The sequence below is a fragment of the Aquarana catesbeiana genome, linkage group LG02, assembly GCF_042186555.1.
Source record: "Aquarana catesbeiana isolate 2022-GZ linkage group LG02, ASM4218655v1, whole genome shotgun sequence".
NCBI classification, from domain to species: domain Eukaryota; kingdom Metazoa; phylum Chordata; class Amphibia; order Anura; family Ranidae; genus Aquarana; species Aquarana catesbeiana.
In genome coordinates, this window is record NC_133325.1 from 296723722 (window position 1) to 297012079 (window position 288358).

Genomic DNA, 288358 nt, shown 5'->3' on the forward strand with positions numbered 1-288358 from the left:
AGCACACAGCCAAGATAACAAAGGAGTGGCTATGGGACAACTCTGTGAATGTCCTTGAATGGCTCAGCCAGAGCCCAGACTTGAGCCTGATTGAACATCTCTGGAGAGATCTGAAAATGGCTGTGCACCGACGCTCCACATCCAACTTGATGGAGCTTGAGAGGTCCTGCAAAGAAGAGTGGGAGAAACTGCCCAAAAATTGGTGTGCCAAGCTTGTCGCATCATACTCGAAAACACTTGAAGCTATAACTGGTGCCAAAGGTGCTTCAACAAAGTATTGAGCAAAGGCTGAGAATACTTATGTATATGCGTTTCTTTTGTTTTTTATTTTTAATACATTTGCAAAGATTTCAAACTTCTTTCATATTGTCATTATGGAATATTGTTTGTCGATTTTTTAGGGAAATAACAAATTAAATGTATTTTGGAATAAGGCTTTAACATAACAAAATGTGGAAAAAGTGAAGCGCTGTGAATACTTTCCGGATGCACTGTACTCTGTAAATTCTGCTTCACTGTAGGGTTCGATATTTATGAGATATGTAGCATGTACACGATGAAGCAGTACAAAATAGGCATTGTTTTACTAAAGGCAAATATACTGCGCACTGCAAGTGCAGTTGCGCTAGGTCTGAGGGGAAGCTTTGAAATGAGGGAACGCTCTGCTAAGTTCTATCATCCAATCATGTGCAAGCAAAAGTTCTGTTTTTTGGTTTTCCTTGCATGTTCCCCTCAGGTCTAGAGAAACTGCACTTGCAGTGCACAGACTATTTGCCTTTAGTAAATCAACCCCAAAGGCTGATGCCTAGCTCTACAGAACTGTGTAGCCACAGAACCGCACATTAACCATGTAGTTTTAAATTAAAATGCAGACTGTCCTGTACAGAGAGACTGTGCCATACAAAGTGCATCACGCAGAATCACTGGGTTATAAAGAAGTCTGCCAAACATCCCCACACTAATCCTTCCTCTCTCTGTCCAAAACTAATTTTAAAATATTTTGGCTAGACATACACTATATTGCCAAAAGTATTGGGATGCCTGCCTTTACACACATGAACTTTAAAGTGTTACTAAACCCAGAACCTGCATTTACTATATCAGGTCTCCCACAGTACACAGAACATGGAAATGCAATTATTTTAGTTAATATAAACTGATAAATACCTTTTCTCACCAGCAGTATATAGCAGTCTTGTGACTTGTATCAGTTCCTAGTAAAGCTTGTAGGAATTTTCATTCTCCCCTGATCCTCTGCTTGGACAGTGCTGTTTGGCCCTGTGCTGATCATATGCACTATTCCAAGAAAAAAAAACTCTCTAGCAATACACACCAAACTGAGCATGTGCAGCCCGTCCCCTGGCTCTGTAAATATTAGATTATTTTTTGGAGACAGTGGAAGAAGAGGAGGATCAGAGAGACAGGATCAAACAGCCTTCATACGCAATGCAGAGGATTAACCCTGTAGGTTCCACAGTGAGTATAACAAACATGCTTTACTGCATATACAGACTGATTTTACTGTTGTGGGTTTAGTAACACTTTAATGGCATCCCAGTCTAAGTTTGTAGGGTTCAATATTGAGTTGGCCCAACCTTTACAGCTATAACAGCTTCAACTCTTCTGGGAAGGCTGTCCACAAGGTTTAGTAATGTGTCTATGGGAACGTTTAACCATTCTTCCCAAAGGTGTTCTGTGCAGGTTGAGGTAGGGACTCTGTGCATAAATGTTCTTTGAAAGTCAATCACCACTTCCAGGATCCATATATTAAACATGCATCCTTTACTGGAAATTCATAACATACTGTAAACAAATTTGCAGGCAGGCGTTAGAAGAATAACACTCCAAAGGAATGCAAAGCTTTTACTCCCTATAGCTCCTGTCTACACAACAAATCAATGATGTGCCTCTAATTAAGGAGTTTTGAATTAAGAAATCCTGAACATGATTAGAAATGTACAAAAGTATTAAAAATGCAGCAAAACAAATAAGGCACTTAATACAACAGGACAGAATCATGACTATAAAAACATCGACAACATGATTGTGTATAGAAATTGTGGGGGGTATGGTTTGGCTGAGCAGGAAGATGGCCGCATAATTACAGAACTCCCACCGCTGTCAGCTGTTAATCGCTCAGCACAGAGATAATCTCACCTGAGAACACCACCCGACCATGGGAACGGCGTCCCGACACTCCTCAACATCACGTTCCCGCTCCCCCAGCGAACAAGGGGGTTTGAGCCAGAACATCCTGAGATGTTCAGGACACAGAGGGGAAACATAGCGTTGTCCCGCCATAGGCTGCCTCAGAATACCTCACAGCCAATATCGGGACCCCCACCCGAACCTCACATGACGGGCCCCTCAATGTCGGGTGACAGTGACAGCCTGCCTCAACAGCACCTCAGTATACAGGATTTGAAAACTATTGCAGCTGACATAAAGGATACCCTGTCAGTCGCCATCTCGGAGCTGAGGATGGATATACATGCGCTGGCTGACAGGGTCCATGAGGTAAAAAGAGTCATGGCACAGCAGGGCACGGCCCTCCACAGGACCACCAGGAAAGTGGATACACACACCCTACAACTAAGGGATCTCCAGAGGCACATGGAGGACCTTGACAACAGAGGACGCCACCATAACCTCAGAATCAGGGGTCTGCCTGAATCGGTAGGTGTGGAACAACTCTCCTCCTCAGTTACAAGCCTGTTCAATGGGCTGATAAACAGACAGCCTCAATCTGTGATTGAGATAGAAAGGATCCACAGGGCCCTCAGGCTCAAGGGGAGAGAGACAGACCCCCCTAGGGACATCATTTGCTGTATTGTGGACTACAAATTAAAAGAGGAAATCCTGAGACAAGCATGGGGCGAACCTCAACTCATACATGAAGGAGTCACCATCCAGATCTTACAGGATCTATCTGCTATCACGCAAGAAGAACCTATGGATGCACAGGATACCAGATTCCGCAGGAGAAGATCCCGTCCGGCCCCAGACATCAGGCTGAATGCCAGGGCATGAACCGCGGATCCAGCCCTACCGACTCCCCCAGATATCAGAGAGCACGGTGAGATTATTAGAAAATCCCTCAAGCCTTCTGCCTACTGTGCCTTGGGCGGCACAGTGGTGTAGTGGGTAGCACTCTCGCCTAGCAGTAAGAAGGGTTGCTGGTTCAAATCCCAACCACGACACTACCTGCCTGGAGTTTGCATGTTCTCCCTGTGCCTGCGTGGGTTTCCTCCGGGTACTCCGGCTTCCTCCCACACTCCTGCCACGGCTGGCACAGTTAAAAACTTTAAGTTCTTTTTTCACTTATACAGACTTTTGCGTTCTTTCAGCTGGACCTCCAATGGCAGTCCATGGTAACATTAACCGGTATTAGTTGATGAGAGGTATTACAGAACTGCTGGCTATACTACCTGAAATCCCAGCTGAATTACCATGACCGTGTTTATTTCTACCCTGACTAGCTGATCTCAGACTCAGAAAGATGGTGACTACCCACACAAAGATGCCTCAGTCTGAACACCACCTTATGCCCAGCGCCTTATACCAGAAGGGGCTCTCACAGCGCTGTAGGGCTCACAACCCCCCTGCACCCAGAAGACGCTCTCCCTCCTGCTGGAAAGCATAACATGCTGACTTAGACAGCTGTTCCGCCTAAGTGAACTTTGAAATGCTTTAATATTGAAACATGGGTAATGTATAATTTAAGTGTGCAGTTGGGGGGCTCCACCCCAGACATGTATAAAATGAGTTTAAGGAGTCAGGGAGCTCAGACTTGTCTCGCTATAGGGATCTTTCCTGCGTTAGATGGCGCTGACTTTCGCGCCATCTATGACATAAGAGATTATGTATATAGCTACAGGAACCGTGTTTGTTGTACAGGACAGGTTATATATGTTTGAACAGATTATCAGGATAGCACTAAGGGACAGGCACTATGGAGAACACCCCAACTAAAAGGGACCCGCGGGCCTCTTATCCTCCCCTTCTAGGCTGGCCTCAGATGTTACGCTGCATCCTGTGGAGAATAGATATTCCAGACCATATCACTCAGTGGGGGAAGGGAGGGATGATGTGGGCATACTCTGACTCATGCGCTCACCCAAGGGAGGGGGAGATATATATATGCCACTCCCCTGTCAGACATCTCTTATGCACGGAATGTCCACAGAACTGTTACTTAATCAGAATAAGGCGCCCATCTACCCCGCAACACCTGAGTTGGCACCTCCCTTCCCCCCCCTCTTCTCCTTAGAAGTATACAACATACCCTAAGGTAGGCTCTGGTACAGAGTACGTAATGATACATACAATACTCCATTTATACACACTCGCAAACCTAGGGATATGTAGTACTCAGGGTGGGTCGATGTGTCAAGGACCCTGGGTGGGCAATAACTCTATACTCAGACAAGTTGTCTCCTTCAGGGGAAGGCGCATGTGTTTGGTAATCAGCATATCCTCTGACTTTTCCCTATATGATATTACATGTCGCATGGGCGCTTCACTCGCCCGAACTCCTGCTACCAAAGCCCGCTACTAGACACGGGTAGATGCTAGATTACTTCGCTACAACAGGCTGGTTGTAGACTATATTGGTATCCAAGTTTTATGTTGTTTACAACCCCTTAGATAACTTACCTTGCAGTTCCAGAGTCTGGACTGATATGTTATAGTTTTACGTGTTATTATTGAAGATATTCTATCTGACATATGAGTTTCATTTTTCATTTGAACTATGCTTTTTCATTTTGTTAGCATAAAGACACAGGTAACACTTGCTTGTGCCACACTGTACATGGTCCATAACTCTTAGGTCGCAGAATACAGCAGAGACCCGGGACTAAGAACAAAAACAAGGAGACAGGGATATGTCTCCGTGCCATGGCTGTAAACTTTCGCCACACACTTTGAAAAGGCACACATAAATCTGTTCTCTGTTTTTCTATATTACCTGTGAACTATTTCAGCAATGTACCCATACCCAAATGACATACCTCCACCCTTAGGTACCAACACCTGACAGCGGCAGGTCACTTCACACTCTTGTAGACTCTTCTCTGCCAAGTCATTTTTAACCCCCACACAGTAGGGCAATACAGTGTTGACTTACAATTGAGTTGGCCCACACTGGTAGCTCCCTGTAACTTGTCAGCCTGTCTCATCGTCGGGAAGGCTAGATAGATCCCCCCCCCACCATATACGGCCTAACTAGTAGGTTTAATATCTGGTGGACCCCTTCCCCCCTTTTTTTTTTTTTTGTAAAATTAACCACCCCCCACCTAAGTAATGGAGGACTCAGCGGCCCCTAAATTGACACACCCGGATAAGGCTACACCCTCTTTACAGGTTAAATTGTGCTCGCTCGACATGCGTGGGCTTAACACCCCGGAAAAGAGATCTGAATTGCTCTACACATTGCAGAAAGCCAAAGCGCACATAGCCTTTATACAAGAAACACACTTTCAATCAGGCAATATCCCCAAACTGCATAATACCCATTTTCCAACAGTTTACCACGTAACGGACGTCCAAAGGGATGTTAAGGGTAGATTCATCTTCCTCAAAGGGACTTTACACAACAAACCCATCACACTTGCAAACCTGTATGCGCCGAACAAACATCAAGTACCATTCTTCTGTTCGACCTTGCAGCAGCTCACATCATTTTACTCAGGCATCTTAATTGTAGGATATGACTTCAACGTCGCTCTCACCCCAGCTCAGGATTCATCCACAGGAGCTTCCTCCATGACATATAGAGCCCTATGAGCAATCAAAACCCAACTTAAAGAATTAACCTTACATGATACATGGTGCACGCTCCACCCAAACGAACGAGACTTTATGTTCTATTCTTCACCACACTACAAATATTCCAGAATTGATTACTTTTTCCTTTCTCAAAATGATCTCACATTCCTATCCAAAGCATTCATAGACCCTATAGTGCTTTCAGATCACAACCCCATCCCCATGACTCTGACCCTCCAGACGACACACACAAGACCCACAATATGGTGCCTTGACAAATCCTTACTGACCGACATCGAAACGACTCAGAAAATTACTGAGCACATTTCACATTACTTTAAAGAAAATGACACAATAGACTCCACGCCTGCTAATATTTGGGCTGCACACAAATGTGTAATTAGAGGGGAACTAATTTCCTTAGCTGCCAAACAAACTCAGAAAAGCTCACATAACTGAATAATCCACAGGAATTCAAGCTCTGGAATGTGCTCACAAAAGGTCCCTAGCAACCAAAACCCTTGTAGACCTCATACAGGCTCAATAAGAGCTTTTAGAGGAGCTAGGCAAAACATTGAAACACAAATATTTACTAACACAGAAACTGTTTTATGCATTTGGGAACAAATCAGGGAAACTGTTAGCTAGAGCCCTACAGCATAAAAAGGCAACTTCTACCATACACACGATTAAAGACCCCCTGGGACATGCTCACATTGCCACAGAAGACATTGCAGACCAGTTTGTCCAGTACTTCTCTAAACTCTACAACCTACCTCCCCCCCACACAACAGGACACACCAATGACTGGACTGATTTGATTAACACCTTTTTAAAACAATATTGTCCAACACCCATTACAGCAGAAGACTCTGTGGACATAGATCACCCTATTACAGCAGATGAAACCCTAATTGCTCTAAAACAATTTAAAACGGGTAAAAGCCCCGGACCGGATGGCCTAACAGTGAGCTATTATAGGACTTTTTCTGACATACTCAACCTCCACTTCACCAAGGCATTTAACTCTTTATCATCCTCTCCCCAAACTAACAAAGACGATCTTGAAGCCCACATAACACTCATATCCAAACCAGGCAAAGACGTATCTAACTATCGACCCATATCCCTTTTGAATGTGGATGTGAAACTTTACGCTAAAATTCTTGCCAACCGCATATTACCCCTACTCCCCAAACTGATCTCACTGGACCAGGTAGGATTTATCACTGGACGAGAAGCCAGGGATAACATCATAAAAGCTATCAACATTCACCATTGGCTCACAACTACCTCCAAACAGGGCTTTTTCCTTTCCCTCGATGCAGAGATGGCGTTCGACAGGGTGGCATGGGACTACATGTCGGCTACATTACAGGCTATCAGATTTCCAGACCACTTTCTTCACTTGATAATGGCACTACTCTACTCCCACAGCCACAATCAGAGTCAACGGCCGCCTGTTGACTACCTTCTCCATCTCGAATGGCACACGCTACGCAAATTAAGAGCTAACCCTGATATTAAAGGCATTGACATTCTAAACAAAAACTGTAAAATTGCGGCATATGCGGATGATATTCTTCTCTTCCTCTCTGACCCCATAACCACCATCCTCAACCTGCTTAAGGACTTTACCCTCTTCAACTCTATATCTAACTTACAGATAAACTTTGCAAAATCAAAAGCACTAAACATTTCCCTTCCTTCAACCCTGGTTTCTCAATGTCAGGCCAATTTCCTGCTTGGATGGGAACCACAAGCCCTTACTTTTTTAGGTATCCAAATCCCAGCGAAACTACAGGAATTATTTACCGATAATCAAAACTATCCAACAGGACCTCCACAAATGGACGTCGGGCACTTTTCATGGTTTGGCCGTCTAGCCAGGGGCGTCGCTAGGGGGTGGCTATTGGGGATATAGCCCCGAATCTGGGGCCCATAGCCCCAAGTCTCTTGCTGCAGGGTCCCTACCTAACCAGCGGGTCACTGCCGCGTCTACTTCGGCGGGTGAGCTGGCTGCATGAGACAGGCAGAGGAGAGGAGAGAAGTAAGCAGGCAGACAAGCGGAGATGACATCTCTCTCCGCCCATTCCACATCAGAGCTCTTTACATCCGAGCCTCTTCAGTGGGATCAAGGTGCGGCGGGCAGCAGAGAGATGACATCATCTCTCACTGTCCACAACACATCAGCGCGGTGGAGTGGGGGTCACGTGCTTCCTGTCATCGGTGGAGCTCCACTATGCAACCAGACCCCTTGCTTCAATGTCAGAGGTGCAGTAGGGAGCAGCGAGATGACATTATCTCTCACTGTGCGCCCCCGCTCTTCTGCCCTCACTAAATGGACCAGTGCTGCCAGCCTGCCACCAATGCAGTGTCAATGCACATTTGGTGGCACTGGCTGGCAGGGCAAGTGACAATCCACATCAGTTGGCAAGTGACAACCCACATCCGGTGGCAGACGATGTGGCAAGTGACAATCTGCAAATGGTGGCAGGAGACGTGGCAATCTGCAAATGGTGGCAGGAGACGTGGCAATCTGCAAATGGTGGCAGGAGATGTGGCAAGTGACAATGTGCAAATGGTGGCAGGTGACGTGGCAATCTGCAAATGGTGGCAGGTGACACCAGCCATTGCCCGCAAAATATGGCTACCCAGAATCTTATATTTCTTCCAGACAGTCCCAATCAAAATCCCCTTATCTTTCTTTACTAATTACAAGCGACCCTATCCTCTTGAGTCCCATAACGAAACATTCCCTTCTATAAATTTTTACAAATTAGACACTTCTTGAACAACACCAAACCTCTTACACAATGGTTTAGAGACTATACCCCTTTTAAAGCACTCTGTGCTTGCGCAGAACCACAGAGACACCTAATATCATTGGTATACCCTCCTGTTCGACAGAAATGATCCTAAAACCAACCCGATCAGCCAAAAATGAGAAAGGGAACTTACCTTAGACCTATCCAAATACAAATGGGGACACGTTTATGACCACATTCATAAGGGATCCATTAACATCTCAGCCCAAGAAAATGGCTATAGAATCTATTCGAGTTGGTACTGCACACCTGAAAGAATTCACACATATCACTCTAGTGTCTCTCCCCGCTATGCTGGAGATGCAAATCGACTTTGGGCACACTACTCCACATCTGGCGGGATTGCCCACACCTACAACCATTCTGGAAGAAAGTTCACGACACAATTATCCAAATCACTACTTATACCCCAGATTTTTCGCCGGCCCAATACATGCTTCATCACACATCTATACCATATTAAGCGTATAAGAAATCCCTCACACTCCACCTCATTAATGCCGCAAAACAATGTATACCTGTCCTGTGGAGAAGTACCACTCCTCCAAAAATTACTGACTGGCTGCAACGTGTGGAACACATTGCAGACATGGAAAACCTAATACATCAAGCTAGAGAAAATCCAACGAAATATCGGACAACATGGGCCTGCTGGCTACACTTCCGAGATTCCTCAGATTTTCAGGAGCTACAACGCAATGCATAACTTAATCAAGTAGTGGAAACAAACAGTTATTCCATACTTAAGTTTACATTTTCCACTGAGACTCTACCCTGAATCTACACCCCCCGCACCTACCCTTTTTTTCTACTTCCCTAATTTCACGTGTTACCCCCCATGCATTATAAAGAAACTATCTACTCCTACTATTATAACAACCTTCATAAGCAGGTCCAACCTAAAGGTGTTATGTAAAAACACTCTTTATGAAGACCCAATAACGAAGGCATACTATACAAAACCCTCATGCCCGAGGTGAGGGCCAGTTAAGCCCATGAGTACACCATTACTATAGACTTGAGTCATAACAACTACAACCGCTCCCCCCCCCAAATAGTGTGATCCCGTTTGGGGTGTTAGGGATATGGGAAGGCCCGCTTTGGTTTACCAGACACTCTTGTGCAAGCCCTCTGAGGATTACCCTCCTAAACCTTACGGCAGTAACATTTGTGTTCATACTCACCTACACATGCCACAAACGATACGAGTATGACTATATTTCAAGTGTACATGTGTGCTGTATATGAAACGTGATCTTTATTGATGTCTCTACAGTCAATTGTAAGACTATCTATACCTGATGTAATGATTACAAATTTGTTGTTCTTGTATGTATAACTTGAAAATGTAATAAACTTTTTGAAAAAAAAAGTAATATAATTAATAATATAATATATTGTCACCATCCTTATAACATGCCAAGTATTCTTTACTAATAATACACTTACCACCAGCACTAAGCAGTGGCAGCTCATCCATTAGCTCGTCCATTAGGGGTGCCCAGGCGCCGCCCCCTCTCTCCACTCCACCCCCCTATATGGAATGGATAACCGCGGCCATCCCTTTTATGCGTCGGACGCATGAATTACAGCGGCCAGTGTAATTTTTTGAAGCACCTGATTAGAGCCAGAGGCTAAAAGGCTTCAAAATAGGGTAGGCTTGGGTTGCAGAGAATGCGAACAAAGCCCACCCAGATGTGTTACAACAGCGAATGAATATTCACGGCATACTGTTTGCTGCCCCCTCCAAAAAAAAATTCCACCGGTCGCTACTGGCGCTAAGGCTCCATGCACACTAGCTTAAAAAAATGCTCTGTGCACTGTGCAAAGTGCAGTTGCTCCAGAACTTGGTAAATGAGTTAAAGCTTCAATTTGCAAAGAGTACCCAATTGCATTCAAGGAAAATTTAAAAAAAATGAATTTTTCCTTGCACATTATTGGATGATGGAAGTCAGCAGGGCTTCTGCTCATTTACTAAGATCTGGAGCAACTGCTCTTGCTGAGTGCAATTGCACTTTGCAAAGTGTGTCTACTTTCCTTTAATCAATCAGCCCAATGTGTCCATACGCACTATCTTAGTCATGAAGCATTTTTGAGGCTTCTGATTTTTATTTTTTTTTGCATTTTTGGGAGTAATTTGCCAGCAGAAAAAAAGCAGAAAGCTCCTAACTGATGCTAACTGCTGCTAAAAGTTGGCACAAAAATGTTTTTATGAGAGTTTTTCATCCAGCGTTTTTCTGCCATTTTTTTTAGCTTAAAGTGTGCATGGAGCCTAAAGCTGGTCATGCGCTATACAATCGGATAGTACAATCGCCTTTAGATTTAGCAGAACAATGTAATATGAGGACACACCTAAACAATCCACTCAATATGCATCAACTTAAACAGGTCCTAGTTGATAGTACATCAAAACGAGATTGTGAAATCATATTTGTACAGTGTATGCTTACACTTATCTGCAAGTCAGACATGGGAACGGTGGAAATCAACCTTTTTTTTTCCATTACAGTGCTTTTCAGCCATAATTGGAAAAGTTCTACCCAGAAAATAGATGGGTATCCAATGGTAGCTTTTTTATATGGTGACATAAACACATGGATAAAAGACAGCAATATTGGTGTGATTTGGATCAACTGAAAAAGAGTTTTGAATAATTTCCGATGTTCACCCGGAGAAAACCTATTCAGAGATGCAATTGCTGGCTTTAGGTTCTTATTCTGACCATATGAAAGTAGTCTGACCGTTGCAGAGTGTAAAAACACATATCTTTATATGCTTTGACCAATTGTCAGCATCTTAGTAAGTTAATTTCTTCGAAATTCGTAGAAAAAGTCTAGGTGACCCAAGGAAGGAAACGCACAGAAGCTGGAGTTTAGAGTTTTGATATTTATTTCTGTAGAATAGCATTTGCGCCAAAGGTCATTCATAAAGATATGGGAGTAACACTAAGGAAGGATGCCTCTGCGCATAGTACTATAAAAAGTTTTCAGCAGAATTTAAGAACATGACCCCCCCGGCAGGCAGACAATCTGAGTTATCTTAATAAATAATTTACAAGAGAATTGATCACATTCTGAAAAAAAAAAAAAATCTGGCCAGGACAGATTAGATACTGAAATGCAAAATCTGTTTAAACAGAACATGTAATGACACAATCTTGAACTCTTTCAAATGAAGGAATGCTGGCCCACACACTCCAAAAAGGAGAAGTCTGTTGCTTCTGCTGAAAAATGTGTGTGTGTGTGTGTGTGTGTGGGGGGGGGGGCAAGGAGTGATAACCTTACAAGGTGACCAAATCATCCCTTCTTCAGAGGTGGAAGCCACGCCCGTGGTGTAACGCATAAGGGGGCAGAGCTGGCAATGTAGAGTGTTTGCATTGGGTGAAAGCAAGCCCAATGAAGTACCAGCATTCATTACAAGATAACTCGTGGCCTTCACGGGACAGTAACCCATGTATTCACCCACAAGCTGCAGCCTACAAGGATAATGTCCCACATGAAATACTGATTTTCACGCATTTACTATTTGCCTGTAGTGTACTTAGCAATTTGCGAGAATTTTATTTAGAAATATAATAAACAAGCCTTTTTTTAAATGGATTACACTGCAATAGTCTGTATGTTTTACCTCAGAGTTATCATTGGTGGTGTATTGGATTGCTGTACATGGTGACAAAATAGTTGCAGGAGAGTCCAGACTGTATACATTGAGCATCCTTAAAGGGACAAGCGCATATGACCTACACCGGGTGTATGAAGCACAAGGAATTGAACCCCTTTTGAGTGATATACAACTGAAGCACAGCATGTGGACTTTTTGACACTTTTGTATATATATACACAGTGATAATTCAATGCTATACTTAGTATACATATACAATAAAATTCATTAAAAAATCATAATACATGTCCCATAAATCAATATCAATTTTGATAATAGCGCTCCAGTGTTATTATCCTATCACCGTGCTTCTCAATAATTCTTATTGCTTGTGCAAACCACCACCAGCTATTTAATCTGCTCACCTCAAGGATGAGTCAGGAAGACTCAAATGAACTCTTTATTTTCCTTGTCAAAAGATTTTTATTAAGTTCATAGTAATAAGCTTAACATACATGTTTATGGATACATGTTAACATAAAGAATGAAGCTCAATATTTACAGAAGTAGGTAAGACTATAAAACACAAAATGAAGTATGATAAATAAATAGGGATGTTTGGAATAGAGATTTTACAACTGATACATTTTATCAAAAGGTATCCATCTATTCCTACAATGTTAATTTCCACAATAATGTGAATAAGATACAACATTAGTAACAATGAGCTTCAAGAATTAATGAGGGGGGATGGGAGAGGAAGGAAAGGGAATAGAGAAAGAAAAGGAAGAAGAGGAGAAGAGTGGAGAAAAGAGATTTACTGGATTGATCCGAGAGCCAGTGTGGGGTTTAGTAAAGTTTGAGTTCCATCACATATAATCAACTACCATAGCAGGAGGACTGAATTATCAAAGGATGATGATGCGAAAGAGTGAACCCATGGATACCACATTTTTTCAAATTTTGGAATTTGATTGTGTTCTATGGCAGCCATTTTAGAGTGGATCATAAAGTTATTCATTCTATGTTTTGACTCAGTGTAACAAGGGGTTAAATTCTGTGTTACATTTATTCATAGATTCATTTATATATTTACCCTTTTAGATATGTGGTCAGTAAATGCAATGATTAAAACACACAAAACAAAGAATGTAATAAAAGAGATTTACTTAGCTTCGATTAAAGATGTATTACAGATGTTACAATATAGGATAAATTCAGCATTCAATCCAGGGAACCTCTCAACTTCTGAGTTTTCAGATAGTTCTGGAAGCCGACAGTCTGTTCAAGATCTGGGACCTCTTACATCCTCAGCGCAGTTCACTGCCCTGCTCTATTGTCTTACCTTATAAAGGCTAGTTGGACGGCGCGAAAAAGCTGGTTTTGTCTGGTACTAACAAAGCCTAACCCGAGACAATGTGACCCTCTGTGAATGACCATCTGTTAGCTCAGAAACATACATTTTACATATATAGAAATATATATATATATATATATATATATAAGTAATCACCTTAAAACTATTACTAAGTTTCTTGTAATTCAATAACTAAAGTTACACCCATACTACATTCCACCCCTTGACTTACAAGATTCCTAGTTTAGTTTATAATACTCAGGATTACTTATAGATATATCAAGATGTTCTACTTAAGGTAGTCCTTTCGCTTGTACTCCAATATAAACATTTCTGACTTCATTAATGTCATCCTTCACATTTCCAGTGTTATAAGTATGTATGCGAAACACTCCTCATTATTAAATATGGTCCCATATATCCCACCCCTTGGGTATTTTCCACATGTAAATCAATGTATAACAGTTTTACATCCTTCCACACCTCGTCTTATTTATCTAAAGTTCTATCTCTTGACCCACTTTCTCTGTCTGATTTACCTGTCCAAGAAATCTCATTCTGCTATGTTAGGGCTGAAAAATATAAAAAATGTCCAGGCTTATAAAAACAACTATATGTTGGACTAACAGAATAACACCAAACTTCCTTTTGAAAGTACAGGCATGAGCATCAAAGTTCCCTTTCCAAGAGTTTAAACGCATAGATACTTGTCAAAGTCCTCCATATCTGGTGATGGACAGCAGAGTCTTAGACATCCGGTTACCAGATCGCAGCTGCAGCATGACACTTGAAACACTGTAGAACTGAAAGAACTGTAGAATACAAAGTCCATATCCTTCGGACTATTGCAGCTCACAAGTCACAAACGTGCAGGTACATAACCACATAGTAGCTGGAACTTCTACAGACAGTTCAGGCACATGACCATCAGAGCAGATAAAACAGTTCAAGTACTTCACCATCAGATTCAGGTACTTAACCATGATAGCGGATGGAACAGTTCAAGTACTTCACCATCAGATTCAGGTACTTAACCATGATAGCGGATGGAACAGTTCAGGTACTCGACCCTCAGAACAGGTGGAACTTGCACTAACAGTTCAGCTGCTGATCATTGGTAAAGACTTTATAGACTGTTGCTGCTGTCAAAAGTGTTTGTCTCCTTTCTCCAATATGCTTCTAGTTGACATCCTGACAGGTGTGTTACCAAATATGTCAGTCCAACATTCCTTAATTAACAACAATGCCCATATAGCCCATTATAGATTTCTGAACAGGCAAATCGATAATCATTAGTGATCTGTCTTAACACTGAAAAACTCAGCTTTCTACATTAAAGGTGAAATATTATTACAGGTATATTACTCATCCCCCACCTGAACTATACACTACTCTGTCTCAAATTATAGGCCCAACTTTAAACTACTAAATGTGTGTTTCCTCTATGCACTTTGATCTCCTTCCACACTCTAAAGACATTCTGGCAGGCTAACTGGCTCTTTTGTCTACACTGATCCCAATATGTGCATATAATATGCCCATGCATATGTGTCACTGTATTCTACATGCCAGTCCCACCCCAAGCAATCAAGGAGAATTGAGGAAAACAAAACCTAAGAACCTATTTTATAACTTTTTCCTTTACCAAGAAAATTTTATGAAAACTCAACCAGGTGTATAGAACAGGGTGGTCAAAGAATCACTGAGTGTCAGATATAACTGACCATATATATAACACTAGAACACCTCATGTTAATAGACTTAAAAATTGTGTTCAGTGCAATAATATTAACCTAAATGTACAGTTATAAGTAGACATAAGTACTTTTTTTTTCCTTGAAAAACAAAATGATATTTTTAAATTTAAACGGTCAATCATGCAGAAAAATATACTTTATATGTAAAACCCCAGGCACACTCCCACAGTGGTACCAAAATAATTATGGCAGAATATACAGAAGTAGATGCCGCCATAATTTAGCTTACATATACACAGAAAAGAACAATATGTAAATGTTTGGGTATTCTTACACCCTTCAAACCATTTCAAGTATTATATCATTCCAGATATCAAAACAATCTTGCTGTCATTATTCAAACATTATTTGTTCTATATCATTTTAAATTCAACTCAATCAGAGGAAACCCTTATAAATCTATTATGCAGCATCGATAGTATTAGCTGCTCTGGTTTACAATCAGTTCCAATGAAAACTTTCAGTACATTTGCATATTGCATAAAAATAACAACAAAAACAACATAAATTATTTAGTTTGACTGTAATCTTCATCTTTAGTTCTTGGACATCAAACCATATCAGACAGGTGGGTTGATGCTGTTTAATATTGTCTAGGAACTAAACAAAATAAAAAAGGTATTTAGTGTGATATTTTTACCGTTCCTTCCTAGAAAGTAACAAATAGTTAGCAACAAACACATTTAACCAACACTTTCCACAAACAACAAAACATATGGCCATTATTTCTGTTATTCATGAGTGCACTTTTATCACCCTTATTAATTGAGCTCATATTACTTAATTAATTATCACCACGTGGATTTTCATTAAAGGATGTCCATTCAAAGTTGTCATTAACCATGGTTGAAATAATTCACAAGAACATTATATGGTGTTCATTACATTTGTGCACAAACATTATACATCACCAAACTCATATTGATGTTTCTATTGCAACCTCTTGTTCAATACCATACAGATCTACGAAACTTCTAGGAATAGATCTGGTTCCTTCTGTATTAACGAAAAACTTAAATAAAAACATTAGTGTTGTATCCTAGAACATGACACTTTATTACATTCACCAATAAAATTATAATAATCATGACTGTTATTCAGGATTTTAAAGGGTGTTAACATCAATCAGCCATTTACTTTCTTTGTTTCAAATAATCCTAGATTTTAACAAAACTAACAATTTCAACTATGATGTTATTTTTCAACATGATTAGACATTTCTCAGATGTTCAGCACTGTCCTGTTTTATCACAGGCATAAGCTTTTTTACAGGGGGGGGGGTTGAGGGGGAATATCTGCAACAAACTCTGTCCCCCTCTCTTAGGGATCGTCTCATTCAGGCAGACTCTCACAAATACAGTCTAAAGCTGCAGCTCTTCTTTTCACAAAATGCTGGACTATTGTCCATTGTCCGGGGGGGGGGTTTGAGGGGAAATAGCTGCAACAAACTCTGTCCCCCTCTCTTAAGCTCTCACAAATACAAGCAGTCTACAGCTGCAGTTTCTTTCACAACATGCTGGACTATTGTCCATTGTCCGGGGAGGGGGGGGGGAAGCTGAAAGCTGCAGCCATTCCTGTATGTTTAACTGATCTTTTCAGTTAAACATACAAAAACTCACTTAAACATCAGTAGCCAAATGCATTTTTACATATCATCCATACAAGCAACTTTTCCTCACCAATAGCTAGCTAAACAACCAACAAACGAGCTCAACATTTAAACTCAACACATATATTACTGCAGTAATCACAATCTAAGCATCAATACAGGTCATATTTTTCCTTTTCCTACCTGTTTTCTGCTCATCGTTTTCAAACCTCAAAGAACAATTATGTGAGCACCAGCGAAAGGGCCACTCGTCCACCTAACGCGGTCATCAGCTCATCTGTTCTATATCTCAAAAAATCTAAAGCTTGCCGGGGGCTCGCTAAGCACACAATGAGTGGAAACATTCGACCATCTACCCCCTTTTTGTTTCAATGCCTGCAAAAATATCCATCCTAATATAGATGCAGCTTTCTGTTCCGATTTTGAATATCGAAACAAATCAAGAATCAGGAGACAGTGGCGGGGGTCTTCCACTTTAAATGCATCCTGATACTTGATCAATTCACGAGCCAGAGTAGACCAGCGTCTAGAATCTGACCACTCTGAGATGGGGCTCTTTCGACTGTCTCCCCCCTTCGCTTCTTTTATACAGTTAAACATATCTGCCACTAACTGCCACCAAAGCAAAGCTAGCACCAAACCTCCCATCACAGTGCACACTAATAATACAGTTTCTCAATTGTCAAAAAACATTACAATTCACAACAGTATTACTAGGATTAATCACTGCACTTCAAACCAGCACTGAAAGGGTTAAATATCCTGCTCGCAGCGCCATTATGTAACAAGGGGTTAAATTCTGTGTTACATTTATTCATAGATTCATTTATATATTTACCCTTTTAGATATGTGGTCAGTAAATGCAATGATTAAAACACACAAAACAAAGAATGTAATAAAAGAGATTTACTTAGCTTCGATTAAAGATGTATTACAGATGTTACAATACAGGATAAATTCAGCATTCAATCCAGGGAACCTCTCAACTTCTGAGTTTTCAGATAGTTCTGGAAGCCGACAGTCTGTTCAAGATCTGGGACCTCTTACGTCCTCAGCGCAGTTCACTGCCCTGCTCTATTGTCTTACCTTATAAAGGCTAGTTGGACGGCGCGAAAAAGCTGGTTTTGTCTGGTACTAACAAAGCCTAACCCGAGACAATGTGACCCTCTGTGAATGACCATCTGTTAGCTCAGAAACATACATTTTACATATATAGAAATATATATATATATATATATATATATAAGTAATCACCTTAAAACTATTACTAAGTTTCTTGTAATTTAATAACTAAAGTTACACCCATACTACACTCAGCTATCACTAAAGAAGGGGATTTCCATGCTTTCGCGAGAGTTTGCTTTGCAGCTGTGAGGAGCTGGACAAAAAGCTTGAACTGCAAATGCGTCAAGCATACAGGTTTAAGATTAAGTAATGCCATAGTAGGATCTGGTTGCATTGATATTTTGAATAATTTGGAGGCAATTAAAAATATTTCCTTCCAGAAGGTTTGAGCTATAGGACAGGCCCACCAGATGTGCATTTGTGTGCCCAAGTCCGAACAGCCGCGAAAGCAAAGGGCTGAGCAGGATGGAGAGTATTTAGCAACTCTGGAAGGTACGAGGTACCACCGGGTCAAGACTTTATAGTTGGTTTCAACTGCTAACACGTTAGGGGAGGATGTTTTGGTAGCCAACCAGATATCTGACCACTCTGTAGTGGTTATTGTGCGCCCAAGGTCCTCCTCCCATTTCTGAGCATAGGAAGGTTTGTCCGAGTTGGGTGTAGCTAATAATTGAGAATAAAGAGAAGAGATTAGTCTCTTGGCATGTGGATCCTTTTTACATGTGGTTCAAAATGTGTGAGTCGATCAAGTGGTGTGTCTATATTTGTGTAGGGAGTGAAGAAATTTTTAATTTGAAGGTACCGGAATATTTCCGAGAGGGGTAACCCAAAGGTCTCTTGCAAATTTTGAAAAGGAATAATGTTGGAGGAGGTAACAAATTTATGTAATCTCGATACATTTAGGGAAGCCCAGACTTTGAATGACTTGGGGGAGACCCATGCTGGGTAAAAAGCCGGATTTTTAAGGAAAGAGAGGAGAGGATTGTGTGGGGATAGTAATTGGTGTTTAGTTTTAAGCCTGTCCCAAAGGGATATAAAGTGTTTAGTAATGGGGTTACGTAGACCAGTGCGATCTTTAGGATTAAGCCATAGAAGATTTGAGACAGATAAGGGATCACATTCAGTCGCTTCTATTGATACCCATAAGGGGGTTTCCTGTGTTGCATGGTACTTTGGTAAGCTTGCGATATGGGCAGCTTTGTAATACACCGCAAAATTGGGAAAACCCAAGCCACCAGAAGGCTTAGGAAGATATAATGTTCGGGATGGGATGCAAGGTTTGGAAGATCCCCATACAAATGTCGTTGCTCTTTTCTGAATTAATCGAGTAAAGTATGCTGGGATCGGGATCGGCAGGACGCTGAACAGATAAAGTAACTTAGGTAAAATTGACATTTTAATAGTATTAATCCTACCTAGCCAAGATAATGGAAGGTAGGACCATTGTTTCATTAAATTAGTCACTTTTCTCAGAGTAGATGGGTAATTGGCTGAAAAAAGATCTGAGATGGAAGCTGTTAGATGAATACCAAGATATGGGATTGTTTTTTCTGCCCAGGTAAATGGAAGTGCTGATTTAATCGTATCTTTTTCTCTGTCAGATCGGCATAGGCGTGCGCAGCCTATTGCATTAGGGTGTGCACCCGAAAGCTCAAACACACATGCGTATATATATATATATATATATATATATATATATATATATATATATATACACACATATACACTGTATTACCAGAAGTATTGGGACGCCTGCCTTTACACGCACATGAACTTTAATGACATCCCAGTCTTAGTCCGTAGGGTTCAGTATTAAGTTGGCCCACCCTTTGCAGCTATAACAGCTTCAACTCTTCTGGGAAGACTATCCACAAGGTTTAGGAGTGTGTCTACGGGAATGTTTGACCATTCTTCCAGAAGAGCATTTGTGAGGCCAGGCACTGATGTTGGATGAGAAGGCCTGGCTCGCAGTCTCCACTTTAATGTGAAGGCCAGTCAAGTTCCTCCACCCCAAACTCGCTCATCCATGTCTTTATCATTAAATCATTTGGTGGAGGGGGGATTATGGTGTGGGGTTGTTTTTCAGGGGTTGGGCTTGGCCCCTTAGTTCCAGTGAAGGGAATTCTTAAGACATCTACATAAGAAGACATTTTGGATAATTTTATACTCCCAACGTTGTGGGAACAGTTGGGGGACGGCCCCTTCCTGTTCTAACATGGCTGCACACCAGTGCACAAAGCAAGGTCCATAAAGACATGGACTGAGCAAGGGTGGTGGAAAATTAACTTCAAGCGCAAAAATTCACATTATAATAGTAACTAAAACATATAAAATTAAGTGTAACAATCTAAACAATAAAAATTCCAAAGTGCTATAATGGTTTGAACCTCCCAACTAAACAGTTGTTGCACTTGAAGTTAGTTTGTATTGCAATTATCTGTATTGATTAGTAAGTTAGCGCTGCCCTTTTTTTTTGTGGTGTGGGAACACATAACAGTGCTTAGTGGCAGGCCTTTTACTGACAATTTTTAATTTACCTCCAGTAGTTTATTGTAAATAGTAGTGTGGTGATTACGTATTATACTAAAGATCGGAATGTGGCAATAATAAACAGACGGATTTCAGTTGTGCCCCACCAGGCCAGCCCCCATAGACAATGTGCCTAGCTGCTGAGTTCAACTGCCCATCCCTGCACTCAGTGCACTGATGGGCACTGATTGGAAGCACTGATAGGCAGCACTCATAGGCACTGATAGGCAGCACTGATAGCCAGCACTGATTGGCATTGATAGGTGACACTGATTGGCAGCACTCATTGGCACTGATAGGCAGCACTGATTGGCAGCACTGATAGGTGGTACTGGTTGGCAGCACTGATTGGCAGCACTGCTAGGCACTGCATGGTGGCACTGATAGGTGGCACTGATTGGCACTAATTGGCAGCACTGATTGGCACTGATAGGCAGCACTGATGGGCGGCACTGATGGGCACTGATATGCAGCACTGATAGGTGGCACTGATGGGCATTGATATGCAGCACTGATGGGCACTGATAGGCTGCAACAATAGGCAGCACTGATGGGCACTGATTGTCACTGATAGATGACATTGCTTGGCAGCACTGATGGGCACTGATAGGCAACACTGATGGGCACTGATTGGCAGCACTGATTGGAAGCACTGATTTGCACTGATAGGCAGCACTGATTGGCACTGATAGGTGGCATTGGTTGGCACTAATAGGCTTCACTGATTGGCAGCACAGGTGGGCACTGATAGGCAGCACTGATGGGCACTGATTTATGGCATTGGTTGGCACTGATAGGTGGCACTGATAGGCAGCACTTATGGGCACTCATTGGCAGCACTGATGGGCACTGATAGGCAAAACTGATGGGTACTGATAGACAGTACTGATGAGCACTGATAGGCAGCACTTATAGGTGGCACTGATTGGTAGCACTGTTGGACACTGATTGGCACTGATAGGTGGCATTGGTTGGCACTGACTGGCAGCACTGATTGGCACTGACAGGTGGCATGGATTGTCTCTGATAGGTGGCATTGGTTGGCACTGACAGGTGGCACTGATGGGCACTGGTGGGCACTGACAGGTGGCACTGGTGGGCACTGATTGGCACTGACAGGTGCGATTGATGAGCAATGATTGGAACTGACAGGTGGCACTGGTGGGCACTGATGGGCACTGACAGGTGGCACTGGTGGGCACTGATTGGCACTGACAGGTGGCACTGATGGGCACAGACAGGTGGCACTAATGGGCACTGACAGGTGGCACTGATTGGCGGCACTGATAGGTGGCATTGGTTGGTAATGATAGGTGGCACTGATGGGCATTGATAGGCGGCACCGATTGGCACTGATCTAGGAGAGGGGAAGTTTCTCATTGAGCAGTCAGCTAGGCATGTAAGAGCCGCTCAGTGCGTGAAACTGTAATGTAATGTCACTGCTTGAAGAGAGGAACTGTCAGAACTCGGAGCTGGTGTCGGGGGTGGGTGTGACCGAACAGCTAGCCTATCAAACACAAGCCAATGGGATAGGGGCTGGGCAGGCCGCTCCGTTTGTGTGGCTCCGCCCCTTTCTATCAGCTATCAAACACCAGCCAAAGGAATAGGGGCCGCTCCGTGTATATGGCTCCGCCCCTTTCTTGAGCAGCCCAATCACTGGCTGGTTAGACATCAGCGTATTTGATAGGCTAGCTGTTTGGTTCCGCCCACCCCGACATCAGCCCTGAGTTTTGACAGCTCCTATCTGCAAGCAGTGACATTACATTACAGTTTAAAGCACTAAGCGGCTCTTACATGCCTCCCTGACTGCGCAATGGGAAACGGTCTCACAGGCAGTTCCCCACAGTCTCTTGCAGCATCTTACAGCAGATCTCCAGACACACATTAGGGTGTGCCCAGGCACACCCGGCACACCCCCTGCGCACGCCTATGCAGATAGGGATATATTCAGTGCTAAACATTTTTTGGGGTTAATTGTTAATCCGGATATATTGGCAAACCTATTAAGGATAGGTAATAGATTGGGACCAGAGACTTGGGGAGATGATAAAAATAATAAGATATCATCCGCAAACAAGCAGAGATTGTGATGGAAGCCTCCTAGTTCTATTCCGGTTATTTTTGGGTCTAGTCTAATGTATTGTGCTAGGGGTTCTATTAAAAGGGCAAATAAAAGTGGGGAAAGTGGACAACCCTGACGTGTGCCTTTTTCTATTTTGAAAGAGTCAGATTTATAACCTGCATATTTTACATATGCTTGAGGTCTGTCATAAAGTGCTGTAATCCATTTAATGAAGTGGGGTCCAAACCCCCATTTCTGGAGAGTGTAATACAAATAAGGCCAAGAACCTGAATCAAAAGCTTTCCTAATATCCAGGGAAAGGAAACAAGCGGGGATGCGGCGAGTTTTGGCAATGTGTGCCAAGAGTACTGCTCGACGCACATTATCGCCAGCTTGGCAAGTAGGCATAAAGCCTACTTGGTCACGATGGATAAGGTTACCTATGATTTTGTTGAGGCGGGATGCCAAGATTTTGGCTAGAATTTTTATGTCAAGGTTTAAAAGTGAAATGGGGCGGAAATTCGAGCAGGATGTGCTATCAGAATTTGGTTTTGGGATCATGCATATAATTGCCATTAGCGATTCTTGTCTAAATGAGTATCCTTCTAATATTGTATTGAAAGCTTTGGTTAGGAGTGGAGAAAGGATCTCTACAAAAGTATGGCAATATATGGCTTCCACTGAAATGGGTTCTTCAAGAAGAGAATTTTGGGTCTGAGTTAGTTCAGGAAGCTTTAATTGAGAGTAAAAGGTATCAGCTTCAGAAGGGTTAAATTCTTTCGTTTCCGAATATAGGGAAGCTAAATGAGTTCTAAATTTGTGGACTATTTTAACCGGGTTGCAGGTAAAATTATTCTTAGACAATTGAAGTTGGATAGGATTAGATAGTTTATGCCTAAAATTAAGAGCACGTGTCAACATAGTGTCCGGTTTGTTAGATTTCATAAAGAATGCGTGTCTAGAACGTCGCAAGGATTTATCCGCATTTTCTGTGAGAAAGAGATCATATTCTAAACGAGCCTTTTCTAATCTAGTTTTTGTGGTCAAAGAAGGATTATTTTGGAAATTTACAAAGGCAATGTTATATACCAAGTCCAATTTGCGTTCAAAAATTTTCCGCTCCGGTTTAAACATTGCAGATTGGCGTTGGAATATTCCTCGTAGAACTGGCTTATGTGCTTCCGAGAGGGTCAGTGTAGAAATTTCAGGAGAGGTGTTGTGCATAAGATATTCTTTTAAGACTTGGTCAAATATGAGGCGATGAGATGCTTTTTTTAGCAAGATATCGGGGAGGTACCATGATGAGTCGTGCGATTTAGGAATAGTAGATGCTATAGTAGTATATACTGCATTGTGGTCTGACCAAGGGATTGGTATAATATTTGATGAGAGAATCTCTGGTAACATACCAACAGTTAGGAGTATGTGGTCTATTCGAGAGAAGGTTTTATGAGGGTGTGAATAGTAAGTAAATTTCCTTTTTGCTGGTTATTTTCCCTCCACGAGTCGATTAAATTATATCTCGAGAGAAGTTGTGGAAAAGATTGCTTGGTTGGGCTTCTCGGTGGAGAGTATGGTGATTTATCTAGAAATGGGAGGAGGACCTGGTTTGAATCTCCACACACAATAATTGTACCCATCTTGTGCGTGGATACCACTTGAAGAAGGTGAGATATAAAGGATGTAGGCTGTTTGTTTGGGGCGTAATAGGACACAACTGTAACTGCTGTATCCAAAATATGTCCCGTGAGAATAATATATCTCCCTTCGGGATCTTTGATTTCTGATTTGAGGATAAATGGGATAGAGCGGTGAAAAGCTATAAGGGTTCCACGTTTCTTAGTGGTAGCTGAGGCCGTGTAGATTTGTGGATAAGAGGAGCTCATATATTTGGGTGTGGAGTCCACTGTAAAGTGAGTTTCCTGTAAGCAAACTATATGAGCTTTTTGTGCTTGAAAGAAACGGAACGCTTTAGTGCATTTTTGCGGTACATTAATTCCCTGTACATTCAGGGAAAGAATGTTTAAGGGTGCCATGGTAGATGATAAAAGCGAAGATTCTTACCATTATTCACGAGTTCCTGGCTGAATGGATCAATCCAATTGAACGAGAAAAAGGAAAAGGTAAAGTTGGACCAAGGATAAACTGTAGAGAGAAAGAAACATGTAGCATGAGTAGTAAGATATAAAACTGTAAACAGTGGCTTATGATAGATATCAAGAATTACCCGTGATGAGGGAGAAATCCCCCCATCAGGGGAAAAAAGGCCGACTTCAATCGTCCACATAATATTGGTGGGCGATCGAGGGAGGCACATTGGAACACACGAAACTGCCGTGGAAAGAGGAAAAGCCCTATGAAGGGAACATCATCAAGATGTATAGGGACGTAGCCAGCTCGGCTATAAATAAATGTAAGGATAAAATCTCCATTTAATCATACTGGGAGGTAAATGAGATCAGTATTCTGGAGTGTATTATTATAATTTATATTAGGGTATAGTAGGGGAAATACGTGAGAAAATTATGAGTAAAGGGATGGGGAGTGGAATAGAGAACTGGGAAAGAGAATATAAAAATGAGCAAATTGACCTATAACTACCCAGAGATACAGGTATGGGTTTAGACACCATTGAGAAAAAAAAAAAAAAATAAAAAAAATAAATAAATAATTAGAACGTGGAATTTAAATAAACTATCACTCTGACTATATCAGGTAAAACTATCTATATATTGAATGCATCTACAACATTCGCTTAGTAATGTTCAAGAAAAAGAAAAAAGAAAAAAAAAAAACTGAGTTTGAATGGATAAAGGAAATGGTAACTGAATTGTGCAATAAATCTAGATCGATTAAAGAAAAATAGTTGATACCCTACAATGGTGAAGCCAATTTAGATATTTTGAAATGGCTTCCTATGTTGGATGGGTACACTGCACTGCATCAAACATCATGATTTGCCTATGCTTGAAAGGACACAAATTACATAGAGAGATACCAGTTGTCACACAAAATTGTTAAGGAATCCTTGCAAAGGGGGGTTTAATATTAAATTAAAGTATGAGGACCAATGTAAGATACAGTTTTACAATCTCTTCAGCCCTGAGACAGTCATTCAGCAACTGCACTTTGGAAGAGTGGGTAAAACAATGAGGGGTTCAGATGCGACTGTGGGTAGGAAAAGTGGTCAGTCCATGGAGTTTTCAACATCCAGCGGAAGGAAGGCTAAACGACTCCTCTTGTGAGCATGTTGGTTTCCTATTTGTTCTGGAGATTGAGAAGAGCTGTGAGGGGTGGAAGGGGTTGACCTCCTTTTTGATGAATTAGAGATGTGTGGATCATCCACAAGGCACAGATCTTGTAAAACTCGCTGCACATCAACAGGTAAACTTTGAGCCCTTGTATGCGAATCGAATGGAAAATGGAAAACCCAATTGATAAGTGATATGATGACTTTGTAGCACTGTCAGTTGAGGTTTCATTGATCGACGCTTAGAGATAGTCAATTGGGATAAATCAGTAAATAACTGATAAACATGACCTTGGAATGTAAGATTGCCTTTATCCCTGGCTGCAGCCAGCAGTTGCTCTTTTGTGCGATAAAAGTGAAATTTTGCGATAATATCGCGTGGAGGACCATCTGTTTTCCTGGGCATGAGGGCACGGTGAACTCTGTCCATTTCCAAACGATCGATAGGTAGGGTCGGTTGGAGTTCTTGAAATAAGGCAGTCATGGTTGAATGCAGGTCAATCACAGATTCAGGGATACCTCTGATGCGGAGGTTGGAACGTCTGGCTCTGTTCTCGTAATCTTCCAGCCGAGATTGTAGTATTAAGTTTTCCTCTTTAAGGTTTTCTATTTCTGACATTATATTTTGTGCTGAAATTTCCACCTCATCCACTCTAATTTCTAATGCTGCTGTACGAGCGCCAAGTTCTCTTATTTCTTTTGTAAGGCTACTTGTAATATGCTCTGAAGTCTGTTTCAGTGCTTTTTGCAGCATACGTTCAAATTGCTTTAAAGGTACTGGGGAATCAGCAAATTCATGTGGAGAGTTTTGTGAGGGAAATAATTCAGTATCAGATTCACCAGATAATTCAGTGTGTAACAGTTTCTGCTTCTGTTTCAGTGTAGGGGAGCGCTCTGAGGTGCTGTGTGAGGCAGGTGGTGGCGCCATTTTAGCTGCAGCCCGTACCTGTGACTCCTTTGTGGAGGTTTTATATTTGTTACGGTTACCTCCTAGAACCATATTGAAGGTCTCCAACTGAGCTCCGGGTTCACTGGTAGAAGTAGAGTAATCTGGAGTGCTTTATGTCAGCTGGTCTGCTTAAATATTCAGCTTTTCCTCTGTTACGGAGCGGAGCTCTAGCAGTGCATAACTGCTCTGCCAGACTCCGCGCATGCGCTCCGAACTCTTTATTTTCAATCCCCAAACATCTTTTCTTTCTTTCAGGACTCAGCTGTTTAATTCCTCCCTTTCACAATCTCCACTCCACCCAATGTATCCCTCACAGATAGGGAGTCGATCTCCGAGATTATTCAGCTGTTCCTCCACTTCAAGGGACTCATGTATCATGTAATTAAAAACACAGCCGACATAGTGCTCTCTGCTATAAAACTCTTATATAAAACCCCGCTAAAAGAGGACACTTCTTGAGAGCGTCCGCTTGCTCACCACCGTGGTTGCTCAACGTCACAGGCTCGGATCCTCTCCTCTGCACATATATCGACCTCTGAATGGTCTTCCTCAGCAGATCTTCTATATATATATATATATATATATATATATATATATATATATATATATATTGTATATACACTCATTTAGGTACACCTTGCTAGTACCGGGTTGGACCACCTTTGGCTTCAGAACCCTTTTAATTCTTCGTGGCAAAGATTCAACAAGGTGTTGGAAGCATTCCTTAGAGATTTTGGTCCATATTGACATGATGGCATCGCGCAGTTGCTGCAGATTTGTCGGCTGCACATCCATGATGCGAATCTCCCGTTCCATCACATCCCAAAGGTGCTCTGTTGGATTGAGATTTGGTTACTGTGGAGGCCACTGGAGTACAGTGAACTCATTGTCATGTTCATGAAACCAGTTTGAGATGATTTGAGCTTTTGTGACATGATGCATTATCCTGCTGGAAGTAGACATCAGAAGATGGGTACACTGTAGTCATAAAGGGATGGACATGATCAGCAACAATACTCAGGTAGGCCGTGGTGTTTAAATGATGCTCAATTGGTACTAAAGGGCCCAAAGTGTGCCAAGAAAATATCCCCCACACCATTACACCACCACCAGCCTGAACTGTTGATACAAGGCAGGATGGATCCATGTGTTCATCTTGTTTATGCCAAATTCTGACCCTACCACATAAAATGTTGCAGCTTAAATCGAGACTCACAAGACCGGGGAACATTTTTCCAATAGCAAAAAAAAACACTGCTACGACAAGGTTGGTGTGTCATTGTTTTCTTTCTTTCCTTTTTAACATTTTTCCAATCTTCTATTGTCCAATTTTGTTAAGCCTGTGTGAATTGTAGCCTCATTTTCCTGTTTTTAGCTGACAGGAGTGGCACCCGGTGTGGTCTTCTGCTGCTGTAGCCCATCTGCTTCAAGGCTCGATGTGTTGTTAGATGGTATTCTGCACACCTTGGTTGTAACAAGTGGTTATTTGAGTTACTGTTGCCTTTCTATCACCTCAAACCAGTCTGCCCATTCTCCTCTGACATCAACAAGACATTTTCCTCCACGCAACTGCCACTCACTGGATATTTTCTCTTTTTCGGACCATTCTCTGTAAAACCTAGAGATGGTTGTGCGTGAAAATCCCAGTAGATCAGCAGTTTTTGAAATACTCAGACCAGCCTGTCTGGCACCAACAACCAGGCCATGTTCAAAGTCACTTAAACCCGTTTCTTCCCCATTCTGATGCTCAGTTGGAACTTCACCAAGTCGTCTTCACCACGTCTATAGTAGACGCCTAAATGTATTGAGTTACTGCCGTGTGATTGGCTGATTAGCAATTTGTGTTACCAAGCAATTGAACAGGTGTAGCTAATAAAGTGGCCGGTGAGTGTATAATTTTATTGTTTAACACTTGCTGCCCGCCATATAGCAAAATGACAGCGGCAAAGTTGTTTCAATATACTGACTATCAAATGACGTCAAATGACGTCTTCAGGATATTAAGCCGCTGCACGCCCCCGGGGGCGCGCATTGCAGAGATCGTTGTTGCGGTGTGTCAGTCTGACGGAGACTCTTTACCACGTGATCAGCCATGTCCAAACAGGAAGAGCCGGTGATCGGCTTTTCCTCACTCACATCTGTCAGTCGCGAGTAGAGGAGAGCCGATCAGCTGCTCCTCTGACAGGGGGGTCTGTGCTGATCAACTATCAGAGCAGCCCCCCCCCGAGGATGCCCACACTGGACCACCAGGGATGCCACCAGACCACCAGGGATGCCCACCACCAGGTATGCCACCCTAGACCACCAGGGATGCCAATCAGTGCCCCCAATGGATGCCAATCAGTGCCCACAATGGGCATCACTGATTGGCAGGCACTGTTTGGCACCGATTGGCATCCATCAGTACCATACATTATAGTATATCAGTGCCATCTGTCTGTGCCCATCCATGCCCATCTGTGCCACCTATCAGTGCCCATCCGTGCCACCTATCAGTGCCCATCCATGCCGCCTATCCGTGCCCATCCGTGCCGCCTATCCGTGCCCATCCGTGCCGCATATTAGTGCCACCTATCAGTGCCCATCAGTACCGCCTATCAGTGCCCCATCAGTGCCGCATATTAGTGCCCATCATCAGTGCCCATCAATGCCACCTCATTGGTGCCACCTTATCAGTGCCCATCAGTGAAGGAAAAAAAACTTATTTACAAAGTTTTGTAACTGAAACAAAAAAAAACATTTTTTTTTCAAAATTTTCGGTCTTTTTTTTATTTGTTTAGCAGAAAATAAAAATCCCAGAGGTGATCAAATACCACCAAAAGAAAGCTCTATTTGTGGGAACAAAATGATAAAAATTTAGTTTGGATACAGTGTAGCATGACCGCGTAATTGTCATTCAAAGCGCAACAGCGCTGAAAGCTTAAAATTGGTCTGGGCAGGAAGGTGTACAAGTGCCCGGTATTGAAGTGATTAAATAATTTAGTGTTTATACACTTCAGCACTTTTTGAACCAACAAGAACAGGACTACACGTAGACTGTTATTTGTCACTTTTTATCTGTTGTATATTGGGATCATTAAAGGATTCCATGGTATTTAGGAACATAGAGTGTAGCTCTGGATGACTTTAGACTGTGTTTTTGTAATAATCCAAGAGGATGGTTACTTTTTATAAAGCTAATGTTTCCAGGCACGCATCAGAAGTTGTTAACCATACTTATGCGCTTGATTTACTTCAAGACCCTTTTTTTCTTATATTGCATGCTCCCTATGTAGTGAATTTGATGATATAATAAAGCCAGGCTATTCTGGTCCACAACATACGTTTCCTTTCTAGATATTCAAGCCTGGAAATGAGCTTGTTCCAATTACACCAACTTTACCAATTTCATATACTCATGGACACCTGCACAACCTTACCACCCTTTTCATAGAATATGGATTATAATAGCTGCAGGTTAGGCAATACTATTATCAAGAATAAGGAATTGTGTCAGTCACAGGTACTACAGTAATAAATATAAAATGTCATGACGGCAACCACTTCTGTGTCATTTATAATGTGCAACAATGCACACTTCAATGTGTAAAAAGACATGCATATCATAATGCATGCCAAGCACACATTTTAAAGCACTGAAAATAAAGGATGTACTTGACAGCCAGGAAAATGGCAATGGATAGCAGTTAACGCTTAATTCCAATCTTTTTTTTAAATAGTGAGGAAAGAATAGAACTTTAACAAGAGAAGCATAGAAAGAAAAAACACATGAAAGGAATGCTAGAGCTCCACATGCATGCTTTAAATGAAAATACAAATTGCAAATAATATTTTTAAACTTTTTTTCTAGTTTTAGCCATAATGATTTAAAAAAAAAAAATTACGCAAACTCGCCACACCATCCTTTCAACAGGTCTCACCAAATAGCTACCGGCTGAACTCACTGTTTGACAAATGCAGGTATTGTGCTTGCAAAGAAGGGAGACATTTGACAGCAGAAAAAAATATAAGGGGAAAATAACATTTTGGTCACTTTAGGAATGCTGCCTGCCGTATATATGGCAGAGAACTCCATTCATCTGGTTGCAGGCTTTGCCAAAATGGCAGCTGATGACCCCAGTTACAGATGCCTACCTTCTGCTTTGTGAAATCTAATCTAATTTTGCTTATTGACATTGCTGTCCACAAAAGCAGAAACATGTGTGAAACATTTGTTTTCAACGTTGCAGATATTACATACTGTAGTTTTATTAAGTTAATTCCTTTATCAAACAATACATAATCTAAAACACATAACCATGAAGAATTGAGAACAGTAAGAATAGTGGGACGTTGGCATCTTTGCAAAACAAGTTGTGTATTCATTTCTAGACTCTAATAATAATAAATAAAATCTGACTGTAGCTATCGCAGAACCATGCATATACTGTATATATTGATACTCTGTATTGTAGTTCTTCCTGTTGTCATTTCCTCAAACTGTTTCCCTTGGTATAAATCAGTGATCTTTTTTCCTGACAATGGGTCACAGCAGTCATAAAAAAGCCTGGTGTCTGCCTTGCAATACATCAAATGTTTCACAGGGACAGATTGGCACTGAAAATGTTCCTTCTTCTCTACACTCTATTAATTGAGAATGGGCAAGCAAATATCAATGAATTTAAAGGTAACTTAAATTATGCTTTTAGTCTGACAGCTGCAGGAGAAGTCTTGGGACTTTGTTTTCTTCTTAGAATGAATGTATTTTTTTCATTTGTATTTACATGCCGAATGACATAAAATCACGACTGTCAAATGATATAATTTTTTCTAAATGTAAGGTAATGATATATTTGGTATTTCAGTTTGATGTCATTGTTATAATGCTCTGCTACAATTTATATTACTGCATAAGAGTTCAAGGTCACTTGCTTGACTGGTCACAGGATTTGTAAAGACTATTACTATAACCGTTATAAGGAGAACTATAATCTTTTTTTAATGCTTACTAGATATGCATGTATAAGATGGCTGTGCATGTTGAAACCAACAGTTTTAGAAGTGTGTGTGCGTGTGGGTTAGAACCTCTGTCAGGGTTTTATTGCTGTCTGTGTGCTCAATGGGGAGATTCACTCCGTCTGTTTGTCTGTGAAAAAACGCTACATTTTAAGATGACACCAAAACAGGAGAAGAGAGGTTATTTTCCAATGAGAACACTTGATCAGCTAACTATTGTCTAAGATGGGATTTCCCTTATTTTCAAGAGATTTTCTCTTACTTCCTGTTGTGTCTATGGGAATACATTTTCTCTAATGAAATACAGACAGCAAAAATAAAACAAAGACAACCATCAGGGGTTTTAACTATTTCCTACCCTATATGTAACTAAGTGTGGCTCAGGGTACCCGCTTTTGGTTCTGAAAATTCACCCCGAGCCACACTGGGGAATACTGCTAAGGAGGTTAATATATGAAAACTTTGTACTAATCTAGATACATGGGGACAACTCATTTATTGATTTTGGTATTATGACACTGATTAGAAATAATAGGCTTTCTACAGTAAAGATTGATAGCCAAAGACCATGTGTATGTAGGTTGTCTACGCTATAAGCTAACAACATGTTAGAGAGAAGAAAACACTTCGAGCTCAAGTAAATTAAAAAAAAAAAAAAAAAAATTAAAAAGTTTTTTTTTTAGTTTGCCAAAAGTTAGTAAAACTGGAGCTGCCTCCTTATTGCTGAGAGCCCTCCAATCCTACATCCCAATATGTGCAAGTCACACACTGAACTGTGTGCCTGAGATTATTTTTAAAAACTAAAAACTCTTTTGTAATTAGTCATTTAATATAGACCAGTAGTATTATTTCTTTTTTTTCTTTTTTCTTTAACAAGCAAATATTTTTTACCCATTTACATTTGTTTCAGTGAATTCATTTCATAGTTTCACATTAAAAAAATATACACAGAACTGTAAAAAATATGTATTTATTACAATAAAAGTTGTACTTTGTATATGAAGTAAATCCTAATTGTTTTGATATGATTATCTAGAGGTCTACTGCTAAAATTACTACCCTCGATCTGACCTTCGCAGTGATACATCACATGCATAGTGCAATTGCTGTTTACATTTGACGCCAGACTGACGCTTGCGTTTGCCTTAGCGCAAGAGCAGGGGGGGACAGGGGTACTTTTTTTTTTTCCTTTATTATTTTTTTGCTTTTTTATCTTATTTTTAAACTGTTCCTTTCATTTTTTTTTTTAAATCATTTTTATTGTTATCCCAGGGCATTTTTTTTTTCACACAGTATTTGCGCAGCGATTTTTCAAACGCATTTTTTGGGGAAAAAACACACTTTTTAACATTTTAATGCACTAAAACACACTATATTGCCCAAATGTTTGATGAAATAAAAAAGATGATCTTAGGCCAAGTACATGGATACCAAACATGACATGCTTTAAAATTGCGCACAAACGTGCAGTGGCAACAAAATAAATACATTTTTAAAAGCCTTTACAGGTTACCACTTTAGATTTACAGAGGAGGTCTACTGCTAAAATTACTACCCTCGATCTGACCTTGGCAGTGATACATCACATGCATGGTGCAATTGCTGTTTACATTTGACGCCAGACCGACGCTTGCGTTCGCCTTAGCGTGAGAGCAGGGGGGGGACAGGGGGGACTTTTTTTTTTTTTCCTTTATTATTTTTTTGCTTTTTTTATCTTATTTTTAAACTGTTCCTTTCCTTTTTTTTTTTTTTTAATAATTTTTATTGTTATCCCAGGGAATGTAAATATCCCCTATGATAGCAATAGGTAGTGACAGGTACTCTTTTTTGAAAAAATTGGGGTCTATTAAACCCTAGATCTCTCCTCTGCCCTCAAAGCATCTGACCACACCGAGATCGGTGTGATAAAATGCTTTCCCAATTTCCCAATGGCACTGTTTACATCCGGGGAAATCTAAGTCATGAAATGCTCGTAGCTTCCGGTTTCTTAGGCCATAGAGATGTTTGGAGCCACTCTGGTCTCTGATCAGCTCTATGGTCAGCTGGCTGAATCACCGGCTGCATTCTCAGGTTCCCTGTTGAGACAGGAGAGCCAGAGAAAAACACGGAAGACGGTGGGGGGGGGGGCATTCCCTCCCACTGCTTGTAAAAGCAGTCTAGAGGCTAATTAGCCGCTAGGATTGCTTTTACATGAAAGCTGACCGCTGGCTGAAAAGAATGATACCAAGATGATACCTAAACCTGCAGGCATCATTCTGGTATAACCACTCAAAGTCGTGAATTGCGTACCTGAAGACAAAAAAATGGTTAACAATAAAACACAGTAAACGGTAAAGTATAAAAAATTGCATACCTGAAAAACGAAGAGCACAGAGGAGATGCTGCCAAATGCCTGCCGCAGCTTGATCCCCTGCCCAATGTACCTGCCGATCCCCGATGCTGTGTGCCTGCCGATCCCCGATGTGCCTGCCAATCTCCGATGTGCTCACCGATCCCCGCCACTGATGGGGTAAGTGGTGGTGGATCGGCAGACAGCGGGGGGGGGGGTTTGAGGTGCCACGGGATGTGTTTGTTTGCCGCCCCCCTAAACACCTAAACAAAAAAACACCAGCCGCAACTATTTATGGCAATGCATTCCCTATCAGTACTGTTACTGATAACAGATTAACCACTTCAGCCCCGGAAGGATTTACCCCCTTCATGACCAGAGCACTTTTTACAATTTAGCACTGCGTCGCTTTAACTGCTAATTGCGCGGTCATGCAATGCTGTATCCAAACGAAATTTGTGTCCTTTTCTTCCCACAAATAAAGCTTTCTTTTGATGTTATTTGATCACCTCTGCAGTTTTTATTTTTTGCGCTATAAACGGAAAAAGACCGAAAATTTTGAAAAAAAATGACATTTTCTACTTTTTGTTATAAAAAAAATCCAATAAACTCAATTTTAGTCATACATTTAGGCCAAAATGTATTCGGCCACATGTCTTTGGTAAAAAAAATGTCAATAAGCGTATATTTATTGGTTTGCGCAAAAGTTATAGCGTCTACAAACTAGGGTACATTTTCTGTAATTTACACAGCTTTTAGTTTATGACTGCCTATGTCAATTCTTGAGGTGCTAAAATGGCAGGGCAGTACAACCCCCCCCAAATGACCCCATTTTGGAAAGTGGACACCTAAAACAATTGCTAAGAGGCATGTTGAGCCCATTGAATATTAATTTTTTTGTCCCAAGTGATTGAATAATGACAAAAAAAAAAATTACAAAAAGTTGTCACTAAATGATATATTGCTCACACAGGCCATGGGCATATGTGGAATTGCACCCCAAAATACATTCAGCTACTTCTCCTGAGTACGGGGATACCACATGTGTGGGACTTTTTGGGAGCCTAGCCGCGTACGGGGCCCCGAAAACCAATCACCGCCTTCAGGATTTCTAAGGGCGTAAATTTTTTATTTCACTCCTCACTACCTATCACAGTTTTGAAGGCCATAAAATTCCCAGATGGCACAAACCCCCCCCAAATGACCCCATTTTGGAAAGTAGACACCCCAAGCTATTTGCTGAGAGGCATGTTGAGTCTATGGAATATTTTATATTTTGACACAAGTTGCGGGAAGGTGACACTTTTTTTTTTTTTTTTGCACAAAGTTGTCACTAAATGATATATTGCTCACTCAGGCCATGGGCATATGTGGAATTGCACCCCAAAATACATTTAGCTGCTTCTCCTGAGTATGAGGATACCACATGTGTGGGACTTTTTGGGAGCCTAACCGCGTACGGGGCCCCGAAAACCAATCACCGCCTTCAGGATTTCTAAGGGTGTAAATTTTTGATTTCACTCTTCACTGCCTATCACATTTTCGGAGGCCATGGAATGTCCAGGTGACACAAACCCCCCCCAAATGACCCCATTTTGAAAAGTAGACACCCCAAGCTATTTGCTGAGAGGCATGGTGAGTATTTTGCAGCTCTCATTTGTTTTTGAAAATGAAGAAAGACAAGAAAAATTTTTTTTTTCTTTTTTCAATTTTCAAAACTTTGTGACAAAAAGTGAGGTCTGCAAAATACTCACTATACCTCTCAGCAAATAGCTTGCAGTGTCTACTTTCTAAAATAGGGTCATTTGGGGGGGTTTTGTGCCACCTGGGCATTCCATGGCCTCCGAAACTGTGATAGGCAGTGAAGAGTGAAATCAAAAATTTACGCCCTTAGAAAGCCTGAAGGCGGTGCTTGGTTTTCAGGGTCCCGTGCGTGGCTAGGCTCCCAAAAAAAGTCTCACACATGTGGTATCCCCATACTCAGGAGAAGCAACAGAATGTATTTTGGGGTGTAATTTCACATATTCCCATGGCATGTTTGAGCAATATATCATTTAGTGACAACTTTGTGCAAAAAAAAAAAAAAATGTGTCTATTTCCCGCAACTTGTGTCACAATATAAAATATTCCATGGACTCGACATGCCTCTCAGCAAATAGCTTGGGGTGTCTACTTTCCAAAATGGGGTCATTTGGGGGGGGGGTTTGAACTGTCCTGGCATTTTATGCACAACATTTAGAAGCTTATGTCACACATTACCCACTCTTCTAACCACTTGAAGACAAAGCCCTTTCTGACACTTTTTGTTTACATGAAAAAAGTATTTTTTTGCAAGAAAATTACTTTGAACCCCCAAACATTATATTTTTTTTAAAGCAAATGCCCTAAAGATTAAAATGGTGGGTGTTTCATTTTTTTTTCACACAGTATTTGCGCAGCGATTTTTCAAACGCATTTTTTGGGGAAAAAACACACTTTTTAACATTTTAATGCACTAAAACACACTATATTGCCCAAATGTTTGATGAAATAAAAAAGATGATCTTAGGCCAAGTACATGGATACCAAACATGACATGCTTTAAAATTGCGCACAAACGTGCAGTGGCAACAAAATAAATGCATTTTTAAAAGCCTTTACAGGTTACCACTTTAGATTTACAGAGGAGGTCTACTGCTAAAATTACTACCCTCGATCTGACCTTGGCAGTGATACATCACATGCATGGTGCAATTGCTGTTTACATTTGACGCCAGACCGACGCTTGCGTTCGCCTTAGCGCGAGAGCAGGGGGGGGACAGGGGGGACTTTTTTTTTTTTTCCTTTATTATTTTTTTGCTTTTTTTATCTTATTTTTAAACTGTTCCTTTCCTTTTTTTTTTTTTTTAATAATTTTTATTGTTATCCCAGGGAATGTAAATATCCCCTATGATAGCAATAGGTAGTGACAGGTACTCTTTTTTGAAAAAATTGGGGTCTATTAGACCCTAGATCTCTCCTCTGCCCTCAAAGCATCTGACCACACCAAGATCGGTGTGATAAAATGCTTTCCCAATTTCCCAATGGCGCTGTTTACATCCGGCGAAATCTAAGTCATGAAATGCTTGTAGCTTCCGGTTTCTTAGGCCATAGAGATGTTTGGAGCCACTCTGGTCTCTGATCAGCTCTATGGTCAGCTGGCTGAATCACCGGCTGCATTCTCAGGTTCTCTGTTGAGACAGGAGAGCCAGAGAAAAACACGGAAGATGGTGGGGGGGGGCATTCCCTCCCACTGCTTGTAAAAGCAGTCTAGAGGCTAATTAGCCGCTAGGATTGCTTTTACATGAAAGCTAACCGCTGGCTGAAAAGAATGATACCAAGATGATACCTAAACCTGCAGGCATCATTCTGATATAACCACTCAAAGTCGTGAATGGTGTACCTGAAGACAAAAAAATGGTTAACAATAAAACACAGTAAACGGTAAAGTATAAAAAATTACATACCTGAAAAGCAAACATGATAAAACATAATAACAAGAACAATAAAACATTGCAGAATAGAATACAGTAAAAAAGAGCAGAACAATAGAGAGAGAACAGAGAGAGAGAGAACAATGAAACGACAACTATTTTTTTTTATTTTATATATTTTTTTGCGTTTTTTTTTTTTTTTTTTTTTACACTTTTTTTTGTAACTGTAGCTTTTATAACTGTAAGCGGTTCCAGGTTCGGGTCTCTCAAAATGCGATGGCATCTTGGGAGACCCTGTGAAAGTGTGCCTAGTCTGTGCAATGCTGTACCCTACGCTAATACTCAACTAGTGTATGGTAGCGTTCAAAACATTCACCAATGCAAAGACCAGGATTGTCAGGACGGGAGGGAAAATAATAGCGAGTGTCACGCCTATATCCGCGCTTGCTGCAGACACAACATCTTTTTGGGGGGGGGTTCGTTGGGTAGGGGTATTTGGGAGGACATAAAGAAAATGCCTCTCATGCAGCCGACTGCATTTGGTTGGGGATGTGAATGGGGGAAGTACGGGCGCTGCAGAAGTGGTGGGTTCCCAATTAGGATTGGCGAATGCAGCAGGAAGGGCATTATGGGCACGACGGGCCTGTGTTTGTCTTCTTCTTGGTGGCAGCGGGACACTACTTGTGCTTGCCACCTCACCAGCTTGAACTGCACTTATGGGACTCGCCACGTCACCAAGTGTTACTGCAGTGCTGGTTTGACTACGACCGGGGTGTACTAGGCCGCTGGTGCTTGCCAGCTCACTAAAACGCTACCAAAAAAAAACTGTTAGCGATCGCAGGGTTCAGGCCTGACTCTGCAAACGCTGCAGTTATGCGTTTAGTGTTTTGTAAGTGTCAGTGATCGATCGATACTGCACTTGGGTGGGCTGGGCCGGGCGGAGGGGCAAGATGCAGGTGCTAGCAGGTATCTGGGCTGATCCCGCTAACACTGCGCTTTTGGCAACCCTAAACTGCAGGGGACGATCTGATCGGATCAGATATTGATCCGTTCAGATACTATACCACTAAGGGAGGTGTACGGTGCGTATGTGGGTGTTAGCGGTACTGGCACTAACCTGACGCTGCTTGGGGCTGGTGCTTGCCAGTTCACCAAAACGCTACCAAAAAACCTGTTAGCGATCACAGGGATCAGGCCTGACTCTGCGAACGCTGCAGTTATGCGTTTAGTGTTTTGTAAGTGATAGTGATCGATCGATACTGCACTTGGGTGGGCTGGGCAGGGCTGGGCGGAGGGGCAAAACACAGGTGCTGGCAGGTATCTGGGCTGATCCCGCTAACACTGCGTTTTTGGGAACCCTAAACTGCTGGCGACGCTAGTATAGATCTGATCGGATCAGATATTGATCCGTTCAGATACTATACCACTAAGGGAGGCGTATGCTGCGTGCGTGGGTGTTAGCGGTACTGGCGCTAATCTGACACTGCCTGGGGCGACGCATATCACCGCCGGGCGATCAGGGGGCTAAACCTTTATTAGGTAATAAATGGCGGGTGCCCTGACACTATAAAAAATAAACGAACTAACCAGCGTCACCCGTAACAGTTATACGGTGATCAGTGGTGAAAGGGTTAACTAGGGGGCAATTAAGGGGTTAAAACCTTTATTAGATAGTATATGGGGGTCCCTGCCGCTATAAAACGCTGACGGCGAACCTAAATATTTACCTCCCTAACTAGCGTCACCAGTGACACTAATACAGCGATCAGAAAAATGATCGCTTAGTGACACTGGCGACGGGGGGTGATCAAGGGGTTAAAACTTTATTAGGGGGGGTTAGGGGGGTACCCTAGACCTAAAGGGGGCTAACACTAACTGCCCTACCACACTAACTGTAACAAACTGACACCAATGCACTAATCAGAAATGGGAGCGATCGCGAGGGGGGGGCCATGAATGGATGGTCTCCCCCTCGCCTCTCATCGCTCCGATGAGATCACGTACAGGTACGTGATTCTGCCTGCCCGTGCCATTCTGCCGACGTACATCGTTGTGAGGCGGTCGGCAAGTGGTTAAAGTGGAGTTCCGCCAAAATATTTTTTTTTAAAAGTCAGCAGCTACAAATACTGCAGCTGCTGACTTTTAAAATATGTACACTCACCTGTCCAGGGCGCCCGAGATGTCCTCACCCCAAGCCGATTTGTCCCTCGACTCTCGGGTGGAGGCGCCACCATCTTTGGTATGGGAGTCAGGAAGTGAAGCCTTGCGGCTTCACAGCCTGGTTCCCTACTGCGTATGCGCGAGTCGCACTGCACATCCTCACTGGTCCCTGCTGTCTTCTGGGACCTGTGTGTCTCCCAGAAGACAGCGGGGGGGGGGGGGGAGGGGCTGGACATGACGTAGATCACCGCAGAGCCGATCTATGCCCGGAAGTAGGAGCAAGTACCAAAAGTTGGTATTGCCCCTCTAGCAGAAATTACTTCTTGTAGGCATTTTGTATAACTTGAAATCTGTGATCACTTCTCTATGCGTAATTCTTTCAGTTGTAAAAAGATGTTTGTGATGTTCCTTGCATTAACTGCCTGTTTCAAAATCCTCATACAAAATTTAAATGGGAATCAAATCAGGGCTTTGACTAGACCAGTCCATATCCCTCTGTTTCTTCTTTTTGAGCTTTACCTTAGTTGGTTTGCTAGTGTGCTTAGGATTATTTTCGCGTTGAGAGTCAAATTTGCGGTACAACTTGCGGTTCGACTCAAGCACACTATGATATGATGAAAAATGTATAGCTGGCTGTTATGAGGTTCTTCTTCTAAACTACTGGTTTTGTTTTGTGGCAAACATGTCTATTGTTACTGCGACTAAGCAACTGAATCTTTGATTGACCATGTGTTCAATGGAAAACTGTAATCTTTCTCCAATTCCTTTTTGGACAACAAAAGATTTTTCTTAAAGTGGATGTAAACCCAATGCATGAAATTTGAGCTGGGCACATATATCTGCAGTGTTTTGTTATCTATCTTCAAAGCACTGTGTTTAGCCATGCAGGTTTAGCCATGTTTAGTTGTGTTTATACACATTTACCGTATAAACTCGAATATAAGCCGACCCGAATAAAAGCAGAGGGACCTAATTTTACCACAAAAACTGGGAAAACTTATTGTCTCGAGTATAAGCCTAGGGTGGGGAATGCAGCAGCTACTGGTAAACAATGCCCATCTGCAGCCTCACTGTGCCCATTTGCAGCCTCACTGTGCCCATTTGCAGCCTCACTGTGCCCATCTGCAGCTTTACTGTGCCCACCTGTATCATCAGTGCCCATCTGCAGCCTCACTGTGCCTATTTGCAGCCTCACTGTGCCCATTTGCAGCCTCACTGTGCCCATTTGCAGCCCCACTGTGCCCATCTGCAGCCCCACTGTGCCCATCTGCAGCCCCACTGTGCCCATCTGTAGCCTCACTGTGCCCATTTGCAGCCTCACTGTGCCCATCTGCAGCCTCACTGTACCCACCTGTACCTTTGATTACAAACAGCGGGTGTCTCCCGCTGTGTCATGCAACTGCAGTCTTAACTGTTCGGCGGCTGTCCACTGTAACAAAGCCCTGCCTCCGCCTCGTCCGTGATAGACGGAACACTGATTCAGTTTCCCAACATTGTATCAGTGTTCAGTGTTCCGCCTATCACGGACATGGAGGAGACAGGACTTTGTTACAGTGGAAGGCTGCCAAACAGTTAAGACTGCATGACACAGCGGGAGACCTTCACTCGAGTATAAGCTGAGGGGGGCTTTTTCAGCATAAAAAATGGGCTGAAAAAGTCAGGCTTATACTCGAGTATATACGGTATATGAGTCTAGCTGTGTATTTAAATGTAGATATTGGCCAGCACACCAATGATCATCAATTGTGTCCAAACGTTTTTTTATTCAAAAAAGATCGCACCACAAGACAGTGTAGTGCAACATTTCGGAGCCACGCAGGACCCCTTCGTCAGACATATGATGATCACATGCCTGACGAAAGGGGTCCTGCGTGGTTTCGAAACGTTGCACTACACTGTCTTCTGATGTGATCTTTCTTGAAAAAAATAATGTTTGGATGAAATTGATGATCCTTGGTGTGCTGGCGAATATCTACATATTGCATAAGTTCCATTATCCAGCTGGCGTTCGCTTCAGCACCCAGTAGCCTAAAAAAATGATTCCAGGAACGTGTACGATGGGAATATGGACCGTAGCTGTGTCTAGAGTCTCTAATCAGATCACAGATGCACAAAACAAATTTTTCTTTAATTGCAGCTAAACTGACTGCACCTAAACTCAGGTAAATGTAAAGTGTAAATGGCACTATTGAAAAATAATTACATTCATTTCATGTGTTTAGAAATGTCTCCTAAATGCATATAAAATACTTTTTTATTCCCTTTCTTTTCTAAAAGCTTGCAGCAAAAACATGATCTTCAAATGACTCATCATGCTTCTAATTAAATACTTCAGATGGTCTTCTTTGCAAAATGTGTCCATTTTTTGGGTGTTTCTCCTGTTCGGTCACTTCAGGGCCTTAAAAAATGTGATATATAGTCAGGAAATTAGATGAATTATGTATGTCTCTTGAAAGCCTGAAGATGCTGTTTGGATTTCTGGCCCCTCCATGCATCTAGGCAGAAAAAAAGTCTCATACATGTGGTATCCCCATACTTAGGGGCAGTAGAAGAATGTGTTTTGGTGTGTAATTCTAAGTATGCCTATGCCATGAATAAGACATTACCTGTTAAATTGACAACTTTGTGAAATCAAATCAAACGTTATTTACTTTCTTCATTTTCCAAAAAACTGTAGCAAAAAAATTACAACTTCAAAAAACTCAAAATACTTTTTACTAAATGCACATGGCTAAGGACTAACGTTCGAAACACGTAGGCTATTTTACAGCTCTGTACATGTATTTAATAAAGGAATACTATTTTGGATGTCATCCTGAGTGCCGACCATCCCTTTCCTCATTCTGGCATGTTGGAGTTGTCAGCAGCCTCAAGGTCTGAGCACTGAGTGGAGCTTTTATGTGGGAAGGTTGCAGCACCTATACACTTGTTTTCCTTGGCTGATCTAATGTATGCCTGTTCAAAAGTGTTAAAAAGTCAACAATTTTAATGGGGCTTTTTCAGAGTGTACAGTGTATGTGTATACTGTATGTATTGAATTGCAATTAACATAATCTGTAATGTATCAACTGTATGATCACTTGAAGCTATTCACCATTATTCTTCAAGCAGTACTATAGTAACTGCATAATTTTCATAGGTCCTCCACGAAATATGACTTTAAGATGGGAAAACGAGACAATGATCATTCAAAGTTTGTGGGAACCTTTTGGACAACTATTAGATGATTCTTGCTTTGATTTGGTTCTGAAGTTTAGAACAAGGAGTACCACAGAGTGGCAGGTAAGCATAATTTTTTCATGGTTGGCTGTAATGATCAGCAGTTTGGTTCGCTGGATGTTTGCTGAATCCAGTGCGAAATTCATGAACCCTGACCATAGCACCCATATCCCACTGAAGTTTTAGGAGTTAAATCTTGTAATTTTTCAGGCTTTCTTTTAAGGCCAGTTTGCAAACTCTTGGGTAAAAAGGCATCGGTAGCCGGGCACTGCACATTCGGGATATGCACCAATGCAAAAAGAAAAAATATCAGTGGGCAGCTGATCTTTTAATACAACTTAAGGGGCAACATTAAATATACACAATTACTTTAAATATCACTCTCGGGGGATTCCTTGAACCTTCACATGAAGATGTAGACTGTACTCTTTTAAAACGGACATTTAAACAAAATATATTGATTGCCGCTAAATGACAGGTTATTCCCCAGCCTTACTGGGGGAATGGAATTCCTCTTTAGCCCCCTTGTTATTTATTTATAAAAAAATAATGGGAATAGGAAATAAACGCACACAATTCCTTTATTAAAACAAACAAAATAAAACAAAAAACACAAAAAAAACTGTCTATAATGATAGATCCAACATCAGTCTTGTTGTCCACTGATGTAGATCAATCAGCAGTCACAATTAGTGATGCCCTGACAACCCACAGATGACTTGCACCACAAAAATCTTGTCCTGCTAATACTCCTGTTGTAAATGATAGCTCCCTGGTTGATTACTGAATGTCAGCAAACCAGCCAGGGATGCTGGCTGGTGTAATTGACCATATATTAGTAACTTCATTCTCAGGATTACTGTTGGTTTGTTTACAATGTAAAATAGGCTGGCGTGCAGGAAGATTTCATTTAGTAGCGGTAGTGAACCACCTCTAAATGAATGATTTCTGATTGCAGAATCCAGAGATTCAGGCAGGTGGATGAACTGCCAAAATTGCCCTTCTAGTTTGCCCATTCAGCAAACTGTGCACAACCTGGGTTCAGGTTGACTCAAACCCAAACTTATTCCTAGTGGACAGATGCCATTGGCATAATAGATAATATAAACGCTTTAGAAAAATTTGCTTAAAGAGAATCTTTACCCATGTTAGGCTGACAAGGTAAAAGGCTAATATTTCTTGACGTCATGGCTAAGCTCTATCTCCCCCTGTCTAAGAAAGGTGCTCTTGATGGTTTAGTGAGAGCATTTAGCCTAGTGAGGTAAGGTAAAGCTACTGTTTGTTCACTTTGAATACCCAATCATGGGCAAGGAAAATTGCAAAGACAGGATCTTTGTTTGCACATAATTGAAGTATACCTACCCTGTGACACTACTCACCAAGCTAGTAAGTAAGGTCATCATTTACTTTACAGCCTCTACTTCTTTAGTTATTCAAACTCTCATAAGTCATTAGTTAGTGCTACTCTTGTAAATCAACTCAGGTTTAATTTTTAGGATCCCAGCTCATAGCCTGTTGGCTGAGTAAGCTCTGGCTTCTATTATGTCCTGGATACTTGAATAGAAAGAGCTCCCTGTCCCGACAATTTTCCATCCCCCTTGGAGCTGTGGGTGTTTTTGCCTGTCTTTTACCCATCTTCCAATGTTCCAGCTGTCTGGTTGCAATCTCCATAACATAAAATAAAGACAAAAACGATCTGGAAGACTAAAAGACCCTCATAGTGCCACAGCAGGGCAGACTTAGTAACCTAAATGTAGACATCCCACCAACAGTGTCCCTGATAGAAATAAGAAAATGGCAGGTAGTCTAACTTATCGGCTGACTCTTTTGAGTTGATGAGTTTTAAATATGTCAAAGGAATATTCAAAGGAAGATCATACAATTGCTGTTATCGTGCCCTAAAGTTCTGGGTATTGTTACTGTTTGTGGAGGAGTGAGGCAGCACAGCTAGGTCTAAGGCCCCTTTCACACTACCGCGACTTCAAAGTAGCGTGATTTTGCCGCAAATTCAGGGAATGCCTGTGTAACTCGCATCAAAGTCGGACCAAAGTAGCGCAGGGACTACTTTGAAGTTGGCACTACTTGAAGTCGTACTAATATGAATGGTTGTCATTGGAAATCATGGGGAATGACTTGTCATGGGACTTTGCATTCCCAAATCGTAGGACAAGTCGTACAAGTGTGAAAGGGGCCTTAGTGGGTGGGGGGCCCTTTGTAGAGGCACAGTCACTTTTCCCTGCATGGGCAAGGTGGCGGCGTCTCTTTACATCATTTATATAATATTTACAGCTAGTTACTGTATTGTGTCTTCAAAACTAAAATATCAAGTTTGGATCAAAGTACTCTTAAAATGTCAGTGATATATTGCTTTCTATGCATTATTATTTACATATCGCTTATGTACTTTTTTGTCAAAGTAGCTTGCCCATTATTAGGGAGCACTCTGTTGTACCTTTTATTGAACACTCCTCTCATACTCTCCTACCTTTCACACTCCTCTCCTGCACACACTGCCCACCATCACACCATCCGCAGTTCTCGCCTGTACATAACGTTTGCTGTCTTCCCTTCTTACACCACTTCTGAACATACTGTCAGCCACCTTACCCTTCACACTGCTTCCCTATGCATCCTACTCAATAGATGCACACAGCGTGCCTCGGGGATTGAGCCTGCATGAGTACCCCTTAGCAAACGACTAGCTAGGGAATACTTGAAGGCAGGAGGGGCCAGGAGCACCGGCAGGGGACCCTAGAAGAGGAGGATTGGGGCTGCTCTGTGCAAAACCATTGCGCAAAGCAGGTAAGTATAATTTTTTTTTTTTTTTTAAGATCCTTTACAATCGCATTTCAAGTTCAACTGGCTTCTGTTAGGTGTGAGGCAGTGGATTGCTTTGCATTGTGCTGTACTGCAAAAAAGTACTGTATGCGGTACTTTTTTTTCACAGCACACATCCGCATCATAGTGGTGTGAACAGGGCACACAGAGGACAAGGTATTTTGTCTTGTCATGTGGTTGGACTGCACTGGAATAGCATTGAATGAACCCTAATACTGGGTTAGTAGCCATCCCATAATAGCTCCTTCACTTGTATGCGTACATTTATTCTGTGACCATTACCTAATATTTGACTTAAAAAACATCTCTTACTGTAGCTTCTGTGTAGTGCATGCTTTGTGCCTTATACATTCTGAGGCTCTTTGTTTGTTTGCTGGTTATGCTGGGTTCACTGTGAATGCTGGGTCATGGTTCTGCAATCTCTATTGTGTAGTTGTGTTCTGTGTATACTGTGTAGGCTCTGTACTTCATACGCTGTTCAACCTATGTAAGCTGTCCACACTTTATGCTGTGTATAATTTGTGCGCCTTGTGCTATGTATGTAGGCAGGTGCAGTTTATTTTCTCCACTGCAGGTGGTGCTCAACCACACCAGCTCTCCAGCTGGAGAGGAAGTCAGGAGGAACCTGGTTCCACTATGGCTCCCTGGGTCACTGGGGAAGTGACACGGTTAGATGCTGATGCCCCATTTTACTCTGGCGGCCATCTTGGGTCAGGCAGAGCCTATTTGAAGCCCTGGTTCCCGGGTTTGGTGCACTTGATGGGAATGGGCAGTGCAGGAAAAGGTACCCTGTCTGTTAGGGATGGTACTAGCGGTAGGGAAAGGTTCCTGACGAGGAGGGAAAGCATAGGTTTGCATCTCTTCTGGACATATTCCTGACTGGGTACAAATTAGCCAGGCCAGATTCTGCCCCTTTCTACAGATGCTGAACCCACTCTGTTTATGTTACTGTAACCATGCGTGTATCCGGTTGGGCAGTCTTCCCGCCAGGATTGTTGTAAACTGTTGCTGTGTTGATTCAATACAAGTTTATTATTGCACTTGACTGTGTAAATTATTGCCGCCGCACCACTCTGTAGCCCACCTACATGTATGCTCTGTGCTGTGCATATTCTGTACTGGGTACACTCTCTGCGTTGTATAACGCATGCTGTGTACATTCTGTACTGTGTTAGCTGTTTGCTGTGAGAGTGCACACTCTCTGAGCTCTATGTTATGTGTGATCTGTATGCTGTGTTGGGCTGTGTATACTGCATGCTCTGTGTATTTTGTATTCTATTTCGAGATGTGTGTGATGTGTACTGTATGCTGTGTTTGTAAACCTTGCTATTTGTGATTTGTGCTATATATACTATGGGATTGATTTACTAAAGGCAAATATATTATGCACTTTTTAAGTGCAGATGCTCCAGAGCTTAGCAAATGAAGTGAAGCCTCACTTTACAAATAATACCCAATCACATGCAGGGAAAAAAAACAGCACTTTTGTTTGCACATGATTGGATGATGGAAGTCAGCAGAGCTAACCCTCATTTACTAAGCTCTGGAGCAACTTTGGGTTATTTCCTGCACTGGTCACTTTGTTGAACTTAGCACTTTTTTGATCAATATAATTTTCAGCACTTTCAGCACTTTTGCACATAGCGATTCATATGATGGCCTCCCAGAACGACCGCTCTCGCGTGCCCCCGGGGGAGCGCAGCAATCGCGGCCACGCCGCATTGCTAGGACACGGCGCGACCCCGATCTGTGTAAAGAGCTGCGGCCATGGCTCTTTACCCATGTGATCGGCTGTGTCCAATCACATCCAGTCATATCTAAACACGGAGATGGCGGCAATCGGCGTTTCTCACCTCACACTGACAGAGTGTGAGGAGAGGAGAGCCGATCAGCGGCATTTTCTCACAGGGAACAGCTAGGTATGTAATCAGGGCACTGATCATCAGTGCTCTGATTACAATTATGTGCCTACCAGTGCCAGCAATGCCAGCAATGCCACTGCCAGCAATCAGTGCCAACCAGCGCCCACAATTGGCACCAATCTGTGCCCACAAGTGCCAGCAATCAGTGCCCACAAGTACCAGCAATCAGCAGTGATGCTAGTCAGTGCTGGCTATCAGTGCTGCCCATCACTGCTGCCCGTCAATGCTTATCACTGCTGTCCATCAATGCCAACCATCAATGCCCATCAGGGCCACTTATCTGTGCCCACCAGTGTCACCTATCTCTGCCCAGAGCCCACCAGTGCCGCCTATCAGTGCTCATCAGTGCCACATATCAGTGCCACCTATCAGTGCCCATAAGTGCAGCATATTCGTGCCTCCTCATCAGTGCCACCTAATCAGTGCCCATAAGTGCCACCTCATCAGTGCCCATCAGTGCAGCCTATCAGTGCCCATCAGTACTGCCTCATCAGCGCCCATGAGTATAGGAGAAAAATTACTTATTTACAAAATTTACTGACAGAAACTAAGAAAAACTTTTTTCTTTTTTTTCTTTTTTTTTTTTTCAAAATTTTTGGTCTTGAAAAAAACCCAGGAGTGATTAAATACCACCAAAAGAAAGCTCTATTTGTGTGAAGAAAATTATAAAATTATAGTGTAGCATGACCGCGCATTCAAAGTGTGACAGCGCTGAAAGCTAAAAATGGATTGGGCAGGAAGGGGGTGTAAGTGCCCTGTATTGAAGTGGTTAATATGATTTTTTAAATAAATTTTGCACATGAAATGTTATTTTTTTATTATTTTTCATTGCAACCATGACTATATTTTGATCTGGATGTGATCATTTAAAGGGGACAGTTCACTTTATTAGTTAAAAAGAAAATTGGCCTTAAAAATAGAAAACTACTGTAGACAACACATTTAGGGACTGGTAAACTGCAAAATGTTACATTTTTGTTTTTGTGTTCCAATATATTGTAATTTCCAACATAGAATCACACCAGATTACACAGAGAAATTAACTCAAAGCTTTGGAAGTTTAGCAGGTTGGTGGGGATATTGGGGAAGGTAATAATTAGCAAGCGCGGTGGGTGATGGGCTCTCAGTAGAACCTAAAATGCCATTGCCATGAATGGACAAGGTGATAGGTGCACTTTAATATTTGGATTTTGAAAAGTTTTATCTACATAACTGAGAAAAGTTTGGAAAACATTGCACAACCTGATAGAAGTATATACTGTGCACAAGTTACACTTATTTTGAAATGTAAATTCACTTTATTTGAATATTCTTTTTATTATACTTAACAGAAAAAAAAATCCGAAAGTTGCACCACAAGTACCTTTTCAATTGAGTGTCCTTTTAGTAATGTAGATCTGGATGCAGAGAAATGCTATGAAATGCAAGCACAATTTCAAGTACCGGAGTTCTGTTTGTGGGACACCTATGAAAGCCAGTGGAGCATTACTATGTTCATGAAGAACAACAGTCTGTATGGTAGGAATTGTTATAATTTAGTTGACACTTTTTGGAAAGGTTAAATTAATGATCAATAGTATTAAATTATAATTATTTGTGTTTGATTTTTTTATAATCGTGTTTTTTATTGACGCTGTTTTTTTACTAGATGCATGTCCTGAAGTTGCTAGAAAAAAGCAACAGACAACAATGGAGATGCAAAGACTTGTCATCATTTTGTTTTCAGCTCTTATGTCTGTACTGTTTCTTTTAATAATATTCATTGGATGTTTTATGAAAAGGTAAATTACTTTCATTTGATGGGCTGAATGTTTAGTAATTTTATTTCATAAGGGCCTTATGGCTTTTGTATGCCTTTGCTCTTATTTAGACATGTAAAGAAAAATTGACAGTTGTTTCAAACAGGTATAAAAACCCCAAACCAAAAATATAATATTGTAGCTTACCAATCATTGGGGGTGGAGGCTGCATTTGTTTTCTTTTTTTAGGCTTTTTCCCCCTGTTTTCATTTGGTGATCTGGCCAGTAACACACCTCTTGTATTAGAGTGCCCACACTCTGGTTGCACAGGGGACACCTTTGGACAGCAGCAGTGTCAGTCTGGGGAGAGTTTTAGCTGGACTTGCAGATTTAAATACACTAACAAATTGAAGCCAAATTCCAGCTCACCCTTTATAAACAGTAACAGAAAACCATTTTTTTTTCCTTTTGGGATAAAGGTTTTACTTAAATAAAAGATGATCGTTAATATAATCACCCAACCCAGCTCTACAAACATACAATTCCCCATGGGTTGGAATCTCATCTTCGTTGCCCCATTTCCTGTATAAACTATCCCCAACAACAAAACCCAGCCCCATCTCCCACATCCCATGCACTTCTGCTACTGTTGCATGACTCCATGACACAATCCTTGTGAATATCCTGAAACCCTTACATTTTTGTGTCTCCTTTTTAAAATCCATTGTTCCCAATTCCACTGACAAACTCCTCCTGTTTCCGTCTCAGTATCCTCCCACCTCCACCTTTACAGTCTGCAATGCTGGTGACAGGATCTCGACTACCCTCACTGTCCCAAATTAAGCTGCTTCTATTTTAGCTGGCCTTTTTCCTGGACACTGATTTTATTTTGATTTAATTTTCCTCTGTAGAAGCCTCTGTGTGAAGAGCTTGGCTCCCATGCTGCTGCTCTGTAATTACTCTGTTTTGTAAATGGGTGCCAAATGCATTTTGGGGCACTTATCTTCACCCTTGTATGACTATGACCATATTTTTTAAGTGATTTTGTTGCCAATTGTGAAAAATCAGTAGCCATGAAATATTTCTCCCACTGTCATACCCTTTACACCAGGGATCCTCAAACTACGGCCCTCCAGCTGTTGCAGAACTACACATCCCATGAGGCATTGTAAAACTCTGACATTCACAGACATGACTAGGTATGATGGGAATTGTAGTTCCTGAACACCTGGAGGGCCGCAGTTTGAAGACCCCTGCTTTACACTCTTCTCCTGCACATAATCCCCCCTGTCATATTCTCTGCACCCCTTGTTTGCACATATTGTCTGCTGCCCTTACACTACACACCCTCCTCCTCTATATATTGCCCCATGGCATATGCTCTGCATTCCGCTCCTGCATATCTCCTGCAGATATTGCTTCTCATCTCACAATCTGCTTACTGCCAAATGTTATACCCTTTCTATTTCTCTCCTGCACATACTATCTGCTGTCATACCCTCTGCAATCCTCGTACACATAATGCTCCTATCATACTCTCCACACCCTTCTCCTGCACACTCTATCTGATAATACATTAAAAGTGCAGTGCTAAAAATATAATCAGTCTCTCACATGTAATTTAAACATTAAAAGTCTTTCATAAAATAATAGTCCTTTCCAGAAAGATGTAAATTTGCTCAGTAGAGACAGGTGTATAAATATAAAATTGGGTGCTCCAAAGGAAAGCATAACACCGCCGTCACCTGATTACACTGCCTCTTACCATCAAACATGGACTCTCATATGAGAAGGTCACATACACAGTATAGCTCCACTCCTGGAAAAGGTCTCCAGTTAAGATAGTTCACCACTCCTCGCTTAGGGCACACTCCTATCCTCCTGATCAGGGACCCCCCAATGATGTAATAAAGAGTAAGGGAATACCTCTCAGTGTAGTAATTCCAACTTAATTTATTATTAAAAAATAATGCACTCACTTAGGTAGCAATTAAAACAGCATATGTGTGTATCACATTGGTGTTGTCCACCAACAAGATGGCTACCACATCCTGATACACAATGACGTCACACGTCTCCAATTCCTCCCTACGTGTTTTGTCAGTATATAACGTCGTCAGTTATCTTGTTGGCTTGACAACTCCGATGTAATAGGTAGACATGTAGTTTTAATTGCTACATAAGTGAATACATTACTTTTTAATAATAAATTAAGTTGGAATTACTACACTATGAGAGGTTTTACCTTACTCTTTCTTATATCATTGGGGAGTCCCTGGAAGAGTTGATCAGGTGGATTGGAGTGTGCCCTAAGTGAGGAGTGGTGAATTATCCTCACTGGAGACCTTTCTTTAGGAGTGCAGCCATACTGTGTATGTAACCTTCTCATATGAGGGTCCACGTTTGATGGTAAGAGGCAGTGTGATCGTGAGACGGTGGTGGTGTTATCCTTTCCTTTGGAGCACTAAATTTTATGTTTATACACCTGTCTCTACTGAGCAAATTTACATCTTTCTAGAAAGGACTCTTATTTTATGAAAGATTTTCAATGTTTAAATTAGAAGTGAGAATCTGATTATATTTGTAGCACTAATATACTGCCCGCTATCATACCCTTTACACTTCTCTGCTGCATATACCACCCGCTGTCATACCCTTCATGCTCCTTTCCTGCATATACTGCCCGCTGTCATACCCTTTACACTTCTCTACTGCATATAGTACCCGCTGTCATACGCTTCATGTTCCTTTGCTGCATATACTGCCCTCTGCCATAGCCTTCACACTCCTCTCCTGCATATACTGCCTGCTGCCATACCCTTCACACACCTCTCATGTATATACTGCCCGCTGTCATACCTATCACACTCATCTTCTACATATACTGTCCACTGTCATATCCTCCATGCTCCTTTCCTGCGTATACTGCCTGCTGTCTTATCCTTTACACTCCTTTCCTGCATATACTGTCCACTGTCATACACTTCATGCTCTTTTCCTGCAAATGCTGCCTGCTGCATACCTTTTATATTGCTTTCCTGCATATACTGTGCCCGCTGTCATACCCTTCATGCTCCTTTCCTGCATATACTGCTCACTGTCATACCCAGGGCCGCTGATAAGGCAGTACAACCAGCCCTGTTGTACCAGGCCTGGCCAGCAGGGGGGACCTGTGTAGCTTCACACAGTTCAGTGGAGAAAAGAAAAAAAAACACTTTCTAATTTATACCCCGCTCAGCCGCTCCTGCTAGCATAGAGAGGGCCCGGACTGGCCATAGGGCACAAGATTAACTGGCTGTGATATGCAGGGCTGGCCGCGGGTGGATGTTCTGCATATGTTGGGTGGTGGTGGGAGGAGCAGAAGGAGTCTCTCCATTCCCCTGCCCACGAAGCCGTTCCAAGGCAAGCTAGGCTGCAGATGGACTGAAAATCCCGGTTTGTGCATGCATGCCGCAGCCGCCAGGCACTCCAGGATGACAGGAGAGGAGAAGGAACGGAGAATCCGAGGCCTTCTGCACTACCACCTTCAGACCTGCCTCCTGCACATAAAAGCTGGCGAGGTGCTGCGGGCACTTATATGAAAGCAGTGCGGCTGGTGTATGCCCACCTCCTTTCCCGCAAGTGAAGGGGTCTAATCAGATGCTCCAGGCCAGAGAGCGCTTGGTTTTCCTATGGTAACTGTACTTTTTTTTTCCCTCAGTGACTGCAGTCTGATTAATCAATGTGCACCTGCTGTCTCTGGGCACAATGGTCTCCACTTCAGCTTGAGCCAGGCACACCGCTGCGCATATTGCTGGCTGCTCTGCTCAAATCCCAGCTGCCTGCTGCTGTGGCTGCCCATTGCCTTCCTTGGTGGAGTGATCTTTCTCCGTTGAGCTCCACACTCAGTAGCCGAGGCCAAGAGGCTTATGTGAGGCTGGCGGGCAGTGGGCGGCAGCTGACAGATCTGTGTCCTCTCAGCTTATGCAGAGTGGAAACGGACACAGCCCACTCTGCTCTAAGGGTTGCTGGTGTAAACAAACCGGCTGTCCGTTTACGCCCGACTGCCCTCCAATACAATCCACTAGATGGAGGGAAATGGATCCTTTTTCGTTTTGTTTAGTGGAATGGATTGAAGGTAGGTGGATGTAAATGGACACAAGTCTGTTTACATTCATCACTCTATAGTGAAATGAATGGAGGGTCAGATCAGGTCTGCCTATAGATATTAAAGAGGTCTGTTTTCAACTGAAAACAATATTAATTTTGAATAATCAAATTTATAACAGGCTGGAGAAAGATAGGCGGAGTCTGGGGCAGGTCCAGGGGTGGGGTTGAGGGTGGGGCTGAAGGGGGCCCCATCAGGTAGGCTGTAGGGGGCCCCATGATTTCTATCAGCAGTCCTGGTCATACCTTTTACACTCCTATCCTGCATATACTGCTCACTGTCATACCCTTTACACTCCTCTCCTGCATATACTGCTCACTGTCATACCCTTTACACTCCTCTCCTGCATACTGTATACTGCCCGCTGTCATACGCTTCACACTGCCATCAATTACAGACTGAAGGATAAAAAGTGCATAAAAGGTAATATTACATTCCTTATTCAGGAAACGCCCTGTAGCTTCAAGCATTATAATCTTATCGAAATAAAGTAATTTTAACAAAAATACTTTATGTTTTGTTTTTTGAGGGGGATCTTTCAGAAGGTGTTTTTGGTTAGAGAACCATTTAGTGAATGCATTTAAATCCCAAGCATTCTAAATCTTATATTCTGAGCCTAATGATATCATGTACTAAGCTCTGGCATGTGTAATGAAAGATAAAGACTTTTAGCACAAAAGCAGACAGGATGCTTCAAAACCAACACTTGCAAGATCAGCAACGTGTCTGGAACAGATAAAACTAAAATGTCTTTCATAATGTGTCATATATTTATTTTTCTGTCTGTCCTTTTAACAGGGTGAAGAAATGTGTGTTGCCTACAATACCTGATCCAAAAAATGCATTTTATGACCTATACGACAGTCACAATGGATACCTACAGGTAACATTTACAACTACATGATACAAGTGTGCTACATCAGGGGAGAAGAATAATCTTGAAGGAGTAAGGTTATTTTTGCACTATAGAGGTATAAAAAAGATCTCAAGGGGATCTCAAAGCACAGTACTAAATGCAAAAAAAAAAAAAAAAAAAAAAAAGTAAAAGTAGTGTGTATGTATATATATATATATATATATATATATATACAGTATCTCACAAAAGTGAGTACACCCCTCACATTTTTGTAAGTATTTTATTCTATCTTTTCATGTGACAACACTGAAGAAATGACACTTTGCTACAATGTAAAGTAGTGAGTGTACAGCTTGTATAACAGTGTAAATTTGCCATCCCCTCTAAATAACTCTAAACATCACGGAGCTGGTGGATGTTAGAGACCTTGCGCTCCTCCACCTTCGGTTTGAAGATGCCTCACAGATGCTCAATAGGGATGAGCTGAACACCCCCCGGTTCGGTTCGCAGCAGAACATGCGAACTGGCAAAAAATGTGTTTGAACATGCGAACGCCGTTAAAGTCTATGGGACACAAACTTATATGCAAAATCATTGCCATAAAAAGTGTTTGGAGACCTGGGTCCTGCCCCAGGGGACATGTATCAATGCAAAAAAGTTTTAAAACTGCCCTTTTTTCAGGAGCAGTGATTTTAATAATGCTTAAAGCGAAACAATAAAAATAAAATATTTCGGGGGGCGTGTCCGGACCTGCTGCTGGAAGGACGCATGTGAGCTGAGCTCCTCTTAGCCCACTCTAATCTAAGGCCATCCGTTGCCTTATAACGTGTTCCCGCAGCCATAAGTTATAAAATATTGATCCCAGACCCCTGCTGAACGGCCCTGGACTGTTATTTATGATCTTGCCTGATCTGACCCCGCTCACGGCTGAGATTTCTCCCTGACACCGGGACCTTCCGCCGCCATCTTGGGACCTACAAGCGAACCGGCGGCGCTTCTTTCCTGATCCCACGGACTCGCGGATCGGTGAGCGACTGGACGGGGCCCGCTCTGATCCTGGGGACTGCACCGATTGGTCTGCGGAACCGGGGAGGCCGCGGAGAACCATCCGGCACCCGGCCTCGGTATCCTGCGGCCTTGCGGCCTGACACGGCCTGCGGTCTGGATTACAAACGCTCCGGATCACAGTGAGTAGGATCGCCCGCTGTCGGGTCCCTGGGGGGCGCCAGACCACCCGATCCTCCCTTCCTCTATCCCCGTGGGTGCCCCAGTGATTGTTTACTGCCTCGGCGGCCTTCTCCTAGGACAGACCGAGGCTTCGGCCTGCTCCTGGAGGCCGGCGGCCATCTTGGGACTCCCATATATATCCAGAATTCATCCCCTCTACCCCTCCAGCTGTATGGTTATTCACAAGGTGCTGGGGACTGCAGGATCTGCCTCTCTCATCCCAGACTGTCAGGAAGGGGAGGTAGAGATGTACTCAGGGGGATCTGAGGATCCAAATGGAACACAACATTACTCTGAGAGAGATGCTGCCTAAATAAACCCTGGGCCCCTGTCTGCTCACCAAGACCTCCATACAGCAGTTTTAGCAATACATAGCGCTGGAGGTAAGCCTGCATGTTTGATCACTAAAACCTCTGTGTACCTCATGGGCAAAATTGGCCAACAGCAACGAAATTACAAACCACTTTTTGTGCCACGAGAAGAACCAACAATGGAGCGTTATGTTACCAGACCACAGCTAACCTCCTCTAATTCCTCCGCGAATCCTTTCGCCCTACTGGATCCCTCCCTGGATTCGGAAGATGCCGCAAGCTCCTCTCTGACTAGCTCGCAAAACCCTGCAACCATTCTTTCACCCTCAAATATGATTCTCACCCCTGACATCCTGGACTCCAAGCTGCAGCTTTTAATCAACAGATTACGTCCAATGTTTCGGCTGAGGTGAGCAAGCTAGCTGCTGAATTGAGAGGGGAAATAACCCAAATTGGAGATCGCACAGACACTCTGGAGAACAAATTCGACGAAATGGTAAATTATGTACAAGCGATCGAGGAGGAAAATCATAACTTACGCCTTTCCGTATCTCAACTCCAATTACAACAAGAAGACTTGGAGAACAGAGAAAACCTACGATTCAAAGGGATTCCGGAAACAGTGTGCGACTCTGAACTCCGACCTTAGCTTCTGAGCCTTTTTAATAATCTGGCTCCCTCAGTTGTGGACATAGATTGGCGATTGGACAGGGCCCATAGATCCCTGGGCCCAAAACCTCCGGCTGGAGCTAGACCCAGGGATGTTGTGGTACTGTTCCACTACTTTGAAAGTAAAGAGGCACTAACCCTGGCGACCCGCAATAAATCTCAAATTACGTACAAGGGCGCCAAGCTGCAGATCTTTAGCGATCTTTCGCCCATCACTCTCGCTAAACGGAGGAACTTGCGTCCCCTCACCTCACACTTGCAACAACACAAGATACCATATTACTGGGGATTCCCTTTCCGTCTAGCTGTATCCTAAGATGGAGCCCAATATTCTTTACGTGATTTACAAGAAGCTGAGGCCTTCCTAAAAAGTCTGGGTCTCCCCCCTTTACCGGAAGAAGATAATATCCCTCCTAACACACAGGCCCGTTTGCCTCCAACTACACCCACTCGCATCTGGACTCCTGTTCGGGGCAAATCAAAGAAGCACTTTTCTACTCCTCAACACCTGAGATCTTCTAAGCAACCTCCTTGAGTATCCCTCTGAACGCTCTTATTTTTGGTTCTATTTTTCCCTGCCTTTAGCATTTCCGTTTCCTCTCAGAGTTTTGGACGCATTTTTTTAGACGAAACGATGTTGCTGTTTTGGTCCTTCCAGTTTTTGTATCTGCCTTTTTCGGGGCAGAATATTTCTCATCCCTTGAGATACATTTACTAAAGGTTTTTGGAAATTTTAAGTATCAAACATACCTGTTATATTTGTTAACCTTGCTTTTTCCTAAGGACTCACAGGTTTTTCTTCAAAATCTTTTTGTCCTATTTTTGTCTTTCCTGCTACCAAATGCATAAGGTGAGCAGCGGTCCCTCTCCCATCTCCTCAAGCAGAATCGCCAGATGGAGGTCCGCCCACGTCCCCACTAGGCCCTGGTCTATGCCCAGGGCTCCCTGAGAAACTGTTTCTTCTCGGGTCCACAGAATTTTGAAGTACTTTTTCCATTTTTTCTTTTGACTTTCCTTTTTTGTTTTTTTTACAGTTCCTATGCATATCTATTGATGTGTTCCATAGTTTGAGACCCCACGGTCATTCTCATTTTACTCTAAGGGAGAAAGAACTTGGGGTGTGTTTTTCAATATTTAGAGATAGGAAAACGTTCATTATTATAATTACTTGTAAACTGCAATGTGTATACTCCTATTCTCATGTTACTTCCAGACTTATAGTACTAGTTGCTTTCACACTAGCCTTCCTAGATAGATCACAGCCATGGCTCTAAAAATTATGTCCTATAATGTAAAAGGCCTGGGCTCCATTGGTAAACGCTGGATGGCCCTGAAAGATTTCAGGGCCTCGGGCGCAGACATAGTGATGATCCAGGAGACCCACTTTCGGGCAGGAGGATCATTAAAATTTGCCTCCAGGTTTTTTCCCATTTCCTATCTTGCCTCTGATTCTACGGGCAAGGCAGGAGTGGCAATCTTGATCAGGAAAGCATGTCCTGTCAAGGTTCGGAGGTCACATGTAGATCCTCATGGGAGATTTCTTATTCTAGAATGTGAATACATGTCTACCTCTTTTACACTGGTTAATTTGTACGCCCCAAACACGGGTCAGATTGAGTTCCTCAACAAACTCTTTGATACTCCCCAATATCGCTCACAACCATTTATGGTAGTTGGTGGGGACTTCAATCTGGTCATGTCACCCAATAGGGACAGACAAGCGCTTTTTAATACTACCCCACCTAAAAGAATATTGTTTCAAGCCAATGCATTCCGTAAATGTATTAGATCATACAGATTATTCGACTCATGGAGGATAAAACATCCCTCTGTTAAGTAATTTACGTTTTACTCACCAGCTCATAAAATGTACTCCCGTCTTGATCATTTTTTTATCTCGGCTCCACTTATTCCTTATGTAGTTGAGTCAGACATTTCCCCTATTACATGGTCAGACCACGCGCCCATTACACTAGATCTAATGTTATCCCAAACTTACACTAAATCCTGTCACTGGCGTTTTAATGACCACCTTTTGCAGTCTGAAGTATCCCAATCTATCCTAGCAAATAGCTTGAAAGATTACTTTATACTCAACTCTGGATCGGTATCTCAGGTTTCTACACTGTGGGAGGCACATAAGGCTGTTTTCCGAGGTGCGTGTATAGCTGAGGGGTCTCGGCTGAAGAGAGATAGAAACAGTTGGAGTCCGCTTCCACTCCTCCATGACGACATCACGAAGCTGGTGGATGTTAGAGACCTTGTGCTCTTCCACCTTCCATTTGAGGATGCCCCACAGATCCTCAATAGGGTTTAGTTCTGGAGACATGCTTGGCCAGTCCATCACCTTTACCCTCAGCTTCTTTAGCAAGGCGGTGGTCGTCTTGGAGGTGTGTTTGGGGTCGTTATCATGTTGGAATACTGCCCTGCAGCCCAGTCTCCAAAGGAAGGGGATCATGCTCTGCTTCAGTATGATACAGTACATTTTGGCATTCATGGTTCCCTCAATGAACTGAAGCTTCCCAGTGATGTCCCATCATGCAGCCCCAGACCATGACACTCCCACCACCATGCTTGACTGTAGACAAGACACACTTGTCTTTGTACTCCTCACCTGGTTGCCACCACACACACTTGACACCATCTGAACCAAATAAGTTTATATTGGTCTCATCAGACCACAGGACGTGGTTCCAGTAATCCATGTTCTTTGTCTACTTGTCTTCAGCAAACTGTTTGCGGGCTTTCTTGTGCATCATCTTTAGAAGAGGCTTCCTTCTGGGACGACAGCCATGCAGACCAATTTGATGCAGTGTGCAGCGTATGGTCTGAGCACTGACAGGTTGACCCCCCCACCCCTTCAACCTCTGCAGCAATGCTGGCAGCACTCATACATCTATTTCCTAAAAACAACCTCTGGATATGACGCTGAGCACGTACACTCAACTTCTTTGGTCGACCATGGTGATGCCTGTTCTGAGTGGAATCTGTCCTGTTAAACCGCTGTATGGTCTTGGCCAATGTGCTGCAGCTCAGTTTCAGGGTCTTAGCATTCTTCCTAGAGCCTAAGCCATCTTTATGTAGAGGAGCAATTATTTTTTTCAGATCCTCAGAGAGTTCTTTGCCGTGAGGTGCCATTTTGAACTTCCAGTGACCAGTATGAGAGATTGAGAGTTATAACACCAAATTTAACACACCTGCTCCCTATTCACTTCTGAGACCTTGTAACACTAACGAGTCACATGACACCAGAGAGATAAAATGGCTAATTGGCCCCAATTTGGACATTTTCACTTAGGGGTGTACTCACTTTTATTGCCAACAGTTTAGAAATTAATGGCTGTGTGCTGAGTTATTTTGAGGGGACAGAAAATTTACACTGTTATACAAGCTGTACACTCACTACTTTACATTATAGCAAAGTATAGTTTCTTCAGTCTTGTCACATGAAAAGATGATAAAATATTTACAAAAATGTAAGGGGTGTACTCACTTGTGTGAGATACTGTATATATATATATATATATATATATATATATATATATATATATATATATAATATTACCAAAAGTATTGGGACGCCTGCCTTTATACGCACATGAATGATATTCCAGTCTTATGCCGCATACACACTATCGCACATTCCGACAACAAAATCCATGTTTTTTTTCTGACGGATGTTGGCTCAAACTTGTCTTGCATACACACAGTCGCACAAATCTTGTCGGAAATTCCAAATGTCAAGAACACGATGACGTACAACACGTACAACGAGCCGAGAAAAATGAAGTTCAATAGCCAATGCGGCTCTTCTGCTTGATTCCGAGCATGCGTGGAACTTTGTGCGTCAGAATTGTGTACACACAATCGGAATTTACGACAACGGATTTTGTTGTCGGAAAATTTGAGATCCAAATCTCAATCTCAATCTTTTTTTTTTTTTAACAGAAAAGTTTTTATTTGTCTCCTATTGGAGAGATTCAACATACAAACATATTTACAAAGAGCATAATGTTGCTACATTTTTCCAGATATGTACATTAAAATAAGTGCATATTTCCTATTCATACAATCTGAAATCATTTTGTTAATGCTTACGTTGCCATTATTGCTTTGTATACCCTCCTATCCGGAGGGAAGGATTTGTGCATCATCAATCATACTGAATTATCCATGTTTACCTCTACATCATTGTAAACTTTTCCAGGCAGTCTTTATGTTATCTAATTGCCAGGGTATTCCCACAGTAAATTTTGACAGGTCTTCCACTGGAGGAGGGGGGGGGGGGGAGAGGGAAAAGGAAAAGAGGAAGGGGAAGCGGAAAGAGGAGGGGCCAGGAGGAGAGGGGGGGGGAAGAGGCCAAAGGCGGGAGGGGGGGGGGGAGGGCACCAGAGAGACCAACAACCTGTGTTTGACAGATCATTAATGGGCATTGCTACTGTTTGGTCCAGGCTCCCCAAATCTTGGAGAACTTTTTGGGGCATTTACGGTTGATATACGTGATTTTATAAAGCGGTAAAATGGAATTTATCATATCCTTCCATTGGGCTACCGTGGGGGGGTCGGGTTGTTTCCACCTGAGGAGAATAGCCTTCCTGGCATAGAATGAGGCGTAGAATACAAACAGTCTTTTGTGCATACTAGGTATAATATTGTCACACACCCCGAGCAATAGAATAATCGGGCTTCTTTGTATATTTAGATTACCTACTGTATTAATCACTTCAACCACCTCTGTCCAGAATTTTTGTATAAGCGGGCATTCCCAGACTACATGGATAAAGGTACCCAGCTCCCTCGTACATTTCGGACATCTGTCCGTTTGTGTCGGGTATATTCTAGCTAATCTCTGTGGTGTGTAATACACTCTATGGATAAATTTGAGCTGGATAAATCTATCCCTTGCCGATATCATAAGGGGGATATATTGCTGCAGACCTTCCTCCCAATCATCTGGAGCCAGTTCCGGAACGTCCCTCTTCCATTTGTCGTACAGTCCCATTTCTCCAGCCTGCTCCTCGGTCAGAATTTGATTGTATAGAGAGGATAAAATTCGATCCAAGTGTTTAGAAATGAGAAGCTTCTCTACCCCGTGTGACTGCAAAGCAACCCCGCCTGGGTACTGGGCCTGTATCGCATGGCGCAATTGCAGATAGCGAAAGAGCATTTTGGAGGGAAGCTGGAAGTCATTTTTTTAGAGTGTCATACGGGAGAACTCCCTCCCCAGACCATACTTGTTGCATTATTTTAATTCCATATCTTGCCCACAGGGCTGGATCTGGGACTGTTTGGAGATGTTTTAATTTAGGGTTGCCCCACAGCGGTGTATAAGGAGAGATAGTGTTGGGTCCTGCAATCTTCTTTGACATCTGTTCCCATACCCCCACTGTCGTTCGCATCGGAGTTGTCATATCCTTATGTGCCTTGGCCCCTCTAAAGACCAGATTACTCAAAGCTGAGTATGAACCCAGTATTGCTGCCTCAAGATTAAGTGAGGGGTTAGATTTCGGTTGGGAAAACCACCAACGGACAGTAACTGCTACTGCAGCCCAATTGTATTTTTTGAAGCATGGGAGCGCCAGGCCTCCCAGCGATAAAGGGAGTTGAAGGGTGGTTCGTGCTACTCTGGGGGCAGAGCCCCCCCACACAAATGAGCTAACAATCTGATCCAGTTTGTCAAAGAAGGATTTGGGGATAGGGACTGGGGTGTTACGGAATACGTATAAGAATTTGGGGAGGAACGTCATTTTTAATAGATTAACCCTACCTACTGGTGATAAGGGGAGGGACCTCCAGGCCTGACAGCGGGTAGTAAGTTGGTGTAAGATTGGGTATACATTGTCTATCAAGTACATGTGTGGCTCTCTCTGAATCTCAATCCCCAGGTATTTAAACTTAGAGACCAAAACTAGAGGGTTTGAAGGGTCCACATCAGGCAATGTCGGAGAAAATGAGAATATAATGGATTTAGCCCAGTTGATCCGGATGCCTGAGAAGGATCCATATTGATTAATAACTTTGAGGGCTGCTGTCAGCGATGTTGATGCATCCGGAAGGTACAGCAATGCATCATCAGCATACAATGAAAGCCTCTCATTCAGCGGACCAACCTTTATCTCCCCAACCTCCGGGGACATTCTGAGCAGAATAGCCAGAGGCTCAATGGCTAGAGCGAACAGACCCGGGGACAACGGACAACCCTGTCTGGTCCCTCTCTCCAAAGAAAAAGGGGGAGAAAGCAATCCATTCGTTCGGACTCTTGCTGTGGGATTCGTATAAAGTAATTTTATCCATGAGATGAACCGGGGGCCAAAATTGAAGCGTTGTAGTACTTGCCACAAGAACCTCCACTCTACCGAGTCGAAGGCCTTCTCGGCGTCCAGAGAGGCGACCACTCCCAAGGATTGGGACCTCTCTGCGTGGGAAATATTAGTGTATAATCTACGTAAATTTATGTCCGTGCCTTTACCTGGCATAAAGCCCGTCTGGTCGCCATTTATAATAGATAGGATGACCGAATTAAGTCTATTTGCTAGGATTTTGGTAGTTATTTTGGCATCTACATTTAGAAGTGAGATGGGACGATACGATGAACACGACGTGGGATCTTTGTTGGGTTTAGCTATAACTACAATTACAGCCTCTGACATTGAAGGAGGGAGGGAGCCTTCTTTTAGCATTGTGAGGAGCAGTCTGTGAAATATAGGGAGGAGGAGTTCATTGTTTGTCTTATAAAATTCTGCAGGCAGGCCGTCAGGGCCTGGAGTTTTTGCTGACTGAAGAGATGCCACTGCTGTCTGGACCTCTTTAAGAGTAATTGGTTCTTCTAATGTGTTTCTTGCCTCTGTAGTTAATTGGGGGAAATCAATCTGATCTAAGAATTCACACATATCTTCCTCAGTAGAGGTGACCTTAGAGGTATATAGCTGTTGATAATATTGCGTAAATTGCCCATTTATGGCCTTGGGATCAGAGTGAATCACACCCTTTTCATTTTTGATATGGGCTATGTGTAGGGAAGAGGAACGTTCCTTGGCCAGCCAAGCTAACATTCTACCTGTCTTCTCTCCCTGTTCGAAGATCCTTTGCGACTGAGCCAGCAGTTGTTTCTTAGTGGTCTCAATCCGCAAAAGAGAGATTTCTCTATGTAAAGACTGCATAGCATCATATATTAATACGTCTCTAGTGTGTATATACTCGTTTTCCAAAAGGAGTGCCTTTCTCTCAGCTTCCTCTAATGCCAACCGTGTATCCTTCCTAACCCTCCCAATTGCCATTTTGTATTGTCCCCTAGTGTACGCCTCAAAGGCATCCCAAAGCGTAGGTGGAGAAACCGTGCCTTCATTGAGCGTCCAATAGACCCCCAACTCGCCCTCCACCAGGGGGACCACCCTCTCATCCGAAATCCAGAGCCCCGAGAGTCGCCAAAGGGCATTTCCCATAGGAGAGTCTGTTTGCATTTTTAATAGGAGGGGAGCGTGGTCTGAATACCTCGCGGCAGAATCTCCACCTCAAGTATTCTGGGGAGCAGAGAGTCAGAGGAGTACATCAAATCGATTCTAGAGAAGGATGCATGCGCCGCAGAGTGACATGTGTACTGTCTCTCCCCCGGATGCCTCAATCTCCAGATATCCGTAAATCCATAATTGTCAGCCCACTGTGATAAGGGGGTCACCCCTGATGGTCCCACACCCAATCTATCCATGTCTGGGTCTGGGGTCATGTTAAAATCTCCGGCCATAAGTACCCCAGCCGAAGGGTACTGAGCTATTATTGGGGTAATTTTCTTAAGGATCTCCATCGTGGCTGGGGGGGGGATATATACACCTACCATGAGTAATTCTATCCTGTCGCACATTGCATGAATGGCCACATATCTTCCATCTGGATCCAAATCAAGATCCAACAGTGTAAACCCCACCGACTTGTGGACCAAGACACTGACACCCCGGGAGTACGAGGAATAAGTCGAGTGATAATATGCACCGACCCACGGTCTCCGCAGTGCCAGCGTCCTGCCCCCCACCAGGTGAGTCTCTTGAAACACACATATATGCGGGTTATATTTTTTCAGGAAATTAAAAACCAAAGATCTCTTAATTTTGGAATTCAACCCTCTAACATTCCACGACAGCAGTGTCAGTGGTGGCATTGATTCGCTGTTAAAAATAGGAAACCAGGCTGGCAACCAACCCCTCTTGGGGCCATTTTAAATTTGAGCAGGAGAAAAGAGAGCAAAAATGGCCTACATCCATTACCCTGAGAATCAGACAGCAGACCTCTCATGCCATCCAGTGGACAGAGATCAAAACAGCCCTGTTCTTCAATACAATATACATCAGCACAGCATGTTAAGCATATGTAGCAGCAAAAAAAGAAAAAAAAAGGAAAAAATATCAAAAGTCCCAACTTGGAGCAAAAACTTGTGCTCCCCATCCATCCCCCCCTCCCCCACCCCGCACCACCCCCCAAACTTCGGCGTGCTTCATTCCCAGAAACCTTCATGGCAATTGCCACTTGGGGAGATGAACAAGAAGGGGTCCGAGCGTTACAGTACACACAGTAAGTCTCCCCCTGCAGATGAAGGATAAACGTTCCCTGCAGAATAAAAGAATCAACTTCACCCGGGGACATAAACACAGTCCTCCAGGGGCACATAACTTGAACCTGTTTTCTTCTTTAAACCTTTAGGTACATATAATCAGAGGGATTGCTCTGCAGAAAACGAGCATTAGAGATGCTCTGTCTCATATCTTCTCTGGCCGCACGTGCTTAATTTGTACCTGAAGCAGCTCATCAGTGTCTCTGAATGGTTTCCAGCCATTGCGACGCTTCTTCTGGGGAAGTAAAGAAACGCACCCTTTCACCATCTTGGACCCGCAGCCTCGCCGGGAACAACATACTATATTTTATTTTCTTGTTGCGTAGGTTTAGTTTCACCTGATCAAATGAACGCCGTTGCTTTTGGGTATCAACTGAAAAATCCCGGAAGATCATTAATTTAGCCCCTTCATATCTCAGCTGTTCAACCTTCCTTGATTCACGGAGGACAAGGTCTCGATCCCTAAAGTTCAATAGTTTCAGGATGAATGTGCGCGGAGGAGCTCCCTAGGGCCCCCGGGCAGCAGGCATTCTATGTGCCCTCTCCACCACAAAGACATCTGAAAATGCCGCTTGAGGTAGCAATTCACGCAGGAGGTTTTCCATTAATGACGTGGGGTCAGCACCCTCAGCCCCCTCCAGGAGACCCACTATACGGAGGTTGTTCCTCCTATTTCTATTTTCGGCATCCTCTGCACGGGTTTCAAGGGATTTAATTTTTGTCTGCATCGTGCGGAGCGAGACTGTATGGTCTTGCAACACATCTTCCGTGTCTCCCACGCGGCGTTCAGCTTCATTAAGGCGGGTTCTAAATGTGTCCATGTCTCGCCATATGAGACTGATATCTAGCTGTATTTGCTCGATTTTCCCTGTAAGGGTTGACTGGCAGTTGGTAATTGCCTGCATAAGGGCCTCAAAATTAGATTGTTCCTGTTCTCTTTCTGGAGGAGGCTGCTCCATGTCTTCAGGCTGCTCCGCCATCTTGTGGCCTTTAGCGGGGCGTGGGGTCCGTGCGGGGGTACTCGGGGCACCTTTTTGGGGCTTGCGGGCTGATACAGGTCCCTTCCCCTTGGTCATACCTCCCTCCACTCCTAATTGCAGCTGTGAGGGCCGCGTTTAGACCGCGGACTTTAGTGTAGTAGGAGTTCCGGCCTACAGACAGGTGAAGCTGCAGCGGGACCCAGGGGACCGCTGTGGGGTTCGTGGGGTGGAAATAAATCTCTTCCCCTGTGTCCTACCTTCCTCCGCTGTGGATTGCAGCTTTTCAGGGGCGTTCAGAGCCAGCAGTATGCAGGGAAACAGGACTTTAAACCGGGAAGCGAGCGGAGCTATCTCACTGCATGTCCGCTCCAGTCGCCATGTTGGACACGCCCCCCCTCAATCTCAATCTTGTTTGGCAGAAAATGTCCGATGGAGCCTACACACGGTCGGAATTTCTGACAAAAAGCTCCTATCGAACATTTCCCGTCGAAATATCCGACCGTGTGTACGCAGCATAAGTCTGTGAGGTTCAATATTGAGTCGGCCCACCCTTTGCCGCTATAACAGCTTCAACTCTTTTGGGAGGGCTGTCTACAAGGTTTAGGAGTGTATCTATGGGAATGTTTGACCATTCTTCCAGAAGCGCATTTGTGAGGTCAGGAACTGATGTTAGATGAGAAGGCCTGGCTCACAGTCTGCACTCCAATTCATCCTAAAGGTGTTCTATCTTGTTGAGGTCAGGACTCTGTGTAGGCCAGTCAATTTCCTCCACCCCAAACTCGCTCACCCATGTCTTTATGGACCTTGCTTTGTGCACTGGTGCGCAGTCATGTTGGAACAGGAAGGGGCCATCCCCAAACTGTTCCCACAAAGTTGGGAGCACAAAACTGTCCAAAATGTCTTGGTATGCTGATACCTTAAGATTTCCCTTCACTGGAACTAAGGGGCCAAGCCCAACCCCAACCCCTGAAAAACAACCCCACACCATAATCCTCAATCCACCAAATGATTTGGACCAATGCACAAAGCAAGGTCCATAAAGACATGGATGAGCAAGTATGAGGTGGGGGAACTTGACTGGCCTGCACAGAGTTCTGACCTCAGCCTGATAGAACACCTGAGTTAGAGCCGAGACTGCGAACCAGGCCTTCTCTTCCACATCAGTTCCTGACCTCACAAATGCCCTACTGGAAGAATGGTTAAACATTCCCATAGACACACTCCTAAACCTTATAGACAGCCTTCCCAGAAGAGTTGAAGCTGTTATAGCCGCAAAGGGTGGGCCAACTCAATACTGAACCCTACGGACTTATGCCCCGTACACACGGTCGGACATTGATCAGACATTCCGACAACAAAATCCATGGATTTTTTCCGACGGATGTTGGCTCAAACTTGTCTTGCATACACGTGGTCACACAAAGTTGTCGGAAAATACGATCATTCTAAACGCGGTGACGTAAAACACGGACGTCGGGACTATAAACGGGGCAGTAGCCAATAGCTTTCATCTCTTTATTTATTCTGAGCATGCGTGGCACTTTGTGCGTCGGATTTGTGTACACACGATCGGAAATTCCGACAACGGATTTTGTTGTCGGAAAATTTTATAGCCTGCTCTCAAACTTTGTGTGTCGGAAAATCCAATGGAAAATGTGTGATGGAGCCTACACACGGTGGGAAATTCCGACAACAAGGTCCCATCACACATTTTCTGTTGGAAAATCCGACCGTGTGTATGGGGCATAAGACTGGGATGCCATTAAAGTTCCTGTGCATGTAAAGGCAGGCGTCCCAATACTTTTGGATATATAGAGGATATGTATACAGTATACTGTGTGTATATATATATATATATATATATATATATATATATATATATATATATATAGCCCTCTTTGGGGGGAGGATTATGAGAAATGACCTTTCCCAAACAGGATATTGCACTAAAACTGTAGATAAAGTGGAAAAGTGATAATAAATAAATAATTGATAATAAAGCTGGTAGTCCTTCTACCCAGGACAGGGCTTCTGTGAACAGAGGAAATTCCCTTCCTGGAAAATTAACCGGTAATCTTATCAAAGTAATTGGGAGCAGAGAAACTACTGCAACCAGCATATAAAATGACCCATAAATATATAGATGCACACCAGTATAGAAATAAGACAAAGATAAATAAGAAGAGATTAATAACTGTACATACATCCAAAGTATACAAGGTATTATCATCAAAGACCCCGATAGAAGTCCTGGTGGAATTGTGCACATACTTTTTCCCCAGATGAATGTTACAAAGTTCAGTTGCAGGGCCCCTGAGGATAATGCAACATCTGCCTTTGTGTTGGAGACCTGAGGACAAGATCAGCGGTCATGGGAAATTCTCCAACTGCTGTCCAGCCAGCCTGAAATGTAGCTTCACACCGGCAGGAACCGGCAGGAACCGGCAGGAACCGTGGCACTAGGACTCAAAAGCAACCTATCTACTTTACTGCTTTAGTAGTTTTTAATCTGACATGCAGCCAGACCTCTAACTACCAGAACCTAGATCTAACCTATGATGGTTAGATATGTATATAACTAAAATAACGAGAGCGGCATATAAACTATATTGCAATAAATAGGTTCACCTACTAACATACTGGAAGTTGACCACTACACACATACAATAGCACAGACTTAACTATCTGGCACTGTGCATGTGAGATAATAACAATAGGACAGAGATAAGTCTGTCACAAGAATTCAGAAATATACTAAAGAAGCTATAGGCAGCTGCATTTAAAGTGATTTTAAAGGTGAAAAAAAAACGTAAATAACAAACATGTCATACTTACCTGCTCTAAAAACGTGAGCCTTTTTAAAGTCTTTTGCTTTAAATGCAGAGCCACTTACAGATGGCTTTGAGGGTATAGGGGTTTGTTCAGAGGTAATGATCCTCACTGTTCTCATTTAACGACATGATAAATATTCCTACCTAAACTTTGTTTTTCACCAGCATAAGATGTGCATAAATCATGCAACCTGATGGTGACATTTTGTTACCCTGTGTGCACAGCCTATAGTTTAGTAAGTCTTCACATTCCTGTGCCAGCGTTCGGCAAAGTACTGCACAGGTTGATGCAAGACCTCTGTCTGTAGTGTGAGACCTGACACTTTCTGTGAGTAAACTACATATCCCACAATTCCCAGGCTTCTCGGTCTAATGCTTGTGCAGGTGATAACTACACAGCTGTTAGATATGACATGCAGGCATAGCACCCACAGACACACATAGAGCTCATTCTTGCAGCTAGGATGATGTGTTTAATCACATTAGTGCATTTGTGATGCAACAGAGAGGGCATGCATTAGATGATGTGGGAACCAAAACAGGAAATTGCCATGTCCCCTTGGTGCATAGGGATCAGCTAGCCGAAGCAATACATGGAAGCTATCTGAAGCCACAACATGAGAGCCCATCATTACCAGGTAAGATAAAACAAACACCGCAGGGATATAACTACACTAATGCATAGTTTAAACAACAAAAACATTTGGAAATGTACAATGACTTTAAGAAATAGAGAGCAGGGAATAAAATCCAACAACCTTAAGACACCAAAGAGGACTCACTTTAGTTAAACTAAAGCAGCACAATATGGAAAATGCTTAGTTGCTTTGGGTACTTTTCTTGAGCTTAATCTGTGAAAAAAACGTACCCAATAGTGAGACGGCAGACAACAGGAGAAAGGAGAGCAAACCAATCCCTGTTCTTGGTAGGAGCCATTTTCTGAATAAAATCTTCATTTCGTTTTAAAATTAAATGCCCGTATTGTACAGGAAATGCTAATATTAGAGGTCAAATTGGGTGATCTGACTAATGATCTGTCTAATGCCGCGTACACACGGTCGGACTTTTCGTCTACAAAAGTCCGACAGCCTGTCCGACAGACTTCCGACGTACCTTCGGCGGACTTGCGGCAGACTTTCTTACGAACGGACTTGCCTACACACGACCACACAAAAGTCCGACGGATTCGTACGTGATGACGTACACCGGACTAAAATAAGGAAGTTCATAGCCAGTAGCCAATAGCTGCCCTAGCATGGGTTTTTGTCCGTCGGACTAGCACACAGACGAGCGGATTTCGGGGTCCGTCGTACTTACGACGTAAAGATTTGAAGCATGTTTCAAATCTAAAGTCCGTCGGATTTGAGGCTAAAAAAGTCCGTTGAAAGTCCGGAGAAGCCCACACACGATCGGATTACCAGCCAGCTTTAGTCCGTCAGCGTCCGTTGGACTTTTGTAGACGAAAAGTCCGACCGTGTGTACGCGGCATAATAAGAGCTCTCCTCTTGTGGTCTTACACTTTTACCTCCTACTTGAATTCCCTGATGCCTTTTAAATTGACCCTGTTGCTACAGAAACAACCAAGCAAAAGCTCCCTGCAGAAAAAGACTTTCTGTTTGGCAGACTCTCCTACTGCATGCCATGACTTCTCTTACCCTCCGTTACATTTGTACTGTGTCATTTAAGCAACATTGTGGCTGGTGGATGGACATAACATCTTACACACCTGAAAGTGTTAAATAACACACAAACTAAAAACAATGAGACTTTCCTTCTGGAAATGTATGTATCTTGAGGGCACCCGATGATATAGTCCTTTAGAAGTTTAAAACCATATAACTTTGAATTTAGCTGACAATCACCTCATAATCCACAAAGATCACAACAATATTGCCCTATATGTTCATGTGTTTTGCAGCTTAGGGACACTTCCTCAGGACCCAATATTCTCTGGATGTAGTTGGGTTTTGTTTCACAAATTAAATTGACTGGTAGTCACCGATTGTTAAATTTGACATAATTTGTAACTAATCTCATATAAAAGTACAGAAATGTTACATTACACTGAAGTTACAATAAAAACATCACATTTATAACCAATATTATATTAATATATTTATCATCTTATTCCTTACAATTAATTACAAACAGTATCCAACTTGGAATGGGCTTGTCTGTCCCTCAGATGACTGTCTATAAAACTAGGTATCTATAGTAAAGCTCTCCTCTAGGTATATAAGCACATTTGAGCCACCTTGCTCATATTGGAAAAAAAAGGCACAGAGACAGACATTAGAGCCATTAGTGCCAAAGGGACCTGGAGAGGAAAAGAATGTGCCCCACGGGGGGGGGGGCTGCACGGAGAAATAATACTCACTAGCAGAAGTAGTGTGCATATGCAAAGGAACACCAGGATACTGTCCTCCACTTCCCTTTACCCATCCATGATAAAACTGAAGGTGTTGGATAGCAGTTGCAGATCTGCAAGAGAGTGAAGATTCGATTAGCACAAATCTTCTTTTGCAGGGTCTTTTTGGTCCTTTCTTCTTGGATAGCAACAGGGGCGTAACTAGAAATAGCAGGGCCCCATAGCAAAATGTTGTATGGGGCCCCCCTGCAAACAGCCCCCCCCCACAGCTGCCTTAGTGTCAATGCAGCGTGAGCTGTGCCACATACAGTGTGACCTGTGCCCAATACAGCGTGACCTGTGCCCCATACAGCATGACCTGTGCCCCATACAGCGTGACCTGTGCCCCATGCAGCGTGACCTGTGCCCCATGCAGCGTGACCTGTGCCCCATGCAGCGTGACCTGTGCCCCATACAGCGTGACCTGTGCCCAATGCAGCTTGACCTGTGCCCCATGCAACTTGACCTGTGCCCAATGCAGCGTGATCTGTGCCCCATACAGCGTGACCTGTGCCCCATACAGCGTGACCTGTGCCCCATACAGCCTGGTCTGCCTGTGCCCCATACAGCGTGACCTGTGCCCCATACAGCCTGGTCTGCTTATGCCCCATACAGCATGACCTGTGCCCATACAGCGTGACCTGTGCCCCATACAGCATGACCTGTGCCCATACAGCGTGACCTGTGCCCCATACAGCGTGACCTGTGCCCCATACAGCGTGACCTGTGCCCCATACAGCCTGGTCTGCCTGTGCCCCATACAGCCTCACCTATGCAGAGGAAGAGGCAAGCCACCCGGATCAGCAGAGAGCGGGATTGCCCGCTGTAATAGCTTTCATTTGAATTTCCCGTCTTCCCGGGGCTCATCATCACATAGCCCCACCTCTTGGCCTGACGCCTTTGATGACGTCACATGTCCCGCATTGGATCGGCGTTCTGTCTATCAAAGGCGCCGGGCCAAGAGGTGGAGCTATGTGACGTGAGCCCCGGGAACACTGGAAGTTCTAATGAAAGCTATTACATCAGGCAATTCAGCTCTCTGCTGATACGGACAGCTCGCCTCTTTCTCTCCTCTCTCTTCCCCTGGCTGGGAGACTGTGCCGGCGGTGCTCTCACTGGGCCCCACTCAGCTGCGGGCCCCATAGCGCCCGCATGGGTCGCTATGGTGGTAGTTACGCCCCTGGATAGCAATACGGTCACTGTGAAATTTACAGATATGACAATGTGGTATCTTAAATCATTTATATAATCAGTAATTTTGTTTATCCATTTCTATACATTTATATATTTATCTAGGAATGGATGAAAGCATCAAGAAATAATGCACAGCTTGAAAAAATAGAGTCGGTCTCAGATGAGCAAGATGGAGACCAAATGTCGACAATGCTTAAAGATAATGTGGCTGAGATCTTGGACAGCCAGTGTTTGTCTAAGGAACCAATGGACACTTCCATGACTACGTCTGCACCACTTGTTCAAAACGTATCTGATGCTTGCTTTAGAAATATGAACTTCACAATGAATGACAGCATGTATATTATGCTTTAAATATCTGCAGTAGTACTGAAAGGTCTGTTTACTACAGAAACAGAATGTAGAGTCATCCGTTATGAGGTTATAGCTGCATTGACATGTTTTTGGTTAAGCAAATTTTCATTTAAATGATAAAAAAAATAAATAAAAAAAAAGCAAGATGTGTTTCTTCAATCTACAATAATCTACAATAAAGGTATAATGTTAGTCCTAGCAGATCAAGAGATTGCTATGGGGGCTATCTGGCCACGTAATAGCCATAACATTAGACAATGGAGGGGGAATTGGGACTTTATATGAGGCGCACTAGTCGCCTCCATCCCGGTAATACCGAAGGTATATATAGAAAGGGCATGGGACTTTAAAATGAAGCAGTTGAAATGCGGAGGGTTAAAATTGTGCATTTATTAATCATAGTAGATATCATAAAGGAATTTCATATATATACACATGTACAGATAATTGGCACAAAAATATAAACATAATCAATAGGCAAGTACACACAGTTGAATACATGATTACACAAAGTAGACGGTAGTCGAAATGGTATTGGTGGACCATAGCATGGGTGCCAATGGTGGCATGCCCGGTGACTGATAGTAAAGTTGCAAACAGGGATAATGTAATCGTAATAACGAACAATGATGGCATCAAAGTACAGTGGATAGAGTAGGCATCAATTGTAGCTCGACGCGTTTCGTGGGTGATGTTTTCCACTCATCAGGAGCTGATGCATAATAATCCTGTAAGATATGTACATCTAATCAACCTCAATCCGTAGGGGAGGAATTGAAAACATGTTGGAAAAGTGTGGCCAGAAATACACTTACCAACCCTGACACTGAGCGCAGCGCATGGCGGATGGCATGGAGTAGGCCGGGGGCAGCAAGCCTCGCGGCGGGAGCTGAGGCAGCATGTAGTGTCTGAATGGCATCAGGTAGTAGAGTGACACTATATGAGTAATGAGATGATCTCCGTTGATGAAACGTGAATTGTCAGAAATAGAGAAAATCTGGGAATGGATGTTAAAGAATAATATATCAGTATAAATTATAGAGATAACTAAATAAATTAGATTACGTTGAGTAATATGTAGATATAGTACCCAGAAATACTCATAAATGGAGAGTACTGATAGCTAGTATACTGGAAATTATAATGAAAAAAGTCTGAATAAAGGAGTATTTATAAAAGCAACAATGTAACATAGCTTGTCAGAAAAAAGAGGAGGGATATCTGGGGAGTAATGTGTGAATATATGTTAATTAAATACAAATGAAAAGATTATGTGGAATGAAGTATGAATTATGCAGAGTGTTGGTGAGTGATGTAGTGAAGATCGTGTGGTAAGGGGAATCTAATGAAGGAAATAACTAGTGAAAAATCTAAATGTGTGAGTGAGTAATTAAAAAGGGGGGGGGGTTTGTTTTGATGTGAAGGATTGTAAAAAGCTAGTGCAAAAAATAATAAATAAAAAATAAAAAAATAAAATAAAAAATAAATGGTGAAAACGTAAAACCATAACAGTGAAAGTTGGTGTAGACAGAGAGTGCTTACCTGATGCTACATGTCATGCAACTAGCAAGGTGGAAACAGCTAGTGTGCAGAAACCAACAGAGGAGACTGGCCGTGTGAGCAGCCCGCTACCACTGGGGGACCTATATGTACATGCCGCCAGCGCCACGTGCGTGAGGCCTGCGGGGGGAGGGGAGCGGCGTACGCACCTGAGCTGGATGATCGCTCGGTGTTTGGCGCCAGATCAACCCTCCCCCATGGCGATCACGCAGATGGTACTCCAGACGTCGGCGCGGTGACGTCGAATTCAACGTCCCGCGCATGACGTAGGGGACGTGGCGCCGATGCGCTGAGAAGCATCCGCCCAGGCCTCCCAAAGGGGAGGGGAGGGAGGATCCTCAGAGCGCATCGCAGCTCCCGCATTGAGGACGAACAAACCCCAACACAAACCCACACCAAGCGCACACGCAACTGCGGGTCAGTGGCAGAGCGACAAGGATAGGGTAGATGGCAAAGAAAAAGCTATGAATAACAAAAAAAAAAAAAAAAAATTGTATATATAACGCAACCAGTGCCGGAAATGCCATCAAGGGTAACAATGTATAAAACAGATGGAAACATGCATAATATGTACAGAATATATAACCATTCCAAAAATTTAGCCCCACTTAGGGCAAGTATTAAACCTCTCGCGTAGATAGCAGGGGAACACTGCTGATCCAACTCTTTCAAATGCTTCCATCCCGGTTAATGAATTAGACAATGGAGGGGGAATTGGGACTTTATATGAGGCGCACTAGTCGCCTCCATCCCGGTAATACCGAAGGTATATATAGAAAGGGCATGGGACTTTAAAATGAAGCAGTTGAAATGCGGAGGGTTAAAATTGTGCATTTATTAATCATAGTAGATATCATAAAGGAATTTCATATATATACATATGTACAGATAATTGGCACAAAAATATAAACATAATCAATAGGCAAGTACACACAGTTGAATACATGATTACACAAAGTAGACGGTAGTCGAAATGGTATTGGTGGACCATAGCATGGGTGCCAATGGTGGCATGCCCGGTGACTGATAGTAAAGTTGCATACAGGGATAATGTAATCGTAATAACGAACAATGATGGCATCAAAGTACAGTGGATAGAGTAGGCATCAATTGTAGCTCGACGCGTTTCGTGGGTGATGTTTTCCACTCATCAGGAGCTGATGCATAATAATCCTGTAAGATATGTACATCTAATCAACCTCAATCCGTAGGGGAGGAATTGAAAACATGTTGGAAAAGTGTGGCCAGAAATACACTTACCAACCCTGACACTGAGCGCAGCGCATGGTGGATGGCATGGAGTAGGCCGGGGGCAGCAAGCCTCGCGGCGGGAGCTGAGGCAGCATGTAGTGTCTGAATGGCATCAGGTAGTAGAGTGACACTATATGAGTAATGAGATGATCTCCGTTGATGAAACGTGAATTGTCAGAAATAGAGAAAATCTGGGAATGGATGTTAAAGAATAATATATCAGTATAAATTATAGAGATAACTAAATAAATTAGATTACGTTGAGTAATATGTAGGTATAGTACCCAGAAATACTCATAAATGGAGAGTACTGATAGCTAGTATACTGGAAATTATAATGAAAAAAGTCTGAATAAAGGAGTATTTATAAAAGCAACAATGTAACATAGCTTGTCAGAAAAAAGAGGAGGGATATCTGGGGAGTAATGTGTGAATATATGTTAATTAAATACAAATGAAAAGATTATGTGGAATGAAGTATGAATTATGCAGAGTGTTGGTGAGTGATGTAGTGAAGATCGTGTGGTAAGGGGAATCTAATGAAGGAAATAACTAGTGAAAAATCTAAATGTGTGAGTGAGTAATTAAAAAAGGGGGGGGGTATTTCTGGGTACTATATCTACATATTACTCAACGTAATCTAATTTATTTAGTTATCTCTATAATTTATACTGATATATTATTCTTTAACATCCATTCCCAGATTTTCTCTATTTCTGACAATTCACGTTTCATCAACGGAGATCATCTCATTACTCATATAGTGTCACTCTACTACCTGATGCCATTCAGACACTACATGCTGCCTCAGCTCCCGCCGCGAGGCTTGCTGCCCCCGGCCTACTCCATGCCATCCGCCATGCGCTGCGCTCAGTGTCAGGGTTGGTAAGTGTATTTCTGGCCACACTTTTCCAACATGTTTTCAATTCCTCCCCTACGGATTGAGGTTGATTAGATGTACATATCTTACAGGATTATTATGCATCAGCTCCTGATGAGTGGAAAACATCACCCACGAAACGCGTCGAGCTACAATTGATGCCTACTCTATCCACTGTACTTTGATGCCATCATTGTTCGTTATTACGATTACATTATCCCTGTATGCAACTTTACTATCAGTCACCGGGCATGCCACCATTGGCACCCATGCTATGGTCCACCAATACCATTTCGACTACCGTCTACTTTGTGTAATCATGTATTCAACTGTGTGTACTTGCCTATTGATTATGTTTATATTTTTGTGCCAATTATCTGTACATGTGTATATATATGAAATTCCTTTATGATATCTACTATGATTAATAAATGCACAATTTTAACCCTCCGCATTTCAACTGCTTCATTTTAAAGTCCCATGCCCTTTCTATATATACCTAATAGCCATAACATGTGACAAACTATTTTGGATAAAATGCACACCTTGATGTCAAAGGGATCACTTTGCTAGTTTATTAGTTCTTGCTTTTGAATGTCATATTGCTTAGTAGTGGGATTACTATCAACGCTTATAAAAGAAAGCCAGATAATAGGATAGCTGTTAGAAAATCTTTCATTGTATGATCTTCTCAGGCTCAGTGTAGTCCTAGCTAAATCAAGACCATAAAGGTCAACACATCAGCTATGAATAATAGGGGGCTAACCATAGAGAATTATGGCAATTCAGGGAACAGTTGGGAATTTACACATGTGCTATGCGTTATAACAAGTTATCTTGGATGGGATACAGTGTGAGTTGCAAGCATTTCCCAGCATTTAAAAGTGCCATCCTTTTATGTTTATTGTTCTAGAAGCTGTGAGGCTGGGTGTTGAACCGAGAGTTGGTAGACTTTTTTTTTTCTAAGCACACTTACCCTTTAACCCCTTGCCGACTAGCGCACGATGATATACGTTGGCACAATGGCACGGCTGGGCAAATGGGTGTACAGGTACATCCCCATTAATTTGCGGCATAGAGGGCGCTCGCATCCCCGCCGCGTGCTCCGTGAGTGTGCCCGTGGGTCCTGCATACTCGATGTCTGCCGGGGGCCTGTGATCATGTCATGGAGCTGCAGAATGGGGAGATGCCTATGTAAACAAGGCATTTCCCTGTTCTGCCTAGCAACATGACAAAGATCTACTGCTCCCTGTCATCGGGAGCAGTGATCTCTCTCATGTTGTAGTGAGCCCATCCCCCCCTACAGTTAGAATCACTCCCTAGGACACACTTAACCCCTTGATCGCCCCCTAGTGTTTTACCTCTTCCCTGCCAGTGTCATTTACACAGTAATCAGTGCATTTTTATAGCACTGATCACTGTATAAATGACAATGGTTCAAAAATAGTGTCAAAAGTGTCCGATGTGTCCGCCATAATGTCGCAGTCATGATAAAAATTGCAGATTGCCACCATTACTAATAAAAAAAAAAAAAAAAAAAAAAGAAAAATGCCATAAATCTATCCCCTATTTTGTAGATGCTATAACTTTTGCGCAAAACAATCAATATACGCTTATTGTGATTTTTTTTTCCAAAAATATGTAGAAGAATACATATCAGCCAAAACTGAGAAAGAAATTAGTTTTTTTATATATTTTTTGGGGATGGTCAGGAAGGGGGTAAATCCTTCCGGGGCTGAAGTGGTTAAGATGGCAAAAATAAAAAACAGTAAAAAAGAAACAGCAATGTCTGCTGCAGTGTCAGATTTAACTTTGTGGCGGTCAAAAAAGAAAACAAACAAAAAAAAAAAAAACGTTGTGGAGGTCCTTAGGCAGTAAAAACCTTTCTGGTGCACAAGCTCCAGTAGGATAACATTAAACTAAGTATTTTGCACGTTGGCCACTAGATGGAGACGACCATCACTACTGTACATGTGTGTAGGTTGCATCAAATTTTCTTACAAACTGACAGCTAAATTAAGCGTTTAAGAAATAAACTGTAATGTGAACTTAATGACTATGGTTTATGTATGTTGTTATTGGGTACATTACATTTCTACAGTATTTTCTCTATAGAGCATTTAATGTGAAATTTTAATTTCTTGGAGTTGATGTATTCTTTTTATAGTTTGTAAACAATTTAAGAAAGCTTCATTGTAATTTTCTTTCAAGATCAAATCATTATTACTTAGGTACATTATATTGCGGGCCTTTAAACAGCGTACTTTGCCTTTTTGGTAATCCGCCACTGGTTTGTAGAAAGCAGGTATCAAATTACAGCCATGCTTTGCAATAGGATTTTTATGTTAATTGAGACACTTTTAGGCTATGCATGTGTAAATAAATTTGGGGCTAAAGTTTTTTACATTACAGTACTGGGGGCTGATCATGCTATTGTTGTGAAAGAACACCTTTCTACCACTGGCGTAGTGCAGGGGAGGGGGCAGCCAGGGTGTATGCCCCGGGCACATCATGTAGAGGGGCACAGAAACGAGTCCCCTGTTGTCCATAGTGTGCTGGGTCCGATGCCCCAACTGACAGTGTACTTACAACTACAGTTCTTTTTCATTCTGCCATCTCTGGCTAACCCTGTCTTCTTCAACCTGTTACAAAACTCAGAAGGTGGGAGAGGACGTTTTTGCACTAATCACTTCCTCTACCAACTTCTGTGTGCTATCGCCAGCCACTCGGAACATGCGCGGGGCAGGGCTCATGTTGGTGGGTGACCCGATCCTGGCCGCATTTTTTTTTTGTTCCTGTGTTGCTTTGGGAGGCTTCTCCTGTCCCTACCCCGCTTGTTCCGGCCTGTGTGCTCTAAGGAGCTTTGCTGACAGGATCCTTTTCATTTGGATTGTAACCAGCTTTTACAGAGCGGATCCATTCAAAGTGACACTGAGGCCAAAGTGGATGGTACCCGGCCTTGTATAGGGAGAACAAGGTTTCGCCTGTAATGCCTCTCCTTGGAGGGCTGGACCCTGGGATTCAGTGCTTTGGTCATGCTTACATTACCATGAAGTTTTCCTGGCAGGGTGCTATACAGGTCCCAGGGAGTGGAACCACGATAAAAAAGGACCCGGTCCTTGAAGGTTTGTTAAACACAGCCCACTGTGATGGGTGAAGGTTGGATCTGTTTGATAACAGCAGAATCCTGCGGCAGGGATAAGGTAAGTGAAGCAGCCTAGGAACTGTAAAATGTCCACCTATGGTTTTCTTCTCTGAGTGGAATGTTGTAATGCCTAAAATCTCCATTAGAGGGTGCAAATGCACATACCTTATTACGTTGCTTCTCTAGCTCTGTGTCAGCAGCAGATAGTATGTTGGGTCCAGCCATCAGGTCAAGAGGGGGAGTCCTGGATTACAGGGGAAGTTAGCAAGTGAGTTAGCCTTGCTGCAGCTTCTCCCCCCTGGGGAAAGAAGGGGTTGGAGGCTACAACAGCCTGTTTGTGCTCCCTCCACCTCCCCCCGGCTTTCCATGTATTTTTTGCCTCTTGAGTATCCCCCTTCTGTGTCTTCCCCCTCCCTCTCATGAAACCTGCTGAAAGACAGATCTGAACGGCACCGCGCACACAAGACTTTAAAAGTAATGAAGAGCGTGTTAAAGAACAGAGGGGGCGTGGCTTAGCGCGGCACCGTGTACGGGATGCGGCATCCAAGTGGATTACACGGCGCGGAGCTCGCAGAGCTCAGAAAGACAGACCCCTGTCAGTTGGAAGCTGAAAGCTGAGCAGGCAAGGCTCTACAGACACAGGACCGGTGGGGGCACGTAAGAGGGATGATACAGGCATTCCCAAAGGGTAATACATTTCACTCAGCATCAGGCTGAACGTTATTAGTGGCATTTTATTTGCTAGACTATAGTTCAATAAGTGGTGCATTTGTTTAGTACCTCTGCTTTTGTGCTTAGGACTATGCCTCCCAAAAAGCCCGGTGCAAACACCTTTAAAAAGGTAATTAAAGCATCACTCCCAGACATTGAGGATTCTAGTCATGCCTCCACATTGTCATCTTCTCCTAAAGTACCAGAAGTGGCTAGCCAGGGTGAGCCATTGGGATCAGTGGGTGTTGTAGCTGCTGCTAACATCTTAGCCCCTGTATAAGTGACTGAAGATGCCTTTTCCTCTGCCCTGCCGGGGCTATTGAAGAGACTAGCGGCTTTAATCGCATCTTCCATCCAAAATGATAGGAAGCATGGATATATCCCCCTCCCCACCTCAGACCCTTTATCGAGAGAACAGTGGGTAGAGGATCATATATTACCCTCAGGGGATCAGGAGGAAAGACAATCCAATGATTCTTCTCCTGAGGAATCAACAGTAGAAGAACTCTTTTCAGCCTCGCAATCTGAGAAATTGCTGGTGCAGTCTCTTACAGAAATGGTCCGTTCCGCTTTCAAGCTGCCCTTAACTGTGTCAGCCGAAAGTTCAGTTTCTTCTTTGGGTTCCTTAAAATCTCCGCAGACTTTGCATGCGTTTCCCATCCATCCATTACTGAAACAACTTATTTATGCTGAATGGGATCATTTGGGAGGCATTTTCTCCCTCCAAAAAAATTTTCAGTACTTTATCCCATGGAGGAGAAATTCACCAAAAGATGGAATGCACCAGCAGTTGACGCTGCTATATTCTGTGTGAAAAAAGTCTAACTTGTCCAGTAGACAATGCTCAAATGCTTAGGGATCCAACAGATAAAAGATTGGAATTCTTGTTAAAATCCTCTTTTTCTTTGGCAGGTGCAGTTACTCAACCTGCAGTCGCTGCAATAGACATCTGTCAATCCCTGAAGGACCAGTTTAAACAGGCCCTTAAGGAGATTCCTGTGCAACAGGCCCGGGACTTGGCCGAACTGCCAAGAGCATTATGTTTTGGTCAGCCGAAGCACCATGCAAAAGGCTCCTGACTGGTTTTCCTTTTCATGGGGATCGGCTACTTGGGGATGATTTGGACAAATACATCCAAAAGATTTCAAGTGGCAAAAGTACTCTTTTGCCAGTCAAAAGAAGGAATAAATGCCTTCATTTAAGTGGGCTCTTTCTCCAGGGCCAGGGGCATCTGCCTCTAGACAGTCGCAATGGTCTCCTCCATCAGGGTCTAGAGGAAAGCCTCAGGGTCAGGCCCAGGGACAAAAGAAGCCCTGGGGGCGGAAACCTGCAAAACAGATTCTAAGGCCTCATTATGAAGGGGCGCCCCCGCTCGCCATGGTGGAGGGAAGACTTCTGCAGTTCTCAGAAGTCTGGCAGGAGGAAATTCAGGACAGATGGGTCATCTCCACAATAGCTCTAGGTTACAAATTGGAGTTTCGGGCATTAGACCTATTACTGGCTCATTGGGTGATCATGGAAATCCCCACAGAAGAGCAAGGTTTGGAGTTCTATTCAAACCTCTTCACGGTACCAAAACCAAAAGGAGATGACTCAGACCCATTCTAGATCTCAAGAATCTGAATCAATTCCTGAAGGTCTGCTCTTTTTGCAAAGAGTCGATCAGGTCGGTAATTTCTATCCTACAAGGAGGGGAACTTCTGGCATCTATCGACATCAGGGATGCATACAGTATCTGCATGTTCCTATATTTCCCGCCCACCAAAGATTTCTGCGGTTCGAGGTAAAACAGCACCATTTCCAGTTTGTAGCCTTGCCCTTCAGGCTAGCTTCAGCACCCAGGGTATTTACAAAGGTTATGGCTCCACCTCTAGCCAGGCTAAGGGCGCAGTGCATAACAATCCTGGCATACCTGGACAATCTATTGTTAATAGACTGGTCGGTTGCCCGTTTGGTGCAAAGCGTGTGCAGCACAGTCAAATGCCTGATAAGACCAACGCCGTAAGAGAGCTGGTGCAGATGGTCAGGTCAAAGAGAGATCCCTCCATTCCTCTTTGCATGAGGTTGTTAGGAAAGATGGTGGCTTCATTTGAAGCCGTTCCCTATGACCAGTTCCATTCAAGACTGTTGCAAAACAGTATCCTGTCTACTTGGAACAAAAGGGTCCAAGCTCTAGATTTGCCAATGTGGTTGTCCCCAAAGGTGTCCCAGAGCCTCAGTTTGTGGTTGGTAACCCAGAATCTGCTGAAGGGGAAATCCTTCATACCAGTTATCTAGAAAGTGGTAAAGACAGATACCAGCCTTTCAGGTTGGGAAGCAGTACTAGAAAAGACAACTGTCCAGAGACAGTGGTCAAGAACCGAAAGAACCTTGCTCATCAACATCCTAGATATTCGGGCAGCGCGTCTGGCTCTGAAGGCTTGACATTCAAGTTACGGGGTTGTCCTGTCAGGATCCAATCCGACAATGCCACAGCTGTAGCCTATATCAAGGGGGCACCAAGAGTCTCAGCTCAGAGGGAGGTGAACCATATTCTAACTTGGGCAGAAAGGAATGTTCCTTGCCTATCGGCAGTCTTCATTCTGGGAGTAGAGAATTGGCAGGCGGACTACTTGAATCGCCAGCAGTTATTCCCGGGGGAATGGTCCCTTCACCCTGACATTTTTCTGGCTGTTTGCCAAAGATGGGGGAACTTTTGGCATCCAGGTTCAACATGAGGTTGGTCAACTTTGTGTCCAGGACAAGAGATCCACTTGCATGAGGAACAGATGCGTTGGTAACCCCGTGGGATCAGTTCTCACTGATTTATGCATTTCCCCCTATTCAGTTGCTGCCATGACTTCTTTGCAGGATCAAGCTGGAAAGAAAGCCAGTAATTCTTGTAGCCCCAGCATGACAAAAAGGTCCTGGTATGCAGAAATCGTAAAGATGGCGGTGGGGGATCCATGGTCCCTTCCACTCCGTCTAGACCTACTCTTGCAGGGGCCAATATTCCATCCTACTTTACAAACTCAAAATTTAATGGCTTGCTATTGAAACCCACCTTCTGAAGAAACATGGGCTATAAGGGTCAGTTGTCTCTACCTTGATTAATGCAAGGAAGCAAGCTTACAGAATCATATATTATAGAGTCTGGAGGGCTTATGTTTCCTGGTGTGAGTCCAAGGGTTGGCACCCTCTGAACTATAGCATAGGCAGAATTCTTGCCTTTCCACAAATAGGGGTAGAGATGAAGCTGGCCTTGAGTACTATTAAGGGCCAAGTCTCGGCTTTATCGGTCTTATTTCAAAGACCGCTTGCTTCGCATTCTTTGGTCCGGGTTTTTATGAAAGGGGTGATGCGGCTTAATCCCCCAGTTAGATCACCTTTGAACCCTTGTGACTTGAACTTAATTTTGTCAGTGTTGCAAAAACAGCCCTTTGAACTGATACAGCATACTCCCTTAGTCCTTCTGACAAGGAAATTAGTGTTCTTGGTTGCTATATCCTCAGCAAGGAGGGTTTCGGAATTGGCTGCTCTTTTCTGTAAAGAGCCATATTTAATTATTCACGAGGATAGGGTCGTGGTGCGTCCTTGTCCAAGTTTTCTGCCTAAGGTGGTCTCAGGTTTTCACCTGAACCAAGATTTTGTCCTAACATAGTTTTTTCCAAAACCATGTTCTAGAGAAGAGAGGTCACTACATTGTCTTGATGTGGTAAGAGTGGTCAAGGTCTATTTACAGATGACTGCTCAGATCTGGAAGACTGATGTCTTATTTGTGCTGCCGGAAGGTCCTAGGAAAGGACAGGCATAGTTGAAATCCACTATTTCTAAATGGATTAGGCAAGTTATAATTCAGGCCTATGCTTTAAAAGGTAAGACTCCACCTTTTCAAGTCAAGGCACACTCTACCAGAGCAGTTAGTGCTTCTTGGGCAGTGCATCACCAAGCCTCCATGGCTCAGATCTGTAAGGCCGCAACTTGGTCTTCAGTCCATACATTCATCAGATTTTATCAGCTGGATGTAAAAAGGCATGAGGATATCGCCTTTGGGCGCAGTGTGTTGCAGGCAGCAGTATAGGTCCTCAAGTCTGTTGGCGCCCTGCTGGTTGTATCTCCCTCCCCTCAAGTAGCATTGCTATGGGACATACCATATAGTTATTACTATGGCTCTGTGTCCTGTGATGTACGATAAAGAAAATAGGATTTTTATAACAGCTTACCTGTAAAATCCTTTTCTTGGAGTACATCACTGGTCACAGAGGTCCCTCCATCTTTGGGATTTATGTATATTGCTTTGCTACAAAAACTGGTAATCCTGGTTAGGGGAAGGGTTATATAGGGAGTGAACTTCCTGTCTTGGGTGTGCCAGTATCCATCACCTGAAGGTGCCTATATACCCATATAGTTATTACTGTGGCTCTGTGTCCCGTGATGTACTCCAAGAAAAGGATTTTACAGGTAAGCTGTTATAAAAATCCTATTTTCCCTCTATATAACATGTTTTTATTGTCATTTTTTCTGGCCAGCCGACAACTCCGTTATGTCTGGGTTATTGGCTGGCTGCTCTACTGTGAGTAAATTAGGGTTAGGGGGATTAAGGGGTGCAAATTGCTTGCCTTGCCCCGGGCGCTGACAACCCAGGCTACGCCACTGCTTCCAGGCGTTCTGATAAAGGGAATAGCAAGGCTTAGGCTCCTTTCACACTGCCACGACTTGAAAGTTGCGCAATTTTGCCGTGATTTTGCATCCGTGATCATGCTGCGAATTCAGTCAATACCAGTGTAAACTTGAGGTCTAGGGACCTCAACTCGCACCAAAGTCGGACCAAAGTAGTGCAGGGACTACTTTGAAGTCAGTGGGACTTGAAGTCGCACAGATATGAATGGTTAGCATTGGGAATCATGGGGTACGACTTGTCATGCGACTCTGATGTCCAAAGTCGCAGGAAAAGTCGCACAAGTGTGAAAGAGGCCTAAACCAACCTCCAGAACAGAAACAGGTGAGAATCTGCAGTGATGTTTACAAACAAAGTTTTGTTATGTACATACGTGATTTGGTTATGAATGTTTTTTTCATTTTTTACCTTAAAGTAGAACTATAGGCAATTACTATTTTTTTTGATAGAATAAGGGAGGGTTATAACCCTTGTCATCTGTGTCCTATTGGGGAAATCTCTCTTCACTTCCTATCCCATAGCCAAAAGAGAGAGAGAGAGAGAGAGAGAGAGAGAGAGAGAGAGAGAGAGAAAATCCCTTCATAGTGAGTGAATGCCTGGTTGTTTCTAGAGTCAGCAGAACTAGTGTCTCCATTAGAAGATTTCCCCTGTATTCCTGTTCCGGTGACAACCTAAAACTTGGGATTTACTTTCTCTGTGATAATGGCAAACAGGGCAAATAGAAAGGATGAAACTTCCTAATGGCCCGTACACACGATCCAAAAATCGGACGACAGATCGTCTGACTTTTTTTGCCTAATAGTCACAAGTAGAAATTGAATAGTTTACCAAAGTCACAAAAATTCTCGTACAACAGAAAAAAAAAATCAGAAAAGTAATGTCGTGTTTTTTTTTCAAAATTTTTGGTCTTTTTTTTATTTGTTTAGCTGAAAATAAAAATCCCAGAGGTGATCAAATACCACCAAAAGAAAGCTCTATTTGTGGGAACAAAAAGATAAAAAATTTAGCTTGGGTACAGTGTTGTATGACCGCGCAATTGTCATTTAAACAGTGACAGCGCTGAAAGCTGAAAATTGGTCTGGTCAGGAAGGTGTATAAGTGCCCTGTATTGAAGTGGTTAATAACAAAATGTTGTCATTGTTTGTTATGTGTCCCAATATGGGGAATTCTGTTGCATTATCAGTAATGCTAGACAGTGTTGTTAACAACGGCATTAAAATATAGGCTATAATTCCTGCCTTTTCTTTAAAACTACAGTATGTTAGTGACTACAATATTGATGTAGTTAATCAGTACTATTTCCCTATTGATATGCTGAATTTGTATTTCCCTATTGATATGCTGAATATGTATTATTGAGAAATAAAGCAAATTTTTAACCTATATTCTTGGACTGACTAAATGAAACCTCCTTGATTTGTCACCCATGACTGCCATGTACAGCATGATAGAATATATTTTTATTTTATTTTATAGATTTTTTAAAATCTAAGCTGTTTTGTTTTATTTCAGTAAATTGTGACAACTGAGAAATTACCTCTACTCTCAGCTTTTCATTTGTTTTGTAATTTATCTACACTAGTTATCTAAGATTTTTATTCAGGTCACCAAACTTCCCCGTGGAGGTTTTGTAACATGTGCAACATTGTGATGTAAAGTATTGTGATCAGCACAGATGTAATATACAGATATACGCCTCTACATCTGCTTTCACACACACGCACAGCAGACATCAGCACAGTCACACTTCCCTTCCGAGATCAGGTTTATCTCCCATTCAGAAAGACAATTGCAATGATCACACACTCATCTGTAACATATAGTACTCATAATTCTCAGGGGATGGTAAGCTTCATTTATCCTGAAATGCCCCTTTTTCTATGTATTATATGCAGTGAAATTTCTACATTCTCATGATATGACAATATTAAAGTATAGTGTATAGGGACCGGGACCGCATCCTGGCTGCAGCTTGGTCTAAGCCTGACACTATGTATGAGGATAAAAAACTTTTTTTTTTTCCTGATTATTCCCAGGAAGTACAACAAAGGCGTAAATCCTTTACAGAGGCTCGCAGGAGGCTGAAAGATAAAGGCTTAAAATTTAGTCTTCTATATCCAAGCAAGATGAGAGTTATTGATGGTGACAACACACTTTTTTTTGATAAACCAGAAGCTGTTTTAGCCTGGTTGGACACTCGTTGATGACTGCACAACCCCTTTTTTTGGTTCTCTCCTTTTTTCTTTTTTTGTTACATACTAATTAATTATTGATTTGCTAGAGGGGAAAAAAGAAAAGGAAAAGGGAAAAATGTTTTTTTTTTTTTTTTGGTTTTGTTTTGTTTTGTTTTGTTTTTTTGTATTGTATTATCATTATATTTTTGTTTTTTGGTTTTTTTTGGGGGGTTTTTCATTATGGCTCCATTATTGTTTCATTATTGTTGCATTACTGTTTTATTACTCTGATATGTATGGTTGCTAAATGTTTGCCTATCATTCCCCTTCCCCCCCCCCTTTTTTTTTTTTTCTTAGGCAGTGTATTTTATATACACATGGGTTGGAGTGGGGGTGGGTGAGTATGCGTATGTATGCGTATATATGTGTATGGATATATATATACACATATAGGGGTATACATGCTTCACATATATTCTATGCTTAAAGTTTTAAAGTTTCTTTTTTTTTTTTTTTTTTTTGGGTAATGCTGCTGGTTTGTTTTTTTTAGTTTTTTTTTTTTTTGTCTTTCCCTTGTATTCAATTTGTATCAATTGTATCAATTTCTATTATTACTATATCATATTATCTTGCATTCTAAGTCGGCTTGTGTCTGTTTCAGTATAGAAGCCCACCCTTCCGCTTTCTCTTTTTTTTTTTGAGGGACTAGCTGAAATCAATGGCAATAGATAATAAAAAATTCCCCTCCCCTCCCTCCTTTCCCTCTTCCTCTCTCCCCCCCCCCCCTTCCTAGACCCTTTTTTAGTGTTGGCCATGGCCAACAAGCAATCATCTTTTTTTTACCCCATAGGTATTGGGAAAGCTGCTTCAATTGATGCTTGGAGCTGTTTGTTTTCTTTTCTCTGTTTTATTTATGTTTTTATTTTTTTGTTTATTTTTTTCCCCCCGATTTCTGAACCAGATTTCCCCTACCTAGGTGCTGCGCTACAGCACCAAGCGGTTACTAACAAACTGTTGCTAACTAAATTTTTTAGGGTTTCCTTTTTTGTTTTTTTGGGTAAAAGCCTGATCTGGCTACCAGATGAGGGCAGGATAGATACCCTTTTGTCATCTTGGGTATTGTTTATTGGTGGTGTATGTGTATATGTTTTTGTTTGGAATGATTGGTTATGCATTGGTTATGCTATTACCAGGTATAGACTCCCTGGATTGGTGCTGCCCCTGAGATGTACATTAGGGTGTACACCTAGATTAAATTTGTTTTCTACTTCTCCTTCTTTCATTTATAATTTGACGTATAATGACGACACGTGATGTCTCCGTTTTCAGGATATTATCCTGGAATGTTCGGGGACTTAATTCTAAGTTTAAGAGGGCGATACTTTTTAGATACCTTAAATTACATTCTCCACATATGGTGCTTTTACAGGAGACGCATCTCAGGGGCAGCAAGTGTTTGGCACTAAAAAAGCCATGGATTCAGCAAGCCTTTCATTCTTCTTATTCTACATATGCAAGAGGAGTATCGATATTAATCAGTAAATCTCTTCCATGTATAATGGAACAGGTCTATACTGATCCCCAAGGCAAATATGTAATAATAGTATTTACGGTGTGGGGTACGCGATATATAGTAGTGGGGGTGTATATTCCCCCTCCTTTTTCTTCGTCCACCCTATACTTAATCTTGGAGAAAGTATTTTCGTATTATCCGGCAAAACTGCTGTTGATGGGTGATTTCAATGCCATTATGGCCCCTGACCTGGACAGACCTGTTCCCCCAAAACAATTTTCTACAGATTTACTTACCTGGGCTCAAGTAATGGGCGTAACTGAGGTCTGGAAACATCCTGAGACTAGAGCCTACTCTTGTTTTTCTGCCACATATAAAACCTCTTCTCGTATTGACCTCGCCTTTGCTAATCCGACTATGCTGTCTGATGTATCATATCTACCCAGCGAACTCTCAGATCACTCACCATTACTTCTTAAAATTCATGCCCCATCCTATAGAACTGCAGCCCTATGGCGCTTGGGGACCCACTGGCTTTCTCATGTAGACCTGACGACCAATATCACACCACGATTGGCGGAATATTGGGAGTTTAATGAGGGATCCTCCTCTGTTGCAATGATATGGGACGCCTTCAAGGCCTTTTCCAGGGGACAATATATCTCCTCTATTGCTGGGATTCGCAGGGAACAGGCAGCCGTTGCAACAGCGCTACAGCAAGCTGTGCAACGTCAGTCTGATATTTATACTACTGACCCTACTAATATCCATTTTGACCTCCTGAATGCTGCAAAACGTAAGCTACATCTCCATCTTACTGAGATCACCAGATTAGATCTACATCGGAATAAACAAATGTTCTTTGAACAGGGGGACCGTAATGGTCGTCTTCTAGCGATGTTGGCACAGCCGGATTATCCTCCAACAGTGATTCCCAATGTGGTGTCTGCCTCAGGTGCATCAGTTTCTTTATTACCAGATATATTAGAGGTCTTTCGCCAATATTATAGTTCTCTTGATACCTCTGTGTTGCCTTCTGACTTTCAGCCCAAGGATTTGGCATCCTGGCTAGACCCATTGGCATTAGGCTGGCTTTCAGATAAAGAAAGAGAATCTCTGGTGGGGCCAATAACCCCGGAGGAGGTACTGAGAGCAATCAAATCATTTCCGCGGGGGAAGTCTCCGGGTCCGGATGGCCTCCCCATAGAGTTTTATAAGACACATGGGAATATATTAGCTCCCAAGCTAATATATTACGTTTTGCAACAACTTTATTCTCAATGCCTGACAGATGGAGCCCTTCCAACTTCTATGAGCCATGCCCATGTTATACTAATTCATAAAGATCTAAAAGATCCCTCATTGTGTGCCTCCTATAGGCCAATTGCCCTACTTAATACAGATTTTAAAATTTTGACTAAATCACTTACCATCAGACTACAGCCACTATTACCATCTGTTGTAGATATTGATCAAACTGGCTTCATGGCCAACAGGTCAACCGATGTAAATTTGAGACGTTTGTTTACTAATATACATGCAAAGCATTTGAATGAAGGTACTAGGGTGGTGGCCTCCTTAGATATTGAAAAGGCCTTTGATTCTATCGAATGGCCTTTTCTTTGGGAGGTCCTTAGAAGGATGGGGTTCCCCCTGATCTTTATTAAATGGATACAGATAATTTATCAAAACCCCACCTCAGCTATCAAGTTGGGAGGTAGCTTATCACAGTCTTTTTCTCTGTCAAGGGGTACTCGACAGGGCTGCCCCCTCTCTCCAGCCCTATTCGCCATAGCGATAGAACCACTGGCGGAGGCTCTCCGTACTTCCCTTCATGTTAAGGGATTGCGCGTTGGCTGGCTGAAGGAAAGGGTCGCCTTGTATGCGGACGACCTACTCCTCTTTCTTAATGACGCAGGACCATTAAGCCCTACAGGTCCTCAATTCTTTCTCCGCAGTCACAGGCCTTAAAGTAAACTGGGAAAAGTCACTTCCATTTCCTATAGACTCTGCGGCTTGTGCTACTGCTGATAAGGATACCCCCCTAAGATGGGTGGAGAATTTTAAATATCTAGGGGTCGTGGTTTCCACACAGGTTTCAGACTATATATCCCTAAATTTAACACCTGTGATCCAGGAGACTCAACAATGGCTGAAGGCATGGGAGTCATTACCCCTTTCATTGTTAGGACGCATAAATGTAATAAAAATGAATGTATTACCTAAATTCACATACAGTAGGTGACCGCGATATTGTGTCAATCTCGCCGCACTTCTCGACGAGATTTGACACCTACGAGCCCCGTCGCAGGAGCCAGCGCCGAGATGGCTCACTCATCGGGAAAGGAAAACTTTGTTTTCCTTCCACGGTGAGTGACAGGCAGTGCTGACAGCTGTCTAGTATGAATCCAGAGGCGGGAACACCGCGCCAAATTTTAAATGAAAAAACCGGCGTGGGTTCCCCCCCCCCCGGGGGCATACCAGGCCCTTAGGTCTGGCATGGATTGTAAGGGGAACCCCCTATGCCAAAAAATCGGCGTGGGGGTCCCCCCCAAATCCATACCAGACTCTTATCCGAGCACGCAGCCCGGCCGGCCAGGAAAGGGGGTGGGGTCGAGCGAGCGCCCCCCCCCTGAGCCGTACCAGGCCGCATGCCCTCAACATGGGGGGGTGGGTGCCTTGGAGGAGGGGGGGCGCCCTGCGGGCCCCCCCACCCCAAAGCACCTTGTCCCCATGTTGATGAGGACAAGGGCCTCTTCCCAACAACCCTGGCCGTTGGTTGTCGGGGTCTGCGGGCGGGGGGCTTATCGGAATCCGGGAGCCCCCCTTAATAAGGGGGCCCCCAGATCCCGGCCCCCCACCCTGTGTGAATGAGTTTGGGGTACATGGTACCCCTACCCATTCACCTAGGGAAAAAGTGTCAGTACAAAAAAAACACAGTACACAGGTTATAAGAATAATTTATTAGTCAGCTCCGGGATCTTCTTCCGACTTCGGGGGGTCTCCTTCCGACTTCTCCTGGTGTTCGGCCTCTTCTCCCGGGCCCCGCCGCTATCTTCTTCCAGCTCTATTGCCAGCGAGGGGCCCGGTCTGCTGCCGCTGTCTTGTCGCCGCTGTCTCGCCGCCGCTGTCTTGTCGCCGCTGTCTTGTCGCCGCTGCGAGACAGCGGCGGCAAGACAGCGGCGACAAGACAGCGGCGGCGAGACAGCGGCGGCGAGACAGCGGCGGCGAGACAGCGGCGGCGAGACAGTGGCGACAAGACAGCGGCGGCGACAAGACAGCGGCGACAGCGGCAGCAGACCGGGCTCCTCGCTGGCAATAGAGCTGGAAGAAGATAGCGGCGGGGCCCGGGAGAAGAGGCCGAATACCGGGAGAAGTCGGAAGGCGACCCCCCGAAGTCGGAAGAAGATCCCGGAGCTGACTAATAAATTATTCTTAAAACCTGTGTACTGTGTTTTTTTTGTACTGACACTTTTTCCCTAGGTGAATGGGTAGGGGTACCATGTACCCCAAACTCATTCACACAGGGTGGGGGGCCGGGATCTGGGGGCCCCTTATTAAGGGGGGCTCCCGGATTCCGATAAGCCCCCCGCCCGCAGACCCCGACAACCAACGGCCAGGGTTGTCGGGAAGAGGCCCTTGTCCTCATCAACATGGGGACAAGGTGCTTTGGGGTGGGGGGGCCCCCCTCCCCCAAGGCACTCACCCCCCCATGTTGAGGGCATGCGGCCTGGTATGGCTCAGGAGGGGGAGGCGCTCGTTCGACCCCACCCCCTTTCCTGGCCGGCCGGGCTGCGTGCTCGGATAAGGGTCTGGTATGGATTTGGGGGGGACCCCCACGCCGTTTTTTTCATTTAAAATTTGGTGTGGTGTTCCCGCCTCAGGATTCATACTAGACAGCTGTCAGCACTGCCTGTCACTCATCGCGGAAGGAAAACAAAGTTTTCCTTTCCCGGTGAGCGAGCCAGCGCGACATTCACAGTACCCTGTCGCCGAGAACCAGCGCGATGGTATCGCGCTGGAAACACAATCTCGCAGTCAGGTACTGTATTTATTTCGACACTCTCCCCAGTGGATCCCTAAATCTTATTATAATCGTATTTTCTCAGCATTCATATGGAGATCAAAGCCCCCTAGGTATAGCTGGGCAACAATGGTACGCCCGACCTCCCAAGGTGGCCTGGCATGTCCAGATTTCCATAAATATTACTTGGCTTCTCAGCTAGTAACTACGGCCTGGTGGCTTAACCCAGATACCTCAAATTCCGCTACTCAGGTAGAAGCAGCAGTGCTGGGATCCCTAGAGGCGCTGAAATTTTTGATCTTTCGGGGCCCTCGTGCTCCATATTCATTGACACCATCTATGCTTACCACGCTACGTGTATGGGGAGAGGGCCTCAAAATTGAATGATATCCCCTACAGGCAATATCACCTAATGCTCCCCTCTGGTTAAATCCCACTCTGGAGCATTTCTATTCACTACCCGACCCCTATGCTTAGACTAATTTTAAGATAAAAACAGTGACACAGATCATTTTGGATAAATCTTTGATTTCTTTTTCCCAATTAATCTCTGATTTCAATATCCCTCAGTCGTATTCTTTTTGTTTCCTTCAACTCTCCCATGCCTTCAGCTGTCAATTCTCTGGCTCTCCTCTACAACTAGTCCAATCTGCCCTAGAGAAGCTTCTTAGGTTGGATTGCACAAAGAATGCCGCATCTAAATTGTATCTTCACTTAACAACTGCCTCTCTCCCTGATTTAGAGAATTTAAGATCAAAATGGTCTAAGGATATCCCTGAACTTAATGAGGATGATTGGGATAATATATGGGACTCTCCCTTCAACTCTCTCATCTCCTTGAGAGACAGACTTATTCAGTTTAAGATAGTCCACAGGGCATATTACACCCCCCATATATTAAATAAAATTAATTCAGACTCTGCTCCTGGTTGTTGGCGATGTGGGGAGATTCCTGGAGACTTTACCCATATATTCTGGTCCTGTCCAGCTATCGTAAGGTATTGGGAAGAAATACTAGCTTTTATATTCAAAATAACATATATCCCACTGCAACGATCAATGCCAATATGTATTTTAGGTCTGATAGAGCAATTTATTCCTATGACAGCAGGGCGCACTTTGGTGGGGCTGCTTCTGTTCTATGCTCGTAAAGCTATAGCTCTCAGCTGGAAGAAAACCACCCCCCCATCGCTGACTTTGTGGAAACAACTCATTAATAATAGCTTACCATTATACAAAGAAACATATATAAATAGGGGTTGTCTCCTCAAATATGAAAAGGTTTGGTCCAAATGGCTCACGGACCCCTCTACAGCCTCAATAGCCTCCTAGAGGAATATGACTCTTTGCAATCTCTCCATTAGTTATTGGGCTCTAGGTGTACATATGTAACACGGGATGACACCTTTCTCTAAAATTAAACTGGCATAGGAACCAGGTATGACCAATGTATGTATGTATGTATGTATGTATGTATGTGGGGTTTGTTTTGTTTTTTTTTTTTTTCTTTTTTAGTTTCTTTAATTGCTGCAAATATTCATTTTTGTTTGTTGTCTGTTTTTTTGAAAATTAATAAAAACGTATATTTAAAAAAAGTATATGTAAGCCAATTGCTATAGTCGCATATAGGCTCTAACATGGTAATGACATTTCAAAAGTCATTTTCTAAAACTTTAAACCTGCAGTTTTTCTTCAAATATCACCTAGTGATAGGGTTGCCACCTGTCCGGGATTCACCCGGACAGTCCGGGATTTGAATCATGTGTCCGGGTTTAAATCCACCTGAAACCCAGACACATTGTTCAGACAGGAATGTGGCTCGAAACAGGGCTTGACAGGAGGGGGCACGATCTATGTATGCATTACTAGTCTCTTTGGAGTGGTCTCAGGTCCCAGGTCTGTCAACAGAAAGACAAGCACTCCTGCGCACAAGTGAGTTACCATGTGGAAATGAACTTGTGAAAAATCCTGGACAGCCGCACTCCAAAAAATAGCCTTTATTTGTCAAAAGGAATCAAAAATACATGCCACAGCAGAACGGACAGAAGAGCCGATGCATTTCACACTATCAAACAGTGCTTAATCAGCTATGATTAAGCACTGTTTGTTAGTGTGAAATGTGTCAGCTCTTCTGTCCGTTCTGCTGTGGCATGTATTTTTGATTCCTTTTGACAAATGAAGGCTATTTTTTGGAGTGCGGCTGTCCAGGATTTTTCTCAAGTTCATTGCTATATGCATTGCCAGCACCTGTGGCTTCCAAACTAGAGGAGAGGATCATTCCAAATTGACCTGCCTGGAGCAGTGATATCTTTTTCCCTGACTTACCTTGTGGACTAAGGTTCGTGGTGGAAGGTGCCTCAGGCCTTGTTGCCCTCAAGATAGGGGTATCCTAATAGTCAAAAGGGAAAGAAGAAAAAGAGGGGGCGCACCAGCCTTGTGCATTATTTAAATGTTTTTTTATTAAAAATAAGATAAAAAAACTACTCACAAACATGTGGGATAAAATTCGCAGTACAAGTTATTTCCAGATGACAGTTAGTTGACTGACAAACAGACTCAAGGGCCACTGCCAGCTGACGCGTTTCGAATACGAATACCTTCTTCCTCAGAGCCACCAGGTCTGTCAATCCTACAGTGTATGCTAAAAAAAATTAAAAAAAATAAAATTTACTGTGTGCCGCTAAAGTGTTTGGGTTTGGCTTCAAGAAAAAGTGGCAACCCTATCTAGTGATTCTGTCATGAATATTTTTCAGGTGCTTCCTGTTCTAGGGTGACAACGCTGTGTTCCTGTCGCCCACTTGTGCCCCTGTGTTTTCAGCCTGTCGCATACTTTCCCTGTAGAGCAGGGGCTCAAGTCCCATCATGCCTCTGCCTGTGGGAGTCATGCTTGTAACTCTCAGCCTTGCAATGCCTCATGGGACTTGTAGTTCTGCAACAGCTGGAGGGCCACCAGTTTGAGACCCCTGCTGTAGAGACTACAAGAGGCCATTTCAACACACTTAGGCATGTTCTACAGGGGGAAAGCAATATTTTATTAACCGCTTGCTGACCGTATAACATATACAGATATATGGCGGCAAGGCGGCTCGACTGCGCCAGATCACGGTACGTGATCTGACACTTCCAGATGGGGGTGCGCACACGCGCTGCTGGCAACCTGGCCGTGCTGTAATTAAACACAGCAGATGTCGATCAGTGGGTATCAGAAAGCCGCTACCCATCAGAAAGTGCCCCAAAAATTCTTCAAATATATTAATAGTAAAAAGGTCAGGTCTGAGCATGTAGGCCCTTTACAAAATAATCTTGAGTGGGTGACTGGGGACAAAGAGAAGGCAAATTTATTAAATACTTTCTTCAGCTCTGTGTATCCAAAGGAGCATGGGGGAGCTCATGTCCATAATGGGGGTGGTAGTGACACAGCCCCAAATGATCCACAATGGCTCAAAAGGGATATGGTCCAGAAATATTTAAACAGAATAAAGGTGGATAAAGCACCTGGACCAGATGGCATCCACCCACGGATCCTAAAAGAATTGAGCTCTGTCATTTCAAAGCCATTGTATCAAATTTTTAGGGAGTCATTAATGACAGGAATAGTACCACTGGATTGGCATAAGGCCAATATGGTGCCTATATTTAAAAAGGGAACAAAGTATTTACCAAGTAACTATAGACCTGTTAGTTTAACTTCTATAGTCAGGAAGATACTGGAGAGTTTAATAAAAGACAAGTTTTAATATAATATTTTAAGCAACAGACAGCATGGATTCCGTATAGACAAAAGTTGTCAAACAAACCTGATTTCTTTTAATGAGGAGGTAAGTAAAACCTTGGACAGAGGGGTGGCTGTGGACGTGGTATACTTGGGTATTGCAAAAGTGTTTGACACAGTTCCCCACACACGGCTCATGTATGAGATAAAGTCTACAGGCTTGGAAACATCAGTTTGTAAATGGATAGAAAACTGACTAAAAGACAGAATCCAGAGAGTAGTGGTTAATGATTCTTACTCTGAATGGTCTAAGGTTATCAGTGGTGTACCCCATGGTTCGGTGCTGGGACCCTTACTTTTTAATATCTTTATAAATGATATTGGGTCTGGGATTAAAAGTAACATTTCTGTCTTTGCAGATGACACTAAGCTATGCAGTGGAATAACATCCTTAGTTCACAAGGAAAATCTGCGCTAATATATAATAGGTAAAAACAAGCAGCCAGCATAGTTTGTTGATATCCAAACGTGAAAATCCAAAATTGTGTATAATGCGGCGCTGAAAATGACAACTGGAAAAACAGTCCAGAGAAGATTTGAAGAGTAGGAGGAATCCAATCACCAGCTATAGTGCATATATAAAGGGGCACTCGACACCACGTGATAAGGTAGTCTGCTTACCAGATGGCTGTAAAAAGTAGGCATGTGCTGTAGTCAGCAGCTGCAGTATTTGTAGCTGCTGACTTTTAATTTTTTTTTTTAATGGGCCCTCCTCTTTAAGAGGGATATAATCACCATGTATAAATATATAAGGGGTCCATATAGTGTACTTGGTGTTGAGTTATTCACTTTACGGTCAACAATGGGGACAAGGGGCCACTCTTTACGTCTAGAGGAAAAGAGATTTCATCTCCAAATACGGAAAGGTTTCTTCACAATAAGAGCTGTGAAAATGTGGAATAGAATCCCTCCAGAGGTGATTCTGGCTAGCTCAGTAGATTGCTTTAAGAAAGGCCTGGATTCTTTCCTAAACGTACATAATATAACTGGGTGCTAACATTTATAGGTAAAGTTGATCCAGGGAAAATCCGATTGCCTCTCTGGGATCAGAAAGGAATTTTTTTCCCCTGCTGTAGCAAATTGAAGCATGCTTTTCTGGGATTTTTTTTCACCTTCCTTTGGATCAACTGTGGGTATAGGATTGGGTATATGGGATTGTATGATATTTTTTATTTAATTTATTTATTTTTTATTTTTTTATTTATTTTTTTAAGGTTGAACCAGATGGACTTGTGTCTTTTTTCAACCTGACTAACTATGTAACTACCCTCCCTCCCATCATACTGCCCTTCACTACCCCCTCCCATCATACTGCCCCCCACTACCCCCTCACATCAAACTGCCCTCCACTACCACCCCCTCCCATCATACTGCCCTCCACTACCCCCCTCCCATCATACTGCCCTCCACTACCACCCCTCCCATCATACAGCCCTCCAGTACAATCTCTCCCATCATATTGCCCTCCACTACATCCCCTCCCATCATACTGCCCTCCACTACCCCACCTCCCATCATACTGCCCTCCACTACCACCCCCTCCCATCATATTGCCCTCCACTACCACCCCTCCCATCATACTGCCCTCCACTAGACCCCCTCCCATCATATTGCCTCCACTACACCCCCTCCCATCATATTGCTTCCACTACACCCCCTCCCATCACACTGCTCTCTACTACCCCCCTCCCATCATACTGTCCTTCACTACCCCCCCTCCGATTATATTGCCGTCCACTACCACCCCTCTCATCATACTGCCCTCCACTATCCCCCTTTTCATCATACTGCCCCTACTGGCTCCCCTTCCATTATACTGCCCTCCATCATACTGCCCTCCACCCTATCATACTGCCATTGCCACCCCTCCCATCATACTGCCCTCCACTGCCACCCCTCCTCATCATACTGCCCTCCACCCCATTATAATGTCCTCCACTACCACCCCGCCAATCATACTGCCCTCCACTGCCACCCCCTCCCATCATACTGCCCTCCATCCCATCATACTGCCCTCCACTGCCACCCCTCCCATCATACTGCCCTCCACTGCCACCCTTCCCATAATACTGCCCTCCACTATCACCCCTTCCCATCATACTGCTCTCCACCCCATCATACTGCCATCCACTGCCCCCCCCCCCATCAAAAAAAACTATAAAAAATAAAATTGTAAAATAAAATATAATGGTAAAAAATAATAAAAAAATAATAAAAAAATAAAATAACAAAAATTTAAAACTACTGATCCTGTCCACTACCCTACTGATTATGTCGCTGCTCTACTGACCATGTCCACTGCTCTAATGACCATGTCCGCTGCTCTACTGACCACATCCACTGCCCTACTGAGCACACCCACTGCTGTACTGACTGACACCATTCACAGTCCACACTGACACCACTGGCAGAACTACTAGCAAAGGTCGCACTTGCGACTGGGCCCTGGCCTTCTGCCACCATGGCAGGGACTGAGACTGCAGGACTGCACAACATGTGAAAGGGATATGCTGTGGGACCATGAAGAGTCGTGGGATCAGTGGGAAGGGCTCTCGGCTCAGAGGGAATGGCCCAGGCCAGAGGTCATGGGGCCCTTCATGGTTTTTTGCACCAGGGCCCTGAAGGTTCTAATTATGCCTCTGCTGCACCCTGTTTATAGCTCATCCCAGAACCCTGCACCCTGTATATACTGTAGCTAATCTCAGAACCCTGCACCCTGTATATAACTCATCTTAGAACCCTGCACTCTGTACATAGCTCATTCCAGAATCCTGCACCCTGTACATAGCTCGTCCCAGAACCCTGTACCCTGTACTAAGCTCATCCCAGAACCCTGCTCCCTGAACACAGCTCATCCCAGAACCCTGCACTCTGTACATAGCTCATCCCAGAACCCTGCACTCTGTACATAGCTCATCCCAGAACCCTGCTCCCTGAACACAGCTCATCCCAGAACTCTGCACTCTATACATAGCTCATCCCAGAACCCTGCACTCTGTACATAGCTCATCCCAGAACCCTGCACTCTGTACATAGCTCATCTCAGAACCCTGCACTCTGTAAATAGCTCATCCCAAAACCCTGCACTCTGTACATAGCTCATCCCAGAACCCTGCACTCTGTACATAGCTTATCCTAGAACCATGCACTCTGTACATAGCTCATCCCAGAACCCGTCACTCTGTACATAGCTCATCCCAGAACCCTGCACTCTGTAAATAGCTCATCCCAAAACCCTGCACTTTGTACATAGCTCATCCCAGAACCCTGCACTCTGTACATAGCTCATCCTAGAACCATGCACTCTGTGCATAGCTCATCCCAGAACCCTGCACTTTGTGCATAGCTCATCACAGAACCCTGTACTCTGTACTAGGGATGAGCTTCGAGTTCGAGTCGAACTCATGTTCGACTCGAACATCGGCTGTTCGCCAGTTCGCCGAACAGCGAACAATTTGGGGTGTTCGCGGCAAATTCGAATGCCGCAGAACACCCTTTAAAAGTCTATGGGAGAAATCAAAAGTGCTAATATTGAAGGCTTATATGCATGGTATTGTCATAAAAAGTGTTTGGGGACCTGGGTCCTGCCCCAGGGGACATTGATCAATGCAAAAAAAAGTTTTAAAAACAGACGTTTTTTTCGGGAGCAGTGATTTTAATAATGCTTAAAGTGAAACAATAAAAGTGTAATATCCCTTTAAATTTTGTACCTGGGGGGTGTCTATAGTATGCCTGTAAAGGGGCGCATGTTTCCCGTGTTTAGAACAGTCTGACAGCAAAATGACATTTCAAAGGAAAAAAAGTCATTTGAAACTACTCGCGGCTATTAATGAATTGCTGGTCCGACAATACACATAAAAGTTCATTGATAAAAAGGGCATGGGAATTCCCCATAGGGGAACCCCGAACCAAAATTAAAAAAAAAAAATGACGTGGGGGGGGTCCCCCTAAATTCCATACCAGGCCCTTCAGGTCTGGTATGGATATTAAGGGGAACCACGGCCAAAATGTAAAAAAAAAATGGCGTGGGGTCCCCCTCAAAATCTATACCAGACTCTTCAGGTCTGGTATGGATTTTAAGGGGAACCCCGCACCAAAATTAAAAAAAAAACGTCGTGGGGTCCCCCCAATAATACATACCAGACCCTTATCTAAGCACGCAACCTGCCAGGCCGCAGGAAAAGAGGGGGGACGAGAGAGCACCCCCCCTCCTGAACCGTGAGAGGCCACATGCCCTCAACATTGGGAGGGTGCTTTGGGGTAGCCCCCCAAAACACCCTGTCCCCATGTTGATGGGGACAAGGGCCTCATCCCCACAACCCTTGCCCGGTGGTTGTGGGGGTCTGCGGGCGGGGGGCTTATCGAAATCTGGAAGCCCCCTTTAACAAGGGAACCCCAAGATCCTGGCCCTCCCCCCTGTGTGAAATGGTAAGGGGGTACAAAAGTACCCCTACCATTTCACAAAAAAACTGTCAAAAATGTTAAAAATGACAAGAGACAGTTTTTGACAATTCCTTTATTTAAATGCTTCTTCTTTCTTCCATCTTCTTTCTTCTGTCTTCTATCTTCTATCCTCCTTTTGTTTCTTTCTCCATCTTCTGTTTCTTCTGGTTCTTCTGGTTCTTCCTCCGGTGTTCTCATCCGGCATCTTCCTCCACGGCATCTTCTTATCTTCTTCTCCTCGGGCCACTCCGCATCCATGATGGCATGGAGGGAGGCTCCCGCTGTGTGACGCTTCTCTCTTCATCTTTTTCTCTTCATCTTTTTCTGTTCATCTTCTTCTCTTCATCTTCTTGTCTTCATCTTCTTTTCGGGTCGCTCCGCATCCATGATGGCATGGAGAGAGGCTCCCGCTGTGTGACGCTTCTCCTCTTCTGACGGTTCTTAAATAACGGGGGGGGGGGGCGGGGTGAACCCGCCCCCCTCTGTCGCACGGGGACTTCCCTGTAGCATTCCCTGTGATGTCAGAGGGGGCGAGGTCACCCGTTACGCAACCCCGCCCCTTCTGACATCACGAGGAATGCCACAGGGAAGTCCCCGTCAAGTCCCTGTGCGTCAGAGGGAGGAGGGGTCACAGGGTGACCCCTGCCCCCCCCGTTATTTAAGAACCGTCAGAAGAGGAGAAACGACACACAGTGGAGCCTCCCTCCGTGCCATCATGGATGCGGAGCGGCCCGAAAAGAAGATGAAGACAAGAAGATGAAGAGAAGAAGAGAAAAAGATGAAGAGAAAAAGATGAAGAGAGAAGCGTCACACAGCGGGAGCCTCCCTCCATGCCATCATGGATTCGGAGCGGCCCGAGGAGAAGAAGATAAGAAGACGCCGTGGAGGAAGATGCAGGACGAGAACACCGGAGGAAGAACCAGAAGAACCAGAAGAAGAAGAAGATGGAGGAAGAAACCGAAGGAAGATAGAAGATAGAAGATAGTAGAAAGAAGATGGAAGAAAGAAGAAGCATTTAAATAAAGGAATTGTCAAAAACTGTCTCTTGTCATTTTTAACATTTTTGACAATTTTTTTGTACACAGCTCACCCCAGAACCATGCACTCTGTACACAGCTCATCTCAACCCTTCATTAATAGCCGCGAGTAGTTTTAAATTACTTTTTTTCCTTTGAAATGTCATTTTGCTGTCAGACTGTTCTAAACACGGGAAACATGCGCCCCTTTACAGACATACTATAGACACCACCCCAGGTACGAAATTTAAAGGGATATTACACTTTTATTGTTTCACTTTAAGCTTTATTAAAATCACTGCTCCCGAAAAAATGGCCGTTTTTAAAACTTTTTTTTGCATCGATCCATGTCCCCTGGGGCAGGACCCAGGTCCCCAAACACTTTTTATGACAATAACTTGCATATAAGCCTTTAAAATTAGCACTTTTGATTATTCATGTTCGTGTCCCATAGACTTTAACGGTGTTCGCGTGTTCGAACAAATTTTTTGCCTGTTCGCAAGTTTTGGTGTGAACCGAACAGGGGGGTGTTCGGCTCATCCCTACTCTGTACATAGCTCATCCCAGAACCCTGCACTCTATACACAACTCATCCCTGAACCCTGCACTCTATACACAGCTCATCCCAGAACACTGCACTCTGTACACAGCTCATCCCAGAACCCTGCACTCTGTACACAGCTCACCCCAGAACCATGCACTCTGTACACAGCTCATCCCAGAACCCTGCACTCTGTACATAGCTCATCCGAGAACCCTGCACTCTGTATATAGCTCATCGTAGAACCCTGCACTCTGTACATAGATCATCCCAGAACCCTGAACTCTGTACATAGCTCATCCCAGAACCATGCACTCTGTACATAGCTCATCCCAGAACCCTGCACTCTGTACATAGCTCATCCCAGAACCCTGCACTCTGTACATAACTCATTCCAGAACCATGCACTTTGTTCATAGCTCATCCCAGAACCCTGTACTCTGTAAATAGCTCATCCTCGAACCCTTCACAGCTCAGCCCACAACCCTGAACTCTATACATAGCTCATCTCAGAAACCTGCACTCTGTACGCAGCTCATCCCAGAACCCTGCACTCTGTACATAGCTCATCCCAGAACCCTGCACTCTATACACAGCTCATCCCAGAACCCCGCACTCTGTACACAGCTCATCCCAGAACCCTGCACTCTGTATACAGCTCACCCAGAACCATGCACTCTATACACAGCTCATCCCAGAACCCTGCCCTCTGTACATAGCTCAACCCAGAACCCTGCACTCTGTATATAGCTCATCCCAGAACCCTGCACTCTGTACATAGATCATCCCAGAACCCTGAACTCTGTACATAGCTCATCCCAGAACCAAGCACTCTGTACATAGCTCATCCCAGAACCTTGCACTCTGTACATAGCTCATCCCAGAACTCTGCACTCTGTACATAACTCATTCCAGAACCCTGCACTTTGTTCATAGCTCATCCCAGAACCCTGAACTCTGTATGTAATGCACTCCAAACCCTGCATGCTTGCATCCCTTTTTTTTAAATGAATGTACTGGGGTTAGTATGTATCCATGAGACTCTTGCTTGCGGAACAATAATCAAAGCATAGGTACAAGGAAGCCCGAGTTTTGCTTAATGACGCCCCTTAAGCTCCTCCCACTGTCAGAAGTTACTTCCTTCTTCAAGTGTCCCTCATTCTGAAGTTCAAAAGTTGGGAGGTATGGTGTCACTGGTTCCCAAAAAGTGTCAGTTAGTGTTCAAATGTCAGCTGCAATATTGCAGTCCTACTACTATGCCGCATACACACGGTCGGACTTTTCAGCTACAAAAGTCCGACAGCCCGTCCGGCAGACTTTCAACAGACTTTCGACTGACTTTTGGCGGACTTTCAACAGACTTTCTAACGACCGGACTTGCCTACACACGATCACACCAAAGTCCGACGGATTCATACGTGATGACGTACACCAGACTAAAATAAGGAAGTTGATAGCCAGTAGCCAATAGCTGCCCTAGCGTGGGTTTTTGTCCGTCGGACTAGCATACAGACGAGCGGATTTCTGGGTCCGGTGGAGTTACGGCGTAAAGATTTGAAGCATGTTCCAAATCTAAAGTCCGTCAGATTTGCGACTGGAAAAGTCCGCTGAAGGTCCGGTGAAGCCCACACACGATCGGATTGTCCGCCGGATTTGGTCCGTCGGCGTCCGGCGGACAAGTCCGGTTGAATAGTCCGACCGTGTGTACGCGGCATTAGTTGCTGATACTAGTAAAAAAAATAATAAATAAAAATTCCAGTATATATTCCGTATTTTGTAGACACTATAACTTTTGCGCAAACCAATTAATATACGCTTAATGGGATTTTTTTTTAACAAAAACATGTTCTAGAATACATATTTATTAAGAAATTCAATTTTTTTACATTTTTTTATTGGTTGCATTTTATAGCAGAAAGTAAAAAATATTGTTTTTTTTTTTTTTTTAATTGTCGGTCTTTTTTTGTTTATGGCGCAAAAGATAAAAACCGCAGAGGTGATCAAATACCACCAAAAGAAAGCTATATTTGTGGGAAAAAGAGGACATAAATTTTGTTTGGGTACAATGTCGCATGACCTCGCAATTGTCAGTTAAAGTAACGCAGTGCCCTATCGCAATAAATGGCCTGGTCATGAAGGGGGAGTAAGTGGTCAAGTGGTTAAAAAACAACTGTTTCAGCAAATTTTTTTAAAATTCATTTAGGGTTCATATCTACCTTAAGTGCACCTTTGCTTTCCAAAGCAGAGCAAGGTGTAAGGTAGGCTTGACAGCCATACCAGCAGACTCTACTTACCCTCTTTTTTGCTCCCCTGCTGTTCCATTTGGCAACCAGAAACTAAGACAAAAATACATAGTACTTCCGGGTAAGGGTAGCACGTGACTCACTCCGCTCTGTGGCCAATTACCAAGCGCCCTGGTTGTCACAATGAGTTGGGAGTTTTCAGCCATGTTGCTACTTAGGTCTTACACAGGGCTCACCCTCTTTACTACCAGTGGCCTAAAGTAGGAACAGGGAAGCAAAGGGCAGTATGTGCAGCTGGTGGGGTTGGCATTATAGTGAATCTGTCCCTTTGCTCTGCATTAAGAAAACACAGGTTTAATCTAATTCCACTCACTCCATTTATCTCTGAAACACTAACCCAAAGTTTTTCAACCTTTTTTCAGTCAAGTCACCCTTTAGAATTGTGCAAAATCTTGGGGCATACCAGTCTGAGGGCTTGTTCACACCCGGAGGTACATCCAAGTACATGTGCATTTTTTGGGTATTCCTGCATGTCATGTTTTTTAATGGGCTGCTCTATGCACGTGAAACATGCAAAAAAGATGATGGCATGATTTTTAAAATCATTCCGCACCAAAATGCATGGTGCTGCAGTACCATACATTTTACCAGGTGCGAATGCATGTGCATCTACTAGATGCCTGGGGATGCCATTAAGAATTAATGGCACCCACATGTGTCTGCAAGAGGCAGCACATTTTTGTTTGTTGTGAGAAAACGCATGATGCGCTACTACACTGCACCTGGTGTTAACAAGCCCTAAAATGTAATTTGTGAGACAGAGTTAAGTGGTCTATAGGTTGTAAGTTCCCTCCCTCCCAATCCCCCTTACTAGCCCAAATACCCCTCCAAAATCCCTCCTCCTAGCAAAAATCTTTCCCTTACCCAAATTCCCCCTTCTAGCACAAATCCTGTTTATAGGAGTTAATACAGAATTGCTTAGATTGAACTATACAGGGCTTGATTACTGCCAAGGCAAAAGCAGTTTGGGTAGGAGAATGATGCGTAATCAAATCCAGTATAGTGCAGTCTGAATGAAGCTGAGTTAACTCCTGTGTACAGACAGGAGGGAGAGAGCACAGCCTGCATCTCCACCCAGCTCTCTCTGCTTCTATCTGTACTCCTGTTGGCAACCCAGAATTCTGTGCAGGCTGTGCAACATGTCCTTAGCAATCGATGATGTAATCGGTTGTTAGGAAGCAGGTGGGCATCCAGATGGCACAGCTTTCTGGGTTGCCGACAGGAGTACAGATAGCAGCAGAGAGAACTGGGACCGGTGCAGGATGTGCTATCTCCCACCTGTCTGTACACAGTAGTTAACAAGGAACCCACTCAGTTCAGAGTGCACAGGCAATTTTTCATCCTTTTGCCATGGCACCCCTGAGAACTCTTTGTGGCACCCTGGTTGAAAAGTGCTGCACTAACTAACTGTGCATGACTCAAAGTGACATCCATCTTGCTGTTACCCTTTGTAACCACTGACTCCATTCATCTTTAAAACCCCAATCTACTGAGCTTGACTTTAAGTGACAACTGCCTTGCTATAGTTTATATAACTGCTATTTATACTTTTTTTATATTGGGTGAGACTTACTTTCCTGGTGTTTTGCTTAATATCAAAGCTCTAGTCGTATCTTCTTGTCTGTATCCGGCTTTGCAGTTTGTTTAGGGTTGAAAGCCTTCACGACAATTTCTTTTTTTATTAGCTCTTAAAGTGGTTGTAAACCCTTACAGACCACTTTTACCTACAGGTAAGCCTAGATTAAGGCTTACCTGTAGGTGCAAGAAATATCTCCTAAACCTACACGGTTTAGGAGATATTTGCAAAAGACAGGCACCGATGTCTATGGCGCGCAGGCGCACTGAGCGTGCCCTTTCTAACAACGATCGTGCCGTTAGATGCGTGGGAGTGATGTCATCGTGGCTCCGGCCAATCACAGCGTCAGAGCCACGATACCTGGAAGGAAGATGGACGCTTCGTGGAAGAGGGGACAACGGTGACATCGCAGGCTCCTGTGTCAGGTTAGTGACACATAATGGGCTACAATGCGATGCATAGTAGCCCATTATGCTTTACCTTTGCAGGGAAACAAAAAGGAAGTAAAACCCTTCAGGGTTTACTTCCTCTTTAATTGATTAATAGTTCGTACTTGCCAACAGTCCAGATTTTCCCAGGACAATCCCGAAAATTGGACCCTCGTCACGATGTGAGCACGTTCCGATCAAAATCACAATTTTTTTGCTTTTGTCCCAGGAATCGGGACTTTTTTGGCAGCTTCTAGCTATGAAAACATCTCCTTCCGGCTAGCAGGTCTCTATCCCTGTGTGTTCAATGGGGGGTGGGGGGGGGCTCTGATCCATGCAGGCAATCGGCTTCTCTCTTCAGTGTACAAGTAGACAATTTGCTTGCACACTGAAGCCGGTTAGCTGCATATATCAGAGGCCCCTCCTCTCTCCACTGAACACACGGGAAAAAGACTTGCCAATTTCAGCCTCCACTATGGAGAGCTGGTCTTCTGTAATGGCAGCAGTCGGCAGTCGGCAGAGATCAAATCATGCAGGAGGGACTCTACCCGGGGCACCTGTGATGTAAGGAGGGACTCTACTGGGGGGCACCTGTAATGTAAGGAGGGACTCTGCTGGGGGCACCTGTGATGTAAGGAGGAACTCTACTGGGGGCACCTGTGATGTAAGGAGGGACTCTGCTGGAGGAACTTGATGTAAAGAGGAACTCTACTGGGGCACCTGTGGTGTAAGGAGGGACTTTACTGGGGGCACCTGTGATGTAAGGAGGGACTCTACTGGGGCACCTGATGTAAAGAGGGACTCTGCTGGGTGCACCTGATGTAAGGAGGGATTCTGCTGGGGTCACCTGATGTAAGGAGGGACTCTGCTGAGGTACCTGAAGTAAGGAGGGACTCTGCTGGGGGCACCCAATTTAGGGAGGGACTCAGCTGGGGGCACCTGATGTAAGAAGGGACTCTGATGGGGGCACCTGATGTAAGGAGGGACTCTGCTGAGGGCACCTGATGTAAGGAGGAACTCCACTCATTCTGCATTATGCTTGAACTATTTCATTTTATATTACAATGTAATAATAAAAATAATAAGCTTCAATCATCCTGACACCATACCAACCATGGTGCTGTGATGATTGAAGCGCTAACACCAGGTGTCTGGAGTATCTTTATCTGCTGATTTTTAACCTGGAATACACATATTGCTATTGTGGTGTAGGATATGGGCCTGCTGTCCCTCCATCCCTCTTTCTTTTCTTCCTTTGAGCCACTCCCCCTTTAAGCCATGCCCAATATTTTGTTTAAACCACACCCATTTTTCGCTGTGGCGCGCTTAGCGTGCCATGTCTTCCCCGCTATGTCACACCTACAAATGAATGCCCTGCCCCCTTATTATAATACGACTCCACCTACAGACAAAAAAGTTTCCCCATACATTTGACAATGTTGGCAGCTATGAATAGTCCAAACCTCCACCACCCCATATGAGTATAAATTCAGTGCAGCGCCTTGGGACAGCATTGTAAAGGGTGATCATGGCCATTTTTGTGCAAAGTGTATGGCACATTTAACTCAATAAAGCAGGTACAAAGTCTGGTCTGCAAGTGCACTTTCATTTTTTATCTAATGCTCTCCCTCAGCCTGCTTTTTCCTTCTCTTCACCTCCAACATGCTCTTACTAACACTCCTTGCAATAATGCCCTCTCTCCTCAAACTCTCACTTCTTTACGCTTCCTCCTCCACCCTACAGCTGATACATCTCACCTTCACTTCTGCCATACAAAATTTGCACTAAACCTACAGATAAATAAGAGAGCCAAACTTTCAATAAGTTGAACAGTGGGTTTAATAATAAAGTTGGCACTGCCTTCACCCAGGACAGGGCCTTTATGATTCGAGGGGATTCCTTTCCTGGGAAATTAACCGGTAATCTAATTAAATCTAATCAAAGTAATTGGGAGCAGGGGAACTACTAAAACCAGCTAAAACATTAACCACAAGTATATAGATGCACACCAGCATAGAAATAATACAAGCTTTATATATAAATAAAATACATACATCCAATGTACAAACATGTAATATCAGCAAAGAGCCCAACAAGAGTTCTAGTTGAATTGTGTACATATTTATGGGTATATACTGTATAGTTAATAATAAAGATACCTCCAGATGAATGTTGCAGCAAAGTCCTGATGCAGAGGCTGCTGAGGATGATCGTGAGGCAGTATCCGTCTTGAAACCAAATACCTGAAGACAGGGGCAGCAATGATGGGTAGATTCTCCAACCCATTCTCCAGCTAGCTTGGAATTCAGCTTCTCACCAGCAAAAACCATGGTGCGATACTGGAAGCCAGAGCCAGCCTATCTACTCGGCGCCTTGGTCCCTATTAACTTTTAATCTGCCATGCAACCAGACCTCTAACTACCTTATGGGCCATCAGATGCCTAACTTGGCTTTAGCCTATGCTGGTTATTGACCTCTGAGCTATAGCTATAGAATCCCAGACAAGTTCATCTACTATGATACAGCATGCAAGATGACCATTACATGCACACCATATCACAGACTTAACTATTTGAAATAGTGAATCTGGGATAACAACAAGGGTACAGATATAGAGCATCAGTGTCCCACATAGTACCAAGCCCCTGCTTCCTTCACATTGTACCTGCCACAAAGTACAAGTGCCCCCTCAGCAAATTACCGAGTCCCCCCTCTCCCTCTACAGAGTATCAGTGCCAGTACCAGTGCTCCTCCCTTCCTTTACAGAGTACCAGTGCCCCTCCTCTCCAAAGTGCTGTGGTGCCCCCCTGCAGATAACTAGTGCCCCTCCTCGCCCTCCACAGAGTACCAGTACCTCCCTCCTTTTTCCACAGAATACCACGTCCCTTTATAGAGTACCATAGCCCCCCACTCCTTTCATAGAGTACCAGTGCCCCCTCTCCCTCTGTAGAATACCAATTCCCCCTCTTCCTCCACAAAGCACCAGTGCCTCCTAGTACCAGAATATTGGTGACCCCTCTCCCTTTGCAGAGTAACATCGGCAGAATACCAGTGCCCCATCTCTTCTGTAACAGAATAATGGGTCCCCCTCTCCCTCCATGGAGTACCAGTGACCCCCTCTTTCTCTGCAGAGCAACAGTGCCCCCCCCCCCTCCAGAGAGCACCAGTTCATCCTCTCTCTTTCCGCAGAGTATCAGTAACTCCCTTCTCCCTCTGTAGAGTACTAGTGCCTCCTTTCCATCCACAGGGCACCATTGTCTTCACCCACAGAGTACTGGTCTCTAAAAAGTACAAGTAACCTTCCTCTTTATTCGCAGAGGACCAGTGCTCCACCACCCACAGAGCACCAGTGCTTCATTTCTATTAATCACCAGTTCTAAGCACTTCCTTCCTTCCACCGACTCTAAGCATTTATCAACCTTGTTAACCACCAATACGTATAAGTATTTTTCCTCTCTTTGACCACCAACACTTTTTCCCTTCCCTATACCAACATTTTTTTTTTACAGTAGTTAAAGTAAGACTAACCAGAGAATCGTGAATTACCATAATTAATTCGCATAAATCATATATAACATGCCATTGTAATTTTTTTTTTTTTTTAATAAAAATCCTCTAAGTGCCTTATTCTTGTAGCACTGTTGGTGTGTCACATGGTCTTTCCCTGTTCTTTGGCATCTGCAGGGAAAGATCATTGGGAGAGGCTTCTATTACAACAGTGTGAGTGTGTCTGCACAGCCCTAATTGTTGCTTTGCCAGTCACATGACTAAAAACAAAAGTTTCAAAAGAGAAATTCAGATTCAATTATAAATATTAAAAAACTGTTTTATAGATCGCTTTAAATCTTTATTGAATATGTGCTTTTTTGTTTGCATTAATACAGTATGGTGTAGATGGAATCAAAGATGATTGACACTAGTTTTCACTTTGTTCAGATGGCCTCTGCATCCAAGGCTCTTTTTTAACTTTAGATATATTAACAATTACAATTGTTATATTTAATACTGATTTATAGTAAAACTAAGCTTGTTTTTAATTTCTTAGTAAATGTAATCAATCAGCATACTGCAGTGTATCCTGCCCCTTAGTGTTTAGAAATAGGAAGACATGAAGGAGGGAGGAGAGTTACATTTACCACTGTGTATATGCTAATATGTGTGGCTCTATAGTTTCATGGGCTGCACAGATAAGAAAAAAGAGGAAATGAAGAGCTTAGAACTGAGCATGCACAGCAGAGGACACAAGCTGGTCTACACAATCTCAGCCTGCAATAGGGACACAGAGAGGGTGGGAGGGACAGCTGAAGACAGGATCAATCAGGTATATTTCACTCTACACAAAACAAATGCTTTTTGAGTATGCATACTCTATTATATAGCATGTAATGAAAGTTTTCATAGTCTAGGTTTAATAACACTTTAAGGAGTGTTTTGTGGGTACAAGGACCACAGCTTATGTCTGCAGCATGTAATGCAAGTAGGCTTAGACTATTGTTGTAAATGTTGGTGCCGTGGTACAATTATTAAATCACCTTTACATAAATTCTCTTCTGTGATATATAAATACTATCACAAATCAATAATTAATCATACAGTGCCTTGAAAAAGTATTCATACCCCTTGGAATTTTCCACATTTTGTCATTGTTACAACCAAAAACGTAAATGTATTTTAATGGGATTTTATGTGATAGACCAACACAAAGTAGCAAATAATTATGAAGTAGAAGGAAAATGATAAATGGTTTTCAAATTTTTTTACAAATGAATATCTGAAAGTGTGGCGTGCATTTGTATTCAGCCCCCTTTACTCTGAGGCCGGGTTCACACTGGTACAACAAATGCTCTGACATTGTGAGCTCATGTCGCATGACGTGTGAAAATCAATATTTCCCTATGGGAGCCATCTTACTGGTCCGACACAAGTCTGTCTGACTTTGAAAATGCTCCATGCACTACTTTAGTCCAACTTTGATCCTACTTCAGCCCATCGATTATCACTGAAGACGGATCAAAGTCGGATCACCGTCTTAACTGGTCCAACTTTGGCATGCCACTTGTGCTCTGAGGATCTTGAAGGGGAACTCCACGCCAAACTAAAAAAAAAAAACGGTATGGGTTTCCCCTCCAAGAGCATACCAGGCCCTTTGGTCTGGTATGGATTTTCAGGGTAACCCCCATGCTGAAAAAATGGCGTTGGGTTCCCCCCAAAATCTATACCAGACCCTTATCTGAGCACACAGCCTGGCAAGTCAGGAAAGGGGGTGGGGACGAGCGAGTGCCTCCCCCTCCTGGACCATACCAGGCCACATGCCCTCAACGTCGGGGGTGGGTGCTTTGGGGCAGGGGGGCCCTGCACCCCCACCCCAAAGCCCCTTGTCCCCATGTTGATGTGGCTAAGGGCCTCTTCCCGACAACCCTGGCCGTTGGTTGTCTGGGTCTGCGGGCGGGTTCTCATCCTTCTCCAATCCACACACTGTGTATGCTAGCCTCTCACCTCAAGGAAAGACCCCAAATGGGTCTAGTCGTGCATCAACGGATGTATACCACCGCTGTGTCATTTTTCTACCTCCTTGGGTGTATCCTAGACAGATGGTCACTGTAGTATCAAGGCTGTTTCTCCACAAACACTGAGTTCCACGACCAGCTCCTTTAAAACATTGCGAACTGCAATCAACAGGTAGCCTGGAGCATGACCACAAAAGAGGTGGTCAAGGATATACACAAGCTTTTATATTACCTGCATTTGGACTTTTTTTCTTTCTTTGCTGCACTTACTCCTATAGAGATTATTGCTTAATACCTGTAGTTATTTCGGATACATTTTGGATTACTCATCCCTGTTGATTTTTTATTTTCTGATGTCATTGTTTGTTATTGCACTATTTTGCACATTGGGAAGTGAGATTGTTATCAGCACTTTATTATTAGCACTTTATACCTTAGGATTGGTTTAGAGGTATCCATTAACAGTATTAGCACTTTATTATTAGCACTTTATATTTTAGTATTATTGTAGAGTTATTTAGCGCTGCTTCACTACAAATCACATATACTGTATATTTATATTACAAAGTTTTATAAAATGAAACAAATAAAACATTTTTTAAATTTTTTTTTTACTATGATGCTTATTATGAATAAAATAATAATGAAACACACAAAACACGTGTATGAACACAAATGTATAAATTTTTTTAAATTAAAAAAGAAAATGGAAGAAAAATGTGTAATAAGGGGAGGGTAGGAATTATTGGGGGCTCAGCAGGGTTGGGAGGACACTGTCACCTTCCCCATTTAGGACAACGTGATTGTCTGTGCAAAGGGGCCCTCTCAACCTACTGATACCTTGCTAGGACTCTCCTGGTGAAAATGCTACACTATTATTGTATGTTGATGCTTAGCAATTATGTATGTTTTTCTTTTTTTAAACAAGCTAAGTATAATAAACAACACAACATTTTTTAATAAGAGATAAATTGGTTTATGTGTGTTAAATATATCTAGCACCTAAAAACTGATAGCAAATATATATAATGTATACATTTTTGGGGTGCGGTGTACTTATTCCAGGGGCCAGGTCTAAGTTATAATAGTAGTTTTACTGGCATACACTACAGTACTGTGCAAAAGTTTTAGGCAGGTGTGAAAAATTCTGTAAATTAGGAATGCTTTCAGAAATAGAAGTGTTAATAGTTTATTTTTACCACTTAACAAAATGTAAAGTAAATGAGCATAAGATAAATCTTTGTCCTCAAAACAGCATCAATTCTTCTAAGTACGTTTGTACACTGTTTTTGAAGGAACTCAGGAGGTAGGTTGTTCCAAATATCTAACCACAGATCTTCCGTGAATGTAGGCAGTCTCAAATCTTTCTCTCCCTTCATGTAATCCCAAAAAGACTTGATGATGATGAAATCAGGGCTCTGTGAGGCCCAAACTATCACTTCCAGGACATCTTGTTCTTCTTTACACTGAAGATAGTTTTTAATGACATGGCTATATGTTCGGGGTCATTGTCCTGCTGCAGAATACATTTTGGGCCAATCACATGCCTCCCTGATGGTATGGCATGATGGATAGGTATCTGCCTGTATTTGTCAGCATTGGGGACACCATTTACCCTGACCAAATCTCCAACTCTATTTGCAGAAATGCAGCCCCAAACTTGCAAGGAACCTCCACCATGCTTCACTGTTGTCTGCAGGAACTAACTATTGTACCACTCTCCATCCCTTCAGCAAACAAACTGCCTCCTGCAGCCAAATATTTAAAATTTTGACTCATTAGTCGGGAACACCTGTTGTTATTTTTCTGCACCCCAATTCCTATGTTTTTGTGCATAGTTGAGTTGCTTAGCCTTGTTTCTACGGCAGAGGTAAGACTTTTTGACTGCAATTTTTCCATGAAGACCACTTCTGGCCAGACTTCTATGGACAGTAGATGGGTGTACCTGGGTACTACTGGTTTGTGCTAGTTCTGATTAGGGATGGGCTTTATGTTCGGATCGAACATGAGTTCAACTCGAACATTGGCTGTTCACCCGTTCGCCGAACAGCGAACAATTTGGGGTGTTGGTGGCAAATTCGAAAGCCGCTGAACACCCTTTAAAAGTCTATGGGAGAAATCAAAAGTGCTAATTTTAAAGGCTTATATGCATGGTATTGTCATAAAAAGTGTTTGGGGACCTGGGTCCTGCCCCAGGGGACATGTATCAATGCAAAAAAAAGTTTTAAAAACGGCCATTTGTTCGGTTCATCCCTAGTTCTGATCTGATAACACTGCTGGGCATCCTCCGATGTCAAAGGTAGTAAGTAAGGATGATGTGTCTTTCATCTGCTGTATTACGTTTTTGTGCCTGATCACTGTGGTCCTCAGTGTTCCTTGTTTCTTTGTGCTTCTTCAAAAGAGCTTGAACAGTACATCTTAAAACCTCAGTCTGTTTTTAAATCTTTGGCTGGGAGAGACATTATTGATGTATTATAACTCCCTGGTGTCTTGTTACTATGCTCAATCATGTCATAGTATATGACCTGTGACATGAAACTAAAACTATCTTCCAGAACCTCACAGCAGAGTTTGGCTATTCCTCGCCCAGTTTTAAGCCTCCTGCACAGCTGTTTCTGTTTCAGTTAATGACTGTGTTTAAACCTTCATATGAAATTGTTGATCATTAGCACCTGCTGGGAATAATTGGTTAATCATACGCCTGACTCTAATCCTACAATGTTCCTGACTTTTTTTTGAAAACTGACAATTTTTATTAAGTTTCTATTTTTTCCATCATAAAAAAGAAAAACAAACAGAAAAAAGAAAGATCTTGCTAACTTGTGATAAGTGGTATACATCAAGCGGGCTATCCATACACATTGTCATCTGTATCTAGACAAGATAGAAGCATGTATGACTAGTGAGGAACAAAATTTAAAAAAAAAAAAAAGAGGAAAACAATGCATATCCGCAGACACTCAATGAAGTATGAGTCGGAAACTCTATGCTGCCACTTATTTCAAACTAGTTCAGATGTAGATCTGTGGAACAAAGGAGTGAGGGGAAAAAAGAGTAGAGAGGTTAAGAAGAGCCTAGAGGACTGAGAAGGGTGGGGGTAAGGAGAAAAGAGGGAGTTAGAGGTAGATAAGAGGTAAGAGAGAAGAGAACACCCATCCGGCCCCGAGCCTCCGTGCTGTCTGTGGGAATCAGCCCTAGATCAGCTGGATTTGGGGACTTCCAGCATATCCCATAGATTCCATATCCATTTGTGTTTGTCAAAAGTATTGTTTAGGGAGGATGTCAAATATTCCATCCGTTTGACGTCCCTGATCCTGGTGTGTAATTCAAACAGAAAGGGAGGTTCCCTCTTCTTTCATTTCAGGGCTATCAGGCATCGTCCGGCCGTTAGCACTTGAGCCAGGAGTTTTTTGGAGGTTTTAGTAAAGGAAGGGGAGGGGGGAGGCCTAAAAGGTACAGTTTAGGGTTGAGTGGTACCCCTGTGTTTGGAGAAGAGATTGTACCATCTGCCAGTAAGGGGTAATCAGTGAGCAGGTCCAGTAGATATGATATAGCGTCCCCACCTCTCTGCAACAACGCCAACAACGGCGATCGGCAGAGGGGTATATAGAATAGAGCAGGTCAGGAGTTTGGTACCAGTGAAGCAGGATCTTGTATTGATTCTCCTTGTATAAAGTACATATAGAGGTCTTAGAGGCCTGTGACCAAATGTGCTGCCATGTCTTTAGGGGTATGACCTCACCCAGGGCCTGCTCCCAGGTATGTTGGAAACCTGTTGGTGACATATCCGTCACCAGGAGTTGGTAGGTGCGCGATATCATACCTTTGGGGGAGGAGCCCTCTAAACATATTTTCTCAAACTCAGTCAAGGGGGAGAATTGTAGATTCGATGTAAAAGACTGTGCAAAATGGCAGATTTGTAGGTAACTATAGAGAGCCTGCCTGGGTAAATCAAAGGCATCTTTCAAATCCTGGAATGACCTTAATGCTCTGGTTCTGGTATCCACCAACTGACCATACTGAAACAAGGCCCTCTCCATCCAGAACTGAGACATCTGTGAGGTCAAACTGTCCGGGACATTGGGAGTGAACAGAAAAGAAGTGACCAGGGAAGCTGTGGAGGTGAGTGGGTATTTTGATTTAGCGCGTTGCCACAGCGTTCGCACAAGCGCCATTGGGCCTAGCAGTTGTGACTTCCCTAGAGTTACATCTGTACTCCATAACATGGATTTTGGGCAGGTGGGGGCTAACCACAGCTTTTCAATTTGAGTCCACCGATTATATGCATGGAGAGTACACCAGTAAGCAATCGGGCGTAGTTGGGCCGCTAAGTAGTACTTGGCTATATTGGGAAATGCGAGGCCACCTTGGTTGCGGGGAGCATATAGTATGGATCTAGCAACCCGATGCCTCTTGTAGTTCCAGAAACATTTTAGCAGGTCATTTTGAAGAGTTCTGGTGTGTGCAGCTGGGATAGGGATAGGGAGTGTCTCAAAGAGGTAAAGAAGTTTGGGGACGATCGTCATCTTAATGGTTGCCAGACGACCAAAGAGGGATAACTTTAGCGTTTTCCATTTAGCTAGAGAGGCCCTGATAGATGTGTATAGTTGAGGGAAGTTGGCCTTATATAGAGCTTAAAAGGAGGATGTAAGGTGGACACCGAGATATTTTAGGGTGGACGTCTTCCGCGAATAGTTAAATGATTGGGAAAGGGCCGACAGAGTCTGCGAGGACATATTGAGAGGGAGGGCTTCAGTCTTGGAGTTGTTAATTTTGTAGCCTGAAAGGGCACTGAATTTATCTAACTCTGCGTGTAAATTTGGGAGGGCGATATGAGGTGGGGTAAGGGTGAGCAGGACATCGTCTGCAAATAAGGAGATCTTAAAGTCCCTAATACGGACTGGGATGCCATGAATATTTGTATTTTGTCTAATATGGGCAGCCCTGTCGGGTACCATTAGTGATAGGTAGAGTAGAGGAGGTGGCAAACTGAGTCTTGACTAGAGTCAAGGGAGATGAGTATAAATGGGTGACAGCTTGAAGGAAGGGGCCCTTTATAGCGGCTCGTCGGAGGGTAGCAAAGAGGAAGGGCCAGCCCAGCCAATCAAAGGCTTTTTCTGCGTCTAGGCTTAGAAGCAGTGCCTCTGACCTGTTCCTGTTTGCTAACTCCACAAGGTGAATAACTCTCCTGGTATTGTCCCCAGCCTGACGAAGGGGGATAAACCCCACTTGGTCTTTGTGTATCAGTAAAGGCATGTAGTTATTTAACCTGTTTGCCAATATTTTGGTAGGTCTGTATTCAGGAGAGCAATTGGCCTGTAGTTAGAGCATAGAGTATGATCCTTTCCTGGTTTGGGGATCATCGTAAGGAAAGAGGTCCGCATATCTCTCGGAATGGGTGTGTTGGCCATAAAGGAGTTGAACAAAGGGGTGATATAGGGGAGGAGAAGCGGGAGGAAGGTTTTATAGTAGAGGTATGGTAGACCATCGGGCCCCGGGGCTTTATTATTCGGGAGGGATTTAACCGTGTCAGTCACTTCCTCCTCCGAAATAGGGGAGTTAAGGCTGGCCAGGGCAGAAGGGGAGAGAGCGGGGAGGTCACACTCTGCTAAATAGTCGTGGATGGCTTTGGCTAGAGTAGAAGAGGGGGGTTATGTGGAACACTCAGATCATTATATAAAGTGGAATAGTAGTCATGAAAGAGTTGGGCTATTTTAGAGGGGTGGGATTGGAGGGTGTCGTTTCCGTCTTTAATATAGGTGGGTGATGTAGCAGCTGTCCGTTCGTGGAGTTGCCTCGCTAATAGGGTGTGTGGTTTATGCTTTATCATAGAAGGTTTGGCGCAGGTGGAGGAGGGCTTTCTCGGTCTTCCCCAGTTCTAGATCCCGTAGACTAGCCCTAGTGCTCACCAGTGCCCTGAGCATATGCAGAGAAGGGGATGACAGCAGGCATGTCTCCAAATGCCGGAGTTGATCTAACAGCAACCGTCTAGTTTTATTGGCATTACGCTTTAGGGCAGTGGAGAGTGAAATGCACTGGCCCTGAAAGACCGCTTTATGTCCTTCCCATATGGAGGTGGGAGATACTTCGGGAGAGCTGTTCTCTGTGAAGTAGAACTTCAAAGTTTGCTCAAGTTCTATTTTAGAGGGGTCATGTTTGAGCAGAATTTCATTAAGACGCCACTGACAGACTTGGAACGATCTCGGGGAGAGTGCTTGGGAGATTTTGATCGGTGCATGATCCGACCATGAAATTGCTTGGATATCTGATCCTGTACAGGCTCATATAGTTGGGGCACTAACAAAAAAAATTCCAAATGCGAATGGGATTTGTGAGGATGTGAGTAGAAGGTAAATTGCTTAGCCGATGGGTATATAGTGCGCCAGACATCAAATAGGGCGTGTTTCCTATTTAATTGACGGAAAAGGGTGGATTTTCTGTCAGCCGCTGGGGAAGCTTTTCCAGGACCCATAGGAAGCCTATACATGTTCGGAGAGTAGGTCAGGTTAAAATCTCCTCCTATGACCAGATATTGATGGGGAGCTGCAAATAAGCGTTTATATACTTTGGATAAAAAGGGGATCTGGTTGACGCTCGGAGCGTAGATATTACATAAAGTGAGATTGGTACCCTTCCAGGAGCCCCGGAGGATGAGGTAATGGCCTAATGTGTCTGCCTGCAGGGAGTGCAATTGGAAGGGGGAACCTTGTTTAAATAAGATGGCTACGCCTGCCCGTTTATGCGGATTGGAAGCAAGATATATTTGGGGATAGTGTTTAAGGGCAAAAGCCATAGTGCCAGATTTATCAAGGTGAGTCTCCTGGATAAAGATAATGCCCGCCATGGACCGTCTGAACTCACGTAAAGCTAAACTGCACTTAACACTGGAATTAAGGCCGTTCACGTTTAGCGACAGTATGTCAAACATGGTGGATACAGAAGGGGGAGACGCATTTGCTTATCCAGCCAGTTAGTCATAGGCCAAAAGATCAGGGCGTCCATCCGTTGGTTCTCTAGGGTGATCTCATGCCGGAGGATCAGGGCCGAACAGCCGGTGTCTGCGTCCCTTAGGTCCAGGGTGCCCAGAAGAATTTGAAGTAGAAGAGAAAAAGGAGGGGAAAGCCGAGAAAAGTAGAAGAGGAGAGGACAAAGAACAGTGATCAGAACATATATCATCAAATCAAAAAACATAGAGACAAATATTGTTAATATTACACAATATAACCAGGGGCGTAACTACCACCATAGCGACCCATGCGGGCACTATGGGGCCCGCAGCCGAGTGGGGCCCAGTGAGAATGAGAGCACCGCCGGCACAGTCTCCCAGCCAGGGGAAGAGAGAGGAGAGAAAGAGGCGAGCTGTCCGTATCAGCAGAGAGCTGAATTGCCTGATGTAATAGCTGTCATTAGAACTTCCAGTGTTCCCGGGGCTCACGTCACATAGCTCCACCTCATGGCCCGGCGCCTTTGATAGACAGAACGCCGATCCAATGCGGGACATGTGACGTCATCAAAGGCGTCGGGCCAAGAGGTGGGGCTATGTGATGATGAGCCCCGGGAAGACGGGAAATTCAAATGAAAGCTATTACAGCAGGCAATCCCGCTCTCTGCTGATCCGGGTGGCTTGCCTCTTCCTCTGCATAGGTGAGGCTGTATGGGGCACAGGCAGACCAGGCTGTATGGGGCACAGGTCACGCTGTATGGGGCACAGGTCACGCTGTATGGGGCACAGGTCACGCTGTATGGGCACAGGTCATGCTGTATGGGGCACAGGCAGACCAGGCTGTATGGGGCACAGGTCACGCTGTATGGGGCACAGGTCACGCTGTATGGGGCACAGGTCACGCTGCATTGGGCACAGGTCACGTTGCATGGGGCACAGGTCATGCTGCATTGGGCACAGGTCACGCTGTATGGGGCAGAAGTAGAAGAGAAAAAGGAGGGGAAAGCCGAGAAAAGTAGAAGAGGAGAGGACAAAGAACAGTGATCAGAACATATATCATCAAATCAAAAAACATAGAGACAAATATTGTTAATATTACACAATATAACCAGGGGCGTAACTACCACCATAGCGACCCATGCGGGCACTATGGGGCCCGCAGCCGAGTGGGGCCCAGTGAGAATGAGAGCACCGCCGGCACAGTCTCCCAGCCAGGGGAAGAGAGAGGAGAGAAAGAGGCGAGCTGTCCGTATCAGCAGAGAGCTGAATTGCCTGATGTAATAGCTGTCATTAGAACTTCCAGTGTTCCCGGGGCTCACGTCACATAGCTCCACCTCATGGCCCGGCGCCTTTGATAGACAGAACGCCGATCCAATGCGGGACATGTGACGTCATCAAAGACGTCGGGCCAAGAGGTGGGGCTATGTGACGATGAGCCCCGGGAAGACGGGAAATTCAAATGAAAGCTATTACAGCAGGCAATCCCGCTCTCTGCTGATCCGGGTGGCTTGCCTCTTCCTCTGCATAGGTGAGGCTGTATGGGGCACAGGCAGACCAGGCTGTATGGGGCACAGGTCACGCTGTATGGGGCACAGGTCACGCTGTATGGGGCACAGGTCACGCTGTATGGGCACAGGTCATGCTGTATGGGGCACAGGCAGACCAGGCTGTATGGGGCACAGGTCACGCTGTATGGGGCACAGGTCACGCTGTATGGGGCACAGGTCACGCTGCATTGGGCACAGGTCACGTTGCATGGGGCACAGGTCATGCTGCATTGGGCACAGGTCACGCTGTATGGGGCACAGGTCACGCTGTATTGGGCACAGGTCACGATGCATGGGGCACAGGTCACGATGCATGGGGCACAGGTCACGCTGCATGGGGCACAGGTCACCCTGCATGGGGCACAGGTCACGCTGTATGGGGCACAGGTCATGCTGTATGGGGCACAGGTCACGCTGCATTGTGCACAGGTCACGCTGTATGTGGCACAGCTCACGCTGCATTGACACTAGGGCAACTGTGGGGGGGGCTGTTTGCAGGGGGGCCCCATACAACATTTTGCTATGGGGCCCTGCTATTTCTAGTTACGTCCCTGAATATAACCCACCTAGGAAAGGTGGTATGTTGGGAGTCTCCGAAGGACCTCCCCCGACAGGGACACTAAGAAGTAACCCATCAGAAGTTGATAAACAAAACATTACTATCAAGCAGGAAGCCATTCGGAGAGCCCCTAGGGGAAGAGGTTGCATGACCGAGGGAGATATGGTACGCTCCCGGGCCTGCCTGCTTATGTAGTTGGAGATTAACCTGCACCCAGCCAACGTGCATAACTATAATTTTAACTATAATTGTAACTATAAGCATAACCTAAGAGCAATTTAGCGAGCTAACCGCTCATGAGTAGATGGGGGAGGGATCAGAAGATCTCATGAGTTAATATAGGCGAGTCCCCTGGACCGATGCCCCCTTAGGGGGGTACCGGGGAAGGGGGGCTCGCAACAAACAGAGGGGGGGAGAAAATCCTCCATAATGGGTCGACCCCTGGTGAGTAAGGATCGATAAACGTAAATGAAAGAGAGTGTATGATCAAGCCTTAACTAGAGACCCCGAATTGGGGACTATGAAGCAAACCAGTCCTCAGACCGTCGAAGAAAGAGTGTCCGCTCTAGATGCAGTAAGTCAATGCATACGGGAGGGTGGGGAAGAGCCGGAGGGATGGGACCCTGGGCGTTTTCTTCCGGTGACCTGGATCCAGGGAGCTGGGCATGGTGGGGGGACTGGTAGGGGATCCCAGCCGGGAGTAGGTGGTACAGGAATGATCAGGTCACTGCAGAAGGACTGGAGTTCTTCCGGAAATCTTAGTGTGGTGGATCTCCCGTCTTTATTTGCCGTGAGACTAAAGGGGAAACCCCAATGGTATTGGAAATCGTGTTCCCTCAGCAGTGAAAGGAGTGGTTGTAGAGAGTGTCTTTGTTGGAGTGTAATCCATGACAAATCCGGGAAGAGCTGGATGGGGGCGCCATCAAAGTCGATGGTGCGCATGTTGCAAGCTTTTCTCATAATTTCTCCTTCGAGGGTGTAGTTGTGGACTCTGCATATCACATCTCGGGGTCTGGTCCCTGTCCCTCGGGGCCGAAGGGCGCGATGGACCCGGTCTAGCTTAACTTTTTGGTGTTCTAGGCAGCCCAAGATGTTGTTGAAGATGGCTTGAAGGGTGACAGGTAGATCTTCGTCTTGAGTCGCCTCAAGGAGGCCTCGGACCCTGATATTATTGCGCCTGCCCCTTTTGTCCATTCCTGACTTTTAAGGGTACAAAGTGTGCAAGTGTAAGTGTGATTGTCACCTGCCTTTAGCCTCCCCCCCTCCCCCATGAGATGTTCTCAGACTCCTGACTCCCGGACTTACCGCCCCCCGTTCTTGGACCATGCTTTGAGGCTTTCCTGGGAAGCTGCTGCTGCCGCATGTTCCTGGATTGCGCTGGCCGTGTGTGGAGCCACTGCTGCGGGTGGCCGAATCTCTGCTGTTCCCCCTGTCTGAGCCTGCTGGTGCTTGTCCTTGGATCTTGCCCCGGCTGGGGAGCAGGGGCAAGATCCTTCGGTGCGGGGAGATTGTTAGGACCCCTGGAACAGGTGATAGACGCCCAGGTAAACGCTGGAAGAGAAGCTTGAGTGCTGATGTCCAGATACAGCCACAACCCCCCCTGCAGGCTCCTGTGGATCACTGACACCACAGGTCTGCCTATGGGACCTAGGTAAATTCAGAAGAGAAGCAAAACAACCTGGAGGTCGGTAGAAATATTTCTCTTTTTTTTGTGATATTGACTCTGCAGCTCTGGATTTATACTTCCCTGCATATTGCTTTGCACTTTGCTGAATATTACTGAAGTGTTTAGCCCTGCTTGCCCTCTCTGAAGTGACTTATACGAGTGCTCTGAGCCCCTCATCTACCTAATCTCTTTTGTTATCCCTATTTGAGCATTGCTCAGTATGGACCGGTTGTGACATATAGAGAGTGGGCTGTGAGGCAGCAAGGGGGGAGCAGGACTGTGTAATTTTTTTTCTCCTCTCTTGAATAAACCTGAAGGACTTTGGTGTACTTGCATCGATCGAGAGGGGTTAACAGGCTAAAGCATAATCAGCCGCACTGCCTGGTAAACCTCCCTGCCTTTGACAAGCCCGCTGGAAGCATAACTCTCAGAAATATAAATATATTTTCAGGACTGTGTAATTTTTGTTTTTTGAATAAATCTGAAGAACTTTCGGTGCATTTGCATAGATCGAGAGGGGTTAATAGGCTATAGCATACACAGCCACACTGCCTGGAAAACATCCCCGCCTTTGACGAGCCAGTTGGAAGCATAACCCTCAGATATATTTTATACTCATTTTTTATAAAGCAAAGATGGAAGGCAAAGCGAATAAAGCTGGAGCAGTCAAAGGAGCCCAGACCGCCCCTAGCCCAGGAGGCATCCAGCGGTATATGTCAGCAGAAACTAGTATACCCGAGGGGGGATTTGGTACCCCCAGACAGGGGGTAACAGTCCTGTCGGGGGCTGGCAAGCGAAAAACAGCAGAGGATGAAGCCAAGATGGGGAGAGCTAATGATTCTACTGTGACGTGACCAAGAAGTGCTGGGGGTAACGCTTCAGGGGCCCTTAAAACACAAAGCGGGGAGCAAAAAAGAGAGGAGGAGGCACAGACCTATTAGCGGAGGAGAAAGTAAGGCCGGGGAAGCCCAGATAAGCATACCTCAAATTAAAGAGATCTTGGTGGAGATGTTGGTGCAAGTAGAGGGATCATTAAAAACAGATATTGCGGCAGTCCGGTCAGACATTGGACAGGTCTTAGGACGAGTGGAAGAGCTGGATATGTACGATCAAAAACTAGAAGAGATGAATGAGCAGATGAGGTCTCTGCAGAGAGCCAATAGATCTCTCTCATATAAAATGGAGGACCAAGAAAATCAAAGCCGATGCAAAAATCTACGCATAAGAGGCCTCCCAGAGAAGTACAAAGATGAGGAGTTAACAGGGGTTATGGGAGGGTTATTCAATCCTATGCTAGGAAAAGAAACTACAGAAATACTAAAAATAGATAGAGTGCATAGGATCACAAGATATCAAACTCAGGCAACAGACACCCCTAGAGATGTGATAGTGAGGTTTCATTATATGGAGGAAAAAATTGATAATCATGGAAAAAATTAGGGGGTTGACAAGAATCTCTTATGAAGGAACAGACCTGCAGATATTTACAGACTTATCAGGGGACACTCTGACCAGAAGAAGGCTTTTAAAGCCATTGAATGAGCAAATGCGGACATCCAATATCCCATATCGCTGGGGTTCTCCAGCTTGCCTTAAAGTAAAAAAAGTTGGACGCACCGCAGTACTGAGATTCCCTGAAGATCTAGAGCAGTGGTTCCCAACATGGGGGTTGAATGACGTTTTGCCAGGGGTCACTAAATCCTGGGCTGTTCCTGAAGCCCGCACCGCTCTCCCAGCATTTTTGCGGCTGCCCAGCAGGCTGGCCATGGAGCCTGTGGAAGCCCAGCTGGGCTGTTTCTGGAGCCCGCGGCTGCCCACTCAGCCTCTTCCCAGCCGCTCATTCAATTCACAGCATGGCTGGGGGGCAGAGGTGTTGCGTTTTTTTACCCTTTTTCTCTCTCTCTCTCTCTCTCTCTCTCTCTCTCTCGCTCTCTCTTTACTGGGACACCAAGGGGAAGGAGGGTCTGACAGGTGCTCCTTTTGATGAATCATGACTACAATAAACTTAGTGACCTATAATGTGAGAGGTCTAAATATCCTTAGTAAAAGGTATAAGGTAAGTAAAGAATTGCATTTTTATGGGGCGAACGTGGTTTGCCTCCAGGAAACGCACATCACACATGCCTCTGGGTGCAGATTCTCTTCGCACTTGTTCCCCATGTGGTTTTATGGCGATTCAACATCTAGCCACTCCAGGGGAGTAGCCATAGGTTTTGATAAAGCTATGGTAGGAAGGTTTCCTTTCATAAAAGGGAAGTTGTTTAATATGGATTGTACTTTTGCAAGCATTTACTCCCAAAATAGGGAACCAGATACGTTCCTTAGGAAAATCCTGAAAAAAACTGTTATTCAAAGAAGGTAAACTTATGATAGCAGGAGATCTTAACCTGAGTATAGATCCAGGGGCAGATACTATGGGGGGGCCCACCTCGTTTTTCAGCTCAGAGGCAGAGGGAAATAAAGAGATTATTATTAGAGTGTCAGCTTGTGGATACACGGAGGATTAGACACCCAGAGATTCGGGATCATACATTTTATTCCTCAGTGCATGGGTCATTCTCAAGGATTGATTATGTGTTAATAGAACACCAATTGCTACCCTCTCTTAAAAATGGCGATATAAAAACAATTACTCTTTCAGACCATGCCCCAGTAGGTAGAAATACTGGCAGGTACCCCTGCAGGAAAGAGTTAGAAACTAAATGACTCTCTTATTCAGGATCCTGACATAATTAAAAAGATAGAGCAGAAGCTAGAAGGTTTTTTTTTTAATAATGATACATCAGAAAGCCCGAGGTCCATTCTGTGGAAATCATATAAGGCTTACATAAGGAGAATATTAATAGGGGTGGGAGCAGGAAGGAAGAGAGAATAGAGGAAGAAAATGAGCATCCTTTATAGGGAGATACAGGATTTAGAACAAATTATGAGACCTAAGGGTATCGCAGAGAAACAAGAACTAAAAAAAAGAAAAAAAAGATGAGCTAGCAGAATTACTAGAACAGGAGAAAAAACGCGCATTTCACATAGATAATAAAGAGAGGTATCGCTGGGGTAATAAATCCGGGAAATGGTTGGCTATAGCAGTAAGAGGGAAAAAAATGCATTCTTTATCCCTAAAATTAAAAACGACAAAGGGGAGATGGTGCATTCATCCCCTGAAATAGCCAAGGTATTCCACTCATATTACAGTTTGCTGTATAATGCGAGACCAAAGGGGAAGGACGGAGGTGGACGAGGGGAGAATTTGGAAGTTCAAGAGTACCTGCGGGGCCTAGACCTTCCCAGAGTGCCTGAGGAGGAGTTGGAACAACTAGAGGCTCCGATTACAGAGGAAGAAGTGTTGAGAGCAATAATGAATATGGCCCTGGGGAAGAGCCTGGGCCCCGACGGGTACTCTATTTTATATTATAAAAGATTCCAAAAGCTCCTGATTCCTAAACTATGTGATTACCTGAATATGCTAGCAGAAGTAGAGAATTTACGGGAGGAGTCACTGCTGACTTATATAACTCTTATTTTGAAGGAGGGGAAGGACCCAGCTGCTCCTGTGAGCTATAGACCGATATCTCTGTTAAATACAGACATAAAGATCTTCGCTAAAATAATCACAGAGAGATTAAAACCATTGCTACCAAGATGGATTCATAATGACCAGGTAGGGTTTGTGATGGGGAGAGAAGGGAGGGATGACTGCCTGAAGTCCCTGTTCCTGATACATGAAGTAAGAGGGAAGGAGACCCCAGTCGTAATGCTGTCAATAGATGCCGAAAAGGCCTTTGTCAGGGTGGACTTGGGTTTTATGTTTGGAACACTACGACATCTAGGTGTGAGGGAAAGGATGATGCGATGGATAAGTGCTTTCTATCCTCACCCAATGGCTAAAATTAGAATCAATGGGAATCTATCCCCTCCCTCAAACTATTTAATGGGACAAAGCAGGGATGCCCCCTCTCTCCAATGCTGTTCGTAATAGCATTGGAACCCCTGTTAGCTGTGATCCGCAAAACATGGATATCAGAGGAGTGAGAGAAGGGAATAGGGGGAAAAAGGTTGTGTGCATACGCGGATGATCTGCTTTTTTTTAGATTTCCAATCCCAGGATAGCAATCCAAGTGTGTTAGAGGAGTTGGGTCGATATGGGAAGCTAACAAACTTTAAAATCAATATGTCTAAATCAGAAATTCTGAATATAACTACCCCAAGGGAAGAAAAGCAGGCAATCCAACCTAAATTCCTCTTTGTATAGTGCAGGGAGGAACTGGGATACTTGGGAATAAAGTTAACTGCATCTTTAGCAGCTTTGTACAAGGCTAATTATATCCCAATGCTCAACAAGATTAAGGAACAACCGATTTAAAACTGCGACATGAACCCCTCTCCTGGATAGGTAGAATAAACGCATTGAAAATGAACATCTTGCTAAACAAGATATATATTTCAAATGATTCCAATAACACTGCCCCAGGAATATTTCAGGAAATTAAGATCTATGGTATTAAAATATATATATGGGCACACAAACGCCTAGGATTTCATATGCAACATTAGTGAAGGAAAAAAAGACAGGGGGGCTAGCAGCTCCCGAATTTAATAAATATCAGGCAGTTTCTATCTCTCGGGAAAGCAGAGTGGATGCACAATAAGGAAGGGAAAAGTTGGGTAAACTTAGAGATGTCACAAAGTAGAGTTGATTTAGGGAAGATGTTATGGATACCACGGCTACACCAAGATTTAGCTAGTAGCACAAACCCACTCACTAGGAACACTTTTAGGATATGGAATGGACTACGCAGACAGTACCACTGGGAACACAATGCACCGTTTCTATATTAGGCACAAATTATTTTAAGCCAGGGAAAGAGGAACATGTATACTTTACTAGATGGGCAAAAAAAGTGGAAATATTATTGTAGGATGTGATGAAAGGGAACAGAATATACACGTACATGGAAATTACACAAAAATGGGAAAATATGCCATTAGATAGATGGGCAAAAGGTAATATGGGGCTAATAGAGAAGCTACTCTGCTCTCCTTTGTGTTTAAACCAAAGTATATCTAAGATATATAAAATACTGGCAAAAGAAGAAGAGCCTGAATACCCAACTTATATGAGAAAATGGGAGGAGGAAATAGGAACCCTCAGAGATGAGGAACACAAGAGAAAGATCTTAAGATTAGCCTGTTTTTGCTCAAGGGTCGTTAAGACAATGGAGATGTGCTATAAACTATTGGAAAGATGGTATGTAACCCCACAGAGGGTGCATAGGTTCGGATGGCCCCCCAACATGTTAGAGGGGTTGTGACGCTCCAGGGACCTTTGCGCACCTATGGTGGGAATGCGTAAAGATACAGCCTTACTGGGAGAGAATTATAGGAGCGGTTTATCAAATAACAGGAGAACTCATTAAGATGGACCCATGGAAATGTCACGAGAGAAACGGCCACTCAATATAGGAATACCTTAGTCCCACACCTATTAAACGCAGCTAAAGGTCTTACCCTGAGATTATGGAGAACCCAAGAAGCCCCGAACATGAAAGAGTGGGTAGCAAAGGTAGATTGGTTGCGATCCATACAGAAAACCATACACACAGCAGATGACTCACTAGATGTATATTGCGCTATATGGGGGAAATGGTTGAAGTTTAAAAAATCTCTCGTATATATCACCATGTTGGATGCCTAACGGGACTAAAAATGGTGGGACATGAGGGGGATGGGGGGGGGAGAGAGGGGTGATTGATTAGGGTGATTTATGTTTTATTTATTTATTTATTTATTATTATTATTATTTTTTTTTAATTATTTTTTTCTTTATTTTTTTCTTTAGGGGAAGGGATAGGGGATACGGGGAACACAAATCAAATGAAACGATGCAAGAATGTAACTGAAACATCGAAATGTGTTTTTTTTATTGTGTATTTGTTTGTGTTTTTTTTATTACAATAATAAAAATATTTAATAATAATATTTAAAAAAATAATCTATGTAGTTAGCTGTTTGTCTGGAGTTCAGATTCAAATATGAAAAAATGCATATTTAAGATTTAAATTTATTTTTTCATTTTGTGTAGCGTAGTGTGTAGGTTTGGCATGCTTTTTCTGTTGTAAGAGGGATTTCCCCTGGGTCTTGAAAGATTTCATGTAAAGGGAAGTAAAGGAAAATCTCTCTAATGCCCCGTACACACGGTTGGATTTTCCGATGGAAAATGTCTGATCGGAGCGTGTTGTCGGACATTCCGACCGTGTGTGGGCTCCATCGGACATTTTCCATCGGATTTTCCGACACACAAAGTTTGAGAGCAGGCTATAAAATATTCCGACAACAAAATCCGATCGCGTCAATTCCGACAGTGTGTGGCCTGTTCCGACGCACAAAGTGCCACGCATCCTCAGAAGAAATTCCGTCACGGAACAGCTCAGTCTGGTAAACTTAGCGTTCTCAATGGATACAGCACTTTTGTCATGCTGCAATGTTAAAAATGGTTTAATACAGCACACTCTCTTCTTCTTTATATTGTGACAAGAATTAAGTAGTTTTGCTGCTCATATTAACACACACTTCTCACAAACTTATTTCGTTACTATTTATCGTGATTCCCTCAATATATTTTGATTTGTCACATCTGACAACATTATTTTGGTGTTTTTTTTTTTGTTTTTTTTTGGTTTTAAGGTAGATTATTTTTTTTGTGTTTGTATTTTTTTAAAGGCTGATTTTATTTTTTTGGGATTTTTATTTGTACTCCAGAAAATTTTGGTGTGTGTTTTTTGTGTCAAGTTACCACAACACCATTGATATGTTGTTATATTTAATCTGTAGGAGATTGTTTCGTGTTGTTGTCCCTTGTTCATTTCACATTTTATGTTAGAAATGTACCTGAATCGTCACCAACAAACTGTCCTTTTTGGATGAAAACACACACAGGAGAGTAGAATTTCACAAAAAAAAATTTTTATTAAGGGCTCACAACTAAACAAAGAGGGAGGCAATGCTGGAGAAACTGCAGAAATTGGCGAAGCCTTGGACCCCCAGGGCAGACATCAATTATTTTAAAGCAAAATTGGTGGCCTGAGGAGTCCTTATCTAAGGGAGGGCAGTCTGGTCCAGAAGTCCCAGAGATCCGGAAAGCAGCAGATGACATCTGTGTACCCAGGCTGTGGTCATACGAGTGACTGCAGCTTCTGTCAGACCAGACTGAACCCAGGGCCATCACTCTCTTGTCTTCTTTCCACGCTTCCTTCCACGCTGTGGCTGTGGTGGTGGAGTTGTGGCAGCAGGAGGAGGAGAAGGAGGATGGTCCAACTCAATCACGTCGGTCTTGGGTGTTAGTTCCCCACTCACCCCCTTAGTTAGGACTTTATAAATAAGTTACTCACACAGGAGGCGTTGACTCTCCTGCATGCCCTGCAGTTTGGTGGCAGCCATGCAGGCAAAGGCCTCTTCAGGAGTGGGTAAGGCTCGGAGGGACGTAGAAGCCTCCTGAATTAGCCTGAGTGCAGAATCCTGCATGTGAGTCACCTTCTTTGCTCTTTTGTATGGAAGGCGGAGGGGAGGGACCTGAGATTCGGTCAGGCTGCGACTTGTCCCAGGCTTCTCTTGGCTGACACTTAGCCCCGCCTCCTCCTGGCTGCCACTAATCCCCGCCTCCTCCTGACTGCCACATTCCACAACCTCCTCCTGGCTGAGGTCTTCCTGTGTATGAAAAAGGGACATAGTTTGAGTTTTTTATTCATCAATCACACACAATTTTCACCTCCTGACTGTTGCAAATTGATTGTTAACAAATATAACAGACTATAATTCTGAGCTCAGCATTTTTCATTCTTTTCCCAATTTTGGGTGCCCACTACTGTCTATTAATATGTAAAACACTTTTTTCAATCAGCAATTAGTGTTCAATAAGAACATCTAGTAAACATCATTTATTTATTGACCAGAGATCTCGAGAATAATGCTATACCTGACTCCAGCTGGGCTCCTCCACTTCTTCCTGGCTGGAAGGCCCAGGTTGGACATCGGAAGCCTCAGCTGGGGTGGAAGGAAGAGTGGAAGGAAGAGTGGAGAGGGATTCCCTGACTTCAGTGTGGTCTGACAGAAACCGCAGTCTCTCATAGTACCAGAGCCTGGGGACTAGGAATGAGCCGAACACCCCCCCTGTTCGGTTCGCACCAGAACATGCGAACAGGAAAAAAGTTCGCTCGAACACGCGAACACCATTAAAGTCTATGGGACATGAACATGAATAATCAAAAGTGCTAATTTTAAAGGCTTATATGCAAGTTATTGTCATAAAAAGTGTTTGGGGACCCGGGTCCTGCCCCAGGGGACATGGATCAATGCAAAAAAAAGTTTTAAAAACGGCCGTTTTTTCAGGAGCAGTGATTTTAATAATGCTTAAAGTCAAACAATAAAAGTGTAATATCCCTTTAAATTTCGTACCTGGGGGGTGTCTATAGTATGCCTGTAAAGGGGCGCATGTTTCCCGTGTTTAGAACAGTCTGACAGCAAAATGACATTTCGAAGGAAAAATTCCATTCAAAACTACCCGCGGCTATTGCATTGCCGACAATACACATAGAAGTTCATTGATAAAAACGGCATGGGAATTCAACACAGGGAAACCCCGAACCAAAATTTAAAAAAAAAATGACGTGGGAGTCCCCCTAAATTCCATACCAGGCCCTTCAGGTCTGGTATGGATATTAAGGGGAACCCCGGCCAAAATTAAAAAAAAAATGACGTGGGGTTCCCCCTAAATTCCATACCAGACCTGGGTCTGGTATGGATTTTAAGGGGAACCCCGCGCCAAAAAAAACAAAAAAAAAACGGCGTGGGGTCCCCCCAAAAATCCATACCAGACCCTTATCCGAGCACGCAACCTGGCAGGCCGCAGGAAAAGAGGGGGGACGAGAGTGCGGCCCCCCCTCCTGAACCGTACCAGGCCACATGCCCTCAACATTGGGAGGGTGCTTTGGGGTAGCCCCCCAAAACACCTTGTCCCCATGTTGATGAGGACAAGGGCCTCATCCCCACAACCCTGGCCGGTGGTTGTGGGGGTCTGCGGGCGAGGGGCTTATTGGAATCTGGAAGCCCCCTTTAACAAGGGGACCCCCAGATCCCGCCCCCCCCTGTGTGAAATGGTAAGGGGGTACTTACCCCTACCATTTCAGTAAAAAACTGTCAAAAATGTTAAAAATGACAAGAGACAGTTTTTGACAATTCCTTTATTTAAATGCTTCTTCTTTCTTCTATCTTCCTTCATCTTCTTCTTCTTCTGGTTCTTCTGGCTCTTCTGGTTCTTCTTCCGGCGTTCTCGTCCAGCATCTCCTCCGCGGCGTCTTCTATCTTCTTCTCCTCGGGCCGCTCCGCACCCATGGCATGGGGGGAGGCTCCCGCTTTTCTCTTCATCTTCTTCTTCATCCTCTTCTCTTCTTCCTTCTTCTCTTCTTCATTTTCTTCTCTGGGCCGCTCCGCACCCATGCTGGCATGGAAGGAGGCTCCTGCTGTGTGACGGAGTCACCTCGTCTGACGGTTCCTAAATAACGGGGGGCGGGGCTGACGCACGGTGACTTGATGGGACTTCCCTGTGACGTCACGGGGAATGCCACAGGGAAGTCCCATCATGTCCCGTGCGTCAGAGGGGGCGGGGTCACCGGGTGGCCCCGCCCCCGTTATTTAAGAACCATCAGACGAGGAGACGCCATCACACAGCGGGAGCCTCCCTCCATGCCAGCATGGATGCGGAGCGGCCCGGAGAAGAAAATGAAGAAGAGAAGAAGAGAAGAAGGAAGAAGAGAAGAGGATGAAGAAGAAGATGAAGAGAAGAGCGGGAGCCTCCCCCCACGCCATGGGTGCGGAGTGGCCCGAGGAGAAGAAGATAGAAGACGCCGCGGAGGAGATGCTGGACGAGAATGCCGGAGGAAGAACCAGAAGAGCCAGAAGAAGATGAAGGAAGATAGAAGAAAGAAGAAGCATTTAAATAAAGGAATTGTCAAAAACTGTCTCTTGTCATTTTTAACATTTTTGACAGTTTTTTAGTGAAATGGTAGGGGTAAGTACCCCCTTACCATTTCACATGGAGGGGGGGCCGGATCTGGGGGTCCCCTTGTTAAAGGGGGCTTCCAGATTCCGATAAGCCCTCCGCCTGCAGACCCCCACAACCACCGGCCAGGGTTGTGGGGATGAGGCCCTTGTCCTCATCAACATGGGGACAAGGTGTTTTGGGGGGCTACCCTAAAGCACCCTCCCAATGTTGAGGGCATGTGGCCTGGTACGGTTCAGGAGGGGGGGGCCGCACTCTCGTCCCCCCCTCTTTTCCTGCGGCCTGCCAGGTTGCGTGCTCGGATAAGGGTCTGGTATGGAATTTAGGGGGAACCCCACGTCATTTTTTTTTTTAATTTTGGCGGGGTTCCCCTTAATATCCATACCAGACCTGAAGGGCCTGGTATGGAATTTAGGGGGACTCCCACGTCATTTTTTTTTTTAAATTTTGGTTCGGGGTTTCCCTGTGTTGAATTCCCATGCCGTTTTTATCAATGAACTTCTATGAGTATTGTCGGCAATGCAATAGCCGCGCGTAGTTTTCAATGGAATTTTTCCTTCGAAATGTCATTTTGCTGTCAGACTGTTCTAAACACGGGAAACATGCGCCCCTTTACAGGCATACTATAGACACCCCCCAGGTACGAAATTTAAAGGGATATTACACTTTTATTGTTTGACTTTAAGCATTATTAAAATCACTGCTCCTGAAAAAACGGCCGTTTTTAAAACTTTTTTTTGCATTGATCCATGTCCCCTGGGGCAGGACCCGGGTCCCCAAACACTTTTTATGACAATAACTTGCATATAAGCCTTTAAAATTAGCACTTTTGATTTCTCCCATAGACTTTTAAAGGGTGTTCTGCGGCATTCGAATTTGCCGCGAACACCCCAAATTGTTCGCTGTTCGGCGAACTCGAACTCGAAGCTCATCCTTACTGGGGACATAAACGTCATCAGACACAACACAAGACAAACCCTAAGGTCAGGCCAAAATCCCCTAATCTTGTTACAATATAGGCTTCCATTTCGAAGCAGTATAGGCCCAAGTTTAGATCTTACTTTCATTATCACGATCGGCGCCTCCGATGCTCCTTCTTCCGCTCACAGATCGTATGTAATACGCACGCGTGTTACGCTTTATACACACTGCACATGCGTGTAACTCCGCCCGCCCCTGACGTTCTTTCTAGTCTATTCCCTGCCCCTTTTCGTTCTGCGCAGTGGGGGAAGAGCACATGGCGGAGACACAGCAGGTGCGTGCTAATTGTAGCAACGAGGAGGAGGAAAGCCCAGAGCCAGAAACGTCCCAATTCAGAAGGAGTAGATTTAAGGCCTCAAATATGTCCTTTGGGGAGATGTTGGAGATGATGGACATCCTGAAGAAGGCCGACTATGATGGAAAGTATGGACCTTACCCCAACCCCAATGTCAGAAAGGCCAAGATAATTGCGAAAGTGGTCAAGAGTCTGCACCGGAAATTCGGGGTACGACGATCGAAAGATCAGCTCAGGAAGCGGTGGTCGGACCTGAAATTACGAGAACATGAGCAGTACAGAAAGATCCGGAGAGTGCTGCAAAAAAGTAAGTAGTTGTCCTGTGTTCCTATTCTCTATGTTTATGACGTTCGTGCTGCTCCATGTGCTTTTCTTACAAGTGTACATTTTTAAATGGCAACTTTCATGTTCATGGGCACATTATTCGTTCGTATCAAACATTTTTCTTTCGGCCTCTAAAACACCATTGTTTAGGCCACATGCATTTGGCCACCATTTTTACGCCCTACTTGTCAGAAACTAATTTGGTTGTGTAGATGGCTTTGTTACTATAATGAAATGCAAACTAGATTCTGTGTAAGGAGAGGACACTCAGCAGCTGTTTTCACATATGGACACTGGAGCACTAGTGTGGGACAGATGAACACCATTTTTATTAGGAGGCCACACAGGTGCTCCAGTGTATACCATAGGGGTGTCTCCATCTGTGAAGCTTGTACCAAACAGGTAAAGTATTGAAGCTTGACAAAGGACACTGAAAATGCTACATTTTGGTACTCTGCCAAAACAGACAATTGTACCCCACTTCCAAGCAATGTTTCCTATTTCTAGTTCTGCCATCAAATATCTGTGTGCTAAGTATACCATTTTTGTTTTACATAGGGGAGAAAAGACTCGGAGGACACCCCTCATCCGAGGAGACCAGAGACCCCCCACCTCTGGAAGAAGGGGAAATACCCCCAACACAAGAAGAGCAGGAGGAAGAAGATGTGGTGGAACTAGTCACCACAACAGGTGAGTGTCTGCGACCACAGGCTCAGGTAAGAGATGGATGCCAGCATATTTTTGATACCTTTTTTTTTTTTGGGTTCCTCTCTTTTTAGGTGATCGTGATGTTAAGGATCCAGATCCTTTCACATCCGAAAGTGCCCAGATCCTGATCGGGGAGATCATGGGGTGTAATTTACAATTGGAAAACCTCAAGAAAAACATCAATGATGTTATTCAAAAAAATAAAAACATCATTGATGTTTTGGGGCGAGTTTAAAGCCCCTCCAAATCCCTTTGTTTTTTTGTGTGCTACAATGTGAAAAATGTTTTTGGGATTTTTAGAAAAGCCTAATTTGGAGGATGAACACAGTGTGCCAACATGTGCTATCTGCCATCACGGGAGATCAATGGACGCGTTTTGGGGGTGCAACCCCTTCCTCAATTATAAAGTAGCTGAGAGAAAGGGGTTTCTCCCCCAAAACACGTCCCTTGATCCCTCGTGATGGCAGCTAGCACATGTTGACATTCGTAAATTGGTATGCATCTTCCAAATTTGTCTTTTCCTGGGGTGACTTCACCCCATCTGAACGCAATATCAAACACAGTTCCTAAATACTCATGTCTGATATTGCCTTCAAATTCTAGCAAATGTGAATTTTGTAAGTTCAAGATTTGTGTCTTTCTTGTTGGTTTTACACATGCCTCTTTTATCTTAAATGGACATTTATATTTTTGATAATGCTACCCCAAAAATTGTTATACAACAAACATGTTGGTTTGTTTGAAAAACCTTTTCGAAATGCACATGTGATTGTGCTGGTATTAAAAAGATTGCTAATCAAGAATGTGTGGATTATTGTGTCAACGCTAAAACACTTTGGTGGTGATGTAATTGGTGTTTTCTGTGAAAATGGGGGTTAGTTCCTAAGGGCAAATCCTCTTTGCACTACAAGTGCAGTTTCATTGCAGTTTCAAGTGCAATTGTAGTGCAAAGTGTCTTTGCCTTTAGTAAATAACACCCAACAGTGCTTTGTATAAGGTTACACAATAACGCCATTTTTTCGACTCGGTCAGCTAAAACAAACACAAGCAGTAAATGTCCACAAAGATTTTCTTTTTTTTGTTTTTTCATTTGATAAAGGCTTCACAAATTTTCTGGCATATTGATGGCCCCCCTACCCGCAAAGAACTCCAGGTATCGTAACCGGACATCACGGGCACTCAGGGAGGGCAAGCCAGGACGGCCACTTTCAAGTGCCGTCAGTGTTGTTTCAGGTGTCATTCCGGCCTCAGGCCCAACTGAGCCAGCATAGTTGGCCGAATGTTTGCGTAAAAAGTTATGGAGAATACAGCACGCCATGATTATATGATTAAGTTTATACTCCGCCATATGGATGGGTGTCAGAAATAGGCGGAACCGGCTGGCCAGGATTCCAAATGTGTTCTCCACCACTCTTCTGGCTCTGACCAGCCGGTAATTAAAAACCCTCTGTTCCGGGGTGAGGGTCCTCATAGGGAATGGCCGCATAAGATGGTCCCCCAGCGCAAACATTAAATACAATAAAATGTGATATTAAAGGATAAAAATCTTACCTTCATATACTCCTTCTGCAGGACCTGGATGATGGCAGAACAGGTCTCTGGGATAATGATCCCCAGAGCCTGGGGGGAGATGCCTGTCGAGAACTTAAGGTCCTGCAGGCTTCTCCCTGTCGCCAAGTACCGCAGGGTAGCGACGAGCCTCTGCTCCGGAGTGATGGCTTGCCTCATGCAGGTATCCTGCCTGCTAATATAAGGGGTCAGCGAAGCCAACAAACGGTGAAACACGGGGTCCGTCATCCTGAGAAAGTTCCTGAAATCATCAGGATTATTCTCACGGATCTCACGGAGCAAAGGCATATGAGAGAACTGGTCATGCTGAAGCAACCAATTCTTGGTCCATGAACTCCTCCCCACCCTGTTCATGGACTGGACTTGTGTCAAGGTCAGGACCCCAACACCAAGCCCCCGCACAGCACGAACTCTACGAGGAGTACGTATACGCAACATGGCTAGAAAACAGTCGGCTGCTCAGAACGAAGTAACAGAACGCACTGAAGAACAGCAAGGCCTGTGAAGAGCGACCTGAAAAACAGTAACGAACGAACAAGAACACAATGACTACTTAAAGTCACGCGTAGCTTGCTTGCATACACTGAAGAGCAGATACAAACCCACAAGCACAAACTGAGCCGCAGAAAACGATCTGAAAGCCACGAGTCTGAAAAAGCGTGAATCGTCTCTCACCAAACTTTTACTAACACGAGATTAGCAAAAGGAGCCCAAAGGGTGCCGCGCTTGGTTCTGAACTGGCCTTTTCTAGTCTCGTCGTACGTGGTTGACGTCACCGTGTTGTTGGCGATCGGAAATTCCGACAACTTTGTGCGACCTTGTGTACGCAAAACAAGTTTGAGCCAATATCCATCTGAAAAAATCCTAGGATTTTGTTGTCGGAATGTCCGAACAAAGTCCGACCGTGTGTATGGGGCATTACAGGAGTCAGACAAAAAAAACCCACATGAATTTTTACCAATCCCCACTGAACCCAAACCCCGAAAAGTATATTTTGAATAAAGATACTAAGATACATTGCATTCAGGAAAGCATTCACAGCTCTTCTCTTTTTCCACAATTTGTTATGTTACAGCCTTATTCCAAAATGGAATAAAATCATTATTTTCCTCAAAATTCTACAAACAATACTCCTTAATGACAGTCTGAAAGAAGTTTGTTTGAAAGCTTTGCAAATTTATTAAAAATAAAAAACGAAAAAATCTCATGTACATGAGTATCCACAGCCTTTGCCATGACACTCAAAATTGAGCTCATGTGCATCCAGTTTCCACTGATCCTTGAGATGTTTCTACAACTTAATTGGAGTCCACCTGTGGTATACTCAGTTGATTGGACATGATTTGAAAAGGTACACACCTGTCTATATAAGGTCCCACAGTTAACAGTGCATGTCAGAGCACAAAGCAAGCCGTGAAGTCCAAAGAATTGTCTGTTGACCTCCGAGACAGGATTGTATCAGGGGAACAGATCTGAGGAAGGGTACAAAAAATGTCTGCAGCATTGAAGGTCCCAATGAGCACAGTGGACTCCATCATCCGTAAATGGAAGGAGTTTGGAATCACCAGGACTCTTCCTAGAGTAGGGCACCCAGCCAAACTGAGAGATCAGGGGAGAAGGTCCTTAGTCAGGGAGGCAACCAAGAACCCGATGGTCACTCTAACAGAGCTCCAGCATTTCTCTGCGGAAAGAGGAGAACCTGCCAGAGGAACAACCATCTCTGCAGCACTCCACCAATCAGGCCTGTATGTTAGAGTGGCCAGACGAAAGCCACTCCTCAGTAAAAGGCACATGGCAGCCTGCCTGGAGTTTGCCAAAAGACATCTGAACAACTCTCAGACCATAAGAAACAAAATTCTCTGGTCTGATGAAACAAAGATTGAACTCTGGCCTGAATGGCAAGCATCATGTCTGGAGGAAACCAAGCACCGCTCATTACCTGGCCAATACCATCCCTACATTGTAGCATGGTGGTGGCAACATTATGCTATAGGTATGTTTTTCAGCAGCATGAACTGGGAGACTAGTCAGTAGGGATGAGCTTCGTGTTCGAGTCGAACCCATGTTCGACTCGAACATCAGCTGTTAGATCGTTCGTCGAATTGCGAACGATATGGGCCGTTCGCGCCAAATTCGTGTGGCGCGTCACGGCCCATAATTCACTGCGGCATCGCAGTGCATTGCTTGCTGATGATTGGCCAAGCATGCACTATGACCCGCATGCTTGGCCAATCACAGCGCCGCCTTAACAGAGAGCCGTAATTGGCCAAAGCCAAGGAGGCTTTGGCCAATTATGGCTCAGGGGATTTAGTACACGCCCCACACTATATAAGGCCGCCTGCACGGCGGCCCTGTGCAGTGTGTTCCGGTGTGCTGAGAAATAGAGAGAGAGGGAGACAGTGTCATTTCATTTGAGTTAGCTAGATTAGGCAGGACAGTCAGTCACTTAGCTGCACTTAAAGTGTATTGTCTATATATATGCATCCCAGGTGTTGCATATATATATATATATATATATACACTGTATTCAGTTTAGCTAGATCCGTTCCTGTTATCTTCTAGACTATTTACATTTAGTGCAGTGCGTCCTGCTCACAGTGTTCAGCTAGATCCGTTCCTGTTATCTTCTTACTGACAGGCAGGCTTGTCTTGTTACAGTATTTTGAAGAAAATTACTGGTGTTCTTTTGATCCTATTAGTACCACAGTCAGGCAGCTAGACTATTTACATTTAGTGCAGTGCGTCCTGCTCACAGTGTTCAGCTAGATCCGTTCCTGTTATCTTCTTACTGACAGGCAGGCTTGTCTTGTTACAGTATTTTGAAGAAAATTACTGGTGTTCTTTTGATCCTATTAGTACCACAGTCAGGCAGCTAGACTATTTACATTTAGTGCAGTGCGTCCTGCTCACAGTGTTCAGCTAGATCCGTTCCTGTTCTCTTCTTACTGACAGGCAGGCTTGTCTTGTTACAGTATATAAAGCTACCTGAAGAAAATTACTGGTGATCTTTTGATCCTATTAGTACCACAGTCAGGCAGCTAGACTATTTACATTTAGTGCAGAGCGTCCTGCTCACAGTGTTCTGCTAAACCTACAAGTTAGTGGGGTGCGTCCTGCTCACAGTGTTCAGCTAGATCCGTTTCTGTTATCTTCTTACTGACAGGCAGGAAGTCTTGTTACAGTAAATACAGCTACCTGAAGAAAATTGCTTGTGTTCTTTTGATCCTATTAGTACCACAGTCAGGCAGCTAGACTATTTACAGTTAGTGCAGTGCGTCCTGCTCACAGTGTTCTGCTAAACCTACAAGTTAGTGGGGTGCATCCTGCTCACAGTGTTCAGCTAAACCTACAAGTTAGTGGGGTGCGTCCACCTCACAGTGTTCAGCTAAACCTACAAGCTAGTGGGGTGCGTCCTGCTCACAGTGTTCAGCTAGATCCGTTTCTGTTATCTTCTTACTGACAGGCAGGCTTGTCTTGTTACAGTAAATACAGCTACCTGAAGAAAATTGCTGGTGTTCTTTTGATCCTATTAGTACCACAGTCAGGCAGCTAGACTATTTACAGTTAGTGCAGTGCGTCCTGCTCACAGTGTTCTGCTAAACCTACAAGTTAGTGGGGTGCGTCCTGCTCACAGTGTTCAGCTAAACCTACAAGCTAGTGGGGTGCGTCCTGCTCACAGTGTTCAGCTAGATCCGTTTCTGTTATCTTCTTACTGACAGGCAGACTTGTCTTGTTACAGTAAATACAGCTACCTGAAGAAAATTGCTGGTGTTCTTTTGATCCTATTAGTACCACAGTCAGGCAGCTAGACTATTTACAGTTAGTGCAGTGCGTCCTGCTCACAGCGTTCAGCTAAACCTACAAGTTAGTGGGGTGCGTCCACCTCACAGTGTTCAGCTAAAGCTACCTGTAGAAGGTTGGTGGTGTTCTCATACTACAGGCAGGCAGTTGATTTTGCTAGCTGCAGTATCAGTACATATATATATATATATATATATATATCCCAGCTTAGTGCAGCTACAGGCCATTAGTATGTCTGGAAGGCCAAGAAGGAGAGGCAGACAGTCACAAGCCAATAAGAGAGGGCAAGCAGGCTCTGTGTCTAGTGCTGGTCGTGGAGACGGTGCATCCTCATCAGCACGTGGCCATGGGACACGCTTGGCCTTTTTTTCGGCAGCTGGCCATGTTGAGCCGCAACATGCGGAAGACTTGGTCGAGTGGATGACCAAGCCGTCCTCATCCTCCTCATCCTCTCTCACCCATGCCCAGGGTACTTTGTCTGGCAAAGCAGCGGCCTCTTCCCTCGGCTCAATGTCATCAGTGACTCCTTCCCTAGCCCCACCATGTCCTCCTGAGGAGTCCCTCTAACTGTTTGACCACAGTGTTGGGTACATGCTCCAGGAGGATGCCCAGCGTTTGGAAGGCTCTGATGATGATACTGAGCTCGATGAAGGCAGTAACATGAGCACGGACAGAGGGGGTGCCCAAGAAGGACAGCAATCTGGCAGTCATGCTCCCCCTGCTGCAGCATACTGCCAGGTTTGCTCCAGTGATGAGGAGGGAGGGGATGATGAGGTCACTGACTCAACGTGGGTGCCTGATAGGAGAGAGGAGGAGGAGGAGGAGGCGGCACATCACCAACGAGGCAGGATGCCCTCCAGGGGCCAGCCTAAGGGCAGCACATTGACTGCATCACACCCCAAAGCTCCACATGTGCAGGGCGCTGCAGTCTCTGCGCGTTATTCAAAAAGTTCTTTGGTGTGGGCCTTTTTTGAGACGAGTGCATCAGATCGCACCGCTGCTATTTGCAACATATGTCTCAAGCGTATCTCGCGTGGCCAAAACATCTCCCGCTTGGGTACCACATGCTTGACCAGACATATGTTGACCTGCCATGCAGTTCGTTGGCAAGCGTATCTAAAAGACCCACACCAAAGAACAAAGAGGACCTCTCCTTGCTCCTCATCAGCTGAGATTTCCAACCCCACTAGACCTTCAGTCCTCTCTGAGACCTGCACTGAGAGGAATGAAGGTGTAGAATTAGGTGTGTCACAGCCAAGTACTTGTGGGCAATCTGATTTTGGTACACCGACATCAGATTGTACCAGGCAAATTTCCCTGCCCCAGCTGCTGCACCGCCGAAAGAAGTTTGCTCCCAGCCATCCACATGCCCAGCGGTTGAATGCTAGCTTGGCAAAATTGCTAGCACTTCAACTGCTGCCTTTTCAGTTGGTAGACTCTGCCCCCTTCCGTGAGTTTGTGGAATGTGCGGTTCCTCAGTGGCAGGTACCCAAACGCCACTTTTTCTCACGGAAGGCGATTCTGGCTCTCTACCAGCATGTAGAAGGCAATATCCATGCCTCGCTGGACAGGGCGGTCAGCGGTAAGATGCATATTACCGCTGACTCATGGTCCAGCAGGCATGGACAGGGACGTTACCTAAGTTTCACGGTGCATTGGGTGACTCTGCTGGAAGCTGGGAAGGATGCAGGACAAGGTGCAGTAGTGTTGGAGGTTGTTCCGCCACCACGCCTCCAAAATGCTAATGATTGTGACACACCTCTCTCCTCCACCCCCTCCTCTTCTTCTTCCTCCATGGCCTCTTCCTCGGAACCAGCGGTGCTCCGTAGTCGTTCAAGGGGCTACGCAAGTACGCAGGCCAAAAGATGCCATGCGGTGCTTGAGCTGGTGTGCTTGGGTTGACAGGAGCCACACTGGGGCAGAGGTTCTGTCAGCTCTGCAGGGGCAGGTTCAGAGGTGGTTGACGCCACGCCAACTTAAGGCAGGAATGGTGGTTTGCGACAATGGCACCAACCTCCTCTCTGCCCTCCGACAGGGACAAATGACCCATTTGCCCTGTTTGGCTCACGTCCTTAACTTGGTGGTGCAGCGGTTCTTGGGCAGGTACCCGGGCTTACAGGATGTCCTGAGGCAGGCCAGGAAAGCCTGTGTGCATTTCCGCCGGTCATATAATGCCAGTGCTCAGCTGACGGACCTCCAAAAGGAGTTTAACCTGCCCAAGAACCGCCTAATCTGTGACATGCCCACCAGGTGGAACTCAACGTTGGCCATGCTGCAGCGGCTGCACACGCAGCAGAGGGCCATCAATGAGTACCTGTGCGACTATGGCACCAGGACAGGGTCAGGGGAGCTTGTTTTTTTTTCCCCACGCCAGTGGGCCATGATCAGGGATACATGCACTGTCCTGTCACCATTTGAGGAGGTCACGAGGATGGTGAGCAGTGACAGTGCATGCATCAGTGACACTGTCCCCCTTGTCCACCTGTTGGAGCACACGCTGCGTGGAATAATGGACAGGGCACTTGAGGCAGAACAGAGGCAGGAAGAGGAGGACTTCCTTAGCTCTCAAGGCCCCCTTTATCCAGACAGTGTTCCTGCGTGCCCGCCGATCACACAGGAAGAGGACAAGGAGGAGGAGGAGGAGGAAGATTGTGTCAGTATGGAGGTGGAGCCTGCCACTCAGCATCAGCAGCAGTCTTTAAGGGATCAGTCCCAAGAAACACATGGACTTGTACGTGGCTGGGAGGAGGTGGCTGAGGACCATGTCGTCCTTAGTGACCCAGAGGACTCCGGACCGAATGCCTCAGCAAACCTACGCTGCATGGCCTCCCTGATCCTGCAAAGCCTGCGTAAGGATCCTTGTATTTGTGGTATCAAGGAGAAGGACCAATACTGGCTGGCAACCCTCCTTGATCCACGTTACAAGGGTAAGGTTGCGGACCTTATCTTGCCATCGCAGAGGGAGCAGAGGATGAAACATCTTCGGGAGGCCTTGCAGAAAGGTCTGTGCAACGCGTTCCCAGAGACTGGGAGGTTACAAACTCCTGTTTCTGGACAACGTGTTGCTGAGGCTTCGGTCAGTCAAAGAAGGAGCGGTGGAGAAGGTGGCCGTCTGACCGATGCGTTCAGACAATTTTTTGGTCCGCAGCCCCAAGGTATGATCGGTTCCAGCAACCATCGCCAGCGTCTGTTTTACATGGTGCAGGAATACCTAGGGGCAAGATCAGACTTGGACACCTTTCCCACCGAAAATCCTCTGGGTTACTGGGTCTTGAGGATGGATCACTGGCCAGAGCTTGCACAGAATGCAATTGAGCTACTGGCCTGTCCTGCATCCAGCGTTCTTTTGGAACGCACATTCAGTGCTGCTGGAGGCGTGGTAACTGATCACAGGGTGCGTCTGTCCACTGACTCGGTCGATCGACTGACCTTCATAAAAATGAATCAGTCTTGGATCACCACCAGCTACCAAGCACCTGATGCTGATGTAACCGAATAATTTTTTTTGAAATCTCAGATCCCTTCAAAGACTGCCTATGCTGATGCTGAGTGACTATCCCTGAGTAATTATCCTCTTCCTCCTCAATCATCACGCTGATAGCTTGTAAGAACATTTTTGGTTCTGGGCGCCACCACCAGTGCCTAAGGCACAATTTTTCAGCCCCTGTTTAACAGGGGTGTGTAATTACAATTTTTGATGTAATACTTTGCAGCAGGGCTCGTTCCTGCATTCCAACTAGAGTGTCTGTGAGGGGTTGCAGTGTTGTGGCACCAGCACCAGTGCCTAAGGCCCATTTTTTCTGCCCCTGTTTAACAGGGGCGTGTAATTACAATTTTTGATGCAATACTTTGCAGCAGGGCTCGTTCCTGCGTTCCAACTAGAGTGTCTGTGAGGGGTTGCAGTGTTGTGGCACCAGCACCAGTGCCTAAGGCCCATTTTTTCTGCCCCTGTTTAACAGGGGCATGTAATTACAATTTTTGATGCAAACTTTGCAGCAGGGCTCGTTCCTGTGTTCCAACTAGAGTGTCTGTGAGGGGTTGCAGTGTTGTGGCACCAGCACCAGTGCCTAAGGCCCATTTTTTCTGCCCCTGTTTAACAGGGGCGTGTAATTACAATTTTTGATGCAATACTTTGCAGCAGGGCTCGTTCCTGCGTTCCAACTAGAGTGTCTGTGAGGGGTTGCAGTGTTGTGGCACCAGCACCAGTGCCTAAGGCCCAATTTTTCAGCCCTTGTTTAACAGGGGCGTGTAATTACAATTTTTAATGCAATACTTTGCAGCAGGGCTCGTTCCTGCGTTCCAACTAGAGTGTCTGTGAGGGGTTGCAGTGTTGTGGCACCAGCACCAGTGCCTAAGGCCTAATTTTTCAGCTCCTGTTCAACAGGGGCATGTAATTACAATTCTTGATCTAATATTTCACAGCAGGGCCCTGTGAGGGCTTACAGTGTTGTGGCCACAGCAACACCTAAGGCCCAAATTTCTGCTGAGTATATAGGGCAGGACCCTACTTTCAAACAACTAACTTACAAACGACTCCTACTTGCAAACGGAAGGAGACAACAGGAAGTGAGATGAAATCTACCCCTAGGAAGGGAAATTCTCTCCTGTAAGAGTTAATATGGGAAAAACATTTCTCCTTTCCACTGATGCTTTCCAATCCATTGGGACAAAAAGTGAGGTGAAATCTTCTGAAGAGGAGGAAAGACAGCAAAACAAATGTCACAGGGGTGATAATCCTTCCCTATGTTTTCCAAAAAGCTTAAAAAAGATTTTTTGGCTGGAGCTAAACACGTTAAAAATGTACCCGTTCAAAATTACAAAGAGATTCTACTTAACAACAATTCTACAGTCCCTGTCTTGTTTGCACCGCCTGTATACTGCTGTTCAGAGTATATAGGACCTGGTGGCCCCACACCTTTCCTTATTTTAATTTGGGTGTGGGGTTCCCCTTAATATCCATACAAGACCCAAAGGGCCTGGTAATGGACTGGGGGGTACCCATGCCGTTTGTCTCACTGATTTTCATCCATATTGCCAGGACCCGACATTACATTAAACCCGCAAGCAGTTTTAAATGAGATTTTTTCCTTTAAAAATGACATTTGGTGCAGGGACTGTTCTAAACACGGGAAACACGCGTCACTTTACAGGCATACTATAGACACCCCTCAGGTACGATATTTAAAGGAATATTTCACTTTTTTTTTTTTTTTACTTTAAGCATCATTAAAATCACTGCTCCCGAAAAAACGGCCGTTTTTAAAAGTTTTTTTTGCATTGATACATGTCCCCTGGGGTAGGACCCGGGTCCCCAAACCCTTTTTAGGACAATACCATGCAAATTAGTTTTTAAAATGAGCACTTTTGATTTCGAATGTTCGATTCCCATAGACGTCAATGGGGTTCTAACGTTCGTGCGAACTTTCGGTCCGTTCGCAGGTTCTGGTGCGAACCGAACCCGGGGGGTGTTCGGCTCATCCCTACTAGTCAGGATCGAGAGAAAGATGAATGCAGCAATGTACTTAGACATCCTTGATGAAAACCTGCTCCAGAGCGCTCTGGACCACCGACTGGGACGAAGGTTCATCTTCCAAAAGGACATGGACCCTAAGCACACAGCCAAGATAACAAAGGAGTGGCTATGGGACAACTCTGTGAATGTCCTAGAATGGCCCAGCCAGAGCCCAGACTTGAGCCTGGTTGAACATCTCTGGAGAGATCTGAAAATGGTTGTGCACCGACGCTCCACATCCAACTTGATGGAGCTTGAGAGGTCCTGCAAAGAAGAATGGGAGAAACTGCCTAAAAATTGGTGTGCCAAGCTTGTAGCATCATACTCGAAAACACTTGAAGCTGTAATTGGTGCCAAAGGTGCTTCTACAAAGTATTGAGCAAAGGCTGAGAATACTTATGTACATGCGTTTTTTTTGTTTTTTATTTTTAATAAATTTGCAAAGATTTCCAACTTCTTTCACATTGTCATTATGGGATATTGTTTGTCGATTTTTTAGGGAAATAACAAATTAAATGTATTTTGGAATAAGGCTTTAACATAACAAAATATGGAAAAAGTGAAGCGCTGTGAATACTTTCCGGATGTACTGTACTCTGTAAATTCTGCTTCACTGTAGGGTCCAATATTTATGAGATATGTAGCATTATGTAAACGATGAAGCAGAACAAAATAGGCATTGATTTACTAAAGGCAGTTGCGCTAGGTCTGAGGGGGAGCTTTGAAATGAGGGAACGCTCTGCTAAGTTCTATCATCCAATCATGTGCAAGTAAAAGTTCTGTTTTTTGGTTTTCCTTGCATGTTCCCCTCAGGTCTAGAGAAACTGCACTTTCAGTGCACAGACTATTTGCCTTTAGTAAATCAACCCCAAAAGCTGATGCCTAGCTCTACAGAACTGTGTAGCTACAGAACCACACATTAACCATGTAGTTTTAAATTAAAATGCAGACTGTCCTGTACAGAGAGACTGTGCCATACAAAGTGCATCACGCAGAATCACTGGGTTATAAAGAAGTCTGCCAAACATATCCACACTAACCCTTCCTCTCTCTGTCCATAACTAATTTTAAAATATTTTGGCTAGACATACACTATATTGCCAAAAGTATTGGGATGCCTGCCTTTACACACATGAACTTTAAAGTGTTACTAAACCCAGAACCTGCATTCACTATATCAGGTCTCCCACAGTACACAGAACATGGAAATGCAATTATTTTAGTAAATATAAACTGATAAATACCTTTTCTCACCAGCAGTATATAGCAGTCTTGTGACTTGTATCAATTCCTAGTAAAGCTTGTAGGAATTTTCATTCTCCCCTGATCCTCTGCTTGGACAGTGCTGTTTGGCCCTGTGCTGATCATATGCACTATTCCAAGAAAAAAAAACTCTCTAGCAATACACACCAAACTGAGCATGTGCAGCCTGTCCCCTGGCTCTGTAAATATCAGATTATGTTTTGGAGACAGTGGAAGAAGAGGAGGATCAGAGAGACAGGATCAAACAGCCTTCATACAATGCAGAGGATTAACCCTGTAGATTCCACAGTGAGTATAACAAACATGCTTTACTGCATATACAGACTGATTTTACTGTTGTGGGTTTAGTAACACTTTAATGGCATCCCAGTCTAAGTTTGTAGGGTTCAATATTGAGTTGGCCCAACCTTTACAGCTATAACAGCTTCAACTCTTCTGGGAAGGCTGTCCACAAGGTTTAGGAGTGTGTCCATGGGAACATTTAACCATTCTTCCCAAAGGTGTTCTGTGGGGTTGAGGTAGGGACTTTGTGCAGGCCAATCAAGTTCCTCCAAAACAAACTCACTCATCCACACTATATTGCCAAAAGTATTGGGCCACCCCTCCAAATGATTTGGTGGAGGGGGATTATGGTGTGGGGTTGTTTTTCAGGGGTTGGGCTTTGTCCTTTATGTCCAGTGAAGAGAACTCTTAAGGCATCAGCATACCAAGACGTTTTGGATAATTTCATGCTCCCAACTTTGTGAGAACAGTTTGGGGATGGCCCTCTCCTGTTCCAACATGACTGCACAAAGCAAGGTCCATAAAGACATGGATGAGCAAGTTTGGGGTGGAGGAACTTGACTGGCCTACACAGAGTCCGAACCCCAACCTGATAGAACACCTTTGGGATGAATTAGAGCAGAGACTGCGAGCCAGGCCTTCCAACATCAGTGCCTGATCTCAGAAATACGCTTCTAGAAGACTGGTCAAACTTCCCATAGACACACTTCTAAACCTTGTAGACAGCCTTCCTAGAAGAGTTGAAGCTTTTATAACTGCAAAGGGTGGGCCAACTCAATATTAAACTCTACGGACGAAGACTGGGATGCCATTAAAGTTTATGTATGTGTGTAAAGGTAGGTGTCCCAATACTTTTGGTAATATAGTGTAAATGTATACTTCAAAAAATCCTGCAACTACAGAAAAATACGTCAGACATCCTTTAAGCTCCTAATTTCCTGTTTGGGCTGACAACACAGTGCCTTTGTTGAAATGATGTTCCAGGTAACGCTGTCAGCCTTGCCTGCTGAACTACAGAACACCAGCTAATCTCATCTCTCCCTGTCCATCGCCACATGCATACAGTGATTTCTTTCCCAGCACTGTGTGTATTATCGACATGAAGTTCTGCTCTTGCAAGAATTTTACAAGCCTAGTGATGATGCCACAGGAGGTAATACAAGCCGTTTCTCAATACAGGAACACGGTAAAAGAAAGAATAATGCTGGATCATACTAGAAGGGGAGGGATATTTGTGGTAAATCTGGGGAATGTCTGGGCATAAATGTTCTTTGAAAGTCAATCACCACTTCCATAATCCATATATTAAACATGCATCCTTTACTGGAAATTCATAACATACTGTATACAAATTTGCAGGCAGGCGTTAGAAGAATAACACTCCAAAGGAATGCAAAGCTTTTTCTCCCTATAGCTCCTGTCTACACAACAAATCAATGATGTGCCTCTAATTAAGGAGTTTTGAATTAAGAAATCCTGAACATGATTAGAAATGTACAAATGTATTAAAAATGCAGCAAAACAAATGAGGCACTTAATACAACAGGACAGAATCATGACTATAATAACATCGACAACATGATTGTGTATAGAAATTGTGGGGGGCAAGGTTTGGCTGAGCAGGAAGATGGCTGCATAATTCCGGAGCTCCTACCGCTGTCAGCTGTTTATCGCTCAGCACGGAGGTAATCTCACCTGAGAACACAACCCGACCATGGGAACGGTGTCCTGACACTCCTCAGCATCACGTTCCCGCTCCCCCAGCGAACAACACGGGGGTTTGAGCCAGAACATCCCTGTTCAGGACACAGAGGGGAAACATGGCGTCGTCCCGCGATAGGCTGCCTCAGAATACCTCACAGCCAATATCGGGACCCCCACCCGAACCTCACATGACGGGCCCCTCAATGTCGGGTGACAGTGACAGCCTGCCTCAACAGCACCTCAGTATACAGGATCTGAAAACTATTGCAGCTGACATAAAGGATACCCTGTCAGCCGCCATCTCGGAGCTGAGGCTGGATATACATGTGCTGGCTGACAGGGTCCATGAGGTAGAAAGAGTCATGGCACATCAGGGCACGGTCCTCCACAGGACCACCAGGAAAGTGGACACACACACCCTACAACTAAGGGATCTCCAGAGGCACATGGAGGACCTTGACAACAGAGGACGCTGCCATAACCTCAGAATCAGAGGTCTGCCTTAATCGGTAGGTGTGGAACAACTCTCCTCCTCAGTTACAAGCCTGTTCAATGGGCTGATAAAGAGACAGCCTCAATCTGTGATCGAGATGGAAAGGATCCACAGGGCCCTCAGGCCCAAGGGGAGAGAGACAGACCCCCCTAGGGACATCATTTGCTGTATTGTGGACTACAAATTAAAAGAGTAAATCCTGAGACAAGCACGGGGCGAACAGCAACTCATACATGAAGGAGTCACCATCCAGATCTTACAGGATCTATCTGCTATCACACAAGAAGAACCTATGGATGCACAGGATACCAGATTCCGCAGGAGAAGATCCCGTCCGGCCCCAGACATCAGGCTGAACGTCAGGGCGTGAACCGCGGATCCAGCCCTACCGACTCCCCCAGATATCAGAGAGCACGGTGAGATTATTAGAAAATCCCTCAAGCCTTCTGCCTACTGCATTAGAAGTTGCCACGGTTGGCACAGTTAAAAACTTTGAATTCTATTTTCACTTATACAGACTTTTGCGTTCTTTCAGCTGGACCTCCAATGGCAGTCCATGGTAACATTAATCTGTATTAGTTGATGAGAGGTATTACAGAACTGCAGCCTATACTACCTGAAATCGCAGCTGAATTACCATGACTGTGTTTATTGCTACCCTGACTAGCTGATCTCAGACTCAGAAAGATGGCGACTAACCACACAAAGATGCCTCAGTCTGAACACCACCTTATGCCCAGCGCCTTATACCAGAAGGGGCTCTCACAGCGCTTTAGGGCTCACAACCCCCCTGCACCCAGAAGACGCTCTCCCTCTTGCTGGAAAGCATAACATGCTGACTTAGACAGCTGTTCCGCCTAAGTGAACTTTGAAATGCTTTAATATTGAAACATGGGTAATGTATAATTTAAGTGTGCAGTTGGGGGGCTCCACCCCAGACATGTATAAAATGAGTTTAAGGAGTCAGGGAGCTCAGACTTGTCTCGCTATAGGGATCTCTCCTGCGTTAGATGGCGCCGACTTTCGCGCCATTTACGACATAAGAGATTATGTATATAGCTACAGGAACCGTGTTTGTTGTATGGGACAGGTTATATATGTTTGAACAGATTTTCAGGATAGCACTAAGGGACAGGCACTATGGAGAACACCCCAACTAACAGGAACCCGCGAACCTCTTATCCTCCCCTTCTAGGCTGGCCTCAGATGTTATGTTGTATCCTGTGGAGAATAGATATTCCAGACCATATCACTCAGTGGGGGAAGGGAGGGATGATGTGGGAATACTCTGACTCATGGGCTCACCCAAGGGAGGGAGGGATATATATATGCCACTCCCCTTTCAGACATCTCTTATGCACGGAATGTCCACAGAACTGTTACTTAATCAGAATAAGGGGCCCATCTACCCCGCAACACCTAAGTTGGCACCTCCCTTCAACCCCTATTCTCTTTAGAAGCATACAACATACCCTAAGGTATGCTCTGGTACAGAGTACGTAATAATACATACAATACTCCATTTATACACACTCGCAAACCTAGAAGGGATATGTAGTACTCAGGGTGGGTCGATGTGTCAAGGACCCTGGGTGGGCATTAAATCTATACTCAGACAAGTTGCCTCCTTCAGGGGAAGGTGCACTTGTTTGGTAAAATATTGGTCTTATAAGACCCTCAGCATACCCTCTGACTTTTCCCTATATGATATTACATGTCGCATGGGCGCTTCACTCGCCCGAACCCCTTCTACCAAAGCCCGCTGCTAGACACGGGTAGATGCTAGATTACTTCCCTACAACAGGCTGGTTGTAGACTATATTGGTATCCAAGTTTAATGTTGTTTACAACCCCTTAGATAACTTACCTTGCAGTTGCAGAGTCTGGAATATGTTATTGTTTTACGTGTTATTATTGAAGATATTCCTTCTGACATATGAGTTTCATTTTTCATATGAACTGTGCTTTTTCATTTTGTTAGCATAAAGACACAGGTACCACTTGCTTGTGCCACACTGTACACGGTCCATAACTCTTAGGTCGCAGAATACAGCAGAGACCCGGGACTAAGAATAAAAACAAGGAGACAGGGATATGTCTCCTTTCCATGGCTGTAAACTTTCACCACAGACTTTGAATGGTCACACATAAATCTGTTATCTCTGCTTTTCTATATTACCTTTGAACTATTTCAGCAATGTACCCATACCCAAATGACATACCTCCACCCTAAGGCACCAACACCTGACAGCGGGAGGTCACTCCACACTCTTGTAGACTCTTCTCTGTCAGGTCATTTTCAACCCCCACACAGTAGGGCAATACAGTGTTGGCTTACAATTGAGTTGGCCCACACTGGTAGCTCCCTGTAACTCGTCAGCCCGTCTCATCATCGAGAAGGCTAGATAGATTCCCCCCTCTACCATATACGGTCTAACTAGTAGGTTTAATATCTGGTGGACCCCTTCCCCCTTTTTTTTTGTGTAAAATTAACCACCCCCCACCTCAGTAATGGCGGACTCAGCGGCCCTTAAATTGACACACCCGGATAAGGCTACACCCTCTTTACAGGTTAAATTGTGCTCGCTCGACATGCGTGGGCTTAACCCCCCGGAAAAAAGATGTGAATTGCTCTACACATTGCAGAAAGCCAAAGCGCACATAGCCTTTATACAAGAAACACACTTTCAATCAGGCAATATCCCCAAACTGCATAATACCCATTTTCCGACAGTTTACCATGCCTCCAATGAAGACTCAAAAACAAAAAGAGTACTCATATCAAAAAATTGTCCCATACACGTAACGGACATCCAAAGAGATGTTAAGGGTAGATTCATCTTCCTCAAAGGGACATTACACAACAAACCCATCACACTTGCAAACCTGTATGCGCCGAACAAACATCAAGTACCATTCTTCTGTTCGACCTTGCAGCAGCTCACATCATTTTACTCAGGCATCTTAATTGTAGGATATGACTTGAACGTCGCTCTCACCCCAGCTCAAGATTCATCCTAAGGAGCTTCCTCCATGACATATAGAGCCCTACGAGCAATCAAAACCCAACTTAAAGAATTAACCTTACATGATACATGGTGCACGCTCCACCCAAACGAACGGGAATTTACGTTCTATTCTTTAACACACATCAAATATTCCAGAATCGATTATTTTTTCCTTTCTCAAAATGATCTCACATTCCGATCCAAAGCACCCATAGACCCTATGGTGCTTTCAGATCACAACCCCATCTCCATGACTCTGACCCTCCAGACGACACACACAAGACCCAAAATATGGCGCCTTGACAACTCCTTACTGACCGACATCGAAACGACTCAGAAAATTACTGAGCACATTTCACATTCTTCACTTTAAAGAAAATGACACAATAGACTCCAATATTTGGGCTGCACACAAATGTGTAATTAGAGGGGAACTAATTTCCTTAGCTGCCAAACGAATTAAACTCAGAAAAGCTCACATAACTGAATAATCCACAGGTATTGAAGCTCTGGAACGTTCTCACAAAAGGTCCCTAGCAACCAAAACCCTTGTAGACCTCATAAGAGCTTTTAGAGGAGCTAGGCAAAACATTGAAACACAAATATTTACTAACACAGAAACGGTTTTATGAGTTTGGGAACAAATCAGGGAAACTGTTAGCTAGAGCCCTACAGCATAAAAAGGCAACTTCTACCATACACACGATTAAAGACCCCCTGGGACACGCTCACGTTGCCACAGAAGACATTGCAGACTAGTTTGTCCAGAACTTCTCTAAACTCTACAACCTACCTCCCCCCCACACAAGACACACCAACAACTGGACTGATTTGATTAACACCTTTTTAAAACAATATTGTCCAACACCCATTACAGCAGAAGACTCTGCGGACACAGATAACCCTATTGCGGCAGATGAAACCCTAATTGCTCTAAAACAACTTAAAATGGGTAAAAGCCCCGCACCGGATGGCCTAACAGTGAGCTATTATAGGACTTTTTCTGACATACTCAACCTCCACTTTACCAAGGCATTTAACTCTTTATCATCCTCTCCCCAAGCTAACAAAGACGTTCTTGAAGCCCACATAACACTCATATCCAAACCAGGCAAAAACGTATCTAACTACCGACCCAAATACCTTTTAAATGTGGACGTGAAACTTTACGCTAAAATTCTTGCCAACCGCATACTACCCCTACTCCCCAAACTGATCTCACTGGACCAGGTAGGATTTATCACTGTACGAGAAGCCAGGGATAACACCATAAAAGCTATCAACATTCACCATTGGCTCACAACTACCTCCAAACAGGGCTTTTTCCTTTCCCTTGACGCCGAGAAGGCATTCGACAGGGTGGCATGGGACTACATGTCGGCTACATTACAGGCTATGGGATTTCCAGACCACTTTTCTCACTTGATAATGGCACTACTCTACTCCCACAGCCAGAATCAGAGTCAACGGCCACCTGTCGACTGCCTTCTCCATCTCGAATGGCACATGCCAGGGATGCCCCCTCTCCCCCCTCATTTTTGTGCTCACTCTAGAACCCATGCTACCCAAATTAAGAGCTAACCCTGATATTAAAGGCATTGACATTCTAAACAAAAACTGTAAAATTGCCGCATATGCGGATGATATTCTTCTCTTCCTCTCTGACCCCATAACCACCATCCCCAACCTGCTTAAGGACTTTACCCTCTTCAACTCTATATCTAACTTACAGATAAACTTTACAAAATCAAAAGCACTAAACATTTCCCTTCCTTCAACCCTGGTTTCTCAATGTCAGGCCAATTTTCCCGTTTGGATTGGAACCACAAGCCCGTACTTATTTAGGTATCCAAATCCCAGCGAAACTATCCGAATCATACGATAGGAATTATTTACCGATAAAACTATCCAACAGGAGGGGCTCGCCGATTGAGGTGGACTGGCTGTCCTGGCATGAGGGTAATAGAGTAATCACAAACCCGATAGGGGTGTCCCCCAATGCTCCTTTATGGCATAATCCTAATTTTCCAGAGCTCCTGGGCCACCCAGTTTCTCAGTGGTGGATAAGACTTGGTATTACCCATGTCTCTCAGATTTACTCAAACGACTCTTTTTTCTCATTTGAGGATCTGAAGGCTAAGTGTGGTGTAACAAACAGGTTTTATTTTAGGTACCTTTCACTGCGCCATGCCATCTGGTTTGTCCCTGGAGCTCACTGAATCACCTCTAGAGGTGTTATTGTCATATCCGGATATTGAGAAAATTGTCACTACTATATATTCTCGCTTGCAAGTGGCGGGGGTTAAATCCTTTCAGATTGCTCAGCGGAAATGGGAAAGGGAAATTCCCGGGTTGTCAGAGGAGGGGTGGGAGGAGGCCTCAGAGGTGTGCTTTCTGGACCTTATTGGATCAAAAGACCAATATGTACAATTTAAATTTATACATCAGATGCATTACACTCCTGCCAGGCTGGCCCATATGGGATATGGGACTCTGCAGCTTCCTGTGTTAGGTGTGGCTTCCCAGAGGCTGGCTACATGCATATGTTTTGGTCCTGCCCTGTCCTGTCCTGTCCATCTTTTGGAGGGACTTATTTTCCTTTTTTGAAAACACACTACAAATAAAGGTGCCCTGCACCCCGAAGGTTGGACTATTGGGGGTGCTGAATGATTTCATACACAGGACTCATACTCGAACTCTTGTCCGTACAATACTGTTTTATGCCAGAAAATTAATTTTGATGCATCGGAAGACTGCAACTGCCCCAGATATACAAGTTCTGTACCGTATGATGAATAAAATTATACCAATTTTTAAACTGGTGTATAAGGGTAGGGCCTGCCCAAAAAAAAATTCTAAGATCTGGAAGCCCTGGCTTGATATAGCAAACTCCTTTTGGAAGGATACTCCGCTCTCACAACATTAACTGTCTCCGGCCTCCCCTTGATAAATTTTGGCATCTAGGCGAGGCTGTGACCTCTGATGGTGGGCCATTTGTGTGCCTGGAGGGAGGGTGTGGAGGTGGCAGGGCTGGACAAAGTTTGCCTTTTTGTATGGAAGAGAGTAGACGGGTGCGTGTTTGGTGTGGATGTTGTATTAACGGAAATATCCCTACTGTATATAGCATTGAGATTTTAGGTTGTGGGGCCCTATGAGGTCCACACTCATTACCCTTACATGACCAGTGGTATAGCCCATTCCTCTGTTGAGGAATTTGGTAAATATGATGTATAAATATAATAATTGGTCCCCGTTGGGCTATTGCACTTTCTTTTATAATCTGTAAAAGAGATTTGTTTATGGATGCAATTGTATTATCTGAACCTGTAAACTACTTTCTATCAAAACAAATAAAAACTGTTTAAAAAAAAAAAAAAAAACTATCCAACAGGACCTCCACAAATGGATGTCAGGGCACTTTTCATGGTTTGGCCGTCTAGCTATAATAAAATGAATGTCCTACCCAGAATGTTATATTTCTTCCAGACAGTCCCACTCAAAATCCCCTTATCTTTCTTTACTAATTACAAGCGACCCTATCCTCTGGAGTCCCGTAACGAAACATTCCCTTCTACAAATTTTTACAAATTAGACACTTCTTGAACAACACCAAACCTCTTACACGATGGTTTAGAGACTATACCCCTTTTGAAGCACTCTGTGCTTGCACGGAACCACAGAGACACCTAATATCATCGGTATACGTCCTCCTGTTCGACAGAAATGATCCTAAAACCAACCCGATCAGCCAAAAATGGGAAAGGGAACTTACCTTAGACATATCCAAAGACGAATGGCAACACGTTTATGACCACATTTATAAGGGATCCATTAACATCTCAGCCCAAGAAAATGGCTATAAAATCTATTTGCGTTGGTACTGCACACCTGAAAGAATTCACACATACCACTCTAGTGTCTCTCCCCACTATGCTGGAGATGCAAATCGACTTTGGGCACACTACTCCACATCTGGTGGGATTGCCCACACCTACAACCATTCTTTAAGAAAGTCCACGACAAAATTATGCAAATCACTACTTATACCCCAGAGTTTTCGCCGGCCCAATACATGCTTCATCACACATCTATACCATATTCGGCGTATAAGAAATCCCTCACACTCCACCTTATTAATGCCGCAAAACAATGTATACCTGTCCTGTGGAGAAGTACCACTCCTCCCAAAATTACTGACTAGCTGCAACGTGTGGAACGCATAGCAGACATAGAAAACCTAATACATCAAGCTAGAGAAAATCCGACAAAATATCGGAAAATATGGGCCTGCTGGCTACACTTCCGAGATTCCTCAGATTTTCAGGAGCTACAACGCAATGCATAACTTAATCAAGTAGTGGAAACAAATAGTTATTCCATACTTAAGTTTACATTTTCCACTGAGACTGAATCTCCACCCCCCACACCTACCCTTTTTTCTACTTCCCTAATTTCACGTGTTACCCCCCCATGCATTATAAAGAAACTATCTACTCCTACTATTATAACAACCTTCATAGGCAGGGCCAACCTAAAGGTGTTATGTAAAAACACTCTTTATGAAGACCCAATAACGAAGGCATACTACACAAAACCCTCATGCCCGAGGTGAGGGCCAGTTAAGCCCATGAGTACACCATTACTATAGACTTGAGTCATAACAACTACAACCGCTCCCCCTAACACAGTGTGATCCCATTTGGGGTGTTAGGGATATGGGAAGGCCCACTTTGGTATACCAGACACTCTTGTGCAAGCCCTCCGAGGATTACCCTCCTAAACCTTACGGCAGTGACATTTGTGTTCACACTTACCTACACATGCCACGAACGATACGAGTATGACTATATTTCAAGTGTACATGTGTGCTGTATATGAAACGTGATCTTTATTGATGTCTCTACAGTCGATTGTAAGACTATCTATACCTGATGTAATGATTACAAATTTGTTGTTCTTGTATGTATAACTTGAAAATGTAGTAAACTTTTTGAAAAAAAAAGTAGTATTTTTGTCACCATCCTTATAACATGCCAAGTATTCTTTACTAATAATACACTTACCACCAGTACTAAGCAGTGGCAGCTCATTCATTAGGGGTGCCTGGGAGCCACCCCCTCTCTCCACTCCACCCCCCTATATGGAATGGATGAATTCATGCATAGCATGAATCTAACCATGGCCAACGCGGCCATCCCATTTCATGCGTCCGGCCCTTTTCAGGACGCCAGACGCATGAATTACAGCGGCCAGGGTAATTTTTTGAAGCACCTGTTTAGAGCCAGAGGCTAAAAGGCTTCAAAATAGGGTAGGCTTGGGTAGCAGAGAATGCGAACAGAGCCCACCCAGATGTGTTACAACAGCGAATGAACTAACTGATGCTAACTGCTTCTAAAAGTTGGTACAAAAATGCTTTTACGAAAGTTTTTTATCCAGCGTTTTTCTGCCATTTTTTTTTGGTTAAAATGTGCATGGAGCCTAAAGCTGGTCATACGCTATGCAATATCATGTAATATGAGGACACACCTAAACAATCCACTCAATATGCATCAACTTAAACAGGTCCTAGTTGATAGTAGATCTAAGCGAGATTGTGCAATCATATTTGTACAATGTATGCTTACACTTATCTGCAAGTCAGACATGGGAATGGTGAAAATCAAACTTTTTTTTTCCATTACTGTGCTTTTCAGCCATAATTGGAAAAGTTCTACCTAGAAAATAGATGGGTATCCAATGGTAATTTTTTTATATGGTGACATAAACACATGGATGAAAGACAGCAATATTGGTGTGATTTGGATCAACTGAAAAAGAGTTTTGAATCATTTCCGACTGTTCACCCGGAGAAAACCTATTCAGATATGCAACTGCTGTCTTTAGGTTCTTATTCTGACCATATGAAAGTAGTCTGACCGTTGCAGAGTGTAAAAACACATATCTTTATGTGCTTTGACCAATTGTCAGCATCTTAGTAAGCTTCAAAATTCGTAGAAAAAGTCTAGGTGACCCAAGGAAGGAAACGCACAGAAGCTGAAGTTTAGAGTTGTGATATTTATTTCTGTGGAATAGCATTTGCGCCAAAGGTCATTCATAAAGATACGGGAGTAACACTAAGGAAGGATGCCTCTGCGCATAGTACTATAAAAAGTTTTCAGCAGAATTCAAGAACATGACCCCCTAAGCAGGCAGACAATACGAGTTATCTTAATAAATAATATACAAGAGAATTGATTACATTCTGAAAAAAAAAAAATCTGGCCAGGACAGATTAGATACTGAAATGCAAAACCTGTTTAAACAGAACATGTAATGACACAATCTTGAACTCTTTCAAATGAAGGCATGCTGGCCCACACACTCCAAAAACGGAGAAGTCTGGAAGTCTGTTGCTTCTGCTGAAAAATGTGTGTGTGGGGGGAGGGCAAGGAGTGATTACCTTACAAGGTGACCAAATCATCCCTTCTTCAGAGGAGGAGGCACGCCCGTGGCGTAACGCGTAAGGGGGCAGAGCAGGCGATGTAGATAGTGTGTTTGTAGTGGGCGCAAGCAAGCCCATAGAAGTACTAGCATTCATTACAAGATAGCTCATGGCCTTCACGGGACAGTAACCCATGTATTCACCCACAAGCTGCAGTCTATAAGGATATTGTCCCACATGAAATACTGATTTCACGCATTTACTATTTGCCTGTAGTGCACTTAGCAATGTGCGTGAATTTTATTTAGAAATATAATAAATGAGGCTTTTTTAAAACGGATTACACTGCGATAGTCTGTATGTTTTACCTCAGAGTTATCATTGGTGGTGTATTGGATTGCTGTTGTCGTGAATAATCAGTCAGAATAAGTTGTGCCTTTTTAAGGACAGGTTTCCCCCACAATAATTATCATTGAGTAATTTTTAACGAAGATATTTTTAAGATACAAAATCAATCTATATGACACAGTCTGTGCATGTGAAACTTATTCACGGAGACGTGAGCATACGAAACAGTTATTTATTGGTTGACAAAAACAAATAATCACATGAAATTAAGATACCGATTGCGTTACATGAACGTCCTGAAAATCAATAAAAATACTTGCAAAAATGGGCGTACCGTCCCTTTGACCTAATACCACCATGATAACTTCTCGGTAGAATCAATAACCTTATGAACTTGACAATTAAACAGAACGTCTGTATTTCACACGTACAACCGTTACTATGCTGCAGGTAAGTAAGTGGTTAAAAATGTGAAATAAATTAGACGTTTGTATTGTCAGTAAATGTGGCAACTATGCAAAAAGAAAAATATGATGAAAAATTTGAATCTTTAGAGAAAAATCTACAAGGCGGTTATTGATTCGGGAGAATGATTATCAATTGTATAATATTCAATACATCAATATTTGAGAGAACATATCAATATTTGAGAGAACATACAAGATAAAATCAACATGACATAATTACCCATTCCAGGATGGCTACAGTTCCTATTGGCTGGTTACCAGAATTAAGATGGCTGCCGTAGTTTCAAAATGGATACTCTTAAAGAGGATTTACTTCTTGTATTAGTATTAGGTGTCGAGGAATCTTCATGAATGTAAAGATATGTATTCATGAATGGTGCATGAGTGTCAGTCTGGGAGTGTATGTATCTCCCAGTGTCCCCCCTTAGGGTGGATCCCTGAGCTTCCTTCCTCCCTCGTCTTGGCATCTTACTTGCCTCTAAATACCATTTCAGATAATAAGACCATAGAAATTATAATGGCTCTGCCCAAAAGGACGTGGCTTCTTTCTATTGGTTTAAGAGACTTAATTATTAACCTTCTCTGGAAATTTAGGGAGTCCGCATAATACCATCTTCAACCACCAGGTGTCTCACATGTGTTTTGAGTCTATCTTTTTAAGTTAATACGTTCTATTTTCATAATGTGTATAATGGTAAGAATAGTATATACCTTTAAATATTCTGGTAATCGATCTAATGTAAAATACACTCAGTATAAGTTTGATTAGTCACCATTACATAACTTGGTTATAGATATGTATCTCTATAAATGTATATCTATAAAAACTGGTCTATCTATGAAATACACACGTTGTTATATATATTAATCAATACTACCTAAAAATGATTATCTATATGGATACCTGTATAATTCTGGTATCTCCAATGAATATTCGTTTACCTAAGCATAGGCTACAGTCTTATATAGTTATAATCATAATTATATGTTTTTCCTAATACTAATTAGTTTCCTAAAACACTTCTACTTATAAAATCACACTTTTATATATATTTTTTTATACCACAGTTGTTGGGTCCGCAGATGCCAAAATTATAATATGTCTCTGTGACCTACAATGTCATAGATAGTTTGAAATGACTTATAATAACCTTATAGATACTTTTAAAATATTTTTGACTTGTACCAACTTCAAATCTTTCCCACTGGATGTTTAAAGATGACTTGTTTGTCTAAACAGTTCCTAAAAATTCACACAATGGGTTTTGTTAGCCAAGGTGTTAGCTATTTAAACAGTCCCTCACTTGAACACAATAGGTTTAGGCCAGGTGAGGTTATTTCTATGTGAGAATAGTCTGTATAACCTTGTATCCTATGGCTATAAGGATAGTTTTCGTTTATTCACTAATACCATGTAAATATCTCCTTGTTTTGTGATGAGAGCAGCCATTGTTCCATGAGTTTTCCTCACAATACATGCTTGTAAAAGTCTTCAATATTTGAAGTAGTAGAAAAACTTGGAAAAACATGAGAACGTCAAATTTGTCCTAAAGGTCTCCAAAAGGGCAACAGTTCAATCATTGCACATCACAGTTCATCTACTTTTTGAGGCCTAAGCATCTCTCATGTTTCTGCCAGTAAATATAAAATATATTTTTTCATGACTTCACAACACTGTACATGGTGACAAAATAGTTGCAGGAGAGTCCAGACTGCATACATTGAGCGTCCTTAACCACTTAAAGACCAGCCTCGTTTTGGATTTTAGGTGTTTACATGTTTAAAACAGGTTTTTTTGCTAGAAAATTACTTAGAACCCCCAAACATTATATATGTTTTTTTTTTGCTAACACCCTAGAGAATAAAATGGCGGTCGTTCACTTTTTTGAATAAAAAAATAAGACAACAGTAAAGTTAGCCCAATTTTTTTTTTATACTGTGAAATATAATGTTACGCCAAGTAAATTGATACCCAACATGTCACGCTTCAAAATTTCGCCCGCTCGTGGAATGGCGTCAAACTTTTACCCTCAAAAATCTCCAAAGGCGACGTTTAAAAAAATGTACAGGTTGCATGTTTTGCGTTACAGAGGAGGTCTAGGGCTAGAATTATTGCTCTCGCTCTACCGGTCGCGGCGATACCTCACATGTGTGGTTTGACCACCATTTTCATATGCGGGCGCTACTCGCGTATGCGTTTGCTTCTGCGCGCGAACTCGTCGGGACAGGGGGTTTTTAAAACATTTTTCTTATTTTTATTATTTATTGTACATTATTTTATTTATTTTTACACTGTTTAAAAAAAAAAAAATTGTGTCACTTTTATTCCTATTACAAGGAATGTAAACATCCCTTGTAATAGAAAAAAGCATGACAGGACCTCTTAAATATGAGATCTGGGGTCAAAAAGACCTCAGATCTCATATTTACACTAAAATGCAATAAAAAAAAAAAAAAAAAAAGTAATTTAAAAAAATGACATTGAAAAAAATATGCCTTTAAAAGGTGTGGGCGGAAGTTTTGACGTCGCTTCCGCCCAGCAGTGTCATGGAGACGAGTGGGCACCATCTTAGCCTCACTCATCTCCAGGTACAGAAGGGAGACGGACGCGATCGCCTCCGCCGCTACCGACGGCTCTGGTAAGCGGCGGAGGGCACCGGATATAAATATATGTGTATGTGTACCAAAAGACACACACATACACAGTGCAGCGCTATGACAGTGATAATTCAATGCTATACTAAGTGCTATGTATACATGCAATAAAATGATAAAAATCATAAAAAAATCATAATACATGTCCCATGAATCAATATCAATTTTGATAATAGTGCTCCAGTGTTATAATCCTATCACCGTGCTTCTCAATATTTCTTATTGCTTGTGCAAACCACCACCAGCTATTTAATCTGCTCACCTCAAGGATGAGTCAGGAAGACTCAAATGAACTCTTTATTTTCCTTGTCAAAAGAAGTTTATTGAGTATACAATATTATAAAGATACATAAAGTAAGTTTACAAGGATCTATAAAGTAAGCTCATTGTTTTACAGTAGGGTTTATATAGGTAAATATCATGAAATTTCAAATATTAAACATTGGGTTCACGTAAACCTAAATTAAAGATATATATCATTTCCTTAGTTACTTTTGTAGGTATTTAAATGATTTATACCTACTATACATATTGTTTACAAGTAGAGTGTATATAGGTCAAATAAATTCTGATAATGAGCTTTAATCGTAAGGTGGAGAAAAGGAAAGAGAAAGAAGAAAAAGGGTTGAAAGGTAGAGGTATGGTCCACAAGGTTGTCCCGCTCGTCAGTTTATTAATATAGAATGGGTGTCTCTGTAAGTCATTTAATCTGTTACCATGGCAACAGGACAGAGTCATTGAAGTTTGACAGGAACTGTTGTTTTATCCAAGGATGCCAAAGTTTTTCAAATTTTGGAATTTGATTTTGATCGATGGCTACCATCTTAGCATGGGACATTGTATTATTCATTCTGTGAATTGTTTCTGCTAGTACCAATGTAGGAGATTTCCATGCCTTGGCCAATGTTTGTTTTGCAGCCGTTATTAGTTGGATCATAAGTTTGAATTGAGAGAGTGTTAACCATTCCGGTTTTAGATTAAGTAAAGTTAAATATGGATCTGGTTGTATTATTTTTTTAAATATTTTAGATGCAATCACGAAGACTTCCTTCCAGAAGGTTTGGATTACTGGGCACGTCCACCATATGTGTAAATATGTGCCTATTTCTGGGCATCCTCGAAAACAAAGAGCTGAGGTATTAGGTGAATATTTTGCCACTCTAGCGGGTACAAGGTACCAGCGAGTTAGGACTTTATAATTTGTCTCCAGTGCTAAGATGTTGGGTGAAGATGACTTAGATGTGAGCCATATGTTAGACCAGTCCGTGTCTTCTAAAGTTCGTCCCAGGTCCTCCTCCCACCTCTGAACGTAAGAGGGTCTATTAAGATTTGGTACTCCATATAATTGATTATAAAGTGATGAAATTGTACCTTTAGCAAATGGATCTTTTGTACAGATTGATTCAAAAATGGATAATTGGGATAATGGTGTATCCCCCTTTAGGAATGGTGTATAGGAATTTTTGATTTGGAGATATCTAAATATCTCAGAGTTTGCTAGATCATATTTTTCTCTAAGCGATGGGAATGAAAGGAATGATTTAGATGCTATGAAGTCATTTAGTGTCTGAATGCCTGATGTTGTCCAAGCTTTAAAAGAATTTGGGTAGATCCATGCCGGATAAAAGGCCGGATTTCTGATAAAAGAAAGGAGAGGATTGTGTGGAGATTGTAACTGATATTTGGTTTTTAGTTTATCCCAGAGAGATAAGAAGTGTTTAGTTATGGGATTATGAATTTTAAAGCGGTCTTTAGGATCAAGCCATAATAAATTTGATATTAATAGAGGGTCATTTTCTGAAGCCTCTATAAATACCCATAATGGGATTTCCTGTTTTGCATGGTATTTGGACAGACTGGCCAAATGTGCCGCTCTGTAGTAGTTAGTAAAATTAGGGTATCCCAGGCCTCCTTTATTTTTGGGAAGATGTAGTGTGTGTATAGGTATACGTGGTTTAGAAGAGCCCCATATAAACGAAGTTGCTCTTTTTTGTACTATTCTCAAAAAATAGGAAGGAATTGGAATAGGGAGGACTCTGAATAGATAAAGCAATTTGGGTAGAATAGTCATTTTGATTGCATTAATCTTCCCCATCCAGGATAAAGGAAGTTGCGACCATTGTTTTATAAGATTTGTGATCTGTCTTAATACAGGAGGATAATTGGTTGAGAATAAGTCAGAATGAGAGGCTGTTAAATGAATTCCAAGATATGGGATTGATTTTTCTGCCCATGTGAATGGGAGTGCAGCCCTAGCCGGGATCAATTCCATGTTTGTGAGTGAAATATTAAGCACTAGGCATTTCTTAGGATTAATCATAAGGCCGGATAGGGCTGCAAATCCATCAAGAGCTGGTATTAAGTTAGGACCAGAGACCTGTGGTGATGATAGAAAAAGTAATATATCGTCTGCAAATATACATAATTTGTGTGTAATACCTCCTACTTCAATGCCAGTTATAGTTTGGTTTGTTCTGATATATTGGGCCATGGGTTCGAGTATAAGGGCAAATAATAAGGGAGATAATGGGCAACCCTGTCGGGTACCTCTTTCGATATTAAAGGCTTCAGATTTGTATCCAGCATATTTTATATAGGCTTTGGGTTTATTATATAATGCTTTGATCCATGTTAAAAAGTGGGGTCCAAAACCCCATTTTTGTAATGAATATTGCATATATTGCCAGGATACTGTGTCAAATGCCCTCTTAATATCGAGAGATAGAAAACATAAAGGGATTTTCCGTTTTTTAGCAATATGTGCCAATAACACTGCCCTGCGTATATTATCGCCTGCCTGTCTATTTGGCATGAAGCCTACTTGATCTCTATGTATTAATTTTCCTATAATGCTATTGAGGCGTTTTGCTATTATTTTTGCTAATAATTTAATATCGAGGTTTAACAGAGAGATAGGCCGATAATTCACACAGGAAGTATCATCAGAAAGGGGTTTTGGGATCATACAAACAATTGCCATTAGTGTTTCTTGCCGAAAAGAATGTCCTTCTAGAAGTTTGTTAAAAGTTTCAGTGAGAATGGGAGAGAGTATTTCTGAGAATGTTTTATAGTATAAAGCCGAGTAGCCGTCTGGGCCTGGTCTTTTGTTAAGTTTTAGGTCTTTTATGGCGTTAGCAACTTCATCTATAGTTATAGGCTCATCCAAACTGCTTTTTTGATTCTGAGATAACTCAGGTAAGGTTATTTTTGAGAAGAAGGATTCAGCCTCTGTAGGATTAAATTCATTGTTTGTCTTGTATAAAGTTGCGAGATGTGAGTGAAATTTATGGACTATTTTAACTGGATTACAAGTGTAAACATTTTTTGATAATTTCAAACGTATTGGTTTGAAAGATTTGTTAGTTGAATTTAATGCCCAAGCCAAATATGTACCTGGTTTGTTTGTATTCATGTAGAAATTGTGTTTTGGAGCGTTTGAGGGATTTATCAACTGACTCAGTGAGAAATAGATCGTATTCCAATCTAGATTTTTCCAGATGAGATTTTGTACTCTGAGATGGATTATCTTGAAATGATATGTAGGCTGCATTAAAACTGAGTTCTAGTTTTTTTGCTAGATTTTTGCGTTCCCGTTTAAATAGTGCCATTTGTCTTTGTATTGTACCACGCAAGACAGGCTTATGAGCTTCCCACAGTGTTATTGGGGAGATGTCTGTTGTATTATTAATTGATATGTATTCCTTTAAAGCTTGTTCAATGGCCATCTGATGTAGTGGGTGTTTGAGCATTATGTCCGGTAAGTACCACGTTGGGTCATGCGCTTTTGGTATGGCTGAGGCTATAGTAGTGTATACTGCATTATGATCAGACCACGGAATCGGAATTATATCTGATGCAATAATTTCTGGTATCATTCCTATTGTTAGAAAAATATGATCTATTCTGGTGAAGGTTTGATGAGGGTGCGAGAAATAAGTGAATTTCTTTTTCATTGGGTTACTTTCTCTCCATGAATCTACCAGATTGTATTTGCAAAGAAGTTGAGAAAAAGGTAATCTAGAGGTTATTTTGGATGGTGTAAAAGGTGATTTATCTAGAAATGGGAGGAGGACCTGGTTTGAATCCCCACACATTATCACTGTTCCTATTTTGTGTGTATTAATCACTTGTAATATATGTGAGAGGAATGGTGTAGGTTGTTTGTTAGGAGCGTAGTAGGAAATCACCGTGATTGCTGTATCCATTATATAACCCATGAGTATCAGGTATCTACCTTCTGGGTCTTTAATTTCTGATGATAAGGTGAATGGTGTGGATCGGTGAAATGCAATTAGAGTTCCCCTTTGCTTTGTACAGGCAGAAGCCGTGTAAATTTGTTGATAAAAAGGAGAAATATATTTTGGAGTAGAATCTTTGGTGAAGTGTGTTTCTTGGAGGCATACTATGTGAGCCTTCTTGTTATGGAAAGTACGGAAGGCTTTGGTCCTTTTTTGAGGGACATTTATTCCCTGAACATTCAGGGAAAGTATATTCAGTGGTGCCATGGCAATAGATCAAATAGTTTTGACTTACTTTTTGTTATGCAGAGCTGACTGCGCAGATCAACCTGTGTGGACTGAAGAGATGAATAGATAGAAAAGAAACCAGTGAATTCTGGAGTAAAGAGTAAACAAAAAACATATGAGATTAGATGATCCATTGTATAAATTATTTTTTGCAAGTAATCACAATTTACCTGTGAAAGAGAATAAATATCTCTCTCAGGGGAATAAGTGCCTTCGTCACACTCCCACATAATATGGTTGGGAGAATGAGGAGGGCTAATGGGGGTACACGGATCTTCCGCTTACAGGAGAGAAGTGCTATGTCAAAAGACATCAAAATGATGTTTCATTAGTTGGAGTGCAGAATATAGTTTTTGTTGAAATTATTTATTCCACGGTGGTTGTATATGGTTAGTCTTGCCCTAGGCTAAATAATTCAGTTAGAAAGGTACTGTTAATAACTTTGGTATTGATGAAGATAGTTTGAATTATTTTGGGATTTTAACCCTTTTAGAGTAAACAATTACATATTTTATTCATATGTAACTGTTTAGATGTGTTAATTCATAAAATTGAGGTTGTATTGCTTCAGATGAGAATAAACAAAAACATAATTCTAGGAACTAGTTAGGTAATAATATATTTGTTTTAAGAAAAGAAAGAAAAAAAAAAAAAAAAAAAAAAAGCTTCCATTACTTCTGGATTATTGAACATATTTGTCCTAAAAAGTAATAAATCTATTGTTATTACCTGATAATATATAACTGAACAAGAATTTCCTTATTTCACTTATATATTCTAAGGCTATATGAATCAGAAGTAATAAGAAATATAACTGGAATGTAACATGATCCCACACAGTGTGTGACTATCAGAATGCAGTCACATTCAGTTATAAATATAGGTTTTTTTATAGAGAACCATCTCTTAGTATAATAAATGAAGAGATATCAGGAATTAGGATGTCAGTCCATTGAATCTTCTTGGTCCATGGATGATGTGGCATAACGGCCTCTTTTGTGAGAATGATGATTCCCATTTTGTTCTGGAATTTTCTGGGTGCTGCCTGAAGGTGAAGATGACGCCATTCTTCTGCGTATGGGAGTGTTGCTGCTTGTGGGTTCTGTCAGATTTAATTTTAAAAGGGTTTGTTGTAGTTCATCTGCTGATCTGCTTCTGTAAATTGTACCTTGGTAGTTAAATCTGACTGAAAAGGGGAAGCCCCATTGATACATAATGTTGTGGCGTTGCAGTTCCATTAGTTGGGGTTTCATGGATCGTCTTTTAGTAATAGTAAGTTGGGATAGGTCAGCAAAAATTTGATAATTGTGTCCTTGAAAATTAAGTTCCTTTTTTTCTCTTGCAGCAATTAGTATTTGTTCTTTCGTTCTGTAATAATGAAATTTTGTGATTATATCACGTGGGGGTCCATCTTTATTTTTGGCTGTGAGGGCTCTGTGTACTCTGTCCAGTTCTAAACGTTCAATAGGGATATCTGGCTTTAGTTCTTGTAATAGAGCAGTAATAGTAGATTGCAGGTCTGTCACAGTTTCAGGTATTCCCCTTATGCGCAAGTTTGAACGTCTGGCTCTATTTTCGTAATCTTCGAGCTTAGTTTGAAGTATTAAATTCTCTTTTTTTAATTGTTCCAATTCTGTTATATTTTCTTGGGTTGTAATTTCAATTTCATCCATTTTTATTTCTAAGGCTGCGGTGCGGTTTCCCAGCTCTCTTATTTCTTTGGTTAGGCTGTTTGTTATTTGGTCTGAGGTTTGTTTTAAAGCCTTATGAAGCATCTTTTAAAATTGTAATAATATTACTGGGGATACTGAGGAGGCTTGTGGAGAAGTTTGTGAGAGGATTTGTTCTGTATCTGACTCAAATGGAGAGTCTTGCTGTGACATTTTCTGTCTGTGAGAGCGCCCTGATGCTGTATCTTGTGAGGTGACTGGAGCTGCTTCAGCTGCAGTGAGTGCCTGTGAGCTCTTTGTGAGGTGATTTTTATTTCTGCCACGGTTTCCTCCCAGTACCATATTTCCTGCCCAAACTTTCACAGTTTGTTCCCTGGGGCAAAAAGGTTCAAATGGATACCTTTTGAGCCTGCAGGCTCCGCTTTGTCCTTCTCTTCTCTCCTCAGCGGTGTGGAGCTCTAACAATGCATGTCTGCTCCGCTAGGCTCCGCCTCCTGCCCCCCCGAACTCTTTATTTTCAATCCCCAAACATCTTTTCTTTCTTTCAGGACTCAGCTGTTTAATTTCTCCCTTTCACAATCTCCACTCCACCCAATGTATCCCTCACAGATAGGGAGTCGATCTCCGAGATTATTCAGCTGTTCCTCCACTTCAAGGAACTCATGTATCATGTAATTAAAAACACAGCCGACATAGTGCTCTCTGCTATAAAACTTTTATATAAAACCCCGCTAAAAGAGGACACTTACTAGATAGAAAAACAAAATTTGCTTGTTACATGTATTGAGAGCGTCCGCTCGCTCACCACCGTGGCTTCGCAACGTCACAGGCTCGGATCCTCTCCTCCGCACATGTATCGACCTCTGAATGGTCTTCCTCAGCAGATCTTCTGTATATATATATCTTGTATATACTCTCATTTTGGTTCACCTTGCTAGTACCAGGTTGGACCACATTTGGCTTCAGAACCCTTTTAATTCTTCATGGCATAGATTCAACAAGGTGTTGGAAGCATTCCTCAGAGATTTTGGTCCATATTGACATGATATCATCACGCAGTTGCTGCAGATTTGTCGGCTGCACATCCATGATGCAAATCTCCCATTCCACCACATCCCAAAGGTGCTCTGTTGGATTGAGATCTGGTGACTGTGGAGGCCATTCAAGTACAGTAAACTATTTGTCAGTTTGAGATGATTTGAGCTTTTTTTTTTTTTTTTTTTTTTTTTTTTAAGTTTCGTTTTAAGTGTTTATAGAAAACAGATGTTGGTCATATAACAAATTAAATTAATTATTCATGTATCAAACTTCAATGCAAAAATAATGATCATAAATAACAAGGAAGCCCTGTTCAGTATACAAAATAAATAACCTTCCGCCCTGAGGCACAGGCACCCCTTTTCGGGCTCATGCTGTGCCCGTGCCCAAAGGCCTCTGGTTCCTTAATGAAATGTAAGTTCTAGACAATACATCAAGACTGATAACATAGCATACATCTGGGCTCCTTGTAATGACATAAGTGTTTTGAAGACCAACTATCATTACCCATTTCTATTTTGCTAATTTCTGATCTTAATCAAAGGTGGGTAAAACAATTTATAATAACTTGTGAATTAACCAACAATCATGAACTTAGTAGATAATGGTTGTAATCATATAACTGCTGCTTCTCATCCCACCAGTATAGTTTGGTGGAGGAGAAGAGTATCATAGAGAGAATAAGTAAAAGAAAGAAATAGAGATAGGAAGAAAGGAAGAGGGGGTTAAGAGGGATGAGTGGGGGAAGGAGTGTCTGGGCTCTGAGGAGAGCTGGGACAGATTGCCAAGCATCTGTTTCGGGGAGCTTAGCCACTGTTTTGTAGTATAATTAGGGGTTAGAGGGTCACGCCAATGTGACGGGCCCAAGGTTCCCATATATGTTTAAATTTCTCAGTTTTGTCTAGTATGATGTTAGATATTTTCTCCTGGTACATGATCCAGGAAACTTTCTGTTTGGCTAGGTGGAAGGATACTTTAGGAAGTTTCCATGCCCGGGCTATAGTAAGTTTGGCTCCTATAAGAATATAGTGGATTAGAATTTGATCGAATTTAGGGATTTTTTGATTTAAGAGTGCTACTGTTGGGGTTTGTGGGATCGCCTCGCCGGTGACTTTGCAGATTAGGTGGAAGATTTTGTTCCAGAAGCCTCTGGTTGTGGGCATTCCCAAAAAATATGTAGGAGAGTACCCAGGTGACCACATCCCCTAAAACATAGAGGGGATGATTGAGGATAAAATCTAGCTAATCTAGTAGGGACTAGGTACCACCACGTCAAAATTTTGAGGTCTGCTTCAGTGAGGGAGACATTTAGAATCCCCTTAAATGCGGATGTGAAGTATGTATGCCAAGTGTCTAGGTCCCATTCAAATCCGACATCACGTTCCCAGGCTACCATATAAGTCGCCTTCTCCTGTGGTTCGGCTAATGCCGAGTATATAAGAGAAATTCCCCCTTTCATGTCCATAGCTGAAGAGCACCATTGTTCATAGGGAGTGGTAGTAAGGGGAAGCGGTTCCTGAGGGAGAATGGAGAGTAGGAAATGTCTCAATTGGTAAAAGCGAAACTTTTCCGATTGGGGCATTTCAAGTTTTGACGTGCATTGGGTCAATGTGATGGGTCCATTAGAGTTACAAAGATGACCTATTCTATATAGGCCTTTGTCGGCCATAGCCGAATGACGGCTACAGCGCGGACCTCAATCTCCGGGAGGACGTCATATGACGTCCTCCCCTATGCACGCGCACCGCGCGCACCCTGCAGGGCGCGCGGTGTGTGCGCTGTGATCACCGAGTCACGGAGACTCGGATGATCACAGATCCGAGTAAGGGGCCGTTCCCGGCCCCTTACCATGTGATCAGCTGTCAGCCAATGACAGCTGGTCACATGATGTAAACAAAAGCTCGGTGATCTGTTTCGTTTTCTCCTCACGCTGACAGCGTGAGGAGGAAAAAAAAGCCGATCACCGGCTTATGTCAAAGGGACATCGGTCCCGAAGAGGAAGGAGGCACAGATGCCTCATCTGTGCCTCCAAGTGCCATCTGCCAGTGCCCACAGTGCCCACAAGTGCCACCTATTAAAGCCCACAAGTGCCACCTATCAATGCCCACAAGTGCCACCTATCAATGCCCACAAGTGCCACCTATTAGTGCCACCTAGCAGTGCTGCCATCAATCAGTGCCCAATCAGTGCCCAACACTGCCACCCATCAGTGCCCATAACTGCCACCCATCAGTGCCCATAACTGCCACCCATCAGTGCCCATCACTGCCACCTATCCTAGCCCATCAGTGCCGCCTCATCAGCGTACATCAACGAAGGAGAAAAATTAACTGTTTGCAAAAATTGATAACAAAATATAAAAAAAATATAATTTTTTTTTTTTAATTCTGTCTTTTTCAATTTTTTTAACAAAAAATAAAAACCGTAGAGGTGATCAAATACCATCAAAAGAAAGCTCTATTTGTGGGAAAAAAATGATAAAAATCTAATTTGGGTACCGTGTTGTATGACCGCGCAATTGTCATTCAAAGTGCGACAGCGCTGAAATCTGAAAATTGGTCTGGACAGGAGGGGGGTTTAAGTGCCCAGTAAGCAAGTGGTTAAAGATGTGAGCTAAGGGATTCCATTTAGATGTTAGAATGTTTAATTTATGTAGTGAATCACACAACCTAAACGAGTGTGAAAGGGAGGGGGAGAGGATTGGTGGTCTAGTTTTGTGGGGGCGCCAAAGTAGATAATCTATTGTGTAATTGGGAATGGCCTGCCTTTCCATCTCTATCCATTCCGGCTTTGGGCCTCTAGAGTAAACCGCTGAAATTTGGCTAAGATGTGCTGCCTGGTAATACCACCAGAGATTGGGCAGTCCAAGACCCCCTCTTTTCCTTGGTCTAAAGAGTGTTTTTTGGGGAGCCTGTGGTTCGATTTATTCCAGATAAACTGAATGATTGAAGATTGTAATTTACATATATGTGATTTAGGAACCGGAATGGGAAGAGATCGGAATAGGTATAAGATACGTATGAGTAGAGTCATTTTGACCGTGTTCAGCCGCCCTAACCATGACAATTTGTGTAGTGACCATTGATCAAGATCTGAGTTACGTTTTTTAAACATGGGGGGGTAATTAAAGCGGTATAGCTGTTCTATTAGGGGGGTTAATTGAATGCCTAGGTATGGGATAGAGTTAGAGCTCCATACAAAGGGGAAATGGTCTTTAAGGTTATCGACTACGGGTGGGGGGGTTGAGATGTTAAGTGCTATAGATTTGGCCATATTCACTTGCAGGCCTGAAATCTGTCCAAATTTTTTAAGAAGTGATAAGACATTGGGGATGGAAATGAGGGGGAAGTGATAAAGAGAAGGACATCGTCCGCGAACAAAGCACATTTGCGTGAGGACTGACCACATTTAACACCATGGATATCTGGGTGATTTCTTATTGCTATAGCTAGATTTTCTATACCAATGGCAAAAAGTAAAGGGGATAAGAGGCAACCCTGTCTAGTCACTTTGGTTATAGGGAAGGAATCAGATAGATGTCCTTGGATCCTGATCTGGGCTTTAGGTTGGGAATATAGAGCTGCGAGGAGACTAATGAAATGGGGGCCAAACCCCCATCTTTCTAATGTCCCGAAAAGATAAGGCCATGTGATGGAGTCGAAGGCCTTTTGTAGATCTATGGATAAAAGGTAACCTTCTTGGGGTGGATTACCATCCCATTTTGATTGTAACAGGGAGATGATATCTACTGCTCTCCTTATCTGGTCCGGACCCTGTCTCCCCGGTATAAAGCCCACTTGGTCCCTGTGCACGTACATCCCTATAAAGGAGCCTAGCCTGTTGGAGAGGATTTTTGTCATTATTTTCAGGTCTTGTTCATGAGGGATATAGGTCTGTAGTTACTAACCTGGCTCTGATCTTACCTGGTTTGGGAATGACTGAAATGTAAGCTAAATTAGTCGTTGAATCTAATGGTGAATCCCTCTTGAGGGAATTGAAGAACCGAACCAGAGACAATGTAGCTCCAAATTTTTTGTAATAAAGTGACGAAAAGCCATCTGGGCCAGGGGCTGAACCTGTTTTAATCTCTTTTATTACCTCTATCACTTCCTCTATTGTAATAGGGGCTTCCATTATAGAACGATGGGAGTCAGATATTTTGGGGAGGGGGATGTTGTCAAAAAATTCATTGAGTTTATGAGTATTCTCCTGGTTGGGGCAGGAGTACAGTTTTGAATAAAAAGAGTGGAACGTCTCCAGAATTGTCTTGGGGTTTTGTGTTAAGGAACCTGACAAGGATTTAATTTTGGGAAGGGCCTGGTATCTATGTCTGGGTGAAAGTTTTGAGGCGAGCTGGGGGCCAAATTTATCTGTGTTGAGATAAAATCTCCCCTTGACCCATTTTAAGTGTTTTTCGGCAGTTGATGTGAGAGCAGTGTTCAATTCAATCCCGGAAGCGTCCACTTTAGCTTGTGAGGCTGAAGTGGGGTGTTGTTTATGTTTTTTTACAGGTGAGTTGGAAATGTTTTTGTAACTTTTTAAGATCTGTTAGTTTTTCTCGTTTTAATTGTGATGCAAATTGCATAAGGTTGCCCCTTATTACTGTTTTATGAGCTCCCCATAAGGAGTTCGGAGAAATGTTAGGCGTGTCATTGAGACGGAAGTATTCTAAAATGTCTTTTTCGATCATAGAACAGTGTACAGGGTTGGAGAGTAAGGCTTCATTAAGTCGCCATTGTGAAGGGCTTGCTGGATGCAGGAAACCGCAGAGTTTGGTGGAGACCAAGGAATGGTCAGACCATGGAATGTCGCTAATCATCGCACGAGAAGCTAAGTGTATATCAGTGGTGTGTAGAAAGATATGGTCTATGCGTGCGTAAGTTCTGTGGGGAGCTGAGAAGTGAGTGTAATCTTTGGCCGTTGGTTTTAATTCTCTCCATACATCAATCATTCCCAAAGAATTTAAAAGTTGATCAATACGAAGGCTTTGGTTGGGGGGTCGTTTGAGCTTAGTGCGGTTTTCTGTCGATTTGTCAAGCATATAATCAAAGGCAATGTTTGAATCCCCTCCCATGATTACTTTGCCCTCCAAATGGGGGGAGAGAGCGGTAAGCATGGATGAGAAGAAAGAAGCCTGTCCCTTATTGGGGGCATAGTATGATATAATGGAGAGAAGTGTACCATTTATGTGGCCTTTTACCAGGATATATCTTCCCTCTGCATCTTTAACAGTTTGAGACAAAGAAAAAGGGGTGCGTTTTGATATGAGGACAGCTACCCCTCTTTTTTTGTCGTCTGCGTTGGCTAAGTAAAAAGTGGGGTAATTCCGGTGTAAGAAGGATGGATTAAAGCTTTTCGGAAAGTGTGTTTCTTGAATGAGTATGATGTCCAACCTACTGGAGTGGTAGCTATGAAAGGCTTTGCGCCTTTTTACCGGTGAATTTAAGCCTTGTGTATTGTGGGACGCTATTTTGAGAAATGACTGTGGGGGAGGTTCGTCAGCCATGGACATTTTGTGGAGTATTCGTCAATGAAAAACTGTTTCTTACCCGCTCTAGTGGATTGGGTCCATTGTTCCTGAGAGTGTGATGTCGACCTCGGAATACAGGGTAACGGTCCCGGCCAGCTCTCCTCGAAGGCATCTGAGCGGGAAAAAAAGGGGGTGGGGGGAGGAAAAAGGTAGAAAAGGTAGAGAGAAAAGAGTAGAAGAAACTGAGAAACACTGAACCCAGTGTAGAAAGAACCCTGTATCCTGTATTGGCAGGAATAACAACCTGCCCTGAACCCCTGAAAATGAGGGGTTCAGAAAACAAAAACAGCCCTAATTAGGGCCGCAGTTCTATTGTCACCAAGGGGTGAAAATTCCTCTCGGTTACAATAGATGGAGTGGCATGTGGTTCCGCTCCGTCCGCAGAGCGTTTGTAAAAATAAAGAAAATAGAAATTATGGGAAAAATCTCCCTATGACAACTACTTATTGTACCTTATCAGGAGGAACATAGAGTGTAGTCCAACTATTATCTCTAACAAAAGGTTAAATGAACTTTGTATATTAGTAGGAAATCAAACATATACACTATAAACTTTAACCGGATCAGCTGCATATCATGCTGAATAATTCTGCAATGAAGGGTAAAAAAGGGGTGAGGGTGGGGGGGGCAAGGTATGGAAGGAAAGGGAAAAGGGAATAGGGGTAATGGAGGTGGGTAAGGGACGATTAGGCGGATTATAAAGTGTCTCAGGCTAAGGCCTCTGCTGGAGACCTAAACCCATTTGGGGCCTTCATACGATGGAGGGATAGAGTGCTTCCAGTGCTTTGGGAGGTTCAGGCAAAATAATAAAAAAATAAGAAAAAAAAAGCAAGGAGGGGGTTGTAGGGATAAATAAGGGGAAGTAATTGTAGTGGGTCTTGAAAAAGACCGTGGGTGTGTAGGAGACGCCTCTACACAATCAAAAAAAGGGATTTAGACCAGTTGAGAAAATGTCAACAGAGTTCATCTGGGGGGCATGGATTCCCGTTTTTTCTTCGGTTGCTGTTTCACCCACTGTGGGGTAATGGGGCTGTTTGGAGGAGGTCTCTTGGAAGAAGCAGGTCGGTTCTCTGAGTTGTGTGGAGGCAGGTCTTGAGATATAAGCCCAAGGTGGAGAAGCAATTGCTCACCCATATGGAAGTTCGAGAAGCTGTAGGATTTGTCTCTGTAATGGAATTGCAGACGAAAAGGGAATGCCCATCTATATTTGATCATTTTTTGTGAGAGAATGTCCAAAAGTGGTTTGAGTGATCATCATTTCTGGATCGTGGTTGGTGAAATATCCGCAAAAATTTGGATTTTATTACCAAGCAAAGTGATGTCATCTTTGTAACGGGATCTTTTCATTTCCTCTTCTTTTATACCATAAAAGTGTGGTTTAACCACTATATCTCAAGGGCGTCCATCTTGGCGGGGGGGTTGTAACACTCTGTGGGCTCTGTCCAACTCGAGCTTGTTATCCGGGATGTCTGGAATAATTTCTTTGATTAAAGCTTGGATGGTGCCAGGGATATCTGTGTTAGATTCAGGGATGCCTCGCACTCGAAAGTTATAGCGTCTGCTTCTATTCTCCAAATCTTCAATTTTAGCTAGAGCATTTTCGAGTTGATCTTGCAAGGATTGAATACAGGTGGTGTGTTGGTTGGTATGTGCTGCAGAGTCATCTACAGCCTGTTCAATGGCATCCATTCTTGCCCCTAGGCTCTGGAGGTCTGCTTTAATTGAGGTGGTAATTTGCATGGCATTCTGTGCAAGTCCTGTAGCAAGCATATCAGAGAAACAGTTAAGTAGTTGTGCCATTTCAGGTGGATGACTGGCGGTGATAGGGGAAGCTTGTGGGGAGTCTGCAATGCTATCAGGGGAAATGAGAAGGGGAGAGTATGGGTTGCCATTCTACAGTCTGCTTAGGAGAGATTCAGTAGAAGCAGGTGATGCTGTGTAGTTATGGGCCCCCAGGAGATTACTCACTTGTGCTGTGGCTGGAGTGGATAAAGCTGGAGGGCAAACTGAACCCTGCTGATTCGCAGTGTCTCCGCATGGAGAAGTTGCGGCCGCCATCTTGGAAAGCACAGGGGGAGTTAGGCCGAAGTTCAGTTGCCGGTTAACGTCCTTTTTCTGCTGGGATCCAGACATTTAGGCTGATGCCCGGAACTGTGAGGGTGCGGGATCTGGTCCTCCTGCTGAGAATTGCCAGAAGAAGCAGTTGTGCTAGGCTCTGGAAGGCCGGAGCGGTGCAGAGCTCTCGGTCAGCGTGACGCTCCGGAGGTCCCACGCATGCGCACTCTATGATTTGAGCTTTTGTGACATGATGCATTATCCTGCTGGAAGTAGCCATCAGAAGATGGGTACACTGTAGTCATAAAGGGATGGACATGATCAGCAACAATACTCAGGTAGGCCATGGTGTTTATACAATGCTCAACTGGTACTAAGGGGCCCAAAGTGTGCCAAGAAAATATCCCCCACATCATTACACCACCACTAGCCTGAACCATTGAGACAACGCAGGATGGATCCATGTGTTCATGTTGTTTACGCTAAATTCTGACCCTACCACGTAAAATGTTACAGCTTAAATCGAGACTCACCAGACCAGGCAACATTTTTCCAATAGCAGAAAACAAACACTGCTGCGCACAAGGTTGGTGCGCCCTTGTTTCCTTTCTTTCCTTTTTAACATTTTTCCAATCTTCTATTGTCCAATTTTGTTAAGCCTGTGTGAATTGTAGCCTCAGTTTCCTGCTTTTAGCTGACAGGAGTGGCATCCGGTGTGGTCCTCTGCTGCTGTAGCCCATCTGCTTCAAGGCTCGATGTGTTGTGAGATGGTATTCTGCACACCTTGGTTGTAACAAGTGGTTATTTGAGTTACTGTTGCCTTTCTATCACCTCAAACCAGTCTGCCCATTCTCCTCTGACATCAACAAGACATTTTCCTCCACACAACTGCCACTCACTGGATACTTTCTCTTTTTCGCTCCATTCTCTGTAAAACCTAGAGATGGTTGTGCGTGAAAATCCCAGTAGATCAGCAGTTTTTGAAATACTCAGACCAGCACGTCTGGCACCAACAACCAGGCCATGTTCAAAGTCACCTAAACCCCTTTCTTCCCCATTTTGATGCTCAGTTTGAACTTCACCAAGTTGTCTTCACCACGTCTACAGTAGATGCCTAAATGTATTGAGTTACTGCCATGTGATTGGCTGATTAGAAGTTTGTGTTACCAAGCAATTGAACTGGTGTAACTAATAAAGTGGCTGGTGAGTGTATTTGTATTGTTTAACCACTTGCCGCCCGCCATATAGCAAAATGACAGCGGCAAAGTGGTTTTAATATCCTGACCGGACGTCAAATGACCTCTTCAGGATATTAGGCCGCTGCCCGCACCTGGGGGCACGCATTGCAGAGATCGTTGTTGCGGTTTTACGGAGACTCTTTACCACGTGATCAGCCGTGTCCAAACAGGAAGAGCCAGTGATCGGCTTTTCCTCACTCACGTCTGTCAGTCACGAGTAAAGGAGAGCCGATCGGCTGCTCCTCTGACAGGGGGGGTCTGTGCTGATCGACTATAAGCGCAGCCCCCCCGAGGATGCCCACACTGGACCACCAGGAATGCCACCAGACCACCAGGGACGCCCACCACCAGGTATGCCATCCTAGACCACCAGGGATGCCAATCAGTGCCCACAATGGGCATCACTGATTGGCAGGCATTATTGTTTCGCACCGATTGGCACCTATCAGTGCCCATCTGTGCCACCCATCAGTGCCCATCCGTGCCGCCTATCCATGCCCATCTGTGCTGCCTATCAGTGCCCATCCGTGCCGCCTATCATTGCCCATCCGTGCCACATATTAGTGCCACCTATCAGTGCCCATCCGTGCTGCCTATCCATGCCCATCCATGCCACCTATCAGTGCCCATCTGTGCCGCCTATCCGTGTCTATCTGTACCGCCTATCCGTGCCCATCCGTGCTGCCTATCAGTGCCCATCCGTGCCACATATTAATGCCACCTATCAGTGCCCATCCGTGCCGCCTATCCGTGCCCATCCGTGCCGCCTATTAGTGCCCATCCGTGCCACGTATTATTGCCACCTATCAGTGCCCATCCGTGCCGCCTATCCATGCCCATCCATGCCACCTATCAGTGCCCATCTGTGCCGCCTATCCGTGTCTATCTGTACCGCCTATCCGTGCCCATCTGTGCTGCCTATCAGTGCCCATCCGTGCCACATATTAGTGCCACCTATCAGTGCCCATCAGTGCCGCCTATCAGTGCCCCATCAGTGCCGCATATTAGTGCCCATCATCAGTGCCCATCAATGCCACCTCATTAGTGCCACCTTATCGGTGCACATCAGTGCCGCCTTATCAGTGCCCATCAGTGAAGGAGAAAACTTACTTATTTACAAAGTTTTGTAACTGAAACAAAAAAAAAACTTTTTTTTTCAAAATTTTCTGTCTTTTTTTTATTTGTTTAGCAGAAAATAAAAATCCCAGAGGTGATCAAATACCACCAAAAGAAAGCTCTATTTGTGGGAACAAAATGATAAAAATTTAGTTTGGGCACAGTGTAGCATGACCGCGTAATTGTCATTCAAAGTGCGACAGCGCTGAAAGCTGAAAATTGGTCTGGGCAGGAAGGTGTATAAGTGCCCGGTATTGAAGTGAATAATTTAGTGTTTATACACTTCAGCCCTTTTTGAACCAACAAGAACCAAAACTTTTTGAACCAACAAGAACCAACAAGAATAGGACTACACGTAGACTGTTATTTGTCACTTTTTATCTGTTGTATATTGGGATCATTAAAGGATTCCATGGTATTTAGGAACAAAGAGGGTAGCTCTGGATGACTTTAGACTGTTTTTGTAATAATCCAAGAGGATGGTTACTTTTTATAAAGCTAATGTTTCCAGGCACGCATCAGAAGTTGTTAACCATACTTATGCGCTTGATTTACTTCAAGACCCTTTTTTTCTTATATTGCATGCTCCCTATGTAGTGAATTTGATGATATAATAAAGCCAGGCTATTCTGGTCCACAACATACGTTTCCTTTCTAGATATTCAAGCCTGGAAATGAGCTTGTTCCAATTACACCAACTTTACCAATTTCATATACTCATGGACACCTGCACAACCTTACCACCCTTTTCATAGAATATGGATTATAATAGCTGCAGGTTAGGCAATACTATTATCAAGAATAAGGAATTGTGTCAGTCACAGGTACTACAGTAATAAATATAAAATGTCATGACGGCAACCACTTCTGTGTCATTTATAATGTGCAACAATGCACACTTCAATGTGTAAAAAGACATGCATATCATAATGCATGCCAAGCACACATTTGAAAGCACTGAAAATAAAGGATGTACTTGACAGCCAGGAAAATGGCAATGGATAGCAGTTAACGCTTAATTCCAATCTTTTTTTTAAATAGTGAGGAAAGAATAGAACTTTAACAAGAGAAGCATAGAAAGAAAAAACAAATGGAAGGAATGCTAGAGCTCCACATGCATGCTTTAAATGAAAATACAAATTGCAAATAATATTTTTAAACTTTTTTTCTAGTTTTAGCCATAATGATTTAAAAAAAAAAAATTACGCAAACTCGCCACACCATCCTTTCAACAGGTCTCACCAAATAGCTACCGGCTGAACTCACTGTTTGACAAATGCAGGTATTGTGCTTGCAAAGAAGGGAGACATTTGACAGCAGAAAAAAATATAAGGGGAAAATAACATTTTGGTCACTTTAGGAATGCTGCCTGCCGTATATATGGCAGAGAACTCCATTCATCTGGTTGCAGGCTTTGCCAAAATGGCAGCTGATGACCCCAGTTACAGATGCCTACCTTCTGCTTTGTGAAATCTAATCTAATTTTGCTTATTGACATTGCTGTCCACAAAAGCAGAAACATGTGTGAAACATTTGTTTTCAACGTTGCAGATATTACATACTGTAGTTTTATTAAGTTAATTCCTTTATCAAACAATACATAATCTAAAACACATAACCATGAAGAATTGAGAACAGTAAGAATAGTGGGACGTTGGCATATTTGCAAAACAAGTTGTGTATTCATTTCTAGACTCTAATAATAATAAATAAAATCTGACTGTAGCTATCGCAGAACCATGCATATACTGTATATATTGATACTCTGTATTGTAGTTCTTCCTGTTGTCATTTCCTCAAACTGTTTCCCTTGGTATAAATCAGTGATCTTTTTTCCTGACAATGGGTCACAGCAGTCATAAAAAAGCCTGGTGTCTGCCTTGCAATACATCAAATGTTTCACAGGGACAGATTGGCACTGAAAATGTTCCTTCTTCTCTACACTCTATTAATTGAGAATGGGCAAGCAAATATCAATGAATTTAAAGGTAACTTAAATTATGCTTTTAGTCTGACAGCTGCAGGAGAAGTCTTGGGACTTTGTTTTCTTCTTAGAATGAATGTATTTTTTTCATTTGTATTTACATGCCGAATGACATAAAATCACGACTGTCAAATGATATAATTTTTTCTAAATGTAAGGTAATGATATATTTGGTATTTCAGTTTGATGTCATTGTTATAATGCTCTGCTACAATTTATATTACTGCATAAGAGTTCAAGGTCACTTGCTTGACTGGTCACAGGATTTGTAAAGACTATTACTATAACCGTTATAAGGAGAACTATAATCTTTTTTTAATGCTTACTAGATATGCATGTATAAGATGGCTGTGCATGTTGAAACCAACAGTTTTAGAAGTGTGTGTGCGTGTGGGTTAGAACCTCTGTCAGGGTTTTATTGCTGTCTGTGTGCTCAATGGGGAGATTCACTCCGTCTGTTTGTCTGTGAAAAAACGCTACATTTTAAGATGACACCAAAACAGGAGAAGAGAGGTTATTTTCCAATGAGAACACTTGATCAGCTAACTATTGTCTAAGATGGGATTTCCCTTATTTTCAAGAGATTTTCTCTTACTTCCTGTTGTGTCTATGGGAATACATTTTCTCTAATGAAATACAGACAGCAAAAATAAAACAAAGACAACCATCAGGGGTTTTAACTATTTCCTACCCTATATGTAACTAAAAAAGTTTGGGCTTCACTATGCTTTAACCTCCCTGGCGGTATGATTATTTCAGATTTTTTATGCGCAAAACGATACAATGATTGGCATGGAAATTTGGCGTTTTATATTGTAGGCCTGTAATTCTTACAAATAACACACTTAAATCTGTCCAAACAAGAGTCTAGTAGACATCCCGGGTATGATAAAGTTTGAAGCACAAAATCATAAATTATAATATATTAAATAACTATAAATAATTATAACAAATAATAATATAATAATAATAAAAATTAATCAATAATGTAATCAAATCAAACTCTTATTGATTTTGGTATCTTGCCACTGATTAGAAATAATAGGCTTTCTACAGTAAAGATTGGTAGCCAAAGACCATGTGTATGTAGGTTGTCTACGCTACTTCCTGTTGTGTCTATGGGAATACATTTTCTCTAATGAAATACAGACAGCAAAAATTAAACGGGAAATGGAGCTCGGCACTGTACAAATAAAACAGGGAACGGAGCTCGGCACTGTAATGAATCGAACTGAGACACGGCTCGCACACACAGCGGGGAGACATCGCAGGATCCTGGGGACAGTAACTGTACCTGGATCCTGCGTTGCGATCCCGAGTGTGGCTCGGGGTTACCGCTTTTGGTTCTGAAAATTCACCCCGAGCCACACTGGGGAATACTGCTAAGGAGGTTAATATATGAAAACTTTGTACTAATCTAGATACAACTCTTATTGATTTTGGTATCTTGCCACTGATTAGAAATAATAGGCTTTCTACAGTAAAGATTGGTAGCCAAAGACCATGTGTATGTAGGTTGTCTACGCTATAAGCTAACAACATGTTAGAGAGAAGAAAACACTTCGAGCTCAAGTAAATAAAAAAATAAAAAAACATTTAAAAAGTTTTTTTTTAGTTTGCCAAAGGTTAGTAAAACTGGAGCTGCCTCCTTATTGCTGAGAGCCCTCCAATCCTACATCCCAATATGTGCAAGTCACACACTGAACTGTGTGCCTGAGATTATTTTTAAAAACTAAAAACTCTTTTGTAGTTAGTCATTTAATATAGACCAGTAGTATTATTTCTTTTTTTTTTCTTTTTTCTTTAACAAGCAAACATTTTTACCCATTTGCATTTGTTTCATTGAATTAATTTCATAGTTTCACATTAAAAAAATATACACAGAACTGTAAAAAATATGTATTTATTACAATAAAAGTTGTACTTTGCATATGAAGTAAATCCTAATTGTTTTGATATGATTATATCTAGTATGTATATAGGCTGGTTAATATATATAAAGTATATACTGTCAGTAAATATTGCTTATTTAGCTATTTAGTTTATAAGGTTTCACATTGCACTTAGAATTTTCAAACAAATGATCCCTGAAACTGTATTTTAGTCACCCAAAATGTTAAGCAGTAAATATTTTGTTTATGGCCAGGGCCGGCCCGTCCATTAAGGGCGCACGTTCGCAGCCCCCTCTATCACGCCACCCCCCATATGGTTAATGGATAGATTCATGCAGATCACAGCCTGGTTACCTACTGCGTATGCGTGAGTCGCACTGCACATCCTCACTGGTCCCTGCTGTCTTCTGGGACCTGTGTGTCTCCCAGAAGACAGCGGGGGGGGGGGGGGGGAAGGGGCTGGACATGACGTAGATCACCGCAGAGCCAATCTATGCCCGGAAGTAGAAGCAAATACCAAAAGTTGGTATTGCCCCTCTAGCAGAAATTACTTCTTGTAGGCATTTTGTATAACTTGAAATCTGTGATCACTTCTCTATGCGTAATTCTTTCAGTTGTAAAAAGATGTTTGTGATGTTCCTTGCATTAACTGCCTGTTTCAAAATCCTCATACAAAATTTAAATGGGAATCAAATCAGAGCTTTGACTAGACCAGTCCCTATCCCTCTGTTTCTTCTTTTTGAGCTTTACCTTAGTCGTGTTGAGAGTCAAATTTGCAGTACAACTTGCGGTTCGACTCAAGCACACTATTATATGATGAAAAATGTATAGCTGGCTGTTATGAGGTTCTTCTTCTAAACTACTGGTTTTGTTTTTGTGGCAAACATGTCTATTGTTACTGTTACTAAGCAACTGAATCTTTGATTGACCATGTGTTCAAAGGAAAACTGTAATCTTTCTCCAATTCCTTTTTGGACAACAAAATATTTTTCTTAAAGTGGATGTAAACCCAATGCATGAAATTTGAGCTGGGCACATATATCTGCAGTGTTTTGTTATCTATCTTCAAAGCACTGTGTCCTGTAGCTGTCTCCTGATCCATTTTCTGTCATCAGCCTGATAATTCCTGACAAGTTCTCCATCAACTAAGATAAAAGCAGCCTGAGTTTTGTGTTGGGGGATGCTATAAATAGATTAGCAGAGCCCTGAACTATTCAAACAACAGAGCTGAAAGTCTCTACCTATGAGGAGAGGGGGTGTGTGCCTTTCCTCCAATCAGCTGTCTTGGCTGTATGCCCAGGCTTCACTGCAGTGCTGACCAGGAAGAGAAAATCTCTTAAGGAGATGTAAGTAGATTTGTTTCATCCCTATGTATCAGCTGAGGCTGTTCACTTCACTGGGTATATGTGAGGATTTACATTCACTTTAATACACTTCTCATCCAGGTTGAAATGGTGCAATCTCTTTCTGATTGTAGCTGCATGCATTTGACCTCAGCTGTTGCAATTGTTGATCACCCTTTCAATTCAATTTTGGGGTTCTCTGAGACTTTTTTTTAGTATTAAACAGTTAGCTCTTGGGTTAAAATTGCAGGGACAAACAGTCCTGGGCAAATTAGCAGTTGTAAATCTACACCACTTGAAGATTATTTTTTCTACAATGGAATTATTTATTACAACTTGACAATCTTTTTAAATCCCAGCGGGAGACCCTCACTCGAGTAAAAGCCGAGGGGAGCTTTTTCAGCATAAAGAATGGGCTGAAAAAGTCAGGCTTATACTCGAGTATATACGGTATATGAGTCTAGCTGTGTATTTAAATGTAGATATTGGCCAGCACACCAATGATCATCAATTTTGTCCAAACGTTTTTTTATTCAAAAAAGATTGCATCACAAGACAGTGCAACATTTCGGAGCCACGCAAGACCCCTTCATCAGACATATGATGATCACATGCCTGACGAAAGGGGTCCTGCGTGGTTTCGAAACGTTGCACTACACTGTCTTCTGATGTGATCTTTCTTGAATAAAATAATGTTTGGATGAAATTGATGATCCTTGGTGTGCTGGCGAATATCTACATATTGCATAAGTTCCAGTATCCAGCTGGCGTTCGCTTCAGCACCCAGTAGCCTAAAAAAATTATTCCAGGAACGTGTACGATGGGAATATGGACTGTAGCTGTGTCTAGAGTCTCTAATCAGATCACAGATGCACAAAACACATTTTTCTTTAATTGCAGCTAAACTGACTGCACCTAAACTCAGGTAAATGTACAGTGTAAATGGCACTATTGAAAAATAATTACATTAATTTCATGTGTTTAGAAATGTCTTCTAAATGCATATAAAATACTTTTTTGTTCCCTTTCTTTTCTAAAAGCTTGCGGCAAAAACATGATCTTCAAATGACTCATCATGCTTCTAATGCAAAATGTGTCCATTTTTTGGGTGTTTCTCCTGTCTGGTCACTTCAGAGCCTTAAAAAACGTGATATATAGTCAGGAAATTAGATGAATTATGTATGTCTCTTGAAAGCCTGAAGATGCTGTTTTGGATTTCTGGCCCCTCCATGCATATAGGCAGAAAAAAAGTATCATACATGTGGTATCCCCATACTTAGGGGCAGTAGAAGAATGTGTTTTGGTGTGTATTCTAAGTATGCCTATGCCATGAATAAGACATTACCTGTTAAATTGACAACTTTTTAAAATCAAATCAAACGTTATTTACTTTCTTAATTTTCCAAAAAATTGTAGCAAAAAAATTACAACTTCAAAAAACTCAAAATACTTTTTACTAAATGCACATGGCTAAGGACTAACGTCCGAAACACGTAGGCTGTTTTACAGCTCTCTACATGTATTTAATAAAGGAATACTATTTTGGATGTCATCCTGAGTGCCGACCATCCCTTTCCTCATTCTGGCATGTTGGAGGTGTCAGCAGCCTCAAGGTCTGAGCACTGGGCGGAGCTTTTATGTGGGAAGGTTGCAGCACCTATAAACTTGTTTTCCTTGGCTGATCTAATGTATGCCTGTTCAAAAGTGTTAAAAAGTCAACAATTTTAATGGGGCTTTTTCAGAGTGTACAGTGTATGTGTATACTGTATGTATTGAATTGCAATTAACATAATCTGTAATGTATCAACTGTATGATCACTTGAAGCTATTCACCATTATTCTTCAAGCAGTACTATAGTAACTGCATAATTTTCATAGGTCCTCCACGAAATATGACTTTAAGATGGGAAAACGAGAAAATGGTCATTCAAAGTTTGTGGGAACCTTTTGGACAACTATTAGATGATTCTTGCTTTGATTTGGTTCTGAAGTTTAGAACAAGGCATACCACAGAGTGGCAGGTAAGCATCATTTTTCATGGTTGGCTGTAATGATCAGCAGTTTGGTTCGCTTGACGTTTGCTGAATCCAGTGCGAAATCCATGAACCCTGACCATAGCACCCATATCCCACTGAAGTTTTAGGAGTTAAATCTTGTAATTTTTCTGGCTTTCTTTTCAGGCCAGTTTGCAAACTCTTGGGTAAAAAGGCATCGGTAGCCGAGCACTGCACATTCGGGATATGCACCAATGCAAAAAGAAAAAATATCAGTGGGCGGCTGAACTTTTAATACAACTTAAGGGGCAACATTAAATATACACAATTACTTTAAATATCACTCTTGGGGGATTCCTTAAACCTTCACATGAAGATGTAGACTACTCTTTTAAAATGGACATTTAAACAAAATATATTGATTGCCATTAAATGACAGGTTATTCCCCAGCCTTACTGGGGGAATGGAATTCCTCTTTAGCCCCCTTGTTATTTATTTATAAAAAAAATAATGGGAATAGGAAATAAACGCACACAATTCCTTTATTAAAACAAACAAAATAAAACAAAAAACACAAAAAAAAATTGTCTATAATGATAAATCCAACATCAGTCTTGTTGTCCACTGATGTAGATCATTCAGCAGTCACAATTAATGATGCCCTGACAACCCACAGATGACTTGCACCACAAAAATCTTGTCCTGCCAATACTCCTGTTGTAAATGACAGCTCCCTGGTTGATTACTGAATGTCAGCAAACCAGCCAGGGATGCTGGCTGGTGTCATTGACCATATATTAGTAAGGTCATTCTCAGGATTACTGTTGGTTTGTTTACAATGTAAAATAAGCTGGCGTGCAGGAAGATTTCATTTAGTAGCTGTAGTGAACCACCTCTAAATGAATGATTTCCGATTGCAGAATCCAGAGATTCAGGCAGGTAGATGAACTGCCAAAACTGCCCTTCTAGTTTGCCCATTCAGCAAACTGTGCACAACCTGGGTTCAGGTCGACTCAAACCCAAACTTATTCCTAGTGGACAGATGCCATTGGCGTAATAGATAATATAAACGCTTTAGAAAAATTTGCTTAAAGAGAATCTTTACCCATGTTAGGCTGACAAGGTAAAAGGCTAATATTTCTTGACGTCATAGCTAAGCTCTATCTCCCCCTGTCTAAGAAAGGTGCTCTTGATGATTTAGTGAGAGCATTTAGCCTAGTGAGGTAAAGTAAAGCTACTGTTTGTTCACTTTGAATACCCAATCATGGGCAAGGAAAATTGCAAAGACAGGATCTTTGTTTGCACATAATTGAAGTATACTTACCCTGTGACACTACTCACCAAGCTAGTAAGTAAGGTCATCATTTACTTTACAGCCTCTACTTCTTTAGTTATTGAAACTCTCATAAGTCATTAGTTAGTGCTACTCTTGTAAATCAACTCAGGTTTAATTTTTAGGATCCCAGCTCATAGCCTGTTGGCTGAGTAAGCTCTGGCTTCTATTATGTCCTGGATACTTGAATAGAAAGATCTCCCTGTCCCGACAATTTTCCGTCCCCCTTGGAGCTGTGGGTGTTTTTGCCTGTCTTTTACCCATCTTCCAATGTTCCAGCTGCCTGGTTGCAATCTTCATAACATAAAATAAAGACAAAAACGATCTGGAAGACTAAAAGACCCTCATAGTGCCACAGCAGGGCAGACTTAGTAACCTAAATGTAGACATCCCACCAACAGTGTCCCTGATAGAAATAAGAAAATGGCAGGTAGTCTAACTTATCGGCTGACTCTTTTGAGTTGATGAGTTTTAAACATGTCAAAGGAATATTCAAAGGAAGATCATACAATTGCTGTTATCGTGCCCTAAAGTTCTGGGTATTGTTACTGTTTGTGGAGGAGTGAGGCAGCACAGCTAGGTCTAAGGCCCCTTTCACACTATCGCGACTTCAAAGTAGCGTAATTTTGCCGCAAATTCAGGGAATGCCTGTGTAACTCGCATCAAAGTCGGACCAAAGTAGCGCAGGGACTACTTTGAAGTTGGCACTACTTGAAGTCGTACTAATATGAATGGTTGTCATTGGAAATCATGGGGAATGACTTGTCATGCGACTTTGCATTCCCAAATCGTAGGACAAGTCGTACAAGTGTGAAAGGGGCCTTAGTGGGTGGGGGGCCCTTTGTAGAGGCACAGTCACTTTTCCCTGCATGGGCAAGTTGGCGGCGTCTCTTTACATCATTTGTATAATATTTACAGCTGGTTACTGTATTGTATCTTCAAAACTAAAATATCAAGTTTGGATCAAAGTACTCTTAAAATGTCAGTGATATATTGCTTTATATGCATTATTATTTACATATCACTTATGTTTTTTTTTTTGTCAAAGTATCTTGACTGTTATTAGGGAGCACTCTGTTGTACTTTTTATTGAACACTCCTCTCATACTCTCCTACCTTTCACACTCCTCTCCTGCACACACTGCCCACCATCACACCATGCGCAGTTCTCGCCTGTACATAACGTTTGCTGTCTTCCCTTCTTACACCACTTCTGAACATACTGCCAGCCACCTTACCCTTCACACTGCTTCCCTATGCATCCTACTCAATAGATGCACACAGCGTGCCTCGGGGATTGAGCCTGCATAAGTACGCCTTAGCAAATGGCTAGCTAGGGAATACTTGAAGGCAGGAGGGGCCAGGAGCACCGGCAGGGGACCCTAGAAGAGGAGGATTGGGGTTGCTCTGTGCAAAACCATTGCGCAAAGCAGGTAAGTATAATTTTTTTTTTTTAAAGATCCTTTACAATCGCATTTCAAGTTCAACTGGCTTCTGTTAGGTGTGAGGCAGTGGATTGCTTTGCATTGTGCTGTACTGAAAAAAAGTACTGTAAGCGGTACTTTTTTTTCACAGCACACATCCGCATCATAGTGGTGTGAACAGGGCACACAGAGGACAAGGTATTTTGTCTTGTCATGTGGTTGGACTGCACTGGAATAGCATTGAATGAACCCTAATACTGGGTTAGTAGCCATCCCATAATAGCTCCCTCACTTTTATGCGTACATTGATTCTGTGACCATTGAAATATTTTTCTAATATATGACTTAAAAAACATCTCTTACTGTAGCTTCTGTGTAGTGCATGCTTTGTGCCTTATACATTCTGAGGCTCTTTGTTTGTTTGCTGGGTATGCTGTGTTCACTGTGAATGCTGGGCCATGGTTCTGCAATCTTTATTGTGTAGTTGTGTTCTGTGTATACTGTGTAGGCTCTGTACTTCATACGCTGTTCAACCTATGTAAGCTGTCCACACTTTATGCTGTGAATACTTTGTGCGCCTTGTGCTATGTATGTAGGCAGGTGCAGTTTATTTTCTCCACTGCAGGTGGTGCTCAACCACACCAGCTCTCCAGCTGGAGAGGAAGTCAGGAGGAACCTGGTTCCACTATGGCTCCCTGGGTCACTGGGGAAGTGACACGGTTGGATGCTGATGCCCCATTTGACTCTGGCAGCCATCTTGGGTCAGGCAGAGCCTATTTGAAGCCCTGGTTCCCGGGTTTGGTGCACTTGATGGGAATGGGCAGTGCAGGAAAAGGTACCCTGTCTATTAGGGATGGTATTAGCGGTAGGGAAAGGTTCCTGACGAGGAGGGAAAGCATAGGTTTGCATCTTTTCTGGACATATTCCTGACTGGGTACAAATTAGCCAGGCCAGATTCTGCCCCTTTCTACAGATGCTGTCATTCCAGCTGGAACCCACTCTGTTTATGTTACTGTAACCATGCGTGTATCCGGTTGGGCAGTCTTCCCGCCAGGATTGTTGTAAACTGTTGCTGCGTTGCTTCAATACAAGTTTATTATTGCTCTTGACTGTGTAAATCATTGCCGCTGCACCACGCTGTAGCCCACCTACATGTATGCTCTGTGCTGTGCATATTCTGTACTGGGTACACTCTCTGCGTTGTATAACGCATGCTGTGTACATTCTGTACTGTGTTAGCTGTTTGCTGTGAGAGTGCACACTCTCTGAGCTCTATGTTATGTGTGATCTGTATGCTGTGTTGGGCTGTGTATACTGCATGCTCTGTGTATTTTGTATTCTATTTCGAGATGTGTGTGATGTGTACTGTATGCTGTGTTTGTAAACCTTGCTATTTGTGATTTGTGCTATATATACTATGGGATTGATTTACTAAAGGCAAATATATTATGCACTTTTCAAGTGCAGATGCTCCAGAGCTTAGCAAATGAAGTGAAGCCTCACTTTACAAATAATACCCAATCACATGCAAGGAAAAAAAACAGCACTTTTTTTGCACATGATTGGATGATGGAAGTCAGCAGAGCTAACCCTCATTTACTAAGCTCTGGAGCAACTTTGGGTTATTTCCTGCACTGGTCACTTTGTTGAACTTAGCACTTTTTTGATCAATATAATTTTCAGCACTTTCAGCACTTTTGCACATAGCGATTCATATGACGGCCTCCCAGAACGACCGCTCTCGCGTGCCCCCGGGGGGGCTAGGACACGGTGTGACCCCGATCTGTGTAAAGAGCCGTGGCCGTGGCTCTTTAACCATGTATGAAAAAAGATATATTTTTTTCCGCGCTCACAGATCAAGGCTTGCAGCCTCCCCTTACTCCCCCCTACAGGGGTGAGATAAAAATACAAGGTATATATAGATAGGGGCAAATGGCGCTACCTATGTTGGATACGTATCAATGGTGCCTTAGCTATATGCTGTATGATAACTGTGTGCTCTCCTAGGGTTGGAAACAATGTGCTATTGCAAAACCGTATTTAAGTTAAGTGTATCAGCACACACCCTCCTCCTATTTTGTAAGAGGTTACCATATATTAACAATTCATTCTCCAGCTGTATCACTGGCTAGTGAAAGGTCTCTATTCAGTCCATACCCAGTCCAATGTAATAGTTAAATATATCTCCAACCTGTGCAAGTGACTTATTAGCTGAGGGTCCAGTCACACCTCCTTTTTTACCATAAGTGCAATCACTATTAATAAAAACCAAGTGTAACGTGTGCCAAATTATATATAGAAAAAATATATGTACCACATAAAAAAATTAGCAAAATGTGTCAAAGATAAACCACTTGTGACATAAATAAAAAATATATATATATGAAAATTTTTTTTTATATAATTATTAGAGATCACTATTGTAAAAGTTCTATTTTGAAGACAGTTCATTCAGAGATTCCTGCATGAGGTGACTGTGGTGATAGCAGTAGTTGATGGTATCCAGTGACTTTTAGTGCTCCCCCTCAAGGGTCCCCACTCACCAGCTCCCTGCACCCCCGCAGGGGTAACACGCATCTAGTATCCTCGATGTTCCCTTGGAATCCAATAGGGTTTCCGCTCCAGATGTAGCTATCCTTCAGGATTAGGTTTTATCTTCATATAAGAAAAAACAGGGCTCCCATAGTGTGATAACGTAGTGTATTTATTAAAAAAACTCGGTCCATTAACCAATGGTAAAATTAAGTATACAACAATTATTAAAAACAAATATCACTCCCGCAAGGGAAGTGGAGATATCACACTGCGTTAGGGAGATCAAGCCCGGAGAGGAGCTCGTGGATGTAGCCTAACAGCTGAGCGGCGTGCGTCCCAGCTGCGTTCCACACTCTCTCCGACTTCCGCGTGTGACGTAGGTACGTAGCTCCGCCTTACGCGTTTCGTCATCGACGTTCTCAAAGGCGTGCTGACGTACCTAATGCTAAGCTATTTGAAGGCAAGCGGGGATATCTCCTCCCATGGGCGGATTCCCTTAGTATGTATTCCCAAGACGGCCCTTAATAGACCGAGCCAAAATGCCAGGGGTGCTTGAAATGTATTCCCTTTTTAATAAGGCTTTATTATCCCCGCTTACCAACATTACGACAGACTTGAGTATTTTCATAACCCTATAGATACAGGCATTAATGCTATTTTATCCATGTAACTCGATATATGCCATTAACGATGATCATTGGGTGATACCATTTCTCCCATCACTATGCACGGGGCTAGAATACTGGGGTTTGTGAATTATGACCCCTACTGGTATCTTTAAATATTACAGCCTCTTATGTATATATAAACAGATCCCAAAAATTTTTTTTTAAAACTGATATATTGCTTAATTATAATTTCTATGTGGGCCATTCCCCTCACCCCTCCGAGATCCAGGTGCCTTAGCTATAACCACTTGCATATAATGATTTGGGGAATTAGCATCACCAGGCTTACATTTCCCAAATTATAATATAACTAATTTATCCAGCTGAATGTACATTTTACCATAACCAAAATGGGCATGCATCCATTTACTAAAGGTTGGAACATCAAATTCATATTACATATACCCCACCACGCCCGTCTATTTTGGGGGGGACTATGTTGGTATCCTATCTCTAAAGGGGACCTATTCGCCAGGATGCATTACCATAAAGTAGAAGAACCCAGAATTGCTGGTCATGACTCAAGTCAAAGGGGTCAGGAGAATTTCTATTGTTGATGGCTAAGGTCAAAAGTGGGGGAAAAAAATATATAATTGGGTCCTCAGTAGCCTCAGGGCTTGTCATAAGAGGTACACTTAGCTGTGGGCCCACTATAGATGCAGGAGAACCAGTGCTAAACAGATAGAGGATAAAAGAATGGTCATAAGGCCTAAATTACAGCTCCCATAGTGTACCCACAGTCAGCCATCTAAATGCCATGTCAGTACATCGTAACCCATTATATCTGCTAGGGGTTAGCAATAAAGCAGTTTAGGTCTATATCCAGATTTAACCCCTTAGGAGCCAGAGATTGTAATCGATAGATCCACTCAGTTTCATTGCGAGAAATGAGTGTGAGTTTGTTATTCCCTCTCCAATGATCTTCAATGTGATCTATACCATAGAACACAAGACCTGTGGGGTCCCTCTGATGTACCTCCTCAAAATGTCTATATAGATAGTGTTTAGGGAACCCCTTCTTTATATTATTAATGTGTTCCCTTATTCTGACTGCTAGAGGCCGGGTGGTTCTACCCACATACTGGAGATGACATGGGCATTCCAGAATATACGTTACATGGGTAGTCTGACATGTAATTAGTTTTTTTATTTTATATTGTTTGTGGTCAACTGTGGATTTAAATATTTCTTTCTTTCTGGGTTGTGGCTTACTAACCCTACAGCCCAGACATCTACGACATTTGTAGAACCCCCTCAAATTCGTACTAATTTTTGCTTGTTTAGGGGGGTCTATAGCATTGTGTACTAGATAATTCCGCAAGCACGGTGCTCTTCTATACACAAATTTGGGTCTTCGGGGAAGGATTTTTGATAATACCCTGTCTTCTTGTAAAATTGGCCAGTATCTGTTAATGATCCGTTCAACATCTTTATACTGATTATTATATCCTGTAATAAACAGGATGTCTTCTTCTTTGTTCTTTTTCCTCTTAGTGTTGTTCAGTAAGGCCTTTCTGTCCACCTTTATTATCTCCTTCTTTAGATTAACCAGGGTCTCTTTTGCATATCCCTTATCTTGGAACCTTTTAATTAACATATCTGCTTGTTCATCAAAATCTGCAGTTAGGTCACAGTTCCTGCGAAGGCGCATTAATTGGCCCTTGGGGATATTTCCCTTCCAGCTTGGATGGTGGCAGCTGGAAGTGGGTATATACCCATTCCGGTCCGTATCCTTAAAAAAGGTACGAGTGCAAAGGGATGTTCCTGACTTAAAAATTTCCAAGTCTAGGTAATCTATCTTCTGGGGATTCCATTTTCCTGTGAACGTTATTCCATATTTATTATCTCCAAGTTGTCCAAGGAAGTTTTCAAAGGCGTCTGATGTTCCATCCCATAAGATGATCAGGTCATCAATATAACGCCTGTACATCTTAATCTGAGGGATTTTCCTGCCATATATATATTCCTCCTCCCACATATTCAGGAAGAGGTTCGCTACACTGGGGGCATAACGTGCCCCCATGGCTACCCCTTTGGTTTGTACATAATAATTTCTGTTGTACCAGAAATAATTACATTCCATAGCTAACTTGAGCCCCTCCAGTATGTAATTAATCTGCTGTTGCTTCATTCCTGTGTTTTCATGCAACGCCTTTTCTACTCCGGCTAGGCCGTCTTTCTGTACAATACTGGTGTACAATGAATTGACATCTATGGTTGCCAGGATCCAATTACTGCCTTCTTTGATTTCTTGGAGTTCCTGGATAAGCTGTTGGCTGTCCCGTAGATATGATTTACCTTGTTGTACTAACGGCTTCAAGTATTTGTCTAAATATTCCCCTAGTCTTGAAAATATGGAATTAATCCCACTGATTATGGGGCTTCCAGGTGGTTTATGTAATCTTTTGTGTATTTTTGGTGTATAATACATAACAGGAGTTTTGGTGGATCTTAGGAACAGGTATTCAGCTTCTTTAGGGTTTAATATCCCCATATTCTTCCCTTTTTCGATGTAGGTCTTCAGTTTCTTCTGGTACCTCTTTTTGGAGTTACTCTTAAGTTTCTTGTAGGTGTCCTCCACCCTTATAAGATTTTCCATTTCCTCCTGGTAGTCTTTTTTGTCCAGGATAACCAGATCTCCCCCTTATCTGCTGGTCTTATAACTACTTCGTGCCGTTCCCCCAGTTTCTTAATGGCATCCCATACATGTTTCCCTTTCCTTTCTTTCTTCTTGAGGTTTCTGAGGTCTTCTTCAACCATTTTTTTAAAAACATTCATGCACTGGCTCCCTGGAGTCTTCGGATTATAGATGGAATTATTTTTAAGGCTAGTTTGTATGTATTCAGGGGTATCTCGAGTTCTTGTATCTTGGTTTAGAGCAAAATATTTTTTGAGGTTCAGTTTTCTCATGAACTTCTGGAGATCAATGTAAGCTTCAAATTTATCTAACATTTTTTCCGGAGCAAACTTGAGTCCCAGGTCCAACACTTTAAGTTTTTCATCAGAGAAAGTGGAGTTACTAAGATTAAAAATTCCTTTTCCTAATACACTCTCCTTCTTTTTCTTCCTACCTCCTCTTCTTCCTCTTGTCTGTCTCTTCTTTCCGGGTGGCTTGGTATTAGGTCCCTGTTTCTCTCTTGAGCGTTTTCCCATCCGTTGTTGGGGTATAGCCTCCCCCCTCCTTCCCGCCTCCCCATAGGGAAGGGGTCTCCCTGCCTTCTTTGTCTTCCTCTCGGGGGTCCTCCTCCGTTGCCGCGTTGGGCTCTCCATCCTGGAGTTCTGTAGGGTACATGGGCCTTCCATTTTCCTGGTGGCCTGTCCCAGTATCCCTCCCTGGGAAAATCCCTCCGTTCCTCAGCCTCTCTTCTATATGGAGGGTAGGTTGGGTAGGCGTTTCTAAGGGGGGAATATCTGTTATAAGTGGAGACATTGTAGGTTCTGTTTCTCGATGTTCTCTGATCTTAGGGCTCCCGATAACTGACTCTCCTATACCTCGGTGTGTCATCATACCGGTTTGGTGTTCTGGGCCTCCCTCTGTTATTCATAGTGGGGTATACTGGCGTTCCCAGTATCGGGATATTTTCCCTCAGACCCAATAGTCCGTCCTCAATGGGTTCCTCCAGGCATTCATCCATTAAGGTGTCCTCCATATCATTACTAGGATCACCTATGGTGGATTGCCACTTATATACTCTGTTATTCTTATAGTCAAGGACATCTCTCTTGAATTTTTTCTGTTTCTTTGCCTGCACTTCGCCATCATATTTCTTAATATATTCTTGTAGCTCCCTTTCTTTATCTTTGTAGTCCCTCTGATTAGCAAATGGCACCAGTAAGCTTTTAATTTCCGTGATGTTGGTCTCTATCATTTTTAATTTAAATTGCCTCCGTTTTACAATATTTCGAAGTAATTCTCCTTCACATTTATTAAAGATGGAAAACCATTCAGCCATCAGGTCACCATCATTAATATTATCATTGGGGTGCACCTCCCACCTCAACCTTCTGGGGGTCATTTTAGCTGTAATGTAAGTTTCTAGCGTGGCCACATCCCACCATACCCTTAATTGCTTCTCTAGGGTATGTTTGAGTTGTTTCATGAGGCTGTGCATATCTTGTGCATTAGTGACCTGTTCCTGGCTAAAGATACCCCCCAGGTCTATATTTCTGTTTGTCATGTATCCAAAAATATCCATAGCTGCAGAAAGATCACCCCACAAAAGTTATTATGGGGTTATACGTATGAAAAAAGATATATTTTTTTCCGCGCTCACAGATCAAGGCTTGCAGCCTCCCCTTACTCCCCCCTACAGGGGTGAGATAAAAATACAAGGTATATATAGATAGGGGCAAATGGCGCTACCTATGTTGGATACGTATCAATGGTGCCTTAGCTATATGCTGTATGATAACTGTGTGCTCTCCTAGGGTTGGAAACAATGTGCTATTGCAAAACCGTATTTAAGTTAAGTGTATCAGCACACACCCTCCTCCTATTTTGTAAGAGGTTACCATATATTAACAATTCATTCTCCAGCTGTATCACTGGCTAGTGAAAGGTCTCTATTCAGTCCATACCCAGTCCAATGTAATAGTTAAATATATCTCCAACCTGTGCAAGTGACTTATTAGCTGAGGGTCCAGTCACACCTCCTTTTTTACCATAAGTGCAATCACTATTAATAAAAACCAAGTGTAACGTGTGCCAAATTATATATAGAAAAAATATATGTACCACATAAAAAAATTAGCAAAATGTGTCAAAGATAAACCACTTGTGACATAAATAAAAAATATATATATATGAAAATTTTTTTTTATATAATTATTAGAGATCACTATTGTAAAAGTTCTATTTTGAAGACAGTTCATTCAGAGATTCCTGCATGAGGTGACTGTGGTGATAGCAGTAGTTGATGGTATCCAGTGACTTTTAGTGCTCCCCCTCAAGGGTCCCCACTCACCAGCTCCCTGCACCCCCGCAGGGGTAACACGCATCTAGTATCCTCGATGTTCCCTTGGAATCCAATAGGGTTTCTGCTCCAGATGTAGCTATCCTTCAGGATTAGGTTTTATCTTCATATAAGAAAAAACAGGGCTCCCATAGTGTGATAACGTAGTGTATTTATTAAAAAAACTCGGTCCATTAACCAATGGTAAAATTAAGTACACAAAAATTATTAAAAACAAATATCACTCCCGCAAGGGAAGTGGAGATATCACACTGCGTTAGGGAGATCAAGCCCGGAGAGGAGCTCGTGGATGTAGCCTAACAGCTGAGCGGCGTGCGTCCCAGCTGCGTTCCACACTCTCTCCGACTTCCGCGTGTGACGTAGGTACGTAGCTCCGCCTTACGCGTTTCGTCATCGACGTTCTCAAAGGCGTGCTGACGTACCTAATGCTAAGCTATTTGAAGGCAAGCGGGGATATCTCCTCCCATGGGCGGATTCCCTTAGTATGTATTCCCAAGACGGCCCTTAATAGACCGAGCCAAAATGCCAGGGGTGCTTGAAATGTATTCCCTTTTTAATAAGGCTTTATTATCCCCGCTTACCAACATTACGACAGACTTGAGTATTTTCATAACCCTATAGATACAGGCATTAATGCTATTTTATCCATGTAACTCGATATATGCCATTAACGATGATCATTGGGTGATACCATTTCTCCCATCACTATGCACGGGGCTAGAATACTGGGGTTTGTGAATTATGACCCCTACTGGTATCTTTAAATATTACAGCCTCTTATGTATATATAAACAGATCCCAAAAATTTTTTTTTAAAACTGATATATTGCTTAATTATAATTTCTATGTGGGCCATTCCCCTCACCCCTCCGAGATCCAGGTGCCTTAGCTATAACCACTTGCATATAATGATTTGGGGAATTAGCATCACCAAGCTTACATTTCCCAAATTATAATATAACTAATTTATCCAGCTGAATGTACATTTTACCATAACCAAAATGGGCATGCATCCATTTACTAAAGGTTGAAACATAAAATTCATATTACATATACCCCACCACGCCCGTCTATTTTGGGGGGGACTATGTTGGTATCCTATCTCTAAAGGGGACCTATTCGCCAGGATGCATTACCATAAAGTAGAAGAACCCAGAATTGCTGGTCATGACTCAAGTCAAGGGGGTCAGGAGAATTTCTATTGTTGATGGCTAAGGTCAAAAGTGGGGGAAAAAAATATATAATTGGGTCCTCAGTAGCCTCAGGGCTTGTCATAAGAGGTACACTTAGCTGTGGGCCCACTATAGATGCAGGAGAACCAGTGCTAAACAGATAGAGGATAAAAGAATGGTCATAAGGCCTAAATTACAGCTCCCATAGTGTACCCACAGTCAGCCATCTAAATGCCATGTCAGTACATCGTAACCCATTATATATGCTAAGGGTTAGCAATAAAGCAGTTTAGGTCTATATCCAGATTTAACCCCTTAGGAGCCAGAGATTGTAATCGATAGATCCACTCAGTTTCATTGCGAGAAATGAGTGTGAGTTTGTTATTCCCTCTCCAATGATCTTCAATGTGATCTATACCATAGAACACAAGACCTGTGGGGTCCCTCTGATGTACCTCCTCAAAATGTCTATATAGATAGTGTTTAGGGAACCCCTTCTTTATATTATTAATGTGTTCCCTTATTCTGACTGCTAGAGGCCGGGTGGTTCTACCCACATACTGGAGATGACATGGGCATTCCAGAATATACGTTACATGGGTAGTCTGACATGTAATTAGTTTTTTTATTTTATATTGTTTGTGGTCAACTGTGGATTTAAATATTTCTTTCTTTCTGGGTTGTGGCTTACTAACCCTACAGCCCAGACATCTACGACATTTGTAGAACCCCCTCAAATTCGTACTAATTTTTGCTTGTTTAGGGGGGTCTATAGCATTGTGTACTAGATAATTCCGCAAGCACGGTTTATTATCTCCTTCTTTAGATTAACCAGGGTCTCTTTTGCATATCCCTTATCTTGGAACCTTTTAATTAACATATCTGCTTGTTCATCAAAATCTGCAGTTAGGTCACAGTTCCTGCGAAGGCGCATTAATTGGCCCTTGGGGATATTTCCCTTCCAGCTTGGATGGTGGCAGCTGGAAGTGGGTATATACCCATTCCGGTCCGTATCCTTAAAAAAGGTACGAGTGCAAAGGGATGTTCCTGACTTAAAAATTTCCAAGTCTAGGTAATCTATCTTCTGGCGATTCCATTTTCCTGTGAACGTTATTCCATATTTATTATCTCCAAGTTGTCCAAGGAAGTTTTCAAAGGCGTATGATGTTCCATCCCATAAGATGATCAGGTCATCAATATAACGCCTGTACATCTTAATCTGAGGGATTTTCCTGCCTAATTGGATCCTGGCAACCATAGATGTCAATTCATTGTACACCAGTATTGTACAGAAAGACGGCCTAGCCGGAGTAGAAAAGGCGTTGCATGAAAACACAGGAATGAAGCAACAGCAGATTAATTACATACTGGAGGGGCTCAAGTTAGCTATGGAATGTAATTATTTCTGGTACAACAGAAATTATTATGTACAAACCAAAGGGGTAGCCATGGGGGCACGTTATGCCCCCAGTGTAGCGAACCTCTTCCTGAATATGTGGGAGGAGGAATATATATATGGCAGGAAAATCCCTCAGATTAAGATGTACAGGCGTTATATTGATGACCTGATCATCTTATGGGATGGAACATCATACGCCTTTGAAAACTTCCTTGGACAACTTGGAGATAATAAATATGGAATAACGTTCACAGGAAAATGGAATCCCCAGAAGATAGATTACCTAGACTTGGAAATTTTTAAGTCAGGAACATCCCTTTGCACTCGTACCTTTTTTAAGGATACGGACCGGAATGGGTATATACCCACTTCCAGCTGCCACCATCCAAGCTGGAAGGGAAATATCCCCAAGGGCCAATTAATGCGCCTTCGCAGGAACTGTGACCTAACTGCAGATTTTGATGAACAAGCAGATATGTTAATTAAAAGGTTCCAAGATAAGGGATATGCAAAAGAGACCCTGGTTAATCTAAAGAAGGAGATAATAAAGGTGGACAGAAAGGCCTTACTGAACAACACTAAGAGGAAAAAGAACAAAGAAGAAGACATCCTGTTTATTACAGGATATAATAATCAGTATAAAGATGTTGAACGGATCATTAACAGATACTGGCCAATTTTACAAGAAGACAGGGTATTATCAAAAATCCTTCCCCGAAGACCCAAATTCGTGTATAGAAGAGCACCGTGCTTGCGGAATTATCTAGTACACAATGCTATAGACCCCCCTAAACAAGCAAAAATTAGTACGAATTTGAGGGGGTTCTACAAATGTCGTAGATGTCTGGGCTGTAGGGTTAGTAAGCCACAACCCAGAAAGAAAGAAATATTTAAATCCACAGTTGACCACAAACAATATAAAATAAAAAAACTAATTACATGTCAGACTACCCATGTAACGTATATTCTGGAATGCCCATGTCATCTCCAGTATGTGGGTAGAACCACCCGGCCTCTAGCAGTCAGAATAAGGGAACACATTAATAATATAAAGAAGGGGTTCCCTAAACACTATCTATATAGACATTTTGAGGAGGTACATCAGAGGGACCCCACAGGTCTTGTGTTCTATGGTATAGATCACATTGAAGATCATTGGAGAGGGAATAACAAACTCACACTCATTTCTCGCAATGAAACTGAGTGGATCTATCGATTACAATCTCTGGCTCCTAAGGGGTTAAATCTGGATATAGACCTAAACTGCTTTATTGCTAACCCCTAGCAGATATAATGGGTTACGATGTACTGACATGGCATTTAGATGGCTGACTGTGGGTACACTATGGGAGCTGTAATTTAGGCCTTATGACCATTCTTTTATCCTCTATCTGTTTAGCACTGGTTCTCCTGCATCTATAGTGGGCCCACAGCTAAGTGTACCTCTTATGACAAGCCCTGAGGCTACTGAGGACCCAATTATATATTTTTTTCCCCCACTTTTGACCTTAGCCATCAACAATAGAAATTCTCCTGACCCCCTTGACTTGAGTCATGACCAGCAATTCTGGGTTCTTCTACTTTATGGTAATGCATCCTGGCGAATAGGTCCCCTTTAGAGATAGGATACCAACATAGTCCCCCCCAAAATAGACGGGCGTGGTGGGGTATATGTAATATGAATTTGATGTTCCAACCTTTAGTAAATGGATGCATGCCCATTTTGGTTATGGTAAAATGTACATTCAGCTGGATAAATTAGTTATATTATAATTTGGGAAATGTAAGCCTGGTGATGCTAATTCCCCAAATCATTATATGCAAGTGGTTATAGCTAAGGCACCTGGATCTCGGAGGGGTGAGGGGAATGGCCCACATAGAAATTATAATTAAGCAATATATCAGTTTTAAAAAAAATTTTTTGGGATCTGTTTATATATACATAAGAGGCTGTAATATTTAAAGATACCAGTAGGGGTCATAATTCACAAACCCCAGTATTCTAGCCCCGTGCATAGTGATGGGAGAAATGGTATCACCCAATGATCATCGTTAATGGCATATATCGAGTTACATGGATAAAATAGCATTAATGCCTGTATCTATAGGGTTATGAAAATACTCAAGTCTGTCGTAATGTTGGATAATAAAGCCTTATTAAAAAGGGAATACATTTCAAGCACCCCTGGCATTTTGGCTCGGTCTATTAAGGGCCGTCTTGGGAATACATACTAAGGGAATCCGCCCATGGGAGGAGATATCCCCGCTTGCCTTCAAATAGCTTAGCATTAGGTACGTCAGCACGCCTTTGAGAACGTCGATGACGAAACGCGTAAGGCGGAGCTACGTACCTACGTCACACGCGGAAGTCGGAGAGAGTGTGGAACGCAGCTGGGACGCACGCCGCTCAGCTGTTAGGCTACATCCACGAGCTCCTCTCCGGGCTTGATCTCCCTAACGCAGTGTGATATCTCCACTTCCCTTGCGGGAGTGATATTTGTTTTTAATAATTTTTGTATACTTAATTTTACCATTGGTTAATGGACCGAGTTTTTTTTAATAAATACACTACGTTATCACACTATGGGAGCCCTGTTTTTTCTTATATGAAGATAAAACCTAATCCTGAAGGATAGCTACATCTGGAGCGGAAACCCTATTGGATTCCAAGGGAACATCGAGGATACTAGATGCGTGTTACCCCTGCGGGGGTGCAGGGAGCTGGTGAGTGGGGACCCTTGAGGGGGAGCACTAAAAGTCACTGGATACCATCAACTACTGCTATCACCACAGTCACCTCATGCAGGAATCTCTGAATGAACTGTCTTCAAAATAGAACTTTTACAATAGTGATCTCTAATAATTATATAAAAAAAATTTTTCATATATATATATTTTTTATTTATGTCACAAGTGGTTTATCTTTGACACATTTTGCTAATTTTTTTATGTGGTACATATATTTTTTCTATATATAATTTGGCACACGTTACACTTGGTTTTTATTAATAGTGATTGCACTTATGGTAAAAAAGGAGGTGTGACTGGACCCTCAGCTAATAAGTCACTTGCACAGGTTGGAGATATATTTAACTATTACATTGGACTGGGTATGGACTGAATGGAGACCTTTCACTAGCCAGTGATACAGCTGGAGAATGAATTGTTAATATATGGTAACCTCTTACAAAATAGGAGGAGGGTGTGTGCTGATACACTTAACTTAAATACGGTTTTGCAATAGCACATTGTTTCCAACCCTAGGAGAGCACACAGTTATCATACAGCATATAGCTAAGGCACCATTGATACGTATCCAACATAGGTAGCGCCATTTGCCCCTATCTATATATACCTTGTCTCTTTAACCATGTGATCGGCTGTGTTCAATCACAGCCAGTCACATGTAAACACGGAGATGGCGGCAATCGGCGCTTCTCACCTCACACTGACAGAGTGTGAAGATAGGAGAGCCGATCAGCAGCATCTTCTCACAGGGGACAGCTAGGTATGTAATCAAGGCACTGATCATCAGTGCTCTGATTACAATTATGTGCCCACCAGTGCCAGCAATGCCACTGCCAGCAATCAGTGCCAACCAGCGCCCACAATTGGCACCAATTTGTGCCCACAAGTGCCAGCAATCAGGGCCGCCTATCTGTGCCCACCAGTGTCACCTATTTCTGCCCAGCGCCCACCAGTGCCACCCATCAGTGCCGCCTATCAGTGCTCATCAGTGCCACATATCAGTGCCACCTATCAGTGCCCATAAGTGCAGCATATTCGTGCCTCCTCATCAGTGCCACCTAATCAGTGCCCATAGGTGCCGCCTCATCAGTGCCCATAAGTGCCACCTCATCAGTGCCCATCAGTGCAGCCTATCAGTGCCCATCAGTACTGCCTCATCAGTGCCCATGAGTATAGGAAAAAAATTACTTATTTACAAAATTTACTGACAGAAACTAAGAAAAACTTTTTTTTTTTCAAAATTTTTGGTCTTGAAAAAAACCCAGGAGTGATTAAATACCACCAAAAGAAAGCTCTATTTGTGTGAAGAAAATTATAAAAATTTCACATGGTTATAGTGTAGCATGACCGCGCATTCAAAGTGTGACAGCGCTGAAAGCTAAAAATGGATTGGGCAGGAAGGGGGTGTAAGTGCCCTGTATTGAGGTGGTTAATTTGATTTTTTAAATAAATTTTGCACATGAAATGTTATTTTTTTATTATTTTTCGTTGCAACCATGACTATATTTTGATCTGAATGTGATCATTTAAAGGGGACAGTTCACCTTATTAGTTAAAAAGAAAATTGGTCTTAAAAATAGAAAACTACTGTAGACACCACATTTAGGGAACGGTAAACTGCAAAATGTTACCTTTTTGTTTTTGTGTTCCAATATATTGTAATTTCCAACATAGAATAACACCAGATTACACAGAGAATTTAACTCAAAGCTTTGGAAGTTTAGCAGGTTGGTGGGGATATTGGGGAAGGTAATAATTAGCAAGCGCGGTGGGTGATGGGCTCTCAGTAGAACCTAAAATGCCATTGCCATGAATGGACAAGGTGATAGGTGCACTTTAATATTTGGATTTTGAAAAGTTTTATCTACATAACTGAGAAAAGTTTGGAAAACATTGCACAACCTGATAGAAGTATATACTGTGCACAAGTTACATTTATTTTGCAATGTAAATTCACTTTATTTGAATATTCTTTTTATTATACTTAACAGAAAAAAAAATCCGAAAGTTGCACCACAAGTGCCTTTTCAATTGAGTGTCCTTTTAGTAATGTAGATCTGGATGCAGAGAAATGCTATGTAATGCAAGCACAATTTCAAGTACCGGAGTTCTGTTTGTGGGACACCTATAAAAGCCAGTGGAGCATTACTATGTTCATGAAGAACAACATTCTGTATGGTAGGAATTGTTATAATTTAGTTTACACTTTTTGAAAAGGTTAAATTAATGATCAATAGTATTAAATTATAATTATTTGTGTTTGATTTTTTTATAATCGTGTTTTTTATTGACGCTGTTTTTTTTACGCTGTTTTTTTACTAGATGCATGTCCTGAAGTTGCCAGAAAAAAGCAACAGACAACAATGGAGATGCAAAGACTTGTCATCATTTTGTTTTCAGCTCTTATGTCTGTACTGTTTCTTTTAATAATATTCATTGGATGTTTTATGAAAAGGTAAATTACTTTCATTTGATGAATGTTCAGTAATTTTATTTCATAAGGACCTTATGGCTTTTGTATGCCTTTGCTCTTATTTAGACATGTAAAGAAAAATTGACAGTTGTTTCAAACAGGTATAAAAACCCCAAACCAAAAATATAATATTGTAGCTTACCAATCATTGGGGGTGGAGGCTGCATTTGTTTTCTTTTTTTAGGCTTTTTCCCCCTGTTTTCATTTGGTGATCTGGCCAGTAACATACCTCTTGTATTAGAGTGCCCACACTCTGGTTGCACAGGGAACACCTTTGGACAGCAGCAGTGTCAGTCTGGGGAGAGTTTTAGATGGACTTGCAGATTTAAATACACTAACAAATTGAAGCCAAATTCCATGACACAATCCTTGCGAATATCCTGAAACCCTTACATTTTTGTGTCTCCTTTTTAAAATCCATTGTTCCCAATTCCACTGACAAACTCCTCCTGTTTCTGTCTCAGTATCCTCCCACCTCCACCTTTACAGTCTGCAATGCTGGTGACAGGATCTCGACTACCCTCACTGTCCCAAAATAAGCTGCTTCTATTTTAGCTGGCCTTTTTCCTGGACACTGATTTTATTTTGATTTAATTTTCCTCTGTAGAAGCCTCTGTGTGAAGAGCTTGGCTCCCATGCTGCTGCTCTGTAATTACTCCGTTTTGTAAATGGGTGCCAAATGCATTTTGGGGCACTTATCTTCACCCTTGTATGACTATGACCATATTTTTTAAGTGATTTTGTTGCCAATTGTGAAAAATCAGTAGCTATTAAAGGGGTTGTAAAGGTAAAAATTTTTTCACCTTAATGCATTCTATGCATTAAGGTGAAAAAACTTTTGACAGTACCGCCGCCCCCAGCCCCCCCGTTTTACTTACCTGACACCTCGAATCTTCGCTCCTCGTCCTCGTCAGCTTCATTGCAGCTCAGCCTGGTCGCTGATTGGCTGCAGTGGATGGATTGAAAGCAGCGCAGCCATTGGCTCGCGCTGCTGTCAATCACATCCGATGACGCGGCGCGCCGGGGGGCGGGGCCAAGTGATACAGCGAGCGGCTATAGCCGCCGGCTGTATCACGGGAGCGCGCCCGCAAGCACTCACCACCGTGCGAGGGAGCTCGCATGAAGGTGGTAAATGCTTGCGGGGAGGAGCTGAAACAGCCGTCGAGGGACCCCAGAAGACCAGGTTCGGGGCCACTCTGTGCAGAACGAGCTGCACAGTGAAGGTAAGTATGATATGTTTGTTATTTTTAAAAAAAAAAAAAAAATAACTTTACAACCCCTTTAACTATTTCTCCCACTGTCATACCCTTTACACTCTTCTCCTGCACATAACCCCCCCCTGTCATATTCTCTGCACCCCTTGTTTGCACATATTGCCTGCTGCCCTTACAATACACACCCTCCTCCTCTATATATTGCCCCATGGCATATGCTCTGCATTCCGCTCCTGCATATCTCCTGCAGATATTGCTTCTCATCTTACAATCTGCTTACTGCCAAATGTTATACCCTTTGTATTTCTCTCCTGCACATACTATCTGCTGTCATACCCTCTGCAATCCTCGTACACATAATGCTCCTATCATACTCTCCACACCCTTCTCCTGTACACTCTACCTGATAATACATTAAAAGTGCAGTGCTAAAAATATAATCAGTCTCTCACATGTAATTTAAACAGTAAAAGTCTTTCATAAAATAATAGTCCTTTCCAGAAAGATGTAAATTTGCTCAGTAGAGACAGGTGTATAAATATAAAATTGGGTGCTCCAAAGGAAAGGATAACACCGCCGTCACCTGATCACACTGCCTCTTACCATCAAACATGGACCCTCATATGAGAAGGTCACATACACAGTATAGTTCCACTCCTGAAAAAGGTCTCCAGTTAGGATAGTTCACCACTCCTCGCTTAGGGCACACTCCTATCCTCCTGATCAGGGACTCCCCAATGATGTAATAAAGAGTAAGGGAATACCTCTCAGTGTAGTAATTCCAACTTAATTTATTATTAAAAAATAATACACTCACTTAGGTAGCAATTAAAACAGCATATGTGCGTATCACATTGGTGTTGTCCACCAACAAGATGGCTGCCACATCCTGATACACAATGACGTCACACGTCTCCAACTCCTCCCTACGTATGTATGTATTGTTTACATACTACCTGATGTCATACCTTCTGCATAATGTTCCTGCTTATACTACAGATTGTCACACTCCCTGCACTTTTCTTCTGCACATACTGCCTGCTGTCATACCCTTGACACTCCTCTTCTACATACGTATCTTGCACATTGTCATACTCTTCATTCTCCTTTCCTGCATATACTGCCTGCTATAATACCCTTTACACTTCTCTGCTGCATATACTACCCGCTGTCATACCCTTCATGCTCCTTTCCTGCATATACTGCCCGCTGTCATACCCTTTACACTTCTCTGCTGCATATACTACCCGCTGTCATACGCTTCATGTTCCTTTGCTGCATATACTGCCCGCTGCCATAGCCTTCACACTCCTTTCCTGCATATACTGCCTGCTGCCATACCCTTCACACACCTCTCATATATATACTGCCCGCTGTCATACCTTTTACACTCCTCTTCTACATATACTGTCCACTGTCATATCCTCCATGCTCCTTTCCTGCGTATACTGCCTGCTGTCTTATCCTTTACACTCCTTTCCTGCATATACTGTCCACTGTCATACACTTCATGCTCTTTTCCTGCAAATGCTGCCTGCTGTCATACCTTTTATATTGCTTTCCTGCATATACTGTGCCCGCTGTCATACCCTTCATGCTCCTTTCCTGCATATACTGCTCACTGTCATACCCAGGGCCGCTGATAAGGCAGTACAACCAGCCCTGTTGTACCAGGCCCGACCAGCAGGGGGGACCTGTGTAGCTTCACACAGTTCTGTGGAGAAAAAAAAAAAAAAAACACTTTCTAATTTACACCCCGCTCAGCCGCTCCTGCTAGCATAGAGAGGGCCCGGACTGGCCATAGGGCACAAGAATAACTGGCTGTGATATGCAGGGCTGGCCGTGGGTGGATGTTCTGCATATGCTGGGTGGTGGTGGGAGGAGCAGAAGGAGCCTCTCCATTCCCCTGCCCACGAAGCCGTTCCAAGGCAACCTAGGCCGCAGATGGACTGAAAATCCCGGTTTGTGCATGCGTGCTGCAGCCGCCAGGCACTCCAGGATGACAGGAGAGGAGAAGGAACGGAGAATCCGAGGCCTTCTGCACTACCACCTTCAGACCTGCCTCCTGCACATAAAAGCTGGCGAGGTGCTGCGGGCACTTATATGAAAGCAGTGCGGCTGGTGTATGCCCACCTCCTTTCCCACAAGTGAAGGGGTCTAATCAGATGCTCCAGGCCAGAGAGCGCTTGATTTTCTTATGGTAACTGTACTCTTTTTTTCCCTCAGTGACTGCAATCTGATTAATCAATGTGCACCTGCTGTCTCTGGGCACAATGGTCTCCACTTCAGCTTGAGCCAGGCACACCGCTGCGCATATTGCTGGCTGCTCTGCTCAAATCCCAGCTGCCTGCTGCTGTGGCTGCCCATTGCCTTCCTTGGTGGAGTGATCTTTCTCCGTTGAGCTCCACACTCAGTAGCCGAGGCCGAGAGGCTTATGTGAGGCTGGCGGGCAGTGGGCGGCAGCTGACAGATCTGTGTCCTCTCAGCTTATGCAGAGTGGAAACGGACACAGCCCACTCTGCTCTAAGGGTTGCTGGTGTAAACAAACCGGCTGTCCGTTTACGCCCGACTGCCCTCCAATACAATCCACTAGATGGAGGGATATGGATCCTTTTCCGTTTTGTGAATGGATTGAAGGTAGGTGGATGTAAATGGACACAAGTCTGTTTACATTCATCACTCTATAGTGAAGTGAATGGAGGGTCAGATCAGGTCTGCCTATAGATATTAAAGAGGTCTGTTTTCAACTGAAAACAATATTAATTTTGAATAATCAAATTTATAACAGGCTGGAGAAAGATAGGCGGAGTCTGGGGCAGGGCCAGGGGTGGGGTTGAGGGTGGGGCTGAAGGGGCCCCATCAGGTAGGCTGTAGGGGGCCCCATGATTTCTATCAGCAGTCCTGGTCATACCTTTTACACTCCTCTCCTGCATATACTGCTCACTGTCATACCCTTTACACTCCTCTCCTGCATATACTGCTCACTGTCATACCTTTTACACTCCTCTCCTGCATATACTGCTCACTGTCATACCCTTTACACTAATCTCCTGCATATACTGCCCACTGTCATACGCTTCACACTGCCATCAATTACAGACTGAGGGATAAAAAGTGCATAAAAGGTAATATTACATTCCTTAGTCAGGAAACGCCCTGCAGCTTCAAGCATTATAATCTTATCGAAATAAAGTAATTTTAACAAAAATACTTTATGTTTTGTTTTTTGAGGGGGATCTTTCAGAAGGTGTTTTTGGTTAGAGAACCATTTAGTGAATACATTTAAATCCCAAGCATTCTAAATCTTATATTCTGAGCTAATGATATCATGTACTAAGCTCTGGCATGTGTAATGAAAGATAAAGACTTTTAGCACAAAAGCAGACAGGATGCTTCAAAACCAACACTTGCAAGATCAGCAACGTGTCTGGAACAGATAAAACTAAAATGTCTTTCATAATGTGTCATATATTTATTTTTCTGTCTGTCCTTTTAACAGGGTGAAGAAATATGTGTTGCCTACAATACCTGATCCAAAAAATGCATTTTATGACCTATACGACAGTCACAATGGATACTTACAGGTAACATTTACAACTACATGATACAAGTGTGCTACATCAGGGGAGAAGAATAATCTTGAAGGAGTAAGGTTATTTTTGCACTATAGAGGTATAAAAAAGATCTCAAGGGGAACTCAAAGCACAGTACTAAATGCAAAAAAAAAAAAAAAAGTAAAAGTAGTGTATATGTATATATATATATATATATATATATATATATATATATATATATATATATTATCTCAAAAAAGTGAGTATTTTATTCTATCTTTTCATGTGACAACACTGAAGTAATGACACTTTGCTACAATGTAAAGTAGTGAGTGTACAGCTTGTATAACAGTGTAAATTTGTTATCCCCTCTAAATAACTCTAAACACAGCCTTTAATGTCTAAACTGCTGGCAACAAAAGGGAAAATGTCCAAATTGGCCCAAAGTGTCAATATTTTGTGTGGCCACCATTATTTTCCAGCACTGTCTTAAACCTCTTGGGCATGGAGTTCACCAGAGCTTCACAGGTTGCCACTGGAGTCCTCTTCCACTCCTCCATGATGACATCACGGAGCTGGTGGATGTTAGAGACCTTGCGCTCCTCCACCTTCGGTTTGAAGATGCCTCACAGATGCTCAATAGGGATGAGCTGAACACCCGCCGGTTCGGTTCGCAGCAGACCATGCGAACTGGCAAAAAATGTGTTTGAACATGCGAACACCGTTAAAGTCTATGGGACACAAACTTATATGCAAAATCATTGACATAAAAAGTGTTTGGAGACCCGGGTCCTGCCCCAGGGGACATGTATCAATGCAAAAAAAGTTTTAAAAACTGCTGTTTTTTCAGGAGCAGTGATTTTAATAATGCTTAAAGCGAAACAATAAAAATAAAATATTTCTTTAAATGTCGTGACTGGGGGTGTCCTTAGTAGGCCTGTAAAGTAGCGCATTTTCCCCGTGTTTAGAACAATATCACAGCAAAATGACATTTCTAAAGGAAAAAATGTAATTTAAAACTACTCGCGGCTGTAATGTATTGTCGGGTCCTGGCAATATAGATGAAAATTATTGAAAAAAACAGCGTGGGTCCTCCCCCCCCAGTCCATTACCAGGCCCTTTGGGTCTGATATGGATATTAAGGGGAACCTCGTACCCAAGTTTTAAAAAAAATGGCGTGGGGGGCCCCCGGGCACTATATACTCTGTACAGCAGTATATATATACTATACGGCCTGCCCTATATACTATGCAGAAAATTGGGCCTTAGGTGTTGGTGGTACCAGTACACTGTAAGCCCTCACAGTTACCCTTGGTGGGCGCATGAATGGGCCCTGCTGTGAAATATTATATCCGGAATTGTAATTACATGCCCTTGTTAAACAGGGGCAGAAAAATTGGGCCTTGGCTGGTGGTGGTGGTGCCACAACACTGTAACCCCTCACAGATATTCTTGTTGGGTGCAAGAATGGGCCCTACTGTGAAATATTAGATCAAAAATTGTAATTACATGCCCCTGTTAAACAGGTGCAGAAAAATTGGGCCTTGGGTGGTGGTGGTGCCACAACACTGTAACCCCTCACAGATACTCTTGTTGGGCACAGGAATTGCCTTGCTGTGAAATATTAGATCAAACATTGTAATTACATGCTGGCGATGGTTGCTTGAACTTATTAGACCTTGGTGCTGAGGACTGAAAAATTGTTTAAAGGCATCGGTCAGCCGACCACCTTCTCCTCCACTCTTCCTCTGACTGAACGAAGCCTCAGCAACACATTGTCCAACACCAGGAAATTGTAACCTCCCAAGGTCTGGAAATGTGTTGCACAAACCTTTCTTCAAGGCCTCCTGAAGATGTTTCATCCCCTGCTTCCTCTGCGAAGGCAGGATAAGTTCTGCAACCTTACCCTTGTAATGTGGATTAACATGGATCAAGAAGGGTTGCCAGCCAGTAATGACCCCTCTCCTTGATACCACGAATCCTAGGGTCCTTTCGCAGGATCAGGGAGGCCATGCAGCATAAGTTTGCAGAGGTATTCGATTCTGAGTCCCCTGGGTCACTAAGGATCACATGATCCGTAACTACCTCCACCCAGCCACGTACAACTCCTTGGGCTTCTGAGAACTGAAAACCATCCCTTGAAGACTGCTGCTGAGTGTTATCCTCTACATCCATGCTGACACAATCCTCCTCCTCTTCTTCCTATGTATTTGGCGGGCCCGCAGGAATACTATCTGGATAAAGGGGGCCTTGAGAGGTAAGGAAGTCCTCCTCTTCCTCCTGCTGTTCTGCCTCAAGTGCCCGGTTCATGATTCCACGAAGCACGTGCTGCCCCCTAAAGGAAATCCTGCCTCGTTCGAGTTGTGCCTCCTCCTCCTCTCTTTTCTCAGGCACCCAAGTACAGTCAGTGACCTTATCATCCCCTCCCTTCTCGTCACTGGAGCAAACTTGGCAGTATACTGCAGCTGGGGGAACATGACTGCCAGTTTCTTGTCCTTCTTGGGCACCCCCTCTCTCTAGGCTCACCTTACTCCCTTCCTCAACCTAGGAACCAACATCGGAGCCTTCAAATTGCTGCGCATCCTCCAGCAGCATGTGCCCGACACTGTGGTCGAATAATTCTGGGGACTCCTTCGTGCATGAAGGTTAGTCAGGCTACTGAAGAAGTGACTGTGGACATGGAGCTGGTGGAATAGGCCGCTTTGGCAGCTGCGTTGGAAAGCAAACTACTCTGAGCCTGGGTCACAGAGGATGAGGAGGATGAGGACGGCTTTGTTACCCACTCCACCAACTCTTCTGCATGTTCTGGCTCAATAACATGGCCAGCAGCAGAAAAAAATGGACAAGAGTTGCCCTGCGGCCACCTGCAGAGGATGCACCATATCTACGACCAGTACTGTTGACTGTAGACACAGAGGCTGCTTGCCCTCTTTTAGAGGCCTGTGAGCATCTGCCTCTCCTTGGTGGCCTTCCAGACATGATGTATATTTTGTTTTGCAACACCACACAACACTGTATTATACATAGTTACATAGTTACATAGTTAGTCAGGTTGAAAAAAGACACAAGTCCATCCAGTTCAACCTTAAAAACAATAAATAAATAAAATAAAAAATATCGTACAATCCAATATACCCAATTTTATACCCTCAGTTGATCCAGAGGAAGGCAAAAAACCCCAGCGGAGCATGCTCCAATTTGCTACAACAGGGGAAAAAAATCCTTCCTGATCCCCCAAGAGGCAATTATATACTGTGTACACCACCAGAAGTGTAGTAGAAACTGTGCACACTGTATTAGATACTGTGTACACCGCCTGCACTGTTTTAGCAACTGTACTAAGACTGCACTGTATTGTGTACTGGGTACACCACCAGAAGTGTAGTAGAAACTGTGCACACTGTATTAGATACTGTGTACACCGCCTGCACTGTATTATAAACTGTACTACGGCTGCACTGTATTGTGTGCTGTGTACACCACCAGAAGTGTAGTAGAAACTGTACACACTGTATTAGATACTGTGTAAACCACCTGAAGCGTATTAGAAACAGGACACCACGGAATACACTGTATATATAGGCTACACTGGATGCAGATTATATATAAGATATATATATATATATATATATATATATATATATATATATATATATATATATATATGTATATACACACACACACACACACACACGAGAATGTATATATATATTAATACACCGCCTGAAGTGTATTAGAAACAGTACCTTACGGAATGCACTGTAGATATAGGTTACACTGCATGCAGAGTATATATAGATTTTATATATATATATATATATATATATATACAGTATGTCACAAGAGTGAGCACACCCCTGACATTTTTGTAAATATTTATTACAGGGGGTCCCCGGGTCACAAACAAGTTAGGCACTGTAGGTTTGTTCTTAAGTTGAATCTGTTTGTAAGTCGGAACAGGTACATTTTTTAAGTGTAGCTCCAGCCAAAAAAACTATTTTTAAGCTTTTTGGATAGCATAGGGAAGGTTTATCACCCCTGTAACATTTGTTTTGCTGTGTGTGCCCCTGTTCAGAAGATTTCACCTCACTTTCTGTCCCAATGACATTTGGATTTTGAAAATTTTGGGTTGTTGTGGAAACAAGCCCATAATAACTCTTACAGGAGTGAATTTCCCTTCCTAGGGGTAGATTTCATCTCACTTCCTGTTGTCTCCCTCCGTTTGTAAGTAGGAGTCATTTGTAAGTGGGATGTTTGTAACTAGGGGACCCCCTGTATATCTTTTCATCTGACAACACTGAAGAAATGATACTTTGCTACATGTAAAATAGTGAGTGTATAGCTTGTATAACAGTGTAAATTTGCTGCCCCCTCAAAAAACTCAACACACAGCCATTAATGTCTAAACCGCTGGCAACAAAAGTGAGTACACCCCTAAGTGAAAATGTCCAAATTGGGCTCAAAGTGTTAATATTTTGTGTGGCCACCATTATTTTCCAGCACTGCCTTAACCCTCATGGGCATGAAGTTCACCAGAGCTTCACGGGTTGCCACTGGAGTCCTCTTCCACTCCTCCACGACGACATCACGAAGCTGGTGGATGTTAGAGACCTTGCGCTTTTCCACCTTCCATTTGAGGATGCCCCACAGATGCTCAAAAGGGTTTAGGTCTAGAGACGAGCTTGGCCAGTCCATCACCTTTACCCTTAGCTTCTTTAGCAAGGCAGTGGTCATCTTGGAGGTGTGCTTGGGGTCATTATCATGTTGGAATACTGCCCTGCAGCCCAGTCTCCGAAGGGAGGGGATCATGCTCTGCTTCAGTATGTCACAGTATATGTTGGCATTCATGGTTCCCTCAATGAACTGTAGCTCCCCAGTGCTGGCAGCACTCATGCAGCCCCAGACTATGTCACTCCCACCACCATGCTTGATTGTAGGCAAGACACATTTGTCTTTGTACTTTGTGTTTATCTTGGTCTCATCAGACCACAGGAAATGGTTCCAGTAATCGATGTCCTTAGTCTGCTTATCTTCAGCAAACTGTTTGTGGGCTTCTTGCGCATCATCTTTAGAAGAGGCTTCCCTCTGGGACGAAAGCCATGCAGACCAATTTGATGCAGTGTGCGGCATATGGTCTGAGCACTGACAGGCTGACCCCCCCCCCCTTCAACATCTGCAGCAATGCTGGCAGCACTCATATGTCTTTTTCCCAAAGACAACTTCTGGATATGACGCTGAGCACATGCACTCAACTTCTTTGGTCAACCATGGCTAAGCCTGTTCTGAGTGAAATCTATCCTGTTAAGCCACTGTATGGTCCTGGCCTATGTCCTGCAGCTCAGTTTCAGAGTCTTGGCAATCTTCTTATAGCCTAGGCCAGGGAAAATGGTGAATTGGGCCCAATTTGGATATTTTCACTTAGGGGTGTACTCACTTTTGTTGCCAGTGGTTTAGACATTAATGGCTATGTGTTAAGTTATTTTGAGGGTACAGCAAATTTACACTGTTATACAAGCTGTACACTCACTACTTTACATTGTAGCAAAGTGTTATTTCTTTGGCGTTGTCACCTTAAAAGATATAATAAAATATTTACAAAAATGTGAGGGGTGTATTCACTATTGTGAGATACTGTACATATATGAGACTGTATATGTATATATATATATCTATAGATATATATCTATAGATATATATCTATAGATATATATATATATATATCTATAGATATATATTATAGATATATATATATATATATATCCTGCCTGCTTAATCTAAATCAAGCTATCTCCCAGTCCATACCATCAACACTGCACACAGCTGCCGTGTAAGCAGCCTTATATAGTTTGGGGTGTGGACTTAGCCCCCCTGAGCCATAATTGGCCAAAGGCACCCTGCCTTTGGCCAATTATGGCTCTCTTAGCAGAGGGCGTTGTGAATGGCCAAAGCATGCAGGTCAGGTGCATGCTTTGTCCAATCATCATACAGCAATGCACTGTGATCTTGCAGTGCATCATAGGGGGGTTCCACGGCGCTCGAATTTGCCGCGAATGCCTCATAATGTTCGCTCTTCAGCGAACGGGCGAACACCCGATGTTCGACCCGAACATCAAGCTCATCCCTAATGCTCAATAGGGTTTAGTTCTGGAGACATGCTTGGCCAGTCCATCACCTTTACCCTCAGCTTCTTTAGCAAGGCAGTGGTCATCTTGGAGGTGTGTTTGGGGTCGTTATCATGTTGGAATACTGCCCTGCGGCCCTGTCTCCAAAGGCAGGGGATCATGCTCTGCTTCAGTATGATACAGTACATTTTGGCATTCATGGTTCCCTCGATGAACTGAAGCTTCCCAGTGATGTCCCGTCATGCAGCCCCAGACCATGACACTCCCACCACCATGCTTGACTGTAGACAAGACACACTTGTCTTTGTACTCCTCACCTGGTTGCCACCACACACACTTGACACCATCTGAACCAAATAAGTTTATATTGGTCTCATCAGACCACAGGATGTGGTTCCAGTAATCCATGTTCTTTGTCTACTTGTCTTCAGCAAACTGTTTGCAGGCTTTCTTGTGCATCATCTTTAGAAGAGGCTTCCTTCTGGGACAACAGCCATGCAGACCAATTTGATATGACGCTGAGCACGTACACTCAACTTCTTTGGTCGACAATGGTGATGCCTGTTCTGAGTGGAACCTGTCCTGTTAAACCGCTGTATGGTCTTGGCCAATGTGCTGCAGCTCAGTTTCAGGGTCTTAGCATTCTTCTCAGAGCCTAAGCCATCTTTATGTAGAGGAGCAAATCTTTTTTTCAGATCCTCGGAGAGTTCTTTGCCGTGAGGTGCCATTTTGAACTTCCAGTGACCAGTATGAGAGATTGAGAGTTATAACACCAAATTTTACACCAGATTGAGAGTTATAACACCAAATTTAACACACCTGCTCCCTATTCACTTCTGAGACCTTGTAACACTAACGAGTCACATGACACCAGAGAGGGAAAATGGCTAATTGGGCCCAATTTGGACATTTTCACTCAGGGGTGTACTCACTTTTATTGCCAGCAGTTTAGAAATTAATGGCTGTGTGTTGAGTTATTTTGAGGGGACAGAAAATTTACACTGTTATGCGCCGTACACACGGTCAGATTTTCCGATGGAAAATGTGTGATAGGACCTTGTTGTCGGAATTTCCGATCGTGTGTAGGCTCCATCACACATTTTCCATCGGATTTTCCGACACACAAAGATGGGAGCAGGATATAAAATTTTCCGACAACAAAATCCGTTGTCGGAAATTCCGATCGTGTGTACACAAATCCGACGGACAAAGTGCCACGCATGCTCAGAATAAATAAAGAGATGAAAGCTATTGGCTACTGCCCCGTTAATAGTCCCGACGTACGTGTTTTACGTCACCGCGTTCAGAACGATCGGATTTTCCGACAACTTTGTGTGACCGTGTGTATGCAAGACAAGTTTGAGCCATCATCCATCGGAAAAAATCCTAGGATTTTGTTGTCGGAATGTCCGAACAAAGTCCGACCGTGTGTACTGGGCATTATACAAGCTTATACACTCACTACTTTACATTTTTTATAGCAAAGTATAATTTCTTCAGTCTTGTCACATGAAAAGATGATAAAATATTTACAAAAATGTGAGGGGTGTACTACTCACATGTGTGACATACTGTATATATATATATATATATATATATATATATATATATATATATATATTTATATATATATATAATATTACCAAAAGTATTGGGATGCCTGCCTTTACACGCACATGAACTTTAATGATATTCCAGTCTTATGCCGCATACACACTATCGCACATTCCGACAACAAAATCCATGTTTTTTTTCTGATGGATGTTGGCTCAAACTTGTCTTGCATACACACGGTCGCACAAATCTTGTCGGAAATTCCAAATGTCAAGAACACGATGACTTACAACACGTACGATGAGCCGAGAAAAATGAAGTTCAATAGCCAATGCGGCTCTTCTGCTTGATTCCGAGCATGCGTGGAACTATGTGCGTCAGAATTGTGTACACACAAACGGATTTTGTTGTCGGAAAATTTGAGATCCAGATGTCAATCTCAATCTTGTTTGGCGGAAAATGTCTGATGGAGCCTACACACGATCGGAATTTCTGACAAAAAACTCCTATCGAACATTTCCCGCCGAACAATCTGACCGTGTGTACGCAGCATAAGTCTGTGAGGTTCAATATTGAGTTGGCCCACCCTTTGCCGCTATAACAGCTTCAACTCTTCTGGGAGGGCTGTATACAAGGTTTAGGAGTGTGTCTATGGGAATGTTTGACCATTCTTCCAGAAGCGCATTTGTGAGGTCAGGCACTGATGTTGGATGAGAAGGCCTGGCTCACAGTCTGCACTCCAATTCATCCTAAAGGTGTTCTATCTTGTTGAGGTCAGGACTCTGTGTAGGCCAGTCAAACTCCTCCACCCCAAACTCGCTCACCCATGTCTTTATGGACCTTGCTTTGTGCACTGGTGCGCAGTCATGTTGGAACAGGAAGGGGCCATCCCCAAACTGTTCCCACAAAGTTGGGAGCACAAAACTGTCCAAAATGTCTTGGTATGCTGATACCTTAAGATTTCCCTTCACTGGAACTAAGGGGCCAAGCCCAACCCCTGAAAAACAACCCCACACCATAATCCTCAATCCACTAAATGATTTGGACCAATGCACAAAGCAAGGTCCATAAAGACATGGATGAGCAAGTATGAGGTGGGGGAACTTGACTGGCCTGCACAAAGTTCTGACCTCAGCCTGATAGAACACCTGAATTAGAGCCGAGACTGCGAGCATCAGTTCCTGACCTCACAAATGCCCTGCTGGAAGAATGGTTAAACATTCCCATAGACACAGTCCTAAACCTTATAGACAGCCTTCCCAGAAGAGTTGAAGTTGTTATAGCCGCAAAGGGTGGGCCAACTCAATACTGAACCCTACGGACTTATGCCCCGTACACACGGTTGGACATTGATCGGACATTCCGACAACAAAATCCTAGGATTTTTTCCGACGAATGTTGGCTCAAACTTGTCTTGCATACACACGGTCACACAAAGTTGACGGAAAATCCGATCATTCTGAACGCGGTGACGTAAAACACGGACTTCGGGACTATTAACGGGGCAGTAGCCAATAGCTTTCATCTCTTTATTTATTCTGAGCATGCGTGGCACTTTGTGCGTTGGATTTGTGTACACACGATCGGAAATCCCGACAACGGATTTTGTTGTCGGAAAATTTTATAGCCTGCCCTCAAACTTTGTGTGTCGGAAAATCCGATGGAAAATGTGTGATGGAGCCTACACACGGTCGGAATACTTTTGGATATATATATATATACAGGATATGTATACAGTATACTGTATATGTGTGTATATATATATATATTTATATATATATATATATATATATATATATATATATATATATATATATATATATATATATATATATATATATATATATATATATATATATATATAGCCCTCTTTGGGGGGAGGATTATGAGAAATGACTTTTCCCAAACAGGATATTGCACTAAAACTGTAGATAAAGTGAAAAAGTGGGTTTGATAATAAAGCTGGCAGTCCCTCTACCCAGGACAGGGCTTCTGTGAACAGAGGAAATTCCCTTCCTGGAAAATTAACCGGTAATCTTATCAAAGTAATTGGGAGCAGAGAAACTACTACAACCAGCATATAAAATGACCCATAAATATATAGATGCACACCAGTATAGAAATAAGACATGTTTTAAATAAGAAGAGATTATTAACTGTACATACATCCAAAGTATAAAAGGTATTATCATCAAAGACCCCGATAGAAGTCCTGGTGGAATTGTGCACATACTGTGTACCCAGATGAATGTTAGAAAGTTCAGTTGCAGGGCCCCTGAGGATAATGCAACATCTGCCTTTGTGTTGGAGACCTGAGGACAAGATCAGCGGTCATGGGAAATTCTCCAACTGCTGTCCAGCCAGCATGGAATGTAGCTTCACACCGGCAGGAACCAGCAGGAACCATGGCACTAGGACTCAGAAGCAACCTATCTACTTTACTGCTTTAGTAGTTTCTAATCTGACATGCAGCCAGACCTCTAACTACCAGAACCTAGATCTAACCTATGATGGTTAGATATGTATATAACTAAAATAACGAGAGCGGCATATAAACTATATTGCAATAAACAGGTTCACCTACTAACATACTGGAAGTTGACCACTACACACATACAATAGCACAGACTTAAGTATCTGGCACTGTGCATGTGAGATAATAACAATAGGACAGAGATAAGTCTGTCACAAGAATTCAGAAATATACTAAAGAAGCTATAGGCAGCTGCATTTAAAGTGATTTTAAAGGTGAAAAAATACGTAAATAACAAACATGTCATACTTACCTGCTCTAAAAACGTGAGCCTTTTTAAAGTCTTTTGCTTTAAATGCAGAGCCACTTACTCACTGTTCTCATTTAAAGACATGATAAATATTCCTACCTAAACCTTGTTTTTCACCAGCATAAGATGTGCATAAATCATGCAACCTGATGGTGACATTTTGTTGCCCTGTGCGCACAGCCTATAGTTTAGTAAGTCTTCACATTCCTGTGCCAGCGTTCGGCAAAGTACTGCACAGGTTGAGGCATGACCTCTGTCTGTAGTGTGAGACCTGACACTTTCTGTGAGTAAACTACATATCCCACAATTCCCAGGCTTCTCGGTCTAATGCTTGTGCAGGTGATAACTACACAGCTGTTAGATATGACATGCAGGCAGAGCACCCACAGACACACATAGAGCTCACTCTTGCAGCTAGGATGATGTGTTTAATCACATTAGTGCATTTGTGATGCAACAGAGAGGGCATGCATCAGATGATGTGGGAACCAAAACAGGAAATTGCCATGTCCCCTTGGTGCATAGGGATCAGCTAGCCGAAGCAATACATGGAAGCTAGCTGAAGCCACAACATGAGAGCCCATCATTACCAGGTAAGATAAAACAAACACCGCAGGGATATAACTACACTAATGCATAGTTTAAACAACAAAAACATTTGGAAATGTACAATGCCTTTAAGAAATAGAGAGCAGGGAATAAAATCCAACAACCTTAAGACACCAAAGAGGACTCACTTTAGTTAAACTAAAGGAGCACAATATGGAAAATGCTTAGTTGCTTTGGGTACTTTTCTTGAGCTTAATCTGTGAAAAAAACCAATAGTGAGACGGCAGACAACAGGAGAAAGGAGAGCAAACCAATCCCTGTTCTTGGTAGGAGCCATTTTCTGAATAAAATCTTCATTCGTTTTAAAATTAAATGCTCGTATTGTACAGGAAATGCTAATATTAGAGGTCAAATTGGGTGATCTGACTAATGATCTGTCTAAGAGCTCTCCTCTTGTGGTCTTACACTTTTACCTCCTACTTGAATTCCCTGATGCCTTTTAAATTGACCCTGTTGCTACAGAAACAAACAAGCAAAAGCTCCCTGCAGAAAAAGACTTTCTGTTTGGCAGACTCTCCTACTGCATGCCATGGCTTCTCTTACCCTCCGTTACATTTGTACTGTGTCATTTAAGCAACATTGTGGCTGGTGGATGGACATAACATCTTACACACCTGAAAGTGTTAAATAACACACAAACTAAAAACAATGAGACTTTCCTTCTGGAAATGTATGTATCTTGAGGGCACCCAATGATATAGTCCTTTAGAAGTTTAAAACCATATAACTTTGAATTTAGCTGACAATCACCTCATAATCCACAAAGATCACAACAATATTGCCCTATATGTTCATGTGTTTTGCAGCTTAGGGACACTTCCTCAGGACCCAATATTCTCTGGATGTAGTTGGGTTTTGTTTCACAAATTAAATTGACTGGTAGTCACCGATTGTTAAATTTGACATAATTTGTAACTAATCTCATATAAAAGTACAGAAATGTTACATTACACTGAAGTTACAATAAAAACATCACATTTATAACCAATATTATATTAATATATTTATCATCTTATTCCTTACAATTAATTACAAACAGTATCCAACTTGGAATGGGCTTGTCTGTCCCTCAGATGACTGTCTATAAAACTAGGTATCTATAGTAAAGCTCTCCTCCAGGTATATAAGCACATTTGAGCCACCTTGCTCATATTGGAAAAAAAAGGCACAGAGACGGACACGTGGGGGCTGCATGGAGAAATAATACTCACTAGCAGAAGTAGTGTGCATATGCCAAGGAACACCAGGATACTGCCCTCCACTTCCCTTTACCCATCCATGATAAAACTGAAGGTGTTGGATAGCAGCTGCAGATCTGCAAGAGAGTGAAGATTCGATTAGCACAAATCTTCTTTTGCAGGGTCTTTTTGGTCCTTTCTTTAGGATAGCAATACGGTCACTGTGAAATTTACAGATATGACAATGTGGTATCTTAAATCATTTGTATAATCATTAATTTTGTTTATCAATTTCCATACATTTATATATTTATCTAGGAATGGATGAAAGCATCAAGAAATAATGCACAGCTTGAAAAAATAGAGTCGGTCTCGGATGAGCAAGATGGAGACCAAATGTCGACATTGCTTAAAGATAATATGGCTGAGATCTTGGACAGCCAGTGTTTGTCTAAGGAACCAATGGACACTTCCATGACTACGTCTGCACCACTTGTTCCAAACGTATCTGATGCTTGCTTTAGAAATATGAACTTCACAATGAATGACAGCATGTATATTATGCCTTAAATATCTGCAGTAGTACTGAAAGGTCTGTTTACTACAGAAACAGAATGTAGAGTCATCCGTTCTGAGGTTATAGCTGCATTGACATGTTTTTGGTTAAGCAAATTTTCATTCAAATGATAAAAAAAAAACTAAAAAAGAAAGCAAGATTTTCTTCAATCTACAATAATCTACAATAAAGATATAATTTTAATCCTAGCAGACCAAGAGATTGCTATGGGGGCTATCTGGCCACGTAATAGTTTATCCTGCCAGCCATAACATGTGACAAACTATTTTGGATAAAATGCACACCTTGATGTCAAAGGGATCACTTTGCTAGTTTATTAGTTCTTGCTTTTGAATATCATATTGCTTAGTAGTGGGATTACTATCAACGCTTATAAAAGAAAGCCAGATAATAGGATAGCTGTTAGAAAATCTTTCATTGTATGATCTTCACAGGCTCAGTGTAGTCCTAGCTAAATCAAGACCATAAAGGTCAACACATCAGCTATGAATAATAGGGGGCTAACCATAGAGAACTATGGCAAATCAAGGAACAGTTGGGAATTTGCACATGTGCTATGCATTATAACAAGTTAGCTTGGATGGGATACAGTGTGAGTTGCAAGCATTTCCCAGCATTTAAAAGTGCCATCCTTTTATGTTTATTGTTCTAGAAGCTGTGAGGCTGGGTGTTGAACCGAGAGTTGGTAGACTTTTTTTTCTAAGCACACTTATCCTTTAACCCCTTGCTGACTAGCGCACGATGATATACGTTGGCACAATGGCACGGCTGGGCAAATGGGTGTACAGGTACATCCCCATTAAATCGCGGCATAGAGGGTGCTCGCAATGTCTGCCAGGGGCCCGTGATCATGTCACGGAGCTGCAGAATAGGGAGATGCCTATGTAAACAAGGCATTTCCCTGTTCTGCCTAGCAACATGATGGAGATCTACTGCTGCCTGTCATCAGAGCAGTGATCTCTGTCATGTTGTAGTGAGCCCATCCCCCCTACAGTTAGAATCACTCCCTAGGACACACTTAACCCCTTGATCGCCCCCTAGTGTTTTACCCCTTCCCTGCCAGTGTCATTTACACAGTAATCAGTGCATTTTTATAGCACTGATCACTGTATAAATGACAATGGTCCAAAAATAGTGTCAAAAGTGTCTGATGTGTCTGCCATAATGTCGCAGTCATGATGAAAATTGCAGATTGCCGTCATTACTAATAAAAAAAAAAAAAAAAAATGCCATAAATCTATCCCCTATTTTGTAGATGCTATAACTTTTGCGCAAAACAATCAATATATGCTTATTGCAATTTTTTTTTCCAAAAATATGTAGAAGAATACATATCAGCCAAAACTGAGAAAGAAATTAGTTTTTTTATATATTTTTGGGGGATGGTCAGGAAGGGGGTAAATCCTTCCGGGGCTGAAGTGGTTAAGACGGCAAAAATAAAAAACAGTAAAAAAGAAACAGCAATGTCTGCTGCAGTGTCAGATTTAACTTTGTGGCGGTCAAAAAAGAAAACAAACAAAAAAAAAAAACATTGTGGAGGTCCTTAGGCAGTCGAAACCTTTCTGGTGCACAAGCTCCAGTAGGATAACATTAAACTAAGTATTTTGCACGTTGACCACTAGACGGAGACGACCATCACTACTGTACATGTGTGTAGGTTGCATCAAATTTTCTTACAAACTGACAGCTAAATTAAGCGTTTAAGAAATAAACTGTAATGTGAACTTAATGACTATGGTTTATGTATGTTGTTATTGGGTACATTACATTTCTACAGTATTTTCTCTATAGAGCATTTAATGTGAAATTTGAATTTCTTGGAGTTGATGTATTCTTTTTATAGTTTGTAAACAATTTAAGAAAGCTTCATTGTAATTTTCTTTCAACATCAAATCATTATTACTTAGGTCCATTATATTGCGGGCCTTTAAACAGCGTACTTTACCTTTTTGGTAATCCGCCACTGGTTTGTAGAAAGCAGGTATCAAATTACAGCCATGCTTTGCAATAGGATTTTTATGTTAATTGAGACACTTTTAGGCTATGCATGTGTAAATAAATTTGGGGCTACAGTTTTTTACATTACAGTACTGGGGGCTGATCATGCTATTGTTGTGAAAGAACACCTTCCTACCACGTAGTGCAGGGGGGCAGCCAGGGTGTATGCCCCGGGCACATCAAGTAGAGGGGCACAGAAACGAGTCCCCTGTTGTCCATAGTGTGCTGGGTCCGATGCCCCAACTGACAGTGTACTTACTTACAACTACAGCTTTTTTTCATTCTGCCACCTCTGGCTAACCCTGTCTTCTTCAACCTGTTACAAAACTCAGAAGGCGGGAGAGGAAATTTTTGCACTAATCACTTCCTCTACCAACTTCTGTGTGCTATCGCCAGCCACTCGGAACATGTGCGGGGCAGGGCTCATGTTGGTGGGTGACCCGATCCTGGCCGGATTTTTTTTTCGTTCCTGTGGTGCTTTGGGAGGCTTCTCCTGTCCCCGCCCCCGCTTGTTCCGGCCTGTGTGCTCTAAGGAGCTTTGCTGGCAGGATCCTTTTCATTTGGATTGTAACCAGCTTTTACAGACTGGATCCATTCAAAGTGACACTGAGGCCAAAGTGGATGGTACCCGGGCCTTGTATAGGGAGAACGAGGTTTCGCCTGTAATGCCTCTCATTGGAGGGCTGGACCCTGGGATTCAGTGCTTTGGTCATGCTTACATTACCATGAAGTTTTCCTGGCAGGGTGCTATACAGGTCCAAGGGAGTGGAACCACGATAAAAAGGGACCCGGTCCTTGAAGGTTTGTTAAACACAGCCCACTGTGATGGGAGAAGGTTTGATCTGTCTGGTAACAGCAGAATCCTGCGGCAGGGATAAGGTAAGTGAAGCAGCCTAGGAACTGTAAAAAGTCCACCTAAGGTTTTCTTCTGTGAGTGGAATGTTGTAATGCCTAAAATCTCCATTAGAGGGTGCAAATGCACATACCTTATTACGTTGCTTCTCTAGCTCTGTGTCAGCAGCAGACAGTATGTTGGGTCCAGCCATCAGGTCAAGAGGGGGAGTCCTGGATTACAGGGGAAGTTAGCAAGTGAGTTAGCCTTGCTGCAGCTTCTCCCCCCTGGGAAAAGAAGGGGTTGGAGGCTACAACAGCCTGTTTGTGCTCCCCCCACCTCCCCCCAGCTTTCCATGTATTTTTTGCCTCCTGAGTTTCCCCCTTCTGTGTCTTCCCCCTCCCTCTCATGGAATCTGCTGAAAGACAGATCCGAACGGCACCGTGATCATAAGACTTTAAAAGTAATAAAGATCGTGTTAAAGAACAGAGGGGGCGTGGCTTAGCGTGGCACCGTGTACGGGACGCGGCATCCAAGTGGAGCTCAGAAAAACAGACCCCTGTCAGTTGGAAGCTGAAAGCCAAGCAGACAAGGCTCTACAGACACAGGACTGGTAAGAGGGATGATACAGGCATTCTCAAAGGGTAATACATTTCACTCAGCATCAGGCTGAATGTTATTAGTGGCATTTTATTTGCTAGACTATTGAACATAAGTGGTGCATTTGTTTAGTACATCTGCTTTTGTGCTTAGGACTATGCCTCCCAAAAAGCCCGATGCAAACACCTTTAAAAAGGTACTTAAAGCATTACCCCCAGGCACTGAGGATTCTAGTCATGCCTCCACATTGTCATCTTCTCCTGAAGTAACAGGAGTGGCTAGCCAGGGTGAGCCATTGGGACCAGTGGGTGTTGCAGCTGCTGCTGACATCTTAGCCCCTGTATAAGTGACTGAAGATGCCTTTTCCTCCGCCCTGCTGGGGCTATTGAAAAGACTAGCGGCTTTAATCACATCTTCCATCCAAAATGATAGGAAGCGTGGTATATCCCCACCTCAGACCCTTTATCAAGAGAACAGTGGGTAGAGGATCATGTATTACCCTCAGGGGATCAGGAGGAAAGACAATCCAATGATTCTTCTCCTGAGGAAGCAACAGTGGAAGAACTCTTTTAAGCCTCGCAATCTGAGAAATTGCTGGTGCAGTCTCTTACAAAAATGGTCCGTTCCGCTTTCAAGCTGAGATTAACTGTGTCAGCTGAAAGTTCAGTTTCTTCTTTGGGTTCCTTAAAACCTCCGCAGACTTTGCATGCGTTTTCCGTCCATCCATTACTGAAACAGCTTATTTATACTGAATGGGATCATCCAGATAGGCATTTTCTCCCTCCAAAAAACTTTTCAGTACTTTATCCCATGGAGGAGAAATTCACCGAAAAGTTGGAATGTACCAGCAGTTGACGCTGCTATATTCTGTGTGAGAAAAGTCTAACTTGTCCAGTAGACAATGCTCAAATGCTTAGGGATCCAACAGATAAAAGATTGGAATTCTTGTTAAAATACTCTTTTTCTTTGGCAGGTGCAGTTACTCAGCCTGCAGTCGCTGCAATAGACATCTGTCAATCCCTAAAGGACCAGTTTAAACAGGCCCTTAAGGAGATTCCTGTGCAACAGGCCCGGGACTTGGCCGAACTGCCAAGAGCATTATGTTTTGGTCAGCTGAAGCACCATGCAAAAGGCTCCTGACTGGTTTTCCTTTTCATGGGGATCGGCTACTTGGGGATGATTTGGACAAATACATCCAAAAGATTTCAAGTGGCAAAAGTACTCTTTTGCCAGTCAAAAGAAGAAATAAACACCCTTCATTTAAGCGGGCTCTTTCTCCAGGGCCAGGGACATCTGCCTCTTGACAGTCGCAACGGTTTCCTCCATCAGGGTCTAGAGGAAAGCCTCAGGGTCAGGTCCAGGGACAAAAGAAGCCCTGTGGGCGGAAACCTGCAAAACAGATTCTAAGGCCTCATTATGAAGGGGCGCCCCCGCTCGCCAGGGTGGAGGGAAGACTTCTGCAGTTCTCAGAAGTCTGGCAGGAGGAAATTCAGGACAGATGGGTCATCTCCACAATAGCTCTAGGTTACAAACTGGAGTTTCGGGCATTAGACCGATTACTGGCTCAGGGGGTGATCATGGAAATCCCTACAGAAGAGCAAGGTTTGGGGTTCTATTCAAACCTCTTCACGGTACCAAAACCAAATGGAGATGACTCAGACACATTCTAGATCTCAAGAATCTGAATCAATTCCTGAAGGTCTGCTCTTTTTGCAAAGAGTCGATCAGGTCGGTGATTTCTATCCTACAAGGAGGGGAACTTCTGGCATCTATCGACATCAGGGATGCATATCTGCATGTTCCTATATTTCCCGCTCACCAAAGATTTCTGCGGTTCGAGGTAGAACAGCACCATTTCCAGTTTGTAGCCTTGCCCTTCAGGCTAGCTTCAGCAACCAGGGTATTTACAAAGGTTATGGCTCCACCTCTAGCCAGGCTAAGGGTGCAGTGCATAACAATCCTGGTATACCTGGACGATCTATTGTTAATAGACTGGTCGGTTGCCCGTTTGGGTGCAGCACAGTGAAATGCCTGGAAAGACCAACGCCGTAAGAGAGCTGGTGCAGATGGTCAGGTCAAAGAGAGATCCCTCCATTCGTCTTTGCATGAGGTTGTTAGGAAAGATGGTGGCTTCATTCGAAGCCATTCCCTATGACCAGTTCCATTCGAGACTATTGCAAAACAGTATCCTGTCTGCTTGGAACAAAAGGGTCCAAGCTCTAGATTTGCCAATGTGGCTGTCCCCAAAGGTGTCCCAGAGCCTCAGTTTGTGGTTGGTAACCCAGAATCTGCTGAAGGGGCATCCAGGTTCAACATGAGGTTGGTCACCTTTGTGTCCAGGACAAGGGATCCACTTGTATGAGGAACAGATGCGTTGGTAACCCTGTGGGATCAGTTCTCACTGATTTATGCATTTCCCCCTATTCAGTTGCTGCCACGACTTCTTTGCAGGATCAAGCTGGAAAGAAAGCCAGTAATTCTTGTAGCCCCAGCATGACAAGAAGGCCCTGGTATGCAGAAATCGTAAAGATGGCGGTGGGGGATCCATGGTCCCTTCCACTGCATCCAGACCTACTCTTGCAGGGGCCAATATTCCATCCTACCTTACAAACTCTAAATTTAATGGCTTGGCTATTGAAACCCACCTTCTGAAGAAACGTGGGCTATAAGGGTCAGTTGTCTCTACCTTGATTAATGCAAGGAAGCAAGCTTCCAGAATCATATATTATAGAGTCTGGAGGGCTTATGTTTCCTGGTGTGAGTCCAAGGGTTGGCACCCTCTGAACTATAGCATAGGCAGAATTCTTGCCTTTCTACAAATAGGGGTAGAGATGAAGCTGGCCTTGAGTACTATTAAGGGCCAAGTCTCGGCTTTATCGGTCTTATTTCAAAGACCGCTTGCTTCGCATTCTTTGGTCCGGGTTTTTATGAAAGGGGTGATGCGGCTTAATCCCCCAGTTAGATCACCTTTGAACCCTTGGGACTTGAACTTAGTTTTGTCACTGTTGCAAAAACAGCCCTTTGAACCGATACAGCATACTCCCTTAGTCCTTCTGACAAGGAAATTAGTGTTCTTGGTTGCTATATCCTCAGCAAGGAGGGTTTTGGAATTGGCTGCTCTTTTCTGTAAAGAGCCATATTTAATTATTCACGAGTATAGGGTCGTGTTGCGTCCTTGTACAAGTTTTCTGCCTAAGGTGGTCTCAGGTTTTCACCTGAACCAAGATATTGTCCTACCATAGTTTTTTTCCAAAACCATGTTCTAGAGAAGAGAGGTCACTACATTGTCTTGATGTGGTAAGAGTGGTCAAGGTCTATTTACAGATGACTGCTCAGATCCGAAAGACTGATGTCTTATTTGTGCTGCCGGAAGGTCCTAGGAAAGGACAGGCAGTGTTGAAATCCACTATTTCTAAATGGATTAGGCAAGTTATAAATCAGGCCTATGGTTTAAAAGGTAAGACTCCAACTTTTCAAGTCAAGGCACACTCTACCAGAGCAGTTAGTGCTTCTTGGGCAGTGCATCATCAAGCCACCATGGCTCAGATCTGTAAGGCCGCAACTTGGTCTTCAGTCCATACATTCACCAGATTTTATCAGGTGGATGTAAAAAGGCATGAGGATATCACCTTTGGGCGCAGTGTGTTGCAGGCAGCAGTATAGGTCCTCAAGTCTGTTGGCGCCCTGCTGGTTGTATCTCCCTCCCCTCAAGTAGCATTGCTATGGGACATACCATATAGTTATTACTATGGCTCTGTGTCCCGTGATGTACGATAAAGAAAATAGGATCTTTATAACAGCTTACCTGTAAAATCCTTTTCTTGGAGTACATCACTGGTCACAGAGGTCCCTCCCCTCTTTGGGATTTATGTATATTGCTTTGCTACAAAAACTGGTAATCCTGGTAAGGGGAGGGGTTATATAGGGAGTGAACTTCCTGTCTTGGGTGTGCCAGTGTCCATCACCTGAAGGTGCCTATATACCCATATAGTTATTACTGTGGCTCTGTGTCCCGTGATGTACTCCAAGAAAAGGATTTTACAGGTAAGCTGTTATAAAAATCCTATTTTCCCTCTCTATAGCAGGTTTTTATTGTCATTTTTTCTGGCCAGCCTATAATGCCGTTATGTCTGGGTTATTGGCTGGCCGCTCTACTGTGAGTAAATTAGGGTTAGGGGGATTAAGGGGTGCAAATTGCTTGCCTTGCCCCGGGCGCTGACAACCCAGGCTACGCCACTGCTTCCAGGCGTTCTGATAATGGAAATAACAAGGCTTAGGCTCCTTTCACACTGCCACGACTTGAAAGTTGCGCAATTTTGCCGTGATTTTGCATCCGTGAACATGCTGCGAATTCAGGCAATACCAGTGTAAACTTGAGGTCTAGGGACCTCAACTCGAACCAAAGTCGGACCAAAGTAGTGCAGGGACTACTTTGAAGTCAGTGGGACTTGAAGTTGCACAGATATGAATGGTTAGCATTGGGAATCATGGGGTACGACTTGTCATGCGACTCTGATGTCCAAAGTCGCAAGAAAAGTCGCACAAGTGTGAAAGAGGCCTAAACCAACCTCCAGAACAGAAACAGGTGAGAATCTGAGAGAGAGAGAGAGAGAGAGAGAGAGAGAGAGAGAGAAAATCCCTCCAAAGTGAGTGAATGCCTGGTTGTTTCTAGAGTCACCAGAACTAGTGTCTCCATTAGAAGATTTCCCCTGCATTCCTGTTTCGGTGACAACCTAAAACTTGGGATTTACTTTCTCTGTGATAATGGCAAACAGGGCAAATAGAGAGGATGAAACTTCCTAATGGCCCGTACACACGATCTGAGAAAATCGGACGACAGATCGTCTGACTTTTTTCGCTTAATAGTCACAAGTAGAAATTGAATAGTTTACTAAAGTCACAAAAATTCTCGTACAACAGAAAAAAAAATCGGAAAAGTAATGTCATGTGTTTTTTTTTTCAAAATTTTCGGTCTTTTTTTAATTTGTTTAGCAGAAAATAAAAATCCCAGAGGTGATCAAATACCACCAAAAGAAAGCTCTATTTGTGGGAACAAAAAAATAAAAAATTTAGCTTGGGTAAAGTGTTGTATGACCGCGCAATTGTCATTTAAACAGCGACAGCGCTGAAAGCTGAAAATTGGTCTGGTCAGGAAGGTGTATAAGTGCCCTGTATTGATGTGGTTAATAACAAAATGTTGTCATTGTTTGTTATGTGTCCCAATATGGGGAATTCTGTTACATTATCAGTAATGCTAGACAGTGTTGTTAACAACGGCATTAAAATATAGGCTATAATTCCTGCCTTTTCTTTAAAACTACAGTATGTTAGTGACTACAATATTGATGTAGTTAATCAGTATTATTTCCCTATTGATATGCTGAATGTATTATTGAGAAATAAAGCAAATTTGTAACCTATATTCTTGGACTAACTAAATAAAAACCTCCTTGATTTGTCAACCATGACTGCCATGTACAGCATGATAGAATATATTTTTATTTTATTTTATAGATTTTTTAAAATCTAAGCTGTTTTGTTTTATTTCAGTAAATTGTGACAGCTGAGAAATTATCTCTACTCTCAGCTTTTCATTTGTTTTGTAACTTATCTAAACTAGTTATCTAAGATTTTTATTCAGGTCACCAAACTTCCCCGTGGAGGTTTTGTAACATGTGCAACCTTGTGATGTAAAGTATTGTGATCAGCACAGATGTAATATACAGATATACGCCTCTACATCTGCTTTCACACACACGCACAGCAGACATCAGCACAGTCACACTTCCCTTCTGAGATCAGGTTTATCTCCCATTCAGAAAGACAATTGCAATGATCACACACTCATCTGTAACATATAGTACTCATAATTCTCAGAGGGGATGGTAAGCTTCATTTATCCTGAAATGCCCCTTTTTCTATGTATTATATGCAGTGAAATTTCCACATTCTCATGATTTGACAATATTAAAGTATATGTACGCCAATTGCTATAGTCGCATATAGGCTCTAACATGGTAATGACATTTCAAAAGTCATTTTCTAAAACTTTAAACCTGCAGTTTTTCTTCAAATATCACCTAGTGATAGGGTTGCCACCTGTCCGGGATTCACCCGGACAGTCCAGGTTTTGAATCATGTCTCCGGGTTTAAATCCACCTGGAACCCAGACACATTGTTCAGACGGAATGTGGCTCGAAACAGGGCTTGACAGGAGGGGGCACGATCTATGTATGCATTACTAGTCTCTTTGGAGTGGTCTCAGGTCCCAGGTCTGTCAACAGAAAGACAAGCACTCCTGCGCACAAGTGAGTTACCATGTGGAAATGAACTTGTGAAAAATCCTGGACAGCCGCACTCCAAAAAATAGCCTTTATTTGTCAAAAGGAATCAAAAATACATGCCACAGCAGAACGGACAGAAAAGCCGATGCGTTTCACACTATCAAACAGTGCTTAATCAGCTATGATTAAGCACTGTTTGTTAGTGTGAAACATGTCAGCTCTTCTGTCCGTTCTGCTGTGGCATGTATTTTTGATTCCTTTTGACAAATAAAGGCTATTTTTTGGAGTGCAGCTGTCCAGGATTTTTCTCAAGTTCATTGCTATATGCATTGCCAGCACCTGTGGCTTCCAAACTAGAGGAGAAGATCATTCCAAATTGACCTGCCTGGAGCAGTGATATCTTTTTCCCTGACTTACCTTGTGGACTAAGGTTCGTGGTGGAAGGTGCCTCAGGCCTTGCTGCCCTCAAGATAGGGGTATCCTAATAGTCAAAAGAGAAAGAAGAAAAAGAGGGGGCGCACCAGCCTTGTGCATTATCCTTAAATGTTTTTTTATTAAAAATAAGATAAAAAAACTACTCACAAACATGTGGGATAAAATTCGCAGTACAAGTTATTTCCAGATGACAGTTAGTTGACTGACGAGCAGACTCAAAGGCCACTGCCGGCTGACGCGTTTCAAATACAAATACCTTCTTCCTCAGAGCCACCAGGTCTGTCAATCCTACAGTGTATGCTAAAAAAAAAAAAAATAAAATTTACTGTGCGCCGCTAAAGTGTTCGGGTTTGGCTTCAAGAAAAAGTGGTAACCCTACCTAGTGATTCTGTCATGAATATTTTTCAGGTGCTTCCTGTTCTAGGGTGACAACGCTGTGTTCCTGTCGCCCACTTGTGCCCCTGTGTTTTCAGCCTGTCGCATACTTTCCCTGTAGAGCAGGGACTCAAACTACAAGTCCAATCATGCCTCTGCCTGTGGGAGTCATGCTTGTAACTGTCAGCCTTGCAATGCCTCATGGGACTTGTAGTTCTGCAACAGCTGGAGGGCCACCAGTTTGAGACCCCTGCTGTAGAGACTACAAGAGGCCATTTCAACACACTCAGGCATGTTCTACAGGGGGAAAGCAATATTTTATTAACCGCTTGCTGATGGTATAACCGTATAACATAGATATATGGCGGCAAGGCGGCTCGACTGCGACAGATCACGGTACGTGATCTGACACTTCCAAATGGGGGTGCACACACGCGCTGCTGGCAACCTGGCCGTGCTGTAATTAAACACAGCAGATGTCGATCAGTGGGTGTCAGAAAGCCGCTACCCATCAGAAAGTGCAAGTGCCCCAAAAATTCTTCAAATATATTAATAGTAAAAAGGTTAGGTCTGAGCATGTAGGCCCTTTACAAAATAATCTTGAGTGGGTGACTGGGGACAAAGAGAAGGCAAATTTATTAAATACTTTCTTCAGCTCTGTGTATACAAAGGAGCATGGGGGAGCTCATGTCCATAATGGGGGTGGTAGTGACACGGCCCCAAATGATCCACAATGGCTCAAAAGGGATATGGTCCAGAAATATTTAGACAGAATAAAGGTGGAAGAAGCACCTGGACCAGATGGCATCCACCCACGGATCCTAAAAGAATTGAGCTCTGTCATTTCAAAGCCATTGTATCTAATTTTTAGGGAGTCATTAATGACAGGAATAGTACCACTGGATTGGCCTATATTTAAAAAGGGAACAAAGTCTTTACTAAGTAACTATAGACCTGTTAGTTTAACTTCTATAGTCAGGAAGATACTGGAGAGTTTAATAAAAGACGAGTTCTTGTTGGAAAAAAATATTTTAAGCAACAGACAGCATGGATTCAGTATAGACAAAAGTTGTCAAACAATCCTGATTTCTTTTAATGAGGAGGTAAGTAAAACCTTGGACAGAGGGTGGCTGTGGACGTGGTATACTTGGGTGTTGCAAAAGTTTTCGACACAGTTCCCCACACACGGCTCATGTATGAGGTAAAGTCTACAGGCTTGGAAACATCAGTTTGTAAATGGATAGAAAACTGACTAAATGCAGAATCCAGAGAGTAGTGGTTAATGATTCTTACTCTGAATGGTCTAAGGTTATCAGTGGTGTACCCCATGGTTCGGTGCTGGGACCCTTACTTTTTATTATCTTTATAAATGATATTGGGTCTGGGATTAAAAGTAACATTTCTGTCTTTGCAGATGACACTAAGCTATGCAGTGGAATAACATCCTTAGATCACAAGTAAAATCTGCGCTAATCTACCTCGACACCACGTGATAAGGTAGTCTGCTTACCAGATGGCTGTAAAAAGTAGGCATGTATAGATATTCTCAGTAACATCCAGAAGACATCTCTGAAGACATCCGTTGTGATGAAACATGTCAGGCGGGTTGACACCAGCACGCTGAACGCTGCAGCCGATTGTCTTATTTCATGCATTCCTGAACTCAAACTATAAGTTACTACAATAAATTGCTTTTATTTTTATTACGGGCTTCACTATGGGTCACTTATTTCTCTTCATGGGTATTTGCTGACTACGTTATTGAGAGTCCCACTTCTGGTGTGATTTCTGGGAGACATTGATCTGTGGAGAAAACCATCCGGATATTGCTGTCTGTATTGATGAGGGGTTCCAGAGAGCTGAACTTGCTGGATGTTACTGAGAATATCTATACATGTCTACTTTTTACAGCCATCTGGTAAGCAGACTACCTTATCACGTGGTGTCGAGTGCCCCTTTATATATGCACTATAGCTGGTGATTGGATTCCTCCTACTCTTCAGATCTTCTCTGGATTGTTTTTCCAGTTGTCATTTTCAGCGCCACATTATACACAATTTTGAATAACATCCTTATAGTATGTCTCCAATTTACAAGCTGACCTCAACGCACTAATTGGGCAACTATATGGCAGATGAGGTTTAATGTTGACAAATGTAAAGTTATGCACTTGGGGGTTAAGAATATGCGTGCATCATACATACTAGGGGGAGCACAACTGGGTGAATCAATGGCGGAGAAGGATCTGGGGATTTTGTTAGATCATAAGCTCAATAATAGCATGCAGTGCCAAGCTGCGGTTTCCAAAGCGAGCAAAGTCCTTTCTTGTATTAAGAGAGGTATGGACTCCAGAGAGAGAGAGAGATATAATTTTGTACCTGTACAAATCATTAGTAAGACCTCATATGGAATATGCAGTTCAGTTTTGGGCACCAGTTCTCAAAAAGGATATCAGGGAACTGGAGAAAGTGCAGAGAAGGGCAACCAAACTGATAAGAGGCATGGAGGAGCTCAGCTATGAGGAAAGATTAGAGGAACTGAATTTATTCACGCTTGAGAAGAGGAGATTAAGGGGGGATATGATCACCATGTATAAATATATAAGGGGTCCATATAGTGAACTTGGTGTTGAGTTATTCGCTTTACGGTCAACACTGAGGACAAGGGAGCACTCGTTACGTCTAGAGGAAAAGAGATTTCATCTCCAAATACGGAAAGGTTTCTTCACAATAAGAGCTGTGAAAATGTGGAATAGAATCCCTCCAGAGGTGATTCTGGCTAGCTCAGTAGATTGCTTTAAGAAAGGCCTGGATTCCTTCCTAAACGTACATAATATAACTGGGTACTAACATTTATAGGTGAAGTTGATCCAGGGAAAATCCGATTGCCTCTCTGGGATCAGGAAGGAATTTTTTCCCCCTGCTGTAGCAAACCGAAGCATGCTTTTCTGGGATTTTTTTTCACCTTCCTTTGGATCAACTGTGGGTATAGGATTGGGTATATGGGATTGTATGATATTTTTTATTTAATTAATTAATAAATAAATTAATTAATTAATTACTTTATTTATTTATTTTTTTAAGGTTGAACCAGATGGACTTGTGTCTTTTTTTAACCTGACTAACTATGTAACTACCCTCTCTCCCATCATACTGCCCTCCACTACCCCCTCCCATCATACTGCCCTCCACTACCCCCTCACATCAAACTGCCCTCTGCTACCACCCCCTCCCATCATACTGCCCTCCACTACCCCCCTCCCATCATACTGCCCTCCACTACCACCCCTCCCATCATACTGCCCTCCAGTACAATTCCTCCCATCATATTGCCCTCCACTACACCCCCTCCCATCATACTGCCCTCCACTACCCCACCTCCCATCATACTGCCCTCCACTACCACCCCCTCCCATCATAATGCCCTCCACTACCACCCCTCCCATCATACTGCCCTCCACTATCCCCCTTTTCATCATACTGTCCCTAATGGCTCCCCTTCCATTATACTGCCCTCCATCATACTTCCCTCCACCCCATCATACTGCCATTGCCACCCTCCCATCATACTGCCCTCCACTGCCACCCCCTCCCATCATACTGCCCTCCATCCCATCATACTGCCCTCCACTGCCACCCCTCCCATCATACTGCCCTCCACTGCCACCCTTCCCATAATACTGCCCTCCACTATCACCCCTTCCCATCATACTGCTCTCCACCCCATCATACTGCCCTTCACTGCCACCCCTCCCATCATACTGTCCTCCACCCTATAATACTGCCCTCCACTGCCACCCTCCCATCATACTGCCATCCACTGCCACCCCCCCATCAAAAAAAACTATAAAAAATAAAACTGTAAAATAAAATTTAATGGTAAAAAATAATATCTACTGACCATGTCCACTACCCTACTGACCACATCCATTGCCCTACTGACAACGTCTACTGCCCTACTGACCACGTCCATTGCCCTACTGACCACGTGCACTGACCTACTGACAATATCCACTGCCCTACTGACAATATCCACTGCTCTACTTACCATGTCCGCTGCCCTACTGACCACTTCCACTGCCCTACTGACCACGTCCACTGCTCTACTGACCATGTCCACTGCCCTACTGACCAGGTCCACTGCTCTACTGATCACGTCCACTGCTCTACTGACCACTTCCACTGCCCTACTGACCATGTCCACTGCCCTACTGGCCATGTCCACTGCCCTACTGACCACGTCCACTGCCCTACTATGTTCATTGCCCTGCTGACCACATCCACTGCCCTACTGACAATATCCACTGCCCTACTGACAATATCCACTGCTCTACTTACTATGTTGCTGCTCTACTGACCATGTCCACTGCTCTACTGACCATGTCCACTGCCATACTGACCATGTCCACTGCCCTACTGACCACGTCCACTGCTGCACTGACTGACACCATTCACAGTCCACACTGACACCACTGACAGAACTACTAGCAAAGGTCGCACTTGCGACTGGGCCTTGGCCTTCTGCCATCATGGCAGGGACCGAGACTGCAGGAATGCACAACATGTAAAAGGGATACGCTGTGGGACCATGAAGAGTCGTGGGATCAGTGGGAAGGGCTCTTGGCTCAGAGGGAATGGTTTTTTGCACCAGGGCCCTGAAGGTTCTAATTATGCCTCTGCTGCACCCTGTTTATAGCTCATCCCAGAACCCTGCACCCTGTATATACTGTTTCTAATCTCAGAACCCTGCACCCTGTATATAACTCATCTCAGAAACCTGCTCCCTGAACACAGCTCATCCCAGAACCCTGCACTCTGTACATAGCTCATCCCAGAACCCTGTACCCTGTACTAAGCTCATCCGAGAAGCCTGCTCCCTGAACACAGCTCATCCCAGAACCCTGCACTCTGTACATAGCTCATCCCAGAACCCTTCACTCTGTACATAGCTCATCCCAGAACCCTGCTCCCTGAACACAGCTCATCCCAGAACCCTGCACTCTATATATAGCTCATCCCAGAACCCTGCACTCTGTACATAGCTCATCCCAGAACCCTGCACTTTGTGCATAGCTCATCCCAGAATCCTGCGCTCTGTACACAGCTCATCCTAGAACCATGCACTCTGTACATAGCTCGTCCCAGAACCCTGGACTTTGTACATAGTTCATCCCAAAACCCTGCACTTTGTACATAGCTCATCCCAGAACCCTGTACCCTGTTCGAGTCGAACATGAGTTCGACTCGAACATTGGCTGTTCGCCAGTTCGCCGAAATCAAAAGTGCTAATTTTAAAGGCTTATATGCATGGTATTGTCATAAAAAGTGTTTGGGGACCTGGGTCCTGCCCCAGGGGATATGGATCAATTCAAAAAAAGTTTTAAAAACGTCCGTTTTTTCAGGAGCAGTGATTTTAATAATGCTTAAAGTGAAACAATAAAAGTGTAATATCCCTTTAAATTTCGTACCTGGGGGGTGTCTATAGTATGCCTGTAAAGGGGCGCATGTTTCCTGTGTTTAGAACAGTCTGACAGCAAAATGACATTTCAAAGGAAAAAAAGTCATTTAAAACTACTTGTGGCTATTAATGAATTGCCGGTTCAACAATACACATAAAAGTTCATTGATAAAAACGGCATGGGAATTCCCCGCAGGGGAACCCCGAACCAAAATAATAAAAAAAAATGATGTGTGGGGTCCCCCTAAATTCCATACCAGGCCCTTCAGGTCTGGTATGGATATTAAGAGGAACCCTGGCCAAAATAAAAACAAAAAAATGGCATGGGGTCCCCCTCAAAATCTATACCAGACCCTTATCCGAGCACGCAACCTGGCAGGCCGCAGGAAAAGAGGGGGGACGAGAGAGCGCCCCCCCTCCTTAACCGTACCAGGCCACATGCCCTCAACACTGGGAGGGTGCTTTGGGGTAGCCCGCCAAAACACCTTGTCCCCATGTTGCCCGGTGGTTGTAGGGGTCTGCGGGCAGTAAGTAATAGTAAGGGGGTACAAAAGTACCCCTACCATTTCACCAAAAAAACTGTCAAAAATGTTAAAAATGACAAGAGACAGTTTTTGACAATTCCTTTATTTAAATGCTTCTTCTTTCTTCTATCTTCCATCTTCTTCTTCTTCTGGTTCTTCTGGTTCCTCTGGTTCTTCCTCCAGTGTTCTCGTCCGGCATCTTCCTCCGCGGTGTCTTCTTATCTTCTTCTCCTCGGCCCGCTCCGCATCCATGATGGCATGGAGGGAGGCTCCCGCTGTGTGATGCTTCCCTCTTCATCGTTTTCTCTTCATCGTTTTCTCTTCATCTTTTTCTCCTCATCTTCTTCTCTTCATCTTCTTTTCAGGCCGCTCCGCATCCATGATGGCATGAAGGGAAGCTCCCGCTGTGTGACGCTTCTCCTCTTCTGATGGTTCTTAAATAACGGGGGGTGGGGCCACCCGGTGACCCCACCCCCTCTGACACACGGGGACTTCCCTGTGGCATTCCTTGTGATGTCAGAAGGGGGCGGGGTTACGTAACGGGTGACCCCGCCCCCTTCTGACGTCACGGGGAATGCCACAGGGAAGTCCCGGTCAAGTCCCCGTGCGTCAGAGGGGGGCGGGGTCACCGGGTGGCCCGCCACCCATTATTTAAGAACCGTCAGAAGAGGAGAAGCGTCACACAGTGGGAACCTCCCTCCATGTCATCATGGATGCGGAGCGGCCCGAAAAGAAGATGAAGACAAGAAGATGAAGAGAAGATGAAGAGAAAAAGATGAAGAGAGAAGCGTCACACAGCGGGAGCCTCCCTCCATGTCATCGCGGATGCGAAGTGGCTCGAGGAGAAGAAGATAAGAAGACACCGCGGAGGAAGACGCCGCAGAGGAAGATGCCGGACTAGAACACCGGAGGAAGAACCAGAAGAACCAGAAGAAGAAGAAGATGGAGGAAGAAACCAAAGGAAGATAGAAGATAGAAGAAAGAAGATGGAAGAAAGAAGAAGCATTTAAATAAAGGAATTGTCAAAAACTGTCTCTTGTCATTTTTAAAATTTTTGACAGTTTTTTTGTAAAATGGTAGGGGTACTTTTGTACCCCCTTACCATTTCACAATAGGGGGTAGGGCCGGGATCTGGGGGTCCCCTTGTTAAAGGGGGCTTTCAGATTCCGATAAGCCCCCCGCTCGCAGACCCCCACAACCACCGGGCAAGGATTGTGGGGATGAGGCCCTTGTCCCCATCAACATGGGGACAAGGTGTTTTGGGGGGCTACCCCAAAGCACCCTCCCAATGTTGAGGGCATGTGGCCTGGTACGGTTCAGGAGGGGGGGCGCTCTCTCATCCGCCCCTCTTTTCCTGCGGCCTGCCAGGTTGCGTGCTTGGATAAGGGTCTTGTATGGATTTTTGGGGGGACTCCACGCCATTTTTTTTTGGCGCGGGGTTCCCCTTAAAATCCATACCAGACCCGAAGGGTCTGGTATAGATTTCTAGGGGGACCCCACGCCATTTTAAAAAAAAATTTTGGCCGGGGTTCCCCTTAATATCCATACCAGACCTGAAGGGCCTGGTATGGAATTTAGGCGGACCCCCCACGTAATTTTTTTTTTTTTAATTTTGGTTCAGGGTTTTGGTTCAGTAGTTTTAAATTACTTTTTTTCCTTTGAAATGTCATTTTGCTGTCAGACTGTTCTAAACACGGGAAACATGCACCCCTTTACAAGCATACTATAGACACCCCCCAGGTATGAAATTTAAAGGGATATTACACTTTTATTGTTTCACTTCAAGCATTATTAAAATCACTGCTCCCGAAAAAACGGCCGTTTTTAAAACTTTTTTTTGCATTGATCCATGTCCCCTGGGGCAGGACCCAGGTCCCAAAACACTTATGACTTATGACAATAACTTGCATATAAGCCTTTAAAATTAGCACTTTTGATTATTCATGTTCGTGTCCCATAGACTTTAACGGTGTTCGCGTGTTCGAACAAATTTTTTGCCTGTTCGCAAGTTCTGGTGCGAACCGAACAGGGGGGTGTTCGGCTCATCCCTACTCTGTACATAGCTCATCCCAGAACCCTGCACTCTATACACAGCTCATCCCTGAACCCTGCACTCTATACACAGCTCATCCCAGAACCCTGCACTCCTTACACAGCTCATCCCAGAACCCTGCACTCTGTACACAGCTCATCCCAGAACCCTGCACTCTGTACATAGCTCATCCGAGAACCCTGCACTCTGTATATAGCTCATCGTAGAACCCTGCACTCTGTACACAGCTCATCCCAGAACCCTGCCCTCTGTACATAGCTCACCCCAGAACCCTGCACTCTGTATATAGCTCATCCCAGAACCCTGCACTCTGTACATAGATCATCCCAGAACCCTGAACTCTGTACATAGCTCTTCCCAGAACCATGCACTCTGTACATAGCTCACCCCAGAACCCTGCACTCTGTACATAGCTCATCCCAGAACCCTGCACTCTGTACATAACTCATTCCAGAACCCAGCACTTTGTTCATAGCTCATCCCAGAACCCTGTACTCTGTAAATAGCTCATCCTAGAACCCTACACTCTGTAAACAGCTCAGCCCAGAACCCTGCAGTCTGTACATAGCTCATCTCAGAAACCTGCACTCTGTACGCAGCTCATCCCAGAACCCTGCACTCTGTACATAGCTCATCCCAGAACCCTGCACTCTGTACATAGCTCATCCCAGAACCATGCACTCTGTACGCAGCTCATCCCAGAACCCTGCACTCTGTACATAGCTCATCCCAGAACCCTGCACTTATACACAGCTCATCCCAGAACCCTGCACTCTGTACACAGCTCATCCCAGAACCCTGCACTCTGTACACAGCTCACCACAGAACCATGCACTCTGTACACAGCTCATCCCAGAACCCTGCACTCTGTACATAGTTTATCCGAGAACCCTGCACTCTGTATATAGCTCATCATAGAACCCTGCACTCTGTACACAGCTCATCCCAGAACCCTGCCCTCTGTACATAGCTCACCCCAGAACCCTGCACTCTGTATATAGCTCATCCCAGAACCCTGCACTCTGTACATAGATCATCCCAGAACCCTGAACTCTGTACATAGCTCATCCCAGAACCAAGCACTCTGTACATAACTCATTCCAGAACCCTGCACTTTGTTCATAGCTCATCCCAGAACCCTGCACTCTGTATGTAATGCACTCCAAACCCTGCATGCTTTTATCCCTTTTTTAAATGAATGTACTGGGGTTTGTATGTATCCATGAGACTCTTGCTTGCAGAACAATAATAAAAACATACGTACAAGGAAGCCTGAGTTTTGTTTAATGACACCCCTTAAGCTCCTCCCACTGTCAGAAGTTACTTCCTTCCTCAAGTGTCCCTCATTCTGAAGTTCAAAAGTTGGGAGGTATGGTGTCACTGGTTCCCAAAAAGTGTCAGTTAGTGTTCAAATGTCAGCTGCAATATTGCAGTCCTACTGTTAGTTGCTGATACTAGTAAAAAAAATAATAAATACAAATTCCAGTATATATCCCGTATTTTGTAGATGCTATAACTTTTGCGCAAACCAATTAATATACGCTTAATGGGATTTTATTTTTTACCAAAAACATATTGCAGAATACATATTGGTCTAAATTTATCAAGAAATTAAATTTTTTTACATTTTTTTTATTGGTTACATTTTATAGCAGAAAGTAAAAAATATTTTTTTTTTTTTTTTTTAAATTGTCGGTCTTTTTTTTGTTTATGGCGCAAAAGATAAAAACCGCAGAGGTGATCAAATACCACCAAAAGAAAGCTATATTTGTGGGAAAAAAAAGGACACAAATTTTGTTTGCGTACAATGTTGCATGACCTCGCAATTGTCAGTTAAAGTAACGCAGTGCCCTATCGCAATAAATGGCCTGGTCATGAAGGGGGAGTAAGTGGTCAAGTGATTAAAAAACAATTGTTTCAGCAAATTTTTAAAAATTCATTTAGGGTTCATAGCTACCTTAAGTGCACCTTTGCTTTCCAAAGCAGAGCAAGGTGTAAGGTAGGCTTGACAGCCATACCAGCAGACTCTACTTACCCTCTTTTTTGCTCCCCTGCTGTTCCATTTGGCAACCAGAAACAAAGACAAAAATACATAGTACTTCCGGGTAAGGGTAGCATGTGACTCACTCCACTCTGTGGCCAATTACCAAGCGCCCTGGTTGTCACAATGAGTTCGGAGTTTTCAGCCATGTTGCTACTTAGGTCTTACACAGGGCTCACCCTCTTTACTACCAGTGGCCTAAAGTAGGAACAGGGAAGCAAAGGGCAGTATGTTCAGCTGATGGGCTTGTCATTATAGTGAATCTGTCCCTTTGCTCTGCATTGAGAAAACAGAGGTTTAATCTAATTCCACTCACTCCATTTACCTCTGAAACACTAACCCAATGTTTTTCAACCTTTTTTCAGTCAAGTCACCCTTTAGAATTGTGCAAAATCTTGGGGCATACCAGTCTGAGGGCTTGTTCACACCCGGAGGTACATCCGAGTACATGTGCTTTTTTTGGGTATTCCTGCATGTCATGTTTTTTAATGGGCTACTCTATGCACGTGAAACATGCAAAAAAGTTGATGGCATGATTTTTAAAATCATTCCGCACCAAAATGCATGGTGCTGCAGTACCATACATTTTACCAGGTGCAAATGCATGTGCATCTACTAGATGCCTGGGGATGCCATTAAGATTTAATGGCACCCGCATGTGTCTGCAAGAGGCAGCACATTTTTGTTTGTTGTGAGAAAACGCATGATGCGCTGCTACACTGCACCTGGGGGTTAACAAGCCCTAAAATGTAATTTGTAAGACAGAGTTAAGTGGTCTATTGGTTGTAAGTTCCCTCCCTCCCAATCCCCCTTACTAGCCCAAATACCCCTCCAAAATCCCTCCTCCTAGCAAAAATCCTTCCCTTACCCAAATTCCCCCTTCTAGCACAAATCCTGTATATAGGAGTTAATACAGAATTGCTTAGATTGAACTATACAGGGCTTGATTACTGCCAAGGCAAAAGCAGTTTGGGTAGGAGAATGATGCGTAATCAAATCCAGTATAGTGCGATCTGAACGAAGCTGAGTTAACTCCTGTGTACAAACAGGAGGGAGAGAGCACAGCCTGCATCTCCACCCAGCTCTCTCTGCTTCTATCTGTACTCCTGTTGGCAACCCAGAATTCTGTGCAGGCTGTGCAACATGTCCTTAGCAATCGATGATGTAATTGGTTGGTAGGAAGCAGGTGGGCATCCAGACGGCACAGCTTTCTGGGTTGCCGACAGGAGTACAAATAGCAGCAGAGAGAACTGGGACTGGTGCAGGATGTGCTATCTCCCACCTGTCTGTACACAGTAGTTAACAAGGAACCCACTCAGTTCAGAGTGCACAGGCAATTTTTCATCCTTTTGCCACAAAGAGGACTCTTTGTGGCACCCTGGTTGAAAAGTGCTGCAATAACTAACTGTGCATGACTCAAAGTGACATCCATCTTGCTGTTACCCTTTGTAACCACTGACATTTATCTTTAAAACCCCAATCTACTGAGCTTGACTTTAAGTGACAACTGCCTTGCTATAGTTTATATAACTGCTGTTTATACTTTTTTATATTGGGTGAGACTTACTTTCCTGGTGTTTTGCTTAATATCAAAGCTCTAGTCGTATCTTCTTGTCTGTATCCGGCTTTGCAGTTTGTTTAGGGTTGAAAGCCTTCACGACAATTTCTTTTTTATTAGCTCTTAAAGTGGTTGTAAACCCTTACAGACCACTTTTACCTACAGGTAAGCCTAGATTAAGGCTTACCTGTAGGTGCAAGAAATATCTCCTAAACCTACACAGTTTAGGAGATATTTGCAAAAGACAGGCACCGATGTCTATGGCGCGCAGGCGCACTGAGCGTGCCGTTTCTAACAGCGATCGTGCCATTAGATGCGTGGGAGTGATGTCATCGTGGCTCCGGCCAATCACAGCACCGGAGCCGCGATACCTGGAAGGAAGATGGATGCGTCGTGGAAGAGGGGACAGCGGGGACATCGCAGGCTCCTGTGTCAGGTAAGTAACACATAATGGGCTACAATGCGATGCATAGAAGCCCATTATGCTTTACCTTTGCAGGAAAACAAAGAGGAAGTAAAACCCATCAGGGTTTACTTCCTCTTTAATTGATTAATAGTCCATACTTGTCAACAGTCCAGATTTTCCCAGGACCCTCGTCACGATCTGAGCGCGTTCCGATCAAAATCACAATTGTTTTGCTTTTGTTCCAGGAATCGGGACTTTTTTGGCACTGGCCGCCGTAGCTTCTAGCTATGAAAACATGGCCACGAGATCTCCTTCCGGCTAGCAGGTCTCTTTCCCTGTGTGTTCAATGGAGGGGGGGGGGGTTTCTAATCCATGCAGCCAATCGGCTTCTCTCTTCAGTGTACAAGTAGACAATTTGCATATTAGCTGCATATATCAGAGGCCCCTCCTCTCACCACTGAACACACGGGGAAAAAGACTTGCCAATTTCAGCCTCCACTATGGAGAGCTGGTCTTCTGTAATGGCAGCAGTCGGCAGAGATCAAATCATGCAGGAGGGACTCTACCCGGGGCACATGTGATGTAAGGAGGGACTCTGCTGGGGGCACCTGTGATGTAAGGAGGAACTCTACTGGGGGAACCTGATGTAAGGAGGGACTCTACTGGGACACCTGTGGTGTAAGGAGGGACTTTACTGGGGGCACCTGTGATGTGAGGAGGGACTCTACTGGGGCACCTGATGTAAGGCGGGACTCTGCTGGGTGCACCTGATGTAAGGAGGGATTCTGCTGGGGTCACCTGATGTAAGGAGGGACTCTGCCGGGGTACCTAATGTAAGGAGGGACTCTGCTGGGGGCACCCAATTTAAGGAGGGACTCAGCTGGGGGCACCTGATGTAAGAAGGGACTCTGCTGGGGGCACCTAATGTAAGGAGGGACTCTGCTGAGGGCACCTGATGTAAGGAGGGACTCCACTCATTCTGCATTATGGTTGAACTATTTCATTTTATATTACAATGTAATAATAGAACTAATAAGCTTCAATCATCCTGACACCATACCAACCATGGTGCTGTGATGATGTAAGGAGGCACTCTACTAGGGCACCTGTGGTGTAAGGAGGGACTTTAGTGGGGGCACCTGTGATGTAAGGAGGGACTCTACTGGGTCACCTGATGTAAGGAGGGATTCTGCTGGGTGCACCTGATGTAAGGAGGGATTCTGCTGGGGTCACCTGATGTAAGGAGGGACTCTGCTGGGGTACCTGATGTAAGGAGGGACTCTGCTGGGGGCACCCAATTTAAGGAGGGACTCAGCTGGGGGCACCTGATGTAAGAAGGGACTCTGCTGGGGGCACCTGATGTAAGGAGGGACTCTGCTGAGGGCACCTGATGTAAGGAGGGACTCCACTCATTCTGCATTATGGTTGAAATATTTCATTTTATATTACAATGTAATAATAAAAATAATAAGCTTCAATCATCCTGACACCATACCAACCATGGTGCTGTGATGATTGAAGCGCTAACACCAGGTGTTTGGAGTATCTTTATCTGCTGATTTTTAACCTATCTGGAATACACATATTGCTATTGTGGTGTAGGATCTGGGCCTGCTGTCCCTCCATCCATCTTTCTTTCCTTCCTTTGAGCCACTCACCCTTTAAGCCATGCCCAATATTTTGTTTAAGCCACGCCCATTTTTCACTGTAGTGCGCTTAGCGTGCCATGTCTTCCCTGCTATGTCACGCCTACAAATGAATGCCCTGCCCCCTTATTATAATACGACTCCACCTACAGACAAAAAAGTTTCCCTATACAGTTTTTGGCAATGTTGGCAGCTATGAATGGTCCAAACCTCCCCCCCACCCCATATGAGTATAAATTCAGTGCAGCTCCTTGGGACAGCATTGTGAAGCGTGATCATGGCCATTTTTGTGCAAAGTGTATGGCACATTTAACTCAATAAAGCAGGTACAAACACAGTCTTGTCTGCAAGTGCACTTTCATTTTTTATCTAATGCTCTCCCTCAGCCTGCCTTTTCCTTCTCTTCACCTCCAACATGCTCTTACTAACACTCCTTGCAATAATGCCTTCTCTCCTCAAACTCTCACTTCTTTACCCTTCCTTCTCCACCCTACTGCTGATACATCTCACCTTCACTTCTGCCCCACAAAATTTGCACTAAACCTTCAGATAAAAAAGAGAGACAAACTTTCGCTAAGTTGAACAGTGGGTTTAATAATAAAGTTGGCACTGCCTTCACCCAGGACAGGGCCTTTATGAATCGAGGGGATTCCCTTCCTGGGAAATTAACCGGTAATCTAATCAAATCTAATCAAACTAATTGGGAGCAGGGGAACTACTAAAACCAGCTAAAACATTAACCACAAGTATATAGATGCACACCAGCATATAAATAATACAAGCTTTATATAATAAAAAATTAATTAGTACATACATCTAATGTACAAACATGTAATATCAGCAAAGAGCCCAACAAGAGTTCTAGTTGAATTGTGTACATATTCATGGATATATACTGTATAGTTATTAATAAAGATAAATGTTGCCAGATGAATGTTGCAGCAAAGTCGTGATGCAGAGGCCGCTGAGGATGATCGTGAGGCAGTATCCGTCTTGAAACGAAATACCTGAACACAGGAGCAGCAAAGATGGGGAGATTCTCCAACCTGTTCTCCAACTAGCTTGGAATTCAGCTTCTCACCAGCAAAAACCATGGTGCGACACTGGAAGCCAGAGCCAGCCTATCTACTCGGCGCCTTGGTCCCTATTGACTTCTAATCTGCCATGCAACCAGACCTCTAACTACCTTATGGGCCATCAGATGCCTAACCTGGCTTTAGCCTATGCTGGTTATTGAACTTTGAGCTATAGCTATAGAATCCCAGACAGGTTCATCTACTATGATACAGCATGCAAGATGACCATTACATGCACACCATATCACAGACTTAACTATTTGAAATAGTGCATCTGGGATAACAACAAGGGTACAGATATAGAGCATCAGTGTCCCACATAGTACCAAGCACCTGCTTCCTTCACATTGTACCTGCCACAAAGTACAAGTGCCCCCTCAGCAAATTACAGAGTCCCCCCTCTCCCTCTACAGAGTATCAGTGCCAGTATCAGTGCTCCTCTTTTCCTTTACAGAGTACCAGTGCCCCTCCTCTCCAAAGTGCTGTGGTGTCCCCCTGCAGATAACTAGTGCCCCTCCTCGCCCTCCACAGAGTACGAGTACCTCCCTCCTTTTTCCACAGAATGCCACGTCCCTTTATATAGCCCCCCACTCCTTTCATAGAGTACCAGTGCCCCCTCTCCCTCTGTAGAATACCAATTCCCCCTCTTCTTCCACAAAGCACCAGTGCCTCCTAGTACCAGAATACTCTACTTTGCAGAGTAACATCGGCAGAATACCAGTGCCCCTCCTCTTCTGTAACAGAATAATGGGTCCCCCTCTCCCTCCAAGGGGTACCAGGGACCCCCTCTTTCTCTGCAGAGCAACAGTGCCCCCCCTCCAGAGAGCACCAGTTCCTCCTCTCACAGATTATCAGTAACTCATCTCTCCCTCTGTAGAGTACTAGTGCCTCCTTTCCATCCACAGGCACCACTGTCTTCATCCACAGAGTACTGGTCCTTGTGCAGCATACCAGCACCCCCCCCCCCTCTCTCCATCTGCAGATTATCAATGCCCCTCCTTTTTCTTATCCAGAATAATGGGACCCCTTTTCTCTGTCCGCAGAGTACCAGTCCCACCCCCTTGTTCCACAGAATAACGGGTCACCCTCTCTCTCCACAAAGTAACAATAAGCCACCTTTCTCTCTGTAGAGTACCAGTGCCCCCTGTCCCTCCACAGAGCACCAATGCTCTCCTCCCTCCACAGAGCACCAAACCACCCCTCTCTCCACAGAGTACCAGTGTCCCTCCTCTATCTGTCCAAATCACACCAGTACCCCCGTCTACCTCTGCAGAACCCCAATGGCCCCTTTCTCTTTCTGCAGAACACCAGTGCCCCCCTCTTCCCCCACAGAGCACCAGTGCATCCTAGTACCAGAGCATAGCTCCCAACTGTCTATGATTTAGAGGGACTGTCCCTGATTTGGAACAATATCCCTCTGTCCCCCATTCCTCCTCATTTGCCCCTCATTTTGGTGTGATCTATATAAATGTATATAAAATGCACTTTTTATCTATCAAAGGTGTTTTCCAGCACTAAACCTTTCATCTGATTTCTAAATTGCTGCATTTGTAAATTCCAAAAGCCATTATAAAGGAAAAGTAGTGGTTAAAAAAGCACTTGTGGGTTTAACCAATCTTGTTTTTTTGTACAATTCTCCTTTAAGGGGGCGTGGCAAGGGGTGTGTCTTATGCCTGCATGCTTTTGCTGATAGGTTTACCTCACTCCCATCTCAAAAAGTTGGGAGGTATGCCAGAGTACTGGTGATCCCTCTCCCTTTGCAAAGTAACATCAGCAAATTTCCAGTGCCCCTCTGCTTCCTTAACAGAATAATGAGTCCTCCTCTCCCTCCATGGAGTACCGGGGACCCCCTCTCTCTCTTCAGAGCAACAGTGCCCCCCTCCAAAGAGCACCAGTTCCTCCTCTCTCTTTCTGCAGAGTATAAGTAACTCCCCTCTCCCTCTGCAGAGTACTAGTGCCTCCTCTCCCTCCACAGGGCCCCACTGCCTCCCCCACAGAGTACTGGTACCCCCCTTCTCCCTGTACAGCATACCAGCGCTTCCCCCTTTTCTCCTTCTGAAGAATATCAGTGCCCCTCCTTTTTCTTTTCCAGAATAATGGGTCCCCTCTGCTCTGTCCGCAGAGTACCAGTCCCACCCCCCCCCCCACTGTTCCACAGAATAACGGGTCCCCCTCTCTCTCCACAGAGTACCAGTGCCCCCTCTCCCTTCACATAATACCAGTGCCACCCTTTTTTCTCTGTAAAGTACAAGTAACCCTCCTCTTTATTCGCAGAGGACCAGTGCTGCACCACCTACAGAGCACCAGTGCTTCATTTCTATTAATCACCAATTCTAAGCACTTCCTTCCTTCCACCGCATCTAGGCATTTATCACCCTTGTTAACCACCAATATGTATACGTTGTTTTCCTCTCTTTGACCACCAACACTTTTTCCTTCCTTCCACCGACTCTAGGCATTTATCACCCTTGTTAACCACCAATACGTATAAGTTTTTTTCCTCTCTTTGACCACCAACACTTTTTCCCTTCCCTTGTGGGTACAAGGACCACAGCTTATGTCTGCAGCATGTAATGCAAGTAGGCTTAGACTATTGTTGTAAATGTTGGTGTCGTGGTACAATTATTAAATCTCCTTTGCATAAATACTCTTCTGTGATATACAAATACTATAACAAATCAAGAATTAATCATACGGGGGGGGGGGGGGGGTACCAGTTCCCCCCCCCCTGCTCCACACAATTATTAAATCACCTTTGCATAAATACTCTTCTGTGATATATAAATACTATCACAAATTAATAATTAATCATAGGGGGGGGGGGGGGGGTACCAGCCCCCCCCCCCTTTTCCACAGAATACAGTGCCTTGAAAAAGTATTCATACCCCTTGGAATTTTCCACATTTTGTCATTGTTACAACCAAAAACGTAAATGTATTTTAATGGGATTTTATGTGATAGACCAACACAAAGTAGCAAATAATTATGAAGTGGAAGGAAAATGATAAATGGTTTTCAAATTTTTTTACAAATGAATACCTGAAAGTGTGGCGTGCATTTGTATTCAGCCCCCTTTACTCTGAGGCCGGGTTCACACTGGTACGACAAATGCTCCGACATTGGGAGCTCATGTCGCATGACGTGTGAAAATCAATGTTTCCCTATGGGAGCCGTCTTACTGGTCCGACACAAGTCTGTCTGACTTTGAAAATGCTCCCTGCACTACTTTGGTCCGACTTTGATACTACTTCAGCCCATCGATTATCACTGAAAACGGATCAAAGTCGGATCACCGTCTTAACTGATCCGACTTTGGCATGCGACTTGTGCTCTGAGGATCTTGAAGGGGAACTCCACGCCAAATAAAAAAAAAAAAATGGTATGGGTTCCCCCTCCAAGAGCATACCAGGCCCTTCGGTCTGGTATGGATTTTCAGGACACGTCATAGTTTTACTGGCATACACTACAGTACTGTGCAAAAGTTTTAGGCAGGTGTGAAAAATGCTGTAAATTAGGAATGCTTTCAGAAATAGAAGTGTTAATAGTTTATTTTTACCACTTAACAAAATGTAAAGTAAATGAGCATAAGAGAAATCTTTGTCCTCAAAACAGCATCAATTCTTCTAAGTACGTCTGTACACGGTTTTTGAAGGAACTCAGGAGGTAGGTTGTTCCAAATATCTAACCACAGATCTTCCGTGAATGTAGGCGGTCTCAAATCCTTCTCTCCCTTCGTGTAATCCCAAAAAGACTTGATGATGATGAAATCAGGGCTCTGTGAGGACCAAACTATCACTTCCAGGACATCTTGTTCTTCTTTACACTGAAGATAGTTTTTAATGACATTGGCTATATGTTCGGGGTCATTGTCCTGCTGCAGAATACATTTTGGGCCAATCACATGCCTCCCTGATGGTATGGCATGATGGATAGGTACCTGCCTGTATTTGTCAGCATTGGGGACACCATTTACCCTGACCAAATCTGCAACTCTATTTGCAGAAATGCAGCCCCAAACTTGCAAGGAACCTCCACCATACTTCACTGTTGTCTGCAGGCACTAACTATTGTACCACTCTCCATCCCTTCAGCAAACAGACTGCCTCCTGCTACAGACAAATATTTAAAATTTTTACTCATTAGGCGAGAACACCTGTTGTTATTTTTCTGCACCCCAATTCCTATGTTTTTGTGCATAGTTGAGTTGCTTAGCCTTGTTTCTATGGCAGAGGTAAGACTTTTTGGCAGCAATTTTTTCATGAAGACCACTTCTGGCCAGACTTCTACGGACAGTAGATGGGTGTACCTGGGTACTACTGGTTTGCGCTAGTTCTGATCAGGGATGGGCTTTATGTTCGTATCGAACAAGAGTTCGACTCGAACTGAACAGCGAACAATTTGGGGTGTTGGTGGCAAATTCGAAAGCCGCTGAACACCCTTTAAAAGTCTATGGGAGAAATCAAAAGTGCTAATTTTAAAGGCTTATATGCATGGTATTGTCATAAAAAGTGTTTGGGGACCTGGGTCCTGCCCCAGGAGACATGTATCAATGCAAAAAAAAGTTTTAAAAACGGCCATTTGTTCGGCTCATCCCTAGTTCTGATCTGATAACACTGCTGGGCATCTTCCGATGTCAAAGGCAGTAAGTAAGGATGATGTGTCTTTCATCTGCTGCATTACGTTTTTGTGCCTGATCACTGTGGTCCTCAATGTTCCTTGTTTCTTTGTGCTTCTTCAAAAGAGCTTGAACAGTACATCTTAAAACCTCAGTCTGCTTTTAAATCTTTGGCTGGGAGAGACATTATTGATGCATTATAACTCCTTGGTGTCTTGTTACTATGCTCAATCATGTCCCTAGTATATGACCTGTGACATGAAACTGAAACTGTCTTCCAGAACCTCACAGCAGAGTTTGGCTATTCCTCGCCCAGTTTTAAGCCTCCTGCACAGCTGTTTCTGTTTCAGTTAATGACTGTGTTTAAATCTTCATATTAAATTGTTGATCATTAGCACCTGCTGGGGATAATTGGTTAATCATACACCTGACTCTAATCCTACAATGTTCCTGACTTTTTTTTGAAAACTGACAATTTTTATTAAGTTTCCATTTTTTCCATCATAAAAAAGAAAAACAAACAGAAAAAAGAAAGATCTTGCTATGTGATAAGTGGTATACATCAAGCGGGCTATCCATACACATTGTCATCTGTATCTAGACAAGGTAGAAGCATGTATGACTAGTGAGGAACAAAATAAAAAAAAAAAAAAGAGGAAAACAATGCATATCCGCAGACACTCAATGAAGTATGAGTCGGAAACTCTATGCTGCCACTTATTTCAAACTAGTTCAGATGTAGATCTGTGGAACAAAGGAGTGAGGGGAAAAAAGAGTAGAGAGGTTAAGTAGCCTAGAGGACTGAGAAGGGTGGGGGTAAGGAGAAAAGAGGGGGTTAGAGGTAGATAAGAGGTAAGAGAGAAGAGAACACAATCCGGTCCCGAGCCTCCGCGCTGTCTGGGGAAATCAGCCCTAGATCAGCTGGATTTGGGGACTTCCAGCATATCCCATAGATTTCATATCAATTTGTGTTTGTCAAGAGTATTGTTTAGGGAGGCTGTCAAACATTCCATGCGTTTGACGTCCCTGATCCTGGTGTGTAATTCAAACAGAGAGGGAGGTTCCCTCTTCTTCCATTTCAGGGCTATCAGGCATTGTCCGGCCATTAGCACTTGAGCCAGGAGTTTTTTGGAGGTTTCAAAAAAGGAAGGGGGGGGGGGGCCTAAAAGGTACAGTTTAGGGTCGAGTTGTACCCCTGTGTTAAAGATAGATTGGAGAAGAGATTGTACCATCTGCCAGTAAGGGGTAATCATTGAGCAGGTCCAGTAGATATGATATAGCGTCCCCACCTCTCTGCAACAACGCCAACATCGGCGATCGGCAGAGGGGTATATAGAATGGAGCAGGTCAGGAGTTTGGTATCAGTGAAGCAGGATCTTGTATTGATTCTCCTTGTATAAAGTACATATAGAGGTCTTAGAGGCCTGTGACCAAAAGTGCTGCCATGTCTTTAGGGGTATGACCTCACCCAGGGCCTGCTCCCATTTGCGCATGTAGGTATGTTGGAAACCTGTTGGTGACATATCTGTCACCAGGAGTTGGTTGGTGCGCGATATCATACCTTAGGGGGAGGAGCCCTCTAAACATATTTTGTCAAACTCAGTCAAGGGGGAGAATTGTAGATTCGATGTAAGAGACTGTGCAAAATGGCAGATTTGTAGGTAACTATAGAGAGCCTGCCTGGGTAAATCAAAGGCATCTTTCAGATCCTGGAATGACCTTAATGCTCTGGTTCTGGTATCCACCAACTGACCATACTGAAACAAGGCCCTCTCCATCCAGAACTGAGACTTCTATGAGGTCAAACTGTCCAGGACATTGGGAGTGAATCCGTAAAGAAGTGACCAGGGAAGCTGTGGAGGTGAGTGGGTATTTCGATTTAGCGCGTCACCACAGCGTTCGCACAAGCGCCATTGGGCCTAGCAGTTGTGACTTCCCTAGAGTTACATCTATACTCCATAACATGGATTTTGGGTGGGTGGAGGCTAACCACAGCTTTTCAATTTGAGTCCACCGATTATATGCATGGAGAGTACACCAGGAAGCAATCGGGCGTAGTTGGGCCGCTAAGTAGTACTTGGCTATATTGGGAAATGCGAGGCCGCCTTGGTTGCGGGGAGCATATAGTATGGATCTAGCAACCCGATGCCTCTTGTAGTTCCAGAAAAATTTTAGCAGGTCATTTTGAAGAGTTCTGATGTGTACAGCTGGGATAGGGATAGGGAGTGTCTCAAAGAGGTAAAGAAGTTTGGGGAGGATCGTCATCTTAATGGTCGCCAGACGACCAAAGAGGGATAACTTTAGGGTTTTCCATTTAGCTAGAGAGGCCCTGATAGATGTGTATAGTTGAGAGAAGTTGGCCTTATATAGAGCTTCAAAGGAGGATGTAAGGTGGACACCGAGATATTTTAGGGTGGACGTCTTCCATGAATAGTTAAATGACTGGGAAAGAGCCGACACAGTCTGCGAGGACATATTGAGAGGGAGGGCTTCAGTCTTGGAGTTGTTAATTTTGTAGCCTGAAAGGGCACTGTATTTATCCAACTCTGCGTGTAAATTTAGGAGGTTGGGTTAGGGTGAGCAGGACATCGTCCGCAAATAAGGAGATCTTAAAGTCCCTAATACGGACTGGGATGCCATGAATATTTGGATCTTGTTTAATATGGGCTGCAAGGGGTTTGATACATAGGGCGTAAAGGAAAGGAGAGAGCGGGCAGCCCTGTCAGGTACCATTAGTGATAGGTAGAGTAGAGGAGGTGGCAAACTGAGTCTTGACTAGAGTCAAGGGAGATGAGTATAAATGGGTGACAGCTTGAAGGAAGGGGCCCTTTATACCGGCTCGTCGGAAGGTAGCAAAGAGGAAGGGCCAGCCCAGCCTATCAAAGGCTTTTTCTGCGTCTAGGCTTAGAAGCAGTGCCTCTGACCTGTTCCTGTTTGCTAACTCCACAAGGTGAATAACTCTCGTGGTATTGTCCCCAGCCTGACGAAGGGGGATAAACCCCACTTAGTTTTTGTGTATCAGTAAAGGCATGTAGTTATTTAACCTGTTTGCCAATATTTTGGTAAAAATTTTTAGGTCTGTATTCAGGAGAGCAATTGGCCTGTAGTTAGAGCACAGAGTATGATCCTTTCCTGGTTTGGGGATCATCGTAGGGTGGGTGTGTTGGCCATAAAGCAGTTGAACAAAGGGGTGATATAGGGGAGGAGAGGCGGGAGGAAGGTTTTATAGTAGAGGTATGGTAGACCATCGGGCCCTGGGACTTTGTTATTCGGGAGGGATTTAACCGTGTCAGTCACTTCCTCCTCCGAAATAGGGGAGTTAAGGCTGGCCAGGGCAGAAGGGGAGAGAGTGGGGGGTTATGTGGAACACTCGGATCATTATATAAAGTGGAATAGTTGTCATGAAAGAGTTGGGCTATTTTAGAGGGACGGGATTGGAGGGTGTCATTCGCGTTTTTAATATAAGTGGGTGATGTAGCAGCTATCCGTTCGTGGAGTTGTCTCGCTAATAGGGTGTGTGGTTTATTAGCTTTACCATAGAAGGTTTGGAGCAGGCGGAGGAGGGCTTTCTCGGTCTTCCCCAGTTCTAGATCCTGTAGACTAGCCCTAGTGCTCACCAGTGCCCTGAGCGTACGCAGAGAAGGGAATGACAGCAGGCGTGTCTCCAAAGCCGAAGTTGATCTAACAGTAATCGTCTAGTCTTATTGGCATTACACTTTAGGGCAGTGGAGAGTGAAATGCGCTGGCCCCGAAAAAGACCGCTTTATGTCCTTCCCATATGAAGGCTGGAGAAACTTCGGAAGAGCTGTTCTCTGTGAAGTAGAACTTCAAAGTTTGCTCAAGTTCTATTTTAGAGGGGTCATGTTTGAGCAGAAATTCGTTAAGACGCCACTGACAGACTCGGAACGATCCCGGGGAGAGTGCTAGGGAGATTTTGATCGGTGCATGATCCGACCATGAAATTGTTTGGATATCTGATCCTGTACAGGCTGGTAGAGTTGGGGCATTAACAAAAAAATAATCCAAATGCGAATGGGATTTGTGGGGATGTGAGTAGAAGGTAAATTGCTTAGCCGATGGGTATATAGTGTGCCAGACATCAAATAGGGTGTGTTTCCTATTTAATTGACGGAAAAGGGTGGATTTTCTGTCAGCCACTGGGGAAGCTTTTCCAGGACCCATAGGAAGCCTATCCATGTTCGGGGAGTAGGTCAGGTTAAAATCTCCTACTATGACCAGATATTGATGGGGAGCTGCAAATAAGCGTTTATATACTTTGGATAAAAAGGGGATCTGGTTGACGTTCGAAGCGTAGATATTACATAAAGTGAGATTAGTACCCTTCCAGGAGCCCCGGAGGATGAGGTAATGGCCTAATGGGTCTGCCTGCAGGGAGTGCAATTGGAAGGGGGAACCTTGTTTAAATAAGATGGCTACGCCTGCCCGTTTATGTGGATTGGAGGCAAGATATATTTGGGGATAGTGTTAAAGGGCAAAAGGCATAGTGCCAGATTTATCAAGGTGAGTCTCCTGGATAAAGATAATGTCCACCATGGACCGCCTGAACTCACGTAAGGCTAAACTGCGCTTAACACTGGAATTAAGGCCTTTTATGTTTAGCGACAGTATGTCAAACATGGTGGATACAGAAGGGGGAGACGCATTTGCTTACCCAGCCAGTTAGTCATAGGCCAAAAGATCAGGGCGTCCATCCGTTGGTTCTCTAGGGTGATCTCATGCCGGAGGATCAGGGCTGAACAGCCGGTGTCTGCGTCCCTTAGGTCCGGGTGCCCAGAAGAATTAGAAGTAGAAGAGAAAAAGGAGGGGAAAGCTGAGAAAAGTAGAATAGGAGAGGACAAAGAACAGTGATAAGAACATATATCACGAAATCAAAAAACATAGAGACAAATATTGTTAATATTACACAATATAACCCACCTAGGAAAGGTGGTATGTTGGGAGTCTCCGAAGGACCTCCACCAAAGGGGACACTAAGAAGTAACCCATCAGGAGTTGACAAACAAAACATTACTATCAAGCAGGAAGCCATTCGGAGAGCCCCTAGGGGAAGAGGTTGCATGACCGAGGGAGATACGGTACGCTCCCGGGCCTGCCTGCTTATGTAGTTGGAGATTAACCTGCACCCAGCCAACGTGCATAACTATAATTTTAACTATAATTGTAACTATAAGCATAACCTAAGAGCAATTTAGCAAGCTAACCACTCATGAGTAGATGGGGAGAGGGGGGTGGGATCAGAAGATCTCATGAGTTAACATAGGCGAGTCCCCTGGACCGATGCCCCCTTAGGGGGGTACCGGGGAAGGGGGCTCGCAACAAACAGAGGGGGGAGAAAATCCTCCATAATGGGTCGACCCCTGGTAAGTAAGGATCGATAAACGTAAATGAAAGAGAGTGTATGATCAACCCTTAACTAGAGACCCCGAATTGGGGACTATGAAGTAAACCAGTCCTCAGACCGTCCGAGAAAGAGTGTCCGCTCTAGATGCAGAAAGTCAATGCATACAGGAGGTTGGGGAAGAGCCGGAGGGACCAGACCCTGGGCGTTTTCTTCCGGTGACCTGGATCCAGGGAGCCGGGCATGGTGGGGGGACTGGTAGGGGATCCCAGCCGGGAGTAGGTGGTACAGGAATGTTCAGGTCACTGCAGAAGGACTGGAGTTCTTCCGGAAATCTTAGTGTGGTGGATCTCCCGTCTTTCTTTGCTGTGAGACTAAAGGGGAAACCCCAATGGTATTGGAAATCGTGTTCCCTCAGCAGTGAAAGGAGTGGTTGTAGAGAGTGTCTTTTGTTGGAGTGTAATCCATGACAAATCCGGGAAGAGCTGGATGGGGGCGCCATCAAAGTCAATGGTGCGCATGTTGCGAGCTTTTCTCATAATTTCTTCTTTGAGGGTGTAGTTGTGGACTCTGCATATCACATCTCGGGGTCTGGTCCCTGTCCCTCAGGGGCCGAAGGACAGGATGGGCCTAGTCTAGCTTAACTTTTTGGTGTTCTGGGCGGCCCAGGATGTTGTTGAAGATGGCTTGAAGGGTGACAGGTAGATCTTCATCTTGAGTCACCTCAGGGAGGCCTCGGACCCTGATATTATTACGATTGCCCCTATTGTCCGTTCCTGACCTTTAAGTGTACAAAGTGTGCAAGTGTAAAAATTACTGCAGGTTTGAAGACAAAGGGTAGTCACACCAAATATTGATTTGATTTAGATTTTTCTTCTGCTTGCTCTCTTTACATTTTGTAAATTGATAGAAACAAACAATTTAAATATATGTATTAATGATATATTTTTGAAATCATTCTTACTTTACAGCATTTCTTCCCACCTGCCAAAAACTTTTGCACAGTACTGTAGATACAACTTATGCATACTCATAAGACACAATAAATTTATAAGTATAAGCACATCCAATTAAAGTACTTCTCACCTTGTTTAATTCTAGCTTTTTGTATTTTTAGTTTTTTAGTTATCTTCTATAGCATCCTATAATAATATCTTTTTTCTGCGTATCAAATTACTTCTATTTCTTTGCATCTTTCCCAATAACCTCCAGTATGCCGCCTCTGTTTCGTGCATTGCAGTGCTGCACAGTAGGTGTTGCTCTTTATTGTACTGTAATTTACTAACAGGGCAGAGGAAGTTAAAGCTACGTTTGCATGACATTTCCAATTGTGTGCAACCCCCCTCCCCCCCAAAAAATAACAAAAGCAAAGAAAGAAATGCTTTTTAGCTTGCACATGATTACATTTTACCGTCATCCTTTTAACAAAGCTAATTAAATGTACATTCTCTTCTGCAGTAAATCTACAACTATGAATTTACAGAATCATTAAAAAAATGTACTGTGTAGGTGACATCTTATCCTAAAGTGTATGTTTGGAATACAGAGGGGGCTTATGCCGCTTTCAAGTGTTTTTGTTTATTTATTTTTTGTACCTGTCTTGTGTACCATTTGGGAAATTTCCCTTTACTTCCTGCCCTTATAGATGCAGCAGGAAGCTAGCGGCAATCTCCTAAAGTGAGGAGAAAGACAGTTGCCCCTAAAACAGGACATTCCCTCACCTCTTGTCCTGGGGTCGGCTCAAAAATGTTGTATTTCCCCACTTTTTTCTATAATGTTTGTTCTTTTTTTACAATGGTCACAAGTACAAATAGAGGGGTGAAACGGGGAAACAGATAGAATAAAAACTTTCCCCACTTTATCAAAAAAAAAAAAAACATATTTAGTTTTTTCCCAAGAGATGCATTACGCGAGATGAGCGAAGGTGGTTTAGTCAAATACAGGTCTCCCTCTAGTGGTTAATCTACAGAATGTTTTACACAATGACAAAGATATTAAATAGGAAGGTAAAAGAGGCGTAAAAATGTACTTTACGCTAACTGCTGTAATGAGTCAAATATGCGTTAAATACTAAAGTTTACCCTTAAACAAACATCTACCAGACTTTTTAGCATGGTTTATAAAACTATATTATTAGAATATTGGATTTTTTTTCTTTTATTTCTGTAGTTGCAAAATCGACTGATCTTGAATGGGAAGCTGCCTTGCTGGTACATATTAATCTTTTGTATCTTTATTTTTCTATTTCATGATTTTTTTTTCAATTACTGACCAGCAAAATTTTACCAGATGGCAACTTCCTTTATAAAGAGAAGGGAAATTAAAGTGCCACATGTTGAACTGCATAAGAAAGAAGAAATACAATGTGCAAGCTTTCAGCTCAAGAATATAATAGCATTTTTGCTTTTAAAGGGAAACAGGGCTTCCTATTAGGAGGCCTGCAAAGAATTTAACAATTATTCAAACTGGCTTTTTCAAGCCTGTATATATTTTATATTACACTCATTAAACTGATTCCACTGAAAAATAGGCAGTCTATTAAATATGCCTTTTGGTACAACTGTGTACATATTCAGCATACATATAAAAAACATAATATATTAAGGAATGTATTTTCTATATTATTTAGATTTTTTGCCACAAAATATATTAAAAATTCAAAGTATTTGAAGGCTAAACTTATAAATAGCACATTATATCATTAATATGAATGAAACCATGTTGTATAAAACTATTTTATGGCTTGTAAGATGGCAGTGGTTACAGCAATCATATCTAATTTAATTTTTGCAACTGAGACATTTCCCATACATCAAGGGTAATAAAACTGTATTGAATAAACTAAGCTAAATTCTGTGTACAAGAACAGAAGGATTATTTAAATAATCCTTATTTGTAACTGGAATACAATTTGGAAAAACCAAAAAGACAATCAACACAAGTTAGCTGTTCTACCTTGTCCATATTTTCTTACAAATACAGCGTGTAGAAGCCAGAACATTTTTTGAAAGCAGGCAGTTTCAGCTTTATCTTCCACAAAAATAGTCAACTTCAATGAACATGCTAAATAACCTAAATGTTTGTTTGGTTGCCGAGTTGCACTCATGGTTCCAGATTTAACTAACAAAAAAGAAACCATCCTGTATAAAGTATTTGATTAGACACATCTTGGTTAATTCTAAATGAAAAAAAATCTATGCTCTTTGGTTCTCATGAAGGCGTGCAGTGGACTGATCATGATAGTGATTCATATCCGAGTCTTGTTTTGTAAAAGAAACAAAAAAAAATCCTGACTACTTCCATTAAATGAGAATCCAGCACAGATGCGTATATATCCCCCAGCATGAAGTTCACCTTGGGCATCAAGCAGAATGCGTGCAGTTCATTTTTCTACTGTAAACCAGGACATTTTAGCAAATCTAAATATTTAATGAGGAATTCTATTCTCTTAAGTGAAAATGAAAAGTCAGCAGCTACAAAAACTGTAGCTGCTGACTTTTAATAAACAGCCACTCACCTGTCCCACGATCCTGCGGTGTGCTCACCCCAGCCGTTTCCTCCCTCTATCCTCTCTCACATCTTTACTATGACTGCTTGAGGGTTCACAATCGTGTGCCCACTGTGAATGCGTGAGTGGCACTGCGCACTGTGAATGGTCCCGCAGTCTTCTGGGACCTGACATGTGTCCCAGAAGGCTTCGAGAGGGAGGGGGGAAGGAGAAATTCTGCTTTTGAACATATAGGAGGTCATAGCAGAAGTGGGAGTGGGTACCTGTCAATATCGCATACCCGCTCCCCCACTCCTCCCCAAAAGCTCCATTTCACAAACAAGAGCGGTGGAGGAGGCCTTAAGCAGAACTTCCCCCTTTGGGTGGAGCTCTGCTTTAACCTCTAAAACAGGATCATTGCTAAAAATCAATGATTTATTACACGCAAGAGTACACAACATTTTGCCAGATAACTACAGATGTCTTTCCCCACATCCATTCAAAGTGCAGAATTTATGCAGGATCTCTCAGCTATCAAAAACAGGGGGCTGAAAGCTGAATTTACATCAGTGAGGAGAGCTTTGAGAGCTGATTGGAGAGAAGAGACACATCCCCCTTCACACAGCACACAGGTACAGAGTTGAGGCTGTCAATCACAGACTGTGCCCTCCTCTGTCATCATTTTTCTCCTGGTGTTGGGAAAACTTGTCAGAAGTGACTAAATCAGATAGCAGAGAAATGAGGCAGCAGACAGAAATGACGCTTAGTGATCTGGATTGAGACAAGCACACACTATACAGGAATATGCTTTGTTCATATTTTGTGTCTTAGGTTTACAACCACTTTAGGGACTTTGAAAAATGGGTGTATCTTTGGGAACAGGCATTTAGCTGCGTGAAGACTGTGTTGAGAAATCTTCAATAAGGTTAGAGTTAGGCAAAGATCACCAGAAAAAGGTTTTGGTAGTGCCCATAACCTTAAAAAGGATGATCAAAAAGTGTTTTGAAAAAAGTTATATCTGTGGGAATATATTTCTAACTGGATAGTGGTTAAACTACAAAATCTTAGTAAGATTTGGGTTAAGGTCATCAGAAAACATTGTTTGTATTAAAGCAAAAGCTTGGGGTATTTAAAAAAAAGCAAATATCTATACTCAAATTTATGCTGCAGCTTAGGTCTGATGCTGCGGCTGTCCCTCGTCGGGTTTAAGTTTGAGAACTGAGTAATCACATGACTGCTGATCACACAGTTCGCAGTCTTCTCAGAGTGAAGAGTAGTGGCTATTAGTCACTGTTCTCCGCTCTGCCCCTTCAGGCTGTTGATGGCCAACTTTATGCCAGGCTCAGGCTGTTGATGGCCAACTTTATACCAGCCAATCAAAGTAAGCTATTGATAGAAAATTATTCTTTTTTTAAATCAGTCCCACTGTTCTGTAACAATACTTCATCCATTGCTTACTAAACTTCCTAAACTCGTCACTAAACTCCCTTATCAAGAAGAACACATGATTATCATTTCTGTGTTGATATCCTTATATCATTGTGTTGGATTTGGTATATTTGCTTATAAATGTGATTCCCTGCACCTAACCTCCACCGTAGATGCCTTTCACTGCTTTAGCTTTTTTTTTTTTTTTTTTACTGCAGACTCTGATATCTTTGATCACAGATGCACTCATATCAGTATGTACTTAACAACAGGCTCAATTTGTAGCTCCAGGCAAAAATAGTTTTTAACATGGATGTAACTTAAGTAATGTTGTACCTTTTTATCTTGTTTTCTTGGATAAATACATTTCTTTTGTCTTGTTGAGTTACACTCTGCTGATGTTATCTTTCAGAGGCTTTCTCCCCAGCATTTTCTGCAGAGGGGATGATCACCTGTGCTTCCTTTGTGATAGGCCCTCTCAACTCCCCCATGTAGCTTTTCCATATTTTGGGCAGTAGACAGGTTCAGTCTACTGTCTAAAAGTAGACAGATTCTGCCTGCCTGTCTCTGCACAGATGGCCAACACTTCCCACCACCAACCTCATGTACCTCTTTCCTTAGCTCTGCCTCACTATATCACTGGATCATCAGGTTTGAGAATGACTCCACTGAGCAGCAAGTCCTAGCCAAGGCTAAAAGAATACTGGGAAACCCACCTTCTGGAATCAAATGCAGAAGCTGTGCAGGGCACACCAAGGCAACCCCAAACGCCCAATCCTTAAGCTGCCCTGCCTTACTTGAGTCATGTGACATTAACTTGCATTGCTCAGCCTACATAGCCGTACCATCTATATCACAGATCTATTAACAGGGATCTGTAAGAGTAATAATAATAATAAGTCATATCTGCCACCATGGCACAGAGTCTCACGTATCTCAAAGGAGCACATGTGTGGTGATGTCAGTGCACTTATAGTTCACTGATTACCTTTTTTAATCCCATAACGGTAGGCCTATACCTCCATAATGAGCTGGGGCTTAGAAGTAAACAATGCAGAGGTCTGTGATGCACTGAAAGTAGTCACACTGCTCTGCAAGCCTAAATGCATTTTCTCTTTTATTAACGTGGGTGCATTTATCCTGGTTGGTGAATTTTTATTAAATGAGAGAAATGTGGCAGTCTGACAGTAATAATAACAATTACATGACTAGGCTATAGCCGTCCAAAATATAAATTGTAACTTGCCATCTTATCCTTTAACAATTGCATAGCATACAATTAAACAATTGTACTGTAATTAAATATTAACTATCAAGGTCACATTTTCCACGTTTTAGGGAAAAACCCAGACCAAAAAAAAAAAAAGAGAGGGAAAAAAGAAGAAGGGGAAAATAGAGTCCTATAGGGCGGGTCAACCATGTATGATTTCCAAGAAAGAAAGCTCCGGTAGTGTCTAACAATAAGGGTCAACTCGATGTAACTGTTCGACGGTGGGTGCCATTATCTAATAACAAAACACGTCCTTACTCAAGGAGGTTGTGTTTCTCGCCAGGGATTTGGGATTGCAGAAACCATACTTTGTTGTAGGCCGGTTGGTCGTTAATCTCTCCTTCCAAAGGGGCGAGAGTAGACTTTACTCTTTTAAATGTTATCTTTCCCTGTTTTTTATGGTTTAAGTCCTACGGGACTATGCTATGTCATGTGCCAATTTGATTTTTACTAAAATCATCAAAGATGGTAATATATTACTGCTCCCAGAGCTGGAATGTTCTGTTTCTTAGGACATGTTTTTTGCCTTATCACTGTGGATTCTGTATACTCATCTAGCGTATGTCCTAGGCTTCTTTTCTATGTTCAGATTACTGTAATGTGTTTTTGATACCTAATGACACAATAAACATTTTCTGATTTAAAAATAATAAAACACAGCAGCAGAGGAGATTCAAGAAGCTCCACCCATGGAATCCGTATTTCCCTGAACTGAGTGATTTTCATTTGCTATAGCTACCAGCTCTTCCATATGTATAATGTAATTAATTTCCACTACCCATTCCTGTATCGTTGGTATCTGTCAGGGAATCGTACACAAAGATGTGCAAGAAGATGTGTACTTACTAATAGGAATTCTCGTTTGACAGCTAGAGGTTCCATAAATCACACGCATGCGCATAGGAATTCGCGAGTTCTTGACTCGCTAACATATTTGGTGCACGTGTGCATGCACATTAGCGTGAATGTGCGTGAGTACTTGGTGCCCTCTTGCCTATTTAAACTGGCTCCATAGACCAGAAGATTGCTGAGTGGTTGTCAACTTCTATCGTCTGGGATCTGATCCTGTACTTGTTCCTGTGTATACCCGGCCTGTTTTACTCTGCTTGTTCCTGGTTCCTGATACCTGATTGCTGACCTGGCTTGTGACTCGACTCCGGTACCTTCTCTGTTCACTTGATACAGACCCTGGCCTGCCCTGACTCTCTGGATCCGATTCTGCACCTTTGCTGCTTGGCCGTTATGGACTTCTGCCTGCCTGACCACCCGAGACCCTGCATTCGCCTGCTCTCCAGCTTGGCTGCTGTCTGCTGTCCTGCACCTGCCGCTGTGTACCTGCATCTGCCAGTCCACCAGTCTCCCTGCTGTTCTGCACCTGTTGGCGTGTATCCGCATCGGGCCAGTCCACCAACCTGCCTGCTGCTTGGGACCTGCTGCAAGTATCTTCTATCCAGGATCTCCTACCAGGCACCCTTGCCCTGTTATATCCTGTCACCACCTTCAGGAGAAACAGGACAGGAGGTGTAAGGGAAAGTCCTCCCATCAGCTTGGCCTCAACCAGGTACGTGACAGTATCATTACAGATTTCCAGTATCTGGGGATCAGAGCTCTACTTGCCATCAGCAAAAATCTAAATATTCCCTTTTAAGTGGATTGAATTGATCCTGGAATCGTGGAAAGGAGAGCAACCTCACGGGTCTTCGGACATATCTTGCCCACAATCAAGTGACTAAGCTGAAATATAGCCGACCAAAATGGTTTTATTGCCGGACAAGACCACTACACGTGTAGGTGTTTTCCTTTTGGCTCACTACATCTCTAACACTGATCGGGTATAGCTGGATTGATCTTGTTTAATAAAACCTGGCAATGATACCACCTGGTTCGAATTTTATAGTTTCATTCCTGCAATTGGGAAGCTAAAGTAGATTTAAATGTGAGGGTGAAGACTTTAACCCAGTCCTCAGGAGCCAAGCTTTTGCCTAATTCTCGCTCCCAGTCTCGAATATAGAAAGGGTGATTGGGGAATGCATGAAACAATAGGGTGCAATATATTTTAGAAAGAGCATGTGGACATTTTGAATCAGAAAGTAACAACTCCTCAACAGAGTCAGGTCTCCACAAAGCCACTCCTTACCCAACCCATTATAAAAATGGAGTATTGAAATATTGAAGCCATTCTCCTCTATAGGAACGAGAGAGGGAGCTGAGCTCTCCTAAGGATTTCAGGCCCCCAGGGGTGAATGATTGCCAGATGGGCGATGGGCGTGATGGTTGCCAGCAGAGGAATCCCTTATTTGACAAACCGGGTAGAAAGCTGGGGTTACCCAATATTGGAGTTAAGGGGCCCGGACGCGAAGATACTCTATATGTTGTAATGACCTTATCCCAAAGTATAGGAGTGAAGAAAGTAGAAGCATTAGCTGTGTTGAAGATGGGCGATCAGTAGGGAGCAACCATGGAAGGGAAGTCAGTGGTACAGGTGATAGGTCAGGCAGAGTAACCCACCAGTCCAGTATTATACTAAGTAGTGCCGCAGCATGATATAGTTACAGATGGGGTAGGTGGGCACCAGCGTTGTCTTGCCTCTTCCCCAATATATCATATTTAAGTCTAGCCAGAGATCTAGGCCAGATTAATTTAAGTAGTATAGAGCATGCCAGTCGAATAAATAAGCGTGGGCCCCCGATCAGAATTGTTTGAAAGATGTAAATAAAATCTGGGTAGGATACCCATCTTAAAGAGAGACGTCAGTCCCAACCAAGAATGTCGCATAGATGACCATCTCTTGAGGCGTTGCTGCATGGTGGACAAAAGCGAGCAATAATGTGTGTGCATTTATTACATTTTTGCAAAAGGTGAACTATGTTTTTACGCCCCTGGTTTCAGAAAGTTCCAAAATACTCATTGTCACCAGGCTGCCTTAAGGAATGTTATGCTCAGTTAGTCATTTCAGGAGGAGACATTATAAGCATCTAAAAATGTTCTTTCGGACCTATACATCTGTGCATTGACCTTGTGCATGTAATCTGAGATGACAGACAAAACATCAGACATGCAAATCGACCACTTTCAGCAGCTGCAGTTTTTTGTTCTCTTAAAGCTTATCTAAACCCCAAAGCAAAAATGTAATATATTGCAGCTTTCCAGACCTTACATGTTATAGCTGCTTTAGTTTTTTGCACTTTTTTACCTTTATTTTCACCTAGTAATCCTGCAAATAATACATTTCCTGTCCTAAGTTGGCTACCCTTACTTGTTCCACTGTAATTATGGAGGGAGCCATAGTTGTCACCCAGGCTTAACTTCAAACATGCCTTGCTCTTTTCATCTCACTTACATGGGAGGGGGGATTATTAGTTTACAGAAGGAAGATGATACCATTTGTGCTTTCAGCTCCACTCACAGGAGATGACAAGGACATTGAATTTCTGGCCAGATCATCAGGTATTTTCTGTATTTGCTAAAAAATATTCTTGGCCTGAATAGTTAAAACTAATGTAGACATCACATCTAAGGTGGACTGGTGAGCTGCAATATAATAATTGTTAGTTTTTGGGTTATTACAAAAAGAAAATTTAACCCTTGGGAATAAAATGTAACTTATCATTATTCCTTGCTGTGCATTAGCTTGTCACTACCCTTGTCAGTGCTACTTTTGCTTGAGAGCCTGGTCTGGCCGATAAAATTAGTTAACACCCAAACACTTGACGTGGGTAAAAATGGCTTAACGCATTACAAATTTTTACAAGCACCAGACATTTTTTTTGCCAAAACGCTGCTACCAGGGGTAAGGCTTCTAGGAGAGTTTTTTAGAAATTGTCCTGTGTGCATGAGGCCTAAAACTGGTTATCTGTGACATAACAGGTCCAAGGCATTCCCTACACATTTGACATTTACCCAAGAAGCTGCCTCTTGAAACTGACATTGTCATCGCGGTTGACAACATTTTTTAATGGACTAAGCATTCTGAATTTTTTGTCACTTGTGAACTTGCATTGCTCATATTTATTTAAATGTTTTTATATAGTTAAAGGGTTTATTTGCATCTTATTAGTGAATTTGTCCTCTGTATTTTTGTTATAATTGTAGTGTAACACGTCTACCCAGACATCTGACTAGCTGCAAGACAGTAGCGGGATTGTGCAGACCTTGTAATACTGGTAGTCTTAGCCATACTTTGATGGAGCAAGACGTTTTACATGTTTTTATACAGCTTGTATAAGCGCCCTTGATTTATGTCTCACCCAGATTTTTTCCTTATGTACTGTATAAATTTGTCTACTATGCCAGGTAAAAACATAGCAAGGGTGTATTTAGGTTTTTGTATCACCTGAAACAATATACAAATCAGCGCAATCAGAATTTTTATTAGAACTGTTTTTACTATTTTTACTATTTTATTATTTAGCATTTTGATATTTTTACTAGAAAGACATTCCGTGCTTTTTAGCATTTTGGAACATGAGTTTTAGCAATCAAAATATAGCAGCATTAAGCAATTAAAGTTACATTGTGCGTAGTCAAATAAAAATGACTGGGAACCAAACCTTTTGAAAAATCATACTTTCAGCTTGTTTTGTATATGCATAACATAGCCAGCAGATGGCAGCAAATATCTTCTCATTTTATTTTTACTGACTTTCTCTGTAAATGAATTTTTCTCACATGTATAGTCAGCGATATTCATATATTTTAATTTAAAGTAAAATGTACATCTTAATAACCTAGTAATTTTTTTAAAAAGATACTCTAAATCATGCACTAGAATATTTTTATAACATTTTTGCAGTGATCTTTTCAGTAATGAAAGTCACATACTGTATATAACAGACTTAGTTTGCCTGAGATTAAAATACTTGTCTATTGCAGAGTAATCTGTCATGAGAGAAGCATAGAGTCTGCTATTGCTGACCTCTTCTTCTGAAAATGCTGGTTGCTTGGCTGTCAAAGTGACGCTCTTTCTTCAATAAAGTCATACTACTAAATTGGAGGAAATGTGCAGATAAAGTCTTCTGTCTTTTCTCTGACTTCCATCTACATGCTTTTTCGAGGTCAGTGATTCAGAGTGTACTGACACCAGTGACCAGTGTAGGAGCCAGATAACTAGCATTAGCAGAAGGATGTCAGCAACAGTTGTGCCATATTTCCTTTGTGACAGGTTTACTTTACCGTAAATGTTGCATCACAATGTATCTAAATACAAACCTGTTTTAGGGGGTTTTGGATTGAGTGATGCGCCCCCCTCCCCGGGTAAATCCACCTTCATTATTGTCCTGGAAATCATTATCACCAGCACTGAAAATGAGGGGAAAAACAATTTGATCCCCAGGACAAGAATAGAGGATAAATCATTCAATGTTTTGTTGACAACTGTCTAACAGGAGATTTCTCTCACTTCCTGTTGTCTAGTCTTGGATAGTTGTGCTTATTTGTGTCTATTTTTGGAAAGAGTGGAGATGAATTAGAACACCTGTCAGTTTTTATTGCTGTCTGTGTCTCCGTTAAGGAGATTTCTGTTTACCAATATCAGTGATAGCGAAAGTAAAGAAAATCCAAATGTTTGGGTTGTGCAAAGAAAATTCATAGAGGGGAATCTTCCAATGGGGTCACTAGTTCTGGTGACCTGGGGGTCCCCAAAAGATTCCCTTAAAGTGCAAGGATTTCCTCTCACTTCCTATTTTGGCTATGGGACAGGAAGTGAAGGTAAATCTCCCCAATGAGACAAAGAGAGCAAGAATAAACATTACAGGTGTTATAACCCTCCCTTAGTCTATCCAAAATGAAAAAAATAAATGCCTATAGTTTTACTTTAAAGCTGTAGTATAGGTATGACAATTTTTACATGGAAAAATAAACATTACAGGGGTTATTACCCACCCTTACTCTATCCAAAAAAAATGCCTATAGTTCTACTTTAAAGCTGTAGTATAGGTATGACAATTTTTACATGGAAAAATAAACATTACAGGGGTTATGACCCAGCCTTACTCTATCCAAAATGAAAAAATTGCCTATAGTTCTACTTTAAAGCTGTAGTATAGGTATGCCAATTTTTACATGGCAAAATAAACATTACAGGGGTTATAACTCACCCTTACTCTATTCAAAATGAAAAAAAATTCCTATAGTTCTACTTTAAAGCTGTAGTATAGGTATGCCAATTTTTACATGGTTACAATGCTCAAGCCCTGACCTGTGTATGTGCCATTTGTGTGGGATCCCTGTGGAAGCTGAGAATCATTATGGCAGACACCACAACTGCAGTGACTGCTGCTAGCTTCCAGGACCTCTGCCAAGCGGCCTCCGATGCATCTTTCTGAACACAGGTCACTCACTTAGCACGGACGCCATTTAGAGATCACTTTGCATTTACCCAATCCCAATGAATGCAAAGAGTTCTATGATTGGACAAGGTGAAGATTGTGATGTCACTGGTTAGCCTCTTCATTTTGTCCAATCAGAGAACACTTTGTATTTATTCAGAAAATGCTAAATATTCCCTGAATGGCAGTCATGATGAGTGAATGACCTCCTGTATTCACAATGGAGCAGGCCAGCTACTCTGGCAGGGGACCCAGAAGCTAGAGGAGATCACTGTAGTAGAGGTGCCTACTACAGTGATTTGCAGCTTCCATGGTGAACTCACAGATATGGCACATACAAACTTACATTGGTCTAAGCTGTGAAAATTGCTATACTTAACCACTTTATGCAAAATCACGTACTTGTACGTCATTTTGTTGAAGTAGCTGTACCGGGGTGATGCCTGTACCCAGAAGCATCACCCCAGAACCATTTTTTAGAGCTGGCAGTCGGCTTTCTGATGATAACAACCGATGTGGCTCAGCAGCCGCTTGACCATTATCAAAAGCAGCGGGAGTGGATGTCCCCCCTCCCCCTGCCTTCTGTTGCCTTTCGCCGCTCCGCCCGGATCTCCCGTCCTACCGGTATCCAATGCAATCATTAGAGCGAGAGCAATAATTCTAGCACAAGAACTCCTCTATAACTTTAACCACTTAAGGACCAAAACCTATTTCTGACACTTGTTATTTACAAGATAAAATAATTTTTTTGGCTAGAAAATTACTTAGAACCCCCATACATTATATAAATATTTTTTATCACGTCTACAAACTATGGCATAGATTTAGAGACTTTTATTTTTTTAATTGTCTTTACTGGTAATAGCAGCGATTTGCAATTTTTAGCGTAGAAAAAAGAATCCCCATTGGATTGGGACGTTAACAGACCACCAAACCCGTTCAAGTAATAAAAAGTATTTTATTGATATACTTTAAAAAAGAAGACGTGAGATACAAACTAAAAAATCAAACAATCATTCCATACGGAATAGAAACAAAATCAGAAACAGAGAAAATATACAAGGTGACGATAGTTAATGTACTCTCATGGGGGTAGTGTGCCCCGATACCCGACGCGTTTCCGGTATTCTGGTACCTTCATCAGGGTTTTGAGAGTTGTGAGTATTGTGTACATGTATGGATTCTAAAAATATACAAAAAGACATGTCAGAAAGAAGACATCACATTCTGAAAATGAGCTGTGAATGGATCCTAAGACCGAGTAGGCACAATCATAGGTGAGCAACTATACATGATAGAAAAATCATAATATACCAATTACTAAAACTAAACATGTACAATATAGCAATGTGGAAAGCATACATGTTAACAGTAGTACATACCCCTAGGAATGACTCTGTGTTCAAGTAGCACCCATGGCCCCTCAGATCAAATATTGTATTTTCGTTTGTGCCAGACCAAGACTATATAAGTATAGTACGTGTTTTGAATTAACGGTATCTATAAAAGAAGTATGGGTATTGATTGGTTATTTGATTCCCACATGAAGTTAGTCCACGTATAAGGGAAAAAGGAAGTGGGGAGAGGACAAAGAAAAAAAGGAGAGGTGCAGAAGGATGAAGGAAATAGATAAAATAGGGTGGTGCAAAAGAGGCATAGATATGTGCAAAAGAGGCATAGATATGAAGCCCTTGTCACAGTGTAACAGAGATACCTATGTGTGAAAAAACCTCATATTAGGAGGTGGCAGGAGTTCCAAGAAGAGAATGTGCTTCCAAGGCTGTGTGGCTCACAGGTTACAGAGGTGTGCATAATATAGAGAGTAGCGGCAATAGAGAGCGCCGTGTGGTGCTCTGGTTTAAAGAAAAAGCGTGCTAGGAAAAGGTCCACAAAATATGGGGAACTGAACGAAGTGGTATATTTACCAACACGAGTAATAAGTGAGCCAACTGGGGGAGAAAAGTTCATAGGAACCTGTAACATGCCGGCTGCATGCTGGAAGGATAAATATCCAGGGATAGTCCCATGGTGGTTGGCTCCTAAATAAATCCTGCACAAACATAAATGCAAATAGATGGGAATGTAGGTTGCCCAAAAGGAGGGGGGGAAACGGTGGATAGGATAGTGGTGCTCCTGCTGTATAAAAGCTTACCTTCAAATATGCGGGTCCAAAGGGGGGTGCCTACCCCTATCAGTGCTAGCAGCTGATTACCTGGGTTTTTTAAGTGTGAGCGCTGGACGCTGGCGCATGCGCATAGGAGATAAGGCGTGTGTTGTACGTGAGAGGATCTGATGTTCGAACAGTCATTTCCATAGCCGCGCCTCCCACAACTGACGTCGGTGGAGCGCAGAATTCTCGTGGTGGGGTGAGCCAGCGAGGATAGGCTGAGGGGGGACAGGTTACAATGCCCTGTCTCCTCATCAGCCCACATCGTCGCCAGGCGTTCGATACAGTGGTAAAAGTAATTTTTAGTGGGACAGCGACATTGCGGCAGACAAATATGACTCAAAATTACACTTTTTGGAGACCAGTGACATTATTACATTGATCAGTGCTATAAAAATGCACTGATCAATGTAAAAATTACACTAACAGGGAAGGGGTTAACACCTGGGGTCGATCAACTGTGTTTCCTAGTTGTGTTCTAACTGTAGGGGGGAGGGGCTGCCTGGGACATGACAGAGATCACTGTGCCCGATGACTGGGAACAGTAGATCTCTGTCATGTCATCTGTCAGAATGGGGATCCGTCCTTGCTTAGAAAGGCAGATCCCCATTCTGCCTCTGTACTAGGCGATCGCGGGGCGCCAGCAGACATCGCGTCCGCCCCACCCGCAGGCACACTCTTGCGGCGAATCCACCACTTAGGCCACTTTTATGATAAAGCTGACCTACCGGCGTTTAAAAAAATACTGGGGTTATGGCAGCTATCTGCTGCCATAACCCCGGTATTTAAAGGCAAAGTAAAGACATACATCCACGGTGGGCGGTCCGGAAGTGGAAACCGGTAACCATTAAAAAAATTTAAACTTTGCCTATGGAGATTTTTAAGGACCGTAGTTTGTCGTCATTCCAGGAGTGCGTGCAATTTTAAAGTGTAACATGTTAGGTATCTATTTATTCAGCGTAACATCATCTTTCACAATATACCAAAAAACTGGGCTGACTTCACTGTTTCGTTTTTTTTAATTCAATGAAGTGTATTTTTTCCAAAAAACTTGCGTTTGAAACACCAATGCGCAAATACCATGTGACATAAAATATTGCAATGACCATGTTATTCTCTAGGGCCTTTGCTAAAAAATTATATATAATGTTTGGGGGTTCTAAGTAATTTTTTGCAAAAAAATACTGATTTTAACTTGTAAACAACAAGTGTCAGAAATAGGCCTGGTCTTGAAGTGGTTAAATTTCAGCTTTAATAATAGGAAAAACAACAATGATGTAGAACAGCAAATAACCAATAAATAACATATGACACCCAATATGCAATATATGCATCAGAAATCATCTGCTTAGGAAACCCACAGTTAGATGTACCAGTAACGGTGTTTGCAGGAATCTAAAGCAAGGGTATACATGGACCAAAAAAGGGCACTTCAACAGGAACCAGTTGACTTTCAGTCCATGTTTACAGCTGTCTGTTCAACAGGACCTGGTCTAATGGCTGCAGCACTGATCAGTGTATTCTGGAGCGAGCACGCGGGGGGTGGGGAGGGTGTTACTACGTGTGTTGATGCGGGGTTCTATCAATAATTTTTTCATTTAACCTGCTGGTTGAACGAAAATAAACTCTATGTGAATACCCAGTTTTACAGAACAGCTACCTGATGTGCACCTCAATAGTTCAAAATGGATGCAATGTAGCATTCTTATTAGCTTCCATGCCCTATTAGCATCACTGAAAACTACAAACAGATGACCAGCCGAATTCTTTAAGCTGTCCCTGGATGTTATGATTTTTTTTCCTATAAACCACAGGCAGGCTTGTTTTACCAAAGTTGATCGATCAATCAACTTGGGTACAATGAGCCTGCCCATACATGGTTGGAATCTCTGCCAGCACCTGCTAAACTGGCCGAGATTCAAACCAGTCTATGGCTGGCTTTAATGACCTCTAGGTATCTAAAGCTGACCATACATGGATTTAAATTTGACCATTTCAGCAGGGACTGGCAGAATTTCGATATATGTAGGGGCGGGATGGTTGGATAGAATCAATATAACAATTAACTTCTGTACAACCATCCTGTCTGATTTTTGCCAATTGATTAGCTATAGCCAATGGCGATGATCGTTTTATTCTGACGGCAGGGAAGTGTCCCCACTGTCAGAATTTAAAGGTACAGTAGAAGGATTCCCTCATCCACCTCAAATGTGTGGATGGGGGAATCTAGTCAATTTATTTCATTAAAGGAGAGTACAGAGTCCTACCAAAAACTGTTTTACCAATGTATAATTTTACAAGTAACTGTATACAGAACCACCAGCATTATTATCAACCCTGTCTGCAAAAATTCCATTACAGTTAGGGTATTTAAATCCTGACTTGCTTTGCCAGGTTCAGTGCACACTCCAAATCATTGTGCAAATGTTATGAGTCTTATCTTACAACTCCTAAGCAAGGTAGACATTACTCTTTTTGCTCTATGGAAGCTCTATTCAGAATCTGGGCAATGATATTTGGGAATTCAAGTCTGGGAAGAAATACTGGCCCCTGCAATAGGCTAGGCTAGTCCATAGGGGACGAGTCCATGGGGGATGAGTCCATGGGGGACTTATGAGAACCAAGCTCTCCTGGGCCACCAGGCAGCAATAAGAATGATTTCCCCCTTATTTTGCAGATATTTCTGATAACTAGACGTAGTAGGATGATAGGGAAAGAAGCATAAATTAGGGTAAATTGCTGATTTTGTGCTAGGGCATCTATGCCTGCCATGTCCCTCCCCTGCCAGCTCCATTTAACTGTGTTCTCTACAAAGATCTCTTGATTCAATGCCATTATGTTTCTAGAAACTTGTGACAATTCAGAAAGATAGAACATTTAGCCATGCCCATAGAAGAATCTTCTGAGTTGGGAGAAAAGCCCCTTGGACCTTGTACCTTATTGACAGTTGATAAAAGAGACTAAGGATTTCTCTCCTCTCTGGTAGCTGTCCTGGAGAATAATTGGGGACTGCTAGTAACTAGTACTAGTAGCATTTTTTTGAGTAATCTTCCAGGACAGTGTTCCTATTTCCCACCCGGAGTTTTCATTTTTTCATGAGTTTGTACATATCATGTTTTCTCCACAGTCACTTGGGAATTTAGGTCTTTGGTAACACTGAAGAGATGTTATCACTGCTTTGATTTCAGAGGCCAAAAAAACCCCCAGATTTTTATCATAAAGATGGAAATAGTATGATGCACACTGCATGAGCATAATTTTATCAAATTTCTATTTCTAATTATTAAAATGCTGCTTTTGAGGCCAAAGAACATAACAAACTGTCTGTATGTTCACATTAAAAAAATAAATAATATTGTACATACTGCAAAGACAGTATTAAAAAAATACTACATTTACGTTTTCTAGTCCTCATTTTAAAGGGACAGAATACATGTATTTTTTTCATTTAAGTGTATATGTTTCACATTAAAAAATAATAAATAATTTTATAACTTCATAGACTGTATTTAAACTGTTAAGTTAGGTGCATTTTGAACAAGAGGGGCCATAATTAGCTTTTATTCCAAAAATCAGCTTTGGAGTGTATCTCCTCAGATAAAAAGCAAAATGTTGTATTAACTACACATTATTAAAATTATTTTTAATTGTCCTTAATCTGTTTCTCCCCACCCACAGGGCTTAGGCATGGAGGTAAGGCCTTGCCATCATGACTAAGCCCTGGTGGTGGGGTGAAACATGTCAGGGGGCGGGGCCTGGATAGAGTTATGCTGAGGCTGCTATCACTTATTACACGCTGGGCTTATATGGTGTGTGGTGGTTGAGCTTTTTTCTATTTGTTTTGTGGATTACATGGGGTCAGGGTGGACTCCTAGCCTGACCTGCACCCTCAGTGGAACACACCGAATGGGGTACATAGATGCTGGAGCAAAGACCCCAAAGTTGGTTTAGATTCACAGGAGAGACTGCAGACATCTTAAAATCAAAACATTGACATTGGAGTGCATGATTTAACCAAAAACAAATCAATAAAATGTTTCTCAGAATCCGCGCACAGTATGTAAGCACTTTTACCAGTCCACAATTTATTTTAGATAGACCAGACAGGGTTTAAGACAAAAATCACTTTTAGGACTATACTATTTGAAAGAGAAAATAGCCACAAATATTTTGGATTAGGGTAGAGCCAAAGAGCATAATGTAGTTTGCATCAAGCACTATACATTTTAGAAATGAGGAGCAACTGCCTAAACATTAGGTGTGGTACCTTGATTTTGCCAGACCAACATATTATACCATAAACATTGAGGCACAAAACAGGAATGACCCTGCATAAAAAAAACTTCCCAAATTTGACAGTTGTGGAAACATTATCTGTTGGCACCCTGACAGTGCTGAAGAACTTTACTAGAGTTGTAGAGGCAGCATGAGATTGTATTGTTGTCAGGCCTGCAGCAGTGGCAGGAGATGGTAATGGTGTCAAGAATGTTATTGGATCACAGACCAACAGCAGTGACAGCAGATGCTAGTGGATGACAGGCCAGCAGTGGTGGCAGTAGATGGTAACTTTGACAGGAGATGGTAAAGGTGGCAGGCCAGCAGCTGTTGCAGGACATAGTAATGGTGACAAGCCATTGGCAGTGGTAGGAGATGTTAATGCATCTGGTGAAAAGTGAAATATTTTTTCTGTCACAAAACCACTCCCTGCGCTAAATGTTTGTTCTGTAAGACCACAGGGCATCCCAGCAGCTCAAATGCTTGCTGGTCAAGGTCCGGCCATTGATCTAGCCTTCACACTCAGTAGTCAAATGGGTCTTCTGTTGTTTGTGTGTTCACATCTGTTCTTCACCCCTTGGTAATGACTGAACATATGTGAGATGCACTGGCCTAGGAGATGTATCATGAAGAAAGACCTGAAAACCTTGCTTAGGCAGACCACCACCATGTTGAGACATGGGCCATGAAAGGATGTTGGCTATGAAAGGGATTCCTGCCACTATCTGGAAAAAACTGTTTAGAGGTTCCTCTGCAATATTTGTTTCCTCTGTGATGGCAGGATGACCACTGGCATTTTTCACTTATAACGTGGATCCAAAAGGGTGGCCAACTAGTAAAGTTTTCAATGGCCAAAATCCTGAAGTCACTGCATAGGCACTGCATCCAGCCACCACAAAATTCTGTTAGCTGGGGAACCAGATTCATCAATGCCACTGAGGGCAATGGTGTCGTTAACCATCTCACCTAACCTAAGTACAACTTTGAGTGTTTGCAGGGGGTGAAACATGCCCCTGAAAAACTGCCCCATGTCCTCCCCCTCTATGCTGGCATCTCAACCCTCCTGCTTGCGCTCCTCTGTCAACTTGTGCTACCTCACAGGGACAATCTCAAGATAAAGTATGCCCTGAGACAGCAGGAAACCATGCCATCTTCTAGCTGTTGTGCCTCAAGTGCCTGGTCTATAACACCACACAGTGTTTGCTCCAGCAGGAACACCAGAGAGATAATTTCTTTTTACTACATTTAAATTCACTGATCTCCACCTCATCAAGGCTCACTATTCTGGTCACTTCTTTGAATGGTGAGAACACATTATAGAAATCCTGATTTAGAAGCCACTAAAGTGGTGGAAAAACCCAGATCCCCACAGCCAGTCCTTGTCTGGTATGCACACAAATACTCATGTGCAAGTGCAGCTGCTGCAGCATAACCAGTGCTGAGTTCTAGTTGGTGTGCATATTGCATATCAGGTGGCTTGCAGGCAACTGGTATTGCTGTCAAATTTCCATTTCAGTATTTTTATTGGGTTTCAAATAATATGACATACAGAACACCCATGCAGGGACTATGGGGTGAATGTTGCTATACATAGACAACAGACCATGATAGACAAGACAAATTTCACATGGCTCAGAGCAGGTCAAAAGTACTATTGTTCAAATGCCTATGCACTGAAAACTACCCTGGAGGTTGAATACATAAGAACAGAGCCCATAAATTTAGGGTAGGCTGCCTACATAACAAGGAGAAACATACTAAAAACAACACTGAGGAGAGAAAGAGAAAAAAAGAGAGAGAGGGGGAAGGAGGGGAGAGGGAAGGAGGGGAGTATGGGTATATCCCCCACAGAATTGGGTCAGGAAAGCCAAAAAGAAAGGTCATAGAGCTTCTAGGCTAGAAGGATGCAAGGTTTGTGGGTGTGTTACTAAGCCACAGTACCCAAATTTTATGGAATTTGGATTCTCTGTAATTGAGGACACTTGAACATTTCTCATTCACTATCATTACAGTCATACAGTTCTTTGACTGCTTGAAAGGGTTTTTTTCCAGGCCTTGGATATCAAATGTTTCACAGCCAGGAACAGGTACGTAGCCAGTTTCTGTTGAAAGATATAAAGGCCAGGGATTAATTGGTGAAGAAAAGCTATTCAATCATCCCTAGGAACCACAAGATGGGATAGGGTTTGGAAAACACTCTGTACCAGAACCTGACAAGACAGAGGCAGGACCACCAAATGTGGACAATGTCCTCACGTTGGCTACAACCTCTGAATACACCTCACTATAATTGGGGTTGGTTCGAATGATCTGGGCAGGGACCCAATACCAACTAAAAAGGACTTTATGTTGCTGCTGAATTTCACTAATCAGAGCAGTGCCTCTTTATTAATGCCCAAAGTGCAGCACACTCTTCTGGCCTGCTGCAGGACATCCTGGTAATCAGGGTACCTAACCTAACTAGAAACTGCTGCACCAACCAGTTGAGGACATGTGCACTACACAGCATGTGTGCAAACTTACCCTGATTAAGGGCAGACAACAAGTTGGCTTGACCTTTCTTAGCGCAAGATGTGTGGGGTCAGCCACCACCAAAGAGCTGAGAGAATCTTGGTCCCAGTTTGGATTCTCTCACCAAGGCATACAGCTGTAAAAAAATGTTGTAGATGTGTGCATGAGCTGTTGCATAGTCAATAAGTTTGTATGTCATGCCAGCAGACAGCAAACTGACCCAGTAATCTGTAAAGGAGATGTAATGTCCCAGCCTATGCTTGCTGGATCACGTACAAGGAGGCATTACCTTACACATGCTGGTGGGGGGTAGGGGTGGCCTTCTGGGGAAAAAATGGCCTGCTACTGTGTTACAGCACAGACCCGAAATTCACAGAAGGGGGGAAAACTCTGCTAGCTGGAATAGGATCAGCTATAAAGCCACAATTTTGCCAAGTTGACACTGAGACACTGGGATGGAGGTGACATGGTGCCAATTTTATTTTTCTGCCCCAGCAGCTGGGGAATACACACCTGCCTGGTCAAGCATCAAGCTTAAGACAGCTGAGTAGGGACAGGAGACTTTGAGCACAGTTGAAGCCTGCACTTGGTCCTACTAAGTCTGCTCCCATGCTGACTCTCTTCATTACTTATTGTGCCATAAGCAATGCCTCTCAAACCCTTTGTTAGACTTCCATCCCTATTGCTTGAGGCCACAGATGTAGCAGCAGATGCAGAGTGAGATTTATGGGGAGTAGTGCAAGAGGCGGAAAGGAAGTGGGGAGAAGGAAGAGGAATGCAGGCCTTTGACTTATGATCAGTATCATTAATGTGCTGATCCCCCCCAAGTTTTGTGGTGAACAGTCGTGTGTCTCCTCATGAATGTGGTGGCAAAATGAATAGTAGATTTAGAACATTCAATATACAAAACACTACAGTGTTCTCTGCAGTGCCTGTATGAAAAAAGGCCCAGGAATACCAGGTGTCTGCATCTTTGAAGCAGTGCAATCCAGTGGAATAAGTCATCTGCTCACTCTGATCCTCTGCCAGCTAGATCTGGATGACATCCTGCCTTGCTGATATGCCTTTCCCCCATTTTCCTACTTTCTCAGGCACCCAGATAAAGTCTACCATCTCACCCTCCCTCTAAGCTATGTGTGCTCTCTTCCTCTCAAAAATGAATTGCTGTGCATTCTCTTGCAGCAAGTGACTGATTAAATCTTTCAGTGGACACTTCAATACCAGTTTGCAGGGCTGCGGCAGGGTTGCAAGCTGAATAGGATAAGAGGGTGCATTTGCAGATGCTGCATTTTATTAGCAGCTAAGGCAATGGGCAATTGAGAACATGGTGCTTTGGTTCACTTGACAGTGTGCTGGATTTGTACAGTTCTTAACAAAAAACTTCAAACTGCAGGTCAGCTGGTGTTAAATCTGTCAAAGTGTAAATTCTTCAGTTTCTGACTTTTAAACTGCATGGCTTCTTTCCAGTGAAATCTGAGCACTTTTAGTCAATGGAAATGCTACAATTGTTGCCAGTGAAGTCACAACAGGTTTTTGTTGAAGCATCCCAATCTTTATACAGACAAAAACCGTAAAGATATCTTCACCATAAAAACACAAAGTCGTTTGTAACTGCTCAGATTAGTTTACATGCAAAACTGTACAGATGTAGCTGCTCAAAAATGTGCATGTATGAGTTTAACTGTACAAACTTTACACTATAACAGCAATATATACTATTAGCATACTTTAGTGCTTTACAGAGAATACATTAATTCATGTAGGAATGTTTATAAAATGTAATTTAATGGACACACTTCAGAGCCAACTTTCAATAAGTGGCAGGGGGTTCTTGAGTTCCTACACCCTCAAAGTGTTGGGTTCTTCCTCTTCCTCCCTCTTTTCACCAGTGTTTGGCTCTACTTTCCTTCTCATTATTCTATTCTGGGAACTCAAATCCTGTATGTATTTCTGAAAATCATCTGCTTTATAAATTACAGGGATGACTTTACCTATTTTCCTGCATGTCTTTTGGGTATAGAGTGGAATTAACAGTGGAGCAAACACACTTACTTGATGTAAAATGCTTGATGTAATATGACATACTTGGATATTTGTACCTATTGTTTAATAGTGCTTATATGCTCAAGACAACTTTATTGAAAAAAGCATTTTTTATGTGGTTTTCTTATTCTGTATATTTAAAATGATTGTACTATCCAGTTGATACACTGTGGAAGGGGGATGGGCAGATAAAAGTGTTATGTATTTATTGCTAATTACCATTTTTTTATAGAAGACAATTAACATACCACTATGTTTCTAAATGAATCCAGACCAACTGGAGAAAACCCATGAATGTGAATTTCGTGGCATAGTTTCCCATACTGAACTACCAGTTACCTATACCAAACTACCATAATCTCCTTGGTTACAGATACAGGGCTCAGAATCTCAGTCAGGAACCAATCAGCTTGGTTCTCTATCATGTGATCCCCATGACAATCATCTAGCCATTAGTTTACAAACAAACCTCTCCAACATGCATACAGCATGGTGTCTCTATTTCTCTCGCCCTCTAAGCACAGGGAAGAAAGGGGAATCTGCCCCCCCCCCACCCCAAATTCCCACCCTTACCATTTGCAATCCCATAATAAACTCAGCCAACATCAATCTGTCAGCCCCTTTCTTAACAAAAGGTAATCCAATAACTGTAAAAACATGGGAAATAATTAAAAACACATACAGTAAGCAAAAGGTGGTTTGATGATCCTTGCAGGTGCACTAGAAAAACACAACCACATCACTGATACATTACAACAGCATTGCATCTGTGGCCCCACTCTGTTACCTGTTACTCCAGTAGCCAAACTACACCGCCATGAGAATGATAATAAACTTGCTGTAGAATTGTATCCTTGTCACAGACGATGGACCACATGACACCACAGGATGCTATACTTCCCTCCCTGAGACATCCCACATCAGGTAAAATGACCCTGTTTCTTTGTCTTCTGTCCCTTACATCTAGCTAGGCTTCCCTTTCCCCCTGTCAAGAGGGTATTGTTAAACGTTTTAAGCTGAGGACCCACACAATAAAATGATTACTGTACTGGGACCCAAGCAGATTTTTTTGCCAAAATATAAAAAAGACAAACACACAAAAAGTAATTAATATGGCTCTGTGTTAATTTCTAATTGAGGGAAGGGTGGTGCTGCACATGAGAACCACTGAAGAACAACACTACTGATGGTATGAGGCTAATTCTGCCTTAAACAATTTACCTTTTCACAGTGGAAACACTGTTTCTTGAAACGTTAAGCCTTACCATTGAAGACATCTTTATGTTTGTTTTCATGCATTGGATGTTTTGTTAGAAAATACATTTTTACCTTTTTAAAATTTGTTTTTCATTATTATTAAGAACTTCCCCATGTAAGACACAGTGATGACACTCTTCTTCATTTCTGTAAGCTTATGTAAAGCCTAGAGGAATAACATTTTCATGTACTCTATTTTAGTAGTGGACATTTCAAACTAGTATAGGGCATCTTCACCTCCCTTTTGTCTGGACATATGCCTCTGCCCTTAACTGTGTGTGTGTGCTCGACCTCCACATATGTGTCTGTTGTGTCAGTCATAGTCAGGGTCTATGATTAAGCAACAATAATGCTGTGAAACGCGTCAACTGTTTGTCCTGCTTCTGTTGTCATACGAACGTTGACTATTCATTACAATAAAGGCTTTTATTGGAGTGCGGCTGTCAAGAATCCATTTGTTCAATATTGCTCGTGCTGAGCCTGCACCTGGTTTCCACTTTGAGGAGGGTGTTTTCTTCAGTACACCACCTGGAGCAGTTCACCCTTTTGTGTCTGTTGTGTCAGTCATAGTCAGATGATTTCATGCTTGGATACAAAGTCAAGGGGGTCCACCCCAAACATGTTTGCAACCCAATTTGGGTCCTGACCCACAGTTTAAGAAAAACTAGTTTAGAGCTGTGAGAGGGATAAAATATTACCACTAGCTATAGTTGCTATAGCTTAAAGCACTTTGTTTACTGCATTTCAAAGAGGCAAAATGGATTTCCCCAAAGATTTTTAATTATTTTCCACAATTGATTAATTTGGAATTTTTTTCTACTCTTTGCACTTTTGAAAGAAGTACCTTCACCTGTATACAGCAATATTTGATTGTAACAAATTATTTTTCCTAAAACCAACCAAAATACGATTTTGCTCTTCTCCCATTCTACTTTCTACTTATCTACCCAACTCCCCCCCCCCACATCAGAGTTTAACTACTACTCCTCCAGCCTTTCCATAAACCTCTTACTTAGCACAGCAGAACTCATTACATTTAGTCGCAAACCATCTTTAGCATATCGTGTAGTTTGTACCAATTGGAATCAAGTCAGTGCTCTAGAAACTCAAATATTTCCCTTTTACACTAGGGGGGGGGGGCATATAGAAAAAATTGCTATGTAATATGTGTGTAACAGTTTCGTTGTTGCCTTTTGCTTGGTGAATGTAACATTCCCTAATATTCAGTCCTAAGAGAAAAACAGCAATGAGAACATTGAGAGCACACATGAGAGATAAAGTGATCATAAATGCTCTATTTTTTTTTATAACAAACAGGTGTACATTATACTTACCTGCTCTGTGCAATGGAATTGCACAAAGTTGCCCCAAACTTTTACTTCTCTGATTTTCTGCCTATGCTCTTGGCTGCTTCTCTCCTCCAAGTGCCCCATAGAAAGCCACATTCTATGGATGTTATCAGCATATGTATGAGAGGAGAGCTATTACCCTAATTGGTGCATAATTAGTGTGGTATTTAAGAGGTGTAGCAACTCTGTAGCATTTACTCTGTGGAGCTTGCTCTTTTTGGAGTGCAGCAGGGCAAAAGTACATAGTTGGAACAGCAGTAGTTTAAAAACAGCAGGCGTTTAGAGACAGCCAACTATCTTTTGTTGGTACCTGTGTTTGAGTTTAAAGCTGTAGTAAACTGCTGGGTGATTTTTTTTTCTGACCTGAAAGGTAATGTCATAATCTGCTAGTATGCATCACCACTGGAGGCTGCTTCCATCTTCATCCATCTTCCTTCCGGGTCCATGGACTCCAGCGGTGCTAAAAATAAAGCAGTAGATAGCAGTGTTTGTCATGTCATGGGCACTAATATTCCTGTTTTATGTACGCTAATGCTTGTAGTTTAGGCAACAAGCTTTGTGAGCTGACAGCTCTTATTTCTAGGGACAACTTGGACCTTGTTGCACTTACAGACATGGTTCAAGGATTCAAATGACTGGGAAGGAACTATATCAGAGTACACTCTATATAGGAATGACAGAGTAGGAAAGAGGGGAGGTTGAGTTGCCATATATGTCAAAATTAGCATACAGTGCCTTGAAAAAGTTTTTATACCCCTTGAAATCTTCCACATTTTAACATGTTACAACCAAAAACATAAATGTATTTTATTTGGATTTTGTGTGATAGACCAACATAAAGTTGCACATAATTGTGAAGTGGAAGGAAAATGATAAATGGTTTTCAAAATGTGTTTTACAAATAAATATCTGAAAAGTATTGCGTGCATTTGAATTCAGCCCCCTTTATTCTGATACCCCTAATTAAAATCTAGTGGAACCAATTGCCTTCAGAAGTCCTAATTAGTGAATAGAGTCCACCTGTGTGTTATTTAATCTCAGTATAAATGCAGCTGTTCTGTGAAGCCCTCAGAGGTTTGTTAGAGAACCTTAGTGAACAAACAGCATCATGAAGGCCAAGGGGTATGAATACTTTTTTCAAGGCACTGTAACATTAACATTAATTAAAAAAAACAAATGAAATACTCTGGGTCTGCCTTCTAACCAGAGAGGGATCTTCCCTTAGAATTGGTATAGTATACAGACTCCCAAGACAGACTGAAGATTATGATAACTTGTTGATTGATGAGATAACTCAAGTGGCAATAAAGGGAGAGGTTTTTATTATGGGTGATTTAAACATGCCTGACATTAACTGGAATTCTCAAACTGCTATTACAAGCAGGAGCAGGGATGTAATGGAGGCAATAAATGGGGTCTGAAACAGTTAGTGAAAAAAAACCCAACCTAAGATAATCATATTTTAGACCTAGTACTGACATATGGGGATCAATTATCTGATGTTGAAGTGGGATACAATTTGGGTTCTAGTAATCACCAATGTCTTAGGTTTGATAGTAAAACAAGAACTAAAAAAATCATATACAAAAAGAAAGTTTTGCTAAAATGGGGGAATTTCTAAAAAATTTATTGGAAGGTTGGAGTAAAACAACAGTAATCAGTGGGCACAGTCCTGGAGGCAACTAGATTATGTGTCAGGAAAATCTGTGAAAATAAACAGAAAAAAAAAACAATACGGTTCACTACAAGGTAAGTAGAATAATAAAGGGAAAAAATCAGCATATAGCATATTCAAGGAAACAGGAAGTGTAGCTGATAGAGAAGTGTATAAAAATAGACAAAAGGAGGCCAAACACATTATTGGTACCGGCAAAGCACAGGAAGAGGTGGAAATTGCTAAATTAAGAAAGGAAACAAAACTTTTTTTAGGTACTTCAGCGATGGAAGGAAAAAAAACAAAGGGATCACTAAAATGAAAACTGGGCACAGCACTTATGTCGAGGGAGACCCGAAAGTAGCAAACCTTTTGAATACATACTTCTGTTCAGTCTTCTCAGAAGTAAACTGTACTAGCAATAACAAGTTGGGGAATCATTTTGTTCTAGTAACAATGGTTCATTTTTTGGATTTCTGGAGACAGGGGTAGCAGAGAAACTGGCTCAGTAAAAGCTTAATAAAGCAACGGGCCCCAATGGTATTTATCCCAGGGTTCTAAGAGAACTTGGAGGTTTAGTTGTTGGACCATAAACAGCTTGCCAACCAGCCACTGTCATTATACTGCGGCAAGGGAACTCGCTTTTGTGGGCATGCGCACGCTCCCATTGGCCAGTGGGAGAGCCAATCAGCGGGTCCGGCAGACTCGATGTCCATCAGCGATCATCAGCGATGTCTATCTGCGATCATTCCCCACAGTGACAGAGTGGGGATCTTCCTGTGTAAACAAGGCAGATCTCAGTTCTGACAGGGAAGATCACACAGATCTTGTCTTTCTGCTAAGCAGAAAGATGGATCTGTGTGTTTCCCCAGTTACACAGTCCCCATACAGTTATGCTATGTACACACGATAGGATTTTCCGACAACAAAACCATAGATTTATTTCCGACGGATGCTGGCTGAAACTTGTCTTGCATACACACAGTCGCACAAATGTTGACGGAAATTCCGAACGTCAAGAACGCAGTGACGTACCACACGTACGACGAGCAGAGAAAAATTAAGTTCAATAGCCACTGCGGCTCTTCTGCTTGATTCTGGGCATGCGTGGAATTTTGTGCGTCGGAATTGTGTACACACAATCGGAATTTCTGACAACGGATTTTGTTGTCGGAAAATTTGAGAATCAGCTCTCAAATTTTTGTTGTCGGAAATTCTGATCGTCTGTACGCGGCATTAGAAAACACCTGCAGGGAATACATTTAATCTCTTAATAGCTCCTGATGTTAACCTCTTCCCTGCCAGTGTCATTAGTACAATGACAGTGAATATTTTTAGCACTGATTACTGTAATAATGTCACTGGTTCCCCAAAAAAGTGTCAAAAATGTCAGTTAGGTGTCTGCCACAATGTCCCAGTCCCGCTAAAAATCACTGATCACTGCCATTACTACTAAAAAAATA

General features: G+C 43.0%; 2 protein-coding genes across 3 annotated transcripts; both read left to right on the plus strand.

Moving 5' to 3' along the window:
• Positions 1-31330: 31330 nt before the first annotated feature.
• Positions 31331-232761, plus strand: LOC141127789 (cytokine receptor-like factor 2). Of its 2 annotated transcripts, XR_012241593.1 has the most exons (7): positions 31331-31502; positions 42912-43054; positions 49083-49269; positions 49400-49532; positions 54436-54520; positions 72817-73249; positions 224041-232761. XR_012241593.1 is itself a non-coding variant. In XM_073614567.1 (6 exons), the coding sequence occupies exons 1-6, from the start codon at positions 31409-31411 to the stop codon at positions 73066-73068; spliced, it is 894 nt and encodes a 297-aa protein (XP_073470668.1). In that variant the 5' UTR covers positions 31331-31408; the 3' UTR covers positions 73069-76471. The 2 variants fall into 2 exon arrangements, 1 of the variants encoding a protein (XP_073470668.1); XM_073614567.1 differs by lacking the exon at positions 224041-232761 and having other exon boundaries at positions 72817-76471.
• Positions 182147-232761, plus strand: LOC141127790 (cytokine receptor-like factor 2). The gene is made up of 6 exons (XM_073614568.1): positions 182147-182327; positions 187437-187579; positions 205797-205983; positions 206128-206260; positions 210992-211076; positions 223611-232761. The coding sequence occupies exons 1-6, from the start codon at positions 182234-182236 to the stop codon at positions 223860-223862; spliced, it is 894 nt and encodes a 297-aa protein (XP_073470669.1). The 5' UTR covers positions 182147-182233; the 3' UTR covers positions 223863-232761.
• Positions 232762-288358: the final 55597 nt, after the last annotated feature.

Bases quoted from the DNA above. Each gene is read 5' to 3' on its own strand.
- LOC141127789 (XM_073614567.1), top strand. From the start codon at position 31,409: ATGTTTCACAGGGACAGATTGGCACTGAAAATGTTCCTTCTTCTCTAC. The intron at 49,270-49,399 runs GTAGGAATTGTT...TTTTTTTACTAG, and splicing joins GAAGAACAACAGTCTGTATG to ATGCATGTCCTGAAGTTGCT. The intron at 49,533-54,435 runs GTAAATTACTTT...TCCTTTTAACAG, and splicing joins ATTGGATGTTTTATGAAAAG to GGTGAAGAAATGTGTGTTGC.
- LOC141127790 (XM_073614568.1), top strand. From the start codon at position 182,234: ATGTTTCACAGGGACAGATTGGCACTGAAAATGTTCCTTCTTCTCTAC. The intron at 187,580-205,796 runs GTAAGCATCATT...TATACTTAACAG, and splicing joins GGCATACCACAGAGTGGCAG to AAAAAAAAATCCGAAAGTTG. The intron at 206,261-210,991 runs GTAAATTACTTT...TCCTTTTAACAG, and splicing joins ATTGGATGTTTTATGAAAAG to GGTGAAGAAATATGTGTTGC.